The sequence below is a fragment of the Puma concolor genome, chromosome B1 (genome assembly GCF_028749965.1).
Source record: "Puma concolor isolate L17-30 chromosome B1, mPumCon1.1.hap2, whole genome shotgun sequence".
Taxonomy (NCBI): Eukaryota; Metazoa; Chordata; class Mammalia; order Carnivora; family Felidae; genus Puma; species Puma concolor.
The window spans coordinates 75,233,741-75,488,746 of NC_141670.1; the positions used below are offsets into that span (position 1 = coordinate 75,233,741).

General features: G+C 40.3%; 3 protein-coding genes, 1 long non-coding RNA gene, 2 other non-coding genes and 2 pseudogenes across 20 annotated transcripts; 4 read left to right on the plus strand and 4 right to left on the minus strand.

Annotated features, from left to right (window-relative positions):
- Positions 1 to 472: 472 nt before the first annotated feature.
- Positions 473 to 43,522, minus strand: FHDC1 (FH2 domain containing 1). Of its 4 annotated transcripts, none has more exons than XM_086704088.1 (12): positions 43,387 to 43,522; positions 36,123 to 36,745; positions 26,747 to 26,808; positions 25,990 to 26,092; positions 20,134 to 20,219; positions 19,946 to 20,046; positions 15,720 to 15,790; positions 15,512 to 15,619; positions 13,428 to 13,498; positions 11,017 to 11,134; positions 7,035 to 7,199; positions 473 to 4,789 (listed from the first exon to the last, which is right to left on the minus strand). In XM_086704088.1, exons 2-12 carry the CDS (start codon positions 36,606 to 36,608, stop codon positions 2,768 to 2,770), a joined length of 3,393 nt encoding a protein of 1,130 aa, XP_086560214.1. In that variant the 5' UTR covers positions 36,609 to 36,745; positions 43,387 to 43,522; the 3' UTR covers positions 473 to 2,767. The 4 variants fall into 4 exon arrangements, with proteins under 4 accessions (XP_086560214.1, XP_086560216.1, XP_086560213.1 ...); XM_086704090.1 differs by lacking the exon at positions 43,387 to 43,522 and adding an exon at positions 42,933 to 43,201; XM_086704087.1 differs by lacking the exon at positions 43,387 to 43,522 and adding an exon at positions 42,666 to 42,801.
- A 15,748-nt stretch (positions 43,523 to 59,270) lies between these two features.
- On the minus strand, positions 59,271 to 188,680 carry ARFIP1 (ARF interacting protein 1). 9 transcript variants are annotated; one of them, XM_025921821.2, is made up of 10 exons: positions 188,364 to 188,599; positions 174,103 to 174,182; positions 138,876 to 138,977; positions 121,434 to 121,542; positions 115,022 to 115,117; positions 113,327 to 113,439; positions 104,674 to 104,895; positions 96,050 to 96,207; positions 89,261 to 89,435; positions 59,271 to 61,173 (listed from the first exon to the last, which is right to left on the minus strand). In XM_025921821.2, the coding sequence occupies exons 2-10, from the start codon at positions 174,178 to 174,180 to the stop codon at positions 61,018 to 61,020; spliced, it is 1,209 nt and encodes a 402-aa protein (XP_025777606.1). In that variant the 5' UTR covers positions 174,181 to 174,182; positions 188,364 to 188,599; the 3' UTR covers positions 59,271 to 61,017. The 9 variants fall into 9 exon arrangements, with proteins under 9 accessions (XP_025777606.1, XP_086560231.1, XP_086560230.1 ...); XM_086704104.1 differs by lacking the exon at positions 59,271 to 61,173 and adding an exon at positions 76,159 to 76,233 and having other exon boundaries at positions 188,364 to 188,604; XM_086704100.1 differs by lacking the exon at positions 59,271 to 61,173 and adding an exon at positions 78,280 to 81,172 and having other exon boundaries at positions 188,499 to 188,680.
- Positions 97,808 to 97,954, plus strand: LOC112859102 (U4 spliceosomal RNA). Its single transcript, XR_003223422.1, has one exon. It is a non-coding gene; the product is annotated as a U4 spliceosomal RNA (small nuclear RNA).
- On the minus strand, positions 108,682 to 108,787 carry LOC112859133 (U6 spliceosomal RNA). The gene has a single exon (XR_003223452.1). It is a non-coding gene; the product is annotated as a U6 spliceosomal RNA (small nuclear RNA).
- LOC112858199 (large ribosomal subunit protein eL39-like) lies at positions 138,986 to 145,314 on the minus strand (annotated as a pseudogene).
- Positions 146,035 to 154,723, plus strand: LOC112858198 (rho GDP-dissociation inhibitor 1 pseudogene; annotated as a pseudogene).
- Positions 188,681 to 188,813: 133 nt separating the features above from the next.
- On the plus strand, positions 188,814 to 199,162 carry TIGD4 (tigger transposable element derived 4). Of its 4 annotated transcripts, none has more exons than XM_086704094.1 (2): positions 188,814 to 189,123; positions 196,224 to 198,978. In XM_086704094.1, the coding sequence occupies exon 2, from the start codon at positions 196,765 to 196,767 to the stop codon at positions 198,298 to 198,300; it is 1,536 nt and encodes a 511-aa protein (XP_086560220.1). In that variant the 5' UTR covers positions 188,814 to 189,123; positions 196,224 to 196,764; the 3' UTR covers positions 198,301 to 198,978. The 4 variants fall into 4 exon arrangements, with proteins under 4 accessions (XP_086560220.1, XP_086560223.1, XP_086560222.1 ...); XM_086704097.1 differs by lacking the exon at positions 188,814 to 189,123 and adding an exon at positions 189,149 to 191,097 and having other exon boundaries at positions 196,224 to 199,162; XM_086704096.1 differs by lacking the exon at positions 188,814 to 189,123 and adding an exon at positions 189,149 to 191,085 and having other exon boundaries at positions 196,224 to 199,162.
- Positions 199,163 to 221,321: 22,159 nt separating this feature from the next.
- LOC147581701 (uncharacterized) lies at positions 221,322 to 226,958 on the plus strand. The gene is made up of 2 exons (XR_015250172.1): positions 221,322 to 223,589; positions 223,876 to 226,958. It is a non-coding gene; the product is annotated as an uncharacterized LOC147581701 (long non-coding RNA).
- The last annotated feature ends 28,048 nt before the right edge of the window (positions 226,959 to 255,006 follow it).

The window sequence follows — 255,006 nt, forward strand, 5'->3', positions numbered from 1 at the left end:
CATACCTCCCTCCCTCTCTGCTCATTCCTAAGGCAGCCGCAGAAGTGAGCTGTGATTTCCCAATAGTGTCCTGAGCCAAAATGCATGAGGACACATAGGAGCAGATCCAGACTTGCTGGCCCCACAGAGATTACACAAAGCTTGGCCCAAAACATGGAACAATGTGAGCATGTATGAGGTGCTGAACATTCCATTGACGGTCTGCGTGTCAGATGCAATGCTTGCATTCCCACGGGTCTGGCACAAGGCCTGCTTTCTAGGCCTTCAGGTAAACACAGACTCTGCTCCCGAGAAGACACACACTAACAGCCTAATTTGGCTTTTGAGCCTTTTGAGGACAAGACTGCTGTATCTCAAAGCTGTTGCACCTCCTATATCGGGGCTTTTCTGTGCGCAGGAAATTATATACTCTTCCCCCAGGATCACACACATACATACCCATCAGCAGAGCAAGTTGAGGATAAAACACAACTCCCATAAACAGGAACTTTATTAAACTACATGTTACATAAAAGAACATATAAATGAGCCTTTAAATACATTCAGTTCATCTTAAACAAATTTATATAGAAATTTATTTACATTTCTGCATTAGATACTTAAATTATTTTTCAAAGCTTACTACCAATAAAAGGTAATAGAATGATCACCTGCTCACACAGATGCATACACATAGGGTCCACAGGGCTAAGTAAAATGCCGCTTCTCAAGAAACTCAGCTTATTAGATTTCAAAGCAACAACACATTCTGAAGGTGCTTTATTTTAAGCAGGCCTTTGACGTTGAGGCCTCTGCTACGGAGGTGCTGGGGGTTGGTTTGGAGAAGCTGGTCCTGGGGCAGGTGGGTCCTTGGTTGTTGATAATAATAGCTCCCTCTTTGAGCTAAGGGACCTTTAGAAGCCATCACTGAAGCTGTGCCCCGACTTCCGTAGACTGGGAAACAGAGGCTTAGGGAGAGGGAGTGATTTGCCAAAGTCACATAGCATCAGTGACCAAGCAGGGACTGGGACCCTGGTTCCCAGGATCCTACCTGGAGGTCCTGACCCCATCGCTATCCACAAACTTTTGATCTCTTTCGTCCTTTTCCACCCAACCATGGGCCCTGTGCCTTGAATGTTGTTATCTGCACGGTTAAATATAGGATTTCTTAGGCTTTTTGAGATGGTGAAAAACACTATAGGATTCCCATAACCATTTTGTGGGGCCCGTGAAATACGTATTCAAGGCTATTTTTATAAGAGATTTTGCGGTCAGGTGCCTTACTTCTTCAATCATAAAATTTACCTTTTCAATTTGGCTGACTTAGGGAAGCTCAGTTTCCAATTAATTTGGATGAAAGGCAACATTCTACAGGAGGAAGATTGTAACATCAACCATGTGGATTCGCTGAAATCCATTTACCACTGTTGGATCTACACCAAGGTGTCACTACAATTTCAATAAATGACCAAAAGTGAAAAAGAGTGGGGGGTGACTTTAAAATAACAAGAAAGTTTCCAGAATTGCTTCATTTCCTAATTAGCCTCAAAAGGAAGTAGTGAAATGGGCAGTGAGTAGAAACAGTACACGTTTTCTCCCTTTTGAATAAAGCCTTTTTTTCCCAAAAATTTCCTGATGATATAAATTCTCCTGAAAGTAGTTTCTTTTTTTTTGTTGTTTTTGTTTTTAGTTTTTTTTTTGTTTTTTGCTTTTGGTTTAAAAAAATTTGTTTTTTTCTCAGGACTTAAAAACCATTGTACCACAAAGAACAGACATCGACATTAAGAAGCATCATCAGTGGCATAAATAATACGCACAGACCCTCCCGGCTTTGTGTTGCATTCGCAAGAGAAGGAAGGGCTGGCTGCAGGCAGAGAGAGAAGGGAGGGACAAGACTGGGAGACAGAAGGGTTTGTTTTTCCCTGTAACTAGAGCGATCCCAGGTCATAGCAGCCTTCACTCAGTTTTATAAGATACACAAATGGGAAAACACAGAAGGGGCAGGTGTGCTCAGCCAAACAGCCCCTCAATGCCTTTCCATTAAAATATGGCACTTCTAAGTTCCAGAAGATCCAGCATTTCTCCCAGGGGCTGCTCCCCGTCTGCAGGGAAGGCGCTGCCCATGGTGCCTGTCCTGAGCACATGGGAGCATCCGATTTCCACACACCAGTCTCACTTTCCCTCCTGCTCACAAGCAAACCCTCACCCGAAGTCACACACAGAAAGAGGAGCAACACAGAGAGCCTTCGAGGAGACGGTGCCAATCACAGAGCACCCAGGGCCTGCAGAGAAGTCCAGTTGCCAGCAATGGACGGTGTGTGGGCAGGTGGAACCCTGAGGCCAGGGAACACAGGAAAATGAAAATGTCTTCATATTAAGGGTTTTGTCTTTTTTCCCAGGAGGCATTTCATTCTGCAAAAGGAACTAAAATATGCAGTTTTTGTAATATTCAAAAATAAGTTTGGAATAGAAAAACTGGCCAAAATTCTTTTACTCTGTACGGAAGAATGTCATCTCAGACATCTATGTTTTTCATGCAGTGTCTGCTTGGGGAGGAGTATGTGAGGTGCCGGCCGTCATGGTGCACATCCAGACGGGGGACTTTACAGCAGGAGGGGTCACAGTGAGTGGCAGTCCACCAGCCTCCTGGACCACACCTTCGGTGACATGAGCGTTAGTGGCTGGCACCAGGGGGTGACTTTATGTGAACAGAGACATCCAGTGCTGGACTGTCACAGGAGTCAGTCCTCACCACCTGAGCCCCCAGCAACGAGAGGACAGACACCTATCACTTCCGTAAGGGATCGAGGATTTTCCCCAGTGTGGTCGGATCTGAGTTTTTCAGTCTGAGGGAGGCCCTTTCCCCAGCCCCTCGGCCCTTTGGAGGTGTCTCTGTGTTGGCACTGGGACCCCCAGCAGACTCCGGACACTTTTTGGGGGCCCGGGCGCTACTGGCCCGCCGCAGGGTGCCGCTGTCCTTGGGGATGGCATCCTCGGGGCTACCCTTCGGCCTTGGCTGACGCTGGGAAACAGTCCGAGTGATGCCAGGAGCCTTGGCCACGGGAGGAGAATCTGTTCTCATGGACCGAGATGAGGACGCAACTGTGTTCCGGGCAAAGCTCGGCACGGGAGGTGGGACACGGGGGACGCTGGGGGGCGGCGGGGCCTTGGGCTCCTCTTCGGGGCTCTCAGAGTTGGAGCGGCAGATCTTATTTTCCTCGGGCTTCTGTCTGGGGACGTTCCTGAGGGGCTTGGCGCTGGGCTTCTTGAACGAGCCCCTGGGCTGCAGGGGGTGCTCCTTCCCGGGCCGGACGCTGCCAGAGCTGCTGCTCCCCCTCGCCAGCTTCGGCTCCTCCGGCACGGTCACAGCCCCTGTAGAGGGCCTCCTGGGCGACACGTCCGAGGTCCCCCGCACGGAGCTCCGGCGCGACCACTGCTGCTGTGCTGGGCTGCTGGGGGTGTCCCCAGAAGGCCGCTTCCAGCCCACCGAGCTGCGGCTTGACCTGGAGATGGGCACCACTTTACGCATGCTCTCGCTCTCGGAGGCTGTCAAGGTCCGCACGGGCTTGGGCGCCGCCCCTTGGCTCCGCCTGGCACTCACTGCCTTGGAGGTCCCTTGGGATGCCTCTCTGAGGGAGCTTCTCTTTGGTGTTGTCGCATCCTTCCCTTTGGCAGGTCTGTCCCTGGGAAGGGCGTCCTTGCAGATGGGCTCACTCTTCCTGGAGAGGGGAGCAGAAGCCTCCCCGGGGGGGCTGGAAGGAGGGTGAGAGGAGACCTGGCTGCCTGTCTCTCCAGCCCCAGAGGACAGGGAGCCATCCCCACCGCCCCCCTCCCCTGGCTCCGAGCAGTCCAGGGTTAGCGAGCAGTCGGTGGCATCCGAGATGTAGAACAAAGGGCCGGGGTCTTTGCTCTCAGGGTCGCTGCTGCCTACAGATACCAGAGCCTCACCACTAGGTTGGTCGGGGGCAGATCCGTTATTCCCCTGCAGGGCTGGGCTGAGATCCCCTGGGGCACTTGAGCTCACAGGCAGCAGGCCACTGTGGCTGGCAGCGAGGGACTGCGTGCTCCCATCCCCCAGAGACACCGGCTCCGCGGAGCTGAGGTCATTCAGGGTCAGCCGGGGCACCTCCTCTGGGCCCTTGGGTCCCTGGAGGTCGAACTGAGCCAGTCCTGTCACCAGCTCATGCTCCTTAATCCCCAGAGCCAATGGTGAGAGAGGAGGGGACCGGGCGGGAGCCAGGCCCATGGGCTCGCTGTTCCTCTTTTGGAGGATGCCCACCCCACTGCGCCGAGCTCGAGGGAAGAGGGGCGCAGGGTCCTCGGGTCGGGGGACTGGGAGCTGGCTCTGCCAAGATGAGGGTGGCTCAGGGGCCTCCTCCTGGCTCTGTGAGGCCTGAGGTCTGCGTGCGTGGCTGGGGTCCTGGGCCCTCGGGCCCCCAGGCTCCATCCAGGCCAGTGTGGGCCGGGCTTGCCGGGGGCTGCTCCGGGGCAAGCTGTTAAACTTGCTGGGCTCCTCGGGGCTGCCGGTGGAACTCTCCAGGAAGGTCAGCAGCTCCCGGTCAGCAAAGGCGCCCAGGGAAAGGCGAGAGCGGCGGGCGTTAGGAGGTCGGTAGGAAGGGCTGACGGGCCTGGGCTGCAGGAAGGGGGGCAGGTCCTCTGTGCCCTTCTTGGTCAGCAGCTCCACATCATTCTCACTGCTGCTCCGGCAGAAGCCCCCGAGCTCCCCAGCTGCCCAGGAGCGACGCTTCTGCTCCCGCTCCTTCAGCCGCTGCAGCTGTCTCAGCTCCTGCACCGCTCGGTCCTGGTTGTCCTGAACGAGGGGTGGAGAGAAGCCCCAAGACGCATGAGACGTGTGGAACGTGTGTGCAACTCCAGAGCCACCTGCCCTAAGACTCCAGTGAGATATACACGCAGGGAGGAGAGCCCAGCGTAAGCTTCACCAAGAGAGATACTGGTGTTTGCACCTGTGTGGGTGTGGACAGGGCTAGTTCTCCCAAAGCTGCGTGGGGGTGGCCCCACCAATCTAAGCTTATCATCCCTGGGCCCAACTTGCAGCTTTCCAGTCAAGGCACTGTCCTCTAAATGTAGGCTGTGATTCCACACATGCCTGCCACCTCATTTCCAAGGGAACCCAACTTGGCTTCTAAGCAGGGCAAGATGGAAAGGACTTCCAGGGAAGGGGGAGTTAAGCAATGGCGGAGAGGGAAAAAAAGGAGTCAGAGATCAAACCTCCCTGGGGCATCTGTGTTGACTGCATCTACACACACACGAGCAGCACATTCTACTTAACGCTTTGGATGCATAAATGTATATGCTAGATATTAAGAGATGCCTTTCAAATCTCTGTTCCCTGAATGCTCTTCAGTAAAGAACACCAGAGAGGTCATGTTGGCTCTGTCCCTCATGCTCCACCCCCTTCCACAATCAGACAAGATGATTTGCTTTATAAATCCTTCGATTACCCTTCACCCAGCTCCAAGTACCCAGGCCTCACCCCAGCAAAACTGAACCAGAACAAATGTATATGCTAAAGCACATTTTACCAGCTGGCTGTGCACTTTAAATATATTTGTATCACCTAAATACATCTGTATCGTTGCAGCCCGGTCCTCTCCGCTCTCGCCATTGGCTCTGGGGATTAAGGAGCATGAGCTGGTGACAGGACTGGCTCAGTTCGACCTCCAGGGACCCAAGGGCCCAGAGGAGGTGCCCTGGCTGACCCTGGATGACCTCAGCTCCGTGGAGCCTGTGTCTCTGGGGAATGGGAGCATGCAGTCCCTCGGTGCCAAGTCCCTCGGATCTCACAAGCCACGCCTGTTATTGGTAGTACTTTTTACTTGAAGATCAATTTCCTCAAATGGTGGACTTCCCCTCCAAGTTTCCTCGAAACTCTGGCTCTGGCTGGGGAGGCATGGCCCTTCCTGCAGCTCTGGTCCAGCCTCTCCAGTGTCCCAGGTCCTCCAGGCCCTCTCCCCGAAAGCTGCCTGCGGTGGGAGTGGGGCCAGGTCCTGGCGCTCAGAACAGCTGGGCGGAGAGAATCGCACGGGTGGCCTCTTGGGCCTGCAGAATTCTGACAGGGAGTGAGGGCCTCAGAAAGAGCCAGTTTGGCCTCTACCACCCACCACCGCCCACCTCTGCTGAGCTCACTGCTTGGACAAGGGAGAGGAAACGTGGCCACAGGCTCAGCCTCCTTCTCTTAGCTGGAGAGAGGAAGGAGGGGTTGAGGACTCAAGTCACTCTGGCCTACTCAGGGCTGGAGGGAAATGTGACCAGTCCCGCAAAGGAATTCAGCTATGGACAAACCTGCATTTAAATACGGGGGAGGGATAACGCACACAAGTATTTGGTTCCTCACCACCACCTGAAGTAAAGGGATGTCGTTTTGTCTTTAACGGACAGATGAGAAGTTGTATTTGCAAAGCCAAGGAACCCAGAGTTTTCTGGCTCCTACACTGAACCCAGAGATGACTGGAATTGGAGGCTAAAGGGCAAGAAACGTGGCCGTATTGCTCAGACGGCAGCAGACCCCTAAGCGCTTGAGGATTTCTAAGCCTGCTCTGGCTGAGGAGGACACGGTTTCTGCGGTGCCCACTGCCTGGCAATAGCCGTGGTGCCCGAAACAGGTGAGAGAACACCTTCCAATCATCCCACCGCAACAAAGGGTTCCCCCAAAGGGGAAATTCTCTCCTGGGGAGGTGGGGGAGGGAGACACTCAGGATCTTCAAAGAAACTTGTTAATATCACAGCTGCCATCATAGATGAACTTTACTAACATAACGCTTTCAGGGCATCAAAGCAGGTGTTGGTGTGAGCAGCACCGTAGCGGAGGAAGCCAACGCTGGGCTCCCGGCGACCGGGAGGTGCTCGGGGCCAGGATGGCACAGACACTTCCCAGTAACCCCAACTGAGAGCATGGCAATGCTGCCTGAGCCAGACTTCCCTGAAAGCGTGGAAATGCTGACCCATCTTTCTGCCAGGGACAGAGGGCTGGGTGCAGAAAGTGAAAAACAAAAATCCAAACAACTCAGAAAACAGGGAGATGCCATCGGCCATACCTTAACCGCTTTGTTGAATTTGACACAAAAATCTCTAAAGATCTGAAGGCACTCGTCCAGTTTCATGGTTTCTTTGTCTTCACAGAAAAAGTCTATAAGGGTGTGGGCCTCGTCCTGGAGCTCTTGCTTCCAGCGCTCCAGTTCTGTCAGCTTTTCCACAGCGAACTGCGGGAAAACAAACAAGCACACACTCAAGTCAACAGCAGTGAGGAGACTCTCTGTGCGCCGTCTAGTGCCCGGGGAAGCCGTGCTCCTGGGCTCAATTTCAAGTCGAGAAGGGAAGGTGGATTGCAAACCCAATGCACTCAGAGCCAAAAGGAAAATAATTCAACCCAAACAAAGCCCTGGGGAAGCAAGGTGAACTCCTGTGTAAAGGCCTAGAAGCAACAAATGAGCCTAAAGAGCTTTAATCTACAGAATGCCTCTGACAAAATGGTGGCCTTTAAGGCTACTGAAAAATGACATAGGCGTAACGTTGGTTTTATTAAGGAAAACTCATTCTGTATCTGTTCTTCCTTCTAAGTGAGTCTTGGGGCGCCCAGGTGGCTCAGACGGTTGAGTGTCGTCGGACTTTGGCTCAGGTCATCATCTCATTGTGAGTTCGAGACCCACCACTGGGCTCGCTATTGTCAGCACAGAGCCCACCTTGGATCCTCTGTCCCCTTTCTCTCTCTCTCTCTCTCTCAAAAATACATAAACATTAAAAAAAAGGTCTGATATTGGCCAAGGGTTCACTTCAGGGTGCCAAAAGTCACTCGTACTGATGAGTTATCCTGTGGAGGAGGAGTTTAAGCCTCACCTCTAGTGACCTGTATCAGGGTCAGTGTCATCCCATAGGACTGGAAGCCCCTGTGCCTAGACAAATGCCCCAGCCAAGACTTCCTAACCATGGTGCTTATCCAAGTCAGCTCAGAAGCTGTGTCGACAGTGCATGCTCATACCCCACCCATGCGATTCAGTACGTCTGAGGTGTAACTGCCACTGGTATTTTATTAAAACTGCAGGAGACCCCGATGAGCCCCCATGGACAGGAATTACTGCCCTACACAAATCCTCTACACAAATCACCTCCTCCTCATTCTTCCAGGACAAAGTCTCCAGTGCCCCTATAGATTCAGGTGCCGAACACAACAAAGAAACAGAAACGAAAGAGGTTTGCTCTCCTCCAGTGAGCTCTCAGCCCTTTCAGGATGGGGACCTATCAGGTGCACGAGCACACTTCCCTGACATGTTGGGGACATTTCATGTTGAGCTGAAATGAGGAAGCAGCAGGTTAGAGGAGCCACAGCCGCATGGGGACCAAATTGCTTGGGATCACACTCAAGTCAACCTTCTTTTTCACCAGGGAACAAGGCTTATGTGAAGAAGGAATGCGTGAAGTACGTGACTTTATAAATCACACAGATCTTGTTCTTAAAAAGGCTTCTATTTGAGACACTTCCTTTGAGTGGAAGGACCGGCCTAGGAAATGTGAAGCGATGGACTGCCCACCCTCAGGGAGTGGGATCGCTGCTGAAACATGCTTGGAGAAGGAAGAGAAGTTCTGAGGAGACACGTCACCTCTCACCCACTCCCACACACTCTCCCCCATAAGAGTCCTTTCCTTACACCAAACACACTCAAGAGGTAGCAGGAAACCAAAACTATTCAGGAAACGAGATACCAGAGAAAGTAACCATCTGAGTCAGTAGCCCGAGGCAGTGTGCGCATTCGTGCTGCATTATTCTTTATGGAGAGAAGGGTATTCATGAAAAGATAAATCTTTGCCTGTCATTCTTCCACAGGGGGAAAGGTGGATTCCAGCCAAGAAAAACTCAACAGCAGAAAAATAGGACTCTTGACAAGAATCTATCTACATGGGATAGATTAGCTTAGCTCCTCCTCCCATGTCTCATCACTAGATCCTGTGGGGATCGAGAGAAAACCAGGAAGGAAAAACTTAACATGCACTGTGGTCACCCTTAGGACTTGGGAAAGTGAAACATTCCGAATATGGGTGTGAAAAATCACCCGGATCAGTCTTTTGCCAAGACTTAATTTTTGCAGTCAGGACCACAAATGGCCGTCCAGAGCCACTGGCCAAGTATACACTGGCCAAGTATAATGGACAAGGTATCAGTAGCCGTGCCAGGAGACTCCACTTTCCGTGTCTCACTTGTTTGCTCCAGACTAAAGTTCCAAAGCAATGTATTCGTTATTTCTTGCCCAGAGGGTCAAAATACTGAAAGAGATTTGCAAGACTGTGTTCTTGTCTTTTCTCTGCTCAAAAAACTTCAATGTTTCCCCATGGCTAAGAGCACAAAGTCCAACGTTTTCCCTTCATGGCCTGACCCTACCCTACCTTATAAAATTAATACCTGCCCCCCCCCCACCATTTAAAAAGAAATTGAATATAAAAAAGAAAAATAAATAGCTGTATGAGAACATTTTATTTACAAAGATAAAAATGATTACGAGAAAGAAGCATTTAGAGTCAAATAAGGATGCCTTTAAAGAGCAGCCTAGAGGCACGGCTAAGACAGAGCTGCTTTTCATCATAAACCTTTCTGTGCTGCTATGTAGCATAAAATATTAATATTTAATGTAAGAGCCAGGGAATGAGAGATCCAGGATTCTCATCTCACTGTGGGATGGGCCTTCCCCCCCGTATTTCTGGATTTCTCTAATTTGTCTGCATGTGCTTACTGCTAAGAGCTTTCCTACCTGTTAGACCGTAATTTTTTTTTTGATGTATGTTTATTTTTGAGAGAGAGAGAGAGAGAGAGAGAGAGAGAGTGAGTGGGGGAGGGGCAGAGAGAGAGAGGGAGACACAGAATCCGAAGCAGGCTCCAGGCTCCGAGCTGTCAGCACAGAGCCCGATGCGGGGCTCGAATCCCTAGACTGTGAGATCATGACCTGAGCCGAAGTTGGACGCTTAACCAACTGAGTCACCCAGGTACCCCAGCTTTCCTACCCGTTAGGTATTTTATGGTGGTGTTTGCATTGTGGAGAAAAATCTGTGCACTTTAAACAGAGTATTTGTTTGGTTATATCTGAAAGAAAATACATATTTAATCATAAAAATAAACGTGCAGCAGAACCAAACAAAGTGTTTGCTGATGGGAGCTGCAACTTCCAATATTTGATGTAGCTTAATTCCGAGGAAACGAGTGAAAGCTGAGGTTGGCAGGACCTTCGGAGCATGCCGTTCCCGGCACCAAGGGTGGCCGTGCCGCACATGTGCCACCTCGAAAGGCGCAAAGCACGGATACTGACGGTAGCATACCACTTCCCTGGAGACCAAAAGCATGCAAAGCTGCCCCTTTTTTTTAAATAAGGAAGATACGAGAAGTATGTCAGACTATGTGATTAGTGAGTCACAGTGAGCTGTCACAAACACGTCCACTCGGCTATTTTTCGTTGATGTTATTCAGAGCAGCTCCCGACACACCCTGTGCGGCTTGATGTGTTTGGGGTGTTGATAGTCACGGCTATCGTGTGTGCTCCCATTCTCATTATGAAAACATGCCAAAACCTGGCTTGTTTCTTGAATAAAAACAAGTGAAGGAACAACAGCCCAAGTTCTCAGGTGTCTATGATTTCCGTGGAACTCCCTTCTGTCGTCCAAAAGTTGGATTAGGAGGCAAGAACTCGTACGCTGCGGTTTCGAAGCAAAACCTGAGCTGCCACACATATGCCGCCAAGGGTCAGCACCACATGCCGATACCAGTTGGCTACAGCGCGGGGCAATGATGGACGGGGAGCAGGGGTAAAGGGAGGCCAGCCCTAAACAAACACCTTACGTGCAGACCTCATTCGACAACGCCTGCCAGAAAACCAATGCGGCAAGGAATGGGCATTGAAATACAAAGTTCCTTCTACTGAGCTGGGGAAAAAAATATATGAACCGGAACCCGCTGCTTCCACAAACGCGTGCAGATTTAACCAGCCCTGCCGGGTGCCTGGAGCCGAAACGAGAGACGGACTCAAATCACCCACAAACCTGAAGGAAATCTTCCACCTGCTGACAAAGTTCACCATCCCGCTGAATGTTTTCCCTCAGAGATCTCGTCCTGATAAAGAGCGAGCGCAGTTCTGCCTCCGTGTTATCCAGAGATAATCTGAAAGAAGAAAGGGGAGAGAGTGGGCAGTTGGCACAGGGAAGCCATGTGTCACACAGGCACGTCAAATGAGACTAGCCATTGGTCAAACCAAAAACAGAAGGGCAGAACTACCGCGATGACATTTACCACCCCTGTACTTAGACTCAGATACTTAGACTTCCCTCTGGAACCAATGCAAAAGCTCTAACTCACGGAAAGCAAGGCAGTGTAGACATTAAGGGCAATAAGGAGATACTAAGCAGACTTCATGCGGCCACAGACAGCCAGAGTAAGCACTCGGTATTTCAGAGAGAACTAATCATGCAGCTAACAATTCTGCAAAGAAATGACAGAACTGATCACAAGGCCTTTGTTACATACATCACATCAAGACTGGTAGTGCACTGAGTGATATTTTTGTCACCAGGTAAAGTGAATAGGTGATACCTAAAACCCAGTGCAATTCACTTAGCAAATTCATAGACTAGAATGCTTTCCTGCTTCTATCGCAAATTCTAACTTTTCGTCGTGCAATCACGTTTTCCACCTTCACTGGTCGTCAGCATCCATTTATGATCTGTCTGTACTTCACCAGGATACCTCATCTTCTATTTCAAAGAAACAAACTTTACTGACTAGGTTTTTTTCTAAGACAGCATCTAGCTAAACTTTCCCATCTAACCAGAAATGTCAGAACAAAAATGTAATGATTATTTGTATGTACACCTCTTAGTAACATTTCTATACTAGTCAGAGGAAAAAATATTCTCACACAAGTTTCTTTCAGAAATTCAAACCCGAAACAGTTTATATCTTTTAAGATGCTCGTTCTTTGGGGGAATAATCTGAAAATCTATAAACAGGAACTATGAACTATTCACAACTTTGGACCAATAATTTCCCTTTGGGAAAGACATGTAATCTGTGGCTAGATGTTCACAGTTAATAATACTGAGCCACTGGCCAATGACAGGGCTTAGCTTGAAAAGCTGCGGCTTGTGTATTTATGCATATGGTTCATGGCTCCCCTAACTAGAAACAGTCACACAGATAACAAGCAGGTAACACGAAGGGTGCCGGAGCCAGCTTGCAAGAGGCCACTGTGGGTGTTGGCATCCCCTCCCAGCTCCTCCCTCAGTAAGGCCACACGGGTAGCTTGAAATCTGCCACCATAGCAGTATTTACACTATGGAAATCAGCAGGTGCTACAAATTAGGGCTTCTTTCTGGGAAAGCTGGTTATTGAACATTTACCACTGGATACATACATATGTGCTGTAAATTTAAAAACACGGAACTCTGGGGATCCTGGGTGGCTCAGCTGGTTGAGGGTCCGACTCTTGATTTTGGGTCAGGTTGTGATCTCACAGCTCATGAGTTCGAGCCCCACATCAGGCTCTGCACTGACATGACAATGCGGAGCCTGCCTGGGATTCCCTCTCTCCCTCTCTCTCCACCCCTCCCGTGCTCTCTCTCAAAATAAATAAACTTACAAAAAATAAAAGCAAGGAACTCAACATAGTACATATACACAGATTATAGCTACATTAAAACACACATTTACACTGGGATAAGAAGCAAATTAAAGTGACATAAACACAGCTTTATGTTCGGTAGCTACTTTCTCTGTTGAGTGACGAATTTAAATACAATCCTTTCACAACCCTTGGTATGGTTCCAACTTCTTCTAATGCAATAGAAAATCAATGTACCATGTTAGATTCTACAGGGAAACAGCCCTGGACGTTTGACTGATATATGCCAACTCCCGAGGTAATAGGCTGTGTTGTTTGAGCTCTACCTGTTGGGTGTGGAGGGATTTGAAGTTCTCAATCCATACTGTTTTTACACTGATGATATTCATTAGGAAAGACTGAAATGGGGTTTTCAGCTTAAAAATAAAAGATTAAGTTTTCAAAACCCCCAATTTCCAAAGATGCACACACACCTCTGTAAGCAAATAAAAGAAAGGTCTGAAAATTCAACAAGACAAAACTTTTTAAAGTTATAATACCTTCACCAGTTTTCATTAAAAAATAGCTTCAAAAAATGTGAATCTTGGGGCGCCTGGGTGGCGCAGTCGGTTAAGCGTCCGACTTCAGCCAGGTCACGATCTCGCGGTCCGGGAGTTCGAGCCCCGCGTCAGGCTCTGGGCTGATAGCTCGGAGCCTGGAGCCTGTTTCCGATTGTGTCTCCCTCTCTCTCTGCCCCTCCCCCGTTCATGCTCTGTCTCTCTCTGTCCCAAAAATAAATAAACGTTGAAAAAAAAAAAATGTGAATCTTACAATTCACTTTCAGTCTTCCTTGCTTACCTAGCAGCCTCCTGAACGTGATGCAATTTTTCAGAAAAGTTTAGAAGAATGGCATCTTTCTTTTGGGCTTCCTAGAATAAAAACAGAATTTTCTCTCACTGTATGTATAAAACTGGAAGGAAACAATTTTCCCAAGGCTTAAAGGAACCTTAAAGTTCTTGTTTTTATGCTTGGTATATTCAAAGCAATTCACTGAAACATGAACTCTGATATTGTTAACAAGATTTGCCAGAACTCCCCTACTCTCAAGATATATGTAACTTCCCAGAGCAACCGATCCTGACGTGAAATACAATTCACGTGCATGCAGAGTCAATGCAAGTGGGTGGTAGCTTAGCAGGGCCCATTGTTTCTAAGAGAATCCAATAAATCCTGCTTAAATACCACCCATACCTATGAGTGTGCCTGTATACGACCAAGATACCTTCAGCTGTTAAACCAGTTTGCAAAGTGACTTTAATCAGAAGGTGCGCAAGCCATGGAGGTATTTGCATTCTTCATCTGCTCAGAGGATACAAGGAAGGTAGGTATGAAGGAAGCAATCACCAACTCCGGAAACATCCCCACATGGGTAGGGACCAAGTTACAGAGAGCACCTGGATACGTGGATCTAAAAGGACTGCCAGGGGAGCACCGGGTGGCTCATTTGGTTAAGCGTCTGACTCTTCATTTTGGCCTAGGTCAGGATCTTACAGTTCGTCAGACCGAGCCCCATGCTGGGCTCTGAGCTGACAGCACAGAGCCTGCTTGGAATTCTCTCCCTCTCTTTGCCCCTCCCCCCACTCACACGCTTTTCTCTCAAAAAAAACAAAACCAAAACCAAAACGACAACAACAAAAACCTTTTAAATAAATAAATAAAAGAACTGCCAGAAGGCTACCTTCAAGGCACATAGGGTAAGGAAGACATTTTCTGGTTTTAATGCCCTGAAAATTAACTTTTAAATTAGCCCTGAGTTCAACATGTCCTTTGTCTTCTGAAGAATGTCATAATAATTGTGTGTATTATTTATGGAGCGCTTACTCTGTGCCAAACACGAGTCTGGCACGTTATGAAATGATCCCCTTCAACCCTGTTGGTTACCTGTTTTGCAGTATCACTAGCCCCATGATTAGATGAAGAAATTGAAGGTCTTAATGTTTCAGTAACTTGTCTGAGGAAGTACAGCTAATAAAGGACAAGTCAAAATCCTAATTCCATCCTGTTCTGAAGCTCACACTAGAAACAAGCCCAGCTTCCTCCCCAGCTTAAACCTACATCTGTGTGATTGCTGTCAAAACAACAAAGGTGATCCAGTGAAGGAAAAACAAATCGATGTAATTCGTAATTTGAGATAATTTAACAACAAAGAGGCAACTGTCTTTGGCTGACTTTCCACTTTGTAATTGGTTGTTTCGGTATCACAAAGACCCAGTCAGAAATGGAGGTGATGGACAGGGGGAAGATACCAAACCCTGTGCTCGTGGCAAGGCGAGCTAACCTATAGTTCACAGAGGGACACCGGTGGAGGTGATTTTTTTCATTGCTCTGACCCCTTCACTCTACACTTACAAATCTAGTCAACCCAACACTGGGAATGTCTCACACCCAGGCCTCTGCTCTCCATCCGCGTGGCTAGGACTCTGATTCTCAGCTCTTGCCAAGCGATCAGAGCCAACTTCTGCCAAGAGGTGCCCTATTTCTAGTTCTCTCTCCACTGCAGCCCATTCTCATTATTGCCTTATTTTCCTAAAAACAAAGCCAACCTGCTCATGCCATTATGCCGTGCATGAACTTCTGTTGGCTCCAAAACGCTACAGCATGAATCCAAATTCCCCAGCATTTAGGATGTGAACCCTTCATAATCGGGTTTTGCCAACCCTGTCCCCTGCCTCCCCCACCCCCTCCTCTTTCCTACTGTCCTACAACCCTAGGCACAGTTCAGCTCAGGAATCTGCAGAGTGCTTCTGCAAACAGAACCTTCTTAGAACCCACCACACCCTTTCCTATTTCCGTGTGATGCCCCCTTACACCTGGGAAAAACCTCCCCACCTCCGGGGACGATTCACACTCATTCTCTCTCTGAAGTCACCATTTCCACATACCTGTGCAACAAAGTGCAGAAGATTCATCCCAGGCTTGTTTGCTTTTGTGTCTGCCAATTTGAGCAAAGAAGACAATTTAAATCCTACTGCATTGCCAGCATACCCTCCCTAAAGAAGACAAATCAAAAGAAAAAATATATACATATACCTCTGCACAGACAAATAAAGTGAGAAACGCAACATTTTAATGCTTTTGAATTTTACTTACTGCATTCATGATGTTCCCCGCCTGCAGCACCAAGTGTAATATTGAATGTAGCTCCTCACACAGCATCAGCTCTGTCAAAAAAGAACACACCACAGTCCCTTCAGCTTAAATGCACACGACAGCGACCACATCCAAGTTCAGGAGAGTCTGAAGCAAACTCTGACCCTACACTGCATGCAAAAACTGGAGGAAACAAATAAAGCAGCACATGCTGTGGTAGATCTAATGCACCATTTGCTACCGGTAATCCACGTCCTAGTGTTTACCTGGGAATCGAATAGGTATGATAGTTAAGTTTCACAAAATACTTCCATAATGAAAGGTTTCAAGTAGTGGAAAATGCAAAGGCCTTATGAAAAGCAGCATACTGTTACAGGAATAACCTTTTTCTCAGCAATTGTTTATTTTTTCCCTTTATATCCATTAGCCTTTGAGACTACATTTATAGAACCTGCAAACAGAGAGCAACATTCTGCTTAGTCGAGGAGCTACAAGGAGATAAAAAATAAACAGGTTGGGATGGCATGTAAATAACTTGCAAAGCACTAACCCTCAGGGGCCAAGCACCCAGAGAATCTGTTTATTTTATTCAAAACTATACATTTCATTTGGATTGGCTTAAAGGTTAAAAAGGAGCTTCTCACTGTAATATATTTTTAAATTAGCTCTTTATTTTTATTTATTTTTTTAATGTTCATTTTAGAGAGAGAGAGAGAGAGGGGAAAGTGAGCAGGGGAGGGGCAAAGAGAGAGGGGGCAGAGAATCTGAAATGGGCTTCAAGGTGTCAGCACAGAGCCCAGTGTAGGGCTCAAACCCTTGAACCATGAGATCATGACCTGGGCCAAAGTCAGACACTTAACCGACTGAGCCACTCAAGTGCCCATTTAAATTAGTTCTTTAACAAACACAGAGGCTTTTGTACACACATCTGTGCAAATAAACAGTATTAAAAATTGTTAATGTATTTAAGAAGCTAAAAAAAAGCTTATTAAAATTACACGATATATAGAAAATAAAATGTCACCCATGATTTTTTTAAGTTCATATTCTCCAATAAGTGTGGTATTACTTACAAAAACTTACATTTGGACCATTGCCTGTATTATGTTATCTAAGAAGGCCAGTATTTCAAGGTTAACCAGATAAGAAACGTTTCCACCGTGCCCACAAATTTGCCTTGCTCATTATGAAAACTATTCCTCCAACTCGATTTGAAGAGGAAGAACAACTCTTCCAACATTGCTGCGATAGCCTTGGTGTACAGGAAAAAATTAAAAAAAAAATTTTTTTAATGTTTATTTATTTTTGAGGGAGAGAGAGAGAGAGGCAGAGTGCAAGTGGGGGAGGGGCAAAGAGAGAGGAAAACACAGAGTATGATATGTGCTCCAGGCTCTGATCTGTCAGCACAGAGTCCAAAGCAGGGCTCAAACCCACGAACGGCAAAGATCATGACCTGAACCGAGTTGGATGCTTAACTGACTGAGCTACCCCAGGCGCCTCCAGGAAAAAATTCTAAAAGGCCTCTCTACTGAAAGAAGAAAAATCGTCCTTAATTCTTAGTCTCCTCTCTAAAATGAATACGATGGACTGAAGAGAAACATTTTATCTCAACACAGACCAGAGCAACTAAACAGGAAAATCAAATAGGAATCAACAGTTCTACTCTTAACTGATAACTAGAAATCTAGAAAACAACCAAGAGGAAATCAGGCTGGCCCTGAAAACCCTGGAAAATGTGAGGGGTAGGGAGCATCAGGGACTCTGCCTTGGAGATGAGGAGTGCCCACACACATTCGAGGCCTGCCTGCTCAGCGCCAGAAATGCCAGAAGGCCAAACCTCATCACTGTGGAGTGAGACAGCAGAGCAACTCTCAGGAGTCTATCCAAGCTGCGTAAGCAAGCTATTCAAAGAAACAGACATAACCCATTGGCTGCTCTCAAATGTAAATAGCCCACCAGGTGTTAGAGTCTTGAGAGGAAGCAGGTGGGAGAGGAAACAGGGGGCAGAACTATCAGGAACCTGAAGAAGAGTCATGCTGGAGATGCCCAGGAGGAGTCAGGGGCCAGGAGGTATGCTTCCAGCAAAGCAGGTCCTGGACAGCAGGGGCCAGAGGGTGGGAGGAAAAATGCAGCTGGCCTAGGCGCCCAGGCTTTGAGCAGGAGCCAGCACCCACATGCAGTCACTACACACTGCATAGTCACAGAGAGCTGACCTGGGAGAGGAACAAGAGCAAGCTGCAAGCAGCAAGGCTTACTCTGAAGCTTGGGATGAAAGAAACCTTCTTCTACAGGAGGATAATATGCTCACTGATGGGTTAATTGGCTAATTAATTGACTAATTAATCAATTAATCACTTAGGGAGGAAAGTAAATGGAAATAAACCTTAATTGTCATCCCAGGTAATATCTCATTTCCCTTTTTAGGGTGTAGCAGATCTAGGCGCTTGCACTTCTAATTTCAATTGAATAGTTTTTATTTATTTTTTTAAATTTTTATTTTTTACCGTTTTATTTTTTTTTTTAATTTTTTTTTTCAACGTTTTTATTTATTTTTTTTGGGACAGAGAGAGACAGAGCATGAACGGGGGAGGGGCAGAGAGAGAGGGAGACACAGAATCGGAAACAGGCTCCAGGCTCCGAGCCATCAGCCCAGAGCCTGACACGGGGCTCGAACTCACGGACCGCGAGATCGTGACCTGGCTGAAGTCGGACGCTTAACCGACTGCGCCACCCAGGCGCCCCCCGTTTTATTTATTTTTGAGACAGAGAGAGACAGAGCATGAACGGGGGAGGGGCAGAGAGAGAGGGAGACACAGAATTGGAAGCAGGCTCCAGGCTCTAAGCCATCAGCCCAGAGCCTGACGCGGGGCTCGAACTCCCGGACCGCGAGATCGTGACCTGAGCTGAAGTCGGACGCTTAACCGACTGAGCCACCCAGGCGCCCCATCAATTGAATAGTTTTTAAAAATAAGCTTATACCAGAGCTCCTCCACTCAGGTCACGGTCCTGTGCTTCATGGGTTCGAGCCGTGTCAGGCTCTGTGTTGACAGCTCAGAGCCTGGAGCCTGCTTCAGATTCTGTGACTCCCTCTCTCTCTGCCTCCCCCCTCCGCCCCACCCCGCTTGCACTCTGTCTGTCTCCCAAAAAGAAATAAACATTAAAAAAAATTTTTTAAAGAATTATTAAAAAAAAAAAAAAAAAAGCTAATACCAAGCTGGTGCAGCCACTGTGGGAAACAGTACGAGGTTCCTCAAAAACTCAAAAATAGAATTACCATATGATCTGGTAATTCCACTACTGGGTATTTACCCCAAATATATGAAAACACTAATTCAAAGGGATACATGCACCCCTATGTTTATAGCAGCATTATTTACGATAGCCAAGATATGCAAGCAACCCAAGTGTCCACTGACTGATGAATGGATAAAGAAAACATAGTGTGTGTGTATATATATATATATATATATATATATACACACACACACACACACACACACACACATACATACATACAATGGAACATTAGTCAACTATAAAAAACAATGAAATCTTGTCATTGGCAACAATATGCATGGATCTAGAGGATATAATACTAAGTGAAATAAGTCAGAGAAAGACAAATACCACATGATTTCACTCATATGTGGAATGGAAGAAACAAAAACAGAGAAAAAGAGACAAACAAGAAAACAGACTTAATTATAGAGAACAAACTGGTATTTACCAGAGGGGAGGTAGGTGGGGGGATGGGAGGAATAGGTGATAGGGATTACGGAGTGCACTTGTCATGATGAACATCGAGTGATGTATAGAATTGTTGAACACTACATTGCACACCTGAAACTAAGATAATACTGTACATTAAGCACACTGGAATTAAAAAAGTAAATGAATTTGTAAAAATTAAGAGAAGAATGCTTACTAAAAAGAATAAATATTTGGGGTGCCTGGGTGGCTCAATCGGTTAAGCATCCGACTTCAGCTCAGGTCATGATCTCACAGTTCGTGAGTTCGAGCCCTGCATTGGGCTCTGTGCTGGCAGCTCAGAGCCTGGAGCCTGCTTCGGATTCTGTGTGTCCCTCTATCTCTGCCCCTCCCCCACTCACACTCTGTCTCCCTCGGTCTCTCAAAAACGAGTAAGAAAAGAATAAGTATTAAAATAAAATAAACTGCTACCAAAATTAATAAAAACAAATTACACGAAGCATCACGTACTCACTTACCTTTTGTAGCAGTTCTTAGAATTGTTATGTCTGTGTATAGAGAAGAACAAGAAGGTAAAAATTCCTTCTTTAGCACCATGGCTTCAATCCGAAGTGAATAGCTGAAAAATAAAAAGTAAACCTGTAGAATCTTATGTCATTAATTTTAAAACCTTACTCTGAAAAGAAGAGTGATGGATTATCCTTACTTTGGCACCTGAATCAAGTAGTGCAGAAAGGAATCTGCCAGCGACAGCTTGGACACATCTCCACTAAATGTTTTTAATTTCTTTATCTAAAAGACAAATGGAAAAGAAGGCAGACAAAAAAATAACTTATGATTAAAAGGTAACATTGTTTTAAATTTCATCTTAAAATTCCTTTAAGAAAATGAGACTTCAGTGCTCAATTCAAATCAAAAATGTAGGCCCAAGAAAAGACAGAAAAGGAAATCACCACATCTACTATGTTGTTTTTTGAAAGAAGATAAACCAAACAAATCAGAAAGAGAAGAGTTGTGTCACGTTTGTGGGTATAAACAATCCCAATCAAACCACAGAACCGGAGCCACAGGAATCCTCAGGGAGGTTACTAAAGGGTCAGATCTAAGGATGAAAATTTTCTGTAAAGTTATAATCTGGAAGGGAGATCACTGGGAGAAGACAGAAAAGACTGGGTTACCATTATAACATGGTCCTCTAAGTTCTTAATGAAAAAAATCTTAATATTTTGGGTATTCTGGATATAAAATATTCTGACTGGGTAAGTGCTAACCGACCTTGCTGTGGCCCAAGTCCCCCTCCACAAGAATAACTTTATAGGAAGGGGATACTGTGTGCTGAGGCCACTACACGCTGGCCCTCCAGAAGGAAGGTAAAAAGGAAAATGGCTTAAGTAGCTGAGTTCAAGGTCAAGACATCCCCCTATGAAAAAAATCAAGTAATAAAACAATATATACAGTCAGATCCCATTTCTATAAATTTTTTAAAAAGCGTCCACTATGCCCCCCTACCTTCCATGTACACACCTTATACACAGGCAAAAGACTAAAAAGGGCCACTTACACGGGTGATAGGATTAAGGCGACTATTGTTTTCTTCTGCTGCTCATTTTTATTTTCTCACGTCTACAATGAACATGCATTACTCTTGTAAAACATTAAACTCAACTAAAAGTTATTCCTTCAACCATAGCAAAGAAAAACAAAAGAGTTCTGACATGGGAACATAGCCAAACAGCTAGCAGGTGGGGATGGAAGCAAAGAGAGAGTTCTCAAACTGCATCAGAGCAAGTCAATGCCTTCCTCCCATAGAAAACGGGATCCACCCAGTGGAAAAACTCTTTTACGTCCCCTGTAGTAGTAGTCTAGCATCTTCCAACAAAAATACTTTACGGTAAGTAGAACCTTGGGGCTACTTTTAAGTAGACGGCCTATCTCTGCAGCTAACTGTTGCCAATAAGCACTTACCATCTTTCAGGACTCTTTATAAAGCTTACTACTCTCTTCCATCCCCTGGGTTATAGGGGGGGGGGGTCCCATAAAAATAACATGATGTCTCTGTCTCTTGGAAAATAGGAAACGACAGTTCCAAAACACAGGGGAGGGAAAATCTGCAAAGATCCACAAGCTGAAGTAGCTACATCAACTACCTAAAAATTCAAAACGTAATAGTGCAGACTCACTGGTGGTTAAGACTGCGGTTTTTTTGGTTTTTGGTTTTTTTTCCCCAATGGGCAGAAAATAGCCATTTATCAAACTGCATTATTTCCCCTACCTTTAGGGCCCCAAAGTGAATTTACCATTTTTAGCCATACTCAGTTTAAGGGCAGATGGAATTTCTGGTTTAGCTAAACCCAAACCAGTGCCTGGATGAACTGAGAAAGCCACAGGATGAATCCTGATCCCTTGTGAACTAGAGTTTGGTGGTTCACTATATATGGGCAGGGGCAGATTGAGGTTGTACCTTTTGTAAGACCATCTACGCAGCATGTGCAAAGCTTCTGAAAACAGCACAATTTTCTGTCTAAAACATAGGAATAGGTCATGCTAAATCAACTTGGTAGATATTTCTATTAAACATGTGCTCAACTCTAACTGAACAATGATTAATCTCCTTCACTTGTATAAAGAGCTAAAAAAATGTTTATGGATTTCAAGAGAATGGTGATGGAAAGATAGTCCTGAATTTAAGTGCCATGTATACAGTTCTTAGTTCCATTTCAAAATGAGCCTTATGTTCATTAAGAGGGATTATCGTACCTTCGCAGTGGTAGGGAGGTAAAAGAGAGGTGAACAAACCCTATAATTATTGTGCATTCTCGTCATCATCAAACAGCATTTATCAAACATTGTTAGGCATAATTTTGTTGGCTGAGCCAAGTGACTCTCATTATGACCTGGCTGTGCCCGGTTTCCGTCCTAATAGCAAACAGCATGCTCCTTAAGACTCACACATTCCAAAGGGCAGACCTCCTTCATCCCATCTAATTCCACTCACATGGCCTTGAAATAGCAAGATTTCCCACCAACAAACTCACCCAACGGAAGACCTTGGGGCTTCCCCCCTGTCATTCCCCTCCCAGGGGCAGAGTCAGCAAAGAAGTTAGGGATGAAGTGATGAAAATGTCAAAGGACACAACCAACCTGATGCCAGAGAGAACAGAAAATCTCTACCACCTTCCCGCCCTTTATCCTTGACAGTGATGCAGGGATGGGGCACCAGCCCCGACACAGGGAAGGGCTTGCAGGCTGGGTCAGGGCTCCCTTCCACCGTCCTCCCTGCTCCTACACAAGCCTCTTCCCTGTCCCCTCTCTGGGCACAGGAATACTTTTCAGGACAAAGAACCCACTCCCACTGCTTTTATTTCTGGGTCTACCCTCTTCCTCTGCAAGTTTCAACTATGAGTTTAAGGCGAGATGAACAAACAACGTCAGATAAAAGATTTGTGGTGAAGGGCAGAGAGATCCTGAAAACAAATTAACCTTCTGCTGGCTTGTCAGCTGAGAATGCGGGACAGAAAAGGGCTGTTTCCGCTCGTATTTTCAACATGCTGATAAGATTACGGTATCATTCAAGTGACACTCACGCTGGTCCTCTGTGAAAGTAGGGGCGATGAAAAGGCTGGGAAGCCAGTGCGGTGCAAGGCGGGGTCTTGAGAACCTTTGCCCTTCCTTCCTCAAAGGGAGGCAGTGGAGCGCAGCAGAAGGAACTGTTGTGGGCTCAAATAACGCGCAAATCCACCTTCCTCAACGGCTCATCAACTATGTGCCACTAGATGGGCTCTGGCTAACTTGTGTGAGCCTCAGTTTCCCCTCTGTAAAATGAGGAGTATCTTACAATGTTGCCAGGAGAATTAAATGAAAGAGACACACTAAATAATCCCAGCTATGGTTTAGTGACTTTCTATGTGCGAGGCACTGGGCTACGTACGCACTTGAGCACATTATCTCGCTCGACTGGATTTTGCCCTGCCCAGTGCCTGGAACATGGGGACACTCAATAAATGTTTAGTCCCTTCTTGTGCAAAAAACGAGCACAGAACGTTACACCACAGACTTAGCAACATGCAGTTACGCAGACACTTGTGCATTTATTAACATATTTCTGCCACATTCCTAAACCTCTCTCACTTGGCACTGACTCCCTCTTGGCCTCATCCCCATCCTCCACCCTCCACCAAGACTCTGGGGTCAGCCCTGGTCCGGGTGGTGCCAGAGGCCATGCAGCACTCACAACAAGGCCTTGCAGGGGGCACTGGTCATGAGGTGGCTTCGGCTTTCCCCAAGACTTCCCTGGCCAGGCCAGTGCAGAGCCCCAGAGTGGGTTAGGGAGGGGCGCCAAGATGCCCCGGGGGACTGTCAGGGTGTTCCTGCTGAAGGAAGCTCCCAGTTGAGTGTGGAGGGTGTGGTGAACTGAAGCCAAGAGTCAGTAATGTAAACAAGAAAGAGTGTGAGCAAGCTTGTCGGATATTCAGACTGAGGATGACCCTGCAGAGGAGGGAGAAGCAGCTGCAGCCTGGCTCAGTGGCTGGGACGCCTGTCGGGATCCCAGGGCGGTGTTTCATCCCAGCAGGACACTGTCTCCGGGGTCAGCTAATTGTCTGGGGGTGAGTGAAAGCCTCAGGACTCAGGGCAGCGCCTGGGTGGGTTTTAGTCATCTTGCCCTTAACATCCCCCCCACCACACATTTGAATTATATCCCACACACAACTCAAAAAGCAGGGTTCTTTTAAACACGAGAGGTTTGACAGCTAAGCTGCTTCTCTGAAAAATCCCAGAGTCTTCCACAGCCTTTGCATTCTCTAATCACCTCTGAATTTAAAATTAGAAATGAAGACATTAAGAAAACTGTACTTAATCTGCCAACTCTTCATGGCACAAAGCTGGCAGTCTCCCCCATGCCTAACCTCCATTTAGTTAGAAACTCAGAGCTTTTTAGAGCATACTCACATGTACTATCAAATCTGATCCTCACTTAAATAAACGATGAGGTCAGTTAGGAGTGGGAACCAGAACAGCCCTAAGGAGGAGGCATGAAAAAAGCCCAAGCAGGAGTAAGATTTTGAGACCAATGCAATCCTTTTAAAATTCAAATTAATTAAATCCTATCCATCCTCATTAAAGGTTTTTGGGACTCTCATTCTTTACATTAAAAAAAAAGAAAAAGAAAAAGAAAAAGACTAAGGACTGTTTAGCATATAAGATCCAGGGTAAATTATGATTTAATGTACCTTCCCTTCAGGACTTTAAGACCCTCCACTAACATTAATAAATGCTGTTAATTAATCTTAGCTTAGGGGCGCCTGGGTGGCTCAGTCGGTTAAGTGTCCGACTTCGGCTCAGGTCATGATCTCACAGTTTGTGGGTTCGAGCCCCGCATGGGGCTCTGTGCTACCAGCTCAGAGCCTGGAGCCTGCTTCGGATTCTATGTCTCCCTCTCTCTCTGCCCCCTCCCCTGCTCATTCCCTCTCTTTCTCTCTCTCTCTCAAAAATAAATAATAAAGATTTAAAAAAATTTTTAAAAAAATTAATCTTAGCTTAGATAAATTACACTTAATTTGCAAACAGAAAACCTGACATAGAAAGAGAGGTTCAGGTTACCAAATACACCTAGAATATCCAGCTACCTCGTAAGACCCTCAAGTTGGCATTGTGAGTTTATCACTGATCGATATAAAAGAAAAAGCACAGATATATACTTCTCTTGTTATCAATGGCACTAAAGTCGAATTCCATAAATTATGTCTGGGAAGAAGAGAGGGATGCGGGAGGAGGAAGCAGTGGTATGTGTAGAAAGGATAACTTACACTTTTCACTTTAAGATTCTGTATTATTCAAATGTTTACAAGCACATGTATTCATGTAATTTCTTACTGAAGTTTTTCAGGGTCCCCTTCTTCAAAAATAATCGGCAACATGACAATGTTATAAACTGTTTTTTTCTATCAAGCTCCTAACCATTCAACAGTTCAGTTAATTCAGTCTAAAAAAAAGATCAATAACTTTATATTGTAGTACTATATTGCTATCACAGCAATTTTCACCTTTTAGTCAATTAGACATTTATTAACAGTTTACCTACCTCTCCAAAATTTTAGAGCATATCCATCCCAAAGAGGTTTCGTTTTACTTTTTTGTTTAAAAAGTGTTATGTATTTATAAAATAACCTGGGTACAGCCTAGGCAAAAACCATCACTGGAAGATGGAAAAGGAAACCAAAGTTCATATTCAGGTCCCACGTGCCGAGTACCACATCCAGCGCATAGCTAGGCTTTCAGCATCCTGACAATCCAGCGAGGCAAGCACCATCTTCCTCTCTGCATAGGTGTGGAAACTGAGTTCACTGCAGTTAGGAAACTTGCAAGGGTACAGCTTCAGTTTAAACCTAGATTCCCTAACTCTACAACTTACACTCCCTCTCTTAGGTGACTTTTTACTTTTAGGTGAGAAAACTCTGGCTCCGAGTAGCAGAGTCCCCTTCCCATGTGAGTTTTGACACTCTGAAAAATGTTAAGGTTTTATCATCACTCCTAACATCTAAAATTCATGTGCCAAATTCCTTACCTCCTCTGACTCTGGCAAAAGCTTAAGAAATTCTCGCAGCGTCTCTGATCCATAATGTTCACTCTTTCCTTGATGAATATCTTCTACGATGGACTGAGGAGACCTTGAAAAGACAATTAATCAGATTCCATTTCACATTTGCTGAAGTGCCAAAGAAACACAAGCCAGTGGAAATTAAAACAAATCACCTCCACCCTGCTGCCATCCTGCCTTCTTCCCAGTCTGAGGGACATGCTGTGTCAGTGATCACAAGGGCCCCACTGCCAGGGAAAACAGGCATATTGACACGCTCTTCATCCAGAAGCCCATCCTTGGGCATCCCAGAAAGGCAGCAACCTCTCGGGGTCTTCTCTGGGTGAAGAAAAGCAATCCTCTTTGGTCACATGGAAACCTGGCGAGCCTTTCCTTTCCACTTTAGAACACTGGCATTTAACCACTGTTGACTCACCAGTCCAACTTCCACTCGAGGGGCAACACTACAGATGAATTTATAAATTCCCTGACATGACAGGCTTGAACAGACACCCCCAGGCAACTCTCCCTGTACTTCAAGCCACTAGGTTCTGTTTTCATGCAGGAAAACAGCAGAGAATGACAGACACTTGGGTAGTCATCACACCATGTATCTAACAAGGATATACAAGTATGAGGAATGACTTTTGCTTTTATTAGAAGCTGAATTTCAGCTCAGCCACACCCAGACTGATGCTGACAGTGTGGATGAGACTAAAGTTGCAAATATGTGCAAAAACCTTACTTCTTAAATTGCTTAAGAAATATCCCAATGTTCATGCTCCGTTTTGCATCCAAGATAGTAATCTGGAAAAAAATAGACACACGTAAGACTAGTAAAGAACAAATAAAAAGAGTTGGAGGAAAGGAGAGAATTAAAACCTATCAAAATACGACACTAATTTATAAGAGAATAACTTCCAATATGTAAATCTGGTGATTAATCGATATACCTAATGCAGTTTTGCAAACATTAAAATATTATCATCTCTCCAAATTTTCTGCAATGATATATTTCCTTGACTATAATAACTATACATACCTATTTTATTTTTAATTTTTTTAACGTTTATTTATTTTTGATAGAACACAAGATGGGGAGAAGAGAGAGAGGGAGACACAGAATCTGGAGCAGGCTCCAGGCTCTGAGCTGTCAGCACAGAGCCTGACATGGGGCTCCAACCCAAAGACCATGAGATCATGACCTGAGCTGAAGTCGGTGGCCCAACCAACTGAGCCACCCCAGGCGCCCCGTACATATCTATTTTAATCTTATATAACTTTTTTTAAAGTTTTAAAATGTTTACTTATTTTTGAGAGAGAGAGAGAGAGACAGAGATGGGGAGAGAGAAAGAGAGATACAGAATATGAAGCAGGCTCCAGGCTCCAAGCTGTCAGCCCAGAGCCCAACACGGGGCTCGAACCCACAAGCAGTGATATCATGGTCTGAGCTGAATTCAGATGCTCAATCGACTAAACCACCCAGGTGCCCCTCTTACATGACTTTTAATGAATAATGTATATTAAAATTTGTTTAATTTAGCAATTTCCTCTTAGAATAACTAACAGCCTGCATTTAAAAGCCCAAATTTGACAAGAGCACACTGTATACACTGTATGTTAGCTAACTTGACAATAAATTCTATTTAAAAAAAAAGAAAGAGAAAAAAAAAAATAAAAGCCCAAATTTGAAAAGCAGGTGTCTTAGCATAGAAGATCATATGAAATTTAAACTAAGAAAGTAAAAAATAACTGAAGATATTGCAGAGTCCCAACCCTGATTTAGGGATATAGAAGGACCAATACTGTTATTTTCAGAAATGTAATAAAATTAATTTTTTTTCAAAAAGAAAAATTTCTTTTCATTGAAAAAGAATATATATGTCCAATAGCCCTTTCAGGAGGAGGTAAGAAAGTCTTCTAAATTTTACTTACTCAAAATTTATCAAGGAAAATTCTTGTGCTGTCTTTCACCAAGTCTAAGATGCATGTTAACATCTCTGAAATCAGGAGGTATCTTACAATGTATGGCATCTTTGAGTTAATGAAATGCGGTGCTATTCTAATGTACTGTCAAAACCCAGATTTTGGCTGCAATAGGTTTTAGCTGTCCAAAATCAATAATTGGGCAGGGTTTTATCAGACTAGAAATTAGACAGAACCTTTTTTGGACAGTGGGGTGGATGTTGTTATTATAAACAGAAGTTTTTCTTTCTCTGGCAGCAAATATACAAGAGGCGTGGAGGCAAGATAGCCTTAAAACTGCTGCAATTTTTTTCATCTGGTTTTTGGTAAAGGGAGACTAGCTAAAACAGGAATGTTGTTATAATTCTCTTCCTTTCCAAATGTATGTGATTCATTGTGAACAAAAGAGAATCAGGTTTCAGATTAAATTCCTGGTCTCTGGGCCTGCTTCTAAGTTTATAAGCAGCAGCAAGAACTGTTAACCCAATTTAATGGCACTTCCTGGCTATAAGGTTAAATTTTTACAAGAGTATGGCTGCCTCCTTTTGAAGACTAATCTTAAACAATCACATTATTTACTATGCTAGGGGTTTACTTTATGTTCACGCAATCACCTGCCAGCCATAAAATAAACTCCCAAGCAATCAGGACAGGCTCCTTATGGGACTCCTACCCAAGGACTACAGTTCAAGTTCAGTGTGAAGGTAGGGGAGAAGAGGGGGGAAGAGAGGGAGAGAATAAAACCTGTCAAACTTAACACCCTTTAATGAGGAAAGCCCACACCAGACAGAGGAATCTAAATTCAGTAAGACAGAAAACTATGTCTTATTATAATTCATAAATTAAAAAGCCACAAGAACACATATACTGATACAGTGACAGACATTTCCAAAGAACTTCCTCAGCACACTTCTTGCCCCCAACTCCAATCTCCACCCTTAACCCTCTGATGCTCTGTGCCCTTGACGGATTCACAGCTACCGCTGCAGGAAGTGACAGAGAAATTACTCTTATTGTTCCTATCTGACAAATAAGGAAACCGAGCCTCAGAGATGTCATTTTTTATACTTTCCCCAAAGCAACACGAGAACTTCAGTTCTAGCTAGCCTGGGTCTCTCTGGTTCCTTTTCTCTCTAGTTCCTGTGAGTTTTAACACTGCTGAGGATACAGGAATATTAGAGAAGTGGCAATGTTCCCCCACAGCCTCGGGCGGGTATCCACATTGGGATGTTCCTCCAGGAATGGGGGCAGATCTATAGAAAGCCATCCACAGGGCCTGGCCAGGTTCCCCGGAGACTCCAGAGCTGTCTGTGTGGGATGATGGAGAGAAATCGTGTTCTCACAGCTGACACAGCCTCCAGGAGCTGCTGTCATACTTGACACAGAGCAGCCACAGCCTGGGGCAGCGACTGTCTCCACCGCTTGAAGCAAACCTTCTGAAACTGGTCGCTAATTTAAGACAATTCAGCAACAGTCCTAAGAAAAACCTGGGCTGGCCATCACAGAGCACCTTCCAGGGAACACGACAGGAAAATGAGACAACTGGCTGCCTTCCAGGGACAGTCCCATTCTCTCCTGGCATCCTCAGATTTGCCTAGTGCACAATCTGGCTCTCTCTCACAGGTTATCATATCCGATCCTTCTAAAGGAGTGTTATAAAAGTGTCTGTTAAAGTGCTTTAAAGTGCTTTAAAGCAGGTTATCATTTCACCTGTAAATTAGCTTATCTTACTTCCCAAAGGCTTGCCGCCTCAGAGCTGGGCAATTCAGGAACCCCATGCGTGTGGGACTGGGTGGTGTTTTGGAAGCATCCAGAGTAGTGGACTTGCTGGCTGCACAGGCTGAGACAGCCTCAGGAACAAGGATTCCCTCCCTGCCTACCAGTTCCAGTTGAAGGTAATCTACTTTTCTGAACACTGCAGGACACGGAGGCAGGACCCGGACAGAAGTCAGGGCCTGTCTCAGCAGATGCAGCCAGCGTACTGTGGAGCTCAGGGGCTTTCCCATGAAAGGTGCACTCAAAAGTTAAGCCAGCCCTGGTGAACAAGGGGCTCACCTCGTGCCACCCCGAGGACTTCCCACCAGGATGTGAAGTGGCCCTGCTAGGGGAACAGGCTCCCCACAGACTGCCAGGGTGGCCCGGGGGGGGGGGGGGGGGGCTCCGCCACCCTGAGGCACTGAGACTGCATGCAGCACTCAGTAAAGGGTGTGATTGGCTGTACCGCTCCTCTCGTGCAAACCTCCAGATAAGTGCTCCTACCTCCTCCCACAATTCTTTTTTTGTTTATTTGGGGGGGGGGGGGGAGAGAGAGAGAGAGAGAGAGAGAGATCCCATGCACAGGGGAGAGGCAAAGACAGAGGGAGACAAAGAGAATCCCAAGCAGGCTCAGCGCTGTCCCCGCAGAGCCCAACATGGGGCTCGAACTCACGAACCATGAGATCATGACCTGAGGCCAAATCAAGTGTCAGGATGCTTAATCAAGGCGCCCCCCACCCCTCTACAATTCTTGTACTTTTATCTACTACCAACTACTACAAAATCTGCCTCCCCTGTTCTTTAAAGAGAAGAAATAGCTTTTCGTTTTTAGTTGTGGTAAAATACACGTAACATTCACCATCTTAACCATTTTTTTTTTCAAGTAATCTCTACACCCAACATGGGACTCAAACTCACAACCCCGAGATTAAGAGTTGCAGGCTCTACTGAATGAACCAGCCTGGAGGCCCCCATCTTAACCATTTTTAAACGGTCAGTATCATCAACTGCCTTCACACTGTTGTGCACCCATCACCACCACATCCACAGAACTCTTCCCATCTTGCAAAATTGCAACTCTGTACCCATTAAATCATAACTCCCCATTTCCTCCTTCCTTCAGCCTCTGGCAACCACCCTTCTACTTGATGTCTCTATAAACTGGACCATTCTGGGTACTTTACATTAAGTAGAATCATACAGCATTTGTCCTTTTGTGAATGGTTAATTTCACTTAACATAATATCTTCAAGGTGGAAGAAGAAATTTTTAAGCCACTTTTGTTTCAATATGTCCAAGAGGGCTTCCTTGACTACTTGAAGTACCACTAAATGGTGTTTATTTCAATGCCATGTCAAATTCTGAAAAGCAAAATTTTAAAAATCTTCCTGTATCCTCTACAGATGTAGCTTTTGGTTTCTGAGGTTTTTTTATGTGTACTTTTCCAGCCCAGGTTTGGGGAAAAATATAAAAACCTAGGTTTTTTTTTTTTTCTTCTTCTTTCAAATGTATTTCAAATACTCATCTAGTTCTGTAGTTCTGGATTGAGGATGTCCCAGAATTCTAGAACTTACTGGGATCATAACAAAAATTGAGAAATAACTGATAACCTGAATGAGTGTGAGAGAATAAGATATTTCTTCTCAGAAACTTAGAAAAAGCAATCTTCCTTCCATCCTCTCTTCCTCTTTCTCTTTTTCTAGTAAGTGATTTCAGTTATTTCTTACATAGTATTATTAATTAATGTTAATTGTAAAGATTAATTCAGGGGCACCTGGGTGAATCGGTCAGGTTAAGCGTCCGACTTCAGCTCAAGTCATGATCTCACGGTTCATGAGTTCAAGCCCCGCATGGGGCTCTGTGCTGACAGCTCAGAGCCTGAAGCATGCTTCGGATTCTGTGTCTCCCTCTTTCTCTGTCCCTCCCTCCCTCCCTCTCTCTTACAAATAAACATAAAAAAATTTTTTTTAAATGTAAATATTACTACAGACATCATATTGTGTTCCAACATTTGTATCTTCTTTTCTTTTTTTATTTCACTTTATTGACGTATACTTGACAAATAAAATTGTAAGATATTTAAAGTGTGCATCATGCTTATAATGATATATGTAAACACGGTAGAAGGACTCCCCCATCTATCACCTCCCATATTTATCTCTTTTTTCTCTTCTTTGGAGAAAGGCATTTAAGTTCCACTCTCTTAGCAAATTTCAGTTATACAACACAATGTTATCAACTGTAGTCACTGTATTACATCCTCGGGCTTCATTCATCTTGTGTTTTCTTTGTCAGTCCCAATTCTGATGTATCATATGGACAAATACTCCACTCCCTTTGCATCCTTGGTTCAGTTCTGCCAGCTCAGTTACCTTTAATTTCCTTTGGAAGATACCACTTGGCCAAGACGGTCCCTTCCCTTAAAAGCATTTCATATTCTAGAGGGAGGCAGGTACAGACCCAACTAACCAGTGTGAGTGAGACTGTGAGGGGGCTGGGGAGCCACAGTAACAGATGGACAGGGAACACCTCAGGGAAGAGGTCAGTGAACTCCAAAAAGAAGGTGGAGCTTGAGCTGACACTTGTTATTATTATCTCCAGTAATATATTTTTGTTATTTCTAATTACTTTATTATAGTTTAATTATTACTCTAACATTTGTAGCTTCCTGAAGTTAATTTATAGGTAACAGAGATACAAGGATAGCAATATTTCATAACCTCCTCCTCCACGTACTAAATGTTTTCATTTACTATTTTGAGTGTTGTTCTTCCTAAATCCAGCCATTCCTGAACCCAGCTCTTCCTTATCTTCTAGCAACTTCTTTCTTTGGAGTATAATGGAACTTATTTGTAATGCTTTATGCGCCCTTTGAAGTAGCAGTCAATCACATAATGGCAGGCCACTTCCGTAGGAGGTTATTTCACATATTTCAAGGGGACATTATCTGATCTCTGGCATGTCTGAACCTCCAGAATTATGGCCTGTGTAGTGGCGGGTTGGGATGCCATGTTTCCAGGCTCAGGATGGGTCCCTCTGCCAAGCCTGCTGTTCAGGGTATTGTCCATTCCACACAGACAGGTGGTGACAACTATTACGTTTAACCCTGGGCTCCACTTACTACCAGGTAAATCGGAAGATTTATTATCGGGCCTTGTGGAAACTAAAACTGCTGAGTTGTAATTTCTTTAGAAGAAAATCTAATGGGGGAAGAAAATAGCATGTACTGTAGTCTTTTACTGAAAATTTTAAAAAGTATATATACTTCTAGCCATGTTGGAGATAGCATGAAAAATTGAGAATAATTCTGGATAACCCTCTGTTATATGACAGTATTACCTAATACACTTAAATCCTTCTACCTAACTACTTATCCTATTGAGTACTAAAGAGTTGGAGAGTTATATTATCTTATGACTACACAGTCATGGTGATTTAATTTTTCTTTCTAGCGACTCTCAGCTTAGGACCTACAAGTATTAAAAGTAAAAATACTTGCACACCCATGTTCATAGCAGCACATTCACAAGAGCCAAAAGGTGGAGCAACCCAAATAGCCATCGATGGATGACCAGATAAACAAAACGCGGTATCTACGTACAATGGAATATCATTCAGCCTTAAAATTCTGACACATACTGGAACATGGAGGAGCCTTAAGGACATTATGCAAAGTAAACTGTTACCAAAAGACAAATACCACATGATTCCATTTAAAAACGGTTAAGATGGGGGCACCTGGGTGGCTCAGTCGGTTAAGCGTCGGACTTCAGCTCAGGTCACGATCTCGCGGTCCGCGAGTTCGAGCCCCGCGTCGGGCTCTGGGCTGATGGCTCAGAGCCTGGAGCCTGCTTCCGATTCTGTGTCTCCCTCTCTTTCTGCCCCTCCCCTGTTCATGCTGTGTCTCTCTCTGTCTCAAAAATAAATAAACGTTAAAAAATTTAAAAAAAAAAATAAATAAAATAAAATAAAAATGGTTAAGATGGGGACGCCTGGGTGGCTCAGTCGGTTAAGCGTCCGACTTCAGCTCAGGTTATCATCTCACGGTTCATGGGTTCAAGACCCGTGTCGGGTTCTGTGCTGACAGCTCAGAGCCTGGAGTCTGCTTCGGATTCTGTGTCTGCCTCTCTCTCTGCCCCTCCCCTGCTTGTACTCTCTCTCTCTCTCAAAAATAAATAAAACACTAAAAAAAATTTTTAAATGGTTAAATGGTTAATATGTATTTTATCACAATTAAAAATAATTTTAACAATAATCATTATTATTTAATTTTAGTTATTTTCTAAGTGAAAGCAAAAAAAAAAAAAGTAAAAATGCATCTAGGGTGAGGGGGTGGAGGGGGATGAGGGGAAAGACTTTTTATTCCTGAATTTTAGATGCGGCCTAGAGATTGACATTTCTGCTCCTGCTGTAGTTCAGAAAAGATGCCATACTCCCTGCTGTTTCCCTCCCTAAGTGGTTCTTAACCCCTCTTGAGTTTGCAGACATAAAGCTGCAAGTTCCTTGAAGTCCCTCAAACCATCATTTGGCAAAATAAAGGTCTCCAATTTATAAAGGATGCCACCCATTCCAACCTGGGAGGTGCCTTCCCAGGAACCTGGTGAGCTAGACCCCCTTCCGTCTGTTAGAGGTGGTATCCTGAGACATGTGCTCCACTTCCACATGTGCCCACCCGCTCTCTCCTTCACAGTCACTGGCATTCAGTAAAGAGAACTAGGAAACAATGGTGAGAAATGCCCCACTGTACAATAAGAAGTCTCTGCTGGAAGCTGGGGCAAAGGCCAGGGTACTAAGGAAGTGACTTCTTGCTCTTTCCAATACTGAAAGGATACGCTAAGAAATAAAAGGGCTTCACATAAAGGGAAGAAGCAGGGAAAGTCTATGCTCAGCAGGGGAGGGCGCTAGGGACAGTCCTGAAGACTTCCTGTCAAATTTACTTTACACACTCAATTCCAATCCCAGCATTTCCACATTTTATGATTAATCGACTCTTGGCTATTTCAACAGAGGACCATACCACCAAGTTCAAGGACCCCCAAGTGAATTCGTGGAGAGAAGAAATTCATCCGCTCCTGAGACACACAGAGAAAAGAGGTCAAGACTGTCAACTCAGGAATTCAATCATGCAGAGAGATGCGACTCCATCCCAGAGCCCTGCCTACTCTCTTACCTGATCCACTCCGTCTTTGACCTATTTCTTCTGTTCCTGTAGAACAGATTTTAAAAATCATACATTTGGGGGCACCTGGGGGGCTCAGTCAGTTAAGCGTCCGACTTCGGCTCGGGTCATGATCTCATGGCTGGCTTATAGATTCAAACCCCACATCGGGCTTTGTGCCTAGAGCTCAGGTCCTAGGCCTGGAGCCTGCTTCCGAATCCGTGTCTCCCTCCTTCTCTGTCCCTCCCCTTCTCACACTCTGTCTCTCTCAAAAGCAAACAAACATTAAATAAATAAATAAACAAACAAATAAATAAATAAATAAAACAAATAAAAACAATACATTTGTTGCCCCCCCCCTTTTTTCTTTTCGGTGGGCAACATTCTTTCCTTTCAATCTCTGGTTTCCTCATGACTCCTGCTAGCAAGTGGAGGAGGTTTCTCAATTTACTTTGTTTCTAAACAATACTTTCAAATGCAATTTTTAATTCACTTTCTATAATATATATGTATGGTAATCAATAGTTCTGAAGCCGTGCTTTCGGTGAACTTCTTATAACCTGCTAGCTTTATTCTCAGTATAAGACATTTATTGTTCACTGGAAATATGTTTCCTAGAAAACCCATCTAAAAACTAGCTTTATGCACTGAGCTTTCTGGAAATTTCTATTCCACAGTGCCCATAGTTTAATTCAGAGCCATAGTTTAATTCAAGACTAACTCACAACACTTAGGGAAGGAAAACTAGAGGCATCGTTTTTATTGCAATAGGGGTAAAATCTTAAGGATGTAGAGTAGTTAACGGTGTATTTAACAAAAGGCATTTTGTCTCAGAAAGTTCCTGTTAATCTTAGTTAACTGAATTCAGGAACTCCAGTTTTTGTTCCGACAGAGACTACTAATATGGACTTGAGCAGAACTGCCCCACCAGGGGAAACCACAGCAGATGTGTTGGAGACAGGGCAGTGCTGAGAGGCCAAAGGACGATGGCCCCAGATAGCATGTTCTCAGCGTGAGGTCATACTCCACCGGGATGTCTGGGAGGATGTGGCATGCATGCTTCTTACACTTTTTTGCTAGTCAGCTCAAGCTCATCGCATAAGGCCCTTTCTACATTTCCAGAGCACATTCGCTTGCATTATCGTATTTGCGAGTGATTTAGCAAGTTCTGAAATGTACACAGCGTTCCAAACACAAAACAATGCAGCATGCGGAGGATCATCCCTCCTGGATCCGTTCTTACCTCTTCCTTAGGGTCTCTGAAGGATGAGTTTAAAGTTCCTCCTCTCCTAGAAAGAGAAGGTTTGGTGGTGTCTTCTTGCTGCCCAAAGAGCTCCTCGATGGTCTTTGTATCGATCTGGTAGTGATGCTGCTGCCTGGCCGCCAAAGTCCAGATGTTGGTTTTGCCACGAACTTGCTCCTCCGGAATGGTTTTCCAAAAAAAGTTTCTCATCCGCTTTTTCTTACCCAGGTGGCTGTAGCCGTTCATGTGAGAAGCCGGGGGTAGTCCTGGAGGAGGAGGTGGGACTGGAGGCACCCCGGGGAGTGGAGGAGGGGGTGGAGGAGGGGGAGAGGGCAGAAAACCCTCTCCTGAGTATGGACATGGTGGAGGTGGAGGGGGTGGAGGTGGTGGGGGTGGGGGGGTTTGCCCGATCATGAATCCAGCTGCCGAGGCGACATTCCCATTTTCTTTATCGCTGACCAAGGAGACACAATTCATAACATGCATAGTACTGTTGCCTTCTAAGGAGATAATTTCTTGACCTTGGGGAAGCAGACACAAACATCAAACTTGTGTCATGCTTTTTCACCCGCTAGTCTGCTGCCAGAGAAAAAGGCAACTGTGTTGTGTGTCATCTTCCAAACCTACAAAGATAAAACAACTTTAAATCAGTACAGGAAAACCTGTGAATACTAGCTCTTCCCTCCAGAGCCTAGTGCCAGTCCTCGTCGAGTGGCTGGGTATTACAATCATCCAAAAGAGCATTAAAAGGGACTAATACTTTTCTAAATGTGAACCAAACAAATTTTACCTCCTGGAAATGCTGCCAAAGCAGAAGCAACAAATCAACTTGGGAACCTTCCATTAATCAATCAAAGACATATTTATTGGGAACCTGCTCACTATAGGTTCAGCAAGTACTGGTCACTTTATGAATAAACTACTTGCTCACTAACTGGCTCATTTTCTTTGGGCAATGGATACCCAACCCCTAGGGAAATTACCCAAATGGCTGAAGCATTAGGTATTAGTGTATGATCCTGCCTTTCACCAGTATGGACATGTCCCCTACCAATCACTTGGTCAAAGAGCATACTTTGCCTTGCATGTAATAGGCAGGGCATCTGGAGATGATAAAATAGTGACCAAACTCATTCCCCCGGAGTCAGGGCCACCAAGTCCCTGCTCCACTTGGTGATGGGGCTTCCCCACAAATAGAGGAAAAAAACACTAAATGTAAAGATTAAAGGTTGTGGCCCTAAATCAAGCAGCACTGCTTACATTTTAGACAAATCACCTCGCCTCACTAGACTTCAGTTTTGTCATTTGTAAAATTAGGAGGTTGGGATCCATTACATGACCTCTCCCATTGCTTCCAATGTTCTCATTTCAGATTCTAATTAAGCCACTCTTAGGAAACAATCAGAACTTCTTGCCAACCTCTTCTGCTTCTTCTGTGACATTACTAGCAAAGAAGACATATACACACGAGGATATGCTGTCCGTATCATACCTGCCATGTCTACCCCTAATCCACAGTCACTGACTAATTTTAGTAGCTTGTGTTTTTATGGACCTTTAAATGTTTGTTTTTGGTATTGAGTTGTTATGGACCTGATATGAAAACAGAGGTCAAAACAACTACATTTCTTCAGAGATGAGGACTGGTTCACTGAGGATGTAGGGACCCTCATGAAGTGAGCACCCCAACTATGTGGGCATGTAAAAAGGACCGTTTCCTCCAGGTCATAAAGGGCCACAGGGAAAGGCTTTTTTAGACTGGCCTTCTGAGTGTAATTATCCTTTTACAACATCATTGTCAGAGCTCACACTTACAGACACACATTGGTCAAACGACACTGGATTACGTAGGAGTGATCTGTCTGATAGCACTAATTCAAATATTTCAGATACTTTACACAGAACCATGTACAAGAGGCAGCATTGCCTTGGGAATAAGAGTGGAGAGTTCAGAATAGATTTTTCCCCCTCAGATCTCAGTTCTGCTATTTGTTTGACTGAGCAACCCAAGGTTATTTGATCTACATCTCAGTATCCTCGTTTATAATATAAAGATATACTGTTTCATTGGTTTGCATAAGAATAAATGAGCTACTACATGTACCAAGATGCCTGGGTACCATAGTTAGCTAGTATTAACAATAACCAGTATCATATGTCCATATGATTTCTCTTTACTTTCACACATTTTCTTCAAAATATGTATTGGGTTTAATAGATAAAATGCTAAGTTACTTCTGGCTGCTAGAAAAATACCTTTAGTAGTCCCATTCTTTGCTTTCTAAGTTACTAGGTTTGTCCTTTTTCAATATTCAGTGATTATGTATCATCTCTAAATTACAAGAACAAATGTTTTTATAAAACATTTGAATACTTAACTTTTGAAAACTATATATGGGTAAAAGATGGCACTGCCAGCTACTAATTGCATTTTTTAAATGCCGTTTTAACCATTTATAAGTGTACATCAGTGACATTAAGCACTTTCAAAGCGTTGTGTAGCCATCATCACTAGATAATTTTTTAGAAAGTAAAACTGAAATTATTTACCCAAGCCAACTTACAGCTCACTTGAGATGCAACTGGCTTTTAAAAGGAGTTTTCATAATTATCATTAGGGGCATAACTAGGCTGTTTTCATAGTTGGCACCCCTTAAGCAAATGACTCATTGTCAATTACAGTTTATAGTTATATTTGAACTCTTCTGTTTTCAAGACTGTACAGGTAATCTTGGCAGTTTATCCTTACATATTTTCAAATACTTCTGTACATAAAATATCTCATGTATTAAAGAGCTGCTAATCCTCCAATTCACCTCCAACTGCAGATATGCTGACTCGATTATAGATTACTCAAGAATAGGTGATCACCTTAAAAAGTCTCCATCCTAGAAAGCAATAACTCACTCAGTGCTGCGTAAGTATACATACAGATATACCGTTAAACCTCACACAGCAAATACAGATACTAAGAGTGAGAAAGACCATACACTTGGTCCTGCACCAGCACTGCTTGCTAACACTAAAGCTCTGAAGGATGCAAGTCTTTCTGAGTCTTGCGCATTGCACAGAACTACCAGATAAAAGCTTATCAAAGTAAAAAGTGACAGGTGTTAGTCATGCATTGGCATAATTCTAACCACTGCCCCATCTTGAGAAAGAATGCTATTTTCAAAAGTTAAAAGAACAAAATAAAATTTACAACACTGTTGCTGGTATGCTGTCTGGCTAATTTTTTCCCAGGGTAACAAATAAGGATCCTAGGCCCCCAACAGCTTCTAATGAATAAATTCTCCAGCAATGATTAGCTTAGATGCTAATGCTTTTACTACTGGCTTCAATAGGGCTTTGATAGGGCTTTCCCTTTGGCTGGGATTTCCAATGTCAAAGAGACATTGGAAAAAAAGTACAGACAGACATTCTAACCGTTTCCACAGTCTCATCAGGCAGTAAAACAGAGGATACACAAAGAACATTTGATTTACTAGGGTACTGTCCACAGTAAAGATGCAAACACATGCTCTCCAAATATGCTAGAACACAGGTATTGCGGGAGCCTTAAACCCACTGCTGTTTCTCACAGCTGCCAATTGCCAACAGGGACAATGGAATTAGCCTTGGCTCTGTCTGGAAAGTGTCAAGTGTCCCATCGATCTCTCCAGGGCAGATAGAGACAGGTTTGTATTTAACATGTCACCTACAGGTTGGGGACCTCAGCAGCAGGGAGGGCAACTGCTAAGGCTGACAAATGCCCAGCCCTGAGTAAAATGTAGGGCTGTCACTGTAAGGCTCTGAAGATAACTCTTCAAGTCCCCTGAGTGCTAATCATGACCCATCAGGGATGTGCCTGAGTGATGGACCCTCAAGGGAGGCGGTAGCTCCGTGGAGCATCTTTTAGCCATGTGAATTTTCAATAGGGGGATTCTGGGACCATGTCTTTAGCTGATCAGAAAGCAAAACGTCTTAGAATGTGAATGTTCATAAGGGTCTTCAACGAAGCCCTCTGGCCCAACAGCAAGCATTGCTTTGCTCTTGGTGTTCTCTTAAAGGGAGTGAGTGGGAGGGAAGAAGAGAGAAAATGTACATTTCATTTCACAGCATATTTAGGAGGAAAACATGTTCCTGAAAGTCAGTTCAGAGCTCAGGGTTCTCCTCAAAGAGGGTTAGTGGGGCCCTATTGCTCAGCACCTCACTCACCCTCTAGGTCAACAATAATCAAAAGTAAACCAGCCAAGGAAAACCCTCCAGGAAACCTTTCCCCTTCATTCCTGACTTGTGTCACAGATGAGGTGGGAGCAGGAAGGGCTGGCCCACACCCTTCTGATGACAAACGGGGCAGAGTAGGCCAGGTTTGGAGAGAAGCCGAACACTCAGCCCTATTTAATCTGGGGAAGAAGAAAGGGTAGGGAGAGTATGAGCGATTCTAAAATACGGAATTTTTGCTCTCACTCCCCGACCACCTATCTTTCAAAACCTTTCTTGATTATTAAACACAGAATGTCAACCACGCAGTCAAATCAGAGCTGGCAACATCCAACCCTTCACCTTGGCACTCCAGCCTGCAGTGAAAGAACCCAAGACTGTTTGCAGTCAGCGTGTTTAATCTGCAGCACAACATAAACACTTCACAGATGCCCCTGAGCGCAACACCCTCAGAGCAGAGAAAGAACGCTTGTTGTTCGAATGTGCTTTTTCAATTTCTCTCAACGTCCCAAAACCAAGAAAAAAAGCAAACGAGCGCCAAAGATGCTCATGAGAGAGGGAGGGAAGGAAGCGCTCGCCACTCATTCCAGGAAGACAACTATGGGTCAGTAGAGGGGGGTCACAGACGGCCGAACAGTAGGGGCAATTTCTGTGCAAACAGATGTTTGAACACTGCCGGGTCCTCAAGAAATTCGGCGTGGGGGACACCGGGGGCACGATTTCTTTCGCGAGGTCTAGACACACAGTTTTCCATGTCTCTGCACCGCCGAGCGGTCCACCGAGTCCTTCCGCCCCCAGCCCCGAGTCCTGCGTCCCGCCCCAGCCACTCACCAAAACGGCCCCGGCTCGGCTGCACGGAAGGCTCTGGGGGCGCCGCGTCCGCCGAATCCCTGGGGAGCGCGTTGAGGCGCCAGCGGCCGCAGGAGGGACGCGGGAGGGAGGTCCCGCGGCCGCGCACGAGCCCCGGGCGGCGTCTTTATCTGGACCGCTGCAGGAGCGGCGGTGGGGGAGCGGGCGCCGGTGCGCCGCGGAGATAGACTCCCACACGGCCGCGCAAGCTCGCCGGCGACCCCTGCGGCGGGGCGAGGGCGCGCTCCAGGGAGACGCAAGTGCCGGCCGTGTGGGAACCAGCGGGGCCGAAAGGGTCGACGCCGGGGAAGGGCTGGACCCTCCTCCTCCCGGGAGCGCCGAGCGTTCGCCGGTCTTCGGGCAGAAGCGACTGGAGGCGCCGCCGCACCAGCTCGCCGCTCCCGCGGCCCCAGAGGCCGGCTGGCCGGGGCGTGCAAGGGGGAGGGGGAGGGGGAGGGGGGGGTCTCTCGTCCCCGCCCCCTCGCCTGGAGGGCCCGGGCTTTAGGGTCCGCCCCCCGGCCCCGCGCCGATCCCAGGGTACCCGCCCCTCCACCCGGCAGCTGCACAAAGCTCCAGAAAGCCAGGAGGGGTGGGGAGGCTAACTAGGGGAGGTGTCTCAGTGTTTGAAGCAAAGCCGGCGGCGGGGGTCGGGGGGGGGGGGGGTCTCCTGGTTCGCAAACGCGAGCTCCACCCAGTCCTCGAACCTTTGCGGTGACACCTCCCCCACGTCCGGGGTCCGGATCCCGGGCGCAGGGTAGAAAGCCCTGGCGGCCGCACTGCAAATCACCAGATGGGAGCCGGGAAGAGACGACGGAAAAAATGTAGAGGAGAGACTCCTGGTGTTTGGTCAGAGGATTAAACCGAGAGCCCGCGGTCCTCGAGCTAGGGGCACCGCAGCGGCTGGAGCTGACTCACCAGCCCACCCGCTTCCTCCCCAAACTTCAAAGCTCAGGGCGCAGTTTGTAACCTGAACTTCGCACGGCCAGGACAAGTGTGCAAGTGCAAGAGCCGTCTTGTCCTCAGTCCGCATCACCCGGACGCGGTCCTCGCCAACCCCGCACCCACTGTCCGGAGGGCCAAGTCGTGGCTCCCCGCTGGCCGGTTGCGCGCTCTAGGACCCGGCGGGGATCAAGCGGGGGGGCACAGTTTATCCAAAAGTCTTAGCAGCTGAAACTAAATTAGCCAGGTCCAACCCGGAGGCGGCCCGTGACCTAGCTCGTTCTCTAGACGCGGGTCCAGGCCAGCCCGTCTTATCCTCAAGAGGCCGATCGCTGTCCTCTAGCGCAAGCACCAAAGTCACTCGGGTGGGTGTGGAGGAAGCGCAAACCTCCCCAGCCTTCCCACTGAGGCTCGAAGGCAGCCGAGACTTGGCGCCGCAGCCCCGGGTCCTGGTTGATCCTCCACCTTGGCCCTACAGAATCGGGAAGTGTCTGAGACCCGATGCCCCCGAGCAGCGGTCACCCCTGCCTCGGCCGTCCGGCTCCCACTCACCGGCGGCCGGCTCTCCGCGCGCGCGCTCCTCGCTCCCCACCGCTGTCTCCAGCACCAACGCTTCTTCCCGGGTCTCTGCAGCCGGGGCGGCCCGGGACCGCGAGGGGGCAGGGCGGCGCGGGGCGGGGCTCAGGCGCTGCCTCAGGTAACAATGCCGCAGTCCGGGCTGCTCCCAGCGCCAGCCGCAAAGCGCAACACGCCCTTTCCTGCTCGGCCCCTTCCCTCCTCCCACCCTCCGAGCGCCACCGTCGGCGCTGCGGTGCTCACCTTCACCTACGCGGGGCCCTGGGGGCCTGGAAGCCGCCACCCCGCACGCTGCTCCCCGCACCCGAAAGCCCCGGAGGGAAGTAGGGGCGGCGAGAAACCGACAAGTACGGAGTGTGAAGAAGAGTCGGGTGTCCTCGAGTAACCAGCAAGGGGAGGTGCCAAGCCGCTTCTGAGCCCGCAAATGCTTTCCACAAAGCAGCCTCTGCCGCAACCTCCCCGGCACCCCCTGCGCACACGCACTCTCCTGCACGCACACACTCCACGCGCGCGCGCGCACACACACACACAGACACACGCGCGCGCGCGCGCCAGTCCACCCTCTGCCCCCGTGCTTGTTTCTCCCTGGAGCACAAGACAGCATTTGGGTGAACTGTCGCAGCCCTTAAAACCGAATCCCGGTTGAGCCGGAGCTACCCAAAGGTCAGCTCTTCCGTAGAGTCTGTAGGTTTGTTACCTTTTTATATCTATATAATCTCCTCAGTGATGATGGTAACAGGAATCTTTCAGCTATACTTAAGCAAAGCAAAGTCCAGTGCAAGCCAGATCGCCTGAACGGACGCTGTCTGGGAAAGACTCCTCACAGGAAGAAACCCGGGACAGTTTAATCGCTTTTTTTTTTTTTTCCAAAGTAACTTGTGACTCCAGCCAGTGAGAAACATAGTCAAAAGATCCTGGGCAAGTCCGGCCCATCGGAAATCAGGTGGGGAGGTGCCCTGTGTGAGGATGAAGTCATCCTTACCTCTGACTTTGTGATCCCAGATAACAGACCGCACAGCCTTGCCAGCCTCTGGTGCCTCATGACTTCTGACTCTCCACCCTGGTCTTCAACCCCTGAACTCCCACGACAGAATTCCCGACCTCCATATGGATGGAAAAAGTGAAGCTATTAGGGCAAAAACAAAGCAAAACAAAAAACAAATTCCATGCCAGGCAAGAGCCCATATATCAGTCATTGAACAGGCTTATACTACACGTGAGGGGTAGGTCCAACCAAGCCCACAGAAAATCTTAAGGAGTGGGAATGTAATAAAAGGGAAATCCCCATGCTCAGGACGATAATATTAATCCCAAAGGAACAGCGACTGCACAGGCAAAAGCTGAATTATAGAGTATCAAAATCGAGGAGCCGAATGGTATCTTCTCCTTTTCTTTTATGTGGGCCTGGCCAGATGAGGGATCTACACCCACTGAACACTTCCCACTCTTCAAGCACCCCCCCACCCCCCCAACCCCCCAACCTGGGCTTTACCCACACTGTACTAAGTGTGCACTTTAAAATCAGCCACTTTTTTGAAGGGTCAAATCCAGTGACCCATCCTTAACCTCGTGTCTTTTTGATCTCCCTGCAGCATCCTGACCTACCGGCCTTCCCTTTGCCTCTCTGGCCTCCTCTGCTGACCCTTTTTGTCCTTTGAGGACAGTAACTAGATTCTTCCAACTCTTTATCTCTCATTCCCCCACGGGTGCTACCTTCTGACTTGAACCTGGAAGGTCCAGATTTTATGGGGCCTGAAGTTCGTACAACTCTTGAGGGAGCTTTTTAAAGAGAAATGATAACAACCTACAGACACAACACTAGGTATGTGTCCTTGGTAGTGTCCCGGAGAGTAAGGGGCAGCAAAACTTGAGCTCCAAGGCAAATCCACTTCTGATTCCACCTCCGTGTCACAGACTCTTAAATCTTAAATTGTCTCTGTAATATCTCAGGTCCAAATTAAGTGTCCAAGGGTCAATTCTTCTTTCTCTTAAAACTAGGACTCTTCCTGCCTGCACCTCTTAAGACCTGATTTTTAAAATTTACAATCAAGGGGTGCCTGGGTGGTTCAGTCAGTTGAGCATCTGATTTTTGATTTCAGCTCAGGTTGTGATCTCATAGTTCCTAAGATTGAGCCCTGTGTCAGGTTGGGATTCTCTCTCTCCTCTCTCTGTCTCCCTCCCCTCCCCCTACCCCCCCTCTCAAAATAAATAAACATTAAGAAAAAATAAAATAGGGGCACCTGGGTGGCTCATTGGGTTAAGAATCTGACTTTGGCTCAGGTCATGATCTCACAGTTCATGAATTTGAGCCCCAATTTGGGCTCTGTGCTGGCAGCCAGGAGCCTTCTTGGGATTCTCTCTTTCTGTCTCTCTCTCTCTCTCCCCCTCCCTCCTCAAAATAAATAAACTTTAAAAAATAAAGTAAAATAAAACTCACAATCCCAGCTTTCCTCTGGTTCTTTTTCTCTTCTAAATTCCTTAGATCTAAGTATTTGCCAAATTTGCTCTTTCCACAAGTCATGTCTCTTACATCTGTACTTTGTATGCACATCCATTAACCCCAGTTAGAGGAAGGAGGAGCTGATACTTGCTGTTGGCCGTGTGTCAGGCATCACACTTGAGTCTCGCAACAATTCTAGAAACTCTCCATTCTGCATTTTCTAGCTTAGAGAAGTTAAATTGGACTCCAGAGTCCACTCCTTGGCATCAGTATACGAAGAAAGCTGAGATCTTCAGTCCGATGCTGGCTGCTTCCTACCTCCCCCTCCTGCAGTCTGAAGTGTTCTATTGTGCCCAAACAGCATTGTGTGCTGGCCCTGAATGTGTCAGCCTTAATTTTTGGCTCTTATTTACGTTTTTTAAAGTTTATTTATTTTGAGAGAGAGAGAATGTGTCGCAAGTGAGTGGAGAAGGGGCAGAGAAAGAGAGAGAGCGCTCGCTCGAGCAGTTGGGGAGGGACAGATAGAGGGGAAAGAATCCCAAGCAGGCTCAGTGCTGTCAGGGTGGAGCCCAGAGCCCAACGCAGGGCTCAATCCCAGGACGGGGAGATCACAACCTGAGCCAATATCAAGAGTCAGAATCTCAACTGACTGAGCCACCCAGCACCCAATTTTTGGCTCTTTTTATATGGTGTGCAAATGAGGTGGCCAAAAAGTAGTTGAGTAGCACAGAGCCCAAGTCTGAAATAGAGTCAGTGTCCCCACGGATTTGAATCAAAGGCTGCAAATCTGATGGGCAGTTTGTTCTTCATCTGTTTATATGCAGATTGTTAACCAAGCCTTCATCTCACCTAAGTTTGTGCTTGGGAGTTAGGGTCTGCTGTTTGTCTTCTGTACCCCAGAAATGCCAGCAGCCCTCTCTGGGAGGAAGGCTGGAAAGACTCCTGAAGCCAAGTGTGCTCCAAGTCAGCCCAGGCCCTGGAATTTGTGGCTTGGAGGAAGCTGCTGTTTGACCGCAGGGACATCTGAGCAGCAGGGAGTGTGGCCGGCACGCACTCTTCCAAGCAAGCTGACCTCTCTGGAGCGTGTTCTAGCTTAGTGTGGCCCAGGCCACGAGCCTCACAGGTGCCAGCTCCAACCCTGCAGAAGAACTTCTCTGTCTGCGGTTTGCTTTTCCCTCTCCTCAGACTTTCCTTTCCAGATGGCAGATGGCTCCTTTTCCTTTGCCCAGTTCATTTTTTCTCTTCTGGCTTCACTTCTTCAGCCCTGAGAAGCTTTCGGTTTCTCCTACATCAAGCATTTTGTATTTGAATCTGTCATTAGGAGCCACTAAACAAAACCTTCAAACCAAAATGAATCAAATTTCAGAATCCATCCTTTTAGAAAAAAGAACAAAACTTTCAGTTCTAAAACAGGCGTGTTTGCTTAAGGAGTTAAGTCTAATGCATGAGCTGACTTACTGGGCCCTCTAAGGAACCACAATGGACACAATGAAATAAGTCCCCTCTGGCATAGGATTGAGGCATCAAACTGATTTTTTAAAATCTCTTTCTCTGATGCAGACTGAGATTTACTTAATCTTTGTTCTTAAAATATAGCTGATGAGATCAGTTGTTCAGTATTTAGATTATAGGCTCTTAAAATTGGACACTGCAGAAGAAACTAACTCTACCAACTCTAGATTTAAACAGACTTGCAGACAAATGCAAAGACTCACCAACCCTTCTAGTAAGAGCCATGTCTAAGAGAAATCACTAGGCCTTGTTCCATTCAGAGGTTGAAAAGTGTAAAATAAATAAATTCAACAGAATTGTTGCTGTCACCATGAATGTGAATTTGCATTGCATACCTTATTGGCAAAATGCAGACACTGGGTTGCTATAGTTTTCTAGACAACTTTGCACTGAGAAGATGATGTTTTCTTGTTGCAGGCTAAGAAATGTAGACAGTAAATTGCTTTTAAGTGTAGTAAATAATGACTGGGCTCTGATTATGAAGAGGGAGAAAACTTTTTTTCTGGGTGCTAACAAGTGATTTCTGAAAAGTTTTAAATAGAAAATGCTTTCACATGTGATGTTGATCTCCATGGTAACATCAACAGGCATTTCTCTTGCCAGAAGTAAACACAGGTACTTGGTCAACAACAATGCCTGATTTGTTTGAGGATAAGAGAGATTACAGACAATCCCTACCAACATGTAAGAATGAGGTAATTAGGCAGCTGATGACCTTTTTCTCCTGCTGTCTATGTTTCCTTAGAGCACATTGTTCATTTGCTTTTTAAGGTGTATGTGTGTGTGCGTGCGTGTGCATTTTGGAGACCAGGATGGAAGCGGAGACTAAGGTAAGAGAAATGGGGTACACATTACTGAGGCTCTCCCTCATCCAGAAAACCCTCAGCTAGGCCTTTTCTTAGCTTACAGTTGATACAGTGCTTAGAAAACCGCTCAGTATTGTTTGAAAATGTAGGTACTGGCTGTTAAGACATTCAAATTTTCAGGAGAAAAATACCTTTAAAATACAACATGAAAGTGTATTACTTCTTTCCACTCACCATCATCAAAAAACAAGTATGTGAGTCTCAGTGAGAGGAATTAAGTTAACGAGGATGTCAGATGCCAATTTCTTTTGCTACTGGTTTTAACTGTTTCAAATTGTTTATCCTTTGAAGAAGTTAGAAGAACAAAGAGTAATTTGAAACCATAACACTCACAGTTACAGGCAGTCAGCAAACAGAAACTCAATGAATCAACGATATTGGTATGTGGTGGTGGTGATGGTGTGTGTGTGTGTGTGTGTGTGTGTGTGTGTGTGTGTGCGCGCTTCCCTGGGGAAATAATATGTGCAATCTTGTACAAGATGTATGGCATATGGCATATAAAGGTGGGCAAAAGGACATGTTGGTGACTTAGCAATTTTGTAAAGCCCTTTTTATTTCCCTTGCAAATTGAGTTTGTACTTAGTTTAGGGACCAATTATGCACAATACTTTGGCGCTAAGCTTCTATTTCTAATAAGATGGTAAATACTTTGGGTATGATAGGAAATAATAAAACCAGCCCATAACAATTAGCATCTTAGTATTACTTAAGCCAGATACCTAGAAAGAATTCAAATGGACCCTTTTTTGAGAACGACAGTAAGCCTTTTGGTGGCAATACCATTCATTATTCACGTTTTGACAGGCCTTGGCAGCAAGGAAGATCCCCACCAAAACATGCAACATCACAATTAGCTCATATTTGCATCTCTTTGTGGGCCTGACCAGGTCAAACCTGAACAGGGCTATGTTGGGGTTAAACCCTGGACTTCTCTGTTCATCTTCACTCCTAACTCCTGGCCCCCTCCTGAAGAAGGAGGCTCTTATATTTAATCTAACTCAGAGAGGTGATATTAAACATCCAGCCATTTGTAGTTTACAATAAATGAAAGACATTCCCCTCACATTTCTAAGTTTCTTTTATCTGGTGTTTTTTGTGCACATGATCAACTTTTCTGTGTTAAACTGTATATTGAGCTATAAAATGGTGGTGATTTCTCAGGACGAGGCTACAGAAAAGAGCAAATAATTTTACTTTTAATTTTTCTCGAAATGTTGCTGATATCTGAAATTGAAGCTAGGCTCTTTCCCCACTGCACCTCTTTGCTGAAGGCACGGGTACGTGAATTTCTGAATATTTGCATTTTGAGTTGTGTCGTGTTTCCTGTGGGGTGATTACTAGGCACTGGCTCTCCGGGTGTCCTTTTTACACAGGGGCAGAGGGGATGTGGGCAAACACACAACTGAACACAGGACTTTAACTTACACTATGCAATGGAATCATCTTTATGTTGGAAATTGTGCCCCCACCCATCCCCAAAAAGGACAATTTCTCTTCCCAGGGAAATTAAATACCATCTCACTGTAGATTCTTATTCTCCCCAAGTTTGGGGTCACAAAGACACATCACATTTGTAATTTCAAGAGGAATATAAATAAGGGAAAGCAGAGAAAATGCTAGCTGTTCATACGTCTTCATTTCCCCTCTACCTTCCGGCCCCCTTATCAAAGATTTGAACATATTTTCTAGCTTTGCATTCTTTCCGTTATAAGCATGCCCTTTTCAGACTTGGTCTCAATAAGGAGACTAATTTCCAAAGATGCCTATTTGCCTGCTGGGCACAATCAGGTTAAACCTTGTCTACTGGAGGGGAGGGCAGAGGAAGGAATTCTGCCCTGGCAGCGTCCTGCACAGGAGCTCATAAAAAAGGGGGCCCCTTGTGATCCTCAGGCTCATGGTACAGAGTCTACAGAAATCAAGTTGATGGCTCAGAGACCTTTGTCCTATGTGACAGGCTAGGTAGAGCCACCATAAAGAAATCAGAGGGGCTAATTCAGAAGGCTGAAGCAGGGATGGGGGATATAGGGGGCAAAGGGGAACAATGAAGATTATGACTCACTCCCAAATTTTTATTGGCATCTAGATTAAAAAAATGTTTTTCTAATGTTTATTTTTGAAAGAGAGAGAGAGAAAAAGAGAGAGCATGAGCAGGGGAGGGGCAGAGAGAGAGAGGGAGACACAGAATCTGAAGCAGGCTCCAGTCTTTGAGCTGTCAGCACAGAGCTTGAACTCTGGGCTTGAACTCACGAAATGCGAGATCACGACCTGAGCTGAAGTTGGCGCTTAACCGACTGAGCCACCAGGGCCCCTGGCGTCCAGATTTTTAATAGTTGATAAAAATTAATCAATTTTTTAAGTAATCTCTACACATAATGTGGGGCTCGAACTCACAACCCCAAGATCAATAGGTGCATGCTTCACCAACTGAGCCAGCCAGGTGCCATGGCATCCAGGTTTTTAACAAAAGTTACATATTCTGCTTTAGCCAAAGCTCTAACGAGATTACCACCAAAGACATCTTCTGCATGCATTTGTCTTCCATGTCAAAATAAGCTGATTTCTTCTTCATCAGGCTGCAATGATCAAAACTGCAATAAAGGACTTTACCAGGATTGTGTTCAAATTCTCATGACCATGAAACACTCATGCACCCCACTGCTTGGGTGCCTACTTATAACCCACACATTTGAGTGCTAGGTAAATGGTTATTAATTTATTAGTTCTTTTCTTTCTCAAAAATGGGAGCACTCAGGTTGGCCTCCAGATGTTCGTATCTCCTTAAGGTCATATACTAAACTGCTAAACCTTCTGACCAACAATTTTCTCCCGAGAATTGAATAACCTAGAAGCTATAGACAAATTCTGTCTCTTTGTCCAAATTCACACTAGTCCTAGTTGGTAAAAAGGAATCGAGCATTCTGTTGAATGACCGGTAGGGGAAAGGAGTGTTAAGATTCAGAGCCTACAAGGAAATAATACTGTATTCATATTTAAGATGTGATTTATGTGAGGTTTAGTTTGACAACATGGATTTGGCCATTTCCACTGACCTGGCTGTGGTGGCAGGGTGGTAAAATATACTCTTCTGTACCCAACACACATAGACACATGCACAAGACATTCCAATTTGGAGCTGAAGGCTGGCCCCTTGCACACTCAACTGCAATAGCATGTTCGGCATACTGGTCCCTCTCCTTGTCCCACACCATTCAGTCCCAGGATTTGCATAGACTTTCTCCCCATTAAATCAAAAAGTTTGAGGGGCACCTGGGTGGCTCAGTCGGTTAAGTGTCCGGCTTTGGCTCAGGTCATGATCTCACCGTTCATGAGTTCAAGCCCCTCATCGGGCTCTGTGCTGACAGCTTGGAGCCTAGAGCCTGCTTCAGATTCTGTGTCTCCTTCTCTCTCTGCCCCTCCCCCTCTTGTGCTCTGTCTCTCTGTCAAAAATAAATAAACATAAAAATTTTTTTTTAAAAATGTTTGAGAGCAGGGCTGTTTTATTAATCTTTATATCTCATAGCACATACTGTCAAAACTCTGACAATGGTTGGTTGCAGTGTCTGTCAACTACACTTGGGCCTCATCACCGGTAAATGACACGAGTGGGCCTCATCCTTCAAAGTGAGAGGCTCCACCAATGATAATCGCCATTACTGACAAAACTGAATGCTTTTTGTACACAAGGCACAGGGAGAGCCACACAAACATCCTGTCCTCAAGAGGCTTCCCTAATCCCGAAAGGAATCCACCAGATCAAGTTCTTTGAAGCAGGATGTAAGAGCACACAGAGAGAACGGCCAGCTATGGTAACATTTTATGGGGAACCAAAGACATGGAGGCACGCATGGGCCAGTCATGCGAAACCTCTCCGAAGACATGTTGACGATCCACAGAAAGCCATGTGGCTGGTGCCCGACTGAAAAACACTTCCAGCTCTGACATGGTTTGTGGAGAAGACTGATTGGGATTGAGTTCTGGCTTCTGAAATCAGATACAGAGGACTGGGAATCAAAGCATGAAGCTTGGATCCTCTCCTTCTCTCAGGGCTTCACCACTGAGCTGTGGATTCTGGATTTCAAAAGAGAAGAGACTAAGCATGCCCAGGTAAGCCAGCTGTCTGGCTCTGTCACTGCCTGGGTAAACTGCTTCCACAGGCTGTGTGTACAGGATTTCAAAGAGGCTACTGTAAGGAAAAGAGATACTCAAACAATGAAAAGTCAGCACACTAGTAATTTAATTAATCATGAAGTTTTTCTTAATTAATTGGGTGATCTCAGCTCACTATGAACAGAAATTCACATAAAAATGAGCTAAAAGGACTAAACAGAAAGAGTTCTTCCTAGAATAAGTAAGTCAAGGTCAGTGTTAAGGTCACTGGCAAGGAAGTCTGGAGTGGCTTGAACTGAGGCTACTTGTGTCTTGGGGAAAAAAAGACTCGTTTTCATTGCTGTAGTCATGAGCACAAATAGTGACTCCAAAAGCTTGAAAAGCAAAGACAGCACAATGACTCTTATTATGTCACTGTAATTTTTTAAAAGGACAAAGAGGCAAGTTAAGACTAGAGTCTGCTATGAAGCTTTTATACTTTCTCTTCCATTGGCAGTTTAGGCAAGTTATCAATCTCTCTCTCTCTCTCTCTCTCTCTAAACATATATATGTGTGTATATGTGTATATGTATGTGGGTATATTTATGATATATGTGTATCTATCTATCATCTATAGTTGGACTTGTAGCTATTCATTTGCAATTTCTTACCAATTTCTCTTAGTTTTTGGCTGGCTTAATTGAAGGAAAATGTTAACCAAACTTTACAAAGAAAATATAGGGAGGCTTTTAGATAAATACATTTTAGAGAATATAAAAATATATTTTTTTAAAATCTATACGAAATCTAAATGATAAACTAAAGGTCTGGCCTTGTCTGATGGTCAACATCAGTGCAAGAAGAAATTGTTAGACCCACTTCAGGGACCATCTGGACCTCTGGAGGGTATTAGTGGAATCAGGTGAGGAAAAGTCAACATGGGTAAGCAGACTGGTCCTTCAGCAAATACTCATGACCGTTTAAACTTACACTTAAACTTACTTAAACTTTTTTTCGACTCACTTGATTGTACCAGTGATTATTATAGTAACCATGGCCATGGTAAAACTCAGTTCTCAAAACATCATCTGGGCTTTTTGCTGCTCCTATTATTGAGGTAAACTAGTTAGAAAATTTCAATCCGCAACATTTTCTGCGTTTTGACCTAAGGGAGGGGAGGGGTGAGGGAACAGGAAACGGAGGATTTGAGAACAATGTAAACATCCATTATTTATTTGGGGAATTCTTTAAAGATTTAAGCTATTTTATTAATTTAAGAGATGTGCATTAGGAAAAAGTTGGCCAGCTCACAAAATAGCTTTATAGATTGAAAATAACTTATTAGAAATTATCAGTGTACAAGTATAATTTATTTTAAGCAGTCTAAGTTGTTACAATAAATGAACTATATAATCAGCTACGTTTTAAGAAATCCAGAGTAGCAGTATGGAATAGCAGTATATACTTATTTATGAGAAGGGGGGGCGGGGAAATTGAGACAGTAGAAACCATTGGTTTTAAGCTAAAATAAAAGTGTTTTGTTTGGGGGGTACCTGGGTGGCTCAAGTCGGTCAAGCCATCCAACTCTTGATCTCAGCCCAGGTCTTGATCTCAGGGTTGTGAGTTTAAGCCCCACACTGGGCTCCACATTGGGCATGAAGCCTACTTAAAAAAAAAAAAAAAAAAAAAAAGTGTTTTATTTTGGGGCTTCACTTCTCTTAGTTTCAAATAGCTATTTAGAAAGCTGAGAAGAAGGAGAGAAAAGAACCTAGTTTAGTGAAATGCAGATTTTCCTACATGACTTCTTTTTCTAACTAGCCTCATATCCTAAACTAGTTATGCCTCTTCAGTTGCCCTTTTTCTTACTTACTTCAGTTGCCCTAATTCTTACTAATAGAAACTTGTTCGACTTTACACTTTCTCGCATTTCTGTGTTTCCACATACAAACCAGTTTCTTTCACATGCTAGGGAAGGGATTTGGTTATTTGCAGGAGTGAAGCCAGTGTTATCATAAGCTTTACCAAAATAAGCCCTTGATTGCCACCCTGGTGCAAGAGGGAAAACTTGGCAGAATCCTACCTGCATTTCTAGACAAAATATTCTAATAATTTTTTTTTTATTATGAAAAATTTGTAACGGGAAGAGTTAAAAGACTGGTACAACAAACCCCCCCACATCCATCCATTTCAATTGCTAACATACTGGCATATTTACTTTAAAACATCTTTCTCTTCTTCCTTTTCTCTTTCTCTCCAGCTTACTTTCCACATACATAAGTACATATGAATGTATATATATTTCCTGAGCCATTTAAAAGTAAATTGTAAGCATCATGCCACTTCTCTTTAAATGCTTTAGGCATGGATCTCCTGTAAGGCTATTCACCTACAGATATAATAACATACCTAAAAAAACTAACAGAAAGTCCCTACTAGCATCAAACATGCATTCGAATTGTTCTTGTTTCCCAAACGTCTTCTGTAGTTATTTTCTGAACTGTGATCTAAAGTATTTTATTTAAAACTTTTTTTTAGTGTTTATTTATTTTTGAGAGGGTGAGAGCAGGGGAGGTGCAGAGAGAGAGGGAGACACAGAATCCGAAGCAGGCTCCAGGCTTTGAGCTGTCAGCAGAGCCCAATGAGGGGCTCCAACTCACGAATCGCGAGATCATGACCTGAGCAGAAGTCGGATGCTTAACGGACTGAGCCACCCAGGTGCCTCATAAAGTCTCTTATTTTATAACAGTATTTCTAAAATATTTTTTCTTTTGTGGCTCGCGTTTTGGAGAGACCAAGTTAATCATCTTGTAGAATGTTCCAGATTCTGGATTTGTCCAATTGATTCCTCATGGTGTAATTTAAACTTGTATTTTAATCCCCTCTATTTTCTATACACTGGAAGTAAGGGCAAAGGCTTGAGTAGGCTTAGGTTAAACACTTCCAACAAGAATATCTCATGAGTGATGTTGCATAATTATATTGCCTTATATCTGGAGGCACATGATTATCAGGTTATTAGTGATGCTAACTTGATCACTTGAGTTGGATGGTAAGCACAAATCTTTTATTTTTTAAGAGATTTTATTTTTAAGTAACCTCTACACCCAATGTGGGGCTCGAATTTACAACCTCGAGGTCAAGGGTCACATGCTCTACTGACCTGAGGTAGCCAGGTGCCCCAACACAAATCTCGTATTAATGGTACTTTTTCCTTTGCAAATTGAGTAGTATGTAAGGTCATACTTTGGTATTATGACATAATCTGTTTTCCGTCAATCTGATGGTTTTACCATCAATTGGTGATCGCTGTGTGAATCAGTATTAAGTGGGGGCTGCAAAATGGTGATTTTGCTAATTCTGCCAATCTTTCTACATTTAAAAAAAAGTTTATACTTGAGAGACAGCACACACGCATGTGCAAGTGGGGGAGGGGCAGAGAAAGAGGGAGACAGGATCCAAAGCAAAGCAGGCTCTGCACTGATAGAGAGCCTGATGCAGGCTCGAACTCATGAACTATGAGATCACGACCTGAGCCGAAAGTCAGATGCTTAACTGACTGAGCCACCCAGGTGCCCCTCTTTCTACATTTTTTAACAGGCCATTCTTCTGTAAACATCCTAGTATCTGATGTAACATCCTAACAATTTAGAGTAAGTTATACATATACTGCCTTTGTTAACTCCTACCAATGAAATGGCAGTGCAACCACCAAATGCTTTCCTGCATTGAATTCTGTATCAAAAAAACTGAACAAATTTTTATTACATGGCTCCTTAGAAAGAATTATGCATGGAGTTGGGAACACAGGGTAAATAAGAAAACATACACCGTGTCTTCCTTAAGAGCTTAGAGTCTAGCCATAATAAGTATATGCTCCTCAAAGGAAAGAACTGTAATTATCTGCCTAAAACTTTAGCTAGGTTTTCATAAAGAGCTTCCTAATATAGAATTAGAAATCATTTAGGGGGAAGACAAAAATAAAGTTACATTATATAAATAATTTGGGTATGTTGTTATTCTAAAAATTTCATCATTTCGAAATTTTTTTAAATGTTTATTTTGAGAGAGAGAGTGTGTACATCCAGGGGAGAAGCAGAGGGAGAGACAGAATCCCAAGCAGGCTCCACGCTGTTAGCTTGGAGGGGGTGGGGGGACTCGATCTCATCAACTATGAGATTATGACCTGAGCTGAAACCAAGAGTTGGACGCTTAACCAACTGAGTCACCCAGGTGCCCCTCATCCCTAAAGTATTTATATAAACACATACATCTTTGCTTTACAAAAGCAAAGCGATATGGAAGTCTAAGTCATGGAAAGTTACTTTTGTCTGAGATCAACAAAATGGCATCTTGTCCCTTTCATCGTCCTTATGAATCAACAATTAATGATCAACCATGGTTGCAGAAAGCTCACATTCCTTTACAGAGGATATTCATGAGAAAACCTAGATTTGGTCCAAACAAACAAACAAAAAAGTGTTTGGCTTTTTTTATGTTTAAGTTTTTTTTAAAGTTTATTTATTTTGACAGAGACAGAGACTGCGTGACCAGGGGAGGTGCAGAGAGATTGGGCAAGACAGAATCCCAAGCAGCCTCCTCACTGTCAGCACAGAGCCCGAAGTGGGCCTGAACACATGAAACCTAGAGTCAGATGCTTAACTGACTAGCTGCCCAGGGGCCCCAGTGGTTTTGTTTTTTTATGGAAGTTTCATTTGTAAAAATGTCACTGAAATTCCTAGCTCTGATATTAATCCAATTAACTGCACAGAAATAGAGTCCCAGTTCTTGGACTGGGTCTAATTTCCCTTCCTTGTATCCATAGTCTTCTCTTCCCATATCAGAGTTACCACCAGAATACCAAATAGTTCTCACTTCATTTATATAAACTACTAAGAGTTAACTTTCATTTTGCAAAACAAAGCTGAACTGCACAGTTTTCTGTACATTTAGGAAAACCACTTGGCAATTTATTATAAAGGCCCATTTCTGCCAGAAACCTGTTGAGCAGGAAGCCTTCAATGGGAACATGGAGTATGAATTCATCTTTTTTCCTAAGTTTGTTTATTTATTTGGGGGGGGGGGGGGAAGAACACACGTGCACAGAAGTGGGGGAGGAGCAGAGAGAGAGGGAGAGAATCCCAAGCAGGCTCTGTGGTGTCAGTGCAGAGCCCATTGTGGGGCTCTATCCCATGAACTGTGAGATCATGACCTGAGCCAAAACCAAGAGTTGGCTGCATAATTGAGCCACCCAGGCGCCCCTTTGGAATAGAATTTAATAAAAGTCTTCAAAAAGAAGGAAGTTGTTTGTGTTGTCTACTTTCATGTCTTGCTATATTGTAACAATAGTAAAGAACCTGTGGCCCTTGGAAAAGCTTTGAGCCAATGCAAAATATAACTGGCCTTTTTAAAAAAAAATTTTTTTTTTCAACGTTTATTTATTTTTGGGACAGAGAGACAGAGCACGAACGAGCGAGGGGCAGAGAGAGAGGGAGACACAGAATCGGAAACAGGCTCCAGGCTCTGAGCCATCAGCCCAGAGCCCGACGCGGGGCTCGAACTCACGGACCGCAAGATCGTGACCTGGCTGAAGTCGGACGCTTAACCGACTGCGCCACCCAGGCGCCCCATAACTGGCCTTTTGATTAGAAAGTAGTTTATTCACAACTGGGTAGTCTGAGCCAATATAAAAATTTGCAGTCTTACAGGTGGAAGATGTTTTAAATGGCTAAATATGGTTAGAATTGAGTGGTGAAGGATCTTACATGGTCTCAAGTCTCCTAGGCAACTGGAAGTTTCAAGGAAAGAGCTACCTGGCAAAAGATATTTAGGAATATTATTACAAAATACAGGCATTCTTAATACTTCACAAAAATTTGTACAAATTATATACAAATGTTACACTGAACTATTAGATCATTTGCTTTTATTTTTCACATCTACAGTCATCTCCAGTGAAGGAATAAGGAGACTGGGCACATTTTGAGGTAGATACATTAGTCTTCAAATTAACAATTCCATGATTGAAAGACACTTCCATGTAGCCTTTCCAATATGCTAATTTTACTTTATATAGCACTTATCAGGTTCACATGACTTCTTTTTCAGAACAGTTTTAAGATCAGTAGATTGGAATATATTGTAGATATATGAAATACACCTAATATGAATCTATTTTAGGGTGAATGGATTATTTTTTGAACGAAAAAGACCTTTAATACACATTGTGCTTGAGGAGAAGAAATGCCATTTTTGACACATTGATTTCATTACGTAGTTGAAATGGCAGGATTTAAAGGGAAATTCACATATTTAGTTGCAAATAACTTACCTGGCCTTACACTTGGAAATGGGGGTTGTCTAAGCCAGTTTAATGTATCTTTGGGCCTTCATATCTTCACCTGTAAAAATAAAGACCCTAAACAGATCATCTCTAAGGAAGCATCTAGTTTCACACTCTGATGGGACAAGCTTGGCTAACATTATTAGTGCAGTGCACTTTGAATATGGAAAAGATGGTTCTTAAAGTCTAGCAGATTTCAGATAAATTGCTTCTACAAGCCCTGGTCCTTCCTGGGCCCTACGATTTGGAAGCTTTGGGGCTATTTAATTAAACAAGGAGGCCATTAGATTGAGGTGGCTTTAAAGACTTAGTAGCCTACATAAGCAACCCAAAACCTAAGCCTGAAACACCTCAAGGTTAAATCAAAATCTAAGGATAATGACAAATAGTCAACAAGTCCTTCCTAAATCAGGCAACGCTTCAGCTATAGCCAATCAAATCATTTCCTTGCTTTGCTTCCACTCTTCTAAAATGTCTTTTCCCTAGTTCCTGTTGGTGGAGGGATCCTAACCATTTCTAATTTGATCTTGCCTGATTTGAGTCCATTTTTATTCAAGTAAACTCTTAATTTTTTCTTTTTAGTACACTCCACGCCCAATGTGGAGCTTGAACTCATACCCTGAGATCAAGAGTCTCATGCTCTACTGACTGAGCCAGCCAGGCGCTCCTGGTAAAATCTTCCTTGAAAGCCACCAGCACTACTTAAAAGTCTTAAAAGTGAATTTATACTTTGAGGGCTCATCTTCACTTCTAAGAATTGAACTCAAGGAAATAACTATGTAAGAGGACAAAGATGGATGCATGCAGGTTAAAGAATATTCAAACTAGACCTTATAATATAAATAACTGGGAACTAAAGAATCTCTAACTTCAGGGGAGTTAGGTGGTCCCATGCAGTACTTACGGACTTGGGAAGTTATTTTATCTTCAATTTTTTGAAGTTATCTTCTAATTTTTTCTACAATGAATATAAATTACTTTCCTGACCAAGTTAATATACCACTGGCTAATATATTAACTCTTTCTTTTGCACATTTACTCACTGCTCAGAATCACTGACATTTTTAGTTTAGTCTAAAAAATCATCAGTCCTTGAAACTGCTTAATTCCGGAGCTACTAAAATTGTTTCCAAAATGTGGTAAGACTGGACATGTTCTGCCCCCCAAAGGGGCTCCAACTGAGGAAAAAGAATAACTTACTGAGAAAAAAGCAATTATAAGTGACAGACCAACCAATTATTTGTTGTTTTTTCTTAAAGCCAGGAAAAGACAAAACATATGTCCTCAGAATTTCCAAAGAGTTGCTTCTTAAATCATGAAGAGCCAGAGAAACAAGGTACTGCAGCAAACACTTTTAATAAGAATACAAAATTCACACCAGAGGCACATTCTGGGGAATGTAAAGGAACTATCACAAGTATTAATTCTGCTGGAAGAATAAAATAAGGCTCTCTCAGAGTACAAATATACAGGAAGGAATGATTTAAAATAGGCTTATGATTTACAATCACATTACATTGTACATATTAAGCACTGAAAACAGGCATATTAATTAAAAAGCCAGCTAAAAGGCATTTGAACATATATAACAAATCTTACAGTCCACAAAGTTCATGTATAACAGTAATTTTAAGTACTTCATTTCAACACAAAAGAAATGAAGATATATTAATTTATGTTTATGACAAAAATCAAGGGAACTTATATTTAAAAGGCTTACATTACTGATAGAACCACACGGCAGACAGGTCAACCACATGACATGAAACCAACCAACAGTGCTGAGCAACTAAAACAGTACTGGCCTTTCCAATCCCCTTTCTTGTTACCACCGCACTGTCCCGTATTACCTTTTCATTGCTCAAATGAAAAATATTTCTCCATCTTCTCATTCCACGAAAGGAATGAAGAAACACCCAACAGCAAATTCAAAAGTTGATTTTACCATAAACCTTAAACACGGTTTAACGAATACAAAGAAACCCAACACTGATACACGGTGTTCCTTTCCAAGGAAGGAATAGACACGTCAAACATTATCTGAAAGGGGTTTCTTTATGGATTATGTACATTGGTTGAATGAGAATTACTGTATCTGAGAAGGCACATATCTGTGATTTAAGGCTTAACCGGTATTGTTACATATGGAAGTCCATGAAAGCTGTCTAGGAATTCACTTCTGTCAAAATGGAATTTACCCCAAAACTAGCATTCTAAGCACAGATTTCTACTCTAGAAACCATCAAGAGTTTCTGTTCCAAGTCCACCTGCCAAAAAAAAAAAATTCTCTTAAGCAGGTTTCATTGTGAATCAAAAGAAATTGCTAACATAACTGCCCAATGACTTTGGGTGATGCAAACTCTTAAGCTCTAAAGCCTCACAGAAATGACAGTGTGATTCCTGCGTCTTAAACCCCCCCCCCCAAAAAAAAACAAAAACCAAAAAAAAAAAAAAAACCTCTAAACAAAAATACAATAGTACAGATTCATTTTTAAAAAGGTATTTGCCACAACTCCACAAGCCAATCAGTCATTCATCAGAGCTGCTGCCTCTGTGTGGATGCTGCAGGAACACCATATAATTTTACTCTGCAAAATAGTTTCTTTTTTCTTTAAGACAATACATGAAAATGAATCTCTCAAAGATGTTGAATATATTCATATATAAAATATCTGATGTTGATACAAATCATGTAAACCTCCCTTTGGAAAAGTTACAACTGGCCCTCATTGCCAGGACCAAAAACCTTGAATTTTTATCTTGTCAGTGCAAATCTATATTAGATGTTTTCAAACTACAGAAATAGCCATCAACCCTCACAATACAAAAGGATTTCTCAAAAAGGAAAATTATTGTGTTCAGATTATAGAAATTATGTTTACATTAAAATCACCCACCTTCCCATCAAATTTAACAGTTCAATTGTTAAAGTATGAAAAAGGGAAAAATTAAAGCTGTTTGTGCAAGAATCACTACAATGGTTGTGGTCACCCCTTCCCTAATCTTAACCTAACTCTGCTTAATTCTTATTAGGTTTGTTTAGAAATATAACAACATGACTTTTTTTTTTTTCCAGGTATGCTTTTACTGTTCTTCAAGCCAAGATGGGGCATCCACTCCAGGGGTTTTCAATTTGATATGGAACTGTTTAAGCGTCTGTTCAAGCTGCTTCTGATTCCCAGCAAAGTAAGCGGCAATGGCATTGTGGAAAAGGACCAGCTGATTGTGCAATACCTTAACCTGTGAACAGGGCAGAGTTACAAGACCAAGCATTAACACCAATGGCAATGAAATTTAAGGTGACTTATTACATGTCCTAACTAAATAGTGTATCTCTCATCAGGAAAAGCTGCTTTAATAACGACAAAGTATTTCACACACACACCAACTGTATGCTGCTTTGCAGGGTCACTGAGGCTTTGATGACTTTTTAATTTCTCTAAAGGGAATAGGTCATTTTAAGAAGCTGAACCATACTCAGACATTATTGAGGGCATTAATTAAAAATATTATTAAATATTATTAAATCCCCCCTCAAAATAAGTGTATTCAAAATTAACTACTGAAGAGGGAAAATTACACAGTTACTCTACAGTATATGTTATATACCAAGTACGGACATCATTAAGGCTAAATCTTCTATAAAACTGAGTAGGTCAGATACTTTGAAATACTGCAGTTCTGGGGCGCCTGGGTGGCGCAGTCGGTTAAGCGTCCGACTTCAGCCAGGTCACGATCTCGCGGTCCGTGAGTTCGAGCCCCGCATCGGGCTCTGGGCTGGTGGCTCGGAGCCTGGAGCCTGTTTCCGATTCTGTGTCGCCCTCTCTCTCTGCCCCTCCCCCGTTCATGCTCTGTCTCTCTCTGTCCCAAAAATAAATAAAAACGTTGAAATACTGCAGTTCCCTGCAAAGAATCAAGCCAAGTGGCAGCAAGTGTTGCCCAAAAGCCAATTTACTTGAAGTTCATATGACTCTCCAATGTTTTCAAATACTTAGCGTTTCTAATGATAACAAGAGTATGTTTTAACCAAGTAATGCTACTTGTGTAAATCTTTATTAAAGAAATCAGTAAAGGATTGCAAAGATTTATGAATAAAGGTGTTTCTTTAGCTCTCATTTATAACTGTAAGTGCTCGACAATAAAGTATAAAATACACTCTGACTTACCCAGCTAATGCAATATTTATTAAGATTGAACTTTAATAGTTTTAATGATGTAAAAACATCTGATATAAATGCTAAGAAGAAATAGGATATGGCATTTTATATGTGGTATGACATTTACATTCACTTTATTATACACACACGCATGGTCTCTCTAGCTATTTCTTCATCCATTTACCTCTAATAAAGGACACAATGCAAACATTTACATTGGATATTTTTGATTTGTAAAGCCTTGATTTAAAAATTAAAATATTATAAAAACAACACACTCAAGATTATAAAGTAAAACCTTCTGATCCATACTTTTGGCACTTATCCCCTCCCCTGCCACCCAAAAATCACTATTAACATTTTATTGTGTTTCCTTTGAGAATTTTTCTAGGCATATACATAATATTAAAAACACAAAGAGACTGCACTATGCACACTTTCAGTACTGCTGTTTACTCAAAATATCTTAGTTTTTTTTATTCTAGTCATATATTTATTCACCTAATATTAAAAAAAATTTTTTTAACGTTTATTTATTTTTCAGAGAAAAGGAGAGACAGAGCCCAAGTGGGGGAGGGGCAGAGACAGAGGGAGACACAGAATCCAAGGCAGGCTGTAGGTTCCAAGCTGTCAGCACAGAGCCTGAGGCAGGGCTTGAACTCACGAGCCGTGGGATCATGACCCGAGCCGAAGTCTGATGCTTAATGGACTAAGCCACCCAGATGCGTCTCAACTATTATTAATTAACTACCTTCTATGTACCACACACTGTTTTAGGTGTTAGGGAAATAGGAAAAAATCCCCTCCCTTATGAGCTTATAACCTTAGGGGGTGGGGAAAGAGAGGAGGGAAGTAAGAAACAAAAATAAGGATTGACATCCCAGGAAATTAGTATCTCAAGCCTTGAGAAGACGTTGGGCTAACTCTCAGACCCGGAGGGCATCTGGCATTGCTGATTTATCTAAAAGTTATTTAAAACCAAAGAAATTTCTTCTTTCCGTCTGATAAAGATTAGAAAAATTTCTAGCAAGGATATAGTTTAAGAAAACCAGATAGCATGAACCAATGAAAACTAAAAAATGTCTGTACAAACTAAAAGAGGTACATCTTGCATTTACCTGGTCAGACCTTTAAGGCCTGCAACCTTTGTAAATAAAAACCTTTGGTACCGGGTACAACAAGTACAACAATGAAACATTTAACACCATGTGTCAGACACTGTACTAGGGATACAAGAATACAAGAATAGTAAGACACGGGCAGTAGAAAATGCCAGTATGATAAATGGGCAGTACAAGTACCCTGGGTTAACTTTTTTTTTTTTTTTTTTAAAAGGGCACTCCTGGGAGAATAGGGTTTTTTCCAGAAAGGCTGGAGGAGAAGCCTGGGACAGGACACTAATTCCTCTGCCCTCTGCTTTTGAGATATGAGGGCTATTTCAAAAGATGATGAGCCTCAACCTAAGAGCAATTACTAAGGAAACAGGATAATCATACGGAAAGCAGGTTTCTAAAAGGCAATTTAGTAAGCAAGCAAAGTATTTGATTATATTGGATTGTTACCATGATGGCCCCAAAGAATTACTCCTCTCCGCATCCACACCCTTGGGGAGCCTTCTGCAGTGAAAATGAGCCTGGCCGTGTAATACTAGAAAATGAGGCCTGATAAGCAAGTGCTTGCCCTCCTGGACTGCCTCCACCTTGAGAGGAAGCGCAGTCTAGCCTTTCTCCATGAAGCTCACAAGGAGGACCTGTCATTTCTGCTATGCCCAGTGCCCCAGCAGGCCGACCAGCTGAAAGTGAAGCCAGAAGAACCCATCTACCCAGCCCACATAATTGTGGTAAATAATAAATCATCGCCGTTCTAGTCTACTAAGTTTTGGGTATTTTGTTATGCAATAAGAGATAAGTGGTACATCTATGAAAAAGGTTAAGAATGCAGCTTCCTCACAATGAATAAGGGGGAGAACAGGCTTAGAAAGAGGAAAGGCTAAGCTGGGTGATAAATAAAGGAACTGAAGAAAGGCCTGTACTTGGGGAGGTTAGGAGTTGGGAGATGAGAGAAATGGAGACAAAGCAGCTAGGAAACAGATTCAAACAAGAGAAGCATACTGCTACTAACCAGTCCCAAGATCTAATTGCACTTTTGGAGTAAATGTAATATAGGTATCTTTGAAAACTTTTACTTCCAATTTTCTAGAAAGACCTAACAATTGCATTAGGCATAGTTTGATACTGGTCACAGCTTCCCCAAATTTGTATTTGTTATTCATAAATTTTTTTTAATGTTTATTTATTTATTTTTGAGACAGAGAGAGACAGAGCAGGGAGGGGCAGAGAGGGGGGGAGACACAGAATCTGAAACAGGCTCCAGGCTCTGAGCTGTCAGCACAGAGCCTGTCGTGGGGCTCAAACTCATGGAATGTGAGATCATGACCTGAGCTGAAGCTGGATGCTTAACTGACTGAGCCACCCAGGCGCCCCTATTTATTCTTTATTTGAGAGAGAGCAAGTGAGCAAGTGGGGGAGAGGGGCAGAGGGATGGAGAGAGAGAGAGAGAGAGAGAGAGAGAGAGAGAGAGAGAGAGAGAGGATCTTAAGCAGGCTCCATGCTCAGTGAGAAGCCTGATTTGGGGCTCCATCCAATGACCCTGGGATCATGACCTGAGCCAAAATCAGGAGTCGGACACTCAACCAACTGAACCACCCCGGTGCTCTTGTTACTCATTTAGATTATTAAGTACAACATCCCCATTATTGGTATTGTTCCTTTACAGGAATTACCCTAAAGAGCTTTGGAATCAGAAAGCATATATGGCGATCTTAGTTGTACTACTTTCCAGTTTTCTTTGTGATACCAGGTACAGGTCACTTCCAATTTCACTGCCCAAGGTCTTTATCCGTTTATCAGGGATGCCATTACCAAACTGAATTTGCAGGGCTATTGTAAAGGGTTAAGTGAAATGAGATACTACCTAGCACAGTGTCTGACACAGAATAAGTACTCATTCAATTTCAGTGGAATCTAAGTTTACCTAGTAGACAGTCAAATCCTCAAACGACATGGACTTTTCCTGGTAAAATTTCACTTATTTAGAACCCACTGATTTGGAACTTGCGAGAAGTAAGACTGTAATATTGTGATTTAACATTAAGAAACACATACTTGGTCTTAGTCCTCATTTCTGGCACAAAGCTCCTAAAACCCTTGTAATTCCAAAGTGATAAGAGTGAAGGGAGCAACTTTTGTTCTAATATTTAGTGTGTGTCCTGTTCCTGAAATAGCCCCAGAGCTATACAGGTGGGAGGAATGACTTTTGTTTGGAACAATCACTTTCTAATCATACCTGACTTTGTGTTAATGAGATTTCTGGAAAGCCCCTAGAAAACCAGAGGTAAGAGCTGGTTGTCAGGGGAACTAAATTGTGATTACAGGGTGGGAATTTCAGCTCCACTCCCTAACCTCTGGGGAGGAGATAGAGGTTACAGGTTGAATAATTCACCAATGGCCAATGATTTCATCAATGATTCCTATGTAATGAAGAGTCCTTAAAAATCTCTGAAGTATGAGGTTTGGAGAGGTTCTGGGTTGGTGAATATAGCCACATGTTAAGAAAGTGGGGCACCCCCAACTCTATGGGCACATAGGCTCTTGTGCTCAGGAACTTTACAGACCTTGACCCCTATGTACTTCTTTATCTGGCTCTTCATATGTATCCTTCAATATTTCCTTGTAATAAACTGGTAATCTAGTAAGTAAACTGTTTTCCTGAGTTCTGTGAGATACTCTAGCACATGACCCAAATTGAGAGGTTGTGGAAACCTTCAACGTACGGTCAGAAGCACAGGTGGCAACCTGACTTGCAACCGGTGTCTGAGGGTGGAGGGGATGGGGGCAGTGTCAGAACCGAACCAAACTGGAGGATACCCAGCTGGTGTCCAGGATCGAGCATCAGTTGGTGTAGGAGAAACCCCACACATCTGGTGTCAGGAGTGTTTGAAAAGTGCTATGAGTGTAAAAGAAGACAGAGTTTTCTCCTTTCCAAAGGAAGAAACGGATGTGAAGTTTACCCTAGCATGATGAAAAAAAAAAAAAAAAAAAAAAAAGGTGTGTGCTAAGCAAATAAATTTTGTTAAAAAGGTGCAGGGGCACAGCTGGCTTATCAACGCTGATTGCCTTGACATGGCCTTCCATCCAAGGGCAGAAAACAGCCAGGGATGCTGCAGAAGGAATTCCTCTGCTTGACAGATCACTCAGAAGAACTATTTTTTTTTTAAATGTTCATTTATTCATTTTTGAGCGAGAGAACAAGCAGGAGAGGGACAGAGAGAGAGGGAGACACAGAATCTGAAATGGGCTCCAGACTCTGAGTTGTCGGCGCAGAGCCTGATGCAGGGCTTTAGCTCACAAAGTATGAGATCATGACCTGAGCCAACGTCGGATGGATATTTAACCGACTGAGCCACCCAGGTGCCCAAGAACTTTTTTTTTTTAAAGATTTTATTTTTAAGTAATCTCTACAAACATGGGGCTCCAACTTACAACCCCGAGATCAAGAGTTGCATGCTCTACTGACTGAGTGAGCAAGGCACCACAACTCAGAAGTTTAAAGGGTCAATTTACAACCCCTCAATTCTGTGCTTCTAACATGAACATATTTTTCAAGCCCCACAGAGGCACTTCTTCCAAATTATTCATCAGTAAGCACCATTCGAGTTAATAGTATTACATATAAAATTTGTTTAAAACATTCTTAATACAGACTTCTACTAAATTCATATTGACCTTTCTCCATGTCTAGACAGAAAAGTTTTACATTGCAATCGCTTTTAAAACAAGCTTTAAAATGATACACTGATTTGCATAAGTACTAAGAAAAAGTCAGATTATTCTAATTAAAGTTATAACCAGGGTTCACCTTACATGGGTAGAGTTTAATTTCAGGACCAAATCTCTTTCTTTCTTTTTTTTTTTTTTTAGTTTTATTTATTTAAGTAATCTCTACACTCAACATGAAGCTTGAACTTACAACCCCGAGATCAAGACTCACATGGTCTTCTGACTAAGCTAGCCAGGCGCCCCCCAAATCTCTTTCTTGTAAGACACTGGTCAATTAAAATTATAACTAGCAAAAAATAAGCAAAATAAGACACTGCAGCTTAGCTCTCATTTGATTCCTATTTACATAAAAATGTTTTTAAAAACTGAGCTCTTCTCAATCACCTGTTCTTCTGGAGAACAGGTTATGAAGGAGTGGTCAAAAGAGGGCTCCAAGAGCAGTATGTTTTAACGGAGGGTGGAAGAGTCCCCACATGACCTTAGATAGGGAAGAACTTTTTTGTTTTTAATGTTTTTTTTTTTTTAATTTATTTTGAGAAAGACACACACATACAGAGAGAGAGAGAGAGACAGAGAGACAGAGAGAGAGAGAGAGAGAGAGAGAGAGAGAGACATTTACAGTGCAAGTGGGACAGGGGCAGAGAGAGAGAGGAAGAAAGAGAATCCCAAGTAGGCTCCATGCTTTTGGCACAGAGCCCTACGTGGAGCTAGAACTCACTAACTGCGAGATCAGATCATGACCTGAGCCAAGATCAAGAGTCTGATGCTTAACCTGAGCCACCCAGGCGCCCTGGAAGGAACTTTTCAAAACTAAAAACTCATAAAGAAAGGATTGAGAAATTAAATTCATTAAAATTTAGAGTTTCTATTCATCCAAAGACAGTGAAAAGACAAGTTACAAACTGAGAAAATATATCTGCATTACATGTACTGACAAAGGTTATGTATCTAGAAAATGTAAAGAACTCGACAAACCAAAAGCAACCCAAACCAAAAGAACAAATAACGTGGATGGGTATTTCACAGAGGAGGAAACAGTGACAGCCAATTAAATCTGAAAATATATCCAGCCTCAGTAGAAAACAGGAAAGTTCAAATTAAAACTAACTTGATGAAAGAGGACTTCAACTATCTCCATTTTGACCTCAAAATCTCTAATTGACGAAGTTCTTTCCAGCTTATCTCTTAAGTCAGGCACAATACCCTGCGGGCAAGGCATCCAGTGAGGAACAAGAACTATCGCCTCAAGCAACAAGGACTGCCGAGAGCCCACAAGACCCCACGAGCCTCATCCCGAGACAGTGATTGACTTGACCTTTACGGCCTACCTGTACAAACCCATCGCCCTTTGTCCCACATTTTCCTTACAGAAACGGAGAAGTATTTCTAGCACTTTGGAGGACGGTCTTTGAGACATTGTCTTCCCAGTACTGGCCTCACTGAAATAAATTCTTTTTCTGTTTCACCACCGCTGGTCTCTCTTGCCTTTTGGTTCTGTCAGCAGTGAGTGGCCAAACCTGGTCTGTTTGGGACCCTCAGAACCAGGCTCTCTGGCACCCCTGCGCCCAGCGACACTGGGAAGCCATTTTATAGCCTCTACATTAAGAAAACTTAAAACAGTTAAAACTCTTGCCCACTGTTGATTGTTGCATAAATTCGTACAACTACATTTGAAAACGACTTGGCATTAATCCATAACATGAAGGATGCATATACCCCACCGAACAGCGTTTTAACTTGTAAGAAAACACCCTAGAGAAATCTGCACCTGTGTTTTATGAGACAGGGACAATTATGTTCACAGCAGCACTGTTTTTAGCATTAAAGAACAAGGAAACAAACTAAAGCTTGTATTTACAGGAGAATGGATAAACAAACTGCAGTCTCTTCACGCAGTGGGGATACTATATAGGAGTGAAAATAAATGCACTGCAGCCACGTGCATCCATGTGGATGAATCTTGGGAACATCAGACAGAGCAAAACAACAAGCTGCAGAAGAACACCCATAGGAGGATTCCATTTATAGGGAGTTCAGAAATACACGTGTGACTGAATGACACATTCACAGGTGGCAAAACTGTAAAGAAAACCAACAGGAACAAAAAAATAGGGGTTCAGAATAGGGGTTCTGGAGGGAGGAGAAGGAGAAGGATGAAGTAAGAGAAAGCATGGAGGAGGCTTCATTTCTTAACCTGGGTGGTGGGTGGATGGCTGTTTTGTTGCTGTTATTCTTCATATTTTGCCTATATGTTAAACATTCTTTTGAATGTACTTAACATCTTTACATTATTAAAAAAGGGAAAGGTTATGAAAGATAAAGTCTGTCTATATATCATAACTTTGCTGAGCATCTGCACTATTCAGTGCTCTAATGAACTAGTCATCCCCCTTTTATATTCAGAGAGAAAAAACACCACACCTAAAATGTTACTTACGCTCATTCATTCAATAAATATTACTAAGGGTCTGTTGTTGTCAGGCACTAGTCTAGGGTCTGGAATGCAAGCAATCAACAAAAAGACAATTCTGCTCTCAAGAAGCTTATATTCTATTGAGAAGAAAGAGAAACAAGGTAAGTAAAATATACAGTATGTTAGATGATGGCATGTGTTACGCAGAAAAATTAAGCAATGGGGAATATGAGATACATATATGGCAGAGTGCAGCAATGTAAACAGAACGCTAGAAAAGGTCTGAGGTGACATTTGAATAAAGACCTAAAGGAAGTGAGAGAGTGAGCTTTAAGATACTTTAAGTTTTCTTGTTTTCTTTTTTTTTGAGAGAGGGCGCGAGTGAGGGGCAAGGGAGAGAGAGAGTTCACAAGGTGGGGGAGGGGGGAGGGAGGGGGGAGGAGGGAGAAGCGGGGCTCACCCAAAGTGGGGCTCATGCTCACTTGAAGCAGGACTCGAATTCATCATGACCTGAGCTGAAGTCAGATGCTTAACCGAATGAGCCACCCAGGCACCCCGATACTTTATGTTTTCTAACGAGGCTAGAAGAATAAATAATACTCTGGATAGAGGAAATAACAAGTACTCTAGTCCTAAGGTGGATGGTGTGTTTGGTATGTTTGAGAAACAGCAAGGAGGCCAGTGTGGCTGGTCATTGTATTAAGGGTGTGGTAGGAGATGTGGTCAGGTAAGTAATGGGGGGGGCTAGATAATCTGGGACCTTAGATGTCATCATAGAGACTGTGGCTACTTTTCTGAGATGAGAAGGCACTGGAAGATTCTGAGCAGAGACATGACAATATCTGATTTACTTTAATAAACATGCAAAGGTAGAAGTAGAGAGACCTGTTAGAATACTACAGCAATAACCCAGGTGAGATAATGGTGGCCTGGACAAAGGTGGTAACAGAGGAAGCAGTGAGAAGAGGTGGGATTCTCAATATACTGTGAAGATAAAGCCAACAGACGAGGCTGTGGGAGAGATCAAGGACAAAGAAGGTGCCAAGAGTTTTGCCCTGAACAACTAACTGAAAGCATAAAGCTACCACACACTGATATATGGCAAAGGCTACGAGAAGGGCAAGTGTGGAGGAGGGGGAAATGTGGCTATCAAGAACTCAGTTTGGGACAAGTGAGAGATGGTTTTTCAGGCAGACACATGGCAACGCTGATTAAGTAACTATTTTTGAGAGTGGATAGAGTTCAGGATAGCAGTACAGTGAAGAAACAGATTAAGATAATTGTTATGGTTCCTTTCTACTAAAATTTTGAGAAAACTGCTTTCTAAATAGAGGTGTGTATGTGTGTGTGTGTGTGTGTGTGTGTGTGTGTGTGTTTGGAATAAAATACATATATTTGGAAACTCAAATGGCTCCCCCAAAGCCTTTCAGTTGAAAGGCTCTCTCTTTCAACAGAAAAACATTATTTTAAGGACAAAAACTAGCTTTTCTTTCAGAGATTTTAAAAATTCAATTGAAAGTTTATGAACCAGCCCATTAATTAAACACTCTTCCCTATTTAAAGGTATTTTTAGCTTTCACACTAGTAAGTAACCTACCTGGGTCACAAAGTAATTTTACAACTTGCCTTACTAGTATGATCTGGCCTTTCTTGTTTTTTTGTTTTCTTTGGATGATCCTTGGCTCCTGGAGTTATAGAGCAACTGAGGGGTTTCTGTATTTTTAGTGTGAGATTCTAACTTTTAGAAATAGATTCTAGACAATTACTTTATGGCTTTTTGGGTCATGAAAATTTTTGACTTGAATGTTAATTCCCAGTGTTTTAGAATGAAAGGAGACAGTAAGCATGGAGTGCGGGATTTGATTCACGTGGTGTACCTGGAGAGAGCTGTTACAACAGTCTGAAAGTTACTGTCAGAAAGCGGGAAGGGCGTCATACAATTTTGTAGCTAACTCTACGAGTGTCAATCAACACAGATGTCCACTGCGAAGTCAGTTTCTGTAGCCCCTTGAGGTGGCTGACAAACCCAACACAAAGACACAGCAACAAAGCCTCAAACCAGGTGTATTACCTGTATGCAAAATGTTCCCCAACTCCACTGAAACTTAACCCGTGGGAAATCAAGGAAAGAGGGTGCTTTTTGAGACTGACTTCTAGTTTTCACAACAAAATGACACAATACCCATTTGCACCAAAACATTCTCCCAGTAATTGTGAGAAGGTTGATGTGTAAGCCTCTTAAAAGTATATCCACACTTCAGAACAGTTCCCTGGTATAGAGACAGCCTGTAGGGATTCACAGCTTTTCAATTGTAATCATGAAAATAAAGTATAAAACGTCATTGTTACTTCAATCTCAGAAGCCTTTTTATACCAAAACAGGTTAACTTACCTCATTTTTCCATTAGCACCGATTATGTAAGTGTTATCCTAGTACACTATTTAGTTTTGGTAGTAGGTCTTAAAAATCAGATGGACATTTAAATAGGAATGGTAAACTGACTCTTAACCACTCAAACCATTACTAGCCCAAATATAAATGGGAACTAAAATAAATTAATAAATCAATTATCAATATGAATATACTTACTTTCTACATAAACAAATTAAAAGCTTTGGGCTTTTCTGCCTATTTTTGCTTCATTTTCTCTAAATTTTTGATAAACTAATTTTCACTATAGTATGTATTCATATGATGTCTTCATATAATGACTGTATTATTTATAGAATATCAATGCAGCTCTGAACGATGCCACAAAGAATCCTCAGGACGTTTAAGAATAATTAAGTAATACAGAAAAAGAGCTGCAAATACAATTTTAAAGAGAACTAATTTTTGCAATCTTTATAATGACTGTGCAGTTGTCACTATGTATAAGTAGTTTTAATGAGACTTAAAAGTGTTAGTCTAAGTTACTTGGCTTGTTTATCAGGTTTACTTTAGTAGACTATTTGGCCTTGTGAAAGTCAGGGTAGGATAGATACCAGTTTCTCAAACAGAACTGGGAGGAAGATAGATGAAGAAAGTAAGGTGGAGGAAAGGTCAGAATGTACTTTTAGGAGAAGGTGCAAAAAGCCAAAAATGCTTGAGGAAGTATTTTAGGATCATTACACTTTTGCAATTTACGTTTATATTTATATTATCGGATCATGAGAAGTGATGAGCACACAGAATAAAAAAACGCCAAGTATTTTTGTCAGTATTTGCAAGTATTTGATATGGTGGGTGACACTCACTTTTGTGAAGCACTTTCTATGTGACAGGTAATATGTTACCCTTACATCTACTCTGTACAGGCTTCTCTTCTCTCCATGTTACAGTTAAAAAAACACTCAGAAAGTTAAGTAACTTGCTTAAGGTTAGATAGTTAGCAGATGAGCTGGGAGTGGAAGGTCTTATGCCACGACAGGTCCATGTTTTTTTTACCTATGCTAACCTGACTCTATTCATAAGGCAACAGACATTTTGGAAAGCTTTTAAACAAAGCTTGAAACAAATAAACAAAAGGTATGGCAGGGCACTTAAAGGAAAGGTAGCAATGTACAGAAGGTATGTTTTAACCTCCTTCTTCATTTTGTCACTGGCTCTGATGTGGCATTTAAACATCCTCAAGACAGGATCTAACACAAGGTTTGGAGCAGATGAAAGAAATAAAAGTTAATTCTTTTTAAATTATGAAGAGTAATGCAATATTAAACTTTTGTACACTCTTTCCATACTTACACAGCAGGAACTATTTATTTATGTATGTCCTAACTTAGAAAAGATTTAAAGAGGCTATAAGGATGAGTGAAATACAAGAGAGAAGCAGAGACTTAAAAAAGGAGCAAAAGAAGATAGAGGTAACAGTTCCAGGCAGAAATGGGATGATGACAAATTTGACAAATTTTCAAAACCCAACAGCAGAAACAATTACAGTAATTTAGAAATACACTAAATCATTGTGAACTCAATTACAAAGAACTTTCATAGAGATCTGCCAAACAATGAGCAACCCGGATCAGACATAAGCAAAACCACGATAGCAACATCTGGTGAATGACCTAAAATATGCCATACAATACTTTGATTGTTAAAGGGCAAAACAAACTTCAACACTGACTACTAAGGCAGAGACAAGCTGAGGTTTTAAATAGAAACTGGGTAAGAGAAATTTAAGAGCAGACCTGAGAGCTGATGCCAAGTGGATTATACTGAAAACTTTCTCCTGCTTACACAGCATATATCAATAGAAGATAAATACCATTTACAAAGTTTACCAACTGAAAAATTTAAAGTATTACTGCACAGGCATCAAAACCATAAAAAGGTACTTTATTTCTACCAAATGAACTTTTTTTCCAAATCAAATTTAGATTAATTACCTACTTTCTTATCAGAGATACCTTAAAAAAGAGGCACTTTTTAAAAAAAATTTTAAATGTTTATTTTTTTGAGAGACAGAGAGACAGAGCATGAGCTGGGGAGGGGCAGAGAGAGAGGGAGACACAGAATCCGAAGCAGGCTCCAGGCTCTGAGTTGTCAGCACAGAGCCCAACGCAGGGCTCGAACCCATGAACTGTGAGATCATGACCTGAGTTGAAGTCAGATGCTTAACCTACTGAGCCACCCAGGCGCTCCCAAAAGAGGCAACTTCTAATTCAAATAAAAGTAACTTGTTTTAATATATTTATAATTGTTCAAAGCATTGACTCTCCCAATAACTCTATAAAATAAGGGTTTATATTAAGTGAACAACAATACCGAGGTTAGGTTAAACATGTGAGGAAAAGTTGAAATAAAATCATTTTTTTTAAGATTTTATTTTTAAGTATCTCTACACAACAGGGGGCCTGAACTTACTACCCCGAGTTCAAGTCACATGCTCCACCAACTGAGCCAGCCAGGCACCCCTAAAATTATTCTTTAGTAAGAAGTCTCTAAACCACTAACATGTAAAGAATTAACTCCTTTCTTTACCTCTAATTATTTAAACAGGGAAGTATACCTGTCTTGGCCTTTTATTAGGTTTGTGAAGTGTAATTTTATTACTTTGTAATAGCTTTGGAAATGCCTGTCATGTCAAAGCAACAGCTGAGAAAAAAGTACGATAAAAAATATGGGTGTGGACACTGGGAAGGGAGTTAAGAGAAGGAAAGACAAATACGAACCACAAGTGGAGGTGGAAGAATAGATTTTATTTTTTGACTCACTGGGATAGGTTTCAACAAATCTTGGACAAGTATGTTTCAAAAAAAAAAAAAAAAAAAAGCATCCTAGGAGGGAACAAAAAGGGCAGTCCTATTTTGAAAAGCAGATAACCGATGACACACAATTCCAGTAATGATAGGTCACAGAATGTGCTGAGGCCTCATAATTCTTTATCCAATGGTAGGTTAAAATTCTCAATGCACAGGTTTTCTCCCCCTTTAACAAAAATGTCTATCGCCCTTTCGTTCTATGGTTTACAGTGTTAGCTCCCTCCCCTTCTCCCTTCCTTCTAAGAGCTCCAGTTTTGGATATGACCCACATGGCTTCTGTTTTTCAAGGTTATCTCCCATCTTCTTCCTCTGCTATGTTAAGAACCCTACTTGGAGCAGCACTATAGCACATTAATTAAAAGCAGGGTTGTGGAGTCAAACAGATCTAGATCTGAATCCTGGTCTGGTTGTGAGACTTTGGGCAAATTATTTAACCTCTGAACCTCATTGTCATCATCTGTACGCTGGTATATGATCATCTAGATTACAGTAGATAGATACACACATAGATATTAAACAAAATACTTATAGAGCATTTCCTCCATATACAGATTACTCAGAGATCAGTGTGCATCAATTCACTTGCTGGAGAAGGGGAATGCTCTGTAGATGCAGCCATGGAGCTTACCTCTAAGGAAAGAAACAGACTAACATACATTCACAGCACAGTATGGTATGTGCTTTATTTACTTATTTTTAAAAAAAAAATTTTTTTTTCCAACGTTTATTTATTTTTGGGACAGAGAGAGACAGAGCATGAACGGGGGAGGGGCAGAGAGAGAGGGAGACACAGAATCGGAAACAGGCTCCAGGCTCTGAGCCATCAGCCCAGAGCCTGACGCGGGGCTCGAACTCACGGACCATGAGATCGTGACCTGGCTGAAGTCGGACGCTTAACCGACTGTGCCACCCAGGCGCCCCAGGTATGTGCTTTAATTGGAGAAAGCCCTGGGTAGCAGGGTAGTACACAGGGGAAGAAAGAAACTTTCAAGTTGCTAGAGGAAATACTGAGTACCAAAAATCATTCAAGATAGCATCTGAGCTCCTAGATAAATATGAATTTAGGTACAGAAGAGTAGTTAAGGAGCTGAGTATTTCCTTCAACCAATTAGGTGACCTTGTTCTCACTGGCCTTTGGACATTGGGCAACAAGAACTTCCAGCTAAACCAATGGCCCATTCACACCCATCGTTATATTCATAAAATAGTTTTTCATTGTAAGTGTGGTTCTGTATTATATCTTGGAAAACTTTTTTTTTTTTTTTAAAGATTAAGAACCCAATCTCTTATACGACTTACAAAAATTCTGATCGTATGTACCTAACAACTGTTTATAAGCTTAATAAAAAAGCTGTATCAAAATTTGTTATGATAAAACCACTATTTTTCTTTAAAAAAAAAAATCCACAAGCAGTTATACTACACTCTACTTTAAGAACAGAAAATTTAACAAAAGTTTACAGATAACTTAAAACATATGCTCCAGAGTTTCTTCAAGAATTTTTTTTTTCTAACCTTTTCCACTAATGTTCATGTTACTCATTCTTGTGTGGTTCTGTTCAAGTCATGCCACCTAGCCTAGCAGGTACTTCTAAGAGCCCACACTGTCCACACTAATATTCTTCATCAAATTCTGTAGTTCTTCTTTCTCCTGCATAAATCAACATTTTGTATATAGTAGGTTTTACTAAATGTCCTCCATTAGACTGTATATTGCTTGTCAGCAAGAAGTCTGTCATAATACCTTTATACAATACTTCCTTAGGATAAGACATTATAATAGCCCCAAACAAGCACCTTAAAAATTTTACTGAAAGTCTGTGAAAAGTGCATTTTTTGAAAATTTAATGGAAGAAATACAGATAGAAAACCAGAATATTGTAAGGTGTAACATTATAGGTGGAAGGCATATGGTTAAAACCAAAGTGTTGAGTCATTACTGAGAGGACTTCAAGTAAAGGTTAAAAAGAACAATGCTAAATCAAATTATTTATTTTTTTAAAAGTTTATTTATTTTGAGAGAGAGAGAGAGAGAGAGAGAGAGAGAATATCCCAAGCAGGCTCCCCGCTGTCAGTGCAGAGCCCTCCATGTAGGTCTTGATCATGTCCTGAGCTGAAATCAACAGTTGGACACTTAACCAACTGGGCCACCCAGGTGCTCCTCAAATTCTTAAACACTGCTAGTGTCTTCTGCAATTTTACTCAGAGATGCCAATTAAAGGTTTTATTTTGAAGTAAATCAAAAGACTGTAACTAAGGAGAAAAGTACAGTACTGCCACTGCCACCAAAACTAACGCAGATTACTAGTGACCGGTTCAAATCTTAAATTGATCACTTGAAAGCTCACCTTAATCACAAAACCTGGCAATCTGACTTGGGTGATACATAAGGTTGGCAAAGTAAGTGAAATGTGGATCTGAACAGTACACAGGTATCAACCATTTTATAGAACAGATAACACTACAGAAGGAATAATTAAGAAGTAAATTTTTTTTTTTTAATTTTTTTTCAACGTTTTTATTTATTTTTGGGACAGAGAGAGACAGAGCATGAACGGGGGAGGGGCAGAGAGAGAGGGAGACACAGAATCGGAAACAGGCTCCAGGCTCTGAGCCATCAGCCCAGAGCCTGACGCGGGGCTCGAACTCACGGACCGCGAGATCGTGACCTGGCTGAAGTCGGACGCTTAACCGACTGCGCCACCCAGGCGCCCCAAGAAGTAAATTTTTTAAAATGTTTATTTTTGAGAGAGAGAGGGAGAGAGAGAGAGAGCGCAAGGAGGGGAGGGGCAGAGAGAGGGAGACACAGAATCTGAGCTGTCTGCACAGAGCATGACTTGGGGCTCGACCTGAGATCATGACCTGAGCCAAAGTCAGACACTTAACTGACTGAGCTGAGCCACCCAGGAGCCCCAAGAAGTAAATTTTTATAAGTGCACCCTATTCACACAAAGTGAAAGCAAGCAATCCATTCCCCTCTAACATATACAAAAGGAAAATGAAACTCAAACTCTATCCTCCAAATGAACTGATCACTTCTGACCAAAAAGGGTCAGAAAACATAAGTACCTTATAATTGCCAGAGAGAGAGAGAGAGAGAGAGAGAAGACTAAGTCAAATCTATAAAAGTCAGAGAAGACCAAGTCAAATCTATAAAAACAACAGTTGATGACTACAAAGCTATCCCTTCTGAGAGGCTTTTAAGTCTTGTGTATAAAATACTTCTTCGGGGCGCCTGGGTGGCGCAGTCGGTTAAGCGTCCGACTTCAGCCAGGTCACGATCTCGCGGTCCGTGAGTTCGAGCCCCGCGTCAGGCTCTGGGCTGATGGCTCAGAGCCTGGAGCCTGTTTCCGATTCTGTGTCTCCCTCTCTCTGCCCCTCCCCCGTTCATGCTCTGTCTCTCTCTGTCCCAAATATAAATAAACGTTGAAAAAAAAATAAAAAAAAAAAATAAATAAAATAAAATAAAATACTTCTTCATGGGGCGCCTGGTGGCTCAGTCGGTTGAGCGCCTGACTTCAGCTCCGGTCACGATCTCAGGGTCCATGAGTTCGAGCCCCGCGTCAGCTCTGTGCTGACAGCTCAGAGCCTGGAGCCTGCTTTGGATTCTGTGTCTCCCTCTCTCTCTCTGACCCTTCCCCATTCATGCTCTGTCTCTCTCTGTCTCAAAAATAAATGAACATTAAACTGATTCCAGACAGGTATGCCTTAGATGATACTAATTTCAAAAGCAACCCTCAACTCCCAATTCTTTTTGGCTGCATGGTTTATATAAAGATAGTTAATTTCTGCCTCTTTTTCCGAAGAAAGAGAGGAGGCAGTGCAAACCCCAGACAACTTTTTCCTCCTTCACGTGGGTCTAGCAAAATGTTTAAAGAGGCATGGAAGCCAAACCACTAGCAATAGCAAACATGGTACTATACATGAAAACATTTTCTTTTCTTTTCAAATTTGTATTTAGGAAATATTTTCTGATATAAATAAAAGGTACTATATCACACCATTTCTACATTTCTAATCTGTCACTTAAGAATAATGCAGGGAACTCATGTCCTGGCAAGTTAACTGTTTTTCTATTCTCTCCAACACAAAATTGATCATCTGATTTTAAGCCTAAAGAAAAATTATAGGCTATATAAATACATGTATTAGATCATGTCTGAAAAATAGAAATCTAGTTGGGTCTCATTTTGAAAAAAAGATAAGGTGTACACTACTTAAAAAACAAATATTTTCTAGCTGTACTTACTTTCATTTCTTTTAAAAATTTAGTCTTATCATTTCAATAAGTAGGATCAAAACTGAAAGAATATAAAAAGTATATAATGAGAAGTCTCACTTTCACTCCTATCTCTGACCAGTGTCCCCTTATAGGTAACTGATTTTAGTGAATTCTTCCAGGTTTTCTTATGCAAGCACAAATCTTTATGTAAAATTATAATTTTTATTTCCTTCCTTTCTTACACAAAAGATATTCTACCATATACACTGCTTTGCACCTTACTCTTCAATTAACAGTATGTCCTAAGGATCCTTCTATCAATAGCATACTTACTCTTTTTTCCTTTAATAGCTACAAAATATTCCATTCTGTAAATGAACCACAGTTTATTTAACTTGTCCTCTACTGGTGAACTGCTGTGTTGTTTCTCTTCCTTTGATATTACAAGCGATGCCGTAATGAATAACCCTGTACCTATGTCACTGCATCCTTATGTAGGCCCTATATACCTGTCTGGTTTCATCCAGAGCTATTCTTCCCCCATCCTCATTATGCTCTGGCCTCACTGACCTTCAATTGGCTTTTGCATATTCTATTCCTTTTATTTAAAATCCCTTTCCTCCACACATCTTAAGTCAGCTCCTTTGTAGCCCTCTGGAATTCAGCCTCAATGTCACTTCCTCTAGCCTTCCACAATACCCCACACCAAGCCAAGTCCCCTTTGTATACTCACATGACTCCTCTATTTTCCCTTTACAACACTTATCATAGTTTGTATTTATATAATTATTTGGTTAATGCCGATTTCTCTTATTTGACCATAAGCTCTACAAGGGCAAGCCCATTTATATTTCTACTATTTATCCCTGGCTCATAAAAAAGCAACCAATAAATATTTGATGAATAAAAGAATAAAATGTTAAAGGTGCCAATTACGTTATCGATCTGCTCTTAGTATTTTATATGTTTTTTTGTTTTACCTTTTAAGTATCTCTTGACATCCTCAGCTCATTCCATATCCACTACCACCACCCTAAACAAGTTCTCATCATCTCTTGTCTAAACTACTATATTCACTCTCAGGTTCTAACTAAGATCTATGCTCCATATTTTAGACTTCTCATTGGCCAAGAATTCTTTCAATGGCTCCCCACAGATACTAAAACAAACTTTTCCTTAATGTAGTCTGTAAGACCTGCATGGATGGTCTGGCCTTTGCTTGCCTCCCAGTCAGTCCTATACTCTAGTCACATTGGCTCCAATCATATTTACTCTTTGAACATACCACACCCTCTCCTGCCACAGGGCTGTTACATATGTGGTTCTTTCTACTTGGAATACTCTTTGCTTCTCATTTTACCTAGTTAATGCTCAACATCACTTTCTCATGGAAGCCTGCCCTGACCACTTAATGAACTATGTACCTCTCCTCGAGACCACCGCTACAGCGAAAATTTTATATACATGTTTCGGTGTGATTTGATCAATGTTGTTTCTTTTATTAGGCGATAAGCTCTTTGAGGGTAGAATTTGTTTTTGTTTGCTCACTGGGTATCAACAATATCCAGAACACTTCCTGGCACGCAGTACGTATCTAATAATTGTTTGTTAAATGAATGAAAAAAAGAACAATAACAACACGATATTATGATACCAAATTATATGATGAAATATATATACTCAGGAATTAAGTCTGGAAGTAAAGTTGCATGAGTAAGGGAAAGTTCCACAGAATCCAAATGTAGGTAATCATATTTGGCACAGTGTTGAGGTTGCTTATTATACATACTTACATATTTCAATCTATAAATGCTTATTTTTTTATTTAGAACCAGTAGGGTTCTTTTACTGTGGAACTTAATTTCATTTGACCTATGAGCAAATACCAAGAGGTAATCCCATTTATATCTCCAGTTGTAGAAATAAAGATGATGGTAAGTCATTGGCATGAATATTTAAAAATTATCAAGAGTAAGAAGTTAGGGTCCTTTTCTTTTGACAGTGAAGAAAAAGATTTCAAGAATATCTACTTGTACATATTAAGTAATGATTAACATGCTTCTTAATATTTGGCAAGAAATAGCCAGTTTTAAAATTTAGACGTTTATTTTTTTTCCTCTCAAAGACAAGTTTTAGTAAATAAGAATACCTTTGCCTTCCAAGCTTTTCCAAACATTTATAGCCTATTTTTACAAAGATGTACTAGGTTTTAAATATCTCCTATTACCGTATGTATTTGCATAGTCACCGAAGCATCACAACTACATATATAGCTGGATATTACATGAATATGTTTACTTTGTTCTAGGTGTTTTATTCTCTGTGTATTCTCTCTTTCTCCTGCGTCCCATTTTAGTTCATGGATTTTCTGAAAAGCCAAATTCATAATAAGATACATATGAAATAAATCTGTAATATATTAGAAAAAATAGTGTATTAAATAATATATTAGAAAAGAAATCCTAATATTCAAGAATATTATTGTATTATGATTATATATGAAACATGGCATCAAGCGAAAACAACAGTTTTTTCATCAATCTAAGATTCAGAATGACTATGATTTTTTTAAAAAAGGTTTTTAGGGGCTCCTGGGTGGCACAGTCGGTTAAGCGTCCGACTTCAGCCAGGTCACAATCTCGCGGTCCGTGAGTTCGAGCCCCGCGTCGGGCTCTGGGCTGATGGCTCAGAGCCTGGAGCCTGTTTCCGATTCTGTGTCTCCCTCTCTCTCTGCCCCTCCCCCGTTCATGCTCTGTCTCTCTCTGTCCCAAAAATAAATAAATGTTGAAAAAAAAAATTTATAAATTAAAAAAAAAAAAAAAAAAGGTTTTTAAATTAAGTAAGTGCATTAATCAAATATGTGTCCAGGATACATCCCCAAGTCTGGTTCATCTTTTTTAGTCCCCCTTGTCATCCTCAAGTCACTGAAATATAACAGAGGGAAAAACCCTGCATTTAATGGGTATTGCTAATCAATTGACATTACCTTAAAGTAGGAGTATATTTCATCTTTCTTAAAATAATAACATAATAAAATCAATAAGATCCTTACTTTTTATTTATACTCTAAGCTGCTTTGTTGACTCTTTTGATATATTCAAGTTTTCCTCCCCTAATACATTAGGAGCCCTGAAAGATTTACCACTCCCAAATTATAGTTCTGTTAAAGGAAATATTAATCTTAAATGACTTTTCATGTTTTATGTGATTCCAAGCCATGTAAAAAGTTGTTTTAAAATAATAAACATGAGGGGTGCCTGGGTGGCTCAGTCGGTTGAGCGCCTGACTTCGGCTCAGGTCATGATCTCAGTCTGTGGGTTCAAGCCCTGCGTCTGGCTCTGTGCTGACAGCTCAGAGCCTGGAGCCTGCTTTGGGTTCTGTGTCTCCCTCTCTCTCTGCCTCTTCCCTGATCACACTTTGTCTTGCTCTCTCCCAAAAATAAATAAAAACATTAAAAATTTTTTTTAAAAAACCATGGATTGCTCACTACAATGTGCATATTTTTTCTGTAAATTTTTTGCCTTCTCTTCACAAGCAACAGTACACACTGCAGACGATAGAGGCATTTTTGAGAGTATGCTTTGCCCTCACTAAAGCAAAGAATGAAGTAATCAGGATTTGCCCTTTTGTCCTGTTATGGTGGACTCTCATTTTCTTCCATCTCTTTCTCTTCCCTGCAGTATACCTCAATTCTGGGAAGACACACAAACTCACGTTTGCTACAATAACTATTATATATTTAAACACCATTGCTAGGCATCATGAGGCTGTAAAAGGAGGCATGGTACCTTTCTCACAAAGTCTACAAAATTCCAGGAATGTCTATTCTCTTCCCGTTACTAAAGTAGCCTATGTTTTGTTTTGAACCATGAAAGGTAAATAAACTGCCTTAAGTCACAAAACAGCTCATGTTACATTACTGAAAAGACAGGAAAAAGAGAAATAATGATGAAACAGAAACATTAGAAAAGCCTAATTAACTCTGTTGTTACTGCTATGCAACTCAATGTTGTTTAGTAAAACAGGAAGAGAATATCAGAGATTAATAAGGATTGTTTAGGTTAAAGGTAAACATAATATATCTTGGGGGTGGGTGGATAAAGAGCACAGATTGTACATAATAGAATTCAAATTTCTCCATTAAAAGTAAATGACAAGAGAGATGTGCACATATCACTCAGCATGAATGCACACACAGGAATGTGTGTATTTTACACATCTATTTTCTTTGTTTTCCCAGAAAGAAGGAAGGCTAGACTAACTACATATAAACACTTCAATTTTCTAAAATATAGAGAAGAATCCACCTTTCAATCCTTCTCAAAAAAATTTTTTTTAAGTTGTAAGAATGAAACAAAAACATTCTCACAATGTTTGGCTACTAAAATATATTACAACAGTCACAAGAATGGTTCTTAGTCCTTTACTCAGTGACTGTTTGCTTTTACTTTATGCATCATTTTAACTGTCGGGTTATCTGGCCTCTCATTTTAGAACAGAAGTGTTGCTATGGGAAGACACTTGAAAAGCCATGAAATGAGAGATGTCAAAGAAAGCCTCCTCCCCCAAAAGCTGCAAAAAACAGCTGTAAAGACAAGCATTAACCTTTAGGATATTATCAAATTACAAACTAACACACTACATGATGTTTAAAATAACCTATGTTTTAAAAAATTCAATATACAATATTTAAGAAATAGGAAGAGTATATTTTGTTAAAATTCAAGTGCTACGTGGATTACCTGACACTTTGTATAAAGGAGATACTAAGGTACAAATTCAGCTTATTTTAACAAAAGAAGAAAAAACACAAGATTTCAGGCATTTCACACTGCCAAGAAAGCAAACAGGGATGATAAGACAGTTTGTAAGCCTAAAGGCGTGCTTTTTCCTCCTTTTGTTAGAGTTATTAAAAATAAAAGGGTAAAAGTTGTTCAACAATAAAAAAGTTTTTTCATGAATCTAAGTCTTCATCCAAATTGCAGTTATTGATTGCTTAACATAAAAAAGAGATCAATATTATCTCTTTATAGTTTTTAAGAGTTAAATAAGAGAAAAAGATCAGAGTTTCTTTATAGATTTTATTTTAGTTGATTTTTAGCTGATTACGGAGTTCAAATTGAAACTTAGGTTAATGACAACTGTGGAAAGCTGAAAACAAAGACTATCTCTAGGACTCTCTAAGAACATAAATCCTTGAGAATAAAGGCAAATTAAAAAAAAATTTATAGTAAGGTCAAAAGAAGATGTGACAACAATGTTATTCTCAAAGACAATGACTTCCAAACCTTTATCTCTGAAGCCTTGACCCTGCTCATTCAAACTCCAAACTCACATCATTAACATCCTACCAACTGTTTCTATGTGAATATTTTGTCATCACCTCAAACTGAGCACTGGGTTAAATGGAACAAATACCCATTCCTCATCCCTTACAACCTTCAAGCCAAATTAGCTTCCTCTCTTGATTTCCCAACCCCTGTCATGCAGACTTGAAATCACTGTATTCTTTCCTTTCTGTTGCTATTGGAATTTACCCTACGTCAGGCTCTTTATCACTTCATTTGGCTATAAAAGATTCCTCACTGGTCTGCGTGCTTCTACTTTCTTTCTTCCTTTAAACTATAGTGTTTTTAAGTCATATATTTTTTTTTTACTCCTAACTTTACAAATTCTTCAATGCCAACAAGATAGAGTTGGATTTTAAGAGCCATCTTGACAGACATTTAAACTTCACAGAGATGACCTGGCTGGTCCCTCATTACTCATTATGCATCCTTTTTGAGGCCACAATTCAATCTTTATGTGAACAAGGCTCTATACAATGTGGCTTCCAATTATCTTTCTGATTCTCTCTTCCTTTAAAGCATGTGAAGGTTATGTTCCATCATGGTAGTCTGTTTCTCTACTAAACATGAGTATTCCTCTATTCTTACATGCAGGCCACTGCCCTTGCCAAGAAGGTTCTCCTCCCAATTCTTTTAGGCCTGTCCTCCTGATCTTTCAAGGCTAGGCTGAAGTCCTTATCTCTTCCATGGATCTTTAAGATTCCCCTGAACAGTCAATGCATTATTTTCACTTACCACTGAGAAAGTATTGCTTATGTAATGCCAAATGATATAAATTTAGTATTTCAAATTAATATGTTTGTTGAAATAAATATAGTTCATGTCTCCTGTCACATCTTTTCTAATGTCAATTTCTGCTCATATCCGCAAAAGAGACACAAGGGAGGCAGGATATAGGTTAAGTTCAAAAACCACCAGGGGAAGGTGTGAAGGTGATGACTTCTAGACAACAAACCCATCCTATGTTTTTGTAACTCCCTAAGATCATAAACTTTATTTTCCTTCTCCTTCATCCCTTCACCTAGCCAAGTGCCTGGCATACAGCAGGAATTCTATTAATACTGGTGAACAGTACTTTACCCCTTATAGACAGTGTGCTTTTTTTCACTTGCTTAACACAAGGCATGATTTACCCTCATTTTTCCAGAGGAAAATACAGAAGCTTGGAGAGACTTGTCCAAGATCATAATGTTAGCAGGTGGCAGAAATGGGTCTGGAACCCAGGTTTTCATGTTCTTACTCTGGAATTTTTTGCAAAAGATACAGTCTAACTTGCCTATTCATTAGCCTATGCTGCTCAACTCTAGAGCAGAGCAGACGACAGCAAAAAACAAGTGAGGCAAAGCAAGGACAGAGGAGAAAGTATACAATTTCTTTTCTACCTGCCACCTCTGTACCTCCTTCGTATTTCTCACATTAGCAACCCAGGGCTACTTCAGCCAGTCATGACACTAGATTTAGGCCCCAAATCATTTCTTCAGTCTATCTTCCACAGCTCAAATATTGATTTTGGTGTTCCCAGATCTAGAACATTTCCTGGACACATGAAAAGGAAGAGCCTAGGTTATGTCATACACCTCTTCCTTGTAAGTGAGGAGCAACTTTGCAGTGGGCAGATCAGAGAGAGGTTCAAAAGATCAGAAGTGAAGGGGATACATGATCACAGAAGATTACGTGAGATGAATTCACTCATCTGGGAAATACAGATGACGAGAGTATATGACTAATCAGAAAGTAAGCTTCAAAAGGACAGAGTTTTGTCTTTTTTTTCACTGACCTATTCCCCGTATAGAAAGTATCCAATAATTTTTACTGAAAGAATGAAAGTATGAAGATTGTCATGAGGATTGAGAGAATACATGTAAAATGCATAGTAACTGACAAATAAGAAGTGCCTTCACTAATTCAAGTCTACATCTGGGATCTCCTAAGATCCAAAAATAGTTCTATTAAGACACGTAGCAGTCACGTGGCCACTGCTTATCTTTGTGTGGTTTGTCTATTTTTATTTACTCTGGCAAGAACCATATAAGCAGAGCTGCTTTGGGATACTGATTCTTTCAACATTACTTTCTCTTTTTTAGAAAGGCAACACAATCATCTAAAATATAGAAAAATATATAGAAAACAAAAATTACCCATGATCTCACCATCCAGAGGATAGCACACAATACCATTACGTTCCGACGGAACAGTTACCATTTTATAGATTTCCTAAAGTCATTTTCTCTATTTGCAGAGGTCCTGTACCCGTAAATTAGGTGAATTCCTTTCCCTTCAAATTAGCTTTGGATAGTGCCTCTAAAATGTTAGCTGGCGCATACCTCATGTAGCACTATACAGTATACAGTGCTGAACTGTTACAGTAGGAGTATATAAAAAATATTTTTGTATTTAAAACATATATCTAAGTATTAATATATTCCTATCCATTAAAATATTAAGCAGTGTAACTGATCTATCTCTCTGTACATATGTACCTACAGAGAGATACATCTACAGAGATATATACGAATGACTAAAAAGAATGACATCTGATGTGCTAGCTAATGAATGCTGAAAGGCTGCACTGCATTCTTGCTGGAATGATGCGGAAATCTGTCGGATAACTCTGCTCAGGTTTCCTTTGCTGACACTGTAATGGCTTCTGGTGAATACTTTTCACCCACTGCCGCTAAAAAAAAAAGTGAGTGATGGTGCAGGACTTGGTCGATCCTAAGGAAATGTATTATTCTGCAACTCTTATGGTAGCCAAAAGAGGTTCTAAAAAAATGTTAAGGAAAAACAAGAAGATATCAACAGACAATTAAAACTGAAGAATAATTTTGAGAGGCACGGTACCTAAAGAACGCAGATTTGAAGACCTACTGTGCCTTCAGAGGATGCGAAAAGCACGAGTGGACCACTAACATGCAGTGGGAAGACCCCATTGCCACGAGACTGAGCCACTCTGCCTGCTCTGTGCTGCGTCCACTACTGGCTCCTCTTTCCAGAACTGCAATCCCCCTCACGAAACTGAGTATGCAGACATGTTAAACAAAGGAACCTGTCCTATACGTAAACCAAAACTCGGGAGCTTGTTACTATGTGAATCCATCTCCACATGAAGCCTACAGCAGGTCCATCTCAGCTCTCACCATTCTCGCCTTTGGATGGCTTCATGTTACACAGAAGTAATGTGGAAAACTGATTTCTTGGCTTATTTCTTCTAGGTTATGCTAATGAGCCTTTTAGTCATTCCTCATTTATCAATTACTAGGAAGAATGTTCTTCTCTTCCTAAAATCTGTACCTATCATTAATAAAAAAGTTTCAAAATATTCAAAGCAGAATCTCTCATTATGTAACTTTTTATTTTGTTATTTACTTATTTATTTGTTCTTATTTTAAGATTTTGGTTTTTTTATGTAATCTCTACGCCCAGTGTGGGGCTCGAACTAGTAACCCCGAGAACAAGAGTTGCACACTCCCCCAACTGACCCAGCCGGGTGCCCCAATTATGTAACTTTTTAAAGCATCTGTCAATCAACACCAATCTGAACATCAATAGTTGAACATCAAATATTTTTTTGCAACTCCATGTGAAAGACTGGGGCAGTAGGGTTGACGATGACTTTTATGACAGAAAGATAAATATATTTTTTGTTCTTCTAAAAACTCAAACACTGATTACAGCTGAAATTCCATTTTGCAACTGTAATGAAAGGGAGTTAACAGAAACAAAAAACCTTCTATTTATCTCTCTTTAGGGTGACATTTTATTTTATTTATTTACTTTTTAATTGTTTATTTATTTTGGGAAGCCTGGGTGGCCCAGTCGGTTAAGTGCCTGACTTCAGCTCAGGTCATGATCACACAGTTCATGAGTTGGGCCCCGCGTCAGGCTCTGTGCTGACAGCTCACAGCCTAGAGCCTGCTTCGGATTCTGTGTCTCCCTCTCTCTCTGCTCCTCCTCTGCTTTCTGTCTCAAAAGTACAAAAACATTAAAAAAAATTAGAAAATCATTTTTAATTTTTTTAAAATTTATTTTTGAGAGAGAGAGAGAAAGAGAGAGAATGAGAGAGAGAACATGAGCGGGGAGGGGCAGAGAGAGAGAGAGACACAGACACACAGACACACACACACACACACACACACACACGGAATCCAAAGCAGGCTCCAGGCTCTGAGCTGTCAGCACAGAGCAGGATGAGGGGCTCTAACTCACAAACTGGGAGATCATGACCTAAGCTGAAGTTGGACGCTTAACTGACTGAGCTACCCAGGTGCCCCAGAAAATCATTTAAAAAAAAATGTTTATTTATTTTGAGAGCGAGCGAGCGAGCGAGCTTGTGTGCATGCCCGTGGGGGAGGGGCAGAAAGAGAAAGAGATTGAGAGAGAATCCCAAGCAGGCTCCACACTCAGCACAGAGCCCAACATGGGGCTTCATCTCACGACCATGAGATCATGATCTGAGTAGGAACCAAGACCCAGAGGCTTAACCAACTGAGCTGTAGGGTGACATCATTTTAATGTCCATAAACACATGCACCCCAGTGTTTATAGCAGCACTATCAACAATAGCCAGATTATGGAAAAAGCCTAATGTCCACTGACTGATGAACGGATAAAGAAGGCGTGGTATACATACATAATGGAATATTACTCGGTGATCATAAAGGATGAAATCAAAAGGCCATTTGCAACGTGGATGGAACTAGAGTGTATTATGCTAAGCGAAATTAAGTCAATCAGAGAAAGAAAAATATCATATGATATCACTCACATGTGTAATTTAAGAAACAAAACAGATGAACATAGGGGAAGGGAAGCAAAAACAAGATAAAAACAGAGAAGGAGACAAACCATAAGAGACTCTTAAATACAGAGAACAAACTTAGGGCTGCTGGAGGAGTGTTGGGTAGGGGTAAGGGGTAAATGGGTGAGGGGGAGTAAGGAGGGCACCTGTTGGGATGAGCACTGGGTGTCATATGTACGTGATGAATCACTGAATTCTACTCTCGAAATCATTATTACACTGTATGTTAACTAACTTGGATTTAAATTAAATTAAAATAAATAAATAAAGTCCGTGAAAGTTTATCTCAGAAGGTAAAGACTGAATTTACCTTATTTTCTTCTAGAAATTTCAACTTGATAGAAACATCATTGCGCATCTTATCGTATTTTTCCTTATGTGCTTGAAACAGATGCTGTGACTGCTCAATCTTTGGCAGGGTGTTTGCATCCCGTGGTCCAAGATTCAATTCTTCCAAATCAGTGCGATAGGCATCATATTCGATCCTGGAAAGAACAGAGTAAGTGAAGCATATTACAAAAACAGAGTGAAATAAATTCAGGAGGTAAGCTGGAAATACATGACAGTCTCATACATTAATAAATAACAATTCTCGTATATATTATACCTTATGCTTTTTTTTTTTTTTAAATTTTTTTTTTTTTCAACGTTTATTTATTTTTGGGACAGAGAGAGACAGAGCATGAACGGGCGAGGGGCAGAGAGAGAGGGAGACACAGAATCGGAAACAGGCTCCAGGCTCTGAGCCATCAGCCCAGAGCCCGACGCGGGGCTCGAACTCACGGACCGCGAGATCGTGACCTGGCTGAAGTCGGACGCTTAACCGACTGCGCCACCCAGGCGCCCCTCCAAAGTACAGTATTAACTGACATGCAGAGTTTCCAAAATTGAAAAACCAGTTTAAAAAACAGATGTCAAAACCTAACGCTAACAAGATCAAGTGATCTATCTCCCATGGGAATTGGTTAATACCAACAAAACAAAGCGAATTAAGATGGCAGACTTGAGGATGACATACTTTAAGTGGGAAAAGGAAGTTATATTGAAGGTCAGCATCCTTAAAGTATAATCTAGCCAGCAAGGCACAACAGAAATAAAATGCAAGCCACATATGTAACGTAAAATTTTCTAGCATTCACGTTAAAAGAATAAAAATTAATTTCACCTTTTAAACAAAAGATTTTATTTTACCCAATGTATCTATAATATTATCATTGTAACATGTAATCAATGTAAAAAAAACCTGTTACTGAACTATTTTACTTTTGGGGGTGGGCTAGTAGTGAATCTTTGAAATCCATTGTCTATATTTCACTTCTATCACATCTCAATGTAGGCTAACCACATTTCAAGTGCTAAACAGACATATGTGGCTAATGGCTACCATATGGGACAGAGCAACTCTGAATGGATTTCTGAAACATTAGTATTTACAACGTGACAGTGCCATCTATTATTGAGCACTTAACACCTTGTGCTCCTTAAAACACCTACTCCCTAATATTCTCCTACCACTAACTGAAATACTACCCACCACCATCACTCCATGATCACACAGCACCTCATGATGCCTCTGTCACAGTACTTGTGTAAATAGTACTACCTTGCTTATTAAACAGAGACTTATCTAGCAGTCTCTCCTGAAGAACAATGTGACCTCTGATTTAGTCAAAATCAGCATTACAAAGCTTATGCCGTAGAACTAAAGCTCTTTATTCAAGTATCCAGAGTACAATCTATATCTCCTATTCTGGCAATTAAGAATATTTTAAACAACATAAACTATATCACATATGTGACTTGAGAAAGAACACATCGGTCCCTTGTACTGAGTTTAATTTATTTTTATCTTATACTGAATTTAACAAACTTGAACTTTCAGGGCCAAGAGAATCATTCATTCATTCACTGGCACATTCAACAAATATTAAGTGAGCACCTTCTATGTTCCTGGCACTGTACTAGAAACCAGAGCTCTAAAGATGAATAGATAAAAGTTTATCTTCAAGAAGCTTGCAGTTTAGAAGGAGAGAAGCTCTTAAACAGCTATAACAAAATGAGACAATGGTAACTGCCATGAGGGAGGGAGAATAAGGCAGGGTGGAAATCAAGAGGAAGAGTTGCCTAATTAGGTATCTCAGAACAGAATTAAAACACCACAATTAAATTTTAAAGGATGGTAAAAGCTTCCAAGGTGGACTGGGGCAGGGAAATAGAGCAATCCAGGAAGAGAACAGTACGTACAAAAGCAAAGAATTGTAAGATACCATGATACATTTGGGAAGTAATTCACTATGTTAGAACCTGAAGCTGGAACATGATAATGGAAGGAATTAAAGTCAGACAGGTAGGCAGGACTGCCATTATGCGGGGCCTATAGACAATGTCAAACGGAATCAGATTTAATCCAGTAGGTCAAGTAGTGATGGGAAGCCACTTAGGAACTCTGATGTAGAAAGTAACATGTTCTATCTATTCAGAATAGAAGGATGGCTCTAGTGGTAAAAAATGGAGGATGGACTAGAGGAGATTAAGAAACAGAAAGAAGAAACCAAATAGAAGACCATGGGCAAAAGACAAATGAGTCACGGAATCAGGACAATGGCAGTGGGGCTAAAAAGGGGAGACAGATATTAAAAATTTAGGAAGCAAGACTGACTTAGTAATGATAACAAATTAAATTCCATGGGTTTCTAGCCAAACTGAAACCACTCTGATCTTTGCTGGCTCTAATGTCTTGAACTAGATGTTTTTACCTTTCCGCTCTAGTTTTTCATCTATAAAGGAGAATAACAATCTTCACAAAATAATCATGTAAAGTACTTAGGATACCTGGTAATAACTAATATCTTTAGAGTGCTTATTATTATGGCCAAATTAGAAGGGAGCTAGCCAGAAGCAAATATACTAAAAACAATAAAAAATGAAAGAAAAAAACAATGAAAGAACAAAAATAGTGATACATGGTGATTTAATGTGAAGACAAATATCCTTCATTAGTCTTAGAGAACATTTCTAAACAAGAAGATTAATTTCAACATATTCAAGGTTACAATACTGACCTTATATCCCTTAATTTTTACATCCAGAGTTTGTAGATGGTATCAAAGTAAAACTTTCCATAAGAGCTTCTCTAACAGTGCTCATTACCAATAAGAGAAGCACACTAAATTTTCAAAATGCAACTCTTCACTTCAAGGGTGCCAGTCTGAACTGAATCCATATCTATAGTTAGTGATAGTTGGTTACTCTATGGCTTATGTAAAACTTCTAGAGAACAGGTGTTGACATCTGAAAAGTCCTGACCACAAATGACTCCCTTGTTGGTGCTGCTATGGAGAAGTGCTGAATGGGCTGTTATAAGATTTTCTATACACGAAGCACCAGAGGGCTAGGAAATACTTGTACACAATGCATAATAGGGAGCATTAAAAGGCCACCCGGACATTTGCCTAAATTGCCACTTTTTGTGCTGATCAAATAGCTGACCCTTGCCCTAAAAGTCAGTAAATTCTGGTTTTGACAGAGAAGAAAATTCAGCTACTGAGAAACTTTTAATCTGGGATTCTTTTTTAATGTTATCCCTCTGTAGGCAGAGGTTGTCTAAAGGTTTTCTGATAAGTACATATAACCTGATTTATAACTCTGTTCAAAAGTTTCAAATAAACCTATATAATGGATAGACTGAGATCTTTTATCACATTGCACTTTAAACATCAGATATCTCAATATAAGACGTGAAAATTATTATTATTTTTAAAGATTTTATTTATTTTTTTTTTTAATTTTTTTTTCAACTTTTTTTTTTAAATTTATTTTTGGGACAGAGAGAGACAGAGCATGAATGGGGGAGGGGCAGAGAGAGAGGGAGACACAGAATCAGAAACAGGCTCCAGGCTCTGAGCCATCAGCCCAGAGCCTGACGTGGGGCTCGAACTCACGGGCCGCGAGATTGTGACCTGGCTGAAGTCGGACGCTTAACCGACTGCGCCACCCAGGTGCCCCTAAAGATTTTATTTTTAAGTAATCTCTACACCCAACATGGGGCTCAAACTCACAACCCTGAGATCCAGAGCTGCACGCTCCACCAACTGAGCCAGCCAGGCGCCTTATATTTTTTAAAATAGATATGAAAATGTGAGATAAATCCAGTTCAAATTTGAGGCTGAATGATCAAAAGTAAAAGGTAGAAAGCTAATGGGCTCTCATTTTGGCTTTGAAATTGGCTCCAAATGAGCAAACCTTTTAATCTCCAGAGGCTTTTCTCCTCTACAAATTAAACAAAAAATGATCTGTGTGCTGTTCAGTGCCTTATCTAATGAATTTGTCTTTCTCTAATACAGGTAAGTATTAAGAAAAAAAATTTTTTTAAGTAAGCTATATGTCCAAGGTGAGGCTTGAACTCATGATCCCAAGATCAAGAGTTGCATGCTCTACCAACTGAGTCAGCCAGGCACCCCATTATATGGGTTAATTAATTTATATTTAAAATTTTATTTTATTTTAGCGAGAGAGCGCAAGCGCGCAGGAGTTGTGGAGAGGGGTAGAGGGAGGGAGGGAGGGAGGGGGGGAGAGAGAGAGAGAGAGAGAGAGAGAGAGAGAGAGAGAGAGAATGAGAATGAGAATGAATCTCAAGCAGGCTCCACACTCAGCATGGAGCAATGTGGGGTTTGATCCCATAACCCTGGGATCATGACCCGAGCCGAAATCAAGAGTTAGACACTCAACCAACTGAGCCACCCAGGCACTCCTATTTTTCTGTTAAGGTTTATTTATTTTGAGAAAGAGAGAGAGAGAGAGCACACACATGGATGTAGAGAGAGGGGGAGAGAGAGAATACCGAGCAGGGTCCTGTCTGTCAGCACAGAGCCTAACGTGGGGCTCCATCTCACGAACTGCAAGATCATGACCTGAGCCCAAATCAAGAGTCAGATGCTTAACTGACTGAGCCACACAGGCTCCCCTGGGTTAGTATTTTTAAAAGCATCTTAGAAATAAAGGCTGAAGAGAAAGATTTTACATGCTTAAAATAAAACATATTTTAAAACATACTAAACAAAAATATATTTTAGGCACTAAAAACGTATTTCAGGATAGGTGGACAATTACAAAGTACAGAAACAGAAACTAGATTCCTGTAGTTCTTTACTGGGAGGTGATAGTGGGTAATTTTGGAATAAGAGAATTTTTATCTTCAAAACCCACAAATATTAAAACAATCTGAAACAACAGAAAATAAGAATGCTTAAAATAATTAAAGAGATAAAAGGAAGATTCACTATAAACAAATTAGGGCATTATTCCAAGGAACAGATTTGGAAAAGAACCAAATAAAATTTATAAAAATAAAATAATATACATAATATTCCTTTGAAAAATATAGACAATGTCCACAAAAAGATTTAAATGGAGACTGGAGAACCAATTACTAAGAGTGTTATTGAAGGGATTCCTATTGAAGGGTATCTTACTAAGAAATTCCTTCAGTGTTACTGATAGACTCCTTCAGTTTATTTTTTTCCACCTTCTGATTTTAATACTGTGTTAAGATAAGGAAAAGTAAAAAACCAAGTCTAAAACCTAAATAAGGCACACAACCCCATCTCTACCCTTCTACCAAACACCCGCAGCTATTTATCTTGACCTTCATTTCCAAGTCATTAAGAGTCACGTTAATACTAAACCTAAAATTACAAACACAGAATAAGACAGAAGCATCTGTTCTTGTGAAAAGATTAAAAGTTAACTTCCCAAGGGTTTTGGACTTTTACTTATGTAAGGCATAAGGAAACATATACTTCAGAATAAGCACTCAAAGACTAGAGAGATGACTTTAGTTTTCATGGCCATTTGTCATGTCATATTAGGGCAAGGGGCCAAATACTTCTAAAAGGTATAGTTTGCACTTATTTTCAACGATGCTATAAAAAGTTTAACAGAAAATAAGGATTTCAAGTATTTAGAGGAAAAAAAAAACCTCAAAGGAAATCAGAATGAATGGGAGAAAAACTGGGCTGGAAATCAAAAGTTAAAAAATGCTATCACTGATCTGTTACTTTTTAGATCTTTGTTAAGTATTTATTAAAATGTACTTAGGGGCGCCTGGGTGGCGCAGTCGGTTAAGCGTCCGACTTCAGCCAGGTCACGATCTCGCGGTCCGGGAGTTCGAGCCCCGCGTCGGGCTCTGGGCTGATAGCTCAGAGCCTGGAGCCTGCTTCCGATTCTGTGACTCCCTCTCTCTCTGCCCCTCCCCCCTTCATGCTCTGTCTCTCTCTGTCCCAAAATAAATAAACGTTGAAAAAAAAAAATTTAAAAAAAAAAAAAAAAAAAAAAAATAAAATGTACTTAGGTTACCTAACAGGGGAGTTATGAGATAGAGGAATAATGAGTGTATGTGTGTGTGTATAAAATGTATGAAAACACTGCATTCAAACAGCTCTGAAAATAAGTAAAAGGTAAAATACGAAAGAGTTCGAAGCTGGTCATAGCCTAGATAAACGGAAGACCAGGCAGTTGGTATCCAAAACACAAACAAAATCACGAAAGCAGGTATGAGCTTGTACACTGAAGAGAAAGTGAAACTACGTCTGCTGTTGCACTGCTCCTACTGGGAAGCAGCAGTAAGAAGGCTGAAAAGATAGGCTTAGGCCAGACTGTGGAGAGCATCTAGTATCTACCTGGTAGAACACAAGGCCCTTGTCCTCTTCTAAGGAAGCTGGAGCTGGGAGATCCTCCACCTCCCTATTCTCTAGCAGGCAGGGTTGGGCACATGACCAAGGTTCAATCAGACACTCTCTAGGCAATGAAGCAAAGTATTCAGGGGCCTTTTGGAAATGACGTATGGTAGCGGTGGCAACATCAAGTACCAGAGGTACCCAGCATTGAGGTCCTAATTAGATTCTTCTGAGGCATTACCTTGACTTTGGTTCCTGCTTGTTTCTAGAATCTGTTCTCCTGCCTTTCTATTAGTTCTATGAGCTATCCTATAACCTTCTACTGCATTCTTTTTCTGGGTTGACTTCTATCACATGCAATCTAAGACCTTAAATGAATTATGTACCATCTGCAAACAGAGAATATAATGAAAATTTACACCTACCTCGCACTTTCATATTGTTTCACAGTCATTAATGTATCTTCAATTGTTTTATTCACCAAAGTGTTCACACTGGCAATAAAAAAATTAATGGCTCCAAGAAGAGTCTCTCCATTTTTTGCCAGTAGCTTCTGGGTATCTGCATTATAGCCAAATTCTTCCTAAAACAAAAAAGTCACCTTAACTTATCCACTAATAAGTTAGTGAATGCGACCAAAAAAATCTCAAACATATCACTAATGGGAAAATATTTGATTTAAAATACTTAGCTATAGAAGTTTTTTTTTACTTTTTTAATGTTTATTTATTTATGTATTTTGAGGAGGGGGGTGGGGTACAGAGAGAGAGAGAGAGAGAGAGAGAGAGAATCCCAAACAGGCTCTGCACTGACACTGCAGACATAGGGCTTAATTACATGAACTGTGAGATCATGACCTGAGCCGAAATCAAGAGTCAGATGTTTGACTGACTGAAGCCCACCCAGGCGCCCCAGAAGTTTTTTCATTTAATGTTTAAATAAACGGAAATCTAAATCACAGCTAGCTAGCTATATAGTTACCAAAAAAGTTTAATAAACCAAAATTGCCATCAGCTCAGATGTATAGCTAAAATTAAATGATTTTGAAAGTTAAACTACTTGAAATAGAAAGAATATTTTCATTTCCATGTTTTGTTTCTACTATACTATAAGCACAGCTGTTAAAAAGAAAAATATAGCAGATTATTAATCAAAGAAAACTATAACTTTCACAACCAAATTAGGTTAACAATTGACTAAAACTTTCAGCCATAAGACAGATTGCAATTTTTGTGTTTTGACATAATCTCCTCAGTCTATAAATATTAACAATGTACGTTTCTTTGTAAACTCAGTGACTAGTTGACTCCCAAGCTCAGGTCTATGTAGGTGCACGGCTGGGGAAGGATCACTCAACACCAGTTTGAGCACATTCTCTCTGAATAAACTGAGTCTTGGCTTAGAAAATATTACATATAACTCCTTCAGATATGGCAAGTTGTAACTCTAATTTTCAAACTTGGACTGGTTTTCTAGTCCAAGTTTGATTAATTAACCTATTATGAGGACACATCTGACCAAATAAAAACTTTGGTCATATCTTCAGAGTTCTGAAGTTATGAAACACTTTTTAATTTCAGCTGAAAAAACATATAACATTATATTAAATATTAGAAAATGCAAGTTTAATGTTAGTGCTACAGATATAATTCAATTTCTAGGTGATAAAATATTCAATACTAATAAATAGCAAGAAAGTAAGATTATCTTTATTGTGCTAAAAGCATTTTCCATTTAAGAGACATCCACGTAACTGTTTACTCTGGAATCACTCTTCAAGATTTTAGAAACCTTGATTTGTAAATATTGGCAGATACAGGATTACATAAAGGGAGTATCAATTAATGTATATAAAAACGAAAATGAAAGGCAGGACAGCTGAAGCTTTTTGGCATCAAGTATTTACAAGCTAAGTTATATACTGAAGACTATATGTTACTGGAAGTATGAGCGCCTGGGTGGCTCAGTCAGTTAAGCGTCTGACTCTCGATTTCACATCAGGTCATGATCTCGTGGTCATGAGATCAAGCATGAGCCCCACATCAGGCTGGGTGTGAAGCCTGCTTAAGATTCTATCTCTCCTCTCCATCTGCCCTTCCCCTGCTCACTCTCTTGCTCTCTCTGTCCAAAACAAACAAGCAAACAAAAATGCTACTAGAAGTAGAATAATACAAGAGAAAACAAGCTTTGTGCAGTGGCAGTATTGTAGCCAATGAGGTTTATCCGAGGAGCTATTGTTGCTAACACAAGAGAAAACATTTTTACAACTTTTAGAAAAAGTTCACATAACATACTACAAGTACTTATTATCTTTGGCATTCATTAAGAGACACAGGGTAAAATTAAAAATTCTATAAATAAGAGGAAGAAAAATACGAAGTTAAACTGGTGTTAATACCATGGTTCATAAAAAATAAGAAAGCCTTTTCTACTCACTGTATAACAAAGTATATATGATTAAAACATACCCCTGTAACACTGTTCATATCTAAAACTTCTCAACATCCACAATTTTACATTATTAACACTGAAAATGCCACAGGTCCTAACTTAACCAGAGAGATCTATACAACCTAGAAGACTACTCTTTTACTAAAAACAAACAAATAAAAAAACCCCAGAGTGTACTAAGGCGAAACAGCAGCAGAGTGAAAAGTTGTAAAGCAGAATTTGGAATACTGTATTTACAATAACAAAACAGGCCTAAATTCAAAGCAGATAGGAAGAGTAAACTCCACTGTTCTGTTTCACAAATATAAATCCCACCTGTAATTCTGTGAATATAAAACTTAAGGTTTTAATGTATAATTTGAACACTAGCTAGAATAAAAGGGCTTTTTTAATAGTAAGGTACAAGAGACATAGTAATAAAAAGATATACAACTGGGACGCCAGAAAGAAATGAATATATTATGTATATGCATTATAAAGAAACACATAAATTAAGTATGCTCTTTTATAATTAAGTATGCTCTTTTGGCACTGAAAATAAGTAAAACACGATTTGATTCATAAACTTCCTTTAGTTGATAAGTTGTCTCAGTATTTCTGGTTGGGCAGGGACATTTTATACATTGTACACTGCCTTCACAATTACAAATAAACTATACATAAAGTAATCAAAGGGTGTATGCATTAAGAACAGGGCCCTGGTTCTAATCTGCTACTGAACAGCGAAGGCCAATACAATTCCTTAATCTCGATATTTGTTTGCTTTATACAGAGAAAGAATAAAGTTTCAAAACATTTCAATTTTTTTTCTCTTTAGCAGCTCCTACATCATTTACAATATTTACCAGATGTAAATGACCACTATTTCCCATTAAACTTATACATTAGGACCAAATAATAGAAATGGCCACTGGATCTAAAACCTCCAATTTTAGTACTATAAATTATTACCTACTTAATAACAAGTGGGTTAATTTAAACCATGCAAAGCAATAAAAAATTAGTCTCACAGGTACTAACTGATAATTGACAATATTACGGACTGTGTGAAATCCCCTAATCTTGAAGTGTATGTTACTTTCTAAACTGAGAAAAAACAACTTAATGAGGTGCCATGGTGGAACACAACTGGGAGTCAGAGGCACATAAATGGTAAAAATCGAGTCTGGGAATTCAGTCTGGGATTTCCTACCCTGATTCTGGTGACTGGATTTGTCTCTTTTATGAATAACTCAAATTGTTTTTGTGTCAATTTCTTAGTAATAAAATGAAGATAATTCCCTTACAAGTTTGATAGGAAGCGTAATAAGAGAACCTTCATAAAGTTTCTGACAGATGACAGGCATTCAATAAAGTTCCATCTCCTGTCCCCCTCAGATCTGTTTTCTCTACTGCTGGATACTGGTTGTTTCTCCAGAAAATGAAAGAACTGAACTGATCTTTAAAATCTTCCTTCCCAAATGCCACAATCCCCAAACAGCCATCATAACCATCATACTTTCTTCCGTGCCACTACGTGCGATGCCTGTGCTAAGTATTGTCAATGAATCTCCTGTCCTAAGGCAGAAGGAAGTGAACACCAGCTCTTCATCACTGAACTCTATAAACTGTTTTTCAAGAACAATCCATTGGCAAAGAAGAGAGTTATTTTGCTGCCTTGCATAATTGATCCTGATTACCAAAAGAAAGAAAACTGGATTGATAAGGAAGAGGTTGCCTGGAATATAGGCAACCTCTTAGGGCATCTCTTAGCACTACCAGGCCCTGTGACTAATGTCAATGGAAACTACAAAAACCCATTTCAATCAGGACTACCAATGACCTGGACCCTTCAGGAATGAAGGTCTGGGTCATCCCACCAGGCAAAGAACCATGAAAGGCTGAGGTGCTAGAGCCAATGTAATATGGAATGGGTAGTGGAAGAAGCTAAGACCTTGTAACAATTTCTACAACTGAGGACAACTGTTCTATTTTGTTGTTAATATGTGTGTGTATATAAAGCAAATAACTTTGTTTTCTTCCCTCTCTTATCCCCTTAGCATACAACATAAGATATATTATTAATTTTACATCGTAGAACTTAACTTAAAGGACATCAAGGAAAAAAGTGAATGTCACTCAAGAACTTTGCATCCTCTTCTGGGGAATAGGTTACTGAGTCTTTGATAGTATGCAGGATAGTCATATCACGTTAGGTGAAAGTAAGACTTTGTTACTGTCTTTATTTGGAGATTAAGTATGGCTTAATGATGATGGTTAATTTTATGTGTCAACTTGATTAAAGTGTCCGGTTATTTGGTCAAATACCAGTCTAGATGCTGCTATGAAGGTACAGATTTTGGGGGTGCCTGGCTCGCTCAGTTGGAACAGTGTACAACTCTGATCTTGAGATTGTGAGTTCAAGTCCCATGTTGGGTGTAGAGATTACTTAAAGATAAAATCTTAGAATAACAAGATACAGATTTTGTTGATGTGATTAACATTTACAATAATAAACATTCCAGATATGATTTAAAGTTGACTTTCAAGAGATTATTCTCCATAATATGAATGGATTTCATTTAATCAGTTCTTCCAAGCAAAAAGGTTGAGGCTTCCTGTAGGAGAATTTTGCCTTAAGATGGGGACATTAGAAATCTGGCCTGAGGGGCGCCTGGGTGGCGCAGTCGGTTAAGCGTCCGACTTCAGCCAGGTCACGATCTCGCGGTCCGTGAGTTCGAGCCCCGCGTCGGGCTCTGGGCTGATGGCTCAGAGCCTGGAGCCTGTTTCCGATTCTGTGTCTCCCTCTCTCTCTGCCCCTCCCCCGCTCATGCTCTGTCTCTCTCTGTCCCCAAAATAAATAAACGTTGAAAAAAAAAAAAAAATTAAAAAAAAAAAAAAAAGAAATCTGGCCTGAGTTTCTACACGACTGACCTACCTTTAGGATTTCAGACTTGCCAAGTCCCACAACTGGGTGAGCCAATGCCTTAAAATAAATGTGTGTGTGCTGGTGTGTGTGTGTGTGTACAGTGTGTGTTATGTACACATCTCCTATTGGTTTTCTCTGGAAAATCCCGATACAAAAATATCCACCCTATAAATACTGACTCCAAATTTCATAGTCTCTAATAGGTTCTAGTTTACCATTATTTTTTTTTTTAAATTTTTTTTTTTTTTCAACTTTTATTTATTTTTGGGACAGAGAGAGACAGAGCATGAACGGGGGAGGGGCAGAGAGAGAGGGAGACACAGAATCGGAAACAGGCTCCAGGCTCCGAGCCATCAGCCCAGAGCCTGATGCGAGCCTGACGCGGGGCTCGAACTCACGGACCGCGAGATCGTGACCTGGCTGAAGTTGGACGCTTAACCGACTGCGCCACCCAGGCGCCCCTACCATTATTTTTATATTTATAAACACCAGTTAGAATGTTCAATCCAATAAATTTTCTATTTCTTACATTATTTCCTTCAAATCACTTCTGCATACACATTGGACTTTAGCATTTGTTCACTAACAAATCATATCAAGTATGTTTTGGAGTATAAGCATCATAAAAGAAGAATATAGTATGTCTTTTTAGCAAACTAGGATAGTCTAAATTCTTGTTTAAAAATGCTGCATGATGGTGTCATGCCTATTAAACTACTAACTAGATAAAACTACCTGTGATGATTAATTTTACATGTCAACTTGCCTGGGCTATGATGTCCAGATGTTTGGTCAAATATTATTCTGGATGTTTCAGTGAAGGTGTTTTTTGAATGAGAGTAATATTTAAATTGGTGGAGTGCAAAAGCAGTAAAGCAGACTGTCCTCTGCAATGTGGGTGGGTCTCATCCAATCACCTGACCTCCCTAGAGGAAAAAGGAATTCTGCTAACAGACTGCCTTCGGACTCAAACTGCAACTCACATTCCTTGAGTCTCCAGTCGGCCAGCCTACCCTACAGGTTTTAGATGTACCAACGCTCCATAGTGCTGTGAACCAATCTCTTAAAATACATCTTTCTGCATATCTACATATCCTATTGGTTCTGTTTGTGTAGAGAACTGGACTAATATAGTACCACATTTCCTTTTTGTCCTTAAAAACTCATTGGCTCTTGAATTTAAGAAAACTCATCTAATATCTCATCATCAGAAGACTCATAAACTGAGATTTCACTTGTTATTATCTATTTTGTCATCACCGTTGAGTATCTTTGCTGCTGTCTCTTTGCAGTCATCTTCTGATTTGTCTAGTAATTGTGAAATATCTTCCTCTGGTAGTATCTTCTCTTTGCCATTATGGGAAAAAAAGGAAAAATTCTACATTTTCAACTATGTTGCATAAACCTTAAAAAAAAAACTGCAGAAACAGTTTCTTCAGATTTCATTTTGGAAACACAAATACTTATCTCTCTATTTCACTTTTTCTAGGCAATGCTATCATTCTTTTATTTTCTTATGATCTTGGTAATTTTTAACATGGTTGGAAATAACTGATGAGTAATGATGAAATAATTCCTAAGATGATGAAAGAGCAAAATGTTTTAAGTAGCAAAATATGATCATTAAGATCCCATTCTGTGTCTTTGATTTCCAATGGACCCGTATGGTAGTGGTAAGATAAAAAGTTGTATTCTGTTAAAAAAAAAAAAAAAAAAAGGAATAAGTACATTTTCTCACTGGACTAAAACTCATAAAATATCAATCCCTGCAAAGGGTTAGAAATGTTCAAATAAGAAATTCAAAAATTAGAGGCACCTCAGTGGCTTAACTGAGTTAAGCATCCGATTCTTGATCTCAGCTCAGGTCTTGATCTCAGGGTCAAGTTCAGGCCCCTCACTGGGCTCTGCACTGGGCATGAAGCCTACTTTAAAAAAAAACCAAGAAACTCGGGCGCCTGGGTGGCTCAGTCAGTTGAGTGTTCGACTTTGGCTCAGGTCATCATCTTGCAGTTCCTGAGTTCGAGTCCCGTGTCAGGCTCTGTGTTGACAGTTCAGAGTCTGGAGCCTGCTTCTGATTCTGTGTCTCCCTCTCTCTCTCTGCCCCTCTCCTGCTCACGCTGTCTCTGTCTCTCAAAGATGAATAAACGTTAAAAAAAAAAAAACTCAAAAATTCAAACTGGGTCCAATGGATGTGAATACTGAGGATTAACCTCTCAGTTCTATAAAAACAACAAAAACAAAAGGATCTGACATCTAGAAAAGATATCAAAGGTACCTACTACTAGCTAAGACAGAGCATTAAATGAGCTAATACATAGATAAACCACTTAGAATAGTATTCGGCACATAGTAAACTCCTAATCTGTGTTAACTACTATAATTAACAGGGTCTACTGAATGTAGCATTACTGAGAACACTGAGAACACTGTTGCAGCACTTCTGCAGATCCTGTACCCTGGCTACCTCCTTCCATACTGTGGGGCTTTTTCTCTAGATCACAGACCCTCTAAATATTCTACTTACAAGGGATAGCCAAAAGGCCACTGAGAAACATAGACAGGCCTGGTAGCTCCTTCCTGTGCACATGCATAGGTGAGCTCCACCCAGAGGTGCCCCCTCCTGGCCTCACTGTCTGTACATGACCTTGGCTACTAAACAAAACAAAATAAATACGTGTGTGTCCGTATGTATAAAATACAAATAAATTCTATATATAAAATACAATTTTCAGCTCTACCTCTTATTTGTTTTGTGATCTTATAAAAATTACCTAACCTCTCTTGGCTTCAGTTTCCTCATCTATAAAATGGGGATAACATTTCTTGCAGTCTTGCTACATAAATTATATGATATAATGGCTATAAAGCACCCAGATCATTACAGTGAAATTGTGGACACCCAATAATCGCAGCTGTTATGATTAATTAGCTTCCCAAATATTAGATTAGCTCTTTTTGTCTATCTAATGACTCAGAATTGAATCTCAGTATTCTTCGCTATTATGATACATATTGCCATGTCTAGCCAAACTTTCTTTTCCAAGACTGTAGATATTATCAAATACCTTAATGCTCTAAATTATCTAACTCTTCAAGTTAGATGTCTGTAGGAAAGGGATTTTGCACCTTTTGGCTCCAGGTGAGGAAAAAAAAAAAAAAAGACATCAAAGAAAACACTTCATATATCTTAAGAAATTCTTAGGAATTCTTTGCTGAATGCTTATAGGGATATATACAGAAAAATGATTTCATAATTATTCTAAAATTCTTAATTTCTAAAATTCACAATTCCTATTAATGAGTCAGCAAAAGTATATTATGAATCCAGTCAAGCACGTTACTATTTGTTCAAGATACTTGGACAACTGGTAAGAGATTTTCAATAGGTACCTGAATTTACTTTTTATCCATGCTCACATACACAGAGCTATGATTCTTTCTAGATTCAAGCAGGTTGAGTACTTTCCTTTTCCTTTGCTCTAACCAAGTTCCCTTCCCCTGAAACCTCCAGCTGACATCTCCGGTCACTTGGGCCTTATTAAAAATCATATAAAATATCTTGAAAGAACACCTCAATATTCCAGTTTTATTAAGAGTTAAGCAAATCAGAAACATAGCAAATTATATCTTGGAATACTATTGCCGTTCTCCTCCTCCACACTCTCCAATAGTTATTTAAAATAATCTTACATGGAGTTCTAGGGACTTCAAACTCAGGTCAGCAAATGCATCTCCAAGTTGCCTTTGGGTATGCACCATCTGGAAAAGCTGGGTCGACAGTGTCTGAGCCAGTCTTAAAATGTTTTCATATTTTTTCTTGTTATCTCTTAATATATCAATCTGAGCTTCAAGTTCAAGGTCCACAGTTCTTGATCCACGGCCTAGCTTCTCAGAGATAATTTGTCGAGTACACTAAAAGTGGAAAGATGCACTTTGTTTAGGAAGAAAAAAAAAAAAAAAAGAACAAAAGAGAAAAGAGTAATATAGGATCCAAAGTACTAATGCTAGAGCATTTGGCATATAGCATTTTTGGCTTCAAACAAGCTACCCTTAAAAAAACTGAAAACTATCAGTCCACTTAGAAGTTCACTCAGACTCAAATAAACTTACCAGTAATATCTACTATTACTAATCAGAGCAAGTTTTTTTTTTTTAATGTTTTTTAAATTTATTTTTGAGAGACAGAGCACGAGCAGGGAAGGGCAGAGAAAGAGAGGGAAACACAGAAGCCGAAGCAGGCTCCAGGCTCCGAGCTGTCAGCACAGAGCCCGACACGGAGCTCAAACCCACAAACTGTGAGATCATGATCTGAGCCGAAGTCGGACGCTTAACCAACTGAGCCATCCGGGCGTCTCACTAATCAGAAGAAGTTTTAAGACTTAGAGAGCTAATTTATATACTGCTAGATAAGCTCTCTCACATAATCCTATTTCGGGCTTAGTGTACTTGGGTAGATTATTTACAACAACTGAGATCCTTGGCAGTGACTTAAGAATATTAGTGGGTTGTTAATAGAGGAATAATAAGCATACCAAAATTCTACTCTCCTGTTTGTTTCAAATGCTTTTCTTCCTTCAATCTTCCTCTTAAACTAGCTGTGTGTATGTGTGTGAATAGGAGGAATGAAGGGAAGACAGGAAGGAGAAACAATAAAGAGGTGGAGGTGGGAAAGAATGAGGAGAGAGAAAGGGGTAGAAAGAGAGAGAAACAGGGGTTGGGGAAGGGAAGGAGGAAGAGAAAGAGGTAGAGATTAGAGATTCCTGGATTCTTTTACTTTATTGAGAAAGAATAGTATTAAATTATGGTATTATTGTGTCCTATCCCAGAAATAATAATACAGGAAATTTTTGTTAGCAATAAAAAAATTATAAACAACTTCACTACTCAATAATATAAGAGTAACCGTATAGGGCACTAATAAGCTTTTCATCATTTAAAGTTAACAAAAATACTCTAAAAAAGTAATAAATAAATATCGTCATTTTTAAACTTTACAAATTTGCTCTTTTATCATGTCTTTCAAAGTTTTGGTTATAGAACTAATATTTACTCCAAAAATTAACATAATGAATGAATAAAAGTTGAATTTTCTCTTCCTTGAATCCCCCTAAATAACAGAAAACTGCTATTTACATAGTCTAAACTCTTCTGTAAACCTCTATACTCACATATATGATATTTGTTAAGTAAACATGAGACCAGGCTACGCTATACATAATATCCTCAATATTTTTCCTATGAACAAGTATCTTGAGACTTTTCCTTGTCAATACATATAAATCTACATTTATCCTTCTAATGTCAGTATATTATGTACTACTCATACTTTTCTATTTAAAGTTGAAATGAATTCCCTGACATATTCTCTGTTCTCATCAACTGAGGATCTTTTTTTTTTTAAAGTTTATTCATTTATTTTGAGAGAGAGAGAGAGAGAGAGAGAGAGAGAGAACACGAGCAGAGGAGGGGCAGAGAGAGAGAAAGAAGGGGGGGGGGGGAGAGAGGATCCAAAGCAGGCTCTGCTGTCAGTGCAGAGCCCAATGTGAGACTTGATCTCACAAACCATGAAATCATGACCTAGGCCAAAATCAAGAGTTGGATGCTTAACCAACTGAGCCACCCTCGCACCCCAATTAAGGATCTTTGTGAATAAATCTTTAAAAATAAAGGAGTTCTTTTTTTTTTTTTTTTTTTAAGGTAGAGAAATTATACGGAAAGTGATAGGAAAGCTGAGAGGTCGAACCCACAGAAGAGAGATAAAACTATTTCTAAGGAAAACGTACAAACACACACTCAGGAGATTAAAATCATATCCAGAGAAAAGCTTAACTGCAGACTTGTCATCTTTATGAGGGAAACATCAGCAAGAAATACTACCTGAAATGGTAACGAGATAAAGGAGATATACCATTGCATTCACCCACACAAAACAGATTTATTTCCCTGTGCAATATCATCACACACATTTACTCCATTTGAAAGCCAAAGCATGTGGTGCCTTCCACAGCAACCCAGATAAAACAGTCTGTTCAAAGTCAAGAAGCCAGAATTCATTGAAGAAGCTTGGTAGACTGGACAAAATGAAAGAAATGTCTACTGTTGTCTGAGTGGCCATTTTTCCTCAGAAATAACAGCTATAAGCAGACAGAAGGGTCAAAGGTTTAATGAGGGAATGTTTTTTGTTTCCAGGAAGCCAGGGCAGTAAGAAGCATAAGGTGACAGTGATTATGAAGCATGTTAAATCTTGACACTGGAAACAAGTGTTGAAATGGAACTTTCCAACCCTGTATTTTAATATGGATAACATACAACCTTAAGGACAATCTAAGTAACCTGGAAGTGAGAGTACTTCAGATAGCCTACATTCCTGAAAATGCAGATGAATTACAATGAGCTGGCAGTCCCATTCAGTTTTCCATACTTATAAATTAAGAATCCATTAAGATAATGAGACAAATGGAGCAAGATTAAAGGGACAGAAAGAAGCAAAAGTAAATTACTGCTCTATGTAGATCTCCTATTTGGGGGAGGGTGAATATAATAAAGTGATAAACAGTATACAAAATACTGTGAATCACTGTCATAAGGTTGTGAATTTACAAGATAGTCACTGTGTACTCTGAGTATTTAAATAGCACCAAGAGCTTTTTCTGTAAAACCAAAAAGTGAATACAAACACTTAAATACTATCAAAAGAATAATTTCATGGTATAAGCTGACAGACACTATAAGAGTTATTAATGGTGAAGGATAGGGAAGTAGGGACCATAAAAGAAAATACTAGAAACTGAACAGGGGAAATAGGTTAAGCAGTAAACGAATAAGGCAATATGACAAGAAAAACAGGAATGAAAGTTTAAAAGATACTGGCTTAAAGGCAACAAAGATTAATTTGAGGTGTGAATACTGATGGCAAATTCTTAAACATTTAAAAAAAGTATTTATTAATGTTTGTGAAACATGCCAAACAGCTCTGAATGCTGAAACCGAGATTATTCTTAAATAAATAAAAATAATAATAAGATGGACTTCTAAAAGTACTCTATTCTTTTCTTTTTTAAGATTTTTTAATTTTTAAGTAAAAAATCTCTACACCCAACATAGGGCTCAAACTTACAACCCTGAGATTAAGAACTGCATGCTGGCTCATCCACTGACTGAGCCAGGCAGGTGCCCCTAGTCTATTCTTTAAAAGAAATTTTTTTTACCTTTATTTTATCTTGGGGGGGCATCTGGCTCTTTTGGTAGAATGTGCAACTCTTGATCTCAGGGCTGTGAGTTCGAGCCCCACATTAGGTGTAGAGATTAGTTAAAAATAAAATCTTTAAAAAAATAATAGTAAGTTAAAATTTATTTTTTAATTCTTTTTTTTTTTAAGTTTATTTCTTTATTTGGCAGGGGGAGGGGCAGAGAGAGAGACTCCCAAGCAGGCTCCACGCTGTCAGCCCGATGTAGGGCTTGATCCCATAAACTGTGAGATCATGACCTGCGCCAAAATCAAGAGTCAGACTTTTAACCAACGGAGTCACCCAGGCGCCCCTAAAGTAAGATTTATTTTATTTTAATTCTAATACAGTTAACATACGGTGTTAACGTTAGTTTCAGGTGTACAATACAGTGATTCAACACTTCCATATTACTCAGTGCTCATCAAGATAAGTGTACTCTTAATCCCCTTCACCTATTTCACCCATCCCCAGAAATATGGAATGCTTCACAAATTTGTGTGTCATCCTTGCACAGGGGCCATGCTAATCTCTGCATCGTTCCAATTTTTTAGTATATGTGCTGCTGAAGCAAGCACTAAAAATACTCTATTCTATACTAGGAAAATACAAAAACAAAAGGGATAAACCAGAGTTCACTATTCACTACTATTCCTGCAGATGAGAATAAGAACATAAATAAACTTTGGATTCAAATTTTATGAATAAAATCAGGTAGATTAAAATAATACTTAAGAATACTTATATTCAGGGCCTAAACTTACATTTGTTCCCATTATAGATTGGGTTTAAACCACCAGCCTGGTCTTAGAGCCCAAATTAACAACCAATAAAGGAAGTGCTAAATATTCTTGTTGACGGAAAGCCTTTCGGTGATTAATGTATTACAAATAGCTCAAGCCCCAAATCCACTTAGTACCTTCAAATCTTAACAGGGCCAAGACAGTAGAATTTAAAGAAGAGTTAAGTGGATGAAAGCTCTAGCTGCTCAACTTAGAGCACTGGCCATAACACTCTATTTGTGAACTGTTTGTGGCTGTAGTGGTTTGCAAATCAGGAATAGCCTGTATTTTTATACAGAGCACACGTCTCTTATGCGTCTTCTCAAGAGTAACACAGAAGTGAATTTATTCTTTCAGTTAATACTTTTAAAATACGGTCTGAAATCTTCTACAGAGGCACCTGGGTGGCTCAGTTGGTTGAGCGTCCAACTTTTGATTTCAGCTCAGGTCATGATCCCCGGGTCGTGGGATCGAGCCCCGTGTCAGGCGCTGTGCTGAGCATGGAGCCTGCTTGGGATTCTCTCTCTCCCTTTGCCCCTCTCTGCTCGTGCTCTCTTTCTCTAAAAATAAAAAAATACAAAACTAAAATCTTCTTTGTCATTAAGTAGATTCTGCCTCCTTAAAATTGTTTGACTTTACCCCTTTTCTCCGTTCCAGTCTTCACAGCCATAGTCCATGTCTTAATTACTCTCTCACATTACTGTAACAGCTTCTTTTTTAAAATTAAAGTTTATTTAGGGGTGCCTGGGTGGCTCAGTCGGTTAAGTGTCTGACTTTGGCTCAGGTCATGATCTCACAGTTCGTGAGTTCGAGCCCTGCATTGGGCTCTGTGATGTCAGTGCTGAGCCCACTTCGGATCCTCAGTCTCCCTCTCTCTCTCTGCCCCTCCCCTGGCTCACATTCTCTCTCAAAAATCAACAAACACTAAAAAAAAATTAAAGTTTATCTATTTTGAGGGGGGAGGGGCACAGAGAGAGAGGGAGAGAGAGTACCAAGCAGGCTTTGCTGTCAGCGCAGAGTCTGACGTGGGGCTCGAACTCACAAACTGTGAGATCATAACCAGAGCTGACACCAAGAGCAGACACATAACCGACTGAGCCACCCAGGCGCCCCTACTCTAATAGCTTCTTGACAAAATCTCTTACACTGCATATTCTACTCTGCTTGATGTGTAATATGGTTCCCTCTTGCTTAAAATTGCTCAGTTGATCCCCACTGTCTTTAGAATGGCATGAATCAGACCCATCTGCCTTCCCAAGTTTATCTCCTCCTGCTCTTCTCTCCCACTCAAGGATCCAGTGATACCAGTTATCCAGAGATTTCCCAAACCATGCTTTCTCACATGTCTACAACTTTGTTCATGAGGCTATATTTGCCTGCTGCTTGGAATTCCTCTTTTTGCTCCCTTTCATTTAACTTATTCACCTTTCGTACCAGACTGGGTTTCATTTATTCATTAAACTTATTTATTCAGCCATTCCTTTGTTCATTTATTCATGAAATTTGCCTCTAAATAGGAACATTCTATATTCACACATTTTGAAACCTAAAGAATACAGGCCTTAGCGGTGCCTGGCTGGCTCAGTTGGTAGAGAATGGAACTCTTCATCTTGGTATCATGAGCTCAAGCCCCACGTTGGCTGTAGAGGTTACTTAAAAAAATTAAATTAAAACATGACAAGCTTAAAAAAAAAAATACAGGTCCTATTTCTGAACGAAGTTCTAGTAGTTACAAATTACAAAATTTAAGATTTTTGTTCATTTGAGCCTTCCTCTCTTGCGTCCTTTAGTTCACGGTTCCCTTGCTCTTTATCTTGTTTTCCTATATGTTTACTATCTGTCCCCCTTGTTTTGTCTTTTACTTCTACACTAATCTGAGTTGAATCATTAAGACTCCATATTTACCTCTTATATTGACATACCACATTCAGCCTTTTTAAAAGTTTATGTTAATGAAACTGACCAGCCTTTAAAATGTTGCACACATAGCATAATACTAAATGAAGGAGTTTTTAACTGAAAACTGAAAAAACCGAAAAGATTTTCAGTTTTTAAGTGAATTTTTTTTCATCAAAGCTTAATCAGGAGGGGTACCTGGGTGACTCAGTCAGTTAAGCACCTGACTTTTGGTTTTGGCTCAGGTCATGATCTCACGGTTTGTGGGTTTGACTCCTAGGTTGGGCTCTGTACTGACAGTGCAGAGTCTGCTTGGGATTCTCTCTCTGCCTCTCCTTCTGCCTCTCCTCCGCTCCAGTACATGCATGCTCTCTCTTTCTCAAAATACATAAAAAACATAAAAAAAAAAAAAAAAGCTTAGTTGGGATATTGCAGCGTCAATCAGAAGAGAGGGGTGCCTGGCTGGCTTAGTCAGTAGAGCATGAGACTCTTGATCTTGGGGTCCTGAGTTCAAGCCCCATGTTGGGCCTACAGCTTACTTTAAAAAAAAATTGGGGAACCTGAGTGGCTTAGTCAGTAAAGCGTCCGACTTCGGCTCAGGTCATGATCTCATGGTCTGTTGAGTTTGAGCCCCGCACTGTTCTCTGCGCTGACAGCTCAGAGCCTGGAGCCTGTTTCGGGTTCTGTGTCTCCCTCTCTGCTCTTCTCCCACTTGTGCTCTCTCTCTCTCAAAAATAAATAGAAGAGAAAAAGAAAGTTCTAACTTATACGATTATTCTTTTTATTTAAAAAAATTTTTAAGTGTATTTAAACTTAAATAAACTGTCAGCGCAGAGCCCAATACAGAGTTCAATCTCTTGAACCATGGGATCGTGACCTGAGCAGAAATCAAGAGTGGGACGTTCAACCGACTGAGCCACCCAGGTGCCCCTAAGTCATGTGAGTTTAATGGAATTTATAGCCCAGTGTGTCTGGGCTGGCATATGCCTCTCAACTAAAAGAACCTCAGAGTGTAATGACCATATTGGGTCTCTTTGACTCTGTTCTTGTGGCTTTTTTACCTTTTCATTCCAAATTGTGAGCTATACTGGGCATGCACTGTCATTTCAATAATCCTTCAAGGATAAGATTTTGATTTGGTTGATTTAGGACTGTGCTTGCTATCCATTTTACTTTTGAGTAACTTGATTCTAGCCATGACTTTGATCTTCTCTTTCTTGGACTTTAGTTCCTGCATGATTTCTGCCTTTAATTTCTGTCTATTTCTGTTCTCTAACAAACACTAAATAATTTTTAGAAAGATTCATGAGCATGTTTCAGGGCACTTTTATCATCTTAAGAGAACCTGTACTTTTGTAGATGATTTCAGATCATATTTTAAAAGTATTAACCACGAAGGGCACCTGGGTGGTGCAGTCGGTTGAGTGTCTAGCTTCGGTTCAGGTCATGATCTCGCAGTTCGTGAGTTTGAGCCCCGCTTCAGGCTCTGTGCTAATAGTGCAGAGCCTGGCGCCTGCTTGGGATTCTGTCTCCCTCTTTCTCTGCCCCTCTCCCTTGTATGCACGCTCTCTTTCTCAAAAATAAACAAAACATTTTAAAAAATTTTAAAAAAAGTATTAACTGAAAGAATAAACTCACTTCCGTGTTACTCTTGAGAAGACACATAAGAGACATGTGCTCTGTATAAAAATATAACAGACAATCCTTGATTTGCAAACCACTATACCCACAAACAAATCACAAACATAGGGTTTTATGGCCAGTGCTCTAACTTGAACAGCTAGGGCTTTCATTCACTTAACTTCTTTAAATTCTACTGTCTTGTCCCTGTTAAGATTCAAAGGTACTAAAGTGGATTTGGGGTTTGAGCTCTTTGTAATACATCAAAAATTCTATAGATTAAATAATCTGCTTATTGTTTCACAGAGGTCATAAGAAAAAGAGTCACCAATTACTCTGAAGCAATGCAACTAATAACATCAATAAACTTTTGAAGTCCAACTCACTTGCAAACTGATGCTACATGTACAGTTAATGCTCAGTCATTATAATAAGATCAGTGAATTCCAACTCTGGATAATGAATGTATCTCTTTTGCAATTCAGTTCCATAAAGTATCAAAAAGAGGAGGTAGGGACAGACATATCTACAGCAGTTCTACAGCTAAATGTGTTCTAAGGCAATATATTTCTTCTTCAATTATGTATCAATTAATAAGCATTTTGGTAACTTTTTTACTCTTTTGCTACTATTTAAACTACAACTATGCAAACAAAGATTAATAAAATGCTTCATCTTCTAACTGTATTTTTGTTTAGATGGCATCATTCTCTCCTATATATTCATACATTTGCAAAACACTAATTTGAATAACATACAAATGAAAATTCTTAGAGCCAGTTAGGGTGGAAACATTAACAAACAAACAAACAAACAAACCTTGTACGTGTTCAGACTCCATTTTCTAACAAGCTCTAACTTTTCCATTGCAGGATTTTTTATTTCATCTGCTAGAATAACTGGTCCACCTTTGGTCTGTGTTCTCTGGCCACCTGCATGATCATAACAAAAGACAAAACACAAACCAGATAAAGACAAGTAAGTAAAAAACCAAACCACTGATGCTTATTCAAGTTAAACTAGTTATGCATTTAAAAATAAAAAGGTTTTGACAAAGTGAAGAACTCAAATTTCCTGGAATCATTGAGAATAATTTCCAAACACTTAAAAAACATTTCTGTCCATTAAATGCAAATGTTATGTGGCTTGTCTTAAAAAAAAAAAAAAAAAATGTTGTAACCAAACTTCTTTTCTAAGTAAGCTCTTTACTTCTAGAAAACAAAATTTCGACAATTACTCTTATAGCCTCATGACCCTAAAAAAACTGTGCCAGTAAAAATCTGGAAGGCTATGAACTCTTCACAGTGATCTCCTTTCATCATACTATGAAGAACACAGCAACAACAGAATGTTACTATAATTTTGGAGGATTTAAAAATATAATCCAAATTTCAAATAGTCATTAAAAATATCTTACCACCAGTATGAAAGGCTAGGCTAAAACAAGGTCTACATTGTACCTCCTTTTTTTCTCAAGAGACCACCCACCCTCCTGCAAAAAGCCATAATTAATACAGTATAAAGCCCTGACAATGTATTGCTACAACAGCTAAGAAATTATGACATAAAAGCAACTCTGCACCTAAATAGTTCCTATAATAAAATGTTTTTCATAGAAAAAAAATAGTTAAATGCTTAAGATACTAATGACTTAGAATAAAAATTTTCATAATTTAAAGAGAACAATGAAATAAGGAAAAGAGAAAAAGTTCTTAAAAATGGTTTTAATCTCAGAGTCAGCAAAAATCTCTTTTTTGACTTACTCTTATAGTCAGACCAGCCTTTGCCACAACTTTACCACAACCTCAGATCAAGAACGGCACACAAAATCAAATACATGTAAGATGTACAAAATCCTCATGGAAATAAAATACAGAATGTTGAAGTTTCATATGTTAAAAGAAATATGTACTTCAACTTTTTCCTGTTTGTACAATTGAGCATATTAAAGTATAGAACAAATTCAATGCAAAGAAATGCATTTTTCCCAAGTATTTTTCACTGGCCATAACTGGTAAATTACATATTCTTTTGTTGCAATCTGCAAGCTATTTGTAAGCTGTGGTTGAAAATAGGAAGACACAACATTTTCCACTTGACCCATTCCAAATAATGAACAACCCAATTGTTGAAGGCTCCTTTTTTGTTGAACTGAAAACAGAGTAGAGCTGCAAAGCGGAGAGGATCAAATAAGTGAATCTACATTTTATAGAGCAAAGAAAACACGATTTAAAATGAATCAAATTTTACCATGTTTTTAAATCAAAGGGAATTAAATTTCAGGTTTAAGATAGTTAATAACTTTGAAAAGCCAGAAAGATAGGGATGGCTAGAAAAGATTATTTACATTATTGTTAAAAAAAGAAAAAAAAAAAAAAAAAGAAGCAGCCACCACAAAAGCCAGAATTACACACACCTAAGAATATAAAGCAAGGGATTATGAAACTGAGTGAATTAGTTTAGTTTCAGAAGTAGCAAGAAGGGCTTTATCCAATCAGTGAGTGCAGAGAATACCTGCAGGAGCAATTAAATCACTTCCTTGTTGAGCCAGACGACTAGCTGCCACCCTGCTAGGAGACATAACAGATGGCAATGGTGGTGCCGGGGAACCTGAAAAGGGTAGACATTTAACTGTGAAAACTCTTTTCCTCCTCCACATGTTGTACACTTTGAATATAGGTTTAATGACATTTCTGTTAAAATACTCAAAAACGAGGATTAAAAATTGGAATTAATATAGTTTGCTTTCTTGCAAGAATGGACTAACAATAAATGGGTGCTACCAGGCTGAGTTCTTGTAGAAACTTCTCATGCAACTGTTTGAAACCAAACAATACACAGAGCTATAAGGAAGAAACTTGGCAAGACCTCGATAATCAGGACTTTACCTGGGTTCTGCTATTTCCAAATCACTTAACAGAATGTGGTTAAAGTTCCATAGTTGAACGATTTATTTATTTATTTATTTTTAATTTTTTTTTTTCAACATTTATTTATTTTTGGGACAGAGAGAGACAGAGCATGAACGGGGGAGGGGCAGAGAGAGAGGGAGACACAGAATCAGAAACAGGCTCCAGGCTCTGAGCCATCAGCCCAGAGCCCGACGCGGGGCTCGAACTCACAGACCGCGAGATCGTGACCTGGCTGAAGTCGGACGCTTAACAGACTGCGCCACCCAGGCGCCCCCATAGTTGAACGATTTAAAGCTTAAGGAAATATTTTGTACATTGTTACTCCTACATTCGAAGGAAAGCTCTTTAAGTAAAAATCCAAAGGTATGTAAAAATGTATCAAAATTATAATTAAAATTCACAAAAATGTGAATGAATCACAGCCTTCACAGGAATTATAGCCTAAAATTTTACATCATAAATCCAATAGCACATAGTGTAGATCACTGCTATTCATACTATGGATGCAAGGGACCTATATCAATTATTTCACCTGAAAGGTCATTGAAAATGCAAAAACTCAGGTCCTGCCCTAGACCTACTGAACTAGAATCTGCATTTTCATAAGATCCTTACATGATTTGTATGCATTCTGATGCTTGAGAAGTGCTGATATAGAGTGCTATTCTAACTAATCATAAGAATGGAGCTTTTAAAGCATAGCTGTGACACTCCACCGCATCTACTGGTCATCAGTGGGCATCTGTAAGGTTTTTGTTTTTTGGGGTTTTTTTTTTTTGACAGTATTAATTTTTTCATTTGTTTTTATTTATTAAACAAATAAAATTTATATATATATTTAAGGTGCACAATGTGATGTTTTGATATATGTATACACTGTGAAACGATTACCATAAACCAATACACCTATCACTTCTTTTGGTTTCTCTTGTGTGGTAAGAACATTTGAGATCTATTCTATTAGCAAATTTCAAGTTTATAGTACAGTATTATTAACTATAGTCACCATGTTGTGCATTAGGCATCTATAGTTTTTTAAAAGCCACTCAGATTATTCTCTAACTCAACCAAGTTTGAGAACTGAAGGGAAAAAAATAGTATTTTAATCAAACACAACTGAATTTTAAATTCTTAACTCTGTGTTTGAAATTCTGGCTCTACTTACCACATAGTATCAGGAATATGTTAGCAAATTAGTTAATCTCTCTGAGCCTTAGTTATCTACAAAGTGAGAAAACAGACTATCCAACATTGTTGATAATGTCCAGTATTAAACCAAAGAAAACTTATAACTTCAACTGCTTTCTTTATTTTAAAGTCTGAAGGTTGTACATCTTTAAGGGAATGATAATTGAAAGCTGAAAAATTATTAATGTCCTTCCATATTCAGTTGAAAATATTTTAACATCCATAAGCTTCTTTTATTTCAGCTATACTCTCTCCCAGTTCTCTAGAAATGAATCAAATTTATAATTAAAATTTTCTAATAGGACAGAAATCAAGAACAAATTTCTTTACTTAGAGGTAGTAATAACTGGTTATATTCCTGATATACTAAGATCTGATGGAGAAATAGTCACCCCTTTTAATAATAAGAAAATCTTAAAATGAACTAGATCTAACATTAAAATCCAAACAATAGACCGAAATAGACTAGCATTACCTTTCAAAGTGAGAGATATTTATCTCTTTAAATCTGCCGAACCATAAAATTTAAAACTAGAAGGAATGACAGAAATCAACTAACTCTGACATTAAACCACAGAAGAAAACCCAGAGGGGTGAAAACAGCTTATCAGAGACTCAGATGTTCTGAATTCACACCATAAAATCTCCATTATTAAATTCAATACAGGAAACACTAATCCATAAGTTACTTGTTGAGTTAGAAGGCATTTAAATAGGTTATCCAATCCAACCACCATTTTAAACAAAGACTATCTCTACTCTCCAAGGCACAAAGGTTTCTATTATAGAAGCAAGTGTTAAATAAAAGACAACTACTGTAGTTCCATTTCTTGATGATCCCTGAACAGAGCTCCGTTGTTCTGGTTATTACTGTTTATTAACCTTGCATAAGAAATAATCCCATGACACAAAAGGAGATGTGTATAATATATGCAACAAATGATACAGAACTTTGCAAACTAAGATAGCAAAAGCTATGGTGCCCTGGTAACTGGGTACTTCAGCCTTCTCATTTTACTTTCAAGGGTAATTATCACTTCTCTGTATCTTCAATATTCTCTATCTTCAAATTATCATTTCTATGTAACTTCAACCCTTTAAACCACTAATTTAGATGAAGTTAGCTACTAAAATCATTCACTATCCAATAAAAAATAATTCTTAAAAAGCAAAAATCTTGCTAATGGACTAAATTTCGGGAATTAGCTCCATTTCACTTCAACAACAGAACTCTAGGAATATGAATATATGTATGTAATGATTGATACCCCATTAAAACAAAACTCAGGTACCAAGTATACTTCACTCTCATGAGCTTTGATTTATTTATAATTTCCTTGTTATTAATTTTACAATGTATTTGTTAGGTAGATTTCAATAATTGTTGTTAGGCTAAACTTAAGTATCATTTCTCCTAAATTTGCTCTAGAGATGGAAAACTAAATGGTTAATACTTTTCTTGGAGCAACTATTCAAGTAATAAAGTCATTGTTATCATTCAGTCATTTTTCCAGAGAGCTAAAAAAACAGCCCCAACTCCTTTAACGTTTTTTTCATAAGATCTATTTCATAAGTTTTAATCATGTTGCCTTTTCTCATTCCAATTTATCTGTAAATACCTTAAAACAAGTACACTTAGGGGAGTGAGGGTGGCTTGGTAGGGGTTGATTAAGCGTGTGACTTCGGCTCAGGTCCTATCTCATGGTTTGTGGGTTCGAGCCCCATGTCGGGCTCTGTGCTGACAGCTCAGAGCCTGGGGCTTGTTTCGGATTCTGTGTCCCCCCCCTCTCTCTATCCCTCCTGTGCTCTGTCTCTCTCTCTCTCTCAAAAATAAACATTAACAAAACAAAACAAAAACAAAAACACAAACAAGGGACTTAAAACAACTACAACTTGAGGTGCCTGGGTGATTCAGTGGGTTAAGTGTCCGACTTAGGCTCAGGTCAGTGATCTCACAGTTCATGGGTTTGAGCCGCGTCGGGCTCTGTGCTGACAGCTCAGAGTCTGTAGCCTGCTTCAGATTCTGTGTCTCCCTCTCTCTCTGCCCCTACCTCACTAACACGGTCTCTCTCTGTCGCTCTCTCTCAAAAAAACAAAAACTACAACTTTTTTTTTTTTTAAGTTTATTTATTTATTTTGAGAGAGACAGAGCACTGGAGAGAGCAGGGGAGGGGCAGAGAGGTGGGGGAGGGAGAGAGAGAATCCCAAGCAGGCTCCCCACTATCAGCACAGAGCCAGATCTTACAAACTGAACCATGAGATCATGACCCGCACTGATATTAAAAGTCAGACACTTAACCGATTGAGCCACCCAGGCGCCCCAAACAACTACAACTTTCTTTAAAAAAAAAAAAACCCAAAAAACAAAAACTACAACTTTCTCATAAGTGCTTAATTAATCTGCATATGGTAGAATGATTATCTTTTTAATATACACATCAACAATGTAGTTTATTTTAAAAAATGTTTTAATAAAGTCAATTCAAAGAGACATACATTATTGCCATTATCAGGAAACATATTTTTTATTCCAATCTGAAAGACTAGTATGTATCAATAAGGAAGTGAAACTGATCAGCATTTCCATGCTTACACTCAACAGTTTATAATGGTCAATTTCAATCATTGTATAATATTTTTCTACTTAAGGGAAAAAAGATTAACCCAAACGTCAGTTAAATAATTTCACTGAGAATACTTAAAACACCTTAATAGTAAAAGTATTTTGGGGGGTGCCTGAGTGGCTCAGGTCATGATCTCACAGTTCGCGACTTCAAGCCCGCGTCCGGCTTTACGCTGACAGCGTGGAGCCTGCTTGGGATTCTCCCTCTCTTCTCTCTTTGGCCCTCCCCTTGCTCTCTCTCAAAATAAATAAATGAACATTAAAAAAAATTCTGGGGGGGGGGGGCGCCTGGGTGGCTCAGTCGGTTAAGCATCTGACTTTGGCTCAGGTCATGATCTAGTGGTTTGTGAGTTTGAGCCCTGTGTCGGGCTCTGTGCTGATAGCTCAGAGCCTGGAACCTGTTTCAAATTCTGTGTCTCCCTCTCTCTCTGCCCCTCTCCTGCTCACGCTCTGTCTCTCTCTGTCTCAAATAAATAAATAAATAAATAAATAAATAAATAAATAAATAAATAAAGTTATTTATAAAGTATTTTTTAATTCTCTATTGACATTTAAATTTGAAAATTGGTGACTGGTCCAAAACTGGTCACATTACATAAAATAAGCCTTTTATCTTTAAGTACTCATAATTTTAGGCACTCAGTCAACCCTTTCAAAATCAAAGTTATCCCCTAGATAAGAATGCCAGAATGCTACATAATGACCACTGAGATATGGACACATATGCTCCCTTTCTACGGTTTTATATCTCTGAATATAAGGATGAAAAAGGAAAAAAAATCACTTAGTCCATTCACTTTACAGCCTAGAGTAGAGGTTGTTATTCTGGATTCTTCTAAATGCTTATTTTCAGGACCCATTTAGGAAAGAATATATTTCAAAACAGAAGTTGTTTTTCAATAAAGTACTGGCTATTAGTATAATAAAAATATAGAATACTATCATCTACAAGAGGGCTAAGGATTACAAAGATGCCAAGAATTTTTTCATTTTATGAAATTATAATGAAGTATTAAAATATACTTCACTGAACATCAAATATAGCTACTATTTTTAACTACAGCTCTGTCAAGAAAACAATCCATTTTTTACATCCAAATGTTTACATGGTTTTACTTTCACTCATGTGAAAATGAAAAAAAACACTTGAGAAAGGTTATCATAGGGAAGAGTATTAAAAGCACATAACTTTTTCCTTTATATACATGAAATGGGTGCAGAAAACAGTTAACATGGCAGGTCTGTTTATCCTTAAAAAGAACAGCTTACAAGATTGGCCCTTGGTTGGCATCTGGAAACTTTTTTTGAGGCGGGGGGGGGGGGGGGGGGGGGGGGGACAATTCCCTCCATTCCTCGAATGGTTAAGACTGGCTCACTCTGCCTAAACTATTTACCCAAACAATGTGGTTTATGCTAAACGCCTGTTTTTCTTCTAGGAGTCTGGAATCTTGGTACATGCTAGGCAGAGGGTGCCTATGCAAGCAATCTCCAATAAAAACCCTGAGCACTCAGTCTTTCCTGAGCTTCCCTGGTTAGCAACGTTTCGTACACGTTGTTACAATCTGCTAGGGGAATTAAGCACAATCAATGACTGCCGACTCATATCCTGTGTAACTGCACTGGGAGAAGACCCTTGCAAGTTTATGCCCAGTTTCGCCAGACTCTGCCTCAGGCATCCTTTGCCTTTGCTACTTGTGCTTGGTATACTTTCCCTGTAATAATCATAGTCATGACTATGTATGGAGTCCTGTGAGTACTCTTAGCAAATTACTGACTCTGAGGGTGGTTTTGGAGACCTCTTATATGGAATGTAAAATAGGAAAAATAAAAGTTATTTTTCTAATTGCTTTGAAATAGGAAATACGTACTGATACAAAACATTGACTTATTGCTATAAATTTTGTAGTTAAAAGCTAAAATAGTTTAAATCTGCATTTTGGATATAACTTTTTGAGTATTTTAATATTCTAAAACCAATCCTTTAATAATCAGTGAAATTATGCATATTGATTTATTTATATAAAGAAGACTACTAAGACAATTCCTAGATTGTTTAAATTGAAGAGAAACAGATTATGCTTATAAAATCAGTGTTTTGTCACAGAATTAAATGACTTTACTATGGTTTATGAATGAAGGTTGCTTTTGATGCACTTCTCCCATCCTCCACCCCAGCCATCTTTAAAAATACATGGGCTCTTACCTTGAAATGCTCCTGCTTCAATAACCCCCTCTTTGGTACTGTCAAAGCCATGAGATGTAATTTGGGTTTCTGAGAGACCAAGTCCAGCTGGTAATGAACGCTTCAGATCCTTGGCAACATTTGAATAAAAGAGAAAATCTTCTTAAAAAATCTCACACCATGTAGCAGTTCAGCATAATGGTGCCCTTTTAATCACATCTTCAACTATCTTTTTCTCTATATCTGGTATTCTCTCATGCTGTCGTAGCATTCTATAATGATGTATAACCAGCAGCAAATTCAGCAAGATTTGCTATTAAGAGGTATAGTGAATGTCAAATACAAAATATTTGTTATTCTAGAATTAAGCAACAGGCAGATATCAAAATTCAATTTTCAAATTTCTAAGCTACTGATACATCAGAAAAATCATTTTAAAGGACAGAATTAAGATGACTAAAAAGTCACTATTATGTAAAAACTAACTGATGTCTAATACAATCATGAGCCTGGTCAATATAAACAAATTATTCACTTGCAATATTAATTTTCCTTTGATTTCAAGGTTAGCTAGGTAATAAGCAAGGCTTCTTGGATTTCAATCAGGGTGGGGAAAAAGAAATCTTCTGCTATTCATTTTATGTTAAATACTGACATTAGTCAATCCAACTGCAGATTGGCTTATAATTGGAAGCTAGCTGTAACAAATACAATATTCCACATTCAGTCTTACAGTTTAAAAAAAAAGGAGAGAGAGAAAGCCAAGAAATACAGATGTCCAAAATTTCTTTATTTCGTCTGGCTTGGATATGAGGAATTACCCAATTTTCATAATCAGTCTATGAATGGATTCCACTGGTTTCCCACGATAATGACAAATGATGCACTAAAACATAAATGTCTTTTGAAATCTTTAATACAGTACCATATCACATATAATGTAGTTATAATTTGAAAACTGAGAACTAACATTTTGAATTTTCTAATTGGCAAAGTCAAAATTTAACAGATACAATCTCTCATAACTGGCATGTTGTTGAGAGGGATTTTCTTGAGAAGCTCATTAATTTTGTCTAGGCAATTATTTGATTGGTGTGATGGGCCATGAATTAATAAATAATGAGGTCGATTCTCATCTCATCAAACATTTGATTGATCAAATTTATCATTTACCATTTATCAAACAGGTAATTTGACACAAGTAACTGTCCTCTCCTGTGGTACTTTCAACACCTCAGGTAGCTTCAGATACTCCTGATTTTCCTCATACAACATCTGTTATGTTCTATTGTCTCCTTTGCGGATTCCTCCTCATCTCCTCCAAATTCTGGAGCGTCCCAGGGTTCAGTCAGAGGACTTCTTCTCCTATAGTCTCTTCTTGGGTGACTGTATTGATCCTTCTGGCTTTGAAAACCATCTATACATTGACAACTCCCAAATTTAGGTGTCTTACCTGGGCCTCCCTCTTTAACTCCTATATATCTGATCACATACTTTGATTTCAACTTGGATATTAAGTAGCATTTCAAACTTGATATGTCTCAAACTGACTGATTCCACAGTAAATCCCCAACAGACAAAACAAAATAATGGCATCTTTATTTTCCCTCCTTTCAGTTAAACAGCATCTCTACCACCAAAATCTTCGGAGTCATCTTCGACTCTTTCTCTCAAGTCCGTATCCAAACCATTAAGCAGATTCTATCCGATCTACTCTCAAAATACATTCAGGATGAAAGCAATTCTCACCACCTCCACTGCCACAACTCTGGTCTAAGCTAGAATCATATTTCGCCTGGATACTCTGAGAGCCTCTCAACTGGTTTCCCTGCTTCTATCCAAGACACACAACTCTAACTGCACACATCAACCAAAATTAGCCCCTATACAAAAACTCTCCAATAGCCTCCTATCTCACCTAATGTAAAACCCAGACTATTAAATGTTCTCAAGGGATTACAGGATTTGACTTCATCTTCTACCAGCCTCAGTCTTACAGCCACACAGTTCCTTCAAAAACAATAAACCTATCTTTGTTTCAGGGCCCTGTACTTCTGTTTTTTTTCCTGAATGCTTTCTTGTACCTGACATCTACAGGGCTTGCTCCTTTAGGTAGAGAGGCTTTCCCCTTTGAGCAACTCTCACAACCTCACACTGGAACTCCCTATTCTGCTTCCTCTATTTTATCCTCCTGAGAGCAGTTATCACTCGGTAACATATTACGTGTATTTGTGTTTATTTTTACCTCCTCTTTCCATATGCTGTAAGTTTCACTAGAACAGGGATGTTGCCTAGTTTGTTTACTGCTGTATTTTTAGCACCTGAAATAGCGCCTGGGATGTAGGAGATGTTTAATAAATATTGTCAAATGAATAAATGAATTTGTTGAATGAACTAAAGGACTTGTGACTCAACACCATATAGATTAAGAAGCTGCTACAGCAACAGGTTAACTTTAAAATTTAATTTAATGAGCATCTGCTTCCTCTTGCTGTATGTTAGACTTTCTGGACAAAGAAAAAGGTAAGGTACAGCCCTTGCCTCATTGGAGAGACAAGATATACAAATATTAATGTACAAGTTGAACTTGTCGCCAAAGTAAAGACAACAGGTATCAGAGGAATTAAGAAGAGGGACTCAATCCATGAGAACCAAATAGGGAAAGAGAAAGTTCTGCATGAGCTCTGGAACATAAAGGATTTATTTATTCATTGTCACAACATTTACTGAACACCAATGACAGTCACTGCTCTAGACACTACAGATGGAGCGGTGTAGGAAACAGTCTCTGTCCAAATCTGACTCTCATGGGGGGAGGAAGGAAGACTAGCCCCATAGTAAACAAATAAATGCATGCCGTGTAAGGAGTGCTGTTAAGTAACAAGTAGTAAATCAGTATGTTTCTTTTCAAGGCAGGATAAAAGGGATACAGAGTGACAGGGAAAAGGGTGCTACTTTGGGTTGGGTATTGAGGGAAGGTCTCTCGGGGGTAGTAAAATGTGGGCAGATTCCTCAAAGAAGTGTGAGTGAGTGAGCCATGTGAGTTTTAAGACACAATTCCCTTATCAGATATATGATTTGTAAGTATTTTTCCCCATTCTGTGGGCTGCCTTTTTAGTTTTTTCATGGTGTTCTTTGAAGCATAAAAGTTTTACATTTTTATTAAGTCCAGTTTATCTATTTTTTTCTTTTGTTGCTTGTGCTTTTGGTGTTCTACCTAAGAAACTAAAGTACCTAATCCAAAGTCAGAGAGTTATACCTGTTTTTTCTTCTAAGAATTTTATAGTTTCAGCTCTTATATTTAAATCTTTGATCAATTTTGAGGTTCCTTTTTTTAAAGGATTTTATGTTTAAGCAATCTCTACAGACCCAACATGGGGCTCAAACTCACAACCCCAAGATCAAGCATCACATGCTCCACTGAGCCAGGCAGGCGCCCCTGGAGTTAATTTTTGAGCATGGTGTGAGGTCCATGTCCAGTTTCATTCTCTGCATATGGATATCCAGTTGTCCTAGCACCATTTGTTGAGCACTATCCTCTCCTCACTGAAAATTCCTGGCACCCTTGCTGAAACTCAACTGACTATGAATGTAGAGATCTGTTTCTGTACTCTCAGTTCTGCTCCACTCACCTATGTCTCCTTATGCCAGTCCCAACCTGTTTTGATTATTGTAGCTTTGTAGTAAATTTTAAAACCAGTGAGTCCTAAAAGTCTGTTCACCGTTTTCAAGACCCTTTTAGCTATTCTGGATCCCTTGCATTTACATAGGATCAGTTTGCCAATTTCTACCCCAACCCCCCCCAAATCAAACTAAACCAAACTAAACCAAACCAAGATTCAATAGCAAGACCAAAAGAAACTGTTCGGTAATCCAATGAAAGTGACAGGTCTACCCCCAAATAGAAAACTAATTAACATCAGTTTTACCAGGGACATCTCTTTGAACTGGCCTTAAAAAAAGGTGCCTACTCCAATAATTTGTTATCCAAGCAAAACTAGAACAATTTTTTTTTTAATTTTAAAAATCTTATTTGTAATCGTTATGGGGACAAACAAAAAATAATAAACATTAAAAAAACAGCACAATAACACAATAATAAATACAAGCAAGCCACAAAGATTTAACCTTGCTTTCTCCACCCTAATTAGAATCCCTCATGGAATTATCTTTTGAATTTTGTACAGCATATTTTAAAGATGTTTATCAAGAGCAAAGACCCTTAAATTACTTTTTAAAGATTGTCACAGTCTCATCAAGAACCAACTATTACTAGAAACATGAAAGACCTGGAAAGATAATTCAGACAGACCAGCTTTCCTATTAAGGGGCTATATGACCCTGGGCAAGTGCTTAAAAACTTTGTTAGTCCCTGTTTGCTCAGCTGTAAAAAGAAGCTAAAAATTACCTCAGAGTTCTATGAAAACTTATGTGAGACAATATAAGCAAAGCACCTCGTACATATTTTTAGGCACTCAGTTAATGTTAGCCATCCCTCTCCCCTACTGCAATCATCTTTATAACTAATTAATGCTATTGCTAATAATTAGAGTGAAAAACATTTCGTGAACACTTCCTATGTGCTAGGAATTGTTCTAATCACTTTAACGTACAGGCAGTCCTCTCTCCGCATGACGGTGCAGGACCGTAAAAATGATCAAGCAATTGGTACTATTACTACTATTTCTCAGATGAAAAAACTGGGACACAAAAATGTGTCATTTAGTTACTAACTAGCAATATAGTTAGGGCTAGGCTTCAAGAAACAATATTAACTGTAATGTAGAGTAAATGTAAAGAGCTACAAGCAATTTGTTAGAGACTTAGAATTCATTAGCTCCTATTGTTTTCAAAAAGATTTAAAGAAATACCTTTTAAAAATCACAATTTCAGAATCTGAAGTTTAAACACTAATGCAAATACATTTTCAACTTGTAATTTCTTAATAGCACAAAAGAAATGAGCTCTTTCGTTCCTTTTCCCTTTTCCTAATGCCACTTAAAACCTCGTCACAGGACAATATTCTTTTCATCCGAATATTGTTTTGAAGAGTACTTAGAATTAAACAGAAAAATAATTATACTCAGTTTTATCTACTTCTCATTTTTAAACCAAATCTGAGTGTTCATTTCATGGAATAAATTATCGTTCCAGTTTATTTTTTAATATACTAAATCAGTAATTTCTAGGTTTTAAAAAAAAGTTTATTTATTTATTTTTGAGAGAAAGCAGGCACATGTGAGTGGGGGAGGGGCAGAAAGAGAGACTCCCAGGCAGGCAGGCACTGTCAGCACAAGCCGATGCAGGGCTTTAAGTCACAAACCATAAGATCATAACCTGAAGCCGAAATTGAACACTTAGCAGACTGAACCACCCAGGTGCCCCCAGTGGTTTCTAATATTTTTAAATATTAATGATCTTTTTATTAATATTTACATTAAAACCAGACGATCTTTTCTCTCTGAAAGACAAATCTATCACTTACAAAATAAATACTGCCAAACTACCAAGACATTTTTTAAACTTTGCAAGTTTGGTCATTAAGCTCAACTATTTTTGGAATGGTTTCCTTGAATGTTGCCTTGCTCAAAGTCTTGACAGCTTTTAGCTCTCGCTAAGAAAATAAGTATCGAGGACATCCCTCAAAATATGAGGAATAAAAAAATGCATGCAAACAAAATAAAAATGGCATACAGTAGGTACAGGACAACTGTGTTTGCTGTATTCTTGGAACTTATCTGAAAGAACATTACTCATTTTAATCATATGTCCTGTCCCAAAGTATTGTGTAAATTCCCAGTAGAGAGATACAGTGTAGTAGTAGTTGGTAAGAGGTTAAACAGTAAACATGATGGATATCTCAGATTACCTAAATTTTCAAGAAGGTACAGGGATGTCTCCCATCTTGTCAGGCATGGCCTCTAGAAGAAACTCCTGGTTGTCTGAAGATATTACATCTCACTCGGACCCCTCCCAATGATCTCCCAGGGGTCCTTTACTCAACAAACAAAAATTCTTCCAGAAAAAACCTTTATGTAAAACAGCTGTAAAATCTGAAAAGCACTAAGGTCTTCCTAAGCCTAAACTGTCACTAACAAAAGGAGCCTAACCAAAAGTGGTACAAACGGGTCCGTTCAGATTCAGAACAGAATTATCATTTTGATAGTTGTCCAGCAGCTGAATGCAACACAAAATAATATGGGTTATGTGAGGGGAATGTATGACTTGTAAGATAACACACGTAAGTATTTTATGTGTTTGTTGACTTGTTTTTGTTTTTTATAAAATACACACTCTTTAGGTAATATAGTTTAGCCTCATAATTCACAAAAACTTAAAATGTGCCTTTACATGATCTTTAATTCTTTTTAAAAGTGTCTTACATAGCTTAATAACTATTCAAATGTCTGCTACTGCATTTACCCCTATGGTTTCCAGAATGTATCTCAGAGACAATGAGCCCACTATAACCAACAACATAAAATCCCTAATTTGCATTTTTATGTCACTGACATTCAATTCAAAGTTTAGGACTTAGCAGAGTCATGCTTAACAAGTACGCAATAAAATGGAATAAACCCAAAGTTAACTTTCTGTTCAAGCACTAGGATAATACTCAGCATTTAATACTTTTTAAAAATAAATTTTCAAACAATTAAGCTGAAACAAAATAGAATGCTTTTGGCAAAAACGTTTCATGTATGTTTCAAGTCCTTCTGAGAGGATACAAAATAGTATCTGTAGTAACAGCTTCCATAAAGCTGTGAAGGGATGCTAATTTTCCTCCAAAATAACTTGCCTTCATTTTGCATATTTTCACAGAGGTAAGAACAGGAATGAGATTAAAAACATAACTTTAGAATTTATAACTTAGTTTGGTGATCTACTTTTGAACTGAAGTTAGTGCAAAACCAATATATAAAGAACACAAAATGTTTAGCAAACTTGCTCTAAAACACACATCGTTAATAAGATGCACAACACTACAACACATAAGCAGAACTAGAGACTAATTAATCCTCCTCTCTTCTCAAGAAGGGGAAATCTTGAATAAAGGAGCGATTCTCTGAAGTGTGTACTGTAACCACCAACAATCTGTAAGGATTCTCCAAGTAGTCTATAAATTACGTGAACTCTCCTCTCCCTCAGTTTCCTTACACTACATTCTCCCAATTTTCCTCCATCTACTTCTGTGAAAATGGCTTGGTTTTCCTTACTGCTTCTAGCTTCTCCACAAGAGAAAAGTCTTACATCTAACTTCTCTACTTCCCTTGGCGACCTAACCGATCCATCTCCTGTGTCTCTAGTCTTGGCACCCCTGAAATTCATTCTTCAAGCTGTAGACAGAGATAGCTTTCTTGAATGTGACTCTGTGGGCACCTGGGTGACCCAGCCGGCTAAGTATCTGACTTCGGCTCAGACACGATCTCGTGGTCTCTGAGTTTGAACCCTGCATCGGGCTCTGTACTGACAGGGCAGCGCCTGGAGCCTGTTTCGGATTCTGTGTCTCCCTCTCTCTCTGCCCCTCCCCCGCTCACCTGTCTCTTTCTGTCCGTCTCTTTCTCTCTCAAAAATAAAAATAAACATTAAAAATTTTTTTTTAAAAATGTGATTCTGATTGAGATACTTCCATTTTTATGTCCTTTAGTGCCCCTCCCCCCATTGCCTTTTAGGTAAAATCCCAAACTCCTCAACATGATTTTAAGGTGTTGCAGGATCTGGTCTCTACTTAACTCTCTAGCCTCATTTCTCACACATCTGGCCCCACAGTCTCCACTTCAACAACAGCAAACTTTCAATTCTGCAGTTTCACACACTTTTCAGCTCATTCTAGTTGCCTCTGACGGGAACACCCTTCACTTTTCATTTGGCCAGCTCATCCTTCAGATTCAGCTTGCCTAGCAATTCCTCAGGTAATCTTCCCATACTCTTCCTATCAGTTCTCAGACCATGCTATGCTTGGACTAGTATATTACTTTTCACATGATATTAAAATTAATTTGTGGGGGTGCCTGGGTGGCTCAACTGGTTGAGCACCTGACTCTTGATTTCGGCTCAGGTCACAATGTCATGGTTCGTGGGATGAAGTCCATGTTGGGCTCTGCCCTGACAGTGCAAAGCCTGCTTGGGATTCTCTCTCCCTCTCTCTGCCCCTCCCCATCTCGCATGACCGCATACGTGCGCGCTCTCTTTCTCAAAATAAACATTAAAGGAATAAAATTAATTTGTAAATTAATTAATTTCTATATTCTCTCTTCCTGCAGACTGTAAAAGCTTTCTAAAGATCAGGATGCTTATCTATCTTGTTCCCCTTTAGTATTCATTCCTAGCGGCTAGTAGATTTAACACCAATATATTCATTTACTAGCAATTTTCTCAATTTATGCATCTTATCTCATCCCTCAAAATGTATAAAACCTTCCAAAACATTTACATAATTTTTAAAGAAACAAATTGAAAAATTTCTGTGAAATGTTCTATGAATTTTGGTAATTTAAAATCCCCTTTGTTGTTTTTAACAGCTGCCTATAAAGAGTATCCACCAGAAGCAAAGCTATTATTCAAACAGATCTCCACATCCCAATCCTACTATAAACATATTTCAACATCCTTAACATCTTCATAGTGGCCTCTCTGCCTCTCCACAATTACTTCAAGTCAAAGCTGATTATTCTCCAACATGCTATTTATCAAGTGAGTAAAAGGCAGGGTTAGCATTTTCTCAGCTTTCTGCTGGTACTTCTAAACTACCAGTTCTCAAACTTTAGTTTGCGTAAGAACCACGTGAGACCGTATTAAAATTCAGATTCTTCTCAGCTGTCCATTGTGATCTCATGAAGTTGGAGTGCGAAGTCCAGGCACCAGAATTTCAAACAAATAAGCCACGTGATTCTGATGCAGGTAATTCTTTGTCTACATTTTGAGGAACTCTGTTACGTAGAACAGTTTTTCCATACTTGTGTAATACACGGACTCCCATCCCGCATTTCCCTGTGGGCCACACTACCTCATTGCCCTCTTATCCACCTTAACATTGTCATCTATCTTCTATCTAGTTAATCCCAAATATTTATTGAGGGCCTTCTGCTCTATCCTTAATTCTCACCATTATTCTCGGTGTTCCCAACCTTTTGCATGCCATTGGGCAGTTTCAGAAAATGAAATGATTCCTTGTTCAGTCTGCAATTCCTTCCAAACTGAAATATAAGGTCCAAGCTGAGTTTTCATAGCTCATCAAAAAAACAATGTATAATGTCACGGTATGTAGTCTGTTGCTTAACTTTTTTTAATACAAAGTATCAATTACTTAAAATGAAATAAAATCTATTGCATGAGCTTGCCTACCTATGTTGATACAGAATAATGGGTTGTAGTATTAACAATCTGTCAAAGTGTATGATTTTTTTTCCCCTTAGTATACTTGTAGGAAGCCTGAAGTTGGTAGTTTGATACAGGTTTGGTAATCTGTAGGGGACAAAGGGCCAAAAAAAGTGTGAGGACAAATAAAAGATATACTAGACTAACGCAGTAACTCCAACCTACTCTTCTGTCTCAGATTGCAGTAACCTCTACATCTCTAATGCCTTTCATCCTTCATGCCCCATTTTACTTCAGCCACCAGAACTCCCACGGCCACTCTTGGGAATTTGCCATCACTCAGGAAGCAACACTTCTGGAATTTTAAGTCTAATAACTCTCTTTGTGGTCACAAGCTCCTGTATCTGTTATTCCATTTGATCAAGTTAGCAAATATGACTCATCCATTTTCTCCATTTTACACACACACATATACAATTCTCAGTCTCCTCTCTCTCTCTCTCCTCTCTCATTCATTCCACAAACATTTAACAAGAACTTACAGAATTACTATCTTTTGATGGTTTACTGCCTACCTCCTTGACCTCATCCCCATCCCCAAGTCCCCTTAGTCTAGATTCTAAGTAGTAATGAAGTCTGGTAAGAATGAAATCACATACCAGCTTGCACCAAGGGAATGCTGAATTCATTCAAAGGCTTATCACCGTGGGAATATTTATACGCATCTACATTCAAAACAATTCCTTCTAGAAATAAAAAAAAATATGACAGCATTTGCTTATAAACAGAGGCAGAATCTATCTTCTAGGCACAATATGTCATAATTAAGAAAGATAGGCTTCAGCCTCTCATTAAAAATTATATTTATTCATATTTTTTCAATAGAAATCCCAATCTAGAGTTAATTTAATAGACTTCTATATAATGCACATACTTTAAAACTTAATTTGTGGCAATAGTACTAAGAATATATTCAATACTTTAATATTTTGAAGTAAATATTAAAATGAATCTAGGGGCGCCTGGGTGGCTCAGTCAGTTAAGCGTCTGACTTGGGCTCAGGTCATGATCTCACCGTTTGTGGGTTTGAGCCCCATGCCAGGCTCTGTGCTGACAGCTGAGCCTGGAGCCTGCTTTGGATTCTGTGTCTCCCTCTCTCTCTGCCCCTCCCTGCTCATGCTCTGTCTCTCTCTCTTTCTCTCTCTCAAAAAATAATAAAAAGCATTAAAAAAATTTAAAAAAATGAATCTAGATTTGCATGGGTTAAACGATCCTTGAAAAATATTTGCCATACTTCTAAAAGGGTCCAAGCTATACATTTGGTAAAAATTGGTCTTTGGAGAAAGTCTCCATTGAATCAATGTTGCCACTGACAGAACTCCTAAATTTTTCAGATGTGAGTAATGCAGAAATGTTATACTGAATAGTATATAGCACGGAGACAAATGGTCATCATATGCTATTCAAACTCTAGTGTAGGATGGCTGAAGTAGAAAACATGTTAAATTTTAAGTCTTTATACTGGAATCACTTCCTTTATTGAGCAACTACTGTGAATCATAAACTGTGCTGTGTGCACACAAGCTGCCCTAAAGGTGATTTCAATCTCTTAGGAAAAACAGATAAGTAAATGGACAGTTACAACACTGAGGGGAGGGGAGGAAATCTATCCAAAACAGTGTTCTGACAATTCCTATTCTTATATTCCTTTCCAAATCTTCTCCAGACTGCTAGAGTTCACTGTCCAGACTGATATGTACAGGGGAATGGAAAAACTACTTAGTTCAATAAAAGCATTAAAGAGTGAAACAACAATAACAAAGACCACATACACAAAACTTCAACAACAACAACAAGTACAACAACAGCGATGATGCATGTTGGGAAATTAAGGACACAAGATGGATAGATCAAGTCCAAAAGCAGTACATCTTCCACAAAAGTCTAGAAACATGTTTCTAGTCCTGGCTTTAACATGTGTTTATTCATTTACTCATTTATTCACCAAACATTTAAATGAAAGCCTCAATTATCTATTATGTGGCAGCACTGTAGATAAGGTAATGAATGGAAACATTTTTGCCCTCACCTTCCTTACAATCAAATCACACAAGCCTTTGGTACAGCCAGGTAATCTGGGTAATTCCATCACAACCTCAAGGGCCCTTTTCCTCAACTGTAAAATAAAGTAGTGGAACTCAGGGATCTCTAAACTAAAATCCTGTGATTTAACTCAAAACTTGTAGACCGGGGGTTTTTAAGACCCAGGAAACTAAGGATCCATAGGCAGGCTTCAGTTTAGGGAGTCCTAAACTCCCTAGAACTAAATGCAAAATTTGGTAGTTTTGTATATATGTACATTTTTCTTGAGGAAAAGGTCCATAGGTGGAAAAACTGAAATTATGGATTTTAGTTTTGGGCCAACCACAGAAAAAATTTTGTTTCAGTGATATATACTAAGGTAGTTTCCCTATCTGCCAAGTATAACTTAATTAACAAGAAATTTCAACTACACGGAACTGATATTTGCTTCTTCTCTTTAATTCATGGCATGAATTTCACAATTTTAATATTTTGACCAGCACTTTAACAGATTTATAAATAATATGCAGTTTACAACTCAAAGAATAATTTGTATTCTTCAGAGATTAAACTTTACTAATCTTTAAAAAGGAATTTTTATTTAGAAAAAAATATTTTTGCTGTAAAAAACTGTGATGATACTAAGATTCTTATTCTATCCTCTCTAAATCATTGTTGCTCCTTGTCTTAAGAAAAAGAGTAATAAACCTCAAAATATTAACATATGTCAAGTTGCTACCAGGGGATTTCTAGGACCAGTTCTTTCATTATAACCTCTATTAGAATGTGAATGCTAAGTTAGAGTCTAACCAGGGCCTCTTGTAGGACAGACTAAGAGGGGAAACCAAATGAAAAATGAAACCTCTGCAATGAGACACAAAAGCCAGGACAGAAACATTTAGTTTCACTGCCTGTGCCACAGTGACACCAACTGGTCAGCCAGGATACAACAACTTAAACTACCATCTTAATTTTATACAAGACTGTATTTTTTAGAGTACATCATGCAGTTAAGTTTTAAATAAAAACTAGTATTTGGGGCACCTGGGTGGCTCAGTCGGTTAAGCATCCGACTTCAGCTCAGGTCATGATCTCATGGTTCGTGGGTTCGAGCCCCGTGTCAGGCTCTGTGCTGACACCTCACAGCCTGGATCCTGCTTCTGATTCTGTGTCTCCCTCTCTCTTTGCCCCCTTTCCTGCTCACGCTCTCTGTCTCTCAAAAATAAATAAACGTAAATAAAAACCAGTATATGATTTTAAACAACAAACAGGTGTAAAAGGAAGATGTATATAAGTAAAATACTTGAGCAAACTCTGGTTATTATCCAGTTTAACATGAGAACTCTTTACTAGTCTATAAAATACAGTCTAACGCTAAACAATACATTTTAACACTTATTTTCCATATGAATTTTCATCAGTAATAAAATATAAACATGAATTTCAGGCTAAATGCAATTTCCCTTTTATTTCTCAGGAAAACAAAGGAGTATGCTAAAACTGAAGTAAACATATGCCTAAAAGATCTTGAGTATAATTTATTCAAAATGGTCAAAAGTTGCTTTTGAAACATTATTTTCACTTGTGGTGAAAGGAATCACACAGCCAATTTCATTTTAATTCAACATATCAAATAAGAGACTCCTGTGATACATATATTTTTAATAAGAGCAGATACAGAAATTTTATCATGTTGAATTTCTTTAGGGAGGTGAAGTGGGGTATACTACTTGAAGTAGATATTGTTTATTTCTAAATTATTTATTTTTAAAATATTTATTTATTTTTGAGAGAGGAAGAGATAGAGCAGAGAGGGCCAGAGAGAGAGGGACAGAGGATCTGAAGCAGGCTCTGTGCTGACAGCACAGAGCCTGATGCGGGGTTCGAACCCACGAACCGTGAGATCATGACCTGAGCTGAAGTCGGACACGTAACCAACTGAGCACTTTTATTTTTTATTTTTAGATAGAGAAAGACTGCATGTGAGCGGGGAAGAGGGGGAGGGAAGGAAGGGAGGGAGGGAGGGAGGGAGAGAGAGAGAATGAATCTCAAGCAGGCTCCACACTCAATGTGGAGCCCAATGCAGGGCTCGACCTCCCAACCCTGGGATCATGACCTAAGCCGAAGTCAAGAGTTGGACACTCAACTGACTGAGCCACCTGGGTGCTCCAGGTTAACTGCTTCTTAAGGAGCCTTTCCCAGGTAAAGTTCACATCCAATAAAAGGAGGCCTCCAGGAGAACATCTTTTTTTCTTCTTTTACCACCCAAGAGAAGTGAAATAACACTGCAGGAAAATGTCCAAAAAGAATTTGACACAAAGCAGCAAGTTAACTGGCTTTGACTGCATAAGCAAAGAGCTTATACAGATATTTGAAGGTTTAAATCACTTCACTCTAGTAAGACTCTATTTTTTTTCAGTGCTACTCAAAGGCAAATAAGGTTAAGTGAAGAGTCATGAATAAGTTTAAGTATAAGGCAACCCAGAAAAAGAACAGAGCTGGAGGAATTACCCACCAGCTATTAAGGTTAAAGATAATATTTGTTCCAGACTTAATTAGTGTAGTAATTAAGTAACATAGTGTGGTATTATTGTAAAGAAAGACAAAAAGACAAAGAAATAAAACAGAGTCCAGAGACAGTCCCACACATATATGGCCACCTGATTGACAGCAAAAGCTCCCAGTGGAGAAAGGACAGTCTTTTCAATAAACAGTGAATAGCAGTAAGATACTCATGAGGAAAAAAAATGAACCTTGGCACCTGCATCACACTACACAAAAATTTAATTCAAGATGAATCACAGAGCTAAGTGTGAGAAGCAAAACAAAAAAACTTTCGGGAGCGTCTGGGTGGCTCAGGTGGTTAAGCATCTGACTCTTGATCTCAGCTAAGGTCATGGTCTCACGGTTTGTGAGTTTGAGCCCTGCATCGGGTTCTGTGCTGACAGCTAAGAGCCTGCTTGGGATTCTTTCTCTCTCTCTCTCTTTGTTTCTCCCCCACGTGCACCCTCTCTCTCTCAAAATAAATAAATAAACTTTAAAAAAAACCTTTTAGAAGAAAACAGTATCTTCATGATACTGGGATAGGCCAAGATTTCTCAAAAGGGGCACAAAAATCACTAAAATGACACAGATAAATTTGACTTCATTAAAATTAGCAACTTTTGTTCATCAAAAGATACCATTAATAGAGTACAAAAGCAAGCTACTGACTAGAACAAAATATGTGAAATACACATATTCAAACAAATGACTTATATCCAGAATAAAGAACTCCTGTAAAAAAATTAGAAAAAGGCACACGCCCAAGAGAAAAATGGGCAAAAGGCTTGAAAAAGGACTTCATGCAAGATAATATCCAAATGATCAGTAAGAATATGAAAATACGCTTAACATCATTAGTCATTAGAGAGATGAATATTATGCTTCCACCAGAATCGCTAAAATTAAAAGGCATGACAATACTAAGAATTGGTAAGGACGTGTAATAACTAGAACTCTTACCTGCTGCTGGAACCACTTTGGCAAGTTAGTTGACAATATCTACCAAAGCCAAACATCATGTATCTAGCAATTCCACACTAGGGTATATACCCAATAGAAATAGGTGATTACGTACACCAAAAGACTTGCACCAGAATGGTCACGACAGCTTTATTCATAATAGCCACAGACTGGAAACCTAGGTATCCATCAACTGAAGAATGGATATACAAAATTGTGACATATTAACAGAATGAAAAACTACAGCACAGTGAAAAAGAATGAAATACTGCCACAAACAACAGTACTGAATAAACTTCACAGGAATAACACTGAGTGAAGTCAGTCAAAAAAGAGTACATACTGTAAGATTCCATTTATTTGTAGTTCAGGAATAGTCCAAAGCAATCTGTGATGCTAAAGTCAGAGTAGCAGTGATTATTCTGGGAGACAGGGCAGCGTACTGCCTTGAAGGGGGCAAGACGGGGCCAGTTAAAGTCCTGGAAATGTTCTACATCTTGATGTGTGTGGTGCTTCCATTGAGCTGTATACTTAACATCTGTGTTTTACTGTGCGTAAGTGGTAGCTCAAAAGAGAACAAAACCAACAGAAAAGAAAAAGAAACAGGCTTAAGGTGGCAGGTGAATATCCAAAACAATGCAGCATTTGTATGTACTGCATTTTCTTGGACTAAAGTCATTAGACTGTTTATTAGAACATCAACTCCCTGATGGCAGTATTTTTGTCATTTTTATTCACTACCATATCCACAGTGTGATACACAGCAGATACTCGATACACAGCAGATACTCGATAACTATCTGCAGAATAAGTTTGCAAAAGGACTGTTACCAAAAATAAATGAAGCAATCATTAACTAAAATCTTGGTATAATGAGTTATTTGAATTAACAGAAGTTTATAAAGTAATTGCTAGAGTCTAATGATGGTAACGTGATTAGCTTATTATGCAGGTGTGTCTTAGTATTTTCCAACACAAGAAAGACAAAAACCTGAAGTGAAAATTTCCTTTGTGTGCCCAGAATTTAAAGAGTCTCTATTCTGTGAGTTCCTCTACTTTAAGGCCACAGGTACATAGACACCAAATTAAAGCACTCACAATTAAAATAACCCTCAAGTTTGAAGACACATTCATTCCTTCCAAAAAACTGTGAAGGCAAAAATAAGTGAAATTCAGTGGAATTTACTAAAATCAATTAAAACAATCTAAAACAGTGGTTCTCAACCAGAGGTGAGTTTCTCCTCCCACCAGGGGTCATTTGGCAATGTCTGGAGACATTTTTGCTTGTCACAACAGAAGGAAGAGGCCAGGGATGTCGCTAACCATCCTACATGCAGAGGCCAATCCTTTACAACAAGGAATTTATCTGACCCAAAATGTCAAATTATGTTAAAATAAAGGATTTTATTCTTCAGCATATGAAAAAGAGTCCTATTTAAACTATAAAATAATTTGGGGCGCCTGGGTGGCTCGGTAGGTTGAGTGTGACTTCGGCTCAGGTCATGATCTTGCAGTCCGGGGGTTCGAGCCCCACATCGGGCTCTGTGCTGACAGCTCAGAGCCCAGAGCCTGCTTTGGATTCTGTTGTCTCCCTCTCTCTCTGTCTCTCTCCCGGTTCATGCCCAGTCTCTCTCTCTCTCTCTCTCTCTCTCTCTCTCTCTCTCTCTCCCAAAAACAAATAAACATTAAAGAAATTTATTTTAAAAAATTAAATTAAAAAAACCTATAAAATAATCCATTTCTTTCAACTATTCCTTTTTCAAAAATATGAACATTATATTTTTAAAGTTGTACACGTATCAAATGTCATAAAAAGGGGTATTTATTGTAAATATATCCAGAAATAATAACCATCACTACCATTTCTAGGACTATCCTAGGCATATTATTTATTTTATCTCATTTAATATCAATATCCCCATGAAAGTAAGATTCTCATTTATAGAGATCATAAAACAAAAACTAGAAGAGATTAAACACCTGCCCAAGGTTACACTGCTAGAAATGACATAGCTAAAATGTGCACCCAAGTTATCTTCAAACCCATGGTGTTTCCGTTAAAATGCATTAAATTTCAATTTCAAATGAGAGGCAGATCAAAATTGAAAGCACTGCAACTTTCATTTTCCACCAAGTCAAGTATGCCACTTTAGAAAGTAAATGGCAAAGTCAGGAGAAGCCTACTTAGGAAATATGTACTAAAGACACACAGAAAAGAGATTACTGCCAATTTTTGAAAGGGTAATCTATAGTTAGTATTTTTTCTTATCACAAATATTAAATAGTTTCATAAAGTCATATACCAAAATCATCAGATATACTTTGTTCCAATCATGTAACAGAACTACTGATGATAACATCAAGGCATGAATGCTTACTGGCTAGGAGCTTAACCTTGACAAATCACGAACATAACCCACCTAGTCACCCCTACGTGGTAACATTAGGTTCCTAACACTTCAGCCAATCTAAGAAAATATTCCTAAATTAAATTCTATTACTTTCATCTGATAGGCTTATCGTGGTCCTCTGTATCAACAGAAAGGAAAATATTCTTACCCTATTAAAGCCATGTTCATGAGAGTCATCAACTTCTCCATTACTAGTCACTGGAATTTCTGCTGCTGAATTTTTGGGAGATTCTTGAGCCATGCTAGACTCCTAAAACAAAACAAAACAAAACAAAACAAGAAACAGCTGTAAATAGCACCAAATCATAAGAGGCAAATATTCAAAAGATTGTTAATGTTTATAGCACTTAAAAGCCATCATTATAGCATTAAAAAAAATAATTACAACCTAACTAACACATAATAAATATGATATTAATATAATAAAAATGTATCCGGCTTTTAAAACTGGAGTCAACTTAAACTTCTTATTTAAGAACAAGTTACTTGCAGATCCCAGGGGGCAATAATAAATTGCCTCATAAATAGTATTATGATAAGGCTACCAGTTACAACTGAAAAAAATATCACAGAAAGCCACACTTCATTATTAATTCAACTACAGCAGCTCTACTTTTCCTGTTGTACATAATGGGCTTCTCAGCCAGCTTTTGTTTAAAGAGTTTCCCTGATACAACAAAATGTTTCAATCTGTACACTAGGAGAATTAAAATTTTACATTCTGGCTTTACTGTTCTAACAGTCAAATAATGTTTAAAAATACATTCCTTAATTTTATAAGCACATTTTCTATAAAATATAAATTTCTTTCAGGAACTTAATATAGTTAATCGGTAACAGAAAGTCAATTCTGGTTAATAAAAACTTTTTTTGCTCCAATCCTATGTGATTTAAGAAACATACGTGGCTACAAGATAAAATGAGAATTTTATACCTGTAAAGAGTCTTAAAAATTATCTAGTTTCCCTCACTTTAAAAACTTCAGAGTAAATAACTAAACCATTGATTCCACTTTTCACAGAGAACAGGTATCCCTCATCCCTCTCTTCTCCTTGCCTCCCTTTCCCTTTTAAACCAGTAATGGCTTTAAAAGCATTACATGCACATACACTCACACTTATAACAACAGTGCCCACTAGAATAAAATACATGTTAGGTACACAATTGATACCTAACATTGTATGTTCTAACACTCAGACCTGAATCCTGCTACCCCTGATTCTGCACTGCACAGAATTACCAAAACCAAACCAAATAACTAAAATGTGTGTGTGTGTTTAATTTACAGAACTGAATCTTACTGCCAAGAGCATAAGAGGTTCTTTGATTTTCTCTGAAAGTATTGTTTTTAAGATTAAAATAACTAAGAGAGTGTTGTCATATCTAGCTCGTGCATTACTAATTTTTAAGGGGTTAAGGAAAGGTTCAAGGCCAGAAAACTTTATTTAAGAAAAAAAAAAAAAAACACTTTTATTTTTAAGTAGGCTTCACACCCAGCGCAGAGCCCAACACAGGGCTTGAACTCACGACCCCAAGATCAAGACCTGATCCGAGATCAAGAGTCAGACGCCTAACTGACTGAGCTACCCAGGCACACCAAGGCCAGAAAACTTAAAAAAAAAATTGCACTGAACTTTTATAATTAGGTAAGTTATACTACTAAAAGCAAGTATGAATGCAAATTGGTTTGTGGTCTAGTCTCTACTTCCATGAAACATAAAAAGGCCTAATTAAAATACTGAATGACACCCAACAATACTTTTCATATAGTGTGTATATCATTAAGTATGTGAGACAGAAGATACTGTCAAATATATAAGGTAGGACTTAAACGAATCTATTGATAACACTATACAGATCAGCAATTCTCAAACTTTTTGGGCTCAAGACACCTTTACATTCTTCTTCTTTTTATTTTAATGTTTATTTTTGAGAGAGAGAGAGAGCAAGCAGGGGAGGGGCAGAGAGAGAGAGAAAGGGAGACAGAATCTGACGCAGGTTCCAGGCTCTGAGCTGTCAGCACAGCCTCTGACCTTGCTTGAACCCTTAATATGTGAGATCATGACCTGAGCCTAAGTCGGATACTCAACTGACTGAACCACCCAGGCACCCCTAGACCCATTTACATTCTTAAAAATCATTAAGTATCCCCAAAAGCTTTTATTTATATGGGTTATATCTATCAATGTTTACTGTATTAGAAAGTAATGCTGTATATTAAAAAAGCTAATTATTAATCCATTTTAAAGTAATAATACAGGGGTGCCTGGATGGCTCAGTTGGTTGAGCATCCAAATCCTGATTTCAGCTCAGGTCATGATCCTGGCGTTGTGGGACTGAGCCCTGCATTAGGCTCTGTGCTAAGATGGAGCCTCCTTAGAATTCTCTCTCCCTCTCTCTTTCTCTCCCTCTACCCCTCTCCCCAGCTTGCACTCTTTCTCTCTAAAAAAAAAAAAAAAAAAAAAAAAGTAATAATTATATACACATGTTAACATAAATTCTTAATATGAAAATAATTATACTTAAAGCAACAAAAACTTAGAACAGTAGCACTGTTACATGGTTTTGCAAATTTCTGAATTCTTCTGCCTTTATGAGAAGACAGCTGGACTCTTCTATCTATTCCCACATTCAATCTGTTGCAGTATGTTGTTTTGGTAGAAGTATATGAAGAAAACATGGCTTATGTGGCTACTGTCTTTTCAAATAATTGTGGATATACTTTTTTGATACTATATCAAAACTTGACAAGTGGTCAATTTTTTTAAAAAAATTTTATTATGTTTATTTATTTTGAGAGAGAAGGAGAGAAAAAGAGAGACAAAGTGAGAGCAGGGGAGGGGCAGAGACAGAGGGAGACACAGAATCCAAAGTAGGCTCCAGGCTCCGAGCTATCAGCACAGAGCCCAATGCGGGGCTCCAATCCACAAGCCATGAGATCATGACCTGAGCCAAGGTCAGACGCTTAACCGACTGAGCCACCCAGGCGCCCCAGCAAGTGGTCCTGTCTTAAAAGTTAACTACAATGTGGAATATAAAAGCATGATACCATAATGATGAACATCTTTCATAATCTATAGCATTAAAATCCATCGGTCTACCCTGTACTCTGAATGTGTCTTTCACATATGCATGATTTGGTACCATCATGCATTGGTCATTTAGAAAACATTGGTTTGATGACTTACACATATCATCCAAATATTGACACAGTTCCTTATATAATAAAAAGTCTTACTTTTATATCTGATTTTTATCAAAAACAGTCTTTGGATTCAAATTTTCCAAAATTCTAATTTTTGCTGGAAAACTTGAATTTGACCGCTGGCAAAAAATAATGTCCATTATTTTACTTACAGTAACAGGTTTTCCAAAAGTATGTCTCCTAAATAACCAAGTCTGAATATAGCCACAGTTTGCTTCTGCAGTTAGTTCAGCTACCCTTGTCATGCAGCAAGAGTGCTTTATACATACTTCCCATTTTGTCCCACAGAATGTTAAAAAGGCTTAATAAGATTGAAAACTTTTACTGCTTCACTAAAGACATTCTTAAGTGAAGTTGGTAATTAAAAAAAAATTTTTTTAATGTTTATTTATTTTTGAGAGACAGAGTGTCAGTAGGGGAGGGGCAGAGAGACACAGAGAGAAAGACACAGAGAGAAAGACACAGAATCTGAAGATGCTCCAGGCTCTGAGCTGTCAGCACAGAGCCCGACATGGGGCTCGAACTCACAAGCCGTGAGATCATGACCTGCGCCGAAGTCGGATGCTTAACTGACTGAGCCACCTAGGTGCCCTGGTAATTTTTTTTAAATGCAAGTACATAATGGTCTAGAATATGACTACTCCTACAGCTTGGGACAACCACCTCGATTCCTGCTAAGACACCAGCAGTTTTATTTACCTATTCTTGTGCACCATCAGTGCAAACGACACAACAATGAAAAATGCAAACAATTCAAATGTCTTCTCTAACATTTCAAAGTTTTACCTTGTAGACTCCCTGGAATATTCCTGGGGACCTCTAGGGCCTCCAAGCCACACTTTGAAAAACACTGGTGTAGACAAATTTACCCAACATTTAGTGAAGGCATTCTTACTAAATTCTAGAGAATATAAAAAACAAATAAGGTAGTCACTGCTCTGGGGAAAAGCACCACTGATTTAGTTTGGAAGCCCAACTAGACTCTTTAATAAATACCTAGAACAGCAAGCGTGTGCCCCTCTTTCTTTAGGACCCTCTAATACCAAACCTACCGGAATAGTTACGGATAACATAAATCCTAGGGTCATTCTAGGCCAAATCTCTATTTCTTGGCAGCTCCAGAAATGTTCTGCTTCCCGTAGATCCTCATTTATGTTACATTCTACTCGTTATACAAACCTTTTTATCACGATAAAAATTATACCTAATAATGTTTATACTATCTGGCACAAAAATGGACTATCTCTACATCCTTGTATCCCTGTTTGTATTCCTAGGGCAAAAGAACAAAGATCTGAGTGAATAAAGTAAGGTCCTTGAGGATGGAGACACTCTTAGCCATATCTGTGTGCTCAGAGATTAGCCCAGGATTTGGCAAGCAAAAGGTTCTCAATAAATGTTTATTGAACGGCAAGGAGTGCCATGAGTTACACCAAAAGTCAGATTTGGAGTTGGGAAGGTGTTAATATAATCATTACGCATTTGTGCTCCACATCCACTCTCTCCTTTGTCCCACCCAAGGAGTACAGAATAACACATTTGTTACTTCTAGTGGATATCACTGTAGTAAAACAAACCAGGGGGAAACGTGTGGAATAGAAAAAAAAGTTAATTATCAATATTTCAAAATTAGTGCACTTTAATTATTTTGAGACAGTTATAATGAAAGACTAAAATGTCAAACTGAAATACTATTTGGTTAGGCCAATGAAAAAAGACCTTTCAAAATAATGCAAAATCCTTACACATTTAAACATTAATCATTTAATTAAACATTAAAACATTTACCAAAAAACTTATTTCCTTGCATTCCTAAATATATTATAAAAACTACTGATTTTTAAATTTATTTTTAATTATTTTATTTTAGAGATAGAGAAAAAATCTCAAGCAGGATCCATGCTCTGCATGGAGCCCAATATGGGGCTCAATCCCATGACCCTGGCATCATGACCTGAGCCGAAATCAAGAGAGGCTCAACTGACTGTGCCACCTAGGTGCCGCCCCCCCCCAATACTGATTTTTTTTAAAAAGTCTTATTTCAGAGTTCATCTTATCACAGACTTCAAACAAGTGAGGAATCAGTAAAACTAAATCTTCCTTAAGGCTTGCAAGTAAAGGGAAAAATAAATTAGAGAAGATTCTAAAAGTTTAAAAAGGGAAGACAAAACTCCTCCACTTTAGAGGGGATTCCAAGGGAAAGAGTCTCTGAAATAGATGTGAAAGAGAAGTTTGCATTCAGACAAGTACTGGAGAGATCTCCAGTAAAGTACTTCAGTAGAGGCCAGTAAGACTGTATAAAATAGCAATGTTATTGTAACATTGTATGTGTTGGCCAATACCATAGGGACCACTGAAGCTGAGATGGCTCTTTACAGTTGTCCAAATTAAGGCAAGGCGGCTAGGCCCTTGTACCCCCACATCTCTACCACTGATCATTAGGTGCAGGCTATCCTCTAGGGGTATAACCAGGGACAAGGCAACTGTCATTGGCAGAGGCAATTCCTGGGAAGACTCAGCTATGAGCCCTCAGCAAGCAATACTCTTGGAATGAGGGCTTTAGTTCCAAAGGGAGTAAATGGACTACGCACCACAGCATCCACTATATCCTCCTTATTACTATTCTATTTTTTTTTTTCAATCAAAAGGTCTCACACATTTATAACTGAACCAACCTATGGGATAGAAGCATAGTAACAGAGAAAAATCATTTCCCTGATAAAACATCTGCTGTTCAGGTAGTAGGGAGGTTTACAGAAGGATGGGACAGAACACATGACCTTCAGGCAGCATAAATATGTGTGCCATCTCACGTGCGATCCCTTACAGACCCAGCTTGGTTCTTCTCCAATGCCACCGTTTGGAGTTGTACCTGATTTTATTACCAGTTTTCATGTGAATCCACAGGCGGATGGGACAATTCTGCTTTTATTTCTTGGCAAGGAATTGCCTGGTCCTGAAAGTCTTGTGAGAAGACCTGGTGAGGAATGGTCAGCTGCACCATGATGGTGGAAAAAAGGAGAGAGCTCCTTATTACTAAGGTAGTACCTATTCTATTTTTTTTTTTTAAGTATTTTATTTATTTTTGAGAGAGACAGAGAGCATGAGCAGGGCGGAGGGCAGAGAGAAAGGGGAACAGAGGATCTGAAGTGGGATCTGTGCTGACAGCAGACAGCCCAATGCAGAGCTGGAACTCACAAACTGCAAGATCATGACCTAAGCTGAAGTCAGACTTGCTTCACAGATTGAGCCACCCAGGTGCCCGAAAATAGTATCTATTTTAAAAGAACTTGAAATGTCTTGTTTAGGGGATATCTGGCTACTTTATGCATAAATTTACAGAAATTCACTGGTCTCTACTAAGAGAAACTGTTTCTTTCATAGTCCCCAATTAAGGGGTGCCCAGTAATTGAAACAAAGAAGAGCCCCTGACACAGGCTGGCTGATCCACAGGTCACAAGCTAAGAGAAGGGCCGGTTAGAAAAGTATTGCCCAATAGAGGAAAGAGAAATGTCCTGAGCTAATCAGACTCTTTCTGAAGGGTAAATAAGGGATGCTGAGAGAATTAGTCAATGGGGGTACTGGAAGACAAATGAGTGGAAAAGCAAAGCAAAGAGGAGAATTATGCAGATGACAGGTCACAGCTTAAACATTCCCAAACTCTAGCTCACAAGTGTTAATCAAGTTTGTCAAAGTTTATTGACAATGTTATCTGTGTCCAGTTCTTCCTTTCTGAAGTATGACCTTATGAAAATCTTCTGTTCTTAGATTCTTTTTTTTTTATTTAAAAAAAATTTTTTTCAACGTTTTTATTTATTTTTGGGACAGAGAGAGACAGAGCATGAACGGGGGAGGGGCAGAGAGAGAGGGAGACACAGAATCGGAAACAGGCTCCAGGCTCCGAGCCATCAGCCCAGAGCCTGACGCGGGGCTCGAACTCACGGACCGCGAGATCATGACCTGGCTGAAGTCGGACGCTTAACCGACTGCGCCACCCAGGCACCCCAGATTCTTTTTTTAAAATTGTGGTGGATTCTGTGCAGGAGGGAGCATGAGAGCAGCATGGTCAAGCCTCTAGTGTCCGAGTCAGCTAGGTGTGAGCATGGCTGAGCAGGAACCCATAGCTCAGTGGCTAGCACAGACTGCGGCTGAAAATGAGGAGGATGAACACGTGGTCAACCATAAGCCCCCCCCACCCAGAAGGGCATCCAGGAGATCCAGGAGCTGGACAAGGATGACGAGAGTCTGCGCAAGTACAAGGAGGCCCTGTTGGGCCACGTAGCTGTGTCTGCTGACCCCAAAATCCCCAGTGTTGCTGTGACCCGCCTGATCCTGGTGTGCAGTACAGCCCTGGGTCTTCTGGAGCTGGGCCTGAGAAGTGATCTGGAGAGCTTCAAGAAGCAGTCCTTTGTGCCGAAGGAGGGGATGGAATACCGGATGTGAACTGGGAGACTGTGTCCGGCATGAAATACATCCAGCACACGTACAGGAAAGGCGTCAAGACTGACAACATTGACCACCTGGTACCTGATGGAAAGCTATGGTCCCCAGGCAGAGGAGTATGAGCTTCTGGCCTCCATGGAGGAGGCGCCCAAGGGTATGCTGGCTCATGACAGCTACAACATCAAGTCTCGCTTCACAGACGACAATAAGACTGACCACCTGTCTTGGGAGTGGAACCTTACCATCAAAAAGGAATGGAAGTCTCCTTGGTGGTCTCGCCTTGCTGCTTCTGCCTGTACTGGGGGGTAGAGGAGAGAGGGAGCCTCCAGCCCAGGTCTCCACCTTCCCTTCCATACCTTCAGGTTCCCCTACCTGTCCTAGCCTGATCTGAGGTCCCGGCATTTCCAAGGGAATCTCATGGGGTGCTCAGATCCTTGTGGGCCTTTGCAGTTGCCCTGAATCCTGTTCTTTCTCTTCTTCCAGGATGGGAATGGGGTGGGGTGCATAACTGGAGGCTTCCTGGGGGCCAGCCACCTTCCAGCTTTCACCTGTGTCCAGTTAATTAATCCAACACTGTTAGTAACCATCTAACCATGATGCCTTAACATGTAGAACATGTGCTGTGGGGGCCGTCACTAACCTCTAACCTCCTACGTCTGCATGAGCACATGATCTCCCCCCGTCTCAGCCCCATCGGCAACTCCTGAGGCCCTGGGGAAGTGTGGGGGATGTGCTGCTGCTGCTCTCCTGCCTACCGGGGATTAGCCAGCCCCCTCCCTGAGCCAGGGCTGTGGGGATGGCTCCAGGGGCTTGGGGAAAGCCAAACTGCCAAAACTGAAGTAGTCTCCATTCTAACCTAGGAGGCCAGGTGTCCTGACGCCCCTGCTTTCTCTGTCCCAGCGGGCAGTGCCGGAGCCCACGGTCCCAGCAGACAGCCCCCTCTGGACAAGGTCAGTGGCCGAGCCTTACTTATCCCACCTGGGCCTGCCAGCCTGGAGTCGTGTGCCTGGCCTGTCAGTGTCTCCATATGTGCCATTCTCTGGGCCCCCTGGCCTGCCACCTCTGCCCCCAGGCTTGGTGCCACCATCCCTGACATGCCCTCTCCGGATCCAGCCAGGACAACTGTGGGACCAAGTGGACACAGTGGGAGCCCACCCCTGTGCCTCCCCCTCCCCTTACCTCCCCTGTCAGGCCTGAGCCTAGAATGCCCAAGAACCTGACCCTGCTTCTTTTCTAACCGGGAAATAAACTCCCCCAAAGGAAAATAAATAAATACACACATACATACATATATAAATAGATACATAGATAGACAGAATTTGTGATAAAAACACATACCATAAAATTTACCATCTTAACCATTTCTAAGTGTATAGTTCAGTACTATTAAATGTATTCACACTGTTGAACAACCAATCTCCAGAACTTCTTCATCTTACAAAACTGAAACTCTACACACATTAAACAACAACTCTCCATTCCCCTCTCCCCCAAGCCCTTGGCAAGTATCATCCTACTTTCTGTTTCTGTGAATGTGACTACTCTGGATACCTCGTATCAATGAAATCATATAGTATTTGACTTTGTGACTGGCCTATTTCATTTAGCACAATGTCAAGATTCATCTAGATTGTAACATGCACCAGAATTTTTCCTTTTTAAAGATGAATATCCCATTGTATGTATACACCACATTTTATTTATCCATTCATTCAACAATGGACGCTTAGGTTGCTTCTACCTCTTGGCTATTGTGAATATTGAGTCTATAAACACGGGTATGTAGGTATCTCTTCAAGGTTCTGTTTTCAATTCTTTTGGAAATATACCCAGAAGTGGGATTACTAGATCATATGGTAATTCTATGTTTAAATTCTGGAAGAAACAGCATACTGTTTTCCATAATAGTTGTGTCATTTTATATTCCCGCCAACGGTACACAAAAGTTCCAATTACTTCATATACTCACCAGCACTATTTACCAGTTTTTTGGTTGTAACTATCCTAATAACTAAGAGGCAACACCTCATTGTGGTTTTGACTTACATTTCTCTGATTAGTGCTATCAAGCACCTTTTCACATGCTTGTTGGCCATGTGCATATCATGTTTGGAGAAATGTCTATTTAAGTCCTTTGCTCAGTTTTTTAATCGGGGTGTGTTTTTATTTTGAGTTACAGGAGTTCTTTCTATATTCTGGTATTAACTACATCAGATATATGGTTTGCCAATATTTTCTCCCATTCCATAGGCTGCCTTTCCACTCTGTTCATTGTATCCTTTGATGCATAGAAATTTCCAGTTTTGATGTAGTCAATCTGTCTATTTTTACTTTTGTTTCCAGTGCTTCTGGTACCATATTCAGGAAAAATTTGCCAAATCCAATGTCACGAAGGTTTTCTTTTTAAGAGTTATATGGTTTTAGGTCTTACATTTAGATCTTTGATCCATTTTGAGCTACTCTGTGTATAAGTGTCCAACTTCATTCTTTTGCATGTGGATAATCCAGTTTTCCCAGCATCATCTCTTGAAAAGACATTCCTTTTTCCACTGGCATCCTGAATGTTCTTGTCATCTTGGATTCTTTTGAGATTCCTATTTTCCTCACTACTACTACATTCTTACAATACACCTGGATTATTTGTGGCTGCTGGAGTTAACTGTCTGCTTCTTGCAAATAAGAGACACTAGGTTCTTTGGTTTCTAATCCAATCTTCATGACTAAGATCTAGCTATCTAAATAGTCATCACTTTTTCAAGCTGTAAGAAAGTTCTTACTCCTCTTCCTCCTAGAAACAGCTGGTGATTCAACAAGTATTTACTATCTTCTAGGCAATGTGCAAGGGATAAAATAAAAATAGAAATAAGGTCTTGGGCTTACAGAAATTTAAAGTGTATTGTATATTTAGGAAATAATTATAATACAATGTGGTGAACACCAGAAGGAAGCACTTAACAATGTGGTGAACACCAAGAGGGAATGAGAAGTGGTATCTAAGCTGGATCTTGTGGGGTAACAGAGGGGGACACAGTAAAGAAAAGATTCTAACTAGACGGAATAATAGGAGCATAGTGGAAAAGAAGTAGGTATAGTCTAGAAACTGCAAGTAAAGCAAATTGGTTAGAATGGTGATTACTCATTCATATACTCATGGGTTCAACTAACTTATTGAGCTCTCTAATGTGCCAGGTACAATTTCAAACAGGACACGGGACACAGGACAGAAATGGTGAACAAAACAGACAAGACTCTCCACCCTCATAAACCTTACATTCTAGTTAGGGGAAAAAACAAATAAATATATATGTCATACAGTTGTAAGTGCTAATGGGCATGTATATGTGCACATATATTAGGGAAAACTTCAGAAGTTTTAATATTTTTGTTAAGACCTGAATAAAGTGAGGAAGAAAGCCATACAATTATTTCGGAGTAAAGCATTCCAGACAGAGGGAGTAGTAAATACAAAGACGAGACAGTGAGAAGCAGCTGAGCTTTTCAAGCAAAGACAAGAAGGCCGCGTGGCTTGAGGGAGGGCAAGGGAAGAAGAGCAGGAAATGTCAAGAGGCAGCCAGTGGCAAGAACATGTGTGGCTTTAGAGACCATCATAAGAGCTTTGGATTTTATTTTCAGTGAAATAAGAAGCCACTTTAGGGTTCTGAACATAAGAATGAAATGATCTGACTTGTGTTTTAAAAGGATCACGCTTTTCCTGCTGTGTTGAATTAAACCAAAAGTGAGCAAAGGCAGAAGCAAAGAGAACAATCAGGAGACTAACAGAATAATCTAAGCAAGAGACGATGGTGACCTACAAAGTCAATGCAGCTTTATTAATACCTGACTAAAACAGATATGAAGAAAGCCTTCTCTTCGTTACCAGAGCTAAGAGGGACATCTCATAATGATAAAAGGATCAGTTCATCAGGGATATATAACAATCAGAAATGTGTACGTTGAACAGAGCTTCAAAGTAAATGAAACAAACACTGACAGAATTAAAGGGAGAAACACACAAGTCCATAATCACAATTAGAGATTTTACCACTACTCTCATAGCAATTAAAAGAACTAGACAAAGAAAATTTGCATAGACACAGAAGATCTGAACACTATCAGCCACCTTGTCTACTATTTATAGTAGACTCAGTAATGGCAGGATATACATTATTTTCACATGAACATGACATGTTTAGCAAAACAGATCATATTTGGGGGCACAAACAAGCCTCAATAAATTAAATTTTAAAATACTAAAACCATACAGAGTATGTACTCTGAACACAGGGGAATTAATTTACAATCAATCATAGTAAGATATCCATGAACTGCCCCCTCGCCAAAATTCGGAAATTAAATAACACATCTAAGTAATTAATGGGACAAAGAAGAAATTATGAAAGAAAATATATTGAACTGAAATGATAAGAAAAACAACAATGTTCGTGTGATGCTCCTAAATCAATGCTTAGAGAGCAATTATAGCTTTACATGCTTACATTTGAATAGAAGATCTTAAACCAATGATCTAAGGTTGTACCTTAAGAAAATAAAAAAAGGAGAGAATTAAATTCAAAGCAAGCAATAGGAAGGAAATAATAATAAACATCAAAAATCAAGGAGGGGTGCCTGGGTGGCTCAGTCGGTTGAGCATAGGACTTCGGCTCAGGTCATGATCTCACAATTTGTGGGTTCAAGCCCCACTCTGGGCTTTGCACGGTCAGCACGGAGCCTGCTTCAGATCTTCTGTCTCCCTCTTTCTCTGGGCCCCTCCCCCACTCATGCTCACTTTCTCTCTCAAAAATAAACATTAAAAAATTTTTTAAGAAAATCAAGGAAATAGTACAAAAACTGTCCTGTACATTTAAAAAGCTTAAGCTCATAAGAAACAAAAACAGATGAATGCTGTACATAAGAAGAGTCTTAAATGACAGCTAAGTATGATGTACAATATGGATTGGTTCAAAAACAAGGGAAAAAACAGCTGTAGAGCATGTTATCAGAACAACTGTGGATTAAACAATAGCACCGTATCTATTTTTTAATTACATTTTCTAATTTTGATAAATATATTGAGGTTATATAAGAGAAAGTTGTTCTTAGGAAGAAAGGCACATGACGTCTGCAAATCACTCTCAAATGGTTCAAAAAAGAAGTTGTATATACCAAGAGAAAAAATGTTAAATTAAATGGGACAAAACAATAGTTAGTGAATCGGGTAAAGAGTTTAAGTTTTCAGTATGAAATCTTATCAAAATTAGAATTTTTTTAGTGTTTACTTATTTAGTTTGAGAGACAGATTGATAGTGCATGTGTGCACATGAGTTGGAGAGGGGCAGAAAGAAGAGAGAATCTACACTGACAGTGTGAAGTCTGACATGGGGCTCGATCTTACAAGAGCCATGAGATCACAAGATGATGAGATCATGACCTGAGTCAAAATTAAGAATCTGACACTTAAAAGACTGAGCCACCCAGGCACACCAAAATTAGAAGTTTTTAAAATAATAATAATAATGAGGCTAGAAAAGTATGCAGCAGCCTATCATGATGGGCTTCATAATGCCAGACAGCTTGGACTTCATCTTGAAAGGGATAAGGAAAAAGTAGCAGGAGAGCCTGATCAATTATTGTTGATCTAGTGGGAGGTTAGACTGAAGGGAAAGTAGGAAAGACTGCACACAGAAAACTATTTAAGACACTATTTCACAGTTCTACTAAGAAATAATAATGATCTAAATTAAGGTTATGGGAATGGAAAAAAGTAGATTCAAGAGTTATTTAAAAGTCAGAAGAGACTTACAGAGTGATGAGATTGCTGAAAATAAGAAAGGAAGAAACATCTAGGATGACCTATGCCTCCTCCTGACCCATACCCAATTTGTGGCTTAGACAGTTAGAAAGACCACCATGTCACTCAACAAAGTGGGAAAAGTGGAGGTTTATTTGCCTTTGGGAAGGTCAGAAAATGAGTTCTGTTGTAGATGTTCTGAATTTAAGATGTTTGTGGGGTATCCAAGTCCACTAGTACATTAGAAATTTCAAAATCAGGTCTAGAGTCTCAGAATGAAGACATAAATCTGGGAGTTATCAATCCAGGGATGTAGATGTAGATGTAGATGGCATGAATTGATAAGAGTGACAAGAGAAACTGAAGAGGAGCATCCAATGGAACATTAAAAGGCAAAGAACACTGCAAAAGAGATGGGGGAGGAGGGACAAACAGTTAATGATACAGACACAGCAGATAAAATTATAGCAGTAAAACCATGTGTTGTTTTAGTTTATAACAAATGTTCTGAAAATGAAAAGTATGATAAACTAATACCACTTTACGCCATAAATGAGGTTAATAGGAATAGTCATTTGCCAAAAAACAAAATAAATATCCCAGCTATTATCTATTCACTTACCCACAAAGAATGACCTACTTTTAGAAACATCATTTACAAAACATTAATTATAGAAGTGAAAATTAATAGCCAATACATAAATTGGCAGGGGCTCAACACCAAAAACTCCATGCCATCTTCCAGGACAAAATCCGTTCACAGTACTTCACTCATGCTTTAAACTGAAACTGAATTTGAATTTAAATTTAAATTAAACTTGAATTTGAATTTAAATTAAACACTCAAAATAATTATACAAAAGGCTTTGAGGATTACGTCCTTTAGAAATAAAGTTAGAACCTCTTCTAAGATCCATGTCATTTTTTTTTTTTTCAACGTTTATTTATTTTTGGGACAGAGAGAGACAGAGCATGAACGGGGGAGGGGCAGAGAGAGAGGGAGACACAGAATCGGAAACAGGCTCCAGGCTCTGAGCCATCAGCCCAGAGCCTGACGCGGGGCTCGAACTCACAGACCGTGAGATCGTGACCTGGCTGAAGTCGGACGCTTAACTGACTGCGCCACCCAGGCGCCCCAAAGATCCATGTCATTTAAGGTTTGCGAAGGTCTTGAGTGTTTGTATCCACCACTCCCCAAATTCACATGTTAAAATCCTATTACCCAATGTGATATTAGGAGGTGAGTCCTTTAGAAGGTCCTTTGAAAGGATGGATGGAATTAGTGTTCTTAGAGGCCCGAGAGAGCTCCCTAGAAGAGGGCTTTCACCAGAACCCAACTTTGCTGGCACCTGATCTTGAACTTCCAATCTCCAGAATTGTGAAAAATAAATTTCCGTTGTTTAAAAGCCACCTAGTCTATTCTGTTATAGCAGCCAGAATGGACTAAGACAAGGTCCTCCACAATAGGGTCCAATCAACTTTTCAGGCTTTATTTCTCTTAACTTTTACCCTTCTAAAGAGCCTCTACCAATAAATCTACCTGCCATTTCTGTAATGAAATCTGCAAACATTTGCTCAAATGGTTTCCAATGTTTAAAATGTTCTTTCATCTTCAAATCTAGTAAAATCCTGCCCATAATTTAAGGCTCAGCTCAAATGTTACCTCTTTAAAAACATATTCCAAAGCATCAGAAAAACAGCATGATATAATGAGAAGGGTAAGGACTTTGAAATGAGAGACTTAAGTTAAAATACCATATCTACAATATAGTTGTTTTGTGATCTTTGTTAATCTTATATTTCTCATGTATAAAATTAAGAAAATATATACATCTTAAATAATACTTAAGGGAAGATATATTCAAACAACTGATAAAGAGTACCTACCCCACAGTAGGCATTAACTGAATAAAAGAAAGATGCTTCCAATACTGTGCCTTGTGAATGTTTAACAACCAGTTCTCCAAATTAAAAATAATTTTTTAAAAGCCCTAATTTGTGATGTTTGTCCACTTCCATGATGCTACCTTAAAAATAAAAGATCCAGTTACTCTACCAGCAAAATGAATTTATTCAGGAATAGTAGAGAACTGCAATTCAGGACATGTAAGCTACAAGCAAAACCATAGCTAAAATATGGGCAAGTCCAGACAACAAAGAAGAGGAACATTCTTTTATTGAAAAAAGGGGGGGGGGGAGTTAGGAGGGGCTGTTATAAACAAAAAGTCTACTGAAATAAACTGGGGGTCTTAGTGGCTTTTCATTGGCTGAGTTGTGACAGTCTCTCATTGGCTGGACTGTTGCTGGGCAACAAGAAAAATCTTGTTGGGTAGTGAAATCTTGGGGTAGTGAAGCATAGGTTGTTCTTATCAGGAAGGTACTCTCTCCCTGTTGGGGTCTACAACTGATGATGAATGGTAGGGCATGAGAGCTCCCCCTTCTGGCCTCTACCTCCATTTTATTGAGGCTTCTCTGCATTAATTTTCAGGATGTCAATGCTCTCACTATGGCCAAATTTCAAGCTTCCAACACGACCTCACTGATTCCAGAGATGGGATGAGATGTGCAGTAGCACATCATTATATAGTATTTCTACCAGAGAAATACCACAGACACAAATAACCTCAAGAGTACAGATAATAGTAAAATATTTAGGAACTGACAAGTTTTAAGTATTTAGTGTTTTTAATATATATTTTTAAAGTTTATAAATCTTAATTTTTATATAACGTCTGTATTTAACAGCTGGCTTATAAAATTCTTGGAAATTTAACAAACAGCTCTTACAGGTCAGGACAAACCTGCTCCAGCCAGCACCAAATTATTTCCAAGTCAGAAAATAAGTATGGACACACACATTATATAGTTCAATCTTTAGAAACAATGCTGATATGTGGAATTTGAGAAACGTAACAGAAGACCATGGGGGAAGGGAAGGGGAAAAAATAGTTTCAAACAAAGGAGGCAAACCATAAGAGACTCTTAAATACACAGAACAAACTGAGGGTTGACAGGGGCAGGGGAGTGGGGGGGGAGGGGGAGAAGGGGAGAGGGAGAAACTGGGAGGTGGGCATTGAGGAGTGCACCTGTTGGGATGAGCACTGGGTGTTTTACGTAAGCGATGAATCACGGGAATCTATTCAGGAAGCAAGAGCACACTGCATATACTATATGTTAGCTAACTTGACAATAAATTATTAAAAAAAAAAAAGAAAGAATGTGGAGATATAAATTTAAAAAAAATTTTTAAATCCAATATATGGATATCACACCCCCAATTATGATTCTATTTCTTTGGAGACGATCAAAAATCATCCTCATGCAGAAGAACTACATATCTACAGGAGGTTAGATTTATTACTATATTCATGAACAAAAAGGTGAACACATTTTATTCCCTTTTTATTTGATAAAGCAACAACAAAGTCATGCTCCTTTTCTTTCCTTCCTTGGTAATTCCAAATACATTCTAAATTCATACTCCTATTTAAAGAGACGCTCAAAGCTGAGCATTTAATACTACATGTGATTGTGATAGTGGGGTACATACTAACAGTAAAAGTGTATCTATTATTTTTTTAAGTCTATTTATTTATTTTGAGAGAGAGAGAGAGACAGTAAGTGTTCTAGTGGAGGAGGAACAAAGAAAGAGAGAGAGAAAGAATACCAAGCAGGCTCCACACTGTCAGTCCAGAGCCAGATGTAGGGCTTGATCTCACAAACCTTGAGATCATGACCTGAACCGAAATTGAGTCAGATGCTTAACTATCTGAACCACCCAGGCACCCCAAAGTGCATTTATTTTATAGTAAGTGATTGTCTTGATCCACTATGTGCTAGAATGCACCTGAAAAGCAGAATTCGCCTTGTAACATGAAGAGAAATACAAAACCAAAACAAGGAGGCTAGAACTGACCTGGAGAGTTAATATATTCTACGACCAAAAAAGTGCAAGCTCAGTACTAGTTTCTTAAACCCCTTCAGTGGGGGTCAACTTGGAGATAAATTAACATAGAAGTACCTAATAAAGGTTTTATTGTTGGTGTTTCATTTCTAAAGAGTATACAGCAAAGCCCTGAGAAGCATGGTATGTTTCATTCATATTATGCCAATGATTCTCAACCTTCTCTGCATCTTAGAACTAACTAGGGAGATTTTTTAAAAAATACCCCACAGACAAGAAAGGCTTGGGAAACTGGTGGAATAAGAGGACTCTAGGATCATCCTGTCCCACATTTACAACTAGATATCACTCACATCCTAGTAAATAAACTGGAGACTGATCTGAAGACTGGCAGAACAAACTCCACAACTACATGTAGAAAAGCCACATTGGAGAGGTTAAGAAAGGCAGAAACGGGTCTGGAGCTAACCACAGGAGGGAGGGAGCTGCTGCTACAGAGAGGGGAAAAACGCCAGGGAGCCCGTAAGGGGAAAATGAATTCCTGTAACATCTTGCCTTGAAAACCAGAGGGGCTTAATTCTGTGAGTTTGGACAGCCAGCAGGACTTGGAAGGCTAGAGCTTTAAAAGTCAGCTGGGCAAGCTGGAAGGGAGTGTGTTGGGGGAACTTCTCTAGGAACAAAAGAGCTACCCGGTGCCATTTCCCTCCTCTGCCACCAGCATAAACAGAGCCACCTCCAGGAAGGGATGCTGCATGGATACTTGCTACCTAACCTGCTAGCAGTATGTCTCCACAAGTTCTCCAGAGACTCGTCCATTCCAAGCCTGATGGCCTTGATCCTGCACTAAGCACAATTTTTACTAATGCTGTGGCCCTGCCCCCTGAGCCCTTCTGTGGCCAGGTCCCCCAGAGCCAGCCTGCCTAGGTCTTACTAACATCACAGACAGCAAGCACAGCCCTCAACAGGCAGAGAGTCAGCGCAAATATCTGAACTGAAAGGAAAAGTGACTCAGAGACACTTAAATGCCAGGTTCTGGTGAACAAGGGACACTGCACTCCAGGGCACCTCAGAACCTCTTCATAAAGCCCCTACTCTCAAGAGCAGAAGAGGTAGCTCATTTTCTAACAAAGAGAAACAGACATAGAGAGGTAGACAAAGTGAGGAGAAAGAGAAATACGTCCCAAATGAAAGAACAGGACAAAATTACAGCAGGAGATCTAAGCGAAACAGAAATGAGTAATATACCTGATGCGGAATTTAAAGTCATGATCATAAAGATACTCACTGGACTTTAAAAAAGGATAGAGGACATCAGAGACCCTTGACAAAGAAATAAAAACTAACACATCAGAGATGAAGAACTCAATAAGTGAAAATAAAAATATACTAGATGGAATAAGCAGGCTACAAGACGCAGAGAAATATTATCAGTGACCTGGATAACAGAGTAATGGAAAGCAATCAAGGTGAACAGGTGAGAGACAAACAACACTGAATAATGACAACAGACTTAGACAACTCAGTGACTCCATCAAGCGTACTAATATTTGCATTATACAGATCCCAGAAGGGAAGGGAGAGAAAGGGAGGCAGAAAATGTATTTGAAGAAGTGACAGCTGAAAACTTCCTGAATATGGGGAGGGAAACAAATATCCATATTCAGGAGGCACAGAGCTCGCCTGACAAATTCAACCAAAGGAGGTCCACACCAAGTGGATATAGTAATTAAAATAGCAAAAAATAGTGATAAAAATTTTTTAAGGTTGCAAAAGAAAAGAAGATAGCTACGTTATGTACAAAAAAAACCCCATAAGGCTATCAACTAATTTTTCAGCAGAAACTTTTCAGGCTAGGAGGAAATGGCATGATGTATTCAAAGTGCTCAAAGGGAAAAATCTGCAGCCAAGATCCTTTATCCAGCAAGGCTATCATTCGGAATAGAAGGAGAAATAAAGAGTTTCCCAAACAGACAAAAGTTAAAAGAATTCATGACCACTAAACCAGCCCTATAAGGAAACGTTATGGACTCTGAGCGAAAAACGAAACCCGTAAGTAAGAAAGAGTAAGAAAAACAGAAAGCACAAAAGAAAAAGGAAATTAAGCATATCTGTAAAAAATCAGTCAAGAGAAGCACAAGATAAAACAATGTAAAATATGATACGAAATATCTGAAACATGGAGGGTAGATGAGCAAAGAATGAGTTCGAAATTAAGAGACCATCAAGGGTGCCTGGGTGGCTCAGTCGGTTAAGCGTCTGACCTCAGCTCAGGTCATGATCTTGTGGTTTGTGGGTTTGAGCCCCGCGGCGGGCTCTGTGCTGACAGCTCAGAGCCTGGAGCCTGCTTCAGATTCTGTGTCTCCCTCTCCCTCTCTGTCCCTCCCCCGCTCACGTTCTGTCTCTCTCTGTCTCTCAAAAATAAATAAACATTTTTTAAAAAATAAAAAAAAAAATAGATTAAGACCTAAATGTGAGACCTGAAACCATAAAAATCCTAGAAGAGAGCATGATGTCTCTGACATAGGCTGTAGCAACACTGTTCTAGATATGTCTCTGGAGGCAAGGGAAATAAAAGAATAAACTACTGGGACTACATCAAAATAAAAAGCTTCTGCACAGCGAAGGAAATAATCAATGAAACTAAAAGGCAACCTACAGAATGGGAGAAGATATGTGCAAATGACATATCCGATAAAGGATTAGTATCCAAAATACATAAAAACTTACACAAATCAACACCCCAAAAACCAAATAATCCAATTAAAAAAATGGGCAGAAGACATGAACAGAGACTTCTCCAAAGATGTCCAGACAGCCACCAGACAGATGAACTGATGCTCAAAATCACTCATCATCAGGGAAGTACAAATCAAATCAAAACTACAATGACATACCACCTGACACATGTCAGAATGGCTAAAACCAAACACAAACACAAGAAACCAAAACACAAGAAACAAGTGTTGGTAAGGATGTGAAGAAAAAGAAACCCTCATGTGCAGCTGACAGGAATGCAAACTGGTGCAGCCACTGTGGAAAACAGTATGGAGGTTCCTCAAAAAGTTAAAAATAGAACTACCCTATGATTCAGTAATCGCACTACAGGGTGTTTACCCCCAAAATATGAGAATACTAATTCAAAGGGATACATGCACCCCTATGCTTATAGCAGCATTATTTGCAATAGCCAAATTATGGAAGCAGCACAAATGTCTAATGATAGATGAATGGATAAAGATGTGGTATATTGGGGCGCCTGGGTGGCTCAGTCGGTTGAGCATCCGACTTCGGCTCAGGTCACGATCTCGCAGTCCGTGAGTTCGAGCCCCGTATCGGGCTCTGGGCTGATGGCTCAGAGCCTGGAGCCTGCTTCTGATTCTGTGTCTCCCTCTCTCTCTGCCCCTCCCCCGTTCATGCTCTGTCTCTCTCTGTCTCAAAAATAAATAAATGTTAAAAAAAAAAAATTAAAAAAAAAAAAGATGTGGTATATATACATACAATGGATGCAATAAAAAAGAATGAAATTGAGATTTATAACAACATGAATAGATCTAGAAAGTATGATCCTAAGCAAAATAAATCAGCCACAGAAAGGCAACTACTACATGATTTCACTCAAATGTGTAATGTAAGAAACAAAACAAACGAGCAAAAGAAAAAAAAAAAAAAAAGACAAACCAAGTAACAGGCTCTCAACTATAGAGAACTGATGGTTACCAGAAGGAGACAGGTGGGGGGATGGGTGAAATAGGTGATGGGGATTAAGGAGTTTACTTGTTGTGATGAGCTCTGGGTGATACATGGATTGTTGAATCATTATATTGTACACAAACATAACACTGTGTGTTAACTATGTTGGATTAAAAGAAAAAAAGAAAACAATTGAAATACCACCATATATCAATGATTTAATGATGGGTCCCAGTAAGTCCCATATGAATAGCCAATAAGTTTTATTTATTTATTTACTTTTTTATGGCACACATTAGAATCACCTGGTGAGCTTTTAAACATATTTTTTTTTTTTTAATTTTTTTTTTCAACGTTTATTTATTTTTGGGACAGAGAGAGACAGAGCATGAACAGGGGAGGGGCAGAGAGAGAGGGAGACACAGAATCGGAAACAGGCTCCAGGCTCTGAGCCATCAGCCCAGAGCCTGACGCGGGGCTCGAACTCACGGAGCGCGAGATCGTGACCTGGCTGAAGTCGGACGCTTAACCGACTGCGCCACCCAGGCGCCCCTTAAACATATTTTTAAAAAGTACTGGCCAGGCCACCTGGCTGGCTCAGTTGGAGGATCATGCAACTCTTGATCTTGGGGTTGTGAGTTTGAGCCAAGATTACTTAAATAAAACTTAAAAAAAAAAAAAAATCACCTGCCATAAAAAACCTCACTGATTTGATCATGCTCTAGACTCTAAACAAACATATACGCAAAAAAACTTTAGTAATGGGATAGATCTACAAATCCTTCAGTTCTACTTATCATGCAGATTAAAATTATAAGTCAGACACTACTGTATACCTGTTGAAATGGCCAAAATTAGAAAGACTGACAAAATCAAGTGTTGGCAAGTATGTGGGGCAACCAGACTCTTCTAATTGTTGGTGCAAGTAAAAATCAGTAAAATCACTTTGGAAAACTATTTGGCAGTGCTATTAGAGTTAAACATATGCCTATCCTATGACTCAGCAATTCCACTCCCAGGAAATATAACCAAGAAATAAAAGTGCATATGTCCATCAAAAAATAGCTGAAAGAATATTCATAGCACCTTTATTCAGAAGAGCTAAAACCTGGAAACAACAAGCTGCCCATCAACAGTAAAACAGATAATAATATAGGCATACAATGGAATACTATACAGCAATGAAATAGTACTATAAAAAACAGAAAAATAGCTCACAGACATAATGTTGAACAAATAAAGACAGACCTAAAGAGTATACACTACAGGATTAAATTCAAATAAAAATAAATTCAAATAACCAGTAAGTTATGATGATTATAGGCAGAATAGTGGTCACCTTGTGGGTGGAGATGGGATAGGAGTACTAAGACATGACCTTGAAGGTGGGACTTCCAGTTTCTATTTCTGCGTGTAAGGAGCTTGGAAATCACCACGCCATCCTAACAAGTAAAAAGCTGAACAGACTGAAAAATCAACAACTCTGCTTGGATTTTTAAGAGTGAGGAAGAATGCTGGAGAAGGTCACTGAACAGACATGATGACAGCCAGCTGACCCATGAACTGGACCCAGGCTGTTGGAGGCTCCTCACCCTCTTCTCTGTCCTTGGAATGTGGGTTCCACCTGCCTTTTATGCTACAGAGGCTCCTCCAAGGACATAGCCTTGAGACAGTAAAGTGGTGTTTAAAACAGCTGCACGGTGTACATGTGACAGAACCCAGTTAAGGCCTCTGCATAAACTTAAGATGTGGCAGGTGGGTACAGGGATCCATTCATCTTGTTGCCACTCAAGACAAGTGTCTCGTACCTAAGTTCCCTTAGCTTATTAAAACTGACACCTACTGACCTGGAGTGGCCTGCCTCTTTCTTCAGTTTCTCCCTGCCCTCCAGGTATTTGGGGGGCAGGGGGAGAATTCCAGACTACACCAGGGAAGCTTCTGAGAGGGATGCAAACCAGCAAAGACACAGGGCAAAGTGCTGCCTCCAAAACTGGAGAGACAGATAGGTGAATATAGAGAGTCAAGGCTTAGCAGAGCAAAAACTCACTAGTAGAAATCATCTTGGGAACCAGTGCTGGGGTAGGAAAAGCTGAACTGTAATCAACAAATGACTGGAAGCTCACTGTGGAAAACTCTGAAAGTTAAAACTGCAGGGGTACTCTGTCATAAGAAGGGCCCCACAATATTGTGAGTTTTACCTCCAAAAGCTGGACGAGGTTACCACAGTAAATATGGGAGAAAAATCCCCTCATCCTTTCGGTAGGGAAAGGAGATATGAACCATTTTGAAATACATCAGACCACTCTGCTTTTCTTAAAAAGGCCTACCCTCAGGGGAAACCAGAACCTAACCTGCTTGGGTATAATCAGCCCCTAAGTGACCTCAGGAAGAGAAATAAACAAATCCAGCACACTCTAGCTATCATGTCCCACCCAGGCAGGGGAGAGAAAAACTGAGAAACACTTATGAAGTTTACCGTCTGGAGGCACAGGCTCACTAAAAAAACTGAGACCTAATCATAGGACTATATAATGCTTCCTTTCTCCCATATCCTACCACCACATTGCTCAAGGCCTGTTTATAGCAGTTCCTTTTACATCATGTCTGGTTATCAAGAAAAAAATTGTTAAGGCCTACCAAAAGGCAAAATCACAACTTGAAGAAACAGAGCAAGCATCACAACCAGATATGGCAAGGATGTTGGAAATATCAGACTGGGTATTTAAAACTATGATTAATATGCTAAGGGCTATAATGGATGAAGTAGCACGCATGAACAGATGGGCAATGTAAGCAGATAAAGAAGTCGTAGGAAAGAACCAAAAAGATATGCTAGAGATCAAAATCACTGTAATGGAAATGAAGAGCCAGAAACGGGCTTATTTTACTATCTAATGACCTTGGAGTAGGCAAATATTTCTTAGGACACTAAAACCATAAATAATAAAAAAGAAACACTGATAACCTGGACTTCACCGAAATTAAAAATTTGTCTTCAGTATCCAAATTCTACAAAGAACTTATCAAACTCAACACCCAAAAAACAAATAATCCAGTGAAGAAATGGGCAAAAGACATGAATAGACACTTCTCCAAAGAAGACATCCAGATGGGCAACCGACATATGAAAAAAATGCTCAACATCACTCATCATCAGGGAAATACAAATCAAAATCACAATGAGATACCACCTTACACCTGTCAGAATGGCTAACATTAACTCAGGCAACAACACGTGTTGGCAAGGATGCGGAGAAAGAGGATCTCTTTTGCATTGCTGGTGGCAATGCAAGCTGGTACAGCCACTCTGGAAAACAGTATGGAGGTTTCTCAAAAAACTAAAAATAGAACTACCCTATGACCCAGTAATTGCACTACTAGGCATTTATCCAAGGGATACAGGTGTGCTGTTTCGAAGGGACACATGCACCCCCATGTTTATAGCAGCACTTATCAACAATAGCCAAAGTATGGAAAGAGCCCAAATGTCCCTCGATGGATGAATGGATAAAGAAGATGTGGTGTGTGTATACACACACACACACACACACACACACACACACACACACACACACACAATGGAGTATTACTCGGCAATCAAAAAGAATGAAATCTTGCCATTTGCAACTACGTGGATGGAACTGGAGGGTATTATGCTAAGTGAAATTAGTCAGAGAAAGACAAAAATCATATGACTTCACTCATATGAGGACTTTAAGAGACAAAACAGATGAACATAAGGGAAGGGAAACAATATAAAAACGGGGAGGGGGACAAAACAAAAGAGACTCATAAATATGGAGAACAAACAGAGGGTTACTGGAGGGGTTGTGGGAGGGGGGATGGGCTAACTGGGTAAGGGGCATTAAGGAATCCACTGAAATCATTGCTTCACTATATACCAACTAATTTGGATGTAAATTTTAAAAAATAAAAAATAAAGTTAAAAAAAATTTGTCTTCAAAAGAAAACATTTAAAAAATGAAAAGGCAAGCCACGGACGGGAAGAGAACAGACATAATTTATGTATCTGACAAATGCCTAGTATTCAAAATATGTAAATATATATACATATATATACACATATATTTGTGTATGTATATATACAAATACATATATATATACATACATATATGTACATATATATATGTACATACATATATATATACACAAATACATATATATATACATACACAAATATATGTGTATATATACATACACGTATATATGTGTGTATATATATACATATACACATATGTGTGTATATATGTGTGTGTGTATATATATATTATATATATATATATATATATATATATATATATATATATATATATATAAATGAGTCTTACAATTTAGTAATACGAAGACCAATAGCTCAAAATATGGCCAAACTTCTAACAGGCACTTCACAAAAGAAAATATATGAAACGTCACTAATCATCAAGGAAATGCAATTTAAAACTACAATAAGGGGCGACTAGGTGGCTTAGTTGGTTGGGTGTCCGACTCTTGATTTTGGCTCAGGTCTTGACCCCAGGGTCAGGGTCACGGGATAGAGCCCTGCATCAGGCTCCTCGCTTAGTGTGAAGTCTGCTTGGGTTTCTCTCTCTCTCTGCCCCTCCTCCACTTGCTCTCACATACACACGTGCATGCACGCTCTCTCTCCCTTTCTCTCTCTCTCAAAAATAAATAAATCAACAAAACTATAATAAGATACTACTAAATACCTACTATTATGGGCTGAAGTTTAAGAAGACTGACAGGTGTTGGTAAAGAGTAGCTGTAATCTGTATACAATGCTGGAGGGAATGTAAAAAAGTACTTCACTTGGAGAAATGTTTAACAAATTCGTATAAAAGTAAATACACACTTGACCATATGACTCTAATCATTCACCACAGAAATTAAACATCCAGAAGAGACTTTTATGAGCATATTCATAAGAGCCCCAAACTAGAAAAAAATGTCCATCAACAGGTTACGGATAAACAAATTGTGGTATATACATATAATGGTATATTCCTCAGCAATAAAAAGGAATGAATTCCTGATGTATGCAGTAACTGTTGATTAATCTCAAAACATTATGCTGAGCCAAAAAAAGCCAGACACAAAAGAATAAATACCAAATGATTCCATTTATATAGGAGTTAAGAACATACTAATCTATAATGACAGATCAGCTGTTGCCTTGGGAGAAGGGTAGGAGAGGGGAGGACTGACTTCAAAGGGACATGGAAACTTGAGGATGATGGAAACATTCTGTATCTTGATTACAATTATGGTTTCCCAAGTTTATACATTCATCAAAACTCATCAGACTCATCACACTGCATATTTACAATGGGTGCATTTTATTATAGAGAAATTTTATCTCAATAAACTGTTGATTTTCTTTTTCAAAGAAAGAGTAAAATTCCATTCTATCATGCCTAATGGTAGAGGATCCATTTCTCCTGTTAGCCCCAAATCCACCCAGAGAGCCCAAGCTGGTGGGGGAGGTTTATGGCCTTATCATAGTACCCACTTATAAGGACTGACTCACAGCTCTACAACCTAATAGCAAATGAAGTTTGTCATTTTCCAAAATATGTCTCCATGACAAAAATGTATTAGACCAATACCCTCTCACTATAAAAATCACTGCCGAGTCCTAAGTGTCATTTACGGATATATAGTCCCTGTTTTAAGCCAGTCTGAAAATCATAAGCACTTGCTTTCTAAGAGAATATCTAATAAATGGCAGAAGATTAAAAAAAAATCCTTCTGTTTCTCAGATCTAGTGTCCCTCCTTCTAGATCTTTTAAATCAGCAATAGGGGCAATAACCAGTTTGCCAAATCAGACTTTAGTCAAGTATGGTATATATCTCATTCATTTGGCTGCCCAGCCACAGCCTGCTTCCAATGTTGGGGAAAGCCTCCACGTGATAAGGCTGGTGAAAGGCAGAGCCTGTGTCTTCTTATATAAAAACTCAAAATACCAGACAATCAAGCAAATATCTGGATCCAGATTACTTGGGTTCAATCCCTGGCTCCTCCACATACTAGCTATGTAACCTTAGGCAAATTTCTGAAGTTCTCCTTCCTCATTTGTAAAATGATAATAGTACCTACTTTGTAGCACTGCTGTGAGAATAAAATGAAATAAATATAAAGTACTTAGAAGAGTGCCTGGCATACAAGAAGTGCCATAGAAGTTATTATTTATTTCCCAAGCTCTGCTGGCACTGCCATAAACCTAGGTTCTGTCAAATCGAAGGCAATTGCCCCAGACCTGGAATCAGAAACCAGTAATAAAAAGAAAGAGGGACAACAGGAACTCACTCTGGAGCAGCCGTAACTTGCAGCAAGATCAAACTCTGGGTCAGCAGAGGCCATAGCACTCGTGGCAGCATCCAGGCACCATAGCTAGAGGTACTGGCAGTGCAAGCTGCTGTCTGTTGCTAGGCAATGGCAGAGCACTAGTACCCTCACTAAAACAGTGCTGGACCATTATTTTGGGCATAGTCCTAGGCACAAAGCCTGGAGTCTGATTTGTCAATCTTTCTGACAATTCTGTAAGCTACCTCATGTCCTCTTAGTAAATGTCTTTTCCATGTAAGTGAGTTGGAGTTGGTTTCATTGCTTGCAACATAAGACCCTGACATCAGACCTGCATAAGTGAATAACGGAAAATGGTCTTAGAATATCTTTGTGAATGTTTCTGAGTATCAAGTGAAAACTATGAAATGGTCTAGAAAGTTTTCAGAATGTTAGAATGCTATGAAACTTGTTTGATAGCCATGGCTCCCTAATCTAATACAACAATAGTAACTGAAAACCTGATCTTTATTGACTACTTTCTATGTGCCAGGTACTGTGCTAAGCACCTCACATTAATTATTTCATTTAACCTTCACAGGTGCCCTGGGAGGTAGAGGAGACTTTCCCAATTTTACAGATGAGGAAACTGAGGACTAGGAAACTTAAGGAATTTAAATAATGTATCCTCTTGTGTACAGAGCCCATAAGAATATTAAGAGCTAACATTTAATGAGCACTTACCATGTGTCAGGCACTATTGTGTTTTTGTTATATTATGTGTGTTGTGTGTGTTGTATCATTATATTAACTGATTTAGTTCTAATTGTTCTATGTGCATTATCTCATTCAACCCCACAACTCTCTAATATAGATTCCATTATTATTCCTGTTTTACAGGTAAGAAAACAGAAAGATTAAGAAATTTGCTTCATAACATGCAGCTAGCAAGTGATGAACTGGGATTCAAATCTGGCTTTAAGAACTTCATTTTCAACCTCTACATTACACTACCTTTCCAAAGGTGACTGAAATACATCATTGGGCCATGCCAACCAATGTACATGCATTCAGGTTTTTATGTGGGTCAAACCTACTGCTTTCTTAATGTTGACAACTTGTACTGTTGTTTCTTCTATTTCCGTATCATCATGCATAAAGAGTAGCACTGTCTTTACCTGACCCTCATTTCCAACAACTGAAGAATGAATGAAGCATCAGCCTCCAATTACATCATTAGCACTGTCTTTTGCTAACACCAGAGCCCCAGAGACAGCTGTACCCCGGAACTTCCTACTCTTCACTGTGGGCAAATGCAGAATTAAGCTAGGACATCTGTGAATCCGGAGGTTCAGGATACCAAGTCTGTTACTGCAAATGGCATCAACTGCCAGAAAATATGTATGTGTTATCAATGATCCTGATAACTCAATGGTTCTCAACCAGGCTGAATTGCACACCCCCTCCCCAAATATTTAGCAATGTCTGGAGACATTTCTGGTTCTTATAGCTGAGGATGGTGTGCTACTGGCATCCTGAAGGGACAGGACAGGGATGTTGCTAGACATCCTACAATGCACAGGATAATCCCCCACAATAAAAAATCATCCAGCCAAATATGTCACAGTGTCAAGGATGAAAGACTCTATAAACAGCTTGATGCTATAAACTGCTTCGTACACTAGTCTTAATACTTACTCACTTTAATGTCATAGAAATAACCCATTCCAAAGCATGAGACCAACTGCACTGGGGGGAGAATTACTCCCCCCATGCCCTCCTTTGCTGAACCACTTAACACTGTCCATCATTCCAGCAAACGTTTTCAACACCATAAGAGCTATAACATGGCTCATAAAACTGCTTACTGTCTGACCCCTACCTACTCCTCCAGCTGCTTCTCATACCATTCTCTCTTCTAACTAACTCCAACTTGGCCAATTAGGCAACCAAATAACTTCATCTTCACACTCAGGGTGCACAACAACTCTTCTCCCTGTCAATTCAACTTTCAGTCTATGACCTCTTCTGTGGTTACCGAAAACCTAGGCTAAAAGAAAAAAAGCTCCTCATGTAATTTTTTCTGGTACAACTTATGTTTTTCAAATTCTAAAAATATACCTTGACACTAACATTTAAAAAGGCCTTACAAATGACAGTCAACATTTATAGGTGAACACCCTATGGAAAATAAAAGATACAACATAAACCAAAATTCACCCAGACTAAAAATCTAGCTTAAGTTTTTTTTAATGTTTATTATTTTTAAAAGAAATAAACAGCATGAGTGGGGGAGGGGCAGAGATAGAGGGAGACACAAAATCCGAAGCAGGCTCCAGGCTCTGAGCTGTCAGCACAGAGCCCAACACGGGGCTTGATCCCATGAACTCCAAGATCATGACCTGTGCTGAAGTATGACGCTTAGCTGACTGAGCCACTCAGGCACCCAAAAATCTACCTTTTAATAAGGAAAGAGAAGGCATACTGGAAATACAATAAATTGTTGTTATCAATTTATTACCTTATTAATGGTAAAGCCTAATTTCTACAATGCTTAGAAACAAGGTAGAAACTTTCTAAAAAAGATGTAAAAGAACTTGTCTTAGCCTTAGGCTTCTGGAACTATACAAGGCACTGTATCTTCTAAAACACACATTTAACATTGGTTTTTATTCCAATTGACCACTGAACAAGCAAAAATAAAGTGATATAGTACTAAGCGTAAAGCTTTTCCAATTCTTTCTTAAATCTATTATTTAAAAAAGTTATTTGAAAATTCATTAAAAAGTACTATGAAATATTTTCAGTGCTCAGATCACTGGATGCATATATTTAATAGACATGTTGTTCAATCACGTAGCTATATTTTCTTCTAATTTAAAAGACTAACTTCTTAATTTCAATCAATTTGAGACAAAAGAGCAATGAAAAAAGTAAACAGTGTGAAAGAAGAAAAAGTAGCCATAAATATTTAACTCTAATTGTTCTAGTTATGGCTTCAGACAATGAAGGTCGCAGTGTTTACTGGGGTAATTATGCATGTCAAGAGAGACCATACTTTGTTCCAATACCAAAAAGCACAAATGCCTTCTGTGTTAGATGAAATTATTTACATTTTTGTTTGCCTACAAAAAGAGAAAGCAATTATATTAAACTCATAATTCAAATAGTCTTTGAAATTTCCTTCTGTATTAGTAAAAATATGACCTTCTTTTAAAAATGATTAATGTATTTATTATAAAGTGTTAACATAGTTCAAAAATATTAGGTGAATAAATCTCCTGCATGAAGTTTCATGAGAACTACCCAACATATCAGGAAACGTGGACATAAGGACCAGCTTTTCCCCTTTTTATAAGTTTATAAATATTCCTAAGTTTCAATTTCCTCCTCATAAAATGAGATTATTAACCTCACCTATGTACCATAAGAATCAAATATGAAATTGCTTTGAAAACTGAAAATGCTATTTTATATAAAGATGTCATAATTATAGCACATTGGTTTCAGCTCGGCTCCAACAAGATGAATACTGGAATAGGTCCATCAACACTAATACCTGCCAGCACATCTCCCCTTGCTAACTACACTTTTCTAAACAGACCAATATCAAGACAGTTGAAATGGAATCCAGATGTTGATGTTTGTAACCTTGTTTTTTATTTTGTTCTATCTCAGAGATTTCATAGTTTTAAAGGGAATATGACCCTCAAACCTATGATAAAAGGATGGATAAAGCAAATGTGGTAAAATCCAGATAATTATTGAATCTGGATGATGAATATATGGGAATTCATTTACTATTTAACCTTTACTTCATATGTTGCAAGTTTTCCTTAAAAAAATGTTTTTATATATTAGTATCAATACCTAATTTGTCTTATATTTTCAACCAGGTGCTACCTGAACACTGCATTTCAAACCTTCCCCCAACTTTCTCATCTCCTGTCATTCTCTTTTCTACATCAAGCCAATCTCAGCTGCCAGCCACCACTTGAACCACATTTCCTCCCACTCTTTCCCCACTGACACTCAGTTTCAGCCACAAAGCCCTCACCACTGTCCCTCAAACACATCAATCTTATTTTTGCCCTTCTTTCCTCTCTCTGGAAAGTTCATACTTCCAGATTTTCACGCCGATTCTCCTTCACCTCATTCAGGTTTCTGCTTAAACATCATCTAAGAAGGGCCTTCCCTGACCAACTAATGCAAATTCAGTTTTCATCACTCATTAGCCCTTTAGCCTGCTTTATAGCAGTAAAGACTATATTAAATTATAAAATTATTTATGCGTATGTTTAACACGTCTGTCTCCCTCCCCAATATGTTTACAACATAAAAGCTGTCCTCTTGACACTCAAGATCCTTCCATGACCTGGACCATCTTTTTTCCACCAATTATGCTTACCCTATCAAATCAAACTTAATTATTCACACTTCCACATACATGTCTCTCAATCTCCTTTCTCTATGCCTTTGCTCAAGCAGTGATCATCGTCACTCATATGCTCAAATTTTACCCACACTATAAAACTAAAACTCAGTTCAAAATGCCACTTGTGCTGATATTCCTGGCTGATACTCCTCTGAACTGCCAAAATTCTTTATTTGTACCACTCTACAGGCATTATTATTCTACATTTTATTTATTTTAAATTTCCTCTATTAATCAACATGTACCTAGAATGCAGGATCTCTATTTCCTTTTTAGACCTCTGAGTTACTTATGTAAAAGAAAAATGCAATTATTTGTGTATGTTTTTTGGGTATTAGAAACTGGTATACGTATTAGTGTTACTATATTGAAGGGCAGACAGAAAAAGAGTAATTCTGGCAATAATCCTAGAACACACTAATAAATACCTAACAGAACTATTTTTCTTTTCTTTCCTTTTTTGCTGTTAAAAATACATCTTATTTGCTTGTTTTCCTAATATCCTTGCTTCTACCTTTAAGTAATTTTTCCCCTATTTAGTTTCTTAAATTTACTTCTATTTTTCACTTTAATTAACTTGAGTTCAAATCACAGCTCTGTTCCTCACTAGCTATATAAGCCTTTTCAGGTCTTTGTTGCCTAAATCTGTAAAATGAGGGAGAAAACCTCAACTGCAAACAGGGTTATTATGGTATTAAATGAAATAATAAATATGTAAAACGCCGTATGGTATCTGGCACCAACAGACTCTCAGTGAATGGTGCCTACAGATAGAGAAGCAGCAGTTTAAACACATTTCCAGGTATAAAGTTTAAATACTAAAAACGCAAAGAACAAAATCCACTTTCATCTGCTCTAATCAAGACTGGACTAGGGTACAAAGCAAGCCAACCCCATGTTTTCTTCTCCTTTTTTAACTTAAAAAGAAAAAAGCTAATGTCACTTAAAAAAAAATTACATGTAGAAGAAGAAAGCATTTTTATGATCACTGATGAGCATCCTGGATTCCTCGGTGAACTAGCTGAGTGAGCCTGAGCAAGGCGATTCACCTTACAGAGCCTAAATGAACTTTATGTCTCTTCTTGTCCAGGGTTGACAATGCTTTTGGCTCAGTTCAAAAAGCTGGAGTTTTTCCCTTGTTTTTTTTGTTTTGCCTTTGAAGAAATAAAAACTATCACCCATGTCATCATATTCTATTCCTAAGAAACAAATATTAATATATCATTTATAGCAGTGGAGTAAAAATCAATTCATTCATCAAACTGACCACCAGTGATGTGCTAAGTTTAAAGATTAGTCTGAATTACTGAAAAGTCTGATACATAGAACATTTAAGAAGTTCACAGCCATAATACAGACAGCAATATTTAAAAGAAAACTTTTTAAAAAAATGTTTGAGAGAGAGAAAGATCGAACAGAGTGGAGAAAGAGGGAGAGAGAGAATCCCAAGCAGGCTCCATGCTCAGCATAGATCTCACAACCATGAGATCATGACCTGAGCCAAAATCTGGATGCTTTAACAACTGAGCCACCCCACAAGAAAAATTCTTGTAAGCAAATCTGACCCTTGAAAATGTTTTCATCATGGACTTTGGGGGGAAAAAAAGGTTCAAGTCAGTATTATACTAATAAAGGGGGAATTAAAAATGTTTATTTATTTATTTTGAGAAAGAGAGGGAATTTGCAAGTGGAGAGGGACAGAGAGACAGGAGAAAGATAATCCCAAGCAGGCTCCGCACTGACAGTGCGGAGCCTGCTGCTTAACCGTCTGAGCCACCCAGGCGCCCCTAAAAGGGGAATTTTAAACCCCAAATAAACCCCTAAATCCTACATTGGTGAACTCTAAACTCAATACTTTTAAATTAAATTGGGACATAAATTCAGACTATACTCACACACCTTATCTTTTTTAAAAAAATTACAACATTCCCTGTGAAGAGTGCACAATGGGTATGGCTAAAAATGCAGGGAATGCTTAACATGGATTTTAATGTTAATATATATTAAATTTTCAGAACAATTACATGGCAGTGGTTTCCTTCAGATCATCGTCATCCAGGATTAACTCTCTATTAAGCAAGAAATTTCTAGCTTAGCATCTATGTGAGTGACATTCACATAGACGAAATTCACAGTGGTAAACCACAAACACAACATTTTCATTTTTTATGAATCCTTTTATTGGCTGGGCTGCCAATCCTTCCTGTAGTTCACATGCATGAAACCTCCTCTGATCATCTCTCAACAGTATAGATTCTGAGATCTGATCATAAAAATCAAATCCATGAGTTAAGATAAATACAGTATACATAATTTCCTAGTTTCTCTGAACTAAACGTAATTAAAGCATTGCTTTCACAAATAGTAAATAGCCAAACTATTTTAAATCACAAAGAATCTTGACTCCTCCCCTAGATAACACATATTTTGCCAACCAGAACTCATCTTTGACTTTTGGACTAAAAGTAAAGTATCTAGTTCTAAATCCTACATTAAAGCTTTCACACAGACTCACAGTATCTTGGCTTGATTGAAGACATACTACATCTAGCATTGTGCACATATACTGATGGCAAATTGGTTCAGACTCCATGAAGTGTTCCAGGCTTGCCAATTCCTCTGAGTCAGTCACTATCTCTTTGAAAGTTAAGTATGTTTAACAAATAAATGGGGAAAACAATAGTTGTTCTAATACCTAACTGAATCATACCAAATTGTTCTAACGTTCAAAATGGGACAATATAAAAGTGCTACTCTGTAAATCATCAAACACTATAAACCTGAAGGTTTTACTAGTATTAGGTATTCAAAAAATATCTGATAACTTGAATTCAATATAAAACTAACTTTTTCATATCTCTTTCCTTAATCTAATGAGCTAGTGGTTCACTGAACCATCAAAGTGGTTAGAATCATTTGTAGAACTTCCAAAAAGAAACAAAAACAAAAAAATCCCACATGCCGGTTGTCTTATCACTATAGATTCACATTCAGTGAGTCAAAAGTTAAGTCCAGAACTCAGGTTTTTGGTTTTTTTAACTCTACACTTGGACTCTAATGCATACCTAACTAAAGAGAGTATACAGGAGTAGACAAGCTCAAATATGAACTTATTACTGTATTATTTCAAAAGAAATCTCATTTCATATTTATAGTAAAAGCTATAGTTTGGGGCGCTTGGGTGGCTCAGTTCGTTGAGCATCCAACTCCCAATTTCAGCTTAAGTCATGATCCCAGGGTCGTGGGTTTGAGCCCCATGTCGGGCTCCGTGCTGAGCGTGAACTCTCTCTCTCTCCCCCTCCGCCCCTCTCCCACTCATGTGCTCACTCTAAAAAAATAAAAAAAATAAACAACTATAGTTTGACCCCAACTCTTACATTCATCTTTATGTAACAAATATACTCTAGAATTTTAGATGCCGAAGGCAAATAATAATTTCCCATTATGAAGGAATCTCTCTCTTCCCACTCCTTACTGTGTCTGTGTCTATGTGTGTAAAAGAGTTTATTCAGAAAGGCCCATGTTTAGACCAACTGAGTCAATCTGGACAGTGTAAAACTGATTGAGACGGGCTGATTTCAAAAATCTATAGAAATACCATCCAATCACCTCGGAATTAGACTTGACTTCTTCTGTGCCTGGTTTAGATGCACCATGAGTTGTAGTATCATTGTTGCCGTCAGACATACCTAAAAGTAAAATGTGTTAAGCACACATTAAATAATTTAGTTTAAAAAGCTGTACAATCTCAGTGATATTCTTACAAATATTCTGTAACATAATTTATTTGCGGTCAGAATGTGCTCTGCAAAATTACAATCACATGAGTATCTATTGATTATAACAGGTAAACAATTCTAACAACAAAATTTGAGAAAAAGTATTTATGCAGAATGTGAAAACATATACCTCAATGATTAAAAAATAATTTCATAAAACATTTTAGATATGAAACAAAATTTAAAAGACCAGAACATCAACTTGATTTGACAGATGAAAAACTCATATACAAGATATCTGAAGCAAAAATATTATTCATGGCCTACATAAAACCAAAGTTTTAGACTAGAATTCAGACCTCTTCTACCTCCCTGGCCAGTGCTCTTTCATATTGATAACACAGACATGACTATTCATTCTCGAAGTGAAACACTATACCCAGATTTCATTAAATAAAAAGTTTGAGCTATTTCTGCTTCTAAGTTATGCAACAACGTTTATAGAATGCCAACTATACATGAAGAACTCTTCTAGGCACTAAGGAGAAAGAAGAGTAAAATCGAATTCACGGTCTGCAAGTACTCTGAATCTAATCAAGGAGAAAGAGATAAATAATTACAAGATACCATGTTAGGTATTATAATGCAAAGAAACAAATTTTTACTTTTGAAATACACTGGAGGGAACAATTTTACAATTTCAGTTTGTAAACCGAACCCAATACCACATTAAGAAAATAATACAACATGAACAATTGGGATTTATCCCAGGAATACAAAACTAGCTCAATTAGGAAATCTATTACTATATACTGTATTCCTAAACCTAAGGGAAAAAACACAGTTTTTTTCACATATGTTGAGAGATCTTTTGACAAAATGCAACATCCATTCAAAATTCAGTACTCAAGGAAAAGGGGACTAAGGGAGACTTTCTCAACATGATTTCCAATCACGACCTTGGGTAACTGAAATTGGAGAAATTTCAGTAAAATTGCAGCTAAAGGGAGACTACTGTACATATTAGGGATATTAGTCTGTTGTGTTTCAGTTCCCTACAGTCAACTATGGTCGATTAGCACATTATCCTCCTCTTGATATGTTGTCAAAAAATTAACAGCAGCTTCACACTGCATCACAGTGTCTACATCATTCACTTCAACTTCATCTCATCGCATGGCCATTTTATCATCTCACATTACCATAGGAAGAAGAGTGAGTACAGTATAATATATTTTGAGAGAAAGAAAAAGACCACATTCACAAAACTTTTATTACCATAGTGTTATAACTGTTCTATTTTATTATTGTTGTTGTTAACCTCTTAACGTGCCTAGTTTATAAATTAAACTTTATCATAGGTATGTATGTGTAGGAAAAAAACACAGTATATAAAGGGTTCAGTACAATCCCCAGTTTCAGGCATCCACTGGCAGTTTTGGACTGTATCCCCCACAGATAAAGGGAGACTACTGTAAAGAACTCTTTTTTTTTTTTTTTAATTTTTTTTTTTTTCAACGTTTATTTATTTTTGGGACAGAGAGAGACAGAGCATGAACGGGGGAGGGGCAGAGAGAGAGGGAGACACAGAATTGGAAACAGGCTCCAGGCTCTGAGCCATCAGCCCAGAGCCCGACGCGGGGCTCGAACTCACGGACCGCGAGATCGTGACCTGGCTGAAGTCGGACGCTTAACCGACTGCGCCACCCAGGCGCCCCTGTAAAGAACTCTTAAAAACAAAAAGAAAAAACTCAAAAACCAGATTGAAAGCAGGAAAAAGACATGAACAGAAAATTCACACACACACAGAAAGACATTAAAACGGCCCTCCAAAATATAAAAATGTTCAAATTCACTCATAATTAGAGAAATGCAAGTTAAAACAACACCGAGATAACCATTTCTTACCTACCAGACTGGCAAAAACATTTTAAATACAACAAAACTTTCTGTTCGTGAGGAAGTACGGAAAAACAGGACTCTCATACAGCGCTGATGGGAATACAAATTGGCACAGCCATTCTGGAGGCAACTTTAGTGATGCCTAAGATCATCATCACATATGCACTTACTGCTATACCCAGCAATCTCATTTCTAGGAATCCATCCTAGGAATATACCTCCAGCAATACAAAATACATAGACATTGCAGTATTCTTCATAAATGTAAAATACTGGGAACAGCCTAAATGTCTATACATAGGAAAGTGACTGAATAAACCATGGCACAGCCAAAGAATAGAATACTATGCAACTATTAAAAAAATGAGGAAGATCTCTATGATATGGAGTGATTTCCAGGACATACTGTTAAGTGAAAAAAACACAAAGCCCCAAAATACTTATAGGTATACTACCTTCATGTAGAACAAAGGGAATATAAGAAAATACATGTTTCTGTTCATTAGAGCAAAAAGAAATACAAGAACAGAGAGACAGACAGACAGACACACACACACACACACACACACACACACACAGAGTCCAAAGCAGGCTCCAGGCTCTGCGCTGTCTGCACAGAGCCCGGCATGGGGCTCAAACCCATGAACTGTGATATTATGACCTCAGCCAAAATCGGAGGCTTAACTGACTGAGCCACTCAGGTGCCCCTCTAAATACCATTCTTCAGTAAGGAACTGTAACTCTTAGAAGAATTGGTTGATTCTTCTAAGCAGGGAAATACAAGATGAGTCTGGAACATTTTCTGGTGTCAGAAAGGAAGGAGAAGTTAAAAAAAAAAAAGATGAGAGCCTGTTGAAAGAATACAGGAGCCAACCTGAAGGAACCCCTAAAGGCCAATGCTAGAACAAACTGAGCAACAAAATAACTTATGATAATACTGTATTTAGACCCAGAGATTAAGACAAATGAGTCCATACTGATATAAATAGCCAAATAAATAAGTAAATGGGGGTAAAGAGGCAATACTTCCATATGACAAAGTCTCAATTAATAAACATAGAAAAGAGGGAAACAGAATCACCATCTGGCAAATACCAAAGTAATAAATGTTGCAGACAAGATCCACTGATAGATGCTAAAATTAGAAGGCAAAAGTTAGAGAGGAGAAACAAGGTTTACATAATTTCCAAGTATCTCCCACAAGGTACTTACGAACTGAAAAAGGAAAGACAGTAAAGGAAATCATGGTTCGCAGTGAAGAAACTCAACAGATATAACTTAACCAAGTGATCAAGTAATTACCAGTAGTAAGATATAACATCATAATCCCCTTGAAACACTGCACTGAGAAGGACACATCATTTCTGTGATATTCTTGCCAAAAATGCATAAGCTCAGGCCTACCATGAGAAAACACTGGACTAACGCAAACTAAGGGATGCTCCACAAAATAACTGATCAATACTCTTTAAAAGTGTCATGTTTCCTAGATAGGATCCTGGAACAGAAAAAAAGACAACTGAAAATTTAGTGAAATTCTAATAAGGTCTGTAGTTTAGTTAATAATATGATACCAATGTTAGTTTCCTATTCTTGATAATTATAGTTATGAAGATGTTAGCATTCAGGGAAGTGGAGTGAAGAATCTAAGGAAACTGCACTATTTTTGCAAGTCTAAAATTATATCAAAATTAGTTTTTTAAAAACAGAAAGAAATTCTGAACAAAGGTTGAGGAATTACCCTTAGATAAAAGTAGGAAACCTCTTCCACTGAGGGAAGAATGAAAAGGAGGAAGGAAAGGAAGGAACCCCTGGAGATAGCAAGAGTGGAATAGAAAACAGAAGAAAGTTAAGGCAATTCACTTTCGCTGTCTTCTACTTTCCTATGAAATAGAAGTTATCATCTGCCTCTCTGTATTAATCAGTAGCATCAATTAGGAAAATATATCATTATCATCCAACTGAAGAAAAGGTCAAATAACCCTGGACATAGAGAGAAACAGGAAATCAAATTTCTGAGAATTACAGAGATAGGTACTAAATAATCTGTGTTTTATTGATATTCTTTAAATGCTCTGACCTACTTCACATTTATTTTTTAGAAGTTTGTTCATAAAGTTTGATAACTAATATACATGGGGAACAAAAAGATTTAAAAAGTTAATGACTTCTAGTTTGTACTGTTTAAGATACATGGTTTTTGATCTTTACACATATTCAGTTATCTTTAAAAACTGTTTTCAAAACAGAATGATAAGCTACTCTTTCAAAACTACCATTAATGCTCAAGCCTCTTAAGCAAATTTATACTGCAGGCCAAAAATGCTTCAGGTCATCTCTGGGGCTCTGATTCTATAAATCAGCCAGAGGTACTCATTAACTAAAGAGTGTTAAGAACAAATGACCTTTGGCGTGAATTATTAATGAGCACTAGAAAAAGTGCTTAAATAATATCACCCGAAGTTTATAATTCATCCAACTGTCTGGGATTATTTTTTATTTTATTATTAAAATCATATTTTAATTTCTATAAACTGAATAAACTAGATCTATCCAAGGGGTTTATATAAGAACTTTAACCAGAATTCAATGAGGGAGAATTCTATACCCTATAATACTTAATTGCATTTAGGTTCTTCCTAAGGACCCAAGAAAGAGAGGCCAGAAGGTACCAAATTTGCCAGGATACTGGAAGAGGAAATAGAAGATTCTATGGATGCCAGAAAAGAAAAAACTACATTTACAGTCTCCATGTTGCCAATGAGTTAAAGACTAGAAGTTAGAAGTCTAACACTAAAGGATGTATGTATGGGATGATGTTGTTAAACAGAAACCATGAGTTTTTCAAATTAAGGTACTCACATACCACACAGAGTCTGAAATGGTGTGCTCAAGGCACAGGAAGGCAAATAGAAACAGGGCAGAGGTAAACAGGATAAACATGGCACATCATATTGGAAAGAGAATTTACATTCTTTTTATTAAAATAAGTACTATAATATTATGGGATCTAAAACAAAATTCACTTGAATAAAACAATATACATAAGTCTTCTAAGAAATTTCTTGAAGTTTTGTAAAAAAATATGTGTCTCTAAAGAAACATCAGGGGCGGGGGGAGAAAGAAACATCTGAAGAGGGATACTTCCTTCTAGAGGTACTTTAGTAAAGACGTTGGAGAAATACTATAAATAATTATTAATCTATGTGACCAAGGAGTTCTAACTGGTGAGATAAGGACAATGCTAAGGAGGTAAATACAGAAAATTGAAAGCAAAAAGTAGCAAAACTTGGGCTTGCTTTAATTTAAATTTGCTTAGTTTCTTTAGACTATTGTATTGCTGATATTCCAGAGACTGGTTACCAGGCTAAATATTAAAGAAAGTTACTCTATTTCTTTCATTGTTGATGGAATTTATTAGAATATGTCTAGCTTTTCTCGCTTATGAATAAACAGAATGGAAAGACTTGTTTTAATTTCATAATTTAATATTAATTTTAAAGTTGAACTAACTTACAATAAAAAAACTTAGTTAAAACATATAGCGACATTAAGTAACTACATGTGTTCAGAGTTGAAAAGTAACATCTAAAATACAGAAGCTTTCTGCTATAGTCAAAACAATTTAATTTTCTTTTTTATGACAGTAGTCTTAACGTAAGGAAAAAATCCTTTTCCCTACTATCTAATGCAAATGATACTGAACTAAAAATGGTTTACAACACAATATGTTCAAAGTACAATTACATTCCCTTTCATAAGTATAATAACTAAATAAAAGCAAATAAGATAATAACGAATCATTTACATTATGCTGCTGCCTTATGTCAACAATTATCTCATATCTGTAAAAGCTATTTTACCATACACCTACAAGTCCTTTTAGTGATAAGTTAAGATTACATTGCTCATCAGTCTAGACAATTCAAAAGTAGAAAGCTTTGACAAAATATAGTTAATTCCCCATTACAGGTAATAATGGGAAACAATTTAAAAATCAATATTCAGGGGTGATTGGCTGGCTCAGCTGGAAAAGCATCCAACTCTTGATCTTGGGGTCATGAGTCTGAGCCCCATGCTGGGTGTATAGATTACTAAAAACAAACAAACAAACTTAAAAAATAATAATAAATAAAAATCAATATTCAACTATTCCCATCTCCACCATCATTACTAACTTTCAACCAAGTAATACAATTAACTGGGAAAGTCTTATTTTCCCCATTTAGATTGTGTTTCAGAGAAACTAATGAGAAGTAAAATGATAAGAGTCTCAAAACTAAAGTACTTCCTGAATTCTTCATAGATAACTAGTTGCGTTCCAGAATATTAGCAGTGAGGCCAACCAAGAACCGAAAGAACTGGGGAGTTACTTTAATTCTGTAACTAAATTCCCAAAACTATATAAAGTAAACCCCTCAATATTTTTTTCAGTGGAAAAAAGCTTCAGAATAAATAAAGTAAGAATACAGCTTAAACACAGACACAGATAGTAACATATAGAAAAATTTATAGATACGCGTATTTACATGAGTTGGTGTATATTTCTTACAAGCAAATGCAGCCACAATGAGCACACATAGTGCCCAGATATTGGTTTCTAATACCATTCTCCAGTAAAGGGAACCAGCACTTCTTGGAGAAATACCTGAGTCTAGGCCTGGGGCAGGAAATATACAAGATGAGCCTGAACATCTTGTAGTGCCAGAAAGTAAAGATGTGCTAAAAAAAAATCCCAACAACAAACCAAACAACAAAATCCTCACGATAGGGATATGTCAAAGGAATATAAAAACGAACCGAAAGAGCTCCCAATAGCCAAAGCTGGAAATAAAGTACTACTGGATTATATAACTCAAAGTATAAAATAAATATCCACGAGTCAATATTCATATAAATAAATGACTAAATAACAAATGAGGACAAGGAGACAAATTTCCCTTGCAAAAGAATTCCAAAAAATTTATGTACATACTCCACTGTTAAGAAGATGGAATAGAACTCCCTACTTCTTAAGCATGTACTTCACATAGTGACTTTTTTCTAAGAAGTACAATATGCAAAGGTTGGGGAAGGGGTAACTTTACAGAGGACAAACCTAATAAACCCAATCTCAAGCCAGGGGACTAAGTCAACAACAACCACTGATAATATTTACTCTTTATACAATGAGAATGTCACTTTATTCCTGTGGGTCTTCCTCCCAAAAACATATTATCCAGTCTAATCCTAAGAACAGCATCAGACAAATCTCAATTGAGGGACAGTCTACATAATACTTGACCAGTAACTCTCACAACTATCAACTTATAATCAAAATCAAGGAGTCTGAGAACTGGTCAAAACCAAAAGGGCACATGACAACTAAATGTACTGTGGTATTCTAGAACAGAAGAAGGACATTAGGAGAAAACTGAAGCAATCTGAACAAACATTAGTACATATAAATATTGGTTTATGAATTGTGACAAATGTACCACACTAATGCAGTATGTTAATAACAGGGGAAGCTGGGCATGGGGTATACAGGAATCTCTACACTATCTGCAATAATTCTAAAAATCTAAAATTTTTCTAAAATAAGAGTTTATTATAAAAGAATCTAAGAATACTGCGTTATATGTAATAGTTTTTAATAATTAATATAAACTTATATTAAGATTTTTCATACACTTAAGAAACAGTATAACTCAATTTAACTACTATTTTAACTACTATATTAAAAATAGTTATATTCAAAATCCTGTAGTCTAAAACTTCATGAACTGAAATCTTTAATACTATATACTTGGAAATTCAAGCAATATTTAGGCATGAGGTACTGAGCTAGAAGATAGGGATTTAAGAACAAGCCAAAAAAGAATGTAAGATTTGGTCCCTATCTTCATGGAGTTTGGAGGCATATAATCACACACAAAATGTAAACTGTAACTGTGGTAAATGTATGATCTGGGTGGTTAGAGTATTCCCTAAGGAAACAAAACTTCTGTTGAAGTGTGAAGGATAGTTAGGAGCTAATAAGGAGCCTTGTAATGGCAAGGAGCAAGACAAGTACAAAGGACTAAAAGGTGGCCAGCATAGTTGAAGTGGAGAGTTAAGCAGAACATGGTAAATGATGAGGCTGGAGGGCAAGGGTGAGTTAAGCACTGTTAAGGAGTTTTACTTTTATCCTAGAAGCAATGGGAAGTCATAGAAAAATTGGGGAGGAGAGAAAAGTGACAATCAGATACGGTTTCAAAATAAGCCACTATGTCTCCAGGATGGATAATGGATTAGAGAGGGGCCAAAATAGAAGTGAGCAGAGACGAATGGAGGCTACTATAGAAATTTCAGGCAAGATGATGGTAACAACTAAAGTGGTAGCAGTGGAAATGGAAAGACGTAAACAGATTCAAGAGATATTCAAAAAGTAAGAGTAATAAAACTTGTTGACGGTAACTGGGAAAGGGAGTTATTAAGGATCACTCCTAATTTTCTGTTTTGCACAACTGGAAAGATAATAGAGTCACTCACTGAAATAAGGAGCAAAGAAAAATGAACATTTGTTTTGTTTTGTGTGGGAGTGAGGGGGAAATCAATTTAGTTGTAAACATATTGTATTTGAGAGAACTTTAATATATTCAACAGAGGGTGCCAACAAGGAAGCAAGATATACAGGCCTAGAGCACAGAGGAGATCGAAAACACACCCTTAGAAAAGCTGTCGTCTTTAGCCTAGAAAAGCAGCTAACTATAATCCCCAAATATCCAAGAAAAACATTAGACTTTGACCATCTGGATTTAATTAAAACAAAAGCTGAGAGAGAACATGGCAATAATATTTCATCAGCTAAAACGAAAACTGCTAGGCACCACGGGAAATACAGAGTTTTTTAAAATCTTGGTTCAATAGTACAGTAATTATGTCACTAATCATGCAGTATTTTAAGGTTTTAGCATGGCTGGCGAACATTGTTGGGAATGTTTTATACCTGTGCTGTCCAATAAAGTAGCCGCTTAGCTTCATGTGGCCGCTGAGCACCTGAAATATGACTGGTGTGACTGAGGAACTGAATTTTTAATCCTAGTTTATTTTAACCAATTTAAATACCCACACGTGGCTAGTGGCTACAGTATTAGAGCTGGTTTAGAACTTCTTCATCTATTTCATCTAATCCCCAACAACTACCCTGCAAATTAACTGTGAGTGGTTGTGGGTGATAGAGGGATTAGAGCACTAGAAACTTTCATTCCATCTGCCTAACACATTATTCGAATTTTAGTTTCAAGAATATATATTACTTGTGTAATTAAACATATTTTTAATTTTAAAAGTAATTAATATGCCACATAGAAAAATTAGGAAATACAGAAAGAACAAAATAAAAATAATCTGTACATGTATCTTTAAGAAATAATCTGCAATTAACATTTACTCGTATCTGAAGAGGATCTGTATTTTTAACACTTTTGTTAGAAGTACTTGTAGCACAATGGCCCAAGTTATTCTCTGAGTTTTATCCCATTACTCTTCTCTCCCACCCCCATCTCCAAACACCTCGGAAATCCTTTTAGACAGCCACTATCTCTGGAACTCAACCTTGAACCTGCCAAAAATAAACACAGTCCACTCGCCTGTCTCCCTTTATTACCATCACCCTTTGCCACTAATGTCACACACTTTAACTGGAACCCAATCTGTACCCCACAATGTCATGAAATCATTTAGTCACTATCACGAAAAGAGTACAAGCTTTGGAGTAGAGCAACTGAGATTGTGAGTCTGTGGTTCTCCTTTTACAGCGCCGGTGACCTTGGACTACTTACTTCCGCTGGTTTGTGTACCTGTTTCTTCATTTGTTAATAGAAAATAAGAATACTTAATATACAGTATCTATAAAGCATAATGCCTAGCCAAAGTAGCACTTAATAAACGACAACTATTATGGACTTAGGACTGCTCTACATGCCCTGAAGGTAGTAGCACTCAAACAAAACAGATAGGGGGCTGGCCATCCTGGAGGCTACATGCCACTGATTTAACCCCTAGGGACTCTTTCCACCTGGGATTTGAACTCCTGATCCATCCCTTATTAGGTGTGTGACCTTATACAAAGCACTTTAGCTAAAATCTCAATTTCTTCATTTCTAACATGGTAATATTATCATATCCACTTGATATGGCTAGAATAAAACTATGTATATGACAACTGAGTATATGAAAGTATATAAAACTGAGTATATCAAAGTGCTTTGTAAATTATTAGATGCTAAATAAACAGAAGGTATTAAACAAAGAGTAATATATTCCTCTTGTCCCAGACAAAGCTTTCCAACGAGTATGCCGAGAATGAATTACAGATGTGCTGAAATACTGACTGCCCCCTCAGCCTTCAGGGAACCAGAGAGAGCCTGAATATAGTCTGCCCTACAAATATAATCATTTTCTATGTGTGCCATGATGCAGAACAATTTGGAAGCCTTGCTCTAAAATACTATCGCATGCTAGCAGAAACTGGAGTTGGCTAACTGACTCTCTCCTCTGTATGACTTAGGCTTCATCACAAGTTCCACTGTTCTTATGATCCTGCTTCAAAAACAGTGCCTCGCAGTTCCCTAAAGGGCTAAAGAAGATCAAGGAGCTGTTTAGTCCAATGCTATCAGAGATATACAAAAATGAAACAAAATAAAAAACTCTTAGATGAGAATATGGCAAAGATATTGCCATATTTTCACAAAAGATTAGAGCAATTTCCAGTAACACCTATCTATGACCACCGCAAGACAAAGGTTTAGAAGTCATGGAGAAGAGGAGAATCAGAGATAGGAGAAAGAGAAAAGGAATAAAGGAAAAAGAAAACAGCTGAGAATCTGCAAGAATCTGAGAATTCAGTGGCTTCCATGTTTGCCTAAAGGTAGTAGGCCAAAGATAACAAGATTATTTTCAGATTCTTTCGTTTTATAGTCTTTTTCATACATCCTAGAACTAATGCTGCTGCACAGTTTTAGACTGTCATGGTCCCTAAATCATCATCTTTCATTATGTAGAACTACTCTTTCCAGTGTGTACATACATTGTTAGTTTTTTCATACATGGCCATATTATCTTAAATTCCCTGTTGAATTTATTCTTATTCTTTCCTTCATCCTGAGTTTATTCCTTTCTCCATCCCAAATTGATCATTCTCAAATGTATTTATACCTCCAGAATCTCACAAAGCCAAGTTTATTACTTAAAACCTTTTTCTCATTTACCACTCTTCATGTCATAAATGCACATACACTCCATATACACACAGATTTATATCCATCCTGATGGGAAAACTCTACCAAATAACACTCCATAAGTTTTCTCCAAGTTCATTTCTTTTGGTCATACTTTTAGATAGGACATTCAACAAGGTGTTCATCTACTGAAGATTATTAAGGGAAAACATATTCTTTTCTTAATAGCTGATAGAGAAATCAAGTGAGATATCCCGAAGTCATGCCAAAAACAATGTAACGGAAACACAGCAGAAGCAGTCTAGACTAGACTAGTCTACTACTAGGTTCAATCCTGGCTCCATCAGTGTAATTTTGAGCAGATTCCTTTGGCCTCAGTTAATTGTTTAGTTTCAGTTTCTTCATCTATAAAAATGGGGATTTTAGCCACCCTGTAAAAGTTGCTGTGAGGATTAGATGAGATAATCACATAAAGCAATTAGCATAAGGCCCGGCACATAGTAAGCAAACAAATGTTAACTGTTGGTATGGTGTCAGATATAACCTATCTTCTGACTCTGTCATTACCTTTTTAGAAAGAAGCTAATTTAGCATAATCCTCTCTTTATGAAATTATGTTTTCTTCTCCCCCAAGTGAGGATGCTAGACAGCTGGAAGTTCTCTTTGTGAGAAGAATCTAGTTGCTCTGCATGAGCTTATGACAAGCTGTATAGGTTTCTGCAAGTGTCAAACATTTTACAACTTCAACCCTCGACCAATAAACACTTGGCAACCAAATCGGTAAGTTCAAGTACACACTCTAAACTCGTACTGCATTTGGAAGGATACTAACTTTTTTACATGAAAGAACAATCATTAAAATACCTGATACAGACTAGAGGGAAAGGGGATGACTAGATAAGCAGCAACATACCAAAAGTTATGAACCACACTACTAAACCATCTTATTTGCCATTCCTAGCAAAGCCAAAGTCTAAAATAATGCCTCAAGTAAAAAACAAGAAAATGAAAGCATAGGATAACCAAAATGTAATTTTTTAATTCTGAACTGTACCAGGTAGGATGGTGATATTTAATACGTATTAAATAATAATAAACACATTAACTTATAAACCCATTGGATCTCCGCAGCATTGGCCACAAACAGCTATCCCTAAAAAGAAACCTCAAAACCACAAATCAGGAACTAAGTAAGTAGGCAGTCTTACTTCCTTCTCTAGGTCTAGGAAGGAATTTAGAAACGCAAATGTTTTGAAGTAGTTAAGAGATTTCAGTTTAAAGCCTAGAATCTCTGCATTCTACTCTCCCAATACAAGCTATTTACAGTTTGAAAAAATAAAAAGCTCCACAAAAAAAAGTTGTCATTAACTTAAACAAGACACTAAGGAATAGTTTTTAATCTATCTGGAGGTTATGTACTTCTTAAGAATTTGGTTTTTTTAAAATGGACAATCCCCCCTACCTCCCTCCAAAATGCATTCAAACAAAACTGCACATACTTTAAAAGGTGGGGATGAGGAAGACCCCTGAAAGTTACAGACTTCTAGACCATGGACCCCACGCGTAACTCATGATTAAGGCAAACTAATTTATCAATTTGAAAAGGAATGAAAGTAACTGAGGCAGAGATTTTCATACAAAAAATAAAATCCGAAATATTTTCTATTTTCTCAGGTAATGAGCATTAGATGTGGTGGTTGGGAGAGGGTGTTGGTCATGTTGAGCAAGGAAAACAAAAAACCATGGGACAAACAAGAAAAGTAGAGTTAAAGCAGTATTAACACACAGTCCATTGTAGTCACTCTGAGACAGCAGCAATGAAATGGCCTGCAGCCTTAACACAGCACTGTTTTAACAAAACCAATTCTGGTGCACATTTCCATGCCAATGAAGTTAATTAAATGGCTAATGTTAGCACACCCCTGTAGGTCAAAGCACAAGTTTATGAAAAGTCCTGTAAATATTCCAGTTTTCCTTATCAGATAAGAGCTGAGTTAGATGGAGTGCTTGGGTGGCTCAGTCAGTTAAGCATCCAACTCTTGGTGTGACCCAGTTCATGATCTCGCCCTGGTCGGACAGAGCCCAGAGTCCAGCTCTGAGCGCGGAGCCTACTTGAGATACTCTCCCTCCCTCTCTCTCTGCCCCTCCCCCACTCGTGCTCGAGCACGCGCTCTCTTAAGGTAAATAAATAAACCTTAAAACAAAAAAAGAACCAAGTAAGAGAGATCATGTCCTTTAGGAGAAAACAAAGGGAGGGTACAGAAATCCTAACAGGGGGTGGCTTAAGGATCTGTAGGAAGTATCAACTACAAACTTTTTGAGATCAATGGGTACAAGAGGGAGATGAAAGCAAAACAAAGGAAGTAATAAAGTAAAAGGGAAAACGTCTAGAAGCTGTTCTTTGAAACAAAACAAAACAGAACAAAAACCTCTTTCCTCTTCCTAGACACGTAAACAGTAACTTGGCAAAAAGGAACGGATGAGAAGACGACAGCACGACTTCCTTCCCAAACTCCAGCATTCGTTGGCCGTCCTCACAAGCACAGTCAGACTTGGGACATTTCTTAGGCAAGGCTCCTCCCTGCACCACTGCCCAGTGAACTTCTTGGAGGGACTACCAACTATCTCCATTCCTCTCACTGCGGGAGAGAGGAAGTAGGGGATGCAGTGAGCGGAGGAGAAACATAAAGACTGGACACCAAACCTGAAGGTGGCCCACTTCGAGACTTAGCCGAGAAAGACCTGGATCCTGCCACCCCTTTTCCCCACCCAATGCATGCAAAGATGAGAGGGCGCAGCCCTGCAAGGGCCAGTCTTCCCTTTCCACCCGCTGTTTCCGGGACACCGGGGGTCGGGGCAGAAACCAAATGCCGAATACTTGGGCAGATATGTCACAGACGAGGGGCAGAAGTGTCTAGTGAAAAGTCTGGAATGGCAAGCTCCACAAGCAATGTGTCCACCCCCGCCAACTACCTCAGACCAGCCTTCCTCCTCCCACCCCCACCCCCCTCCCACTTCTTTCCCGGCGGGCCAGCACCGCCCTCACCTGTCTGCGGGGAACCCGGCAGCTCTCACGTCGAGGATTATCTTTGCCGCTGCTCTCCGGAATAGCCTCAAACCTGGCAAGAAGTGAGCGGAAACGCGACCTAGGCCTTTTCCTTCTTCCCCTCCCCCCACGCACCTCGGATCCTCGGGGGCGGGGAGCAACTGCAGCTGTCACCGCCTCACACTGACCAACCGCCGAGGACACACAGACCGGCTGCCTCTCAACCCGGCCTGCAGCACCAGCACAGAGAGCAGCGGAGCCGGAAGTGAGGAGACCGGAAGTAGCGTTGTCCTTGGCCCTGGACGGCCTCTCTCTCCCTCAATCTGGCCCGGCCCAGCCACATCTCGGTGGTGCCAGCGCGCTTCCCTTGAGGCCTCCTCCGCCCCACTCCTGGAGGCTGGCCCCGCCCCTCCCGTTGCGGCCCTAGCAACCACATCCGGGGCTCCGCCGGCGCCGTTGCCCGGGTAATTTTCTGGCTCCGGCCGAATCACAGAGGGGTGTGCGCGCGGGTCCCGATGCATCTGCCAGAGCTGAGAGCTTGCGGAAGGGCGCGCGCGGGCCTGGTCTTGAGTGGTCGGAGGTCTCCAGAAGCCCTCAGCATCCCTTCTTTCTTACTTATACACCCCAGCCTCACGCGTTAGGCGTTCCCCCTGCAGATGGTGAGCCGGCGGCGGGATGGTGGAGGTGGACGTAGCTCGCTGCCACGCGTACCACAGGAGAGCCAAAGCTTCCTTCTCAGCTGCTGGAGAGCACTTAGAAGGTTGTTTCAGTACCGCGGCGGGTGGGAGGGTGGAGGGAATGCGGGGTTAAGGGAACAGACGGGATGCGGGCGCCCCACAATCGCTTCCCCAGTGCCTGGAGCGCCCCACTCCGGCTGCGTCGCTCACGTCCACCCACTTCAGGAAGACCAGACCCCCAAGCCTGGCATCCCCTAGTTCTTGTCACTTGCTGTCTTTGTGATCACTTTCTGCACTGCTCTCTCGCTAACGGTGGATCCCGGATACTTTTCTTTCCTGCTCCTCTTTCTTTATCCGTATGACTGATTTCTGCTTTATTTGCCCGTCCCATTTCTTCTTAAGCAGATCACTGCCCTCTCTACGGAAACCGCCGAACAATCCTTTTTCTCAGAGCCCTTTGTAGTTTACTAAGTTGAGACCCCAACCTGTACTTTGGATACTCTCCCCATCCCCGGAACTGAATGGAGGGAATGTATGGCTGTGCAGTGGTGCTAGACATACCTGAAGCTCGTTTGCCTACAGTACATACAGTTGATCCATCCACATTCATCCCCCTTCAAGGCTCCGGACTGCATTTCCTTTGACAGCCTTGGGTGCTCATTTTTACCACTTCACTTGTAGAAATGCGAAGGGTAACAGTGCATTCCGTAGAATTTACCATTCATTTACGGTCTAAAGACCGTACTTCTTACCTCCTTTATTTGTCATATTAGTTGGTGATACATTTTTAGTGGCTAAGTGCCCGAAGGCAGAATTCTGCCTTTACAAATTCTAGGGAGTTTCAGCATAGTGAATCGTATATCCCTGTACAAATATCTTCCCCATAGCCATAAATGGTTAATACCCACGACAACGCAAATGTGTCAGAAGTGAGTAACAATATTTATCAGCTGAGATCTCCAGGAGACTTCCTCTGACAAAAACAGTACTCAAGTCCCAAAATGTAAATCTATGTATAAAGGACCATTATCTTAAGTGGCTCTGTCCCTAACAAAAGAGAAGAGCAAATATATATGCTAGTTCACTTAAACTGTATCTTCAGTTCTATAGCCCACTGTGGAGTTTTCTGTTTAGAGCCATCCTGTTAGTCTTTTCAATTGTAAGAAAAGGATCCCAATCTAGAATAATTACTGCCGTTCTTGTATAGGAACAGAATGGAGCATAGTAGCAAAGTGCAAGTATTCTTAGAGTTCTGGAAGGGTGACTAGGAAGAGGTGCATGGCTGAGCTTAGTCGTGCTTGAATGACCTGTACGTGACTGAGTTGGCTGGTGTCTTAACGATTCCTGCCAGGTGTCTCTTGATTTCGGGAATGTTTAACTTCATTAGAATCCGTCTAGTTATCAAATTGTTAGGCTCAGAGGTGTTTCTTGCATTGGAAGGGTGGACGCTTGCTTTAATTATTTGTCCTTAGCTGGATAGTTTCCTTGGCAGCTGCTGGCGGTTTTGCTAGAGATTCTGATGGACTTGGAACCACTTGGAACTCATCCTCATTTCTGTTTAGTGAAGGTGCTGTTAATCATGTTAGGTACCTTGGTCAGTGCATTTCTGGTACTGTGCGTGATTAGTCCTCATGCATAGTACAGGGCGACACACAGGATTAATCTTCCCATGACTTCTGCTGCTCCGAGGGAAATTAGAATGTAGGTTGGCTCAAAGAAAACACTGGAAGCTACTTCAGCTGGTGATGGAACACAGTGAAATACTATGAACTTTATTTTGGAAAAAGAAAGCAGAAGCTGGTATTTTTTGATTTGGGGGAAATTTTTGATTCTAACAGAAAGTTCTTATTTTAAATCTAACTCTGCTTAGATGGAGACCTACCTTCCTTCCTTTCTCTCTCTCTCTTTCTTTTCTCTCTTTTTTTTTTCTCTCTCTCTCTCTCTTTTTCTTTGCCCTAGAGTTTGGGGAATTCTGCCTGCCCATTCTCTTTAGGAAGAATAGAAGATTACTACTTTTCTCTAAATTGACATCTGTGTTTGGAGAGGTAAGAAAAAAGGTAATAGTTGTCTGCCATATATGTTTATGATATGGGGATTCTCTACTCATTTACCTTTGTACTGCTATTGGCTATTATTCAGCTCTTGCAAAATCAGGTGCCACTTTTTCACTTGGCTTATGGGGAACTCTGACGGCCTATATTTCATTTATTGACCAAGAAGGAAAGAGGGCAACAGGTTAAAGAATACTATTCCTTTCTGAATGAATTAAATGTGCATTCGACTTTTTTTCTTTGCTTTAGATGTTAAATACTTTATATTGTTTACAAATAACACTTTCTCAAGAGAAAGTAAGAGGTGCTACCTTCAAATCTTTTCTAGGGGGATTCTGGTAATGTCACAATAATTTTATCACTCTCTATCATCAGCTCCCTTTTCATGGAGACATGTTGTGTTAATGATTGCACAATGTAATTCTCTGGAAACAAACCCTGTGTTGGAGGGTACTGATAAATGGAACATTTAAGAAGCCTGTGAATAGTAGTATGATTAGAACATAAGAGTAGTGGGGCGCCTGGGTGGCGCAGTCGGTTAAGCCTCCGACTTCAGCCAGGTCACGATCTCGCGGTCCGTGAGTTCGAGCCCCACGTCGGGCTCTGGGCTGATGGCTCAGAGCCTGGAGCCTGTTTCCGATTCTGTGTCTCCCTCTCTCTCTGCCCCTCCCCCGTTCATGCTCTGTCTCTCTCTGTCCCAAAAATGAATAAACGTTGAAAAAAAAAAATTAAAAAAAAAAAGAACATAAGAGTAGAAATTGTTTTAACTACAAAGAGAAAAAAACTGAAGTTATCCATAATTCCATTATCTAGAATTAACACTGAACATTTTTGTCAATGTCTTTTTTCTATAAATATATATTTTTCTACATTTATTTAACAAATTGTGATTTAGAACCTACTGTTTGCTGAGTACTAAACACGGTAGGAATAGCCATGAGCCCCTGTCCTCATGTAACTTTCAGTGTATGTTGGTTTTGTTGGCATACGGTTTTGTATTTTGCTTTTTTCACTGAATATATTATGGAATTTTCTTCCAATCATTAAATACTCTCCTTCAGTGGCTCAGTAGTATTTTAGCATATATATTTCTTAATTCATTTACCTAATCCTTTTTGCTACACATTTAGGCTCTTTCCCATTTTGTCTGTAATTAAAACAACAGTGGGAGGAATATTGTTGTATGGTAAAATTCTATGATTTCCAGTGATTCTCACTTTGTATAATTCCCTCTCATTTGAACATGATAGGATATCATTCTCATTATAATGTTTTCTTACATGTACAAGGGATTTTGCAGAAGCAACCAGTTGACTTTAAGTTCATCAACAGGGAGATAATCTGGATGGGCCTAAACTGATTGCATGAGCCTTTTAAGAGCAGAGAGTTTTCTCCTGCTGGTTGCACCAGAGAAGGCAGAGAGATTCGAAGCATGAGAGAGATTTGACAGGAGAAAGGTTCTCTGTTGCTGAAATGAAAAGGGCCACAGTCGAGGACCTGAAGGAGGCCTCCAGGAGCTGAGAGCAGTCTCTGCTAACAGCCATCAAAAACTCAGGGACCTCAGTCCTACAACCACCGAAGTTGAATTCTGCAAATAACCTGAATGAACTTGCAAGCAGATTCTTCCCTAGAACCTCCAGATAAAAGTCCCATTTGACTAACATCTTGATTCTGCCTTGTGAGATCCTAAGCAGAGGACCCAGCTGAGCTCACCTGGACTTCTGACCTGCAGGACTGTGAGATAATAAGAGGGTATTGTTTTAAGCTACTAAATGCAGAAATAGGAAATGAATACATTTGTAAGCTAGATTATTTTTGCATCTCAAATTATTATCTGGGGATAAAATCCTAGGCATGGACTTGCTGGATAAAAGTGATGCACATTTTTTAGATTTTTGTATCATGTTACTAATTTGCCCTTTGTAAGCTTTGTACCTGTTTATATACCGCCTCATAACCTATGTTATATTCTGGCAAACACTAGATACTGCCATTCTGGTAGGCAAAAACAAAAAACAAAAAGGGTATCTCCTGGTTTGAAAGAAGATTTACATTTCTCTTATTACCAGTAGAATTGATTATTGTTTCCTTTACTTGGAGTTCACTTGGTAAGTCTTTTTTAGTGACTTGCCAATTCTTTTTCTTTAGGTAGCTTTACCATTGACATGGAGAAAATAGTATCTAATGTGTACGGTATTTTCCTGCTATAATATTTTCATGGAGTAGAATGATTAATGAGCATAATTGAGAGAATGGGTACTTCTGAGAAATATTAGCTACTGCCATTACTCCCTGCAAGAAATATCCCAGACATTATACTGTGCGAGAATGGAAAATGTTAGCTTCATTGGTTAAGCAGTATTGGTGCCTTGTTCTTTTCTAGGGAAAAAAAAGTCTGGCTTGTCTGGCTCAGCATCAGAAATGTGGTTGTTTCGGGTATAAACATATGTTGTATATTACCATGGAAAATTATAGGTTTCACTCTTGTTTTAGAAGGAAATATATACTGTTAACTCTCAGAAAACAACTAAGATCTTCCTAAATGAACATCATTATTTTCAGTTTGATCAAGATAATCACTAATCTCTGTGTATATTATATTGCTTTATTTAAGAGGGAGTGAAGGAGGAAATTCAAGTTATTTTTTCTCTAATCCTTGTTATTTGAGATGAGAGGGTTTATTTCTAACAAATGAAATAAGGCAGAAGGAAAAAAGGAAGGAAGGAAGAAAAGAAGAAGTAAGGAAAGAACAGAAGAAAGAAGGAAGGGAGAAGTTGGGAGAGTCCCTTTTTCTCTTGGAGAGTAGTTCTGTGTGGTTTTGTCTTAAAAAATTGTTTCTTGCTACCTCAATTTCTAAAGGTTGGTATCTTCCCAATAAGAGCAAGATATTTAAAAATGTTTATTTTGAGGGGTACCTGGTTTGCTCAATCTGTTGAGCATCTGACTCTTGATTTTGGCTCAGGGTCACGGGATCGAACCCCTATGTCAGGCTCCACACTGAACGTGGAGCCTGCTTAAGATTCTCTCCCTCCCCCGCCACGTTCCCCCCCCCCGCCCCTCACTCCCACTTGCATGCTCTCTCTCTAAATTTTTTAAAATTTAAAAAAAAATTAAAAAATGTTTATTTTGAAGTAATTGTAGATTTACAGGGAATTGCAGAAATATGTATAGGGAGGTCCCATATATGAGCAAATTTGTTTTGTTTGTTTGTTTTAATTGAATGCGCAAAGCTTATTTACTTAGAAAGGTCAGCCCACCCTAACGTTGGGATATGGTTGCTATTTGTGTTCACAGAATTCATAAAGGCCTATTCTTCTGTAGAGGTTTGATGTTGCTTTGTTGTTGTTGTTGTTGTTGGGTTTTGGATAGGCATTGCAAATGCTGCCTTGGTTGGGTGCTGGGGACACAGAGTGTACAACTATTATCAAAGGAGGCCACACCAGTGTGATCCAAAGGCACTGTAATATAGTGAAGAGAATGGTAGATTTTATATTAGTGCCCTCAACCACGTTATAACTACATGAGCTTTGAAATTCAGTTTTATCTTCCTCCTGAGTTGTTTGAAATACAGGAAGTAAAGGTGTTTGGAAAATAAAGCCCTGGGCTATCATAATTATTATTAAGGTCTTTTTACAACAACAACAATGAAAATCCTTTACTGGTTGTAATTCCTATGATAAAAATTAACTTTTTTTAGACAACAAAGGCGGAGGAATTTTGACAAAAAGTTTTGTCAAAAAATTTTGTGCAAAAAATGCATATGACATCTTGAAACCTGGGAGAAGAGAAAAACTAGAGGAATGGAGTGCCCACACTATATCACACAGCAGTAACACCTGCTCATCAAATTAGCTTGCTACCTTGGCCTGCAGTAGGCCCGAAGCCTGTAGATTCTGGTATAGTAGGTGCTACCTGGGAAGGTAGGGGCAAGCTTATCTGGTCCATGTGACTGTTCTCACAGTACTGTTTGATTTAAGAAGATCTCTGCTTTCAGTATATGTTTAAGGTGGGATTCTTGCTTCAGTTTGCAAGTAGGATTTTGTAAAATCTTTGAATTGTGTAGATTGACACAGCCAAAGGGACGTTAGAGAGAAAATAATGATAACGAGATCATGACCAGGCATTCACTGAACACTTTGCAAGGTACTAAATACTGTGCTGAGCACGTCACACTCTCTCGTTGAATCTCATTGAATGTGCAATGACCCTGTTTGGTAGGGGCTGTAGTTACACCTATTTTACAAACAAGGAAGCTGAAGCTTCAAATGGTTAAGTAATCTACCCAGGATCCCGTAAGTACTAAATGGCAGAATCACTTGTCAACTCAGGTGTGGCTGGCACCAAAGCCCATATCCTTACACTATAATAAGCTCTATTTTACAGATAAGGAAGTGGAGGTCCTGAGACATTAAGTACGACCCATGGTCACTCTCCTTCTTACTCTTAGTCTAGGTCTTTTTCTGCTTTATACCCTTGTAAGAATTTGCTTATTCCTATGCATTTTGTCAACTATTTCTGGCCTCTGCACGTCTGGCTGGTGTGTCAAGTTGATGGAAAAGTTACTAGGTTTGTAAGCATTTAGATAAAATAAGACTTTGATTTCTAAAATTTGTAATCGAATCACTTGTTTTGATTTTTAGTGAAGCCTTTTCTACCAGACTCCTATAAAGGAGACACTGTCTCCCATGTGCTATTAAAAGTTGAACCTTGTGACTACTGTCTGACTATGTTTTTCTTTTAGAGGAGTCAGAGGGGGCAGGCTATGACTTCATGTGAAAAATAGCCACCAAAGATCTATCCAGCATAATTTTTAGTTTTTTAATTTTGGTAAGTGCCCATTTTTAAAACAGATTAAGTTTGTCTGAATTATTTTGAAAGTATATATTACAAAACATTCAAAAGCAAGTGAGAATTCAAACGCATAGAGCAAAGCTACAGGGCTTTTTACCGAGGCCGTTGAGGAGGTAAGCCTTTCTCCTGGAAGCTTTGGTTATTATATTTTCAGAAACATGGTCCCATTCTTTTCTTTATTATGAAAAGCATAACTAATTAGTATAAATATTCTTTTTGATATTCGATTGACACATAATTGCTAAAATAAGTTGTTTGTTTTTTTTTTTTACATTTTCAAGAGGCAGAAGATATACCGTCAGGTCCTAGAAGGAGTCTACCACTTCCTTCTCTACCCTGAAGAGACTTGGAAATTAATGGGTAACATTTTGCATGAAAATTACTGAATGCTATTCCTTCTTATCTCTGAGGCCTTCTGTGGAGAATTAATAGGAGGTTGAGTGTGCATGGATAAAATGGATCATCTTAAAGGATTGAAGTTCCAAAAATATATCAGCAGGACTGGACAGGTTTGACATAATGAGATTTCTATTTTAGCTTGACTTCTGGAACTCCGAATAAACTATAAACTGAGCCGCACAGGTCCTGGGAAGGAAGTTTCTCTTCTAAAATATTCTAGTTGCATATAACATTTTCCTTATTCAGAACCTTTGAAAAAATATATTTACATCTCAATTTCCTGAGAATTAAGACTAATAGACACTTGCCAACTTTTAATATATGAAGCGGGATAGAAAGCAGCAATTTGTATCATTTTGGAAAAGAAATTTAAAGAAACAGACACCAGAAAGACGGGAAATCTCTACATAAGCACCAGTTGAGATGGCAGAAGCTTCTGTGGATGCCTCGACTCTGCCCGTAACAGTGAAGAAAAAGAAAAGTTTATCCATTGAAGAAAAGATCGACATTATAAACGCAGTAGAAAGTGGCAAGAAAAAGGCAGAAATTGCAGCTGAATATGGAATAAAGAAAAATTCACTGTCTTCTATTATGAAGAATAAAGACAAAGTTCTAGAAGCCTTTGAATCTCTGAGATTTGATCCAAAGAGAAAAAGACTGAGAACTGCTTTTTACACAGATCTGGAAGAGGCATTAATGAGGTGGTATCGAATTGCTCAGTGTCTAAATGTACCAGTTAATGGCCCAATGCTACGTCTAAAAGCTAATGATTTTGCACAGAAACTGGGACATAATGATTTTAAGTGCAGTAACGGTTGGCTGGATCGCTTTAAATCCAGGTACGGTTTAGTATTCAGAGCTCAACCTGTGGAAGCTACGGGTGTTTCAGTAGACCCTTCAACTGTCTGGCACCAAAATGTACTTCCTTATTATTTAAATGATTATCATCCTAAAAATGTTTTTAATATAAAAGAGACTGGGCTGCTTTATCGAATGTTACCTACAAATACATTTGCATTTAAAGGAGAAACCTGCTCGATTGGAAAGTTATGCAAAGACAGAATAACTCTAGTGGTTGGGACAAACATGGATGGCTCAGAGAAACTTCCTTTGCTCATCATTGGAAAACACAGAAATCCACATTGTTTCAAAGGTATAAAATCATTGCCTGTGTGTTATGAAGCTAACAGGATGGCATGGATGACCTCAGATGTGTTTGAACAATGGATGCGGAAGCTCGATGAGAAATTTCAAGCCCAGCAACGAAGAGTGGTGATCTTTGTTGATTCTTTTCCTTCACATCCAGAGGTAAAGAACCTAAAGTCCATTGAGTTAGCATTCTTTCCATCATGTGTATCTTCCAAATTTATAGCTATGAAACAAGGTGTTATTAAAAGCCTTAAAATCAAATATCGACATTGTCTTATCAAAAAATTTTTAAGCTCTGTTGAAGGCAGCAAAGAATTTACATTTTCCCTACTAGACGCAGTTGATACTTTGCACCTTTGCTGGAGGGCTGTAACCCCTGAGACTATTGTTAAGAGCTATGAAGAGGCAGGATTCAAATCTCAAAAGGGAGAAAGTGACAAGACAAATGCAGAGACAGACACTGGTCTTGATTTGGTTGCCCATGCTCAGGCAGCAGGTGTGGAATTTCCTGAAGGTTTATCTCTAGAAGAGTATGCTGCCCTCGATGATGATTTGGAGACGTGCGAAGCGGCACCAAAAGGTGATTCTGTATGGACCGAAGAGAGTAAATCAGATGAAACTGGGCTTTATACTTCTGATGAAGAGGATGATGGTGGATCTCTAGGAACTGAGCTCCCTTTACCATCAAAAAATGAGGCCATAACTGCTTTAGATACTCTTAAAAGTTTTCTTAGAAGTCAAGATATGAATGAGGAGCTTCATAATTCTTTAGCAGACCTTGAAATTTTTATTAACTCATCATCTAAATAATTATTTGTGGTATAACATCTTTTCCTAATGTATTTTACTAGATAAGGTATATGAAGGGAAACTACCACTTAAACACAAAAAATTTAAAAACTAGCAATCTTTAGTTTAATTGCACATGTCTTTGACCTGAATAGCAAAGTTGCCCTAGGTAGATTAAGTAAAGAGTAAATAAATGAAAAATATGAATTTCAACTTACCAAGGTTTTGGGGAGTAGAAACTGTATTACAGAGGCCTTGTACTTGAAATATATGGTACATATGTCAAAAATAGAAAACTCTCCAGCTATTTGATTCATACAGGTTGAATTGGTGATTGCTATTTTTCTCTTTTTTTTTTTAAAGCATAGATCATGTTCTAGAATATTTTAATTTATCTACCTCGTCTAGGAAATAAAATATCTATTACTTAGATATTTATTTTTATAAAGACATATATTCTAGCCTCATATCAAGTATTAATTTTAAATTACTTTATTTTTCTTGTAACTAGCGTATCTTGCTAACAGGAAATTATGAATAAGCACTGAAAATAAAACCTGACCCAATTATATACCAAAATGATTAAAAATATATGTCTCACTACTTTCCAGTTATTTCTATATAAGGTCAAATGAAAGACTATGACCTTATCAGATTCTTTCTGTCATCTATAACCAGAAGATGATATAGTTTCTTCCTAAATATTTATATGTATGTGTATACATTTAATAGAAAAATACATTACTGAAACATTTGTTAAATTCTTATAATATATTTTAATAAGATTACTCTTGAAAAGTATATATGAAGATATATATGCAGTTACTAAAACAGAAAATATCTTATGTGGTTCTTATGTTTCTAATTTTAACAGCTGAAACTTTTAATCTATAATATTTAATTATTTCTTGATTTTACTGAATTTTATTTTCAGGAAAAACTGAGTGTTTTCAGCATATTTTGATATATTTAATCTTTTTTTCTTTCAAATTGTATTAAATTTCTGTTTGAGGAAGTTTTGTCTATAGAATATTTGAAAATACTGTATGAAATTATTTACTCTCCATCCATAAAATCGTCTTTAAAACTAGAAAAATATCATGTGTCAGACTTTTCTGTTGTTACATTTTAAAAGTCATGCTTATTTAATGTATTACATATAAGTTAGGGTACCCTTTGAAAAATATTTTGGAAAAGTGTAAAATATTATACAGATTATTTTTATTATGAATTATTAGTCTGCCAACATAAGACACATTTGGAAGGAAATATTTATAGAAAGCATTTTTATTTTCCACTGTTGATTTACTCTGCTTTTGAGATTTAGTAATAGTAAGCCTTAAAAATATATTAAGCTGAAGGAAATTTCTCATAGAGTGAAATATAGATTACTTAAGCTTAATTGAAAACATTTTAATTAATGATTTGATTTCAAATTTTAGCGTGATTGGAATTGTGTACCTAAATCATGGCCCTTAATCTCTCTTAAGAGCCCTGGCTGTAATTAGAGTACCTGGCATATATCCAGCCTTCAGTAATTCTTTTCTCTCTCTTTCTCCACTTCATTCATACCATCTTACTATCAAATGTTCTTATTTAACCATTCCAGATATTCTGTGACATAAGAATTATTACCTCCATTTTTGGTAAGGTGAGGACATTGAAACCTGAAAAGATAACTTGGTTAAAATCTCAGAACCAAACCCAAAATGCAGTAGTTCCCTATCACCTAGACCTATGTTCCTCTAACTATACACCCCTCTGCTTCTTTTCTCTACTCTGTAAAAGAAAATTCTGTTGTTTTTTTCCCTTGAGTTTAGGGACCCGAGGGTGAAATATTTCAGAGAATATGCTGGATCTATGCTAATAGTTCTGTTCCCGAGATCTCTCCTGAGAACACCGAGATAATGAAACACTGGGACCTTGTGAGTGGGTAATCCTGTACCACTCTAAAACAGAGGCTTTAGGGGAGTTCAAACAAAAATACTTGAAACAACTTTAATGTCCAAATGCTGAAAGTACCTACTGTTTTTTCTCCTATATGACATTCCTTTTTTTTATTTCTGGGGCATAATAAATCTAAAGGTGATAAAGGAAGATAAGGCTCCTATAGAGAATTAGAAAAAGATGCCTGCATATTTAAATTTAAAGATAAACTTTAAGTTGTTAATGTTGTATACTCTTCTGTGTAGTTTACAAGCTATATACATTTAAACTATTTTCAGAACAATTTTTTAAAATGTTTATTTATTTGGAGAGAGAAAGAGTGCAGACGATCAGGAGAGGGGCAGAGAGAGAGAGGGAGAGACAAAATCCCAAGCAGGCTCTGCACTGTCAGCACAGAGTCCGACTAGGGGCTGAAATTCACCAACTGTGAGATCCTGACCTGAGCTGAACTCAAGAGTCAGACGCTTAACTGACTGAACCACCCAAGTGCCCCCAGAACAAAATTTTTTTTAATTTACTTTTCCCAGGACAATCCCTGCATACCTCACTCCTGATTTATCTTCTCCATACATAATCAGCACAAAGTTGGGACTAAATGTCACTTGTCTTTTCAGAAAATAACTTCATTTAGCAATTCACCTGCTTTTCAGTTAAATATAGTATTGTTTTTATTGTTCTTGCTATATAAATTTTTACTGTTACAGCAATGTTTTTCCCTTTTGTCTGCTTCATCAAGCAACAAATCTTATGTTGAATTTAGGACACTGTTTCACTTCACTAGTGAAAGGTTTGGTTCAGGATAAAGTAGGACAATGAGTAAACCAAGGCCTATAGGTTTTATGTTTCCTGCCTGGCTTCTCATCTGGACCTAAGATCAAGTGTAAAACCTCCCATTTACTGTATACAAAGCAGAATAATTGGCAGGGGGGCGGGGAATAGTGGAGGGAGAATTGAAGGAGAGCTTCTCAAGCAAACACCTCCAATGTGAAGGGAGGTCCTTTTTCAATCATTGGCTCAGTAGGGACTCCATAGAGACTGGCAGAGAGAGGTTTGTCCCTTAGGGGAGGCAGCACACACATCTGCCAACAGGTTCAGAGTCCGGTGGTGGGCTGGATCTTTGGGGTCACCTAGAGCTACCTAGCCAAGTACAGCATGGCATAAGGCAGCCAAGAAGCTACCAGTAGCTGGGAGGAATTCCTACCATCGGAGGAGAGAAAGGCCTAGGTTGGGGGACCATAATGTACATCACTAAGTTCTCAGAAAAAAAAAATCCTTCAATGGAATAAATTAAATCTAGTCCAGTTCAGTGCTACCTTGCAAAAGACATTTCATTTCTCCAAATAGCAGTTTGTACCACCCATAAAATGAGACTGACACTTCATTTGAATTTACGGAGGATGAAAGAAAATTATGCAGATGAATACACTTAGCAAACTCTAAAGTGTTCCCCAACTATAAGGTATGACTAGAAAGGCACCTCTGTGCTACTACTTCCAGATATGCTCAGATATTAGCCTTGTGGTCACTAAATACCAAGGACGATTTTCCCATTGACATTCTTTGATGCAATAAAATAGGGAATTCAACATTTCTAGGAATACGCAATTTATCTGTAGAACTAAAACATTTTCACTTTGAATGAGGGAATAAGGTGACTTAGAAACTTTCAAGTTTTCCTGAATTGCTCCTTATGCAAAGCATTTCAGCAAAATATTGTAGACAGTCAATTGCTCACCATATGCTCACATGACCTCTTTGTGCCAGCATGGGGGCGGGGGGCGAGATCTCTTTTGTCTCTTCTTACAAGAGCACTGATTCCATCATGAGGCACCCATCTTCGTGATCTCATCTAACCCTAATTACCTCCCCCAAACCCCATCTCCAAGTACCATCACACTGGGGGTTAGGGCTTCAGTGTATGAATTTTGAGGGTGACAAACATTCAGTCCATAGCAATTACCTAGTACCAATAAAGGCATTCACATATTAATTAATATGGACTTGCTGTATCAGTTTCCAACTTGCTATAAACTAAAAGGGTATGTATATTACAGAACCTATAGCTATTAGCAAGTTCCTTAAAGTTTATAAAACTTTAAGAAGAAATGAGGACATTTTTCATGGCCTTCAATAAATGGACAGACCCAAAATTGAAATACATATGTTTGTTTCTTCTAAGTTAATCCCAATCAAAATCCCAATGCAGGTTTGTTGAAAATTTTGCAAAATAATTCAGATTTTTCCAAAAGAATAAGTATGTATTGATATCTAAGAAAATTTTGGAAAATAAAAATAGGGAGTATTTGACCTATAGCAGAATTTTAAACAATATGGTATGGGCAACAGAATTAATCGGTCAATCAAAAGAATAATATATGATGTCTAGAAAAAGAAAAATAATATGATAAAAATGGCTTAAATTTTTTTTAATGTTTATTTTATTTTATTTTTTTATTTTATTTATTTTTGGGACAGAGAGAGACGGAGCATGAACGGGGGAGGGGCAGAGAGAGAGGGAGAGACAGAATCGGAAACAGGGTCCAGGCTCTGAGCCATCAGCCCAGAGCCCGACGCGGGGCTCGAACTCACGGACCGCGAGATCGTGACCTGGCTGAAGTCGGACGCTCAACCGACTGCGCCACCCAGGCGCCCCTAATGTTTATTTTTGAGAGAGGGGGAGAGGCAGACTGTGAATGGAATAGGGCAGAGAGAGAGAGAGAGAGAGAGAGAGACACAGAATCTGAAGCAGGCTCCAGGCTCTGAGCTGTCAGCACAGAGCCCAACGTGGGGCTGGAAATCATGAACCATGATATCATGACCTGAGCCAAAGTCGGATGCTTACCCGACTGAGCCACCCAGGCACCCCCAAAGACGGCTTTTAATCATTGGTGAAATTGATGGATTATTCAGTAATTGATATTAGGGCAACTTGGCTAAAGACACAGGATTTTTTTTAAAAAGTCCTACATCTAAATGAATCCCAAAAGGATTAAAAAAAACTCTAAAAGAAATGGAGGAAGGAAAGAAAGAAAAAAATGAAGAAAGAAGGGAGGAAAGGAAGAAAGACAAGAAAAGGAATGTGGAGAAAGAAAAGAAACTTGTAAATACTAGGAAAGTAAAGGTAAATGTAAATGTTTAATAATATTTTAATAGGAAAAATATTTTAAAAGGTATGGCACTCAAGAATAGTTGAGTGTAAAAATATTAATAAAGTATGAAAATATTGTTAACATCACTCAAAGAAATGCAAGCAAAAAGTGGGACGTCTTTGGGGGGAGGGGCCATCACATTAGACAAGATTATAAAAATGACAATACCAAATGTAGGCAAGAGCATAGAGAAACGGGTGCACTGGTGTTGGAAGTATAAATTGACACATTTAGTTATTAGAGTTGGTATGTGTTAAGTGTTTACTAATTACCAGATTGTTCTAAGTGTTTTGCTGTGTTACTTAATACTCAGAATAACTCCCAACAGTTATCATCCCCATTTTACTGCTGAGAAAATTTAAGTATAGCTATAGCTAATAAGTAACAGAACTAGAATTCAAACCCAGAAAATCTGACTCAAAAATATGCTGTACATGGAATAAATTTATCCTAACAAAATAAAAACATTGAGGACATCTGTTGCAGTGTATACAAGTCCATAATTCTTTATCCAAAACCCTGGGGACACATATGTTTCAGAATTCAGAATTTATCAGATTTGCAAAAGATAATATATGCATATACTTCATGTTATATAATATCCCCAGGAGATTCTAGGGCAACATCCCATAATCAAACATTAATAATTTTGTAGTGAAACGCATTCATGTGAAGTCAGATATGTAAAGGTAATAAGTAACTTAATAGCTTCATAGTTTTTATTGTCAAATAAGTTCATGGTAGGTCGGTTTTTACTATCAAATGGGTTACAAAAAGGCCTTCAGATCCTGTAGTAACTTAAAACAAAAAAAATAGACTGAAAACTGTATGAATGTTTGTTTGAGAGAAAGAGAGAGCACACATAAGCAGAGGAGAGGGGCAGAGGGAGAGAGAGAGAAGCTTAAGCAGGCTCCACTCAGCACAGAGCCTACCCTGGGGCTCTATCCCACGACCCCGGAATCATGACTTGAGCTGAAATCAAGAGTTGGACTCTAAAAGACTGAACCACCCAGGCACCCCAAATGTTTTCAATAGAGAATTGGTTAAATGCACGTGTTATATTGAGTGAAATGTCAAGGCCCAAACTTTTTTTTAACTTCTTTTACTTTCATGTATATGAAAATTTGCTTGCCTGAACTGGATGTTTCCTAAATTTGACTTGCAAATTCTGGAAATGAATCTCCTATTCCTCTGATTCTCCTTGCTGAACATCTTCCCATCTCTGCCAGGCTAGAAATCTTTTTGCCAAGTGAAACAGGATCTATAGCATAGTATTGAATTGGTGAAAAACCAGACTTGCTGGTTTAATGTACCATAGATTACACGTTCATCTTCATGCATTAGGCCAATTTAAATTCAAAGAAATCCTAGGTCACAGAACTCATAGACGGTGTATCAGGCGAAACAATTGAAAGGGTAGGGGCCCCGCTTCACTCACTTCTACTTATTTTTTCTTATTCATCAAATCCAGCAAGATGATTTTTTTTAAGGTGGGGCTGTTGTATAATCCCTTTATATCTATCTCCCCAACAGTACCTATTAAATACAAACAAGCTATTGATATATTAAATATTTGCTCAGTTGGAGGACTAAATGCAAAGTTACAGATAGTCTTGTTTCCTGAATTCATAATTAAGATGGGGTTTTTGTTTTGTTTTCTCCTAACTTCCTCTTTGTATGCCACTGAACTCTTTGTTAATGCAAAGTCACTGCCTGTGTTATTGGCTGATACCACGCCTTATTTTCTATGTTGCAAAATAGGTAACCCAGCATAGAGATAAGAGCCACTTTCCTGTCACTATCTGCCCAGTTGAGGAACCATTCCCCCAAAAGATCCAGAATCTATCTCTTAACTCTTGCAGAGATAACTGCCCCGCTCAAAAGTAAATATCTAAGAGAATTTCATATTGTTATTGTAATGAACAGTTAATTACCAAATTGAATTAAACCAAAGTTACCAAAAAAGGAGACGAAAGAAACGAAATAATAACAAGACTCAGACTTACGCAAGGCGCCTCCCTTAATTTCTTCCAATTATTGTAAAGTCAGCCAACAGTAAACTTGGAAAAAAAACCTCATGTATAATGCCACAAGAGGGTAATCATTAATTTGGCATACTCTAATCTTAAATTTTTAAAGTACAGGAAAGTATATGCAATACAAATATCTATCTGCCAATTTACATAATTACTATTGTGTTTACTTCAGATTACCATATATATCCTTTATTTTCTTAATTTATTCCTACGTATTTTATAGTTTAGTTGCTACTGCAAATGCAATATTTTCCTTTTAATTTTCAGATTACTACTAGTATAGAAAAAGTGAGTGGTTTTTGACTGTTTTGTATCTAGTAACATTACCAAAGTTTCTTATTAATTCCAGTATGTTTTTCAAATCAGATCATTTCATTATCATTTATTAATAAAGATCATTTAATTTCTTTATTTTTTAATTTTTTTTAACATTTATTCATTTTTGAGAGACACGGAGAGACAGTGTGAGCAGGAGAGGGGCAGAGGGAGGGAGACACAATTTGAAGGAGGCTTCAGGCTCTGACCTGTCAGCACAGAACCTGATGTGAGGCTTGAACTCACGAATCATGAGATCATGACCTGAGCTGAAGTGGGACGCTTAACTGACTGAGCCCCAAAATCACTTAATTTCTTTATACTAATTATTTTTCTTATTACTACCTGAAGGCCAGGAAATACTCCTCTGTATTTTCTTCTTCATATTTAAATTTTTGTCTTCATATTTAAATTTATTTTGTGGGTGGTAGAGGCAAGGATCTAACTTTATTTTTCCTAAAGGGAACCCCCCCCCCATATATTGACTAATTTACCCTTTTGTAATAACTTTGCTATTCATAACAACTTCCTGCACCTGTACCAAGAGGTCATTCTGGGGAAGAGTTTAAATCTTTCCATGTCTGAATAAATTCTAAGGAAAAATTAAGTCTCTTTTTTCCTTTTAAAAAAAATTTTTTTTCAACGTTTTTTATTTATTTTTGGGACAGAGAGAGACAGAGCATGAACGGGGGAGGGGCAGAGAGAGAGGGAGACACAGAATCGGAAACAGGCTCCAGGCTCCGAGCCATCAGCCCAGAGCCTGACGCGGGGCTCGAACTCACGGACTGCGAGATTGTGACCTGGCTGAAGTCGGACGCTTAACCGACTGCGCCACCCAGGCGCCCCTCTTTTTTCCTTTTAATATTTATTTATTTATTTATTTATTTATTTATTTATTTATTAGGAAAGCACAAGCTCGGGAGGAGCTGAGAGAGGGGGACAGAGGATCTGAAGCGGGCTCTGTGCTGACAGGCTGACATCAGCAAGCCCGATGTGGGGACCATGAGATTATGACCTGAGCCAAAACCAGACACGCTCAAAGGACTGTGCCACCCAGGTGCCCAAAGAAATTAAATCTTAAACCAAAAGACAGTCATATGCACGTGAAAAGATTAAGTTTGTTGGTTTTTTGCTACTGAACGGAAATGGCGACTTGTGGGCAAGTAAAGCTTATTTTTAACAAATAGTTTGGGGCACCCGGGTGGCTCAGTTGGTTAAGCGTCGGACTTGGTTTCCGCTGCGGGTCATGATCTCACGATTCATGAATTCAAGCCCTGCTTCAGGCACTGTGCTGATAGCAAGGTGCCTGCTTAGGATTCTCTTTCTTCCTCTATCTCTGCTCCTCCCCTGCTCTCTCTCTCTCTCAAAATAAATAAATAAACTTAAGATTTTTTTTTTTTTAAGTTTATTTTGAGTCACCTGGGTGGCTCAGTTGGTTGAGCATCTGACTCTTGATTTCAGCTCAGGTCATGATCTCAGGGTTGGTGAGTTTGAGCCCAGCATTGGCTCTGCACTGACAGTGGGAAGCCTGCTTGGGATTCTTTCTCCCTTTCTCTCTGTCCCTCCTCCATGCACGCGTGTGCACACACACACACACACACACACACACACACACACATTCTCTCTCTCTCTCTCTCTCTCTCTCTCTCTCAAAATGAATAAACTTAACAACAACAACTTTAGGGCTGGGTAAGCATCAGCTCTCCTAGCGATAGGAAAAAATGTAGAAGGAAAAGAAGTCTTCCCATCTTTGTCTTCCAAAGCCCAGGCCCTAGCAGAGTAATGGGACTTGGAACATACTCAAAATGTTAGCGAGAATATGGAGTTTGAAGGAAGTGGAAATCTCCTCTCAAGATGAACAAGAGTCCCTGCTGCCATGGAGAGAAAAGAGATAAAGGCCTGAGAGCAGAGCCATCAATGTAGCCATACAACAATAAGGAAGATGAAAGCCAAGGTCACTGAGAGGGACATTATTTGAAGGTCAAGAACTATGGGAGCTCAGTTGGCTCTGCAGATGGCCCAGACCCCACTGGCGTGAGCACCAGGATGAGCTGAGGTGAGGCCAGCCATCCTCCCTCCTCACACCTGCTCAGGGAAATCTTCCTCTGACAGCAGCAGCCAGTACTTTGCTTGGTAATCACCTTGAAGAAAGGATGCCAGTCCTAGCCTCCAAATCTTGGCAGATCTTATCTACTTCCTCATGTGAGCAACCCACTGTTAATGGCCCAAGAGAAGGGCAGATGAGCCCTGGATATCTCAAGAGAGGGTGAAAGAGTAAAACCATTTCCTTTAGGCTAATAATCATGTAAATTACAACCTAGAAGGAAAGAATAGATACATGCAACAAATAGGTAAGGTCACACTATAAGACATACATTTTTACAAAAACAAAATAGATTTCAACACTTTCCTACAACATTCTTGATTCCCTTTCTGCCACTTCTCTATAAATATGTATGACTGTAGTGTGTAATAAGGAAGCACAGGTAGAAAAATAACCAGGGTTTCCCTAATTCTCTGCTTTGAGGTGTGATTTTTCATGGGGCAGCTTGAGTTAGGTTAGGCCAACGCACTCAAATGTCTTCACTGGGAATTAACATCTTACTTGGAATAACACATCTTCAATGCTATTAAGAAAGAAACAATCCACCTAAAATGTATGTATTTTAAAGTTTGAGCCTCAAAAGGAGGATTTGACAACGTGTACGGAGGAAAAAATATGACAAAAGGCAAAATAAATTTTTATTTAAGAAAAAATGATTCTCTAATAAATGAGTCTCTCCCCCTCCCCATTTTTTTGTATCTAATGTAGTAACAAGATATGTTTAGACTGGGGCTTAGGGGTCAAAGAGGAAGAGTAAAAGTATGTTTTAGCACAGGTAAAGCCCAACAGGCAAGGTTCTTTCCTCTAATTTTTTATTTTGAGTATTTTCTTTGGTATTTTTTTTTTAATTTTTTTTTTCCAACGTTTATTTATTTTATTTTTGGGACAGAGAGAGACAGAGCATGAACGGGGGAGGGGCAGAGAGAGAGGGAGACACAGAATCGGAAACAGGCTCCAGGCTCTGAGCCATCAGCCCAGAGCCCGACGCGGGGCTCAAACTCCGGGACCGCGAGATCGTGACCTGGCTGAAGTCGGCCGCTTAACCGACTGCGCCACCCAGGCGCCCCTTTTCTTTGGTATTTTAATCATATTCTTCAGCTATCCTCAGCATAAAAGATAGAAAAATATATTTTTTAAAGAACTCTTTGCTGTCCTCTCCAAATTCTGTTGTCACTGAAGTGACTGCTCTTCTTAGCTGGAGTGTCATTCTCTGCTTTATGATGAGCACACTGGCAGGAGCAGGAGTCTTTAAAATCACCTCCACTAAAAACCTATTTTTCTGGGGCACCTGGATGGCTCAGTCAGTTGAGCGTCTGACTTCAGCTCAGGTCATGATCTCATGGTTTGTGAGTTTGAGCCCCACATCAGTCTCTGTGCTGACAGCTCGGAGCCTGGAGTCTGCTTCGGATTCTGTGTCTCCCTCTCTCTCTGCCCCTCCCTCGCTCATGCTCTGTCTCTCTCTCTCTCTCTCTCTCTGTCAAAAATAAACATTAAAAAAACAACAACCTATTTTTCTCACTCTGCTCCACCTCCAATGTATTTAATTAACAAGAAACCAGACTTCTTAAAAACTCACTGTATTTCTCACAACACCCCTGGTTGGAAAATAGTTCTTTTGATTTTTATTTTCTGTAAGAACCTTTCCTGTAAGTTCAGGCAATTTTCTTTTTCTTTTCTTTTCTTTTCTTTTTTTTTTTTTTAACTTTCAGGAATGTGTGTAATAGACACATTGTGCTGAGCAGTTTGAAACATTCTTTGAGTCTAGGAAAGGCACAGTTCCTAATTAACTGCCCAGAGAACGGTTACACTGTGTTGGAATCTGTTAAGTACTTTTAGTCATTTTTGTGGGACCTGGGGGAGATGACACTATCTTTTTAATCAGGCCAACTAAAAAGCTAACACTTTTTAATGATCTAGCAGTCCCACTCTTATGAGGACTCCAGATGTTCAAAGCTCTCAAGAGCAACTCCAGAAATCCTTGTCAAGCTCCATAGGCCCATGGGATCGTTACATACATTTAGCCTTTGAACAACTACCACTTGTGGATTTCCTTTTTAATTTTGAGTCTGTTAAAGGTAGAGGTTTTTCAAAACTTACTTTGAAATTGGTGAGAAATGCATTGAAACTTCACACGTACTTGGAATAAAGGTAATTTGGAAGTGTCTTCAGCCCGCCTGTTAAACTCAGAGTCGTGAGTAGGAAGAACACCCATGTTTTCAGATCTCTTCTGATCTATAGCCCTCTTTGAGAATCCAGATAAAACTTTAGATTGTCTCCAGAAAAAGAACATGAATGTACAACTTGCTTAACATATCGGAAGATTCACCACTAAGAAATCCTGCTTCATCTTCCCACCATTTATACTCTTCATCATTAAAAACTATACAAAGATGTTTACAAAGAAGAAAAAACTCAGTCTCTGAGGAGTTGAGCTAACAGCCCACATCTGATTCATCTTTTTTAAACACGTGTTTCCAATAAATACCTGAAGAAATTTTGGTAGAATTCTTTTTTTTTTTTTAATTTTTTTTAATGTTTATTTTTGAGAGAGAGAGTGAAACAGAGTGTGAGTGGGGGAGGGTCAGAGAGAGGGAGACACAGAATCCGAAGCAGGGTCCAGGCTCTGAGCTGTCAGCACAGAGCCCGACATGGGGCTCGAACTCATGGACCACGAGATCACGACCTGAGCTGAAGTCAGATGCCCAACTGACTGATCCACCCAGGCGCCCCGAATTATTTTTCTAAGTTTGCATGTGAGCGAAGCAATTTGCTCTTCCGTTGCATATTATTTTTAGCTTTCTTCTTTGAATGTTATTTTTAATAAGTTGCTTGTATATTTTTACAAGGAATTTTTGCCAAATCCAATTAATAAATAGAACTGAGGCCTTGTGCTCTCTAGACGCTGAACACAGAGTCCAGAATGAGTACTAGGCTGAATCTCTATAACCAGGACTTGCTCATTGCAGCACTCTCTGACAATATCATCTAGTGAAGCCTCAGAAACACAAGGTTTAAACACTTCGAGTTACAGACTCCAAGCTAACATCCCAGGAATGCCATGTGTTCTATTTTTAGAGCAAAGAAAATAATGATTCAGTCATACAAATATTATTAGCCAAGCTATTTCAGAACCGGGAGGAGGACTGTCACATACGGGGTAAAATATTATTTTGAGAGCCTTCTCTGCAGTGTATTTTGTTAGGTGGTGAGGAGGGACACAGAGGAGTTAAAGACCTGGTCTCTACCTTGGATTGTGCTTTCTAGTTGGGAAGACAGAATAAACACACTGGGTAATACAAGCTGCTGTATGTTGTTTCAAATCAACTGCGGCAACAGAATTCCCAGAGTGCAGAGAAGAGCGTGGTGTGAGGTGCCATGATCAGTAAGGCTTCAGTCCTGGACAGGTGAAGTGCAGGGTAATAAATCCAGGTTGGAAGAATTACTGAAGGCTTTTAGTCTGATATTTTCTGTGTCATATATAAAGAAGAGTGTCCATGGCACAAAAACAGACACATAGACCAATGGAATAGAATAGAAACCCCAGAACTAGACCCACAAACATATGGCCAACTAATCTTTGACAAAGCAGGAAAGAATATCCAATGGAAAAAAGACAGTCTCTTTAACAAATGGTGCTGGGAGAACTGGACAGCAACATGCAGAAGATTGAAACTAGACCACTTTCTCACACCATTCACAAAAAAAAACTCAAAATGGATAAAGGACCTGAATGTGAGACAGGAAACCATCAAAACCCTAGAGGAGAAAGCAGGAAAAGACCTCTCTGACCTCAGCCGTAGCAATTTCTTACTTGACACATCCCCAAAGGCAAGGGAATTAAAAGCAAAAATGAACTATTGGGACCTCATCAAGATAAAAAGCTTCTGCACAGCAAAGGCAACAACCAACAAAACTAAAAGGCAACCAACGGAATGGGAAAAGATATTTGCAAATGACATATCGGACAAAGGGCTAGTATCCAAAATCTCTAAAGAGCTCACCAAACTCCACATCCGAAAAACAAATAACCCAGTGAAGAAATGGGCAGAAAACATGAATAGACACTTCTCTAAAGAAGACATCCGGATGACCAACAGGCACATGAAAAGATGCTCAACGTCGCTCCTCATCAGGGAAATACAAATCAAAACCACACCTCACGCCAGTCAGAGTGGCCAAAATGAACAAATCAGGAGACTATAGATGCTGGAGAGGATGTGGAGAAACGGGAACCCTCTTGCACTGTTGGTGGGAATGCAAATTGGTGCAGCCACTCTGGAAAACAGTGTGGAGTTTCCTCAAAAATTAAAAATAGACCTACCCTATGACCCAGCAATAGCACTGCTAGGAATTTACCCAAGGGATACAGGAGTACTGATGCATAGGGGCACTTGTACCCTAATGTTTATAGCAGCACTCTCAACAATAGCCAAATTATGGAAAGAGCCTAAATGTCCATCAACTGATGAATGGATAAAAAAATTGTGGTTTATACACACAATGGAGTACTACGTGGCAATGAGAAAGAATGAAATATGGCCCTTTGTAGCAACATGGATGGAACTGGAGAGTGTAATGCTAAGTGAAATAAGCCATACAGAGAAAGACAGATAGCATATGTTTTCACTCTTATGTGGATCCTGAGAAACTTAACAGAAACCCATGGGGGAGGGGAAGGAAAAAAAAAAAAAAAGAGGTTACAGTGGAAGAGAGCCAAAGCATAAAAGACTCTGAAAAACTGAGAACAAACTGAGGGTTGATGGGGGGTGGGAGGGAGGGGAGGGTGGGTGATGGGTATTGAGGAGGGCACCTTTTGGGATGAGCACTGGGTGTTGTGCGGAAACCAATTTGACAATAAACTTCATATATTGACAAAAAAAGAAATAACAACTGTTTATACCACTTCAGATATTAGCCAGGAAAGGAAAAATTACACTTAGTTTTAAGAAAATAAATAAATAAATAAATAAATAAACAAACAAATAAATAAGAGTGTCCATTTACAACGCTTCCAAATGTAGATTGTAGAAGCTGAGTCCTTTGATTTACCACCTAGGGCTTGTGCAGCTTGTGAATGAAGCCAGCAAGCTCCACCCTTGATCGCATAAAGCCCCAAAGAGAAAACGCCCTTCCGTGCTACTTGTGCATGTGACCTTCACAGACAAACTTTTACAAATCGTTAAAGTATCAATTCCTGCCGTAGACGTGAAAGAAAAAGTCAGACAGACCTAAGCTCATGCTTTTGGAGGTAAGCTCTCTGGGGTAGGCTAGCATGAGAGGATCAAGTAGGGAACACCAAGAGTCCAAGAGAGCACTGAGGTCAGGAAAATTATTTTGGGAGCTAGAAGTTTATATCAAGCCTGTGACGGAGTGGCTGGAAAGTGATCTGGCTCATGTTACTCCTTGCTGCCTGCCCCAGCAGCACAAGGTGACTTCAAAGAAGTCTGCGGGAAAGGGTGTGCGGAAAGGACAAACCACCTCTCCACTAAACTTACCATTTGGTTTACTTTCCAGGAATTTCAGTTTCTCAGTGACTTTAACCAATTTAAGTATAACATTTACCCTAAGTAGTATGCTCAAAATCACTTCCCAATCCCCATGCCCCAAATCCAAACCATTAAAACTTGAGGCTCCACTTAAACCAGGTTTGTGCTATAATGTGGTTTTACGTAGGTCAAAAATCACTACATTAATGATATATTCTGAGGAACCAGGGCTCGCTGATTTCTTGGGTAGAATCAGCTACTTTTCTCACTGTCTCATAAACGTCAGTTTCTGCCCGTCTATTTCTTCTATGATGATGATAGCTACCTTATATTGGATGCTTATGGTGTGCGTGGCACTACGCTAAAAATTTTATGTTCATTATTTCATATAACAGTTGAATAGCAATTACCCTGGGCAGGCATTATCCTGATTTACAGGTGGGGAAACTAGTAAGTGTTGACGCTGGAATTTAAGCATAACTTTAGAGGATAACTCTAACTGCATCCCTAGCTACGTATCTTTTCCCTCCAGGAATGCCCTTCCCACTTCCCTCTGCCCAATAAAATTCAGTGAAGGCCCAGCTTAAATTCTGTGTGCTCTGATAAGCGCTCCTAGTGCCTATATCGATCTCATCACAGAACTCGTAAAACCTTTATTTCTTGAACTCAGAGGGAGAGCGCATTAGTAAAACATGGAGTATTTGAGATTTCACAACTGATCACAGTTAAAGCACATTGAGGGCTTACTGTGTACAAGGAATTGTTCTAAGAATTATAGACGATTAACTGATTTCATGATCACAACAAAGCTGTGAGGTCAGAACTGTTATTATTTCCACTTTACAGATGTGTAAACTGAGGCAGAAGTTAAATGTCTTTCCTAAGAGCACAGATTTAATATGCATGAACACATAGAGTAGTACCCAGTACACATTCTCTGTCTTTATCGTCGATTCATCTTCCCAGAAAGAAAATGAGGCCTCTTCCCTGAAACAGATGTTGGGCTAGAAAGTATCGGAATTGTTATTTCATTTAATTCACTCAACCTACCATATGCCAGATACTGTTCTAGGCATCAGGAATACAGCATTGAAAGCAAGGGCCTTGTCATAGCAATCCTGTAAAGGCGATTTATCAGCTCCATTATTACCAACGATAAAACAGGTTCATACAGTTAGCCAGTGAAGGCTTAACGTTTAAATAGAACCCTCGCATATTTAAAAGTTCCAGGTCTTTCCCTCGCAGGAAATAAGGTTAACCTCTGCCTGTGATCCACCTAATATTACCTATTTCTCCCCCGTGGGACATAATGCACTTGGAAATTAGAAACTACTGTTTCTCTTTCTTACATTTAGGTTACAATTTCCCAATAACATCACCGCCATCCGCAGATAGTATTTATGTAATGCATGCACGCTGTATTACTGGTGAGGCTGCTCCCTTCCTCTCCACGGGAAAGCCTTCAAGCAAATGTTCTGTTTGTTCAGGGACTACCCTTGTTGGGGGCATGGGGTAGGGTAGGATGGATGGGTCTTAAGCCCCAGTTTCTTTGCCTTTTCCTAGAGTCCCTAAAGTGACCCCTAATAACCCCCAAAGAACTCTACTACACAGGACACAAGAGAAACCATTGTGATCAAGAGAAAAAGCTGTTTTGGGAGTCAGAAAGCCTTTCATTTTTTACTTAACTCATACCTGTGTATCAGGTACTATGATCCAGACACCGTCCAAAGCATGTTACAAATACTAACCCCTCTTCGATTCTTGATTTGAGTCCCGATTTTCCACTCACAAGTTGTGTGATTATGGTCAAGTCAGTTAACTTTTCTGAGCCTCCGTTTCTTTATCTGTTAAATGAGGATAATAAATTGCAAGAGTCCAATGAAATGAGTCACATGCCAGTTTAGAAACCATTACAAGTGTGAGTTCTTGGCATTTTGCTAACCATCACTCTATAGGCGTTAGATGTTTTTTCCCCCTGAGGAGCTCCTGGTCTGTGATGCCAGGACTGGATGTGGATAAGCCTAAGCTTGTAGGGACTGGGTAATAGAACCGGCAACTACATCTCAGGTTACAGAAGAGCATGAAATACAGTAAGATGTCCGTGATACTTAGAGTGCTGTGTGTGTGTGTGTGTGTGTGTGTGTGTGTGTGTGTGTGTGTATGTAAATGATTACTACAATAAACCTAGTCAATGTTTAATCCACAGGAGAGTTTATCACGTTCCCCTCACTATCCCCTTTTCGAAATCCTACTCACCCTTCAGGTCTCAGCTCAGTTATTGCTTCCTCCAGGAAGTTCTCCTAATTCCCCAGACCCACATAGGGGCTTTGTCTGTGTGTTCCCCCAGCATTCTGTGCTTCCCAACCCCTTTCCTTAATAGTTTTCTCCATCCAGCTTCTCAACCGGACCACAAGCTGTATGAAGCGCAAAAGCAATTGCGCTAAAGAAACATCAGCCAGACCACCAGCCACACCTACTTTCTCAGCACTGTATTCTCAGCACTTAACAGATATCCTGGCACTTAGTAGGACCTCAGTAAATATTTGTGTGAAAAAGTGATCCTGTTTCTGGACTGAAGGGATATAGGGAGAACTGAGAACCACAGTATGTTTATAGAGGACCTCCAGAAAGCTACTGTGCTGGGAATAATGATCTCTTCTTATTACAATAAAGCACATAGCAATCATGTGCTCCTAAGGGGGATCTGAGACCAGCCCAACATCCAAAGTCACACTGCAAATGCATAGGAAATCTCTGTTGATTTCTCATTCCTAGAAGACCTTTGCTCACTAGCCCGTTAAGCACCTTCATGTGACTGCAAATCCTTGAAGGTGGGTGTCTATAATGAAGGATTAAGTCCAGTTTTGAAAGTGAAGCTCAGGTCGGACAGGTGATATTTTTTTAAGAACTTGGTCTCCGAACTATAGACTAGCTTGGAAGAAACTGGAAGGGAAGCCAAACAGTGTTGTATTAGGAACTTATTTAGAGTGTACAAGTATCCTTGTCAGTTTCGGAAGGGTCAGCGAGTATCCTGTTCACTCAAGAATTTCATACATTGCAAGGAGATGAAATAGTATTGAGAATGAAATGAAATGTCATCCACAATGAAATGCAACGTCTGGGAAAGGGAAAAGAAGACAGGCAAGGATGATAGGGCTGACAGTCACGGGCAGACAGCCGTTTAGCATAAGTTAATTTACTGGCCAGCTCGATCCAAAAGGATGCTTCTATCTGGCTTGCAGTATGATATATTAGACTCTGACATGATGGGAGAAGGGGAGAGGGGAAGAAGGACGTTTCCAAGGACGTAATATATTTTATGTATGAATTGCAGAAGCACAAGAAAGACCCAGAAGAAACTGATAAGTGTTTTCATCTTTTTAGACTATGCTGTCCTTGTGTCTGTGCCAGCTCCTTCTCTGGAATTGCCCGGCTCAAGCAATTTGATGCATGATGTTAAACTATGTATCTCCATGGAGGCAAACAAAAAGTGTCATTGGGACTCAGCCAGGGATACACATATACCCACACCCATATGTGTACATGCACGGTGAACTTTCCATGAGAGTCAACTAGAAAGTAAGTCAGTCCTGTTACCTGCATATTTCTTATACTATGACTTTATACTGGATATTGGTAAATAAGGCCTCTGGTTGTAATTTAGAAACATGTTAAATGTGATGACCTTGGTTTCTGAAAGCTCAAAATGTTCACAAAGATTGGAAGACAACTTGACATAGTGCTTTTATAATTATAAGTGGCTGACAAAACCAGCTCCTAGTAAGGCATCTGAAACTTTTGCCTTTTCCCCCTGAAGGTACAGGGAGGGAAGCACAGAAGCAATTGCACAAGAGAAACATCAAGGAGGTAATGAAGACAAAACATGATTAGACTTCAGCCACCCTCCTGGAGCACTTTGGACGGAGGATGGGGGTACTCAATACTTCCTTTAAATAACAGGGGTGAGAGTTTCCATCTGAAGGAAGACAGGTCTTCCAGCAATTGAAAGCTATTGTAATAACGATCTAATGACTCTGCCATTGCTATCGTTTTTTGTCACATGATTGTCAATCAGAGTAAGGCCCAGGAAAAAGAAAAGCCATTGTCCTGGGCAGAATGACCGGGCTATGGCTCCTACCTTTGCAGTCATTCTACCTGCCTGATCTGAAAGTGTTTGTGGGGGCAGGGAGGAGCGCCCAGGTGGCTCAGTTGGTTAAGCGTTGGACTCTTGATTTCCACTCAGAACATGATTTCACGGTTCATGAGTTTGAGCCCCGCGTCAGGCTCCCCACTGACTGTGCGGAGTCTGCTTGGGATTCTCTGTCTCCTTCTCTCTCTCCCCCTCCCTTTCTCTCTCCCAAAATAAATAAATAAACTTAAAAAAAAAAGTGCCTGTGGAATACCTTGCCTACTGACAGATGCCTCTGGAAAAAACAGGAGGTATAATTTGATTTGCAAAGTGTTTATACACTTGAAATTTTGGTTTTAAGTATAAAATGAAATCGTATTATAAATGCACTTTAGGAGTTTATTGTATAAAGGGTATCCATGGTGTACCCTCTCAAATGCAAACTCTTAAAAACATTACAGATAATAATATTATAACAAACGTATCCTTTGAGTTTGACTTTTATTTTTTATTTTTTTTAGATTTTTTTTTAACGTTTATTTATTTTTGAGACAGAGATACAGCATGAACGGGGGAGGGGCAGAGAGAGAGGGAGACACAGAATCAGAAGCAGGCTCCAGGCTCTGAGCCATCAGCCCAGAGCCCGACGCGGGGCTCGAACTCGCAGACCGCGAGATCGTGACCTGAGCTGAAGTCGGACGCTTAACCGACTGAGCCACCCAGGCGCCCCTGAGTTTGACTTTTAAGTGGCAGATTTTCTTATAGTGAAATACCTTTATATTCTGGAACCTATTTCTGTAATCATTCTTTGTTTCAAAGCAACACACTAATAAATCACTGAAATATAAAATATGTTCAGTAAATGTTTTCTTAAAGTATGGAACCAACACAAAGTTTCCCCCTTTATATTTCCTGAGGTAGATATCTATTTTAACTATTATTTCATAAAAGAAATAAGAATTTGGCATCCAAAAAGTAAAAAGGACATAGCATAAAGGATAGTTGATAGTCTGACAACAAACACAGATGAAATATACTTGTATGAACATACACATCTTTGAGTTTAGAAGAATTGCAACCTGAAATTTTATTTTACAGTATGACATTGTATATAATTGTTAGTTTGATGATAAATGTTCAATTTATTTTCATGTTTTACCTTTATCATTCTCTATTAAACTCTGTTTCTCACAGATTTGTTAACAAAATTGGAATGACATTCTTTTTTTTTTTTTTTTTTTTGTGAGAGAGAGAGGAAATACCAAGTTGGGCTCTAAGCTGACACCATGGGCTTGAACTCATGAACTGTGAGATCATGACCTGAGCTGAAACTGAGAGTCCAACCAACTGAGCTACCCAGGCACCCCCCTCAAAGACCCTATTTCTAAATAAATCCACATTGTACAGTTTTCATTGAACACGAGTTTGGGGGAGACATTATCTAACCCAGTACAATGTGTGGCCCATTGCAGAAAATGGACAAAGGGGGTGGTTATCCATTTATAAGATGGAAAATTTATTTATTATTAACTTGTTTTTCTTACTACAGCTAAGTATGTAATGACTGTTGACAATCAAAAGCAAATTTGACCTTTACCTTATCCTCAAGGACAGTGGCTCCCACGTGCTGTACCATGGAACAGCACATGTCCAGGGGATTTTCACAGCAAGGCATCTTTCCCCATAAACTCTGCAGGCTCTAAGGTGAGGCCCCCAGGGCCAGCCTCAGCTAAGAGTCACTGACTAGGAGCTTCTTTTAGGCACATGGATTCACAGTTCATGATCTCACGATTCGTGAGTTCAAGCCCCATGTTAGGCTCTGTGCTGACAGCTCAGAGCCTGGAGCCTGCTTCAGGTTCTGTGTCTCCCTCTCTCTCTCTGCCCCTCCCTGCTCGCTCTCTGTCTCTCTCTCAAAAATAAATAAAAACATTTATAAAAAAGTATTTTAAAAAAACAAGAGAAATAGGGTCTTTGCAGGGGTGCCTGGGTGGCTTAGTTGACTGTGTCCAATTTCAGCTCAGGTCATGATCTCACAGTTCATGAGTTTGAGCCCCTCATCGGGCTTTGTGCTGACAACTCAGAGCCTAGAGCCTGCTTCAGATTCTGTTTCCCCCTCTTTCTCTGCTCCTCCCCCACTCACACTCTGTCTCTCTCTCTCAAAAATAAATAAACATAAAAAAAAAGAGGGTCTTTGCAGACATAATTAGATGTAATTTGTTAAGGATCTTGAGATGAAATCCTCCTGGATTTAGGGCAGCCCTAAATCCAATGATTAGTCTTCTTATAAAAAGAAGAAGGGACACAAAGAGACACAGAGCAAAGGAGGCCATGTGAAGACAGGCAGAGATTGGAGTTGATGCAGCCACAAGCCAAGGAATGCCAGGAATGGCCAGAAGCTGGAAGAAACAAAAGCATCCTCCCTTACAGCCTTCAGAGGACGCAGGGCCCTGCCAGCCCTTTGATTTTGGATTTCCAGCCTCCAGGACTGTGAGAGAATAAAGTTTTGTTGTTTTAAGTCACAGAGTGCTGACAGAGCTGGGAAAGTAATGCAAACATCTTTTCCTTTTTATGACTCTCTTCTCTTTCTTCCAGAGCCTGCAGCAGCAAGGCTACTATGTTCCACAGGAGCTTCTGTGTGGAACCTCTTTCTGGACCACGTGACACATCTTCACAAACTCCTCGCTGGCTCTCAGGCTTCACGTGTCGGTCATCGTTCACCATCTTGACTTCTAACCCTGTGCCATTTCTCCTGCATTTGCTTCTGCTTGCTTCCTTGTGCCCTGAGTGTGTTTGTGCAGGCAGCTGGGTGCTTTGTCTGCTGCCCTTTTCCCCCACGTGAAGCCCATGGAGGCTCAGAACCAACCCAGTGGATTTACTTCTGGAAGAATCAGTTATATCCAGGTCTTTTCTAAGACAGTCCTGTTCTTACTATTCATCTTCTTGCCTCAGCATTCAGGCATTTGCCACCAGTATTTATAATTACTGGCCCATTTCAGAGTCTCTCTCTCTCTCTTTTTAACCAAAACAATGTCTCTGTATTTGGTGACCCTCCCTGGCCCCTGTATGTCTGCTCTGGGGCTATAATAATCCCCTACTAAATTCAAGGCTAAAAGCAGACCCTCACTGCTCTCTTTAAGACAGCCAACATCATACCTTAATCAGCCAAGAAAATACACGAATATTTACCGAGCACCAGGTTAAGGGCCCAGCACTGCATTGGAGGGTTTCATGAGTACATATCACCACGTATCCACCAACAGAAAGGAGGGAAATCCCTTAGTCTTCCTTTCCAGCCCTCTGGCTCTCCCCAAATGCTGGCCCTCTAAATTCCTCAGGGCACCCCCACACTGCAGACAGGATCTGTTTCCCTGCTCAGATACTTGGAGTTTCTCCAGCTAATGTAGAAACAGAGGAGAAAATAATTCCCTGCCTTTCCTGCACCCTATTTTTGTCTTTTGGGTAATAATCAGAGGGAAATGAAACCAGCTATGCATACCTTAAAGCCCCCTGTCCTGGGTTGTCCTCTCTGGCCCCTTGCCCAGCCTCTGCTTGTTCCCAAAGGCAGCCTGCTGAGGCTGAGCAAAGCTACCTCTGGTGCAGGGGCTCCCTGGAGTTGCCAGGCTACAGGGAGTTCTGGAGGGCTTGCAGGAGAGGGGCGTGGGCAGCAGGGGTGATGGGGATTCTCAGGGAGCTCGGGCAGTAGCCATTGCCAACTTGTATAGAAAAATTTATCATTTTAACAACCAATATGGCCACACTGATGGATGCCCAAGGATATGAGCCCTGCCTCACGGTGCCACCAATACTGAACAATTTAACTCTCTGAGATCTAAATTCTTCATGCATCAAAGGAAGCATATTTGTCCTGCCTACCTACAGTATTATTATGGGTCATAGTCTGTAATGAATACTCACTGCTGAATTGCAGAATTTAGATGACTTAAAAAAATTTTTTTAGGTTTATTTTTGAGAGAGAGAGAGAGAGAGAGAGAGAGAGAGAGAGAGAACACAAGCCAGGGAGGGGCAGAGAGAGAGGGAGACACAGAATCTGAAGCAGGCTCCAGGCTCTGAGTTGCAGCCTGATGCGAGGCTTGAACCAACGGACCTCAAGATCATGACTGGACTCTTAACTGACTGAGCCACCCAGGCGCCCTAGATGACTTTTTTTGGTTGTTGTTAATGTTTATTTATTTATTTTGAGAGAGAGAGAGAGAGACAGAGAGAGGCAGAAAGAAAAGAGAGAATCCTAAGCAAGCTTCGCGCTGTCAGCCCAGAGCCCCATGAATCGAACCGCGAGATCATGACCCGAGTCAAAATCAAGAGTTGAACACTTAAACCAACTGAGCCACCCAGGCGCCCCAGAATGCAGATGAGTTTTACATAAATGTTACCTTTATATTCACCAGGACTAGCTGTATGACCTTGAGCAAATTATTTAATTTTTCTGTGCTTGTTTTCTCATCTGTAAAACAAGAGGTAAAAATAGCCCCTAACTCATAGGTTCGTCGTGAAGATTACATGAGTTGATACACATAGGATGACTAACACCATAATAATAATTAGGTGGCACTGAGCTGCCAGCTACTGAAGTCCTAGAAGTTGAAGGAGAGGTGTGGGCTCCAGTTATAAAATGAAAGCCCCGAAGAAGACCAGAAAGGGAGGTTGTACTTTTGTTCTGTTTAGTTTGGTGGATATTTGTATTACTAGATGCTGATAGCTACTAAAATGAACAGAAAAGGCAGAGAGGATTATTTTTCAGCTCTCACAAGCCTTCTAAAAAGTTGTCTCTAACTTCCTGAGTCATCAAATACCATGCGCTGTCTTTTCTTGACAACCTTGTTATTTTTTCCACTATTCCCTGAGGGGACGTTGGGCAAATCATGTCACTTTCCAGAGCCTCACTTGCAATTCTGTCAAACAAGGACAAACAAGTGAGAATCAAGCAAAATAAGGTATATGGGAGTCCTTTGAAAATGAGAAACATTGTATGAATGTTATGGAGGAAGACATTTTATGATTTATTAAATACACAAGCACAAACATCTCTTTAAGGTTGGAAATGCTCCCATAGGAGGCATTAAAGCCTCGAGAGAGACAAGACCTATGGAGACAGTCAAAAGGATGAAGACTATGTATCGTGAAGGCAGGTAGACCAGAAGGCTGGAGAGTGACTTAACAACAGTGCTTACCTACAGAAAAGGTTAGACAGGATTATGGTCAACTCTTTCCATCTTCACTGATGACAGAATACAAGAAAATGGGCATCAATGAGAGGGATTTAGATTAGCCATAAAGACTTTTTCTGCTGGTGAGGATTTTCAAAGATTGAATGCCTGGCTCGATCTGCTTGGGGTTTCTTCCCCGAAGGTGCATAGATTTGGTATGCAGTAAGGACATGAGAATCAGCACTCGGGGGGCAGATCAGAGGTTTTCTAGGACTGAGGAGCTCCGGGTGGGAAAGGAAAGGGAACCAACCTCCCATTCCCGAAAAGATTCCCTATGTTCCCAAACTGCCATGTCCACATCCACACTTTTCTTGAACAAACTTAAATTTTGAGCTTTTGTCAATTTACTGATTCATGGCCATCCTTTATCTAAATTAGCATTCTTGCTTATTAAAGGATTGTTGCATTTACAGGTTAGGGGCACAGACATGGAAGTGGAAAATTCTATGTTCCCATCCTGATTTTGCCCCCTTCCAGTTGTGCTGCCCTGGTTAATTAGTTGATTGCTTTACATTGATTTCCTTATCTGTAAAATGGAGATAATAAAGGTTCTTACCTCAAGGGGACTGTCAGCATACTTGGCACAGAGCAAATGCCCCAAAGTGGTGGCCAATATTATGCTAAAGCAACCTTGACATAGTTTCAAAGAGGTGCCTCTTAGATCTTGCACTTGGAGATTTGTTTGTTCTATTAGCTCAGCGTTTTAGACTCACCCACTTTCTAGTCTGCAGTGTCTTCTTTTTTATCTAAAAAAAAATGTATTCTCACTAGAAAATACATCTCTTTCCCTGTTTACTCTAGTTGCAATTCTCTGAACTTTCTCAAACTCCATTACATTTGCCTTGAAGGGAAGTGACCTGGAATTGTCCAAGCGATGTCCTCCCCAAAGGCAGAAGGATGGATTGAATAATTTATTAAGGTACCTTCTGGCAAAATGAATCTATGCAATGATGCTTAGGTTAAGGAATTTTTGTTTGCAGCCCGCCTCATCGGTTAGCAGAGATCTCATTGTAACACTAGAGGTCACTGTTAAAGCAATATTTCAAAAGCATAAGCCTTACATCAGCAATAAAATTGAGAAAAAATCCTTCAGAACATGGCAAGGGAAAAGATATTATACGGATAGTTTGAGGGCAGCAGCTGGGATTTTGTCAAGTTCCTAAATTGAAATCTGTTTCTAATCTCTTCTTGTTTCTCACCCCTAGAAAACAATTCCGCTTTCCCTGTGGTAGTAAGACCTCTACCTGGGAAGACCTAGGACTGAGAAATCTGCTCTGCCTGGCCTGCTGACTTCCAAATCAACCTCTCCTGCCCAGACACATGAGCCAAGCCTACTTCTGTATTTCTGAGCATCTTCAACTCCCTTCCATTTACCAATCTTCCCTGTCTGCACCTGCCACTCAAAGCCTGCTAAACAGGAATGGGAAAATCTGCTTCCCAGACCCTTCACCTCCTCCAATTTCACATCCAAATAGACTCCCTTCTTAACTTCCCCACTGGTAATTAAGACCAGATTCAACCTGCAAATTAAGGCCCTCCATTCACCAAGTCCTGTTGATTTTACATCCTACCTGCCTTCTGTGCAATTGGAATAATAGCCGTACTCCCTTCCCTGTGTTGTGGAGATCAGATAAGGCTACCGTTAGGCAGCAGCCAGAAGAGGGCCCAGTGTTAGGCCACCCCTGTGCCAGAATCACGCCTCTCCCAGCAGCCATCCAGGGGGATCCCAGAACATGTGTAGCTCCTGTCAAGATCCCTCGGTCCCTCCCAATCTGCCAGGGCTGACCTCACCATGTCCCCTATCCTCACTGATGTCCCTCCCCGTGAGACCCCCAGGTGACCTCTCATCCCTGGGAGTCTAATGCCCACCCTATTTCCTGACCTCATCTGGCATTCCTCCCCATCTCCGGCCCTCTGGAACTTGGGTCAGTCATCGGCAGAATCTTCCTTTCACTCTATCTCCTCGGAGTGTTCCTTTCACCTCCCTAACTGAAACTTGGCTCTGTCCCCTAGGGACACTGCTTCCCCTGCAGCCTCTGCAGTGGTGGTTGGATCTCTTCCATGGGGCTGGAGGTGGGATGGAGCTCTTTTTGCTCCTTGTTGCTACCTCTAGACCAGGCTCCAGTCATTGTTACCACATTTTGATCATTTTGATATCTGTCTCACCTTCACTTTCCCCAGAATCATCCCATCTTGAGTCTTAGCCATCTCAAAGGACACACAGATCAGCTTTCCAACGCTCTGATTTCTCCTCCAATGACCCTGTCCTCCACCTACCGGACCTCAATTGCTCACCCCCACGGCCTTACCTTAGACAAGCACTGGCCAAAGGAACTTCGGGAGCTCATGATGGAAATATTTAATCTACTCTGTCCGGATGGCATAGCCTTAGTCACAAGTGGTTGGTTGCTAAACACCTGAAATGTGACTAGTGCAACAGAAGGAAACAGGTTATAAATTTTATTTAATGTTTAACTAATTTAAATGTGAAGCATCTATCTATGCTTGTATTCTCCTTGTGCTGTCCTGCTTCCATAGCTGAACTTAGCTCTATGCTAAGATCAACTCGCTTCCAGCGTCTTAGAGCCCGTCCCTCTCACTATTAAATTCTCCCCCCTTTCTTCATCAGTTTCTCGGTCTCCACAAGGTCATTTCCATCAGCTACACACATACTCTTGTCTCTCCTGTCTTAAGAAAAATCTCCCCATCTCCCCATCTTGGGACCCCAGCTCCCCATCTTGCACTGCTGTATTCCCCTCATTCTCTAGAGCAAAACTCCCAGAGAGAATGGTCTACACTCACAGACATCAACTTCTCTCCTCCTATTATTGCTTGAATCTCCACTCAGAAAGTGCTCTTGACATAGTACCCATGACCCCGTATTGATAAATCCAGTAATTATTTCCCAACCCTCATCTAACTTGATCTATCAGCAGCATTGTACGGATTCTTGACTCTCTTCTCCTTGGAACACTTTCTTCACTAGGCTTTCAGGACAGCACGCTTGCCTGGTCTTTCTCCCACCTTTCTGGCTGCTCCATCTTTCTGTCCTGTAATAGCTTCTTCTTCAATTCTACAACCTCTGAATGTCAGCAGGCCCAGGGGTTAGTCCTGGGACCCTTTCATTTTTCTACCTATTCGCTCCTTAGCCGATCTCACCCAGTCTCATGGCTTTAAACATCACCTACATGCTGAAAATTCCTGCATTTTTATATCTCCAATGCAGACCACTCCTCTGAAGTCCAGCCCAAATTATCCAGCTGCCAACTTGACATCCCTAATCTAACAAGTCCCAAACTGAACTCCCAATGTCTGCTTCCCTGCAAAAATAGCTTGCTCTTCCTACAGTCTTCTCCATGTCAGTTAAAGCCAATTCCATTTTTTTCCAGCTGCTCAGCCAAAACCATTAGAAATACCCTTGGTGTCTCTCTCTCGATCGTGTACACACACACACACACACACACACACACACACACGCACGCACACACTATATCTGATCCATTAGCAAATTTTATAGACTTTGTGTATCTTCAACTGTAACCGGAAAGTGATCACTTCTCATCACCTGCATTGCAACCGCTGTGTTCGGAGCCACCATCGTCTCTCTCCTGGATTACAGCACTAGTGGTTTCTCTGATCCTGCCCTTGTTTCTGCAATCTAGTCTCAAAAATCAGAAAAAATTCAAGTTACATCATGTCACTCTTCTGCTCAGCATGTTCCAGTGACAGTCACTCGGAGTAAAAACCAAAGTTCTTATCATGGCTTTCAAGGTCCCATGAGACTGGGACCCTATTATTGCTTTTACCACTTTCATAATTTCTCTTCCCCTCCTTCACCTGAGACTGGCCAAACCAACCTTCCCACTGCTACTGGAACTTATCACGTATGCTCCTGCCTCCGGGACTTTGCACCTGCTATTCTCTCTGCATGGAAGATTCTTCCCCAGATATCTTTGTGGCTAGGTCCCTCATTCCTTTAGGTCTATTCAAATCTCACCTTTTATTGAGGTCTTTATGGACTCTGCTATCTAAGATTTTTACACCCCTCCTCAACACTGCATTTTCCCTTTTCCTGCATTATTTTTTCCCTTTAGCTCTTAGCACTATCTAACTAACTAATTTTTTTTAATTTAGCTTTTTTATTGTCTGTCTCCCCAAGTAGAATATAAGCTCTATGAGGGCAAGGATTTTTGTTGGTTTTATTCACTGCTATCTCTGGATCTGTGTCTGTGATATAGCAGAAACTCAGCTATTTATTGAATGAATTAATAAAATAATTCCCATCGCATCCTTAGAACAGTGCCTAGCATATAGTAATTGTTTTATCAATCTCAGTTGGTATTTTTTTATTTCTTTTACTATCATCTCCACCACTACTCGATTGGGGCCTCCTTCCATCCCTGCAGCAGTTTGCAAGCCTCAGACTCTCACCCTCTCCGGCCTTGACTATCTCTTTGGTCTCAAAAGTTGTCTTCTAGCCGCTGGTCTTGCCTCCTGGAGACCTACCCACTGCTTCCATAGTTTGCTTCTCGAAAACAAATTTGATTCTTTCATTCCTCCTATGGTCTCTGAAAGCTCAGTTCTCACTGTTTCCATGAAGCCTTGCTGTCCACTCCAACAAACACCGGGTCCCCTTCTCAACTCCAATGGCACTCACTGTTGATGCCAAGCAAATTCAACACTTGTCAGTATACTGAGCTATCATTTCAATTCAATCTGCTGGGCTATAATATAGTGCGCTGTTATTTAGTATTTTCATGAGGATTCATTGTTTCTCCTCAATTCATTTCTACTCCCCAGAACAATCTAATACTGCTTTTGTATAGTGCTTTAGCAACAAAGAATTGGGCTAGAAAGAGTATTGTATGAGCCCCTATGTCTCCATCCACAGCATGGAAGGGCTTAATAAAGAGTAGGTTCATCCTGTTACACACTAGCTGAATTTTCAGTACTTACAGCCCACATAACAGACAGCACAGAGGCTTCAGGGTCAGACTAGTTCTGTCACTTTATGACCCAAATGAGAGACTTGTATATGGAGCCTATTGCTTCACTTGCACAAATAGAGAAAATACCTAAAACACATGGTTATGTGAGCATTAAAAGTACTCATAAGTAGGGGCACCTCGCTGGCTCAGTTGGTAAACCATTGAACTCTTGATCTCAGGGTTGTGAGTTCAAATCCCACGTTGGGTGTAGAGATTACTTAAAAATAAAATCTTTTTTTTTTTTTAAGGACTCATAAATAAAGCCCAAAGTACTCAACATGATTTGACGTTCTCCTCTCTTGCCACCATCCCTCATCTAAGATGGTTCTCAAGAGACATCCGGGAATTATTTTCTTCTGAACAAAATCAGGTAAAACAGGATTCCTCAACCATGACATTATGTCGCTCTGAGCCCGACAGTTGTTGTGGGGATCTGTTTTGTGCATTGCAGCATCCCTGGCCCTGCCCCCTATCTACCACATGCCAGCAGCATGCCCCTACCCTCCAGTCCCGAAAACCAAAGCTGTCTCCCCTGGAGGACAAAGTCACATTGGTTAAGGACCACTGAGATGATGCTTATGAAGTCATTCTGTAGAACATGCAGTTTATAAAAATGGCATACTATTTAACAGTTTATATACAAACCCTTTACAACTGAGAATGACCTACTTACAGCTTAGGTAATTAGACAAAACTTGGGGATCAGGTAAGGGAAACAGAATGGAGAAAGAGGTCTTTGCTTCTCCCTGAAGAAGGAGATTCCTTCTGACCTTTTGCCTAAACTGCCCCTCCCTCCTGTGGGGGGACCAATTAGGGCAGGGAATGGGAGGCTGGATCAAACATACCCAGTTCCTATATCCAGGAGGGTCCGAGCAGATAAAGTGCCTTAAAGATCTGAGATACTTTCCTCTCCCCATTTGAAGTCAAGATATTAAGAAAGTAGAAAGAGATCTTTTCTCCTATATGCAAAATGATACAAAAGTCTGCTATAGCATCTTGGTAAATGTTGGAAAACCCCTGACTTGATGAGTTATAATCAATATTTAAAATAATTCATAGAGTACCTGATAAGATTCTCAAGGTGAGTATTTTGAAGAAAAAGGCAGCCTGTATATAATATGATTGCTCTTACTTGGAACTTAAAGAACCTTTTCAATATTTCTGAATCCAGCTTAAAAATTTTATTAAGAAAAACCATTAATGTATAGTGAAGGTTTAACTATTCCTATGTATAGCTATAGTCATCCATTTTATGAAACAACAATTTTTCTCTTGCTTCCTTTTCCATTGCAGAGGATTACGGAATTTCAAAACTGAAAAACGCTCCTGAATTTTTTAAGTTTTTAATCTTCTTGTGTCATGGGTCCTTTTGGCATTCTTGTAAAGCTTGTTGACCTCTTCTGGAATAATTTTTTTCGGGTTAATTAATTTTTTAATTTACATCCAAGTTAGTTAGCACATAGTGCAACAATGATTTCAGGAGTAGATTCCTTGATGTCCCTTACCCATTGAGCCCATCCCCACTCCCACTACCCCTCCAGCAACCCTCTGTTTGTTCTGTGTAGTTTTTTTTTTTTAATTGTTTAACGTTTACTTATTATCGAGAGGCAGAGAAGGAGCATGAGAGGAGCAGAGAGAGGGGGAGACACAGAATCTGAAGCAGGCTCCAGGATCCAGCTGTTAGCACAGAGCCCGATATGGGGCTTGAACTCATGAACTGAGAGATCATGACCTGAGCCAAAGTCAGACGCCTAACTGACTGAGCCACCCAGGTGCCCCGTTTGTTGCCTATATTTAAGAGTCTTTTATGTTTTGTTCCCTCCCTATTTTCTATTATTTTTGCTTCCCTTCCCTTACAGAATAATATTTTTAAATGCATAAAATAAAATGCCTAAGATTCCAGAAATGTCAATCATGTTGAGATAAAGTTATCAATACACATTATTGATATTTATCAATATATATTATTGATATATTATTGTTTATTTTTATGTTTTTCATTCTGATAAAACACACATAACTTAAAACTTGCCATCTTAACCATTTTTATTTATTTTTTAACATTTATTTATTTTTGAAACAGAGAGAGAGCACGAACAGGGGAGGGTAAGAGAAAGAGGGAGACACAGAAACTGAAACAGGCTCCAGGCTCTGAGCTGTCAGCACAGAGCCCGACGCGGGGCTCCAACCCACTGACCGCGAGATCATGACCTGAGCCGAAGTTGGACGCTCAACCGACTGAGCCACCCAGGCGCCCCTTAATCATTTTTAAATATACCGGTTGAGTGACATTAAGTCCATTCGCTCTGTTATGCAACCATCACCACCATCCATCTCCAGAACTATTTTCATCTTGCAAAACAAACTCTGTACCCATTAACCAATAAGTCCCCATTCTTCCCAGTCCCCCAAGCCCCTGGCCACCACTATTCTACTTTCTGTCCATAGGAATTTGACTACTTTTATTACCTCACACAAATGGAATCATGCAGCATTTGCCCTTTTGTGACTGGCTTATTTTACTTTGCATAATGTCCTTAGTATTCATCCATGTTGTAGCCTGAGTCAGAATTTCCATCCTTTTAATGCCTGAATAGTATTCCAGTTTGCTTAGCCATTCATTTGTCGATGAACATTTGGGTTATTTCTACTTTTTGGCTATTGTGAATATTGCTGCTGTGAACGTGGGCATACAAATGTCTGTCTGAGTCCCTGTTTTTGATTCTTTTGGGCATACACCCAAAACTAGAGTTGCTGGATCATACAGCTATTCTATTTTTAATTTTTTGAGGACCCACCATACTGTTTTCCACAGTAGCTTCATAATTTACATTCCTACCAACAGTGCACGAAGGTGCCAATTTCTCCACATCCCCACCAACACTTGTTATTTTCTGATTTTTTAGTAGTAGCCATCGTAATGGGTATGAGGTAGAATTTTCAGTGTTTTTTTTAAAAACCAATTTGTAATATGGTAATATATATATGCTCTTTATTAACATATTAATTTTAAAAACTCTAAGAAGTTCTAATCCTTACCATAATTTCAGAGTAACAGTGAGCCCGAGCAATATTTCAAGATATCTGCAACAATTGTCATATAATATGAAGATGCCTATGGTTTCTATTGGTAACAAAACCCAGCTAATATACGGCAAATAATGCTGTAGCTTGTTGACGACATTCACAGTGGGAGAAAATGCCCATTTTTGGTTAAAGGTTACTGGAAACAAAATGCAATATTTTCTCCCATACAAGTTTATAGACCCCCAGATATTATCTTTGAACATCTTGGGGGGCGAGGACCCCAGGTTAAGAATTACTGATCTAGTTTCTTTCTCATTTGATAGGTGAAGAGAGTGAGGCCTCCAGGCGTTAAGTGATTTGCCAAGAGTCGTAGTCACATAGCTGGTGACAGAGCTGGGACTAGAACTCAATTTCTCAGTTCCCAGTCCCATGTGTTCCTTATCCTAGACATCTCATGCAAAATGATCCCCACGTGAGTCCCCTCTCTGTGCACCACAGCCTTTTGTGTACTCCTTTGCACACAGTAGGCTCAGTAAAAAGACAGGATGAATGGTGTATATTATAAACAAGAGAAACCAAATGCATTATGCGATCAGCGCCCTTTGCTGAGAGTCTTAGTGTGGGGCTATTTTTTTCTAGCCAGTGGCAACAATGAGATAGACATTACTATTTAATTTATATGAATTTAAGAAAAGGAGATTAAAACTTACAGGTGTTGTTTGCTTCCAACATACGTATGTAACAAACATTTTCCCCCCAGTGAATTAGTGAAAGGCTGATCTTTTTTTTTTTTTTTTTATTTTTTTTAAATTTTTTTTTTCAACGTTTATTTATTTTTGGGACAGAGAGAGACAGAGCATGAACGGGGGAGGGGCAGAGAGAGAGGGAGACACAGAATCTGCAGCAGGCTCCAGGCTCCGAGCCATCAGCCCAGAGCCCGACGCGGGGCTCGAACTCACGGACCGCGAGATCGTGACCTGGCTGAAGTCGGTCGCTTAACCGACTGCGCCACCCAGGCGCCCCTAATCTTTTAAAGTCATCTAACTAATATTTAGACATAGGTCTTAGAGATCAGTTTCAAGTTTCCAACTATTTTAAAAAATACTGTTATCGCATAAGTTGGGTGTTGTAGAAAACAGCTCAACAGCACATGTTACCACATCTGTTCTTACCTGTTTGGTTTAAGAAAGGGCTTGCCCAGCCTGAAAGCAAAAGAAACAGAAGTAAAGCCTCAAAGAAAAAGAACACAACGAACTCAACCTTTGCTTACATTGCCCAGGTCATCTCCAGACCCTTGCTTACACCTGAAGGAATCTGGTTAATCTTGCTAGTAGTTTTACGTTTGTTCTTAAAACTTACGATGGCTTCTGATGAAAGCTAGATGACAATTCTTCTATATAATACAATATACAATTCTGTCTATTATTAGATGTATTTAGATTGGTTACATTAGTCAGCTGTATGACATGAGCTCTGCTGCAATGGATGATTTAACGCCCATGTTCCTAGTCGGTAGTGGGCTGGTTAATAGGACCAGCTTTCTGCATCTTTGGTTCTGAGAGAAGTGACAGAAACTTCCAAGCATCTGTTTGCTTCAGTTTTATCTGTCTGCCAACAGGACGCTTACCTATTCATTTGCCAAATAACTAGACTGGTATTTGTTCCTGGAAGGGAATCACCTCCATTGCTGATATGTCTGTGCACTTGGCGTGTCTAGCTTTCACCTGAGGCAAAGGGCCAAGTCTCTTAAGAAGTTTTACCTGTGTCAAGGCCAAGGGACTGTTGCTCTTTTTGTCTAAACAGATCGACTGTTCCCTAAGAAGATTTTAAACTCACTAGCAGAGAGAAACATCGGAATACTTTGGCGTAATCTTTATTTTGTTTTCTTGGCTTTGGGGAATGATATCAAAACCGTGTTAGACTTTCAGGCTTCTCGAGCTAGTTCCTGAGAGACTTCCAGTGTTTGCTCTCTGACATACAGACCACATTTGACTCACAAATCTTATTTCTATGACACGGCATGTCCTATTTTTACTTTAAATATTTGACAATCTCAACGTGTTTAAAGATGAATAAATGCACACGTTTCCAAGGCCGGGAAGCAGCCTCTCAGGTTTCCCAGTACCGCATGCGGTGCTATGCTTAAGAAACATGCTGTTCTTAAAACATGTTTGACAAGAGAGTTCGGCCCTGTGGCATGTATCCAACTCTGGTTTTTAAGGTCCAGAATTATCATTTTATTTGATCTCCCAGACAATTATTTTCTTTCCCTTTTTATCTAGGCACCAGAATAGGCTAAAAGTGATGAAAAAGTGTGGCCCTGGATCCTCTGTAATCTGCCAGATCATCAATATTCTGAGCAAAGTAATGTAAATCGCCATTTATTTATTTATTTATTTATTTATAAGTTTCGTGTGTGTGTGTGTACTTAATGTTTATTTATGTTTGAGAGAGAGAGAGAGAGAGAGAGAGAGGGAAAGAGAGAGAATCCCATGCAGGCTCCTCACTGTCAGTTTGGAGCCCAAAGTGGGGCTCCAAACTCACCGGAAGCAGGGGCTGGAGCTCGCCCCATCCGGAGCCCAACTCAGGAACTGTGAGATCATAACCTGAGCCAAAATCAGGTGCTTAACCGACTGAGCCACCCAGGCGCCCCTAAATCTCCCTTTAAATCCAGATTGCTACTGTGTGTTTCCAAAGTGAAAAATTATAATAATAAAATCAGTCAGTGGGTTATGGCTAAATCTTAAGAGATCAATTCTAACACTGAAGCCCACTGGGGAGCTTGGCGAGGGGTCTTAGTGGCATTTGAACCCTTGCATCTTTGAATTCCTCTTTCTGGTGAGAGTTGCTGAGCAAAGAAGAAGTAACACTGGTAGCAACTGAGCACCCCACACCCCCACACACGCGTTTAGGAGAGCCCACCCAGGGAAAGGGACCATGGGGTCCAAACTCTGTTCATACAGAATAGAGCTTCTCTGTGCAACTGACATTACTGATTGGCCCTCAGGCCAGCAGCATGCAGAACCAGGGGACAATGAGCTCTTGATGTTCTTGGGGTAAACGATCATTTTGACTATTTATTCATGCGTGGTCACTGAGGCAGCAAACACTTAGTGAGTTTCTACTCTTGTAGCACTATTCTAGGTGCTAGGATACAGGGATATGGGGTGAATAAGAAAATAGGTCCCCTCTCTACTGAGCTTATATTCTAGTTGGGAGAGAAACAAACTACAGGACAGGGTAGGTTCATATAGTGATAAATTACACTATGATAGGATACAGTGGGATCTATAAGGGATACCTGTTTGGTTTTGAAACCCAAAATGTAGGCTTTTAGCTCTGCCACATTGTCTGCCAGGCTAGGGCACTCTGGTTCATGGCTTTGCTCCTGTGGTTCCCTGTTCTGGAATGTTCTTTGTCCACATTTCCACAGTGCACAGTTAGGCTGTCCCTTACCACTACATACATATTAATATACTGTACACACACACACACACACACACGCACACACACACACACAAAACACACTCCTGAACCATCTGAAAATCAGTTGCAGGCATTCTGATGCCCTACCTGCAAATACTTAAGCCTGTATCTCTCTTTTTAATTTTTTTAATGTTTATTTTTGAGAGAGACACAGAACCAGAGCGTGAATGGGAGGTGGGGCACAGAGAGAGGGAGACACAGAATCTGAAGAAAGCTCCAGGCTCTGTCAGCACAGTGCCCAACATGGGACTCAAACTCACAAACCCTGAAATCATGACCTGAGTGCCACTGCTCACCTGACTGAGCCACCCAGGTGTCCCATGCATGTGTCTCTTAAGAACGAGATGCTTTTCCCACATAACCACAATAATGGAGATGAGATCTTGGAATCTGAACTTCTCTGGTGCAGTGTTACCCCCGTGCAATGTAACAAACCATGAAGCAGTTCTAAAGTACCTTGGATGCACAGTCAGGGCCTCCGCAGTGTTGCCGCTGGGTGTCCATGAGTCAGAGAAGCAGAGATTTGTCGTGGAGGGATGTAAGTGTCAATGTCCCATGGGGGTCCAGAAGGAACTCAGTGATTTCTGGGGTTGGAATTGCTCTGTTCTGTAGAGGTGCCTTTCCTTCGAGTGTGTGATGGGTGAAGATAATGAGTATTCATCTCTCCATTTCAACTGTTAAGGAGCATGTTAAGGAGCATGGCCAGCAGGACCAGCTTCCTGGGCCCTGCAGTCCACAGGCTCCAATGTTTAGAGGGGCCCAATGCTGGGCTTAATGCTTGGCTGTTGCCATCTTGAAATTCTTAAATATTTTGAGCAAGAACCCTACATCTGCATACTTGGGCTTCATACCTGTTATGTAGCTGGTTCTAATCACAGGTCACAGGAATCCTAACAGTTCAGAAAATTATCAACTTCTATCTGCTTATAGAGAACCTTAACAACATGTGAAAGTTAGTAGAAACAGGAGATTTAGATCTACGCAGACTTCTTTGAATCTGATTTCTGTGGGGATTCTGTTTTCAGAGCATGCTAAGTGAGGATGATATCATTTTTCAGTGTCTGGCAAGCATTCCTCGGGCTGCTTCAGACAAGGCTGAGGATCTGAAGGCCTACCGCACTTACCCACCTCAAGGCAACACTGGTCTAAGGCTTGAACATGGCTTCACCCAGGCCAACTTCTGTATCCTTGGTCACACTAACAGGTATGGATCACTTCTGTTCCATCATTCACTGACCACTGATGTATGCTTTTCAACCGCTAATGATTCTGGATCCAATTACCAATTTAAAGGAATGACAGAGGCCAGAGGAATACTGGACTACCACAAATGCCATCAGCAAAATCCAGACTGGAAAACTCTCAGGATATACAACTGATTCTTTCATAAATAAATTGCAAGTCTCGAAAGAGAGAGAGAGAGAGGTTGAGGGAGAGAGAGAGAAAGGGGCAATTTAAAGATTAAAAACAACAACAGCAACAACAACAAGATTTAAAGAACACATTGACCGGGGCGCCTGGGTGGCGCAGTCGGTTAAGCGTCCGACTTCAGCCAGGTCACGATCTCGCGGTCCGTGAGTTCGAGCCCTGGAGCCTGTTTCCGATTCTGTGTCTCCCTCTCTCTCTGCCCCTCCCCCGTTCATGCTCTGTCTCTCTCTGTCCCAAAAATAAATAAAAACGTTGAAAAAAAAAAAAAAAGAACACATTGACCAATCACAATATATGGATCTTATTTGGATGCTGATTTAAAAGAAAAACTGTAGGGGTGCCTGGGTGACTCAGTCGGTTAAGTGTCCGACTTCAGCTCAGGTCATGATCAGTTCGAGAGTTTGAGCCCTGTGTTGGGCTCTGTGCTGACAGCTCAGAACCTGGAGCTTGCTTTGGATTCTCTGTCTCCCTTTCTCTCTGCCCCTTCCCCACTTGTGCTCATTCTCCCTCTGTCTCTGAAAAATAAAAGCATTAATTTTTTTTAATTTAAAAGAAAAACTATATGATTATGAAACAATTCAAAATTTGAATATTGACTATTTGCTCTACAGAATTTATTGTTAATTGTTTTACCTGTGGTCATTGTGTTATGGTTATTTTTTTAAAAAAACCCTTGTCTTTTACACATGCACCCCAATGTTTATAGCAGCACTGTCAACAGTAGCCAAAGTATGGAAAGAGCCCAAATGTCCATCGATGGATGAATGGATAAAAAACATGTAGTATATAGATACAATGGAGTATTACTCGGCAATCAAAAAGAATGAAATCTTGCCATTTGCAACTATGTGGATGGAACCGGAGGGTATTATGCTAAATGATGTTAATCAGAGAAAGACAAATATCATATGACTTCACTCATATGAGGACTTTAAGAGACAAAACAGATGAACATAAGGGAAGGGAAACAAAAATAATGTAAAAACAGGGAGGGGGACAAAACATAAGGGACTCATAAATATGGAGAACAAACAGAGGGTTACTGGAGGGGTTGTGGGAGGGGGAATGGGCTAAATGGGTAAGGGGCATTAGGAATCTACTCTTGATATCATTGTTGCACTATATGCTAACTAATTTGGATGTAAATTTAAAAAAATAAAATAAAAAAAAAATCCTTGTCTTTTAGAGTTACATACAGAAATATTTTGGGAAGGACTGATATGATGTTTGGAGTGCGGAATTGCCCTTGGCTTACCGGTGATTGGGGCTGGGTGACTGGGATATGAGGGCTTATTATACTATTTTGTTTATTTTTGTATGTATTCAAAATTCTTCATTACGAAAATTTTTTTTAAATGCTTATTGGTTAAAGTAGTATTGGGTAATAACCTGAAGTCCAAAATAAATGTCCACAAATCAATAGTAATATAAATAAGTATATTTGTATTGAGTGAATAAATAAATGGGGAAGAAGAGACAAATGGAAAAGAACTCCAGTAACGAACGTAGATACTTTCCCCTCAAGGAGAGTAACTCCTCACTCCCTGAGTGTGGCCTGGGCCTGGGTCCTGCTGAGAGTGCCGTGGGAGGCGGGGAGACAAAGGGGAACTTTGCAGTGGAGAAACTTGATGAACACTACCTCAAGCGGGGTGATCAAGGCTCATCACATCAGCAGTCAGGCATATTGATACTATTGTCCTTCGTACAATGTAATGAGAATGGCTCTTGGCCTCTGTGGTCTTCCTCCTAAAAACACATTAACCCAGTCTAATCAGGCAAACCCAAACTGAGGGCCATTCCACAAAACACCTGACCAGTATTCCTCAAAACTCTCAAGGCCATCAAAAACAAGGAAAGTCTGAGAAACTGTCATGGCCCAGAGGAACCTAAGGAGACATGACAAATGTCATGTGGTATCCTGGTCAGGATCCTGGAACGGGATCCATACATTTTGCCAATGGATTTTAGGCAAAAACTAAGACAATATAAATGATGTATGGACTTTAGGTTAATAATGACATATTAATATTGATTTTTTAATTGTAACAAATGTACCATACTACTGTAAGATGTTAATGATAGGGGAAATGGGGTATCTGGGAACTCTTTGTGCTGTCTTTGCAATAGATCTATAAATCTAAACTGTCCTAAAATAGAAAGTGTATTGTTGGTGTAAGTTGATTATTAAGTAGCGTGTGGTAGTATGATGGACTGAACTTCTCACTATTTCTCATTTCTTTTATTTCTCTTTTCTTTTTTGAGCGAGATCGAGTGAGCAGAGGAGGGGTAGAGGGAGATAGAATCTTTAATTTTTTTGATGTTTATTTATTTTTGAGAGAGAGAGAGAGAGAGAGAGCACACGAGCACAAATAGGGGAGGGGCAGAGAGAGAGGGAGACACAGAATCCGAAGCAGCTCCAGGCTCTGAGTTGTCAGTACAGAGCCTGACCAGGGCTCAAACCCATAAACCCGAGATCGTGACCTGAGCCGAACTTGGAAGCTTAACTGGCTGAGCCACTCATGTACCCTGAGAGAGAGAGAACCTTAAGCAGACTCCACACGAACCGTGAAATCATGGCCGTGAGGTCATGACTGTGAGATCACAACTGTGAGATCATGACCTGAGCCAAAATCAAGAGTCAGAAGTTCAACTGACTGAGCCACCCAGGAGCCCCTAATTTCTCATCTCTACTTTTAATTTTCTTTTGCCCCCCACAAACCTGCATTCCTTAGCCAAAGACTGTTTTAAGTATGTCTATGAGAGAAGACATTGAAAGTGACTAAAAGGTGCTATTTCCTAGGCACCCTCTTGTCCTCCTGTTCCTCCGGGAGAGGCAGGTTGGTGCTCACTTCACACTTGGTACCCGATCCTACCTCAGGGCTGCAGATACATTGGCATGCCTGCCTCTTCTGCAGGAATGGGGAGTGGGGGTGGGAAAGGAAGAAAACTGTGATTAACACAATAATGTTTTCTAAGAATTCAGGTGAATTGGGCCTGTCCCCCCTCCCCCATCTCAGCAGAAGCATCTCTCATTTACATCTTTATCATTACAGGGAGAAAACGCTTCTCTTGGAGAGCTCTCTTGAAAGACTTCGGTGGTAATTGTAATATGGGGAGGGAGAAATCTGGTGAGGTCACGGGATAAAGAATGAATCATGCAGAGAAAATATTTTTCTTTATTTTTACTTAAACCAGGGAGGGAGAAATATTCTAAGCAGAGTATATTCACAGGCATTTCACTCACAAATGGGTCCACTTGCTTGGCTGCCAGCTTCTTGTTCAAACATCTAGGATATATCTCATTTACTCTGCACTTGGTAAAGTTTGTCTAGCAAGAGAGCCTATGCCAGCAGTGTGGGACTCTCCTGTACTTAAATTATCTTTCTCTTACTTCCAGTGACAGCTGAGAAGATGCAGTTCAATACTCTGAGTCTTCCTATCACTCAGCAAGAATGCCCGGTGGGGCTTGGAAAACAACCTTATTGCTCGGATCACAGTCAGGTAGAGGGTGGTCTCCTGGGTGGAACCGTTCCTGCAGGGACAAGGTTTATCAAGCATCTACAAAGACAATTCTCTCTCTCCCTTTTTTTCTTTTCTTTTCTTTTTTTAAGAAAGGAAATGTTGGAGTCCTTGGATCAATTTTTCAATGTCTTTGGAAGCTTTAGGTGTTTGTTTTTCCTAAGTATATTCTTTGGAAAGCCTGGAGAGGAAAGAAAAGTGGTCCAATTGCACACAGATGGTAAACCCACAGCTCCCATCAACAGCAGCAAAGAAATAATCTTGACTCAAGCAGGCAAACTCTGAAATAGGAAATAAAGCCTTGTGAGAATGAGGAATGAAAGTCCCCGAGTCAGAATGATAGGCTGCTCCCGGGAGACCCACAAAATGGCACGGAATCCTGTCCTTCCCCAAGAGAGGCATTTTAAAAATGGCAGCAAAGTAGATATTGAGCTGGGCAATCAATCAAGTCATTGGATACGTTGTTCAGATTTTCTGCAGTTGTCCTCACTGGACCATAAAGTCATGAAAGGACATTGCAAAGAACTACAAGAGAATATAAGTGAATATTCATCTTCTCTTGAGATAGGGAAATCCTTTCTAAATATGCCATTAAAATAGAACATAAGGAAAAAGATCAGTGAATATGATACAGTGTAAACTAAAAATGTCTGTATATATATTTTAAAACACTGTAAAAAAACATTAAAAGGCAAATGGAAACTTTGAATAATGTTTCCAACACACCTTGCAGACATGAGACTTAAAATCTTAATATATATGGCACAAAAACAGACACTTAGATCAATGGAACAGAATAAAGAACACAGCAATGGACCCACAAACATATGGCTAACTAATCTTTGACAAAGCAGGAAAGAATATCCAGTGGAATAAAGACAGTCTCTTCAGAAAGTGGTATTGGGAAAACTGGACAGCAACATGCAGAAAAATGAACCTGGACCACTTTCTTACACCATAACCAAAAATAAACTCAAAATGGATGAAAGACCTGAATGTAAGACCATCAAAGAAACCATCAAAGAAAGCAGGCCAAAACCTCTTTGACCTCGGCCACAGCAACTTCTTACTCCACACGTCTCCAGAAGCAAGGGAAACAAAAGCAAAAATGAACTATTGGGACCTCATCAAAATAAAAAGCTTCTGCACAGCAATGGACACAATCAGCAAAACTAAAAGGCAACCGACAGAATGGGAGAAGATATTTGCAAATGACATATCAGATAAAGGGTTGGTATCCAAAATCTATAAAGAACGTATCAAACTCAACACCCAAAAAACGAACAATCCAGTGAAGAAATGGGCAAAAGACATGAAAAGACACTTCTCCAAGGAAGACATACAGATGGCCAACTGACACATGAAAAAATGTCCAACATCACTCATCATCAGGGAAATACAAATCAAAACCACAATGAGATACCACCTTACACCTGTGAGAATGGCTAACATTAACAACTCAGACAACAACAGATGTTGGTGAGAATGCAGAGAGAGAGGATCTCTTTTGCACTGCTGGTGAGAATGCAAACTGGTGCAGCCACTCTGGAAAACAGTATGGAGGTTCCTCAAAAAATTGGCAATAGAACTACCCTATGACCCAGCAATTGCACTACTAAGTATTTATCCAAGGTGTGCTGTTTCAAAGGGGCACATGCACCCCAATGTTGCATCACTATCAATAGTAGCCAAAGTATAGAAATGTCCATTGATGGATGAATGGATAAAGAAGATGTGGTGTATATATATATATATATATATATATATATATATACATATATACATACAATGGTGTATTACCCGGCAATCAAAAAGAATGAAATCTTGCCATTTTCAACTACGTGGATGGAACTAGAGGGTATTAGGCTAAGCGAAATTAGTCAGAGAGAGACAAATATCATATGACTTCACTCATATGAGGGCTTTAAGACACAGAACAGATGAACACAAGGGAAGGGAAGTGAAAATAATATAGAAACAGGGAAGGGGACAAAACATAAGAAACTCTTAAATATGAAAAACAAACAGAGGGTTGCTAGAGGGATTGTGGGAGGGGGGATGGGCTAAATGGGTAAGGGGCATTAAGGAATCTACTCCTGAAATCATTGTTGAAATCACTATATGCTAACTAACTTGGATGTAAATTAAAAAAAAAAAATCTTGCTGTATAAATAAAATAAAAGAGAAGGCCCTAATAGAAAAAAGTATGTAAATAAACAAACTGGCTATTTATAAAAGAAAAATTCAAATGGCCAATAATTTTATGAAAAGCATTGTCTAGGAAAAAAGTAAACAAGGAAATGCACATTAAAACAATCACGAGGAAACATTTCCACCAAATAAATCACAAAGAAAAAATAACTAGCATTGGTAGACATTCATAAAAAATAGTACTTTCTTTTTTTTTATGTTTATTTATTTTTGAGAGACAGAGAGAGACAGATCATGAGCAGGGGAGGAACAGAGCGAGAGGGAGACATAGAATCGGAAGCAGGCTCCAGGCTCTGAGCTGTCAGCAGAGAGCCCAGTGCAGAGATGCAACTCACAAACTGTGAGATCGTGACCTGAGTTCAAGTCCGACGCTTAACCAACTGAGCCATCCAGGCTCCCCCAAAATAGTGCTTTCATATATGCAGAATATAATTTGGTATGTTCCTAAAATTTGGCAATATGCATCAAAAGCCTTAAAAGTAAGTTTTTCTTTGGCCTAGGAATTATCATTAAGAAATAATTGAGCATGTTTATAAAAGTGTTCAAGGATGTTTATAAAAGTGTTCAAAAGGATGTTCAGCTCAGTATTGCTGATGATAGCAAAAAAGCCTCTGAGTTGGGTTGATATCCATCAGCTGGGAAAAGGTTCGGTAACTTATACTGTGGCGTAAGTGGTTAAGAGCATGTACACTTGACAATGCCTGGGGTTCAGATCCTGGCTCTTCACTTAGTAGCTGGGTGGTTCTCTGTGTTTCAGCTTCCCTGCTTGTAAAATGAGGATAATTTTATAGCATCTGCCTCATTAAGTCACTGTGAGCATTAAATGGGTTACTGTGTGTAAAGTGCCTGCTATATTCGATGTGCTAACTGCTGTTACTATTATTGTTCTTTCTGTGGATCCAACATGGCCATTAAATATGTTGTAGAACATCTAAAAATACAGAGAAATGGATATGATACACGAAGGGGGGAAAAAAGCAGATTGCAGAAGAGTATCCATAATATTGATAACAACTTTGTAAATACATGATTTATGCATACATAGGAAAAGAAAATATATGTCTATATAGGCAACAGATCATATGTTAGCAGTGTTTATTTCTGGGGGACCTTTATTTCTTCTTAATCCTTTTCAGTATTTTATGAATTTCCATCACAACAATATATTAAGCTTTTAATAAGAGATGTAAAAAAAATACAAATCCAGGGCTCCTGGGTGGCTCAGTCGGTTAAGCATCTGACTTCAGCTCAGGTCATGATCTTGCCATCCGTGAGTTCGAGCCCCATGTCAGGCTCTGTGCTGATGGTTCAGTGCCTGGAGCCTGTTTCAGATTCTGTGTGTCTCCCTCTCTCTCTGACCCTCCCCCCATTTATGCTCTGTCTCTCTCTGTCTCAAAAATAAATAAACGTTAAAAAAAATTAAAAAAAAAATACAAATCCATTTTTAAACAAGCTTTATTTATTTATATTTATTTAAAGTTTATTTATTTTGAGAGAGAAAGAGACAGAATGGAGGAAAGAGCAGAGAGAGAGGGAGAGAGAGAGAATCCCAAGCAGGCTCTGCATTGTCAGTGCAGAGCCCAATGCGAGGCTTGAAAACATGAACCCCACGAACCATGAGATAATGACCTGAACTGAAATCAAGAGTTGGACACTCCACTGACTGAGCCACCCAGGCACCCCTACACGAAGATTATTTAGATGTAACCCTGTTGCACATTCCCTTATCTGACAGGGGCAGGGTGAGGTGGAACATCCTTCCTGCTCCTTTGTTAAAGTCTTGAATTTCACTCCACCTTGTAGTCGGTAGCGCTTCCGTTTCCTTTCCCTGGCTCAAGGCTGGGCTCCATTCTGGTCCTCGAGGAGCTGGCAGGATTCTGGGTCCCATGAGTCCTATGAAGGAAGGAAGTGGAGCAGGAAGCAGGTATCTCCAGGGTAGGACTGGGATGAGAGGGGACCACTGCTGGTTTCTCTGTGGTAAGCAGCGGAAATTTGAGAAGACCGTATTGGGGCTTCTGCTGGAGCGGAGCCTGGTGTTAGAGTTGAATTTCAAATGTTGAAAACACTCGTTTTCCTGTTGCCTTGATGAACAGCAAGAAGTATTAGACAGGTAGCGTTCATCCCCACCTCTTGCTTTGGCAATCAGGGCAAGGTCTTTAAATGACTCGGCCTCCTGTGCTTGTCTTATTTATTTCCCAGAATTGCAAAACGATGGCTTTGCTCGCGCCTCCCTGGGGAGAATGGAGGGTGAGAGAGGCTTGAGATCCTAATTGGCTAAGGAAGGCCACAGTACTGAGATGCGCAAATAAAACAGGTTTTTCCCTTTCTCCTTGGCTGAAAGCAAGAGAGAATTTGGGCGAGTCTAGGTCTCTGAGTCACTGATGGGCTAGTTTCAGTCTTTCCTGAGGCTTCTTGGTGTTTCTGTCTCTTGTTTCTGGAAGCTGGCATACAGTGGGTGCTTTACAAAACTTGCTGACTGGTAAACAGATAAATGAGCAGTTGAGAGGATGAATAAATGAGTAGATAGGCTGGTTGGCTGGAGAACAGGGAGCTGGAGGCTGACCTGCCTGAACGTCTTAATCTTCCCCCTCCTTTAAACTTCCAGGGAGTAAAGAGTGCAGTTCACTCACAATTTCTCCTGCTTTCAACACCAAAGCTGAGGCATTAGCGGGCTAAGCTAACTGGAGACAGCCAAATACTGATGATTTGGTGCAAATCAGGCAGGTTATTAATAGCTGTGGGTTAGAAAGGTGTTTTCCACGTGAAGTCTCATGGGAGAAGGACAACTAGCAAAATTTCCAAACCAAGTTCCAAATCCTGGGTGTTGATATAAATAAAGCTGGCGTGCATAGAGATCTAGGCAGACAGGTGGTCGGGAGCTCTCTGTCATTGGATATCAGGGGAATCTGGTGCTCAGAACTAGGACAACCAGTTTCTTCAGATCTTTGCAACGGGTCGAGTTTATTTACAGGTGAGAATGCAGAAATAAGGGCACTAGAGCAATGGGCTTCAAGCCACCCGTTCACTCTCAGGGAATTGGAGCACAAGGGAGAAACCACGGATCACGGCAGAGTGGTTCCAGAAGCACTCAGGATCCAACCAGAGTTCTTCTGCCTGGGGCCCCTCGTCTCCCCACCAAGGGCTGCCACCAGAGGCGAAGGCTAGGTGATTCCACAGGGAGAGCAGAGTCCCCAGAGGCCAGGAGCTGAAGAGGTCTGTACATTCTCCTGCTGGGATCTAGGTCATTATTATCTCCCCCCTTCTTTGAACACTCCCTCTCCGCTGGCTCCTTCTTCCTCTGGAAACCAACATGCCCTGGGCGTTCTTATCTTAAAAAAAAAAAAAAAAAATCCTAAATTGCTCCCATCTTGAACTACCAGCACTCATTTCCCCTTTTATTATCAAACTTCCCAAAAAAGAGACCCACACCCAGTGTTTCTCCACTTCTTGGTAACTCGTGCATTCCTTACTCTTTTAGAATAGAACTTCCCGAAGCTTCTTAACTGGAATTGGAACCCAACATCACCATGCCTTCTGAGTCCCTACATCAGTCGTCTCTGCCCAGTTCTTAGCCTTCTTGACTTTTTGGTAGCATCTTCTGACACTGATGACCACTGGTATCACTTGAAACTCTTCTTTTGGACTTCAGAGGCATTTCGGTATCTGGATTTCCCCTCCATGTCCTGCAATTTCTCTCCTCTGCTTGCAGAGTGCAGACAGTGCTTAGTGGGACAGTATGGCCCAGTGGTCACAGGCCCATACTCTGTGGTGCATAGAACAGTGCCTGGCGCATTGTAAGCACTCAAAATATGTAGCCCACAGGAAAAGAGCCTTCCCTCCACGGCCCTGCCTCCTCAGACCTCTTGCCTACTCCAAGGGTCTCCCCATGGGCAGTTGTGTCTCTGCAACACCCCAAATGCCCCTCTACTGGAGCACTTCCTCCAGCCCAGGCACCGGAATCTGTTACTGCAGGAAGGACCTGTTTCTTCTACAGATCTGAGAACTGCACAAGGAAAAGACCCTGTCTTTTTCACTTTTTCAGACCCAGTGAGTCGCACTGTGTGGAGTTCCAGAGATTCTCATGTTTTTGTCTGCTTGTTTCTAGAAGGAACTTAGTGTAACCAAATGTGTGTCTTCAGGAGGCCCTTGCTTTCAAAGCTACAGATTTATGTTACTAACTCCCTACTGGACATTTCCCATACATGTCTCAGTTTAACTGGACCCAAACTCATGGTTCAAAACCATCATTCTTCCAGAAAGACTCAAAATCACAGCATGCTCACTGCCTTCTCTCTATCATCCCTGACATACAGACCACCAATTCTGGGGTATTGTATCTCCCCGCTCCTTCATCCAACCCATCTTTTCTTTTCCCAGAGCCCCATGCTGGCCAAGGCCCTTCCACCCAGACTGATACAGTGGCCTCTTAACTGTACCCCTTACCTCTCCACTCACCTCGCTTTGATCCATCAGACCACATTGGGGCCAAGTCAACTTTAAAGCTCCATTTTGGTTCTGTCACTTCTGTATCCTCAATTGACCACTAACAGGGTGTAGATAGTAATAGAGTCTGGGTGGGCCTCTAGTGCCCCTTCCCAACTTCCTGTGCCATTCCTTCCAACACAAACACTGGGTGACTTCCTTTCCCTAAAGACAGCAGGCATTCTCACCTTTGTGCCCTTCACTTGGAATATCCCTTCCCTAACTTTCCACCTAACAAGTTCCTAGTAATCACCCAGGTACATGCCACCTGCCGTGGACTGCCTTCTCCCAGTTTACCATGGCTAGAAATGACACTTCTCTTCTCTGATCTCCTCAAACATTTAATTCGTACCTCCCAATATGAATGACGGTAGATATATCCGTTTCTGTCTCATCCTCCCTTGAGGGAAGGGACATTATCCCTAGTGCTTTGCACATTTTAGGGGATAAATATTCATTTGCGTGATTGAATGAATGAATTGCTTTATCAAAACTTTGTACTCAGGAGATCTATGATCTCCAGTTACCATCACGAGCTCATTTCGACTCTAGTTAAGTCTGTGATAGCTGGCCCCTACGGAGAAAAGATTCCATTAGAGTTAGGCTCTGGGGAAGTATATACAGCCTAAAAATGAGCCAAAGTAATGAATGAGCCATTCCTCAAATGTAGGAGTTATTGAGCGCCAATGAAAGTAAGGGTAGGGGCATTTCATGGAAACAGTGGACCAGATGAGGCCCATTTGGAAAGTTTTTCCTGGAGACCTAAGCTTGGAACTTACAGCATGTCTCAGATTCACCATTCAGTCCTTGGGTCCCTGGCTGGATCAGCCTGGGGAACGTAATTAGGAATTCCTCCTCCCTTTCCTGTTCATACATTTGTTTCTTTTCTCTCTTTTAGTCTCTGCCTATCCCATAACCCATTTCTGTAGAATCGTAGTTCCAGAACTTAGTATTTCCCGGGAACTAAGGGATAAGGCAGAAAACAGGAGGAGCAGTCGATATTTCGCCAGCAAGAGGTGCCGTTTGTGACCCTCTAAAATCTGACACCATCCAGGGGCGCCTGGGTGGCTCAGCCGGTTGGGCGGCCGACTTCGGCTCAGGTCATGATCTCGCGGTCTGTGAGTTCGAGCCCCGAGTCGGGCTCTGTGCTGACCTGCTCAGAGCCTGGAGCCTGTTTAGGATTCTGTGTTTCCCTCTCTCTCTGACCCTCCCCCGTTCATGCTCTGTCTCTCTCTGTCTCAAAAATAAATAAACGTTAAAAAAAAAATTAAAAATAAATAAATAAAATCTGACACCATCCAGCTCAAAAGTCAGTCCTAGTTTCCACAGAGCACTACAGACATTCAGTAGGAGGCTTGACCAATTCAGAATAGCCGCAGGGATCTCCAGGAGATAGGAAGACAGGAATTAGCCTGTATTTAGTGGAGTTTTATAGGTAGTGATTAGACACTTGTTAAAAAGCAATTATTGAATGATTAAATACCTGTGACTGACCCCTTCCAAGAGCGTGGTCTGAAAAGCAACATCTTTACATCATCCAGGATCTTGTTTGGAAATCTAGAATCTGAGGTCCCCATTCAAGCCTACTGAATCAGAATCTGCATTTTAGCATGATCCTATACTGATCTGGGTCCACATCCAAGTTTAAGAAGCACTGCCACAGCTATTTTATATTGGTCTCTCAAAAACATGTTCCAAGAGCCAGTATCATAAAATCTGTCTGTGACCTGCTCCACTGCAGAGACTCGCCTTCTTCTGAAAGGGCAAATGGTGGGAGGTATCACCGTGGAAGATGTCATTAGCAAACCGTCCATTCCTCCCAGTGCTCATATGGTCACCTCCCTTCCTGGCTCAGATCAAGGGGCTGTTGTGACTTAAGAGGCTGTTGGAATGGAGGCAGTGGGGAAGAAGGGGAGAAGTGGAGGGGTGTATGGAGATACCAGCTCTCCACGGCTGTTCCCATACTCTGCACACTGACTCCTGCCACTCCCACTGTGGCAGATCAGGAGGGGTCAGAGCAAGAAGCCTTGGAAGTCTGAATGTTTCCTAAAGAACTACCAGCCCTGCTGGTTTAAGAGAAAGGCAGCCCCAAACCTGGAAATAATCAAAATATCCACCAGCAAATGAATGGTATAGCAAACAAATTATGGTATAGTCATATGATAGGATACTACTTAGCAATAAAAAGGAGTAAATTATTATTATTTTTTTTTAATTTTTTTTAACATTTATTTATTTTTGAGACAGAGCATGAATGGGGGAGGGTCAGAGAGAGAGGGAGACACAGAATCTGAAGCAGGCTCCAGGCTCTGAGCTGTCAGCACAGAGCCCAACGTGGGGGTCAAACTCACCAACTGCGAGATCATGACCTGAACTGAAGTTGGACGCTTAATGGACTGGGCCACCCAGGCATCCCAGGAATGAATTATTGATAAATGCAACAACATGGACAAATCTCAAAATAATTCTTCGGAAAGCAGCCAGACCAGAGAGAGACAGAGAGAGAGAGAGAGAGATAAAGAGAAAAAGAAAGAGAGAGAGAAATACTTGTATGATTGCATTTTTATAAAACTTTTAAAAATTGTGAACTAATCTATGGTGACAGCAGATCAGTGGATCTTGAGAAGGAGGGACAAGCAAAGGCAGGGGACAGGGATTACAAAGTGGGCATGAGGAAATTTATGGGGGTGACAGACACATTCTCTGTCTTGATTCTGGTGATGGTTTCCTGGATGTATGCACATGTCAAAATTTATCAAAGTATATGCTTTAGAATGTGCAGCTTATCATATGCCAATCATATGTCAATAAAACTGAGAATGAGACAGAGAGGGGTCAGAGTGACCAAGAGCCAGGAAAGAACAATGAGGAGAAAAGAATAATAGAAGCCTGGAGCCAGGGTGAGGTAGGAACCAGAGTTAAGGCCAATCCTGGCACCTTCCGACCTCCACACTGGGAAGGCAGCCTGCCTTGTTGGGTCCCATCCTGGACATGTCAGACTAGAAATGAACTTAGCGGGGGGAGTCATCGAGGCCCCCAGTTCATCTTTGGTCCAAAGGATTCTTTTCAGAACCAATAGCAGGCTGGCTCCCAGGAACATAGGCTTTCTGCGATGGAGAACCCATCCTACCAAACTGGTCCTGAAATAGACCTCACTTATCAGAGAAACAAAAGACAATGGGTGGGGAGGGACTGTCCATTCTGAGCCATACCTGGTTCTCTGTTTTCTAAGCCAAAGTCAGATGGCTTTCTGGTGGGAGAGTGAGGCATGGCTCACCAGGACAGTGGCCCCGTGGCCTCGGTGTGGCAGAGGGGAGGCACAGAAGGTAACCTAGGGTTGGGGACCTCCTTGAACTTGGCACGTGCTTAGCACATGGTAGGCGGGGCTGTCTCCCCATCACTTTCACCCTGGAGGTTATCCTCGTGTTGAATGGCTTATGGTGACATTGTTCAACCTCAGTGGCTACCACCTACTATATGACCACTAATGATATGACATTTTTGGGGCGCCTAGGTGGCGCAGTCGGTTAAGCGTCCGACTTCAGCTAGGTCACGATCTCGCGGTCCGTGAGTTCGAGCCCCGCGTCGGGCTCTGGGCTGATGGCTCAGAGCCTGGAGCCTGTTTCCGATTCTGTGTCTCCCTCTCTCTCTGCCCCTCCCCCGTTCATGCTCTGTCTCTCTCTATCCCAAAAATAAATAAACGTTGAAAATAAAATAAAATAAAATAAAATAAAATAAAATAAAATAAAATGACATTTTTATAAAGGACAGCCCTGACAGAGTCCCTCGCAGTTGGGTTTAATCAGCCACACGAGCTGACTTTCTTTTTAGTATCACCTCTGTCAACTAATCGGCAACAGCAATTTCCTCCAGAACTAGAAGCCTGTGAGGGAAGCTGTACTTATTTTCAGTGGCTCTGAGGTGACCTCTCTTCTATAGATGGGGAAGGAGGCAGTGACACGCCCCTTCAGGAAAGGCTGACTAGAGATATGGTGTCATGGCCTTTGACACAGCCTTCTGGAAGACAGATTCCAACTCTGGCTTCACATTTTTAAAATTAAGGTATAATTTACATATGGTGAAATTCACCCTATGTGTATAGTTCAGGGAGTGTTGATAAACACATAGATTTGTGCAGCTACTCCCATAATTAAGATATACAAGAGCTCCGTCTTTTCCAGAATTCTCCCATACCCCTCTGTAGTCAACCCCACTGCCCAACCCCTCTCCCTGGTAACCACTGTTTTGTTTTCTGTCCCTGTGGTTTCTCCTTTACAAAAATATCACATAAATATCCCGTAAGTGGAAGCACATGGTATGTAGAATTTTGAGTCTGGCTCCTCTCACTTAGCCTGTTTTTGAGGTTCATTCATGCTTATAGCATGTCTCAGTGCTTCGTTCCTTTTCATTGCTGGGTAATATTTTGTTGCACGGATGTAGCGTAGTTTATCCATTCCTGGTAGAAGGACATCAGGGTTGTTTCCAACTTTGGGTGATTTTGAATACAGCAGCCATAAACATTTGCATAAAGGTGGTTATGTGAACGCAGATGTTTATCTGAAGTCATTGCCCCATTTTATGTCCCCACCAGCAGTATACGAGAGTTCCGGTTGCTTCACAGCCTCACCAGTACTTGGTATTGCTAGCTAGGGTTTTTTTTTTTTTTTTTTTTTAAGTTTATTTATTTTGAGAGAGAGAGTGTGTGTGTGCAAGCAGAGGAGGGGCAGAGAGAGAGGGAGAGACAGGATCCCAAGCAGGCTTTGCGCTGAAACGGGGCTCAAACTCATGAAAGGTGAGATCATGACCCGAGCTGAAACCAAGAGTCAGGTGCTTAACCGACGGAGCCACCCAGGTGCCCCTGTTAGGTTGTTTTTTTAAGCCCTTCTAATGGGCATGTGTGGTGTTACCTGGCTGTGGTTTTAATGTGCATTTCTCTAATAACAGACAATACTGAGCATTCTTTCATGTGCTTGTTTGCCATCCGTGGAGCTTTCCAGGCGACCTGTTCAAACGTTTTGCTGCTGTTTTAGCAGCTGAGGTTGCCGCTTTCCACACCCCGGGGCTGTTCCCCTGACACCTGCCTGCACAGGCTGCTTTTGAAACTGAGAGTAAAACCGGGCACCCTGAGAAATTGTGGGGAGGGGAAGAGCAGATAAAAAGATCAGTGTGATGCTGTCCAAAGAAAGGGTGTTTAGGTACAGTGTGGAAAACAGAGGGGGTGTTTTCTCAGATGGATCTATAAGGAGGGGGAAGACAGGAAGGGGGAAGGAAGCCCTGTGTCTCCTGCAGAAGGAGTAAAGGTATGCTACATTTGGCCTGGGGAGATGAGAAACACTGCTATTCTGGAAGACTACCCAGTGAGATATTGTTTCCTTGGGCCTTTCTGGAGAAGTAGGGGGCAAGTAATAATATGCAGAGGCTAGGAGTTACAAATACAAAAGGTGCAGCTGTGAGTATGAGACCATGGCTAGCAAACCACTTTGTGCCTCATTGTGTCTAGCTTGTTGTCAAAGCTCCTAAAGAGTCTTCTCCCCCATGTGGATGTGAGGTGCGGGGTCAGCATCCCTGCTGAAGCAGAGGCGACCCGGCCACCGCTGTGCATTTACCTCTTAGATTGGTCACGGAATGTTCTCAGTGCTGCTTGTGCCCAGGGCTCGCTACGTGAGGTGCTGCCAGGTTGGTCATTTCCCTGCTGACCTGCCCTCCCGGTCTCTCTGGGGCCCCCTGGGGGTGCGCACCGGAAGAGAAAGAACGGCTCACGGACAAGCCGTGGCGCTGCTGATGGCTAGGACCCCAGCGTGGATGGGACTCACGGTAGGAAGGCAGGCTGGGGCAGGGAGCAGAAGCCTTCCACGCACATATGTTCCGAAAGATCACCTCGGAGAGGAAGTGAGCCTGGGATACAGTTATTTCAGCAACAGGGTCAACGTATAATTCAGGAGAAATCCCTTCCAGGGGCATCCGGTGGAAATGCGGCACCGTGGTGCCTCTTAGCCATCAGGCATCCTGCCGCAGATAGTTACCATGCTCCCCAACATGCAGGGCAAGGGCTGTGAAGTCATTCTTTTTGGTGGGTATTTTTTTTTTTAAGTTTATTCATTTATTTTGGGAGAGAGGGCATGAGTGGGGGAGGGGCAGAGAGAGCGAGAAAGAGAGAGGGAGAGAGTGAATCCTAAGCAGGCTCCGCACTGTCAGCACAGAGCTAGATGCAGGGCTTGAACTCAAGAACCGTGAGATCGTGACCTGAGCCGAAACCGAGAGTCGGATGCTTAACTGATTGAGCCACCCAGGCGCCCCTAAACCTTTTCTAATTTTTCTTAAGTTTATTTATTCATTTCAAGAGAGACAGAGAGAGTGGGTGGGGGAGGGGCAGAGAGAGAGAGAGAGAGAGAGAGGGAGAGAGGGAGAATCCCAAGCAGACTCCACACTGTCAACACAGAGCCTGATGCAGGGCTCAGTCTCACAAACTGTGAGATCATGATCTGAGCCAAAATCAAGAGTCAGTCGCTTAACCGACTGAGCCACCCAGTCACCCCTTTTTTTTGTATTCCCCACTCCCACACGATAGGGTGTAAGGGACGGTGATGGATAAGGCTTGGGAGAAGCAGCAAGGATGCCAGAGGCCGACTCTCCAGATAGAAAACACGAGATGCTTCTCTTACTTGCTCTCCCTGAGAGCTCTTTAGAAAACAATCATCCGTGGGGCGCCTGGGTGGCGCAGTCGGTTAAGCGCCGACATCAGCCAGGTCACGATCTCGCGGTCCGTGAGTTCGAGCCCCGCGTCGGGCTCTGGGCTGATGGCTCAGAGCCTGGAGCCTGCTTTGGATTCTGTGTCTCCCTCTCTCTCTGCCCCTCCCCCATTCATGCTCTGTCTCTCTCTGTCCCAAAAATAAAATAAACGTTAAAAAAAAAAAAAAAAAAGAAAACAATCATCCGTTTAAGCAACAGGCCTTCAGGCCAGGCCGAGTGGGCCTTGAAGAGGGGTGGACTCCTTTTTTTCTTTAGAAGGATTGTCTGGATGAAGCACTTCGGGCCAGAAACTGCTTTCACTCTCAGGATCCTACTCTGAAGGTTATAGGCGTTTATTTGCAGGCTTGGAGATGTTCTGATTTCAAATATTTCTCTTTGCTCAGTACGTGGTTCCCCCGCCCTCCAGCCTTTCAGTGAACTCACCTGAAAGAAGTATTCCTTCCCTTTCTGGCTTGAATGGCATTAGAGAGGTCAAGGGTGGTTCTATTCCTGGGGATAGAAGATAGCCACCCACACTCCCTTTAAGTTGGTGGGTGTTTTGACCCAGGGCACTGTGTGTGACTAAGCGAGTTCATCAGAACCCAGGGCATCACGCGGTGGTTTCTGTTTCACTGCAGAAAGATCTAAAGAGGCCTGGTGCAGGGGCGCCTGGGTGGCGCAGTCGGTTAAGCGTCCGACTCCAGCCAGGTCACGATCTCGCGGTCCGTGAGTTCGAGCCCCGCGTCAGGCTCTGGGCTGATGGCTCGGAGCCTGGAGCCTGTTTCCGATTCTGTGTCTCCCTCTCTCTCTGCCCCTCCCCCGTTCATGCTCTGTCTCTCTCTGTCTCAAAAATAAAAAAAAAAAAATAAATAAAAAACGTTGATAAAGAGGCCTGGTGCAGAGGCTTGCCCCTCAAAGGGCGCTCGCTTCGCACTGCACAACCTTCCTCCTCCAAACTTACACATCTCTGAGTCCTCACTGTCCTGGAGTCCCAAGCAGATTCCCTTGGGCAGAGAATTGCTAGAGAACATACTACTTACTCTATGGAAGGCTTCAAAGTCCAGCTGTTAATTTTTGAATGTGGTCTAGGCACTGTGGCAACACAGGAGTTTTGTGCATCGATTTCCGTAAGTACTGATCACGGCACCTTTGCTCTTATAAATCATTTAGATTTATGAGGTGGTGTAGTCCACTCTTACTTGTACCTGGCGGAGCCCAAGAACCTGAAGAAAGAATTATTATAGTTCGTAGATGCCCTTGAATAGTGCTCTCACCGCGCATATAAAATGTGAGCCCAGGGAGGTTTGGTAGCAGCCCTGTTTTCTCTTTGAGGTATACTGACAGGGGAGGCTGGAGGGGTTTCTTTCTGTTCCCAGAGAGCTCTTATTTTCTGGTAAAGAGAGGAGGATCGAGCTAAATATTTAATTAGGCGAATAAACACCAGGAAAAAGTGAAGAACTTTAGTGTAAAGAGGGAGGTTTTAAGGATTGGCAAAGGTGGCCTTCCTACGCGGAATAATACATACCCATGGAAGAAAAATGACAAGATTTAGAAAAGCAAATTGTAGACAACAAAAAAGTTGCCATAATCCCTCCCACCCGGGGTTCATCACCGTGGCCATGCTGATGCACGCTCTTCCTGAGTGTGTCAAAATGTGTGTGTGTGCACTTGCCTATGCGCATGTGTGTTTGCTTATTATTTTATTTTTACAGAAAAAAGATACACCTTGCATGTTTTCTAACTTGCATTTTATTTTTTAAGTGGTTTTAATTCCAGAAGTTAACATACGGTGTTACGTTAGTTTCAGGCGCACAATACAGTGATTCAACACTTCCATATTACTCAGTGCTCATCAAGATAAGTGTACTCTTAATCCCCTTCACCCCTTTCACCCATGTCCCCACTCGCTTCCCCTCTGGTAACCATCAGTTTATTCTCCGTAATTAAGAGTCTGTTTCTTGGTTTGCCTTTCTTATTTTTTCCCCTTTGCTCATTTGTTTTGTTTCTTCAATTCCACACATGAATGAAATCATATGGTATTTGCCTTTGTAACTTGCTTTTTAAAAAATTGCTTTTAGGGACGCCTGGGTGGCTCCGTCGGTTAAGCACCTGACTTCAGCTCAGGTCATGATCTCACCGCTCATGAGTTCGAGCCCCACGTCAGGCTCTGTGCTGAAAGCTCAGAGCCTGGAGCCTGCTTCATGTTCTGTCTCCCTCTCTCTCTGCCCCTCTCCCACTCATGCTCTGTCTCTTTCTCTCAAAAATAAATAAACGTTAAAAAAAATTAAAAAAAATTGCTTTTATGACAGTTTTTTCATTTCAATATATACTGAAACAGAATCATATGGATGTACCACAATTTACCCAGCTAGCTCCTTCTTAGGTAGGTCTTTTGCATGAAATGAATCAGTCAACTAACAAGTGCCAACTGATTTTGGCACCAAAGTCCAGAAAAGATCTTTCTCA

What these genes read in the sequence shown, in the direction of transcription:
- FHDC1 (XM_086704088.1), bottom strand. Translation starts at nt 36,608, where the DNA reads ATGCATGTTATGAATTGTGTCTCCTTGGTCAGCGATAAAGAAAATGGG. An exon ending in TTCTGCACTTTGTTGCACAG is followed by an intron (nt 13,499 to 15,511) that starts GTATGTGGAAAT and finishes TTTTTATTCTAG; the next exon opens with GAAGCCCAAAAGAAAGATGC. An exon ending in AATTCAACAAAGCGGTTAAG is followed by an intron (nt 4,790 to 7,034) that starts GTATGGCCGATG and finishes CCCCTCGTTCAG; the next exon opens with GACAACCAGGACCGAGCGGT.
- ARFIP1 (XM_086704100.1), bottom strand. Translation starts at nt 174,180, where the DNA reads ATGTCTGACGGCAACAATGATACTACAACTCATGGTGCATCTAAACCA. An exon ending in AAGTCAAGTCTAATTCCGAG is followed by an intron (nt 138,978 to 174,102) that starts GTGATTGGATGG and finishes GTTTTGTTTTAG; the next exon opens with GAGTCTAGCATGGCTCAAGA. An exon ending in AATTTCTAGAAGAAAATAAG is followed by an intron (nt 81,173 to 89,260) that starts GTAAATTCAGTC and finishes TTGGCTTTTCAG; the next exon opens with AAAATCCATGAACTAAAATG.
- TIGD4 (XM_086704094.1), top strand. Translation starts at nt 196,765, where the DNA reads ATGGCAGAAGCTTCTGTGGATGCCTCGACTCTGCCCGTAACAGTGAAG.